Source organism: Carica papaya, chromosome 1, assembly GCF_054855325.1.
Source record: "Carica papaya isolate Zhongbai chromosome 1, ASM5485532v1, whole genome shotgun sequence".
Taxonomy (NCBI): domain Eukaryota; kingdom Viridiplantae; phylum Streptophyta; class Magnoliopsida; order Brassicales; family Caricaceae; genus Carica; species Carica papaya.
In genome coordinates this window covers 2,602,458-2,890,815 of record NC_142309.1, presented here as the reverse complement: position 1 = coordinate 2,890,815, position 288,358 = coordinate 2,602,458, and the positions used below count along the sequence as shown (strand labels likewise).

Here is a 288,358-nt window from a genome sequence, read left to right as displayed (position 1 = left end):
TTCCATACACATAAATAATAATAATTTAAAATTAACATAGTTATTAGCTTTGAAAAATTACAGGAAGGTTGGAGATCTAATTGTAATAAAAATATGTTTACGATTAAATTAAAAAATAAATTAAATTTTAGCGATTAATATAATAATTTATAAGAATAAAAATACAAAATATTATATTAAACGAATCAAATCAATGGATAAAGCACGCTGCTTTGTAAATAACAACAAAGTTCATGAATCCATCAAATAAAAAGTAGTTAATTCTCTTATGAAAAGTAATTATTTTATGTACATGAAAGAAGCTAAGTAATTATATTATATACATGGGAGAATCTATTAACTTGATGCTTAAATCTTAGTATCTTAAAGTAAGTATTTCTTTTTTTACATAAATAAGTGATGTATTTATTAACTTAGTCCAAATTCTAAATGTAAATAGTTAGATTGAACTATATATATATATATATATATATATATTTGATGATTTAATACAACTAACTATTTTAACATGAAATTTATGTTTTGCTACACATAGTCCAAAAAAAGCAAAATGTGAAGAACTACTATTTGGCTAATTCGACCCCAAGCAACGTTATAATAATCAAGATAAAATGAATGGTTGAGGTCGTCCAAAACATGAGATAGAAGAGCATAATAGCTTGAAAGATGATGGGTCAGAACATTAATCTATTACCATATGAATTACACTTTTTGAGAACATGGGTAACTTGGATCTCCTACTTTTGATCTGATAGCTCATTGATATAGGCTTATATGACTTTGAAGATGTAGTTTGGAGACTCTCCACGACATCCCCATTAATCAAAATTTACATAAAGGCTATCTTAATACATGTTAGTTCACAATATCTCAATATGTGGTTTAATTATATTGAATAAGATTTCTGACAACATATTTGAACTTATTTGTAAGAACTTTAGTGGCAATCGTGTAGACAATATTACATAAACTAATAGGTTTAAATTCGACAAAAATCTTAGCATAATATTTTTTTAGGAATGAGTGTGAGAAAACTATTGTTCACATAACTGATATCAATAAAACTATCAAACACACTCCTGATGAAGCTTTTGATATTAGTACACATAGTGTCCCAATACATTTGGTAGAAAAACTTTGTGAAGGATTGTAATGTAACCCTCTTTATTGCGTATTGTTGCTCTCCCTGATAATTCTAAGTAAGGAACAATTCTTAGACTTTGCCTCAAACCCATTTTTACTCTTTATGGTAATTCCACTTGAATTCCCAATTACATGTCCACTGCTCGTCACAAATATTGTCCATTACACTTTATCGAGTACTACCGATATCTTTTTGTAGATGCAATTGAAGACATCCATCTAGGGATACACCAATTTGTATAATTGGTACGTATTTCATCATAGAAAATAATTATCGAGAAATGTAATATTCAAATTCGAAATTCGCCATGAAATTAATTTTAAAATTAAAAAATATATATAAAAATATAATTTTTAAATTTATAAACTTTTATTTAATGTAAAATTAGAAAAAAAAATAGGTAGATGATGAAATTGAAAACAATTTTGCAAAAAAATGGTGAAAATTTGAGTTTTTTGGTATTTTTGAAAGAAAAATTGGAAACTGAATGTCAAAACACAATTAAGAAAAATTACGCCACATAGGACCGCCCAGTCAGCAGCCCCAACGAACTGGAGCGCGCTACGTGACAAGGCACACTGACTCGGTGCCATACAGGAGGTCACGTTGGCAATCTGCGTGCCCGCGATCAGACGATCCGGATGCGTTTTCGCCCGCGTGGACGGTTCAGATTTGTTCCATCGTCAGGCGCAATCGGACGGTCGCGACTAAACGCGATGAAAGACACGAATTCATTCTCTCTTTAAACGCGATCGTATGCTCGAGATCAAAATCGCGATGAATGGTCAAGATTCATTTTTTCTTAAAACATGATCAGACGGTTGAGATCAAATATGATGAACGGTCCAGATTTAAGAGAAACGAATATAAATATCTTGTATCACATCGAACCCAAACCTAGGCGCTAGTCTCCCGCCGTAGAAGAAGAACCAGTAGCAGGATAAGGGAGCCGATCATCGCCAACCACCGCGCTGGAGCCACCTCCGACTACCAAGAAAGGTAAAAATTCTCTTATCCGCTCAGAATTTAACTCTGAATATCCCTATAGCCAAATCGAAGCAAAAGGAACGGCGGATAAGTCAGAAATCACGGGTAAAGCCCGACGCCGCCGCCGCGGGCAAAATCTAAAGTCTCTGATGAGCCCCTTTTCATTTTCCGTTTCGTACAATTTTTTCACCATTGTATTCACCATTTTTTTTCTACAAATTGACCGAAGAAAAATACTCAGCCGCGAAAGTGAGCTAGCGAAGCCACTGCACCAAAAAATCTTAGGGCCGGTAGGTTTTTATTTTTTACTTTTTCTGGCCAACCGAGACCCCCTAACGTATTTTCTCATAGGGATGGGTATAATACCAGTTAAAAATTGTCAGGTCGAGGCAAAGCACCACCGTGGGTGGTAGTGCCGCCCTATTGAAATTTTGAAATTGGCCGAAAAAGATTTTTAACACCGATTTTAAATTATTTAGGTATTTTTAGGTACGTGAAACGTGTTTTAATCTCCACAAAAAAATTCAGAAAACTTGAGGATCGTTAGTAGGCGCAGTAAAAAGTTCGAGTTTCAGACACCGATTCGGGTAAGAATCCTTCACTTATTCTTTGTTATGAAATTGAAGCTTAATAATCAGTAATATGATATGTTTGTAATTTAAAAAACTTTGAAAATAATTATAGGTTACCAATAGAGGTGGAAACCGATTAGTCATTTATTTGTTGTCCTGTTTAACTTATTATTGAATTTATAGTTTTAAATACATGATGATATGATGGAATGATTAATTGATTCAATTTTGTTTCCTTGATATATATATATTGCTTGTCTTACGTGATTTATGGTTGATTTGTGAAATTGGTAATTAATATGCAAACGAAAAATTGATTGATCATGTGAACTAATGAATGATAGCCTTACTGGATATCCTGGGAGATAGTAGACAAATTGTGTACATAGGGAACCCTACCGTACGTTGTCTCATATCGAACGGGTTATCGAGGATTAGTATTTTTGGCGCTCATACCAAACAGGATATAAGGACGGTCCGTTTCACCTTCATACCAGATGAGGTATTGAGGGATGATATTTTTAGTGCTCATACCGTATAGGGTATGGAGACGGCCGGTTAGTTGACAATGTTGAATATTGGTTCACGCGTAGTGGAACATCCCTATGAACCTTCAAGAATACTAGTAGGTAAATAAAAAGGAAAAGTTACTATTCTTACTCACTTGAATATAAAATTAGAATGTTATTTGAGTTATTATCCCTATAGGTTGATTTTGAAAATCTTGAAAATGGTAAATATATACAATAAATGGTTTTCTTTATGATAAATGAATTTTCTTAAATCAAGAACTTCATTGGTTATTTTTATAATTTTTAACAATCTTCAGTTTCTGTATCGTTAAGTAGTGTTATATTCTTATTGGGGTAGTCTAGCTCACCCTTTCATAAACTATTTTAGATCAAGAGGAACAAAACCCATATCACAATCAACAAGAGGGTTGTGAAATGTTCACCACTCGGGTTCCCTTCAAAAGTTAGTGAAAGTCGTCTTAGAATGCTCAGCATATTACCTTTTATTTATTTTCTTAATTTTGTTTGTTCTTTTAGAATGATCGTTCACGTAGTCATATTGAGCATTCTAAATTATTGTGTAAGGAATCTAAACTCTAACTTCTATTATTTCGTTTTCGCATTTAATTTATAATTTTCTTTTCTTTTAAGTTACAAACCTTTACAAGAAAGATGCAGATATAGTCAAATGGGAGGTATCGAGGAGCTTAATGTGGAAGATGGTGAAATAGAGGAAGGTAGTCAATTTGTGGTAACTTATGGTTGTACTAAGCTAGGTAGTAGATTGTCGAGATCTCTTATTTCTCTGAGTCATGAAGGTGTGAAACATGGGAGAAAAGAAATAGGGATGGAGATGTTACAGAGAGAAAATCGTGAACACACTATTTATTTTTAATTTGGACCAGCTGATGTGTTTTAAGAACAAAGAAAGACATGTTAAATGCCACGTATTCGGACATGTGATATCTTAATTTAAAAATAACCCAACTAAATTATGTCACGTATGCAAGCTTAGTTCACATGGCACCTCCCTCCGCTAATATCATTAATAAACAGAAACTAAATAAAAATATTTTGAAAGTACAAGAATTAAAATAACAAAAAAAAGATAGTACAAAGACAAATTTAAATATTTTAAAATAGTAGATGGACCAAATTAATATTTTAATCTATATAATTATTATAATAATATTCTCAAGTATAAGAATAATAATTACACCATACACTTCATCATTAGCACACTTTCACTTTTTTAGTTAAATTAACCTTATCATTCTCTTTGTTTTTCACTTTTCTTAAAACAAGTACTCAACTAGGGAGAAACCAGAAGGATTGGACCGTGGAACTTGCACTATAACCATTTTCTCTTCAAATCCAAACTCAACTATTTTTCCATCAACCAAACATGCCTTAGGTTTTTTAGAAGCAAAAACCCTCATCTCCCCGCTTCCCCTAACCCCAATCTCAACTGATCCGTTTTTGTAAGTCATTGATTGAATTGCCCCTCCATTGTTAAGCATGTTAATGAGTCCAATGGGTGCAAACTGGATACATTTGGGATCTAATGTGAACACAGGAGAGACTGTTATGAGCTCAAAGTTAAAGGGTTGAAGTGAGATTTGAAGGTTGTCATTGGAATGAGAGAGAACAAGTTTCTTAGCCTCAGATAAGTAGAGAGCAAAAAGGTTGACTTTTTCAACAGAGATTGGAATGTTGACTTCAGGTGTGTCCCACTCGATGTCCTTAGGGCCTATCTTTGTGGTCACTTGGTGAGAAAATTCAGATGCAGATTTGTTCCTTCTGCTCTCTCTGCACCATCCTCCTCCTTGGCAATTGAAAACTCCAATTACACCAGTATACTGTCATAAAATTAAAGAATTTCATATTAGAGAAACTAAAAAATTTTGTTTATTTTTTTGTTTAAAGTATTAAAAAATAATCTAACCATTTTAATTTTTTTCATAATGAAATTAAAAAAAATGAATGTTTGAAATAAGTAGAAAATGTTAGTAACTAAATTATAATGAAAAAATATTATAGAATAAATGATAACATGTATTAAAATTTAGAAACTAATTTAATAATTTGTTCTATAAAATTTAATAGACTATACAATCGTCAAAACAGTACCTTATTGAGATTCCATATCTTGAGCATCGTTTTACCATCGTGGAGAGGATCTTCGAACAAACAATCTTTTGTTGGAAGAGCATAATATTGACATCGAAGAATTGACCCGTCCGGTAATACGAGACGCTTGAGTAACGAAAAATTATGTTTTCCGACAGAATCACTAATGTAAATTGGACCACCGGAGATAGCCCGAGAGGCAGCATGAAACTCGGCACAAGGATGTGTAGATTGGAACATGTCCCAATCTGGATGTATGAAGTTGCCCATCCACAAACTATTATAGGCACAATGGACCATGTGACAACCTTGGAGCCAAAACGCGCCGTTTGGGTCACCGGATGGATCGGTGCACCAAAAATCATCCCCTACTCCATGAAGACAAATTATGAGTTTGTGCATAAAATTGTCATTCTAAATTGGAACTTTTTTAATTAAAATTTGTTTAAAATTATAATTAAATTTATTTCAAAAAATTATAATTTAGTCTCTGTATGAATATTTTTTTTATTGAATATTTTTGAAAAATACTTTGTGTAATAAATAAATGTATTAATTTTAAATAAATTGAGGTATTATTAAATTTTTTTTTTTAAAAAAAAAACAACCTTAAAAAGCGAAAGAAAACATACCGACACGACCAAGAGAAATGGCTTCTGTTCCAAGAAACATGAAATCGTTGCAGTGCTCCATGCTGGCAATTACCCCGTTCCCTTTAAAATGCTTTCTTACGGAAGCCGTCAAAGCCTTGTAATACGCCTTTGCAAGTTCAACTCTGCCTCCGTAATTTTCGCATAACATCTCCAGTAACTAATATTATTAAAAAATTATATATTAATTTTTTTTTAATAAAAAAATAGCTTAATAATTTAATAATAATATAAATTTAAATTAAATAGAGAATTAATACAATCCTGACAAAAGCGAATCTCATATTTGCAAGTCTACATATAAATAATAATATTTAAATATCATACACGGTATACAATACGCACCGTTTTAAAATTTTGATAAATACTTTGCAATTAAAAAACGTGGTATAATAGTTTCTGGAGAAAAAAAAAAAAAAGAAAACTTATGAAATCAACACGTACAGGTAACGTGCCGACCAAAGATTAAATCAAATAAAATAAAAAAATTAAATCAAATTCTTCATTTAAAAAATCAAATTTAGTTAGAATAGATTACTTATGTTAAACTTATAAAATTTTTAAAACATATTTAAATTTGCTACCTAAAAAATTACTTTGAAGTATTCCATAGACCCAATTAAATTTTTTTTTTTTTAATTTTTCAAATAATTTTTTAAAAAATGAGAAAACTTAGAACATTATTTTAAAAAATATATATGTATATATAATGATCTCTACATAAAAATTCCTATCTATAAGATAAGAAAGATATAAATGAGACTGGATCCTACGTGAGTATAAGCCCACCTACTCCTGGCACTTGCTTAAATTCAAACTGACATTATTCAATAAATAAACAAATTGTATCCACAAAATTTAATGACCAATAAAATTTCAAATTTTAAAAACAATACTCTTTAATTATACCCACCGAAATTAATTTTTTTTAATAAATTAATTATATACCCTTTTAAAATATATGAATTTCTCAATTATTTTTTAAAATAAATAAATAAATAACTTTATTTTATAAAGTAAAATATAAAGATCAGTAGGTATGGTGATTCGGTGTCGCTAAAAGCTTTCGTGGATGACATCATCAATCTCGACCTTTTTCCAGATGCGGTTTAACTCACCTATCGTAGTATCAAGAGTCTCAATTTTAAACTTATTTTTAATTTTTTAAAATTAAAAATATTTTATTAAAAAAATATAATAAAATAAAAATATTGTATAGAATAAAGTTTTTCTTCAAAAATTTATATTATAAAAATACAATCAAACTGACATTATTCAATAAATGCATAAACTGTATCCCACAAAATTTAATGAACAACAAAGTTTTAAATGCAAGTAATAACTTTATATTTATATCTACCGAAATTAAAAATTTTAATAAATTAATTATATACCTTTTAAAAATATGATTTTTTTTTTTTTAATATAAGAACCAGAAATTTTAAGTATTTTTTGAGGGGAATAAAACAAATTTTAATAAAATATAATGAATATAGTGATACGGTGCGGGTTAAAGGCTTACGTGGATGACGTCCACTTTGACACCGTCAATCCCAACGTTTTCCAAATGCGAGTGCAGTCCTTCGTACAACTGATCGGCCATCTCCGGGTGGACAAGCCCAATGCCGGTACTAACGATCTTATCGACGGCGAGATCTTCCATCGTCATCTCCAATCCCGGCGACAGCTTCGGCCGTACCACGACGGATTCCGGCAAACCAGGCACGTTCGGTCGGAGTCCACCCCAGTAGCCACAAAGCGCGTGCCAAACATAAACGTACTCGACGCTCTTGAACTCCTCCTTGAGGTCCTTGATAAATGCACCCATGCCTTTTTTAGGAGTTTCGCCGGCGGTGGATAAGCTTTTAGCGCTGACGTAATCCCGGAACTTGTAGTTCTCTTGAAATTTGAGTAATCTGCAGGGCATTTGTTCGCCGGCGACGGTGTGGTTCATGCCTTCTTTCGTGATGGGATCCTCATCGTGGCTGATGGACTGCCATCCGTCATCGATTAACACGTGTCCAGGTGGACACCCACCATCGACTAGTCCTTTAACGCCGTCTCTTATGCCCCGCGGGTGCACCGTAAGGTAAAATGCGTCCCACGTGCACCAACCAAATTTGTCCACGACACCAGGTGGCGTCTTCTCCTCTAAAAGCTTGAAGGTTCCCAAGTGAATTCTAACGACTTTCATGGCTTCTTTGATTAGATAAAACGGGTCGGATCCAGAATGGATATAAACAACACTCTGGAAACTGGAAGCGGTCACTTTCGTTGACCCGCTCTCGACGCAGACGTCGACGTCGTCGTTTTGGCCGGGCTGAAAGGAGGCGCGAAAGGGTCCTTCGAGGAGTGGGAGGAGGAGCACGTAGGGTCGGCCCGACCCGGATTTATCGAGAATGACCATCTGGGTCTCGTGCTCGAGATCGCTGCCTCTGGTGCCGACCCAATGGGTGGTCCACCAGACCTTGAACCTGAAGATGCTCATGAACTTAATGTTCCTCAGCTTGCCGATGGGTGCAACGTGGCGGCTGCTGGCCTCCGCCGCGTCGAAACCCAAGAAGGATCCGACGGTGGAAACGGGTTTTTCTTTGTCTGCAACTTTAATGGTGGTGCAAGGTGATGGGGTGAGAGTAATGTTATCAGGGATGTGGGTGAGGAAGACATGGCCGTTGGCTTTGAGGTTTGATTCTTCGAGAGTAATGGAGGAATTACAGCCGTCGACCAGGTCTGCAACACCTGCCTCTTTCTTGCTTAAGCTTGGCGCCATTGAAGTGGATCAAGTAGTTTAGTTTTGAAATATAAAAAGCAGAGAGAGCTGATTTAATGGAGGAGGAATAGAAGGGTTGTGTTGTGAGAGACAAGGATTTTAATTGTTCGATGTGGGAGACAAAGATCTTGAGGTTAGATTGTTGTGTCATGATGAAGAAGGTGGGAGGTGGGTGTATTTATAGGCTTATGGCGCCATGAAATGGAACGTTTGAGACGCAGGTGAAATACCGAAGTGGGATATTTCCTTTTACAAATTAAATATATATATATATATTTTTTGTTATTAGCGAAATTTACAAAATTACCCTTCAACTAATTTCTTATTTTTATTTTACTACAAATTTACTACATCAAAAATTCACACTAATCATTTAATAAGCATACTACAAGCACTTTATTCTATTAGTTAAAATTATTATTCTCTATTTAAAGGTTATAAATGCATTAATTCAGTAAAAAAAATATATTTTAGTACGTACTAGGTTTTATTAATTAAATTAATATCCAAAGTTTTATGAAAATCTGAGTTCCTTGTAGTTTGGGGTGAATTTATTTAATTTAACATGATTTTAATTCTGTTAAATCTTTTAAAAAAATATATAAACACTGATATGATATACGCATATTAAATAATTAATTAATTAAAATAAAAGATTAACTAATTAATTAATTAGTCAAAGAGTGATGATTTTTTTTTTAATATTATTAATAATAAGCTTTTACTTTTCCGTATGAGATTATGCATGATTTCAGGAGACCAAAAGTCTCGATAACGTTTGGGCATCTAAAAAGGACGATAAACATTATCCAATTAGATTTTCAGGTTTGACTTGGGAAATTGAAACGCCGACGTTTTAAACATTATTATTTTTTTTACTTTTTTTAAAAAAAATTAGAAAATAATCAATATTTTTTTTTCTGGATAATTTAAATTTAATTATTTATATAAAATGAATACTGAAAGTTGAGGGGTGTTAATTTTTTAATTTTTGAAATATTTTTAAAAATCAAAATTAATATAAGAATATACTTAAATTTTACTCGTAGTTAATTATTATAAATAACCCAATTATATAATTTAGTAAAACGATCTTATTTTATTTTAATTAAAAAATATTCACTCACATGTTACTGCCATTCATATAATATAATTTAATGTGTATGATACTTTTTAAAAGCATTAAATATTTTAATAGAAGAATAATTTATTTCAGTTCAACAACTTCATATCTAAAATAACATCTACAATATTATAACACACACACACATATATATATATATATATTATGTCTATACTTTTTAACCGAAGCATGTATGGTAGATTAATATACTATTAAACCATCATTAAAATAAACTAAAATTATATCAAATAAAAAGAAAATCAAATTATAGTTTGCCCCAAACGTTATGCAACATTAGAATTGAATTTCAAACATTTCCAATTTCCTAAACCGACTTGCATTGATCACGAATTGAATGTTGGGGGGGTCCAAGTTTTGTCATTTCAAATTATACACACATACATACATACATACATAGCTACGTACATGCATATATATATATATATACACAGACACACCTACACATCCATAAGTTAATGTAGATACTGTATTGATCCCTCGAGTTCATGGATTCTGATAACTCAAAAAAGAATATGATGAAGAATCATTTGGCATGCGGACAAGAAATTGATAATCCATGAAAAATTCTATACACGTATGTAGGGTTTTATCAATTCTGAATTTCGTAGGTATTTGAAATTTCTTATCTTTTTTATCCTAAAGCTAACTTTTTTATACTTTTTCCACTATTTTGTTCTTTTCTATAATTAAATATTTATTTTTAAAACTTTTTTTCAACATCTATAGAATGGTTCAATTTTTTTTGTTGTTTGAGATGCTATTACGTATAGAGTTGTTCGTTAATATAACAATGAGCTAAATTGGATTAAACAGGATCAAATTAAATTTTTTTGATCGTAGTAATTTTAAATTTATTAAATTAAAATTTTTAATCGCAGCATGATTAAATTGGTTTAGATTAGTTCAATCTAATTCGAACCAAGTTAATAATATATGTTATGAGATTTGTAAGTCACGGTCAAAATAATTTTTAAAATATATATCTAGTAAAAATTATATTAGAAATAGGAAAATATTTAGTAGTAGTTTGAAAAATAATCTATTAGAACTCTTTGGAACATTTATATATGTATTTTTGTAAAGTAAACGATTATGAATTCTACTTCTAACAAGAAAAGAAAAGTGGTGTATTAGAATTAGATTTATTTGCTGATTAAATTATTTGTGATAACTATTATATATATATATATGTATTTGCTAATTATATCATTTGTAATTACTATTTTATATATATATATGTAAAGTTTAATGGTAAAATATATTTATAATAAAAAATAATTATTTAAGAATATTTATGTTAATTACTTTGTTTCATAAAAAATAAAATAAAATGCAAAAAGAATGTCAATATAAGTTATTACTAAGTGGAACACCTTTGGATTTATGGCATAACTTTATTAATTTTTTTATTCTATTTGTAAATATTTGAATTAATTTTCCAAAAAGTATGTATTAAAAATATTACAAACAATAATTAGAACCTTTTATTCAATTAAACTAAATTATGTGTATACACACACACACACACACATATATATATATATATATATATATATTATAGGCACTCTTACATGTATATCTTAAGTTAAAAGAAGTTAAAAATTAATACATATCAGTATAATAATTAAAACTTTTATATTTTACTTGTGTCATATATTCAAATTTTATTAATACGATACAGTTTCATATTTTATGAGTTTATTATAAGATAGATAATTTATAATATATTATTCAATTAATTTATTTATTTATTTATAAGTATATGAATTTTGATTTAAAACATACCAAATTTTAAATGTGTTTGGCTCGAATCTCCTATAAAGTTACATATATTCCATTCATAAAAAAGTCATAATATTCCAAAAACAAAACTTATATATACAATTGTATTGCCGTATACATTTTTGATTCTTTATTATTATTATTATTATTATTATTATTATTTTAAACTTTATATTTATTTTTAGACACTTTGCTTTGCTTATGTAAGCAAGTAAGTATACTACCATTGCTACAATGAGACAATCAACTAACCTCACCTAATTCACCAAAAGAAAATATATACACATTATATATAACAGAGATATAACTAATTCGGCTTAAATAATTATAGTTACTTGATTTATTTTTATTATTTTTTATATTTTATTATTATATTTATTTATCGATAATACACTATCTTATATTAAAAATGTAAGTATAGGTATACAAATTCATTAGGATAATACGGGACAAGCAGTTTTCCCGTGAACTAATTTTTTATTCAATCTATAATTTAAAATCAATGGGAAATATTTTTATAAATTGAAAATTCTCTTAATTTTACTAAGTCTAAATTACAAAAAATTATTTTGTATATCCAGATAAAGTTCAACAAATAAATAAATTTTAAAAGAGTGATGTTTATACAATGATAAATAATGAATTACGTGCTTAAGTATTTTTAGATATAAAAAAAAAAAGTGTTCATATTTGGATACTAATTTATTATTTATATTTCAATAATCAAATAAGTCAATTTTTTTAATAAATTATCAAATTAGTTATGGAGATGCAGTACTTATTATAATTTTTGTTTTAATATTTTATTTATTATAATTTAATAAACGATTTCTTTTAATTATTTAAAAAAATTATTTTTTAAAAATATTTTTTAATAAAAAATAAAATTATTATTTTGTATTGAAATACTTTAAAAATAATTCAAAAAATATAATGTTAACTAATAATTAAATTAACAAATCATTAGTAATTTATTAGTTTATTAATTAATTAAAATTATTAATTTTTAAAATATACAGATATAATTGATTATTTTAACTTTTTATTAAAAAATTATAAAAAAAAATTAGGCATTTGAAAAAAATGTTAAGAAATAAACTATAATGAAAAATTAAACGTCATGAATTAATTTATAATTACCTTTATTTTTATGAAAGTATAATATTCTGGTTTTTCATCAATATATACATATATATTTTTCTTCAGAAAAAAAAAAGTTAAATTAAGAAGAAAACTTCTAGCAGACTTGATGCATGAAAGAATATTCTGATTCAAAGCGTGTGGGGTTTAGAGGAATTGTGGAACTTATTCAACTGTCCCCATTTATCTATGTTGTCCAACTTCTTAAATTACTTTATTTTAAATAAAAACAATATTTAAAATAAACAAAATTATTTATTTATATAAATGGAGAAAATTAGTCAATCAAGCACCGACTTTTTGCCACCTGTTATTCTCACAGGCAGTCAGTCACCGACTAAAAAAAAAAAAAAAACAGTTTAGGTGAAAAGTGAGATTGTCATAATGCGACACCTGGATAACTTCTCATGTAAGAAAATCGATGTGGAAGTTGGGGATACCAAGTTGTAGTTTTCACATGACTTGCTCCTACCCGTAACCCGGACTACGTAGAAAATGGATAATTCAACTGGGGAGGGACTCGTGAGTCGATCTGGGAATTCGCCACGTTGGGTTTGAAATGGCGGCTGTTTGGACGCTGTCAGTGTGTTGTCCCGAACAAGGATAATCTGGATGCTCATACTTTTTCCGTAGTGGATCACGCGTACGCTCGTACTGTCAATTGTTCTTGAGGATAGCAAAGAACATGACATGACTCTTTTTTTTTTTTTTTTGTGGAGTTTGTAAATTATTTAAAGAACTTAAAGAAATCAGTCAGTATGCTGATATTAACTTATAAATTAGGTCTAAGATTCAATTTTCTTTTTAACAAAATCAAGAAAATTTTATTTAAGAATGCCCGAGATAACTACTAAATAATAACAACAATAATAATAATATAAAGAGAATGACTCCCCATTCTTTTTTTTTTTCTTTTCCTCTTGAATTAGAATTAAATTAGATTCTAAATCCATTATGTATTATTTCACATAGTTTTACTCTCACAAAAAAAAAATATAATAAATTTATTATAATATAATCACCGCAATCATACTAATATATTAATAAATTAAATATTTAATTTTATTAAATTAAATATTATAAATTAATTACTGTTTGTTTATAATATATTAATAAAATAATAAAATTTAAATTTATGAAACTTTAAATAAAATATAAAAATCTTAATTAATTATCCACTGTATCATTCGCCTCATGCCCATTTCTTCACTCCTTTCCAGCCGATGCATTAAAAAACATTTGATTGAAACAATACTCTGTTTTATTACATGTTTACGCTTTAAAGTATAAGTGGTTTGTTTCAACTATAAATGGGCGTTAATACGTACACAGAATATCAAGCAAAACTGTTTCTAAGTTAAATCTCTCTGATAATTAAAATATTAATCGCATACCATTTGATTAAATATTGATCCTATGTCACTTACCAACCCTCTCAGAAGTTAAGAGCTAAAGCAATTCTTAAAATTAACAATATCAGTCTTTCTTTTTTTTCTTTTTAAATACATCTTGAGAAAGCAACAATTATTTTTTATTTTATTATTTATTTCAAAAAATGGAAGAGAAAACAATACATTATACTTCCTTTTGTATCCCTAATTTACAACTCTACATTGCATTGCCCAGCAACAGATAGATATAAGAGTGTCTTCATCTAGGTTAAGACTAACGTATCCTACTACAAAATACTAACACTTACCAAAGGTACCGTATACTTTGACATTGTTAGAGTTTACTAGTATCTTCACCGTGAGCACCAAGGACAGACTGTCAAAACAGAAGTATGAGCCAAAATGAATAGAATATTAAACAAATTTATATAGAATATTATTGAGAAGAGCATGGCATCACTGTTATTGCTCCCTTAGGCTGTTCTTGACAAATCAATTTTGTCGACAGAAATTATTTTGAAATCTAGATATTTAAAATGAAGAATGATGAAATTTTATTGAAAATGATAAAGTTAACATTCTAAAGAACTTTTAGGGGAAACTGTATTTAATCTTACAGAATTTAAGAAATACTGTTCCAACTTTACTAGAAAAGAGTTTGTAGTTTTTAGCTAAAAATCCTTGTTTTCTCTACCTCTAATGCAATCAGCACAAAAGCCATAAAATATTAGAAGGTTAGTTACCATTTTAAGAAGACGAAGTGCAGCAGGCCGTGTGAACTTTCTTGCAAAAAGAAAGCAAGGGGATGGTTTTCCTTTGCTGCTACACCATTCTCTTCGGTTTTCAGTCTCGTAATGGATATTATCAATTCCCTGCAAAAAGACAACTTTTAACTTCTTTTCTTGACTTAAAATTTTGAACCTTTTGATGTCATATACAATTATTTCCAGTGCATTGCCAAATGCATCAATAATTGGATCAGGTCATTCATGTCCACGATGAGTCAATCTAATACAAATCTCTATCCAACTGCTCCATGCAGCTATAGCTTTTGAACCTATCCATGAGAGGCAGGTCTAACTACCTGAAAAGATATGCTTTCTTGAAAAAAAAAAAAAGGAACTCTAAGATTATGTTTGAAACAAATTAACAAATTTTCTAAATTATTTGCTAATTTATGCTTAATTTAACTAACAAAGGATGGAAATCCTATCCAAAATGATAATTGACCTCCTAGAAAATTCCACTTGAAATTCTTATATTAACAGGAACGAAAATATAGATGTTCTTATCATTTCTATATTGACAAAGAGAAATCCAAAACCTACCAATATGGAACTGATAAGATGAATGGAATTGATTTAATTATTCATTAAATATATAAACCATGACAAATTTTTTTTATATCAAATAATTAATACAAAAATTGAATGGGAAAATAATAGACAATGGAATGCAAAATAAGAGTTTATAATCTCTTAGTTCAACCATGTTTGAATTTCCAAACAAATTCCACAAAAGCTATTGATTTATAAGTTTGTTTAAAATAAGATGCATGAAAGTACAGAAGAAAACACAATCTGTCATCCTATACCAAAGACAAAACTTTATCAATCTCACTTAAAATTCTAAAACTATAGGGCATTTTAAACACTGGTTCACAGTAGCTTTCCCATAACTAAGTGGTCCTGTCACCAAAAAAGACTCTGAAGATAAGGTATTTAATACATTTCCTGAATTATATTAAATTCATTTTAGTTCCTTAACAGTGCTACTCAAAAAAGAAATAATTATTCCTTCACATGTTTTTATGTTTTGGAGCATAAACCCCAGAAACAAGGTGGACAAAAATACTTTCATCTTCCTTTATCTACCAGAGGAATCACTCACTTTCACCTCCAAATAAAGAATCCAAACTATGCAAGAATCCAAGCACTAGACCCCTAACTCTAAAATCATCTTGAATAATTGATTGAACCAATTTCTTCCAAAATCTTAAATTTATAGTTAATGGTTATACCAATTAATAATACAATAAACACAAATATCTCAAAGATGAGCAAGACACCTTAAACTCTCCCACATCTTGATACACAAAAAGTTAAAGGAAACAAGGAGCAGGAAACATCTGTACCTTTATAGATTGGATAAGTTCTGGAGTTGCATCAGCAAATTTATAAGTAACAGGGTGCCATCCTCGACGTTCAGGCTCTTTGGAGGCTGATAGATCCCATGAAGAGTATGTCAGTGACCTCCTTGTGATTTCCCCTTCGAGATTTTTTAGCTGAATTTGAAAAGAGAAAGATTTCAGAGGTTGATATTACATGGTAAATTCTGAAAAAGTTGTTTGGTATTTTTTATTGCTCTTCCTACCTTCTATGCCTCAAGCAAATTCTCATGTACCATAATTTCAGAATGAAGAGTGCAGGAAGCTTCAGAAAGGGAAAAGAGAGAGGGAGAAAGGGACACTATTGGACTGGCCTTGAAACACAAATGGTAGATTATCAATGTCACTTCTATTAGTTTGCATTATCTAAGGAATTGAGAGATAAAAGAACTTAATAATCTAGAACAGATTTATACAACTGGAATTCTAGTTCAAACCTAAATCTTCCAAGAAAATGCTTTTAGTAATTGAATTATTCTGCTCAACAAATGGTTTTCAATTCATAATAGATTGATACGGAGTCTGTGACTGAAGAAACTGAACTCTGTCAGGACTACTGGTCAAGTCTCTTGCATCCCTGATAGAAATCCAGGTTAATAATAGTCCACAAGCTCGCAGAGCCAGCATAAAGGGGATTAACAATAAAATTATGTTTATAATGCATAACAGAAAACTAGCTACATGCTTATACTGAGTTCATTGGGCTACTTAGGCCTTTCATTCACTCGTTTTACCATAGAAAACAATTTGGCAATAAAGAACTAAAATCCTCCAGCTTTACTTTTGCAGTTTCCAACACCACAACATATTAGTTTGTAGTTAAAGGAAATGGACATCCACTAGATTTGCCAAGTTGCAAGAGTTATTCAAAACATACTTTTAACTTTTAGAACTTACACTAGCTACCAACCTTATATAAAAAGAATTATGACAAAATTTTAAACCTTCAGAACAAGATAGCTGCACTCCAATGGAAAAACAACAGCATTGTTTCCAAAAGCCATCTTTATGACAAAAGAATTTTGAATTGTGATGCTGAACATGTCATTCTGTCAGGTTCTTATTGGAAAGTGAAGTTTCCATATGGAAGGTGAGACAACTAATTGCAGCAGTTTTTTCCATACATAAAAGATTAGAAATCCTCTAAAGACAAAACTTTATCAAATAAGATAGTGCTGAATTATAAGCAATCATCTTACCGCCAGTAATGTCTGGACATAATGTTCATCAGGTATGCAATTATGCTCTTTGGCTGCATCAACTGGCTGCTCGATACAAAAAGATAAAGAGCATGATAATAAAAGAATAAAATCATCAAACAAATTCCAGAAACTCACAATTGAGAAACTAAAAGCTATTAGGGGTCTTGTAGACGAACTAGCTCTGTCAATGAATTCTCATGACATTATAGTAGAGCTTGGATTCTAGCCAAATTAGAAAGCTTTCCTTTTATGATTTTTCAGTGGTTGGTTGTGGAAGGGCATCTTAGGAGAGGAGAAGAGTTAACTGTGCAGTGGTTCGAAGCATGATTAATCAAAAATTACTTACAAGGGGATGATCACGCCAGAACTCTGGTAAGGATCTTCTCTGCATAATCATCAAAGCATAATAAATCATCTACAAGCTATAAAATTTACCAAAATTATCAATGTAATAAAATTTCAAATTAATTTTAGTGGCAACTAATAACCATTGCAGCAGACAATTGCTTTGGATTGTTTCTGAGAATGTATGCTTAGTGAGAATCATATTTCTGTTTTTTTTTTTTAATTGGCCCCATAAGGCATGTTATGGGAGAAGAAGAACTGATATTTAGCTCCAGAAAGGAGACTTTGCCACCAAGTCACAAAGGTTTTGACACATCATGTTTTTATTTTAAATGCTCAATATTATAACATCCTTAGGAAGAGCCACACAAGAAAATGGTAGTTAGAAAATAAGATACTAGGTATATTTGCTACATCTGATGCCCCCATTATTTACTATCCCATAATGTTATGTAAAAGCTCCAATAAACTACAAATGCTCAGCAACTATCATGAAATGCAACTAATTATCAGCATTGGATCTCTAATTAAAAAACTAACCAAGAAACATAATTTAGATAACTTGCCTTGCAATGCTTCTGAAACATGGGAAAGACAGTAGAGTCGTTCACCACAACCTCTGCATGTTTTCTGGTCAGAACAACCCACTGCGAAAAGACGTAAGGTGTGTAATCGGCAATACATACAAACATATGATAATAGAAAATTTCAGCCTACTTACAATCAATCAAGAAGCAATATGTTGAATTTTACCTGAGATCCTTTCCTCCAGTTATAAACAGGAATATCAGGATCCATTTTTGGATTGTAGCGGCCCTCCTTTGTATCAGCAAAGCTGAAACAAAAAAGTACACTATTAGAAATAATCTGAAACTAACTCAAGAATTTTGAAAGGTTTAATATGAAATAACCTTAGGTAAAAAGAAGATAAATGCCAAACAGCAGTGCAAGAAACAGCAATCATATAAGAGACTAAAGAAAGAGTAAATCCACCATTATTAACTAACGTTATATGAGAAATCAAAAGCTAACTGATCGAGGTGACCCCTCAATTGTAGTTTCCTATTACAAAATTACTAACGACAGTTCAGGATCCAGTGGCTCAAAACTTAGTCAATAATAGATACTGTTAGGCAAACAAGTATTGGAAGCAGTGACTAGAACCAATCAATGGGCAAGTAGATGCTAATGTTTTCAATAAGTGTTTACTTAAGGAAGTAGGACTTAACTGTCTACCCATCTTTCAACTCCCTTTGCCTTCTATCTGATCTTCTTTTTGACAATTCTCACCTTTCACCATAAAGACAAAGGGAAATAACATTAACTATAGATGGGAAGGAATTCTGTCTGCCACACTGTTCACAAGCAACTGTGCACATTATATTGTTTCATCACCCAAGCACTAACCATTATGAAATTAAACCTAGAGTAATCTTCACTAATCCGCTTATGGTGGATTGTACAACAAATAATAAATTAAGTGACCGAAGGAAAATGCCAGAAACACACACAAAATATGTAAGAAAATATCAGAATATGAAGCAAACCTAGCCCATTTGATGTACTTACCACAAATAATCCTAGTGCACGTATTATGATGAAAATCATGCGTGAATAGTTGATGCATAGCTAAAGGCATTGCACAGTAAAAGCATATGAGATATATTGCATCATACACTAACCTGTCAACAAAGCTAGTGGATGTTGATATGACATAGTCGTAAGTGTAGCTGAAATTGTACAGAGGTATGCAGCTGAGAAGAGATCAAGTAACTGAAGATCATTAGATATAGAAGTACCAGAAACGATCAACCAATTTGTTGCATAATAACTTCAAAAGAAGTGTGGTTTTTTGCATCATGATGGTACAAGACTGACTTCTTTCTGTTTAAAAAAGGCTTACATTTGCTAGATCATTCTCACCTGTCTGACAGAAAAATAAACCGTTCGTTAAATGGATCTTTAAGTGCATGTCTAAGCAATATACGCTCAGCCTCGATCATGCTTGCTTCACCCCAATCTACCTGGAATACTTGTTTGTGTTAACTAAATATCACATTCGAACAATAGGATGACGGGGGTTTATTTTGCTGAATAAAACAACAAAAATTCATGTCTTACATAATTTAGTTCACAAGTTGTTTATTTTGGTTTTACCAAGTAAATACACTGGAGTACCCTAACTTGCTCTAACAGACTAAGTTCCGTTCATTGTACTGGTTAGAGGTTAAACCCTTGAGCATGGTGAAGCAGAGCAGGGACAAGCAATTTACAAAAAATGTGATTGTGCATAATCCCTCGTTGATGATGCAGTCAGCATATTAATTAAGTGGCATCAATGAGCATCAATCACACATCATGCACAACAAGCACATGCAGGTGAATATGTGCAGCACACCAGCACCAAATAAATTTTGTTGACAAAGAAAATCTTCATGATAGGAAGCGACCTGTATACTATCGTTAAGTTGACGATTGAGAAAATAGACGGATCTTGTTGTTGCCTTGTTAAGCAGAAATCCAGGCCTAGAGTGAACAAACACTGAAAATCTACTCTCCTCTCCCTGCAAGACAACATTATCAATACTCCTCTACTGCTAGGAATGCTATAAGCACAAATAACCTCTCTTTTTAATGTGCATATTATATGGTACCATGAAAATTAAAAGGTTAAAACAGCAGAGCACTGATTTTGAATGTTCTCAAGAGGATTAAACAAACTTGCAAGTTGTGCCAACCTATATAACTAGCTTACTGCAGCCACTAGTTATTAGTAGCAGGGGATAATGCAAGTAGCCAACAATTTCATTGGAGAAAAAATGCCCGATGACAACTTTATACCTTGTCATTATATAGGACCTTCAGCCTTCTGCTCTTCTACCAAAACAAACTATAGAAAAATTATCCGTGTCAGTTTTTGCATACAATGCAATCGACGCGATCAAGTTCCCCAATAAGGAATCATACACGATTCACTTTGCCTCCTCGTCTTTCTATTCGGTTGCAGTACAATCATGTTTACCAACAAAAGGCCACAATAACTACAGCTACAGCAACTAATGAAGAAAAATTGACTGTAAAATAATCAGAATCACGACTAAGATCAAGCTGAACTAACTATAGCCTCAATTGCAATTAGATAGTCAGATTTAAAGCGACATACCTCGAAGAAAGAGTGCCAAACCATGTCGAGAGGAAGTCGATTTCTCGCGATGAACAGGAACGCGATTTTCGGATTTTGAACGAAATGAGGCCGCAGAGACGATATCGAAGTAACGACTCCATTGTACCACGCCTGCATCAACAGCAAACTCACGAAGAAAAAACCGAACAAGAACAGAACGAAAATCCTCCTCTGCCATTGATACTGAGACTTCTGCTGCGTTACCTTCCTCTTCATTTAGCTACACGCTACTTCACTTCGATTTCTCCACCATTTCAAGCTCGACAACTTGAGCTTCTGAACTGTTTCCAAAATTAGAAAAAAAAAACAAAAAAGATTATCACACAAAGCCATAATACATGGATCCCTCTCTGACACAAAGTACACTTACTTAACCTCCTTCCTCCAACAAAAATATTCAAAGATTCAGATAAGAGAACCGGAGTAGATCCATAAGCACGAAAATCCTGTACTCAAATTCTGTGCAATTCACGCGAATTTTCCGAAAAAGATTGCATCAGCGAAGTGCTAACCGGTGAGTGAGGACGAGAAGATCGTGAACCAGTAATGGCGATTGACAGAGAGAGAATCACGTGGAGTTTGATTTCTTCGAGGAGACTGGAGAGTCGAAATTGAATTGAATACAGAAGAGAGAGAGAGAGAGAGAGAGAGAGAGAGAGAGAGAAATGAAAACTGAAATGAGAGTGAGTGGAGTTTGTAGTATAAATAGTTGGGTAGTGAGGCGTGGGCTTTTCGCCTTTTTGCTGTCTGGGTGGCGTAAAGCGAGGGTGTTTTTCCTTCTAGTTGCTTGCGATGCAGGGGAACATATCACTCTTTATTGCAGCGGTGACTGCCAAGAATCAAGAAAGTGCTCTATGCTTTTATAAGTAAATAAGTGCTTTATTAAATAGAGCACTATAGATTTTTGTTCCTTATCGTTGTTTTTTTTTAAAAAAAAAACAAAATTACATTCTTAAGATTAGGAATTTATTGTTCAATTGATTTTTAATTTAGTCCTCACTTTATTTTGAGTTAAAGTCTGACATAAATTGGTAAGCGTTTCGACTATTATAATTTATGAGTTTAAAAAGTATTATTAAAATAGTTATTAACTAAAAACGTTTTACTCAAAAATTATTTAGTATTCGTAAATAAAATTGTATAAAATGCTGTTATTTAAAAAAATATAAATTATATATTTAGTGAAAATAATTTTTTAAATTTTTGAATGTAAATTTTTAATAAAATCTAAATTTATTTTCTAAAAACTACAAAATTTAAATTTATCAAAAGTAAATTTTAATTTTATCTCTTATCAAGAGTAATTTAGGTTTTACTTATTTAATTATAAAATATTTTATTAAGCTAAAAGTCTTCTTATATCTAAATAACATGTAGAGTGTATGTTATTTAAAGTTAATAATATGATAGAAATTTAATTCTTTTAATATAATATTAAATTTGACTTATCTATTAAACTAACAAAAAAATGTTCAATATGCTTTAAAATCTAAAAGAGGTATGCGGACACCATCTCTTCTCTTTTTTTTCTTTATAACCTGATTATCATACATCTTGGAATATCCCAAACCTAGAATTTAAGCTCGGGATGGCATAAATTAATTTTTTTTATTTTTTTTATAGATATTTACATTTTGGATGTTTTTGAAAATAATTTCAAAAGAAATGAGACAAACTAGAAATAAATGAGAACTCATTTGAAAAGAAAAATTGAGAACAGGGATCAAAGTGCAAAAATGAGAAAAGTGGCTACGTAGAACGACCACGTCAGCAACACGACCAATCGCCGTGTGCCACATGGCAAAGACAGCAGCATGCATTCCGTGCGAGAGGCCATGCAGGCAATTTGTGTGCCAAGCGATCTAACAACTCATAATCACTCTCGCGCATACGAACGACCCAAATCCAATCTCCTGTTAGGCATGATCGAACAGTCCGCATACCTTCACTCTAACGGACCGAATTGGTTTCCTGAATAAGTGGGATCCGACGGCTGAGATTGGTCCACGCTGGCTCGAATGGATAACCCAGATCAAGAGAAGATGCGTATTTAAACTCCTCTTCCACCGAAACCCCAACCCTAGCCGCACACCAGTTCGCTGGAGAAGAAAAGAAGGGCAACAATAAGAGAAACCAGCCATCGTCGCTGTTACACAAGAGACCCAAATTGACATTAGTAAGTGCGATTTTCTCTTGTTCATCCCATTTTTCTATTATAAGCTACCCAAAACCCTTCTTGATGCATAAAGACCTGATGGAAAGCAAGAAACGGAGGGCGGAGCTCGGCTGAGTTGCTGCACCCGAAACTGAAAAACACTCTAGTGAGCCCGAAACCTTCTTTCGTTCTTTTCATCCCTCGATCCTATGCCATCTAACATGTTTTGGTGTAGGATAGTCGAAGGAAAGTTGCAAACGCGAGGAAGAAGCGGCAGGGCTCGGCGGAGCCACCCCACTGGAAAGCTAGAACCACTGGTAAGTTTCAATTTTCTTTTTTTTTTCCACCAACAGACACTGCCTAACTCCAAAGTGAACAAGTGTTCGCCCAGAACGGGCCGAAACCAGCCTGAACAAGAGGAGAAGCCGTTGTAGAAGGAAGAATCAATGGCAGAGCACGTCAACACCGCCGTGTCAGAACCCTATACCAACCCTCAGTGAGATTTTTGACCCTTTTTGCCTATTTTTTACGTAGTTTCACGTTATTTTGACGTAAGTTTTGATTTTAACAGAAAAACTCAAGGAATCTAGGAATCGAGAACCGTCAGAAAGCATAGTGAAAAAGGGCAATGTTCAGGACACCGACCCAGTATAAGAATTTCTCACTCTCTCCCTTGTTATGGTTAAATTAAAGTCAAATTAATAATAAACAGAAATTATAAATCGTTGGCGATCTCTTGCTTAATTAAATGCAGGTTGTCGATAAAGTCAGTAACTGGTCAATTTATAATTGTCATTAGTTATCCGTGTAACAACCCCGGAAAAATTTAATATTGGAAAGGCATATATATAGATAAATAATCTGAATTTGCGGAAACGTATTAAACATTGCAATTAACATCCCTTACGCAATACCAAAACGTGTTCAACAAATGAGGGAATAAACTAATTAAAATAAATGCTCGAAAGTAAGAACTACAATTATAACTATGGGATTTTTAGGCGTCCCCTTCGTCTTCTTCCTGCGGAACGGGCTCGGGAACCACGTCTTCTTGATCTGAAATGGTTAAGTAAGGAGTGAGCTACACTAGTCCAGTAAAGATATCACTCTACCTCACTGCCACAGGAGTAAGGGTGGGTAGAAAACAAAAACGACCAATGAAGCATAATTTGTAATAAACCCATTTGTTAATAAAAACGTTTACTTTCCATTTACCTGGGTGAGATCCATAAAACAATACACAAGCAACACATTATCATCATCACGTTATCACATAGATTTTATAATACAACATTTATCACGCGTTTGCATTTCAATTTTTAAACAGCATAATTCCTCTTTACCAGCCTACTAGTATCCATGGGGATCCATAAGGGTCCTGCTACCCGTGAACCCTTAACATTTATAACCTGATTCCAGGACCGTCCCCATACCCCGTCCGGTATGGGCGCCAAAACCATGAACCTCAATACCCCGTCCGGTATGAGGGTGAAACGGGCCATCCCCATACCCCATCCGGTATGGGCGCCAAAACACATAAGGTCTCCATACCCCGTCCGGTATGAGAGACCACATTCCCGGTAGGGTTCCCTACGGACCCGGTCCGTCCACCATCTCCCAGGATACCTAGTCAAGCTGTCCACATTATCCGTTTGCCAATTCACATAACCTTTTATCCCTTTTTCTTTAGTCACCATCATCAAGTCACACACAAACATGCAAACCAGTAGTTCATGCCAACAAGACAACACACAACATCGGGTTCTCAGTCATTCAGTCCATAATCAATGAAACAGTGATACATGCACACGAAACTATGAAATAAAAAAACATCAGACATCATACTGCATTTAAAACTGTAAAATAGAACAACAACAACTGACCGACAAATACACTAGACTCGGGCTCCATTAGCAACCTTAAACAATTTCGCACAGCTATTGATTCATGAAATACCATTTTGTCATTTATTAAACTTTAATACCGTGATAGGAAATATGATGAGGAATCCTTACTTGTTTTCGGGACCCGAAATAGGTTTTTCCGAGCGCCTGCGGGTTATCCCTAAATTTTCTGAATTTTTTTCTGAAAAACTGAAACACGCTACCGGTACTTGCACGTGTCCCAAAAATCTCAGAATCAGACCTAGGACCCCTTTCAGCCAATATTGCAATTCCGGCACGGCGATTCACCTCGGGTTGGCCGTTTTCGACCGAATTCGGCCACACTTGCATCGGTCCCTGCGATAAAACAACCCTAGGGCCCTTGGGGGGCCAAAAAATTACGAAAAACCGAAGCTTACCGGAGGCGGTGCTCTCGGGTGCGGCGGCTCTCCGGCGTGGTTCGTGTTTTGGTGATTTGGCTCCAATAAACCTGTAGAGAAAAGAATGGTGATCACGGTGATATAAAAATTGTATCAAACGGAGGCCGGGAAGGGCCTTATCGGAGGCAAAAACCGAGGAGGGGCGCGGCGGCGCCGCTGGGTTTCGGCCGTGTTTTCCGGCCGCTTGGCCGGGAGTTTGGCTTCGATTTGGCCACAGGGGAACTCAGCATTGAAAAACGAGCTGGGGGTATGAAATTTACCTCGATCGGCGGTCGGAAAACTCCCCGGTGCGGCGGCGGGTGGCGGCGGGTGGCTCCTCCGGCGTCTGGTTCGTCTTCTCTGGCGAGGGCTGGCGGCTAGAGTTTTTGTGGTCAGGTGTGGGGGTTTATTTATACCCTTTGCCTTTTAATCACAGCTGTCCATCTTGATTTAATTTGGGCTGTTCGATCGCGATTTAATTTGGATTAAATCTGGACCGTCCATCGCGATTAAATCTGGGTCGTCCGTACTTGATTGAATCTGAGCCGTCCGTGCACGTGCATATGGGTCGTCCGTGCGCGTGCATCTGGGCCGTCCGTGCGCGCGGGGACGCATCTGGGCCGTCCGAGCGCGCGGGGATGCATCTGGGTCGTCCGATCGCGCGCACGCGGATCGCCCACGTGGCCCGTCCCCAGGTCGGCGTGTCCTTGCCACGCGGCAGGTCCTGGTTGGCTAGGGCTGATGACTGGGCCGCTGACGTGGTTGCTGACGTGGCGCTGACGGGACATAATTTTTCTAAATTGCGTTTTGACCCCCAGTTTCCGAATTTCTTTTCAAAAACACCCCCAGAATCCAAAATTTCACCCATTTTTTCCAAAATCAATTTCAATTAAATCCAAATAATATTTTTACCCAATTTTATCATTATTAATATTTTTATATTCACAAAAATTAATTTAAATTAAATTAAATAAAAAATAAATAAATAAAATAGAAAAAATTATTTTGGGTGTTACAATCCGTATTGTCCACTTGTTGTTATGTTACCTTATTTGTTTATCGTTACTTCATTTTATTTTATCATACCTTAATTTATTTTTATTTTTCTTGTCTATTCAGTTTACTTAAACTGTTTTCATCTTTATTATGTTATGTTAGTTTAAAATAAATGTCTTAATCACCTTTCTTGAACCGCTAGATTCATTAATTTATTGTTTCGTTTTTCGGTAATTACAAAATATGAGTCTTGCACGTTATTGATGACTGCGTAATCATGGAAACTATGTATGTGTAAAGCATCATTGTTAAATTAAAGGGCTTACCGGGTGCCATGGAAAAGAGTCTACGAATCTAGTACATAGGGTAAACCCTATCGTGTACGTTATCCTCAATCGAACGGGCTTAAGAAGTCCCATACTAAAAAGGGTTGGGAATGGTTTTGATTACACTCATACCGGACGGGGTATTGAGTCCGTTGTATGTTTGGCGCCTATTACCGATCGGGGTATGGAGATGACTGTTTGATTAATTAAATGAATATTTGGTTCACATATAGTGAGGACCCCTATAGACCCCCAGCGACACTGGTAAGTAAGTGGAGATAATAAAGATTAATTACAGTTGATCTTTTAAAATGTGTAGTGTGGATAACTACTCTGATTCTTATTTTCATAAATGACATTTAGGAATTACAGGTAAGTTAGGAAATTAATGTTTTCAGTTAAATGAGTTTCATTTTAAAAATGAGTTCAATTGGTTTTTTTACGATTTCTACAAACATTTGATTTTTCGTATAAGTAGTAAGGTGTTGATATTTTTATTGAGCTAGTGTAGTTCACCCATTTATTATTAACCATTTCAGATCAGGATGACAAAGACCCGGATATTAAACAACAAGAAAATTAGGTAGAAGATTGTCTCTCTGTTTCTCCTAGTTTCGAGCAAAGGTCGATTACATTAGTCTTTCCTCATTTACTATATTTTCATTTATGTTCTTTAAGGGCATTCCCGAAGCCCTTTTAAGCGTTTTAATCAAACTGTGCAAGGAATGAGAGACTCATCTTACCCAGCAAGCCAGAGATGAGAGAAGGGAGTTGTCTGATCCCCTCCACCACTGTCACAGTATGAGCCACCTCCACAGCGAGAGGATCCAGAGCGACCACGTACAACCCTGCTCCTTTATAGTATTATCCGACACCACCACAATACAATCAGATGCCTCTATCATACAAGCAAGTGTCGCCATAGGGGCACCCGATTCCTCCCCAACATAATCTAGCTCCCCTTTAGCAGAACCCAGCTCTGCCCCTGATGGACCCGGGCTACTTCGAGAGGCACAAGAGACTCAATCCATCCACTTTTACAAGGGTATCCACTTTTAAAAAAGTTTAATACTGGTTAATAGAGACAGAGAAGATCTTCACGATCCTTGGAGTAGTTCCTGAACATAAAGTTGTTTTTGCCACTTACATGCTCGTAAGTGAGGCAGAGCGTTGGTGGTAACTGAAGCAGGCTACTCTACCCACTCAAGTCACTTGGAAACAGCTTCTGACAGCCTTCAATGCTGAGTACCTTCCAGAACACCTCCGACATCTGAAGGAGATGGAGTCTGCACACCTAGTATAGGGAGAATTGTCAATATTAGAATATGCTTAAAAATTCCTGGAGTTAGGCCGATACTCTCCCGATAGCGTGACAGACGAAGGCATAAAGACAGGAAAGTTTGAGTGGGGTCTCCATCTTGAGATCAGACAACAATTATATGTCTTTGACCTTAACACTTATTCAACAGTCTTGGCCAAGACACAATTGATAGAGAGGAACCTCCACATTTTTTCCCTATAGTGGGCAACTCTAGGCCCCCAGTTCCACATCGCAGGCCAACACTTACTACATTGAACTAGTAGAACAAAAGACTAAGGCCCGTAACTCAAGTTCCTTCCTAGGCCCCGGTGATAAGATGTGATAAAGTTCGCCAACACTGTTGCAAGGGTCATAGAGATCGATCTTACTATCAACTCAACAACACTTGCCACATATGCAGGAGTGTCCAACACCATGCGAGAGAGTATCCATGAAATTAGAATCAGACGAAACCTGCAGTCCAGGGCAAAGTCTATATACTTATCCAACATAATGTTGAAACCAACTTAGATGTGATACAAGGTATGTATACTATTTGCAACCACCTTGCATATATTTTTATTGATATTAGTGCTTCACATTCTTTTGTCTCATATGCTTTTATAAAAAATTTCAATGTGTTACTAGAAAGCCTTGATTATGTACTGTTTGTATCTATACCTGGGAACGAGACACTGCTAGGGAATGTTATATATAAAACTTGTATCATAGAAATAACATGTCAGAAATTGAGCATAGATCTTATAGTACTTGACACGTGGAATTTTTATGTAGTTCTGAGAATGAACTAGTTAGCAGCGTATCACGTTACTGTATATTATTTTCATAAAAAGCTTGTATTTAATATTCCTAACGAAGAGTCTTTCAGAAATAAATAAAATTTTTAGATATTGTTCACACATAGTAACTGCATTGTTTATCAAATACCCTTAACTCAACTATTCTCTTCCACATCAGATAAACCTAAGAAAGAGATTTGTATTCAAAAAATTTTTGTTGTTCGAAAATTTTCGGATGTATTTCTGATGAACTATTAACACTGTCAGTAGATCGAGAAGTCAAATTTGCCATAAATCTTCAGTTTGATACCCAACCCATCTCGGTTGCCCCATACCAAATGAATCGTGTCGAGATGAAAGAACTGAGAAAACAAATCAAGAAATTGTAGGATAATCGGTTCATCTGACATAACATATATCCTTGGGGTGCCGGAGTCACGTACGCAAGAAAAAGTAATGGATTTTTGAGGTTGTATATTGACTATAGAGAACTGAATAGGGTTACAATCAAGAACAAGTACTCACTCCATAGGATTGATGATCTTTTCGACTAATTACAGGGTGCTCAGATTTTCTCCAAAATCGATATATGTTTGGGATACCATCAAGTGAAGATCAAGGCATAAGACATCCTTAAAACGGCCTTAAGGACCAGGTATCATGTCGTTCGGATTGAAAAATGCACTTGTAATTTTTATGGATTTGATGAACATGGTCTTCAGGTCGTTATTGGATCAGTTTATTGTAGTATTCATTTATGATATCCTAGTATACTATAAGAACAGAGAGGAACACGTTAAATATCTGACTCAAGTTTTACAGATTCTCAAAGAAAATAAACTGTATGTAAAATTGAGTAAATGTGATTTTTGGCTCGAGCAGACTTCTTTCCTATGACACATAATATGAAAAGATGGAGTATAATTGAATTCCGACAAGATTGATGCAGTGATGGGTTAGAAGCAGTTGACTTCGGTTAAGGAAGTTCAAAACTTTTTGGGTATGGTAGATTATTACCGCAAGTTTATAGAAGAATTTTCAAGTATAGTCGTCTCTCTGACGTGACTTACGAAGAAAAATGTCGAAGTTTGAGTGAAATAAGAAATATAAAAAAGAACATTATAGAACTTAAGAAACAACTGACTACCGCACCAGTCTTGACTTTATCGAATGGACCGGGTTGGTATACAGTATACGGTGGTGCGTCCTATCAAGGATTGGGTTGCCTCTTATGTAGCAGGGGAATGTCATAGCTTATGGGTCCAGACAGTTGAAAACTCATAAAAAGAATTACCCTACCCACGACTTAGAGCTTGCCACAATTATCCACGCCTTGAAGATTTAGCGAATTACTTATATAGGGAAACATTTGAAATCTACACAGACCATAAGAGCTTAAAACATATATTCACGTAGAAGAATCTCAATATATGTCAGAGGTGTTATATAGGACTCTTCAATAATTACGATTGTAAGATCCTGTACCACTCAGACAAGGGTAATGTTATAACCGATGCCCTTAGTAGGAAGAATGTAGATATCTTAGCTCACATAATAGTTTTTAAGTGCAAGATAATAAATGTTACACAGTAGACATAACTCCAAGACTTGGAAAAGAGTCACATGTCTAACCTAGTTAGTAGTTCAACCCGAGTTAATATAGAGAATAAGGGAGACTCAACTGGTTGATCCCACTCTAGTAGCCCTCAAAAAGAACATAAAACAGGGTTTGAATTAAGAATTTCGTGTATCTGCTGATGGGTTGCTCAGGTTCCATAATTGGTATGTGTTTTTAGTAATAACAAGTTAAAGAAAGATAAGAGGCTCATATTTCGAAGTTCACCATGTATATGCAAAGTGCTAAGATATATCAAAACATGCGACCTAGATTCTGATGGAGAGAGATGAAAATTGCTTATTTTATCTTCAAGTGCTTTATATGCCAACAGTTCAAAGTAGAACATCAACACCTAAGCGGATTAATTCAGTCATTACCAATCCCGGAGTGGAAATAAAAATATATTACTATGAATTTTATAACAATATTGCCTAAGACACGCTCAAGATACAATGCGATCTGGGTGCTTATTGACTGACTCACTATGTTCTCCCATTTCCTGGTCATTAGAATGACCGATCCCTTGAATAAGCTAGCAAGAATCTATATTTGTGATATAGTTTGGTTACATAGAGTTTCGGTGATAATGGTATTAGACAAGGACCCCAAGTTCACCTCTCAGTTTTGAACAAGTCTTCAACAAGCAATAAAGACGAAATTGTCTCTTAGCACAACATTCTACCCACAGACAAATGGACAATCAGAGCGAACTATTCGCACAGTAGAGGATATGCTCAGGGATTGTGTTCTAGATTTTGGAATGCATTAAGATGATTACCTACCCTTGATAGAGTTCGCCTACAATAGCAGTTATCAAGTAAATATTGGTATGGCTCTGTATAAGACATTGTATGGTTGACCTTATAGGTCAACGATCTGTTGGAAAAAGATGAGCGATAAGAAATTGATTGGCCCATATCTTGTAGATGAGACCACAATGAAGATTGTCAAGATCAGAAAAAAATATTTTGATGGTCTAGAGTAAATAGAAAAGTTATGCGGACACCTGAATGAGAGATTTAGAATTTGAAAAAGGCGATTGAGTATTCCTTAAGGTCACCTCCTTTAAGGGTATTACCAGGTTTGGAAAGAGGAAGAAGTTGAATCCCCAGTTCATCGGACCATTTGAGATTTTAGAAAGGATTAGAATATCTGCCTATAGATTAGCACTGACTACGAAGTTATCTAGAGTCCATAACATCTTCCATGTGTCAATGTTTTGTAAGTATAACTCTGACCCTTTATATGTTTTATCCTACAAGCCACTCTCACTTCAGGAGGATTTACATTATGAGAAGGTACCGGTTAGTATTTTAGATCGTAAGAACATAGTACTTTGCAACAGAGAAATTCCTTTTTATCAAAGTACTATGATAAAATCACTCGCAGAACAGGGCCATCTGGGAGTTGGAATGAAACTTCAAAACTTGATATCCTCAACTGTTTGATTAGGGGGTAGTAATTTGAGGGACTGAATTTTCTTACGGGGGAGAGTTATAACATTTCGAGCCCAGAATTTAGGTTAGGGATGACATAAATTAATTTTAAGAATAATAATAAAATATTTAATTTTAATTTTTTTAAAATTTTCTTTAGATATTTGTATTTTGAATGTCTTTAAAAATAATATCAAAAGGAAATGGCCAAATTGGAAATAAAGGACGATCCATTTAAAAAGAAAAATTGAGAACATGGGTTAAAGTGTAAAAATAGGAAAAACGGTCATGTAGGACGGCCACGTCAGTAGCATGTCTAGTCACCGTGCGCCGCATGACGGAAACAATAGCATGCATTCCACACGGGAGGCCACGTAGGCAATTCGCATATCAAGCGATCCAACGACCCATATTCACTCCTACGGGCACAAACGACCCAAATCTATTCCCCCGTTAGGCGTAATCAAACGGTCCACGTGCCTTCAATCAAACGACCCAACTTAGTTTTATGAATAAGTGGGATCCAAGAGTTGAGATCAGATGACCCAGATCGAGAGAAGAGGAATTTAAAAACTCTTATTCTACTAAAACCATAACTTTAGCCGCACACCAGTTCGTTAGAGAAGAAGAAGAAGGGCGGCTGGGGGAGATGCCTGCCATTGTCGCTGCCGCACCAGAGACCTAAATCGATGTCGATAAGTGCAATTTTCTCCCGTTCGTCTTGTTTTTCTATTCTAAACTACCCAAAACCCTTTTTGATGCAGGAAAACATAGAAGAAGTCCAAAGCAGAGGGCAGAGCTTGGCTAAGCTGCCACACCCGAAACACAAAAACACTATGGTGAGCCCAAAACCTTTTCTCGTTCCTTCCGTCCTGGACCCTAGGCCATCTAACATGTTTTTCAGTGCAGAGTAACTGAAGGAAAGCCACGACCACAAAGAAGAAGTGGCAGCGCTCAGTGGAGCCACCATATTGGAAAGCCAGAACCATAACAGTGAGTTTTGGTTTTCTTTTTTTTTTCCACCAACAGACACTGACTAATCCCAAAATGAACATGTTTTCACCCAGAACCGGCCGAAATTGGCTTGATCGAGAGGAGGAGCCGTCGTAGAAGGTAGAATTGGCAGCGGAGCACAATGGTGGTGCCATGCCAGAACCCTAAACCAGCCCCAGTGAGATTGTTGACCCTTTTTGCCTTTTTTTTGCGTATTCCCACGTTATTTTGACGTAAGTTTTAATTTTAACAGAAAAATTTAAGAAATTTAGGAACCAGGAATCGCCAGAAAGCGTAGTGAAAATAGGGTAGTGTTCTGGATATCGACCTAATGTAAGAATCCCTTACCATCTCCCGTGTTATAGTTAAATTAAAATTAAATTAATAATGAACGAAAAATTATAAATGGTTGGCGATCCCTTGATTAATTAAATACATATTGCTAATAGAGCCAGTAATTGATCAGTTTATGATTGTCATTAGTTATCCGTGTTGTCCACTAGTTGTTATGTTACCTTATTTATTTATCATTACTTCGTTTTATTTTAGCATACCTTAATTTATTTTTATTTTTCTTATCTGTTCAGTTTACCTAAACCGTTTTCATCTTTATTCCATTATATCAGTTTAAAACAAATGCCTTAATTACGTTTCTTGAACCGTTGGATTTTAATTTATTTCGCTTCATTAATTGATCATTTTATTTTTCAGTAATTGTAAAATAAGAGTCTTGCACGTTATTGGTGACTGGGTAATCATGGAAACTATGTATGTGTAAAATATCATTGTTAAATTAAAGGGCTTATTGTGTGTCCTGGGAAAGGGTGTACGAAACTGGTACATAGGGTAAACCCTATCGTGGACGTTATCGTTAGTTGTACGGAGCTGAGAAGTCTCATACTGGAAGGGATTAAGAATGGTTTTGATTACGCTCATATCAGATGAGGTATTGAGACAGTTGTATATTTGGCTCTCATTACTGGATGAATTATGGGAACGACCAATTGATTAATTGAATGAATAGTTGGTCCATGTATAGTGGGGACCCCTATAGACCCCCTGCGACACCGGTAGGTAAGTGGAGATAATAAAAGTTAATTACAGTTGGTCTTTTAGAATGCATAGTATGGATAACTATTCTGATTCTTATATTCATAAATGGTATTTAAAAACTTACTAGTAAGTTACGGAGTTAATGTTTTCAATTAAACGAGTTTTATTTTAAAAATGAACTCCATTGGTTATTTTACAATTTCTACAAACTTTTAATTTTTCGTATCAGTGGTAAGACGTTGATATTCTTACTGAGTTAGTGTAACTCACTCATTTATTATTAACCATTTTAGATCAGAACGACTAAGACTTAAATCTTGAACAACAAGAAAACTAGCTAGAAGATTTCCTATATGTTTCTCCCGTAGCCCTCACAGGCGTTTTAATCAAACTGTGCAAGGAATATAACTCTAAATTATAAACTTCTTATGTTAATTTATAAATTTCAGTATTATTTTATTTTCCTATTTTTTGGACTTTTACACATTTTGTTTCATAAAAACATAAAGGTAAGATAATAATTGATTTTTACTTCATGTACTACTAACTTTTATTTAAATTAGTTTTTATCTCAATTTATGGTGAAATTAGTTCATGTACTTTTAAAAGATTTTCAATTTAATCGTCTCTTAACCCACCGTTAGGTTTGATGTCGCATATTAAATTTAATAACACATGACATTTTTTGTTTAGTTTATGTATTAGTGAATATCACGTGATTTAATGCGACATTTTTAAAAAATAAATATTAACTGATACAAATTGGTCCATGATAAAAAAAAATTAACCACAAAAAATTAACCCATCCAAAAATACAAGTCCTAAAAAATCTCCCTTTTCTCTTCCATCGCACAGATATTCATCTTCTCTCATCTATCATCTTCTTCAAGCAACTCAATGTGCTTATCTCTTCATTGCACAAAAAGACCTCATTAACCTATTTACTGATTTTTTATCTCTTTGTCGCACTCAGGCCTCACCCATGTCGTCGCACTTTGTTGCTCTCAAGCCTACCTGTGCTTTTTCTTCCCACATCATCAAGCTACTTTTTTTATGAGCTACTACTTCATTATCGCACTAGAGACGATGAATATTTGGATATTATTTAAAGATGCCTTGTTAATTAGGAGGACTAAGAGAAATAATGACAAGATCTTCATCTTATACATCATCTAACGTGACATTTAATTAACATTCATATCAATTAAAAAATATCGCATATTAATAAATTTAATACATAATATCTAAATTGATAGCATCAATTTTTTTTTATTAAAAATAGACTAAATCTAATTTTTTTTTTAAAAAATATAAATTAATTTAATCAAAAATTTAAGTAGAAATTAATTTAAACAAAAATAAACAGTATAAGAATTAATCTGTGAATTTATATTATTAGGGTTGAAAAAAAGATACATAATTTAATTTTGTCTATTAAATGAACAATTTCAATAAATATATTCATAAGAAATCGAATAAGTGAAGATTACAATAGATTATCGATAGTTGGATTTTTTTCAAAACTCTAATTGCTAGGGAGAGAAACTTTTTCAATAAGTTCACATTTCTACAAAATTTCTTTAATTTTGAATACATAAAAGATTGTGAGTATTTTATATACTCTTATAATTAATATAAATAAACTTTCAATAGAAAATATAAAAATTTGCATAATAACCCGAAAACCATACATATACACACACACACGCACGTATGACAATATTTTGCTACTAGTTAATGAAATTATATAGCACCAACAAGAAAGAGGGTGAGAGAAACATAGCAACCACTTATCCTATTTGTTAAATCCATTATGACTTTCTTTGTTTATAATACACAATTCTTCAAGACAAATCTATATGATTACCATATATATGTATGTATATATATATCTATATATCTATAATTGATTGTTTAAATTCCAAGAAATGCAACTACTGAGTAAGGTGGTAGCTAAGAATGTTCATACCCATAATAATTGCATATAAAAATTTTAAAAGAAACCACTTTACATATATAATGATTTTTCAACTACTTGTTAGTGAATATATTACCTAACCAATTTTTCTATAAATAATAATAAATAATTAGCTAAATATTATGAAAAACTTCAAAAATGAATTAAAATATTATGTTAAAAAGGCAATTTATTTTGTAAATTAATGTATACTTTTATTACAGAAATTTAATTTTTATTAATAAATATATAAAAATTAAGCTCATCTATAATTTTACATAAAACAATAGTACGTTTCATATTTCATTAATTCTAATAAATTTTAAAATGTATGTTCCAATTTTAAGTAAAGATTAAAAATTTTAATGCTACTGACAGACCTAATACTAAATTCAAATAGTTAAAATAATAAATAAATAGCTGAAACATAAATCATAGGTGGCTACAGGCCCACTGCTCAGAGAGGGAGCCATGTTCAATTATTTGGACCAGAGCCCATTTATGGGGTTGAAAATGGTGGGCCACGTTGACCCAAAAAAAATGAATTATTTGGAAATTTTTCATTAATTTAATTTTATTATTCTCTCCATTAATTTAAGGATTATGTAATTGTAGGGTGATATTTTTTTTCTTGATTTCTCTTATTTCAAGTTTTATTGTAGATTATATTATATTCCGAGCGGAACTGCCGCCACAAATTAGACCTTCTTTTTAGGAAGAATTATTGCAGGAAGAAAATAATAATGACTACGAAAAATTTAAAAGACAGTTATCATATTAAATTTTTTTAAGATTTAATCAAAATTTAGCTCAGAACTCTACCGCTCGTCGTCGTATTTGATTTAGTATTGTTACCGCAGATGACTTCCAGAGTTATGATGATATTACTTAGAATCATTTTTATTAGAATATTTCTGTTTTTCGTTTCGGACAATTAGTAATAAATTTTTTTTTTTATAGACTTTTGAAAATTTGTTTCATGTAGCTCTTGGCAAGAAAATTTTGAGGAATGGGTACAAGACTCTTTATGTGTAAAACCGATTGTTTATACAATTTGAGATTCTCATGTGAAAATTTATTATGCATATTATAATATCGATAAGAGTGGAAAAATATATATATTTTTAATTTTTAAGTTTTAAGTTTTACTTAATTAAAACTTATCTTACTATGATTCAATTCTTATATTTTAATTACTTAATAAAGATAAATTAGTCATAATTTATTAAGTTAGTGCATATAAATTTTATTTATATATTTAATTTTTGTAGAATCAAACTTTTAGTTTTAGTAATTGAAAAATTAGAAATATTTAAATTAAATATAAAGACAATATTTTCATTTAAATTTATGTTCTGTTTATGTATTGCATTTTTATTTTTTGAAATAATTATAAATCAGTCAAAAATTGGTTAGTTGAAACTTCCTTTTTTTTTTAATTTTTTTCTTGTTCTAAAATTCCGAATCATTCGCGTAAGCCGGTATGTGGAAAACGACGACGTATTAGTTTCCTCATTCAGCATAGACTGCAGAGACTGACTTCGATTTCTTCATTGACGGTATCGGATTCACAGTCTAATGGTCTAAAAATGGTCCATGCAGCGAAATTTCTCTACTCAATCAGACAATCTCTTAGTCGGACTCTATCTCCAGGTTCACCAACTTCCCGCTCCCGGCAATTCTGTAAGTATTATAAGCAAAACTCTGCTTAGTTTTTTCCTTTTCTTTCTGGAAATTTTTTCGGTGGGTTAAGTTTCTCCTTTTTGCAGATAGCGATTTTCAGTCTTTGACGAAATGGGTAAAGCCTGTTGATTCTATACCACATGTTCGTACCTCAAGGTTTCAGTACAGACTAAATTTGCAGAGATATTATATACATAATTTCTGTTTGTCAGGCAAGTAATTTTCATTTTTGTAAAAAGGGTCTCGGTTGTATTCTGTTTTCTATGGCTTATTTGCTTGAAATTCTGGGCACTGGATTTGATTCTTTACGTTTACAATTTTATATTGTCTATAATTGACTGTAATATCTTAGAGCCTACATTGTACTATGTTGGTTTCATGGTGTAAGTAGCTGGTTAAGGTTCTTTTCCACATCGGTCATTGAGTCTAGGACCTTTTTACTTGAAAAGTTTAGTTACTGAATTATGCATTGTTAGGCTCCCTTTGATACAAAAAAATAGTTTTTACTTTTTAAATTAATTTGTATTTCACTCAATAGCTAGTCAATAAGTAGAGAGTGATTATGAAAATAATGTTAGGTCCTATCCTCACAATTGATAATCTATAGAGGAGGGGAAAAATCCTGGTTAACAGATGTTATTCGCGTTCGGGAATTGCAGAGACTTTGAACCATCTTCTGTTGCATTACTCCTCATACTGCCTTTGGTACATTATGCTGGAGTTCCCTGAGATGAGTTGGGTACCTTCTGTTTATGTTGCAAGAGAGGTGGGGACATGGCATGGCATCCAGAGGGATAAGCACATGAGAAGACTTATCTCCTATCCCTCTCACTACCATGTGGACGATTAGGAAGGAAAGAAATCAATTAGCGTTCTAGTTCTCAGCTTTTTCTTTTAGTGGAGTTAGAGATTCATGTTTTCAGACTTAGGGTTTTTGTTTGAGAGTCATCCTTTTGTTTTTGAAGAGGACCTGAGCAGTGGATTTAGATTTTGAGGGACTTATAAAACTTTTGTATATGGGGGGTAACTTCTTGGTGCTTTTTTAACACATATTTGTTACCTTCTCAAAAGATTTAATTATGAAGCTCAGCTTACGTCATTTTAGATAGAACTTTCACAATGTCTTAGGTAATTACGGGAGATTTCTTCTCCAAAAATTATTGATTTTTTTGAACATTGCCTTAACGTGGTATTTCCGCATTTGGATGGAAGCTTGCACCTATCCATTATTGTTTATATTGGTGGACTACCTTTTATTGTAGAGACAAAGTGTTTTAGGTAAGCCATTTTAATTCATTGGTTGACAGGCACATAACTAAAAGCATAAGGCTTATGCTTTTGTGCATTTTAAATAGTATTCATAATCCCATTAATATGATAACAAAATGCCGGTGGATATTTTCCTTTGTCCTCTTTATCGTTTGTTTTTTTTTTTTAATTTTTTATTTTGCTTATATATTACAATAGTTTTTTCTTTCCCATATAAAATATCCTTCAGATACATGTCTATGAAACTTGACAGTTATTACATTTTTTTTGAGTGAAAAACTTTTGTTATTAATACTTGAAGTATAAAGTTACTGATGGTTCTTATCATACTAGGGAAAATAGTGCTTTGGATTTCTTTTACAACGTCTTTGTTGTATTAATTGGATATTTCTTACTGGTGTTCTTTCAGGAAGTAAAAATATCAGGAGAGTTTTGTTTGGTGTTTCAGTTGTATCTGCATCATTATGCTTCCAGAAGCATGCTGCTTATGCTATGGATGGTGAGCAGATTGCCCAGATGGTGCTATAACGAGCTATAAAATTAGCTATTCTTTCTGATACAACTTTGATAATCCTGTGTTTTTGACGTAAAATGCATAGGTGACGATATCTTGGTAGGTGACCATGATGTAGACTTGTCAGGTGATGATTCAGACATATTTCAGCGAAGGAAATTCTGGTTGCCTGTTTTTCTCTTTCTTGTTGTGTTTCTGAACTGGGGAAATCCTATAATACTTCTGCAAGAAGTGACACTTTTCCTCCTAAGAAGAAAACCCACTCCTTTATCAGTCTATTTCTTCATCGAGCAGGTTAGGAAGCTTTCATGATACTCAAGCACAATCCTTATTTTTCTTATCTTGAATATTTTATAACACATGATTGATTATTGTCATAAAACTCATCATCATCCTTCATTTAAGAGAAAAGAATTCATTACCGTTATCATTATTATTATCCATAGTCCATGCAGTCTTTATTGGCACAGAGGGGTTTGAGGGTTACTTGAAGACGAAAGGAAAAAATGTTGATTTATATGGATCAGGGAGAGAAATGGAACCCTCTTTTCCAGTGTGTGTGCGAGACCAATTTGTGCAGCTCAGTCAGGCCTGGACATTGTGTTGAGAATGTCTTTGGCTGTTTTCTATCAGTTATGAGTGAAAGTTCAAAGGGCTCGTTAGAGAACTGTGAAATATCATAAGCAAAAGAACAATAAGAAGTTCTAAAGTTGTTTCATACCTAGTCAAATTCTTGTCTTATACTTATACCACGACTACAAGGCTCCCGAAGACCAGTACTCCTTCGACGGGAACTATCTTTTAAACTTATCTCAAACTGCCTTTTATTCTTTACATTGTAAAGCCAAACCAAACTGTTAATAGTTTTATTGCTTTATTCATAACTTAACCATAACATAATTAAATAAAGACTAAAGTAAACCCAGAAATTTGAGGTCAGATTTGTCCTTTCTTTCAACCCTTCCCACTCTTTTTTGGTTCTGGTAAACCTTCCCAAATCTCTTATGTTGCGGATAAATAACAAGGCAATCCTTTTGTTGAATTGTGGAGTTGAACACAGAAGACTTAGTTCCTTGTTGTCCTTCTTGTTGGTAATGTTAGAAACTTATGATGTACTTGTTAAATTTCAATCTCCCAACGCTCTTCTTACATGTGTTAGAAATAAAAGACTCTGCAAACATTTTATTTAGCCTATTTACTTGCATACTAATTGACGCATTCTTGACTATAAACTTGGATATTACAGAAGTGTCTCCAAACTAAGCGCCAAGAGCCTTACTTCTACAAACAAAAGGTGCATTCCTATTTCTTATTTGTTTATTGCTTCTCTACTATGTAATTTAATTGAAGATCTTTAACTTTCTTACACATTATTCTACTTGCTGGATATAGAGATGTAGCCTGGTTTACTTAAGTTTGCTACTGTTCATGTTTATTGTGTGAAATCAATGTGTTTAATCTTACATGCTTCTATGTTGCTTAGAGACTAACATGGTTTACTTAAGCTTACTACAATTCGTTTCTTGCTTGAAGTCAATCTGTTTAATGATTTCACATGTTTGTCAGAAAACTAGCCTGGTTTCACTTTTACCGTTATTATTTTACTCACTTATACTAATTTGTGATGTTTATCCTTCAGTCACTATATGCCAAGAAGGTTGAAGTCCAAGATTATATGTTGCTGTGCCTTGCTAGAGTGGAAGTGGGTGCTCAGAAGTTTACATTGTTAGGGATTCTTGGTAGTTGGTGGACTTTGTCAAATTCATAGTTCCCCGTTTTCAGTGCTTGTGCTCTAAAATATTATCAGAAGGCAGTGAAATCAGGTAAAAGTGCACTGTGTTTGGTTCAACTTATTGTTCAAACTTTTATATTAGTTTTAATATACATTGTTATGTTTGAGTTATTACCATCTCTATCTTGTTTTGGTGATGGGAATTCATCTCCTGCAATTGAAAGGTAAAAATTGAATTCCCACTATCAGGGAATTCAAGTTAGAATTGTGGTAACTTTCCTTTTTGAAAAAAATAAAATCCATGTTCAAATTATGCATATCAAGGTTAATATAAAATTTTGAACTAGTAATTGAGTGGGAGATGAACCAAACATTACCCCTGGAACTAGCTGTTAATTTTTTCTTTAGCATCAGAAGTTCTCTACCAGGAAAATTTGTATTTTGTCGTCTATTTGATCTTGTATTTCCATTCCCAGGCTTCTGTATATATATATATGTACTTAGTGAAAGACAAATACATCTACTGGTTACAAGTTGCAACTTTTGATGGAAAGAACTTCGTTTATTGCAAAAACAAGAATACATGTTGAATATTTGCTAAGGTCGAGAGCAATAACAAACAATCTTCACATTGATGGCAATAATGATAACATGCTTGGACAATGGCAAGATATCTTTGATATTCTTTGTTGCTCCAGAAAGTGCATTGAAAGATTCTATTAATGAAACTAGTTCAATTTGAATTTTGTTTATAATTTTCTAACAAAGAATTAAGATAAAAACCAGTAACATTTTATAGTCTTCCAATTTATTTGTGTTGCTAGATACCCTAATTTTTATTCCTTTAATATTTTTATCCTTAATGTTAGTTGACAAATCTTTACTTACATGTTTCTGCAGTTACCGTCCTTGGCTTGTTTCAATATTTTTCGTCTTGGCTTGCAAATTCAACATTTCATTCTTGATTTGGTTGGAAGTGATGCTTAATGGTGTTTGAGATCGAAGGATATGGTCCGCTGCTCACTTGTTTTCCGGCGTAATAGACTCCTCTTGTTCGAGCAGGTGATAATCTTCAGGATCTGGGTTGAAGGAAGGGCCACAAAACATGCCACCCAATCTAGGAAAGTAAATCAAGGAAACAGGCATAGTACAAACAATCATCATTAGACCCATAAGAGATATGCTTGTCTGCTTTGAAAACCTTGACCCAGAAAACAACAGTAGCTGGGTCAGAACCGCGCCAACTGTACCGCCACTCCCTGTGATTCCTGATACTACTCCGAGTGACCTGGGAACCAAGATCAACAAAACAGGGTATTGTTTAATTATTGAAATGTTGAATGCAGAGCAAGAGAATTGTCTTGTTTGGAATTTTTCTCCTGCAAACAAATTGATAGATGATAGGATTTGGAAATGATTGGCTGTTTGTTTCTTTTTTTTTTCTTTTGGGTAGAGTAGAGTTTCATCTCTGTGATTTTGTCCAGTTGTAATTATTTGTTGCAATAATTCAATTTGCATACGGGGTTTTGCTATAGCATGATTGGTAATTGGTAAAGGAGTTTTAACGAGGGGAGTAAGGTTCTATTGTATTTTTGATCTTGTGGGGATGTTCTTTTTGAGCATCATAAACAAGATTCACTTTCTTGTAAGAGAAGAAAAGTCCAAGCAACCTGAGTTTGTAACAAGTTATCCTGATTAAGATTATTTCAAAAATAATTATTAAGTATTTTAAAAATATATATAAATTAACATGCTTTATAAATATAATTAGTAAATCTTTTTTTTAAAGAATACAAAAAATAAAATTTAAAAGTGTGGTATTCATACTTACTAAATCTATCAATACATTTGTATTTTTGGAACTTTCTTGTCAAAAAAAAGTTTTAATTTTTTATTATAATTAAAAATTAAAATTAACGTGTACTTACATTCATTATTTACAATGATTCAAAATTTTTAAGTGTGAAAAAATAGGATTAATTTATAACAATTTTAATTTTTAAATTTAAAAAATAATTAATTGTAAGTTAGAACATCAAAATAGTTTTTGGTTGGATAGGGGGCGAATGTGGACGGGGTGATGCGCACCACCCGTCCACATGGCATCATATGTGTCTACGTGGCATCGCAGTGTATTTCCACGTGGCATTATATGACGTCATGTGTACCGAATCTTGTGGTTCACGTGGACGTACAGCCAATAATTGGAAATTGAGTAATTCCGCCTCTTGATGGAACTAGACGTTTTATGATCATACATACAAGCGAAGGTGACGAAAAAGTTTACTACATTTTTTGTTTGCAAATATTCTTTTTGTAAGAAATTATAAAATAAAATAAAATTGTATTTTTATTAAATTATATTATAATTAACGTTTGTAGTTTTTATAAAATTCGTAAGTTTAATTGATAAAATTTATGAATTATATTAAAAAAATCAAGCCGAAAATTAATTTAAGAAGCCAACTTAATTTAAAAAAAATTACTCACCGTTTGGAAACAAAAGGCACTACGCCGAAATTGAGTCCCGAAGCCGCCTGGACAAAAACGGAGAACACGCCCATCACAACCACCGATCCCCACAACGACTTATAAACTCTCCCCAGCGTTACACACAGCAGACCGCCGACGGTTTGAACCGCCCACAATGCCCACAATCTCCCTCTCATCCCGAACCGCCGAGCCGCCCGGTCCGAAAACAACCCGCCCATCGGCCGGGAAAACCAGTTCGACATCCCAACAATGGCCGCAATTGATCCAGCAATCGCAATATCCACCCCGAATCTATCATAGAAATACTCGGCGACTATATTCTCCATCGTCATCTCTACCCCGAAGCTGAACCCGTACGCCAAACCCAGGATCCAGCCTCTGTAATTCGTCAACCCATTGAAGAGAACTTCACTGAAGCTCATCTGTTTTGGATTCTCGCCGGAGTTCTTAGAGTAATCTTTGTAGTTTCCGGGGGGAACGTCTTGCCCGTAGGCTAATACCATTAGTGCCATGGAAGCCTGAAAGATTGCAGGGATGAAGAAGATGACTCGCCATGCGGTGGATGATGGGACATTGAAGTATTCTGAAACGAGCGAGTAGAAAAGTGGCATAGTTAGCTGAGCCACGCCGGAGCCGACGTTAGCCCAGCCGGCTGACACGCCGTTGGCTAATCCGACGACGTTCCCGGCAAACATGGAGCTCATCCAGAACTGGTTAGCCACAAAGTTGGCCAAGCAAAATCCGACGAGGAACCGAACGAGAATGAAGAGTTTCGCGGAGGAAATTAAAGAGGTGGCGAGGATTACCGGAGCGGTGAGAAGAGAGAGGGTTGCTGACGCGATACGTGGGCCCACGAGGTCGCATGCGGGGCCCATCGCGAGGCGGGAGAAGATGGAGCCGAGAAAGGAAGCGATTCCGGCGGCACCGATGTCGGCGTCGGAGAGTTTAAGGTCTTGGCGGATGACGGGAATGAGAGGAGGGATGGAGAAAGTGGAGAAGAAGCAGGAGAAGAGTGAGAGCCAGGCTAAGTGAAAAGCACGCATATGGGGAGTTGAAATTGATAGTAGACGAAGCTCAGTGGCTTTGTTCTGAGAGTCTACTGGGAGGAACTCGGAGGTTATCAATGGCGGGTTTCTTTCCATTTTAGAGACAGTTTGGTTTTGGAAGATGGTCAGTTGGTGTTTGTGTATCTAAATCTCTGTGGGTATATATATATATATATATACACACATACAGGTATGTAGTAACATTATAATTATAGTCCTACTTTTTCTTTTTGAGGATATAATTACGTTTTTACTGTTATTAAACAAGCTTCATCCTAAAATGTGTTTATTTATCAGGTGTGTTACTGAGGGTCTAATAATTAACTTGGAATTCGTTCAACGAGTGATTATGTATCGGTTTGAAAATAACAGTCAGTGCCTAAGTTAGGATAACCATGGAATGTTCTTTATATATACATATGTACTCATGAGACATGCTGTATGGTGTATCTAATAATGTTTTTTAGGGTAGGAGTGAAAGATTGTTAATGATGGGAATTAAAATTTTAGGTTCTTTTATTACAAGAAGAGTGTGATTATTAAAGTACGTACTTTATTTATAAAAATATATGAACTAATAACTAAAAAATATAATAAATAAAATATTATTTTAATATTTTTATAAATTTTTTATTTAATTATTAATAATATAAATATAATAAAAAATTTAATTCAATTTAATTTCAACAAATTATGTTTTTAAATTAAATTAGTATTTTATGAAAGTCAAATTTACTTAATTAAGATATTCACATGAGATTAAAAATTTAAATTACTCTTTTTTAAAATTAATTTCTGCTTTAATTTCCCTAGCGTTTTATTGGCAACTTTGGTTTCTGTTTTCTCTCTATTTTTTCTATGGTCCAAATATTTGTAAATTATTATTATTTAAATAAAAGGCCACAATTAAATGTAGACACATTTCAAGATCAATTGAACCAGTCTTAAAATGGCAACTTTACATCCTTTTTTTTTTTTTGGTCGATGGGTTCTTTTTGTCGTATTCTGGTGAAGCAATTAACTGCAAAAACCTGTCTGGGCCTGGCTATATATATTGATAATGATATGAACGTGCAACAAATATTGGTAGTTGGCAATGTACACATTCGGTGGGGAATTTGGTTTGTACAAACTCTGTCATGTTATTTTCTAAATTATTATTAGTAATACACCTATAAATAATTCCAAAATTCAATAGTTAATCTATTTTTCACCAATAATGAAGTAAAGTATTACACCAACATAAAAACCCTTGTATATAATAATGTTTTATCAAGTTAATTTTGGTTATATGATAACTAAAGCAGTATATTTAATTTCATGTTGTACCTCACGGTATACCCTTTTTCCTTGGGGCAAATAGATATAAATACATATTAGCTCAATACATGCTGAACTTTGTGTTCATTCTCTATGTAATGAGTAAGATGATAATAAAAAAAACTCTGGTATACACTTTTTTTGGGTGGTTTCTCTGCAATTTGGAGAACCACCACTGACACTCGCAAGAATATTGTAGATAATTAAGGTATGTATGCTATCTTGTTTTCATTAGTTTATGCATACGTTACAATCTATTATAAGCTTTTAAGGTATTGGAGATATTATTTCAGAAGATAAGGTTCAAACTCTGGTCCCTAGAAGATAGGAAGCAAATCTAATTACCATTTTGGTATAGATGGTGGATATTGTTGGGAACAAAATTTGGTTCTATAATAGCAAAATTGTTTGGAGCCTAACTTAGAGAACTTGCAAAAGAAGGAAAGATGACAAGAACATGTATTCTTGTTTTGGGATACCTTGTAATATATGGTCATCTTTGGTGGGCTTAAGTTGTGGCCAATAATGGGTGCACGAGCAAAATATGGGACACTAATTTCTTTTTTATTTGTTCTCTTGAAATTGAAATGTCCAGAGACACGTCGCAATACGGTACAGCATATTGGCTGTGAAGTGTGACTTCATGTGTACATTTGTGATTTTGTCAATTATTTGTTTACAGTTAAGCTGAAGTTTTCCAATAAAACATTTAGGATAAATTTTAGGGGTAGAGTCAATCAATTATAAAGTAATTTTAAATCCTTTGTATTTTCGGAATAGATAGTAATTTTCCTTCTTAACTGCACTCAGTTTAGCATCCATGCAATGAAAGTACTATAAATCCAAGTTACTGAAGAAACCCACCTATCCCAAGAATTATATTATCTATTGTGTTTGGATTAAAACTTGAAAATTTTTTTAGTGCTGATATGAACCTTAAATTTAAAGTTCTCTTCATGAAGTCTGTGCAGGTAGTAAGGTAGCGCCAAACATGGCACAACATATCGTATTTCTCGTTAGTTTCGTTTCTCTATTTGTCGTCAACGACCTTAACTACCCATTCCAACATGAGGACTGGCTTGAAAACTCTTCTTGCATTAAACCCAAGAAAGACTTTCAATTCTTACGTAGAAACATCTGTTTCTCTCCTCAGAGATCTATCTAACGAAAACCTGCTCAGGGAAGGCACAATCCTCCATGGCCATTTACTCAAAACAGGGGTTTCATCAGAGAGATTCATAGCCATTAAACTCTTGATAATGTACTTGAACAGCAGAAAATCCATTGAAGCTGATCAGATTGCGAAGGAGTTTGGGAGGTTTGATCTCGTTGCTCATAACTGTATGATTAATGCTAGCATTCAATGGGGAAATCTCGATGAAGCTCAGAAACTGTTTGATGAAATGCCTGAGAGAAATGACGTATCCTGGACTACTATGATTTCGGGTCTGATGAAACATGGAAGAGTGGAGGAATCAATGACGTATTTTTACAGGAACCCATTTCAGAATTTGGTGTCTGTGACAGCTACAATTACTGGGCTTGTCAAAAACGGCTTTTGTTCCCATGCTTTGGAGCTTTTCTTATGGCTACTTGAATCTGGTATAAAGCCAAACACAGTGACGTTCACCTCTGTGATTAGAGCCTGCGGTGCAGTGGGTGACTTTGGGTTGGGAGTGGCCGTCTTGGGATTGATTATTAAAGCTGGATTTGAGCAGGACATATCAGTTTCTAATTCTTTGATCACATTATGTTTGAGGATGGGTGAAACTGATCTAGCTAGGAGAGTGTTTGATCGGATGGAAAAGAAAGATGTTGTTTCTTGGACGGCAATACTAGATGTGTCTGTGGGGATGGGGAACTTGCAGGAAGCACGTAGAATCTTTGATGAGATGCCAGAGAGAAATGAAATTTCTTGGAGTGCAATGATTGCGAGGTATGCTCAAAACGGGTATCATGATGAAGCATGGGAACTCTTTCTTCAAATGGTCAAAGACGGGCCTAAGCCAAATATTTCTTGCTTTTCTTGCGTTCTTAGCACATTGGCTAGCCTCGAGGCACTGAAAGCTGGGACTGCCATCCATGGATATGGTATAAAACTAGGGATTGAGGGAGACGTATTTGTCAGTAGCTCTTTGCTTGACTTGTATTGTAAGTGTAAGAAAACTAAAGAAGGACGTTTGGTATTTGACTCAATTTTGGAGAAGAATGTCGTTTCGTGGAATTCTATGGTGAATGGATATAGTCTTAATGGTCAAATGGAAGAAGCGAAGAAATTGTTTGAGAACATGCCTATAAGAAACAGTGTCTCATGGAGTGCTATTATTGCTGGTTATTTGGAATGTGAAGAGTTCAGTAAGGTGTTTGAGTTATTCAATGAGATGCTTGTGACTGGGGAGACTCCAAATAAATCGGCATTCTCAAGCATGCTCCGAACATGTGCAAGCATAGCTTCATTAGAGAAGGGCAAGGACCTCCATGGAAAAGTAGTGAAACTCGGGATTCAATACGATGTTTTTGTCGGTACTGCACTTGTGGATATGTATGCAAAATCTGGGGATATTGAGAGCTCCAAGAAGGTATTTGATAAAATGCCTGAGAAGGATGAAATCTCGTGGACTGTGTTGATTCAAGGGCTTGCAGAAAGTGGTTTTGCCAAGGAATCTCTTTCACTATTCAAAGAAATGGAAAGAACTTCATTGATAATTCCTAATGATCTCATGCTCTTGTCCGTTCTGTTTGCTTGTTCTCATGCCGGGTTAGTTGATAAAGGATGCCAGTATTTTAATGCAATGGAGACAGTTTACCGTGTAAAGCCGAAGGGAAGACATTATACCTGCTTGGTGGATATGTTATCTCGATCAGGACGCTTGACTGAAGCCGAAGACTTTATCAACTCTATGCCATTTCAACCTGAAACTAATGCATGGGCGGCACTATTAAGTGGTTGCAAGTTATATAGAAATGAAGAGATAGCTGAAAGGACAGCAAGGAAACTCTGCAAACAAGCAGAAAAAAACTCAGCAGGATATGTTTTGTTGTCGAATATATATGCTTCAGCAGGGAGATGGATGGACGTCTCAAAGATTAGGAAATTAATGAAGGAAAAGGGATTGAAGAAAAGTCGGGGCTTTAGTTGGATTGAGGTGAGAAATCAAGTTCATTCATTTTGTTCGGAAGATGGAACAAACCCTCAGTCAGCTGAGATTTACAGGATCTTAAAGCTCTTAAGGTCTGAAATGATGATTTGTTAGAGACCTTGCATATATTTTCACCATGTTCATGATGAAGTGAGGTGCATTTGACGCTTGGAAAGGTCTAAATCTAGTATATTTTGAAGCAGTCTAATCCGCAGCAACACTGGACTGATGATGGGGAATTCCAGAATGATGCTAAATTATTCACTGGCTGGCAGAGAATTTATATACTCAATAAACTGGGCCACAGAAAAGAAAAACATCTAGAACAGGAATTTACTGCATCAATACTGTCATACTATAATCAGAGAAATGAAAACACACTCTTAAACCCAAGAAATGAATTTTCTTCGTTGAGCTTACCTGCCAGTGATAAGCACTGCTGTCTGTTTTCTCCCCTGGGAGACAACTGCTTCGGGCCATCTTCCATGGAGCTTCCTGGCTCTGATAGCTGCATGTTTTTCTCCACCTTCAATATATCAAGTGATAGCATTTTGATAGCTGATGGATCACTTTTAGTGTTTGAAGTTTTACAAGGAAGATTTGATCTTTGATGTCCTTCAAGGTAGGCATTAGTTTTGACACCCGTTTCTGCCTTGATAGAATTCAAATCTCTGTCCATCCCTTCAGGTTTCAGATCAGGTATGAAAGAATCTCTCAGGAGCTTAAAATTTGTCCCTTCAGATACATCAACAGAAACAATTCGAGATTCAGACTGATCTTTTGAGGAATGAACCAAGGATTCAGAATCAAAAGGCTTTGATGCATTGAATACTGGAAAATTTTTGGATTTCTTCTGAATATGATCAAATACTGCTTCTTCTGAGAAAGTCTTCAGCATGTTCTCTCCAGGTTCAAATGGAACTTCACCTTTAATACGTAATAGTGATATTAATTAGGAACTCAAAACTAGACACAGATAACGTGGTAACAATTTGTTATGTGACTAATTATAGGTCGTGTGGAGGATAAAAAATTTGGTAAGACTAAGGTTGGAAGAAAAAATAAAGCTATATTTGGAATAAATTCAAACTTTTCAGACTTCATTTGGAATTTCCAATCAATTTAATTAAGAGGGATACCATTTTTATTTACAAAAACTTCAATTGGAATAAATTATTAGAGCAGTACATTCTAAATTTCATCAATTTTGATAGAATTTGTAATATAATTCAAGAACTGAAATCTTAACATTTTACACAATTTCTGCTCTCAGCTGGTTAAATTAGGTATAAATTCTCAAACTAATTTAAAAAATTGTAGGTTTCTGCCGAACAATAGCCTATTGAATAAATCCAAGTAGAAGCCAGTCAAACATAAATGATCTGAGTTTGAATTGATTAGTTGATCAATTATCTTTAACAAAAGTATAACTGAAATCAAAGAACTAACTTTGCTACCTACATATAATTTAATTATTCACCTAATTAAGTACTGAATATGGTTCAAAAGCACACCTCTTTCGTCCATGCGGTTCATGGGACTCAAGATACCAGCAGTTGATTGTTGGTATAAAGTCAGATTGTAGTTGACCCGGAGTCCATGTGTGGCCTCTCTGGGTTCTGAATATGAAGGAAGCACAGATTCTTGTGGAATTTTACCTTTCTCTATTTCTGGTAGAGCATCGAGTTCACTATCACTCCCACAGGGGCGTTTCCTTGTGGGAATCAACGCTTTTGGTGGCGGAGAACATGTAGCACTTGGTATGCTCAACAAAGAGAAGTTCTTGGCCTTCTCACGAATGTGATCAAAGATTGTTTGTTCAGTGATAATTTTGCTGCCATCTTTTTCATTCTCAGTTGCTGACTCACCTTTAGTAATTTATGGTAGAAGTGAGTAAAACGCAAAAAAAGATAATAGGGTCCTAGGCGATGTGATAAATCAAACAAGTAAAACAAATCACCCATTTATGTGGTTCAAGTGATTGTCATAATCTACAAGAGGCATGAGTCTGAATTTACTACAAAGAGATTTGTAAATTACAATAAATTTTTCTGTATTTCAAACGTAAAACCCATTATACTAAAATTTTATGGAGTGGCAAAGATGTTGGCCCTAGGTAAAAATTGCATATGTAGCTGGCTGTGGAAAAATTCTAAACTAGATTGCATCGTACTGCAGGAGCTACACTACTGCACCCCAAAAACCCTATTTTCAGCTTCAACAGCTGAGAGAAAATATATGAAAAGATCTACATGCTACAATCTAATCTTGAGCAATCAAGATACGTTATAATATAGGAAATCATATAATTTTAAATTCTCATATGCAGTACCTTCTCCTAACTCTTCATCAAGAAGGATGAAACTGGGCCTGGAGTAGAAAAGATAAAATGATTAATTAATTGTAGTAAGAGTTGATTGTATAAAGGATAGACTGTTAGGACTTCTTGCATTATGCAGCCAACAAACAAAAACAAAAAAATTGAGCACTCACATTGAGGTGTTTGCCCTTTTAAATTTAACCAAATTCTGAAGTTCAATGGCTGAAGTTTGAGACCTAGTGTCGTTGTCAGCTTCTATAGCGCATACTTCCTCTGGAGGAGGATAAAAGCGAGGCCGCTTATTTGTACATTTGGGATTCATGTGTGATTTGATCTCCTTTATCAGAAGTAGTTCTTCGTGGACATCAAAACCAACTACGTAAAACAACAAACAAGAAATGAATCTAATGACTCCAGAAATGAAAAATCATTATATGTGGGCGTATGTATGTGTCTATGTGCGTATGTACATATACATAAGAGGTGATAAGCTGGATATATTGTAACAAACACTCAACTGTGTTCTTCAAAGATAATATCAGCCTTCACAGTTGGTTTCCCTTGTTGAAGGTTGGGCAGAAGAATGGTCGTGCTATAGGGACTACAAAAGGAACCAACCAACTCAACCCTTATCATATTTAACTGGATAGAGACATGAACATTCGCCAAGGAATAAAAAAATAACTGGGTCAAAGAACTGCACTCTAACTTGCTTCTTTTATCTAAAAACGCCCTTCCAGCCATTTTAACAATGATCATGAATTTTTGTCACAAGGTTCAGCTATGATATCTTAAAGATGATACCTTCAATTTCTTTTTCAGAGAAAAGAATTCTGAATTTAATATTAATTCGCTTAACTAATTTTATAATTAATGTTTGAACTTATTTTTACCAATCTAAGAGTAAATATGCATCTAAATATTGTACTTCAGTTTTCAACCAATTCACAATAGAGATTTTCTTATTACAGGGTAGTGATCATGCACATTCAATTAAGAGCATTATAATCTTTTTTTTTCGGCTTCAGAAATAATTCAATTAACCAGGTCAGAGATCTGCACACGAGGAGAATTGTATTATTGACTGGTCATAACACGGTGCTTCAAAATGCTATTTAAGTTTCTATACAGATAAGAGAAGCCAAGCAAAAGTTAGTGTACCTGGAGAATTCATCCACTCTGTAGCAACCAATTCAGATGGAGTCAATCAGTGTGCCAAAAGATTGGAGTGACAGATAAAACATACAATTAAGCACAATAGTAAATCAGCATTGTTAATATGTTGGCAGATAATCATTGTATTATTCTCGGTTTATACTAATTCACATTCAAGTAGTGAAGAAGAACGAGCAAATTAACAGCACCTTATTTTCTCATGAAAGTGGATCACGTTATCTTCCTCTGACCCAACAATCTGCAAGAAATAATAGTTGGTAATACATTCATACATTAAATTGTTCTTGGACATACTGGATCCTTGAGAAAAGAAGCAGAGAGCAATAATATTGTTTTAACAAAATAATGTTATAGAGAGAACACCAAAAAATCCAATCCACCTACCATATCAGCATAGTGTCGTCTAGTTGATTGGATTGGCTGTGATAGCCTTGTCAATGTTATTACTAATTTGGACATCCCTCGTCTGGGGCATTCATCTTCCTCAACCTTCATGTTAACTTTTGGAGGTAGTGACAGTAGAGACTCCTTTATATGATTCCCAAATGGGTATTTTCTTCCAGTTACAATTTCTATCCTCCTTGGATCAGCTTCAGCTAGTGCATCAAATGATTGGACTCCCATTGAATGTAGCGCCTGCAGAAAGCCTTTTAATAAGGCCTAGAACATGGAGAAAGATGTTTCCATCCATAATTTTTAGGTACTTGAAATCTTCGGATGGCAATAAAGAGCTAAGACAGAAAACCTTAGCAGTAACCATTCCGATTCCAGGTAACTGCTTCAGCAAATAAGGACTGTCATCCCAGAGCTTTTGATGCAATGACTTCGCTAGAAGGGTTGAGTTCACTGCTCCTCTGTAACTTCTTTTATATATAAAATATTCCTTCATACACTTGGCAATTCTGCATCCATTTGAGCATATTGAATTTGCATCCTTGCACCAAAAACAGGAGTTCAGAATTCCAATATTTTCATTTTTCATTTCTGGTATAGATAATTGGAAAATATATTAAAATATTTAGACAATGGTTGCTGAAAGAAATATTTAAGCAGTGGAACCTGGGTCATTGACAAATCATGTATTGAAGGATCCCCAGTCAAGCAGTCATTTGTCAGAACAAATATTTTCTCTTCCCTAGTTTGGATTCGCTTTTTCCTTTTCCCCTTATCATCATTGATATGAAATCTAAGCCGGCCATTTTTGTCAGTGTTCAAGTCATTCAGAATCTTCTTCTCATTGCGTCTGAGCTGTATCCCTTCATTTTTCCAGCAAACATCCATTAATCATTCCACATAGAGTTGTACTGATAGAACACATAGCAATCATATGAATCTGCATACAATTAATCTCCTCAGCATGGCATATAATACGAAGTGCATCTTCTAAACTGCACTTTTCAGGGGCCTTCATAATGTGCTTCATGGTATCAAATTTCAGATAATACTTTGTCATCAGCCTTCCAGGCTCTGAAAACCAGAAAAAAGAAAAAAGTGATCCGAGAATTTGTTCTTGACACAAGCTGTAAGCTATGGCTTTGTTGGAATTTAAAGTACCTTGTGGCTTCAAGAGGAAACTATCTTCATCAGTCCATATCATTTGATGGTGTAAGAGTTGATTAATTTTCTCAACACATATTCCTAGCATGACATGAGATCAATAAGCACTGGAGGGAGAAAATCAATTTCATAATTTAACAGGTAGATACCTTGCATATGCTTCTCTATTTGATCGTTTGTGATCCCTTTCTTAACAGCATATTTCTCAGGGTTCTGATTATGCATTGAAAGTCCCGTATATAATTTAAAACCACAAATTTATTTATAAGATAATCCCTCCAGTAAGATCCCATAATAACATACCTTTTTCATTCTTACATATAAGTAAGAGCATTTCATCCACTCAATCGCTCGTGCTATATCAGAGATTGTCAGTTGAACTATTTCTGCTGTTAAGTGCTCTGCCACACATGAAAGCAATCTAAAGAAACAAGATTACTTTCACAAACATGCAGACAAATTGAATATTTCAAACAAAGGAATTTACAGGCTTACACATACTGTGATTCAACCATTTCACAACCGTTCAAGAGATTCTCATACAGATGCACCTGAGATCATATGTCAGATCATGACAGAGAAATATATACAGAATAAACAGGATACCTTAATTCTAAGGAAAAAAGTATGCAAACAAAAGAAGCGGGCGAAGAAAGAAACTAAATTTACCGTTCCTCTCCTAGTCATGATTATAACTGTTCCTGTATCATCAAATGGTGGTCGACCTGCCCTACCACACATCTGAGGAAAAGTTTATTAATCAGTTAGTTGTGTGTCAACTTAACCTCAGGGTCCCCTGAAAGGATTGGTATCTGGAGAAGAACGCAGATGAAAAACATACACATGGGTACATGCATGCTTGCTGTCACAATAAGTACTTTCATCTTTAATTATTCTTTTTATTTTTCTTTTGGGGCCAACAGTAGGGTGCAAGCATTTATTTACACATCATTTGTATTTAGATTATTAGTAACAATACAAACTTAACATCCAAAAGAAATCCAGTTGCAGAAGTAATATTTCATCTATCCTCCATATGACACAGAAACTCAAATGAAATTTATGTGAATACAGGAACCTAAACAGCCACGGAAAGAATCGTCGGTCACTACTGACGAAAATTAGTTCAACCATATATTAATTGGTTGACAGTGTGACACCATTTGCAAATAGTTTAGAATCACGTGGATCACAAAACAGTGACTAAAAGAAATTGCCTGCTAATGCAGCAGTTGATTAAGAGCCAATCAGAGATTTATGATTACCACATAGCTCCTTTCAAGAATCAATGTAGAAAGAATAATTAATGAAAGTACAAAAACACGACAGCTCTTGTGATTGACAAGCATTTGAGGAGTATTAACATGACTACTATTAGCTACCAGAGCAAGAGAGATGCCTGTAGTATTGTGGACCGGTCATATTCCATGTAGATAGCTTTCTCCTTATTGCTGAACAGAATAGTAGTTCTTGTAAATTAAACAATGATGAAATCTAGAATAAAACTTACAATATGAAAGATTATCTAGTTGCTGAGTACATCAAAAAATAGTTTGACAACTGACGTACAAGTGTTGTGTGGACTTTATTACTACTGTATGAGCTGGCAGGTTGATTCCATGAGCAAGAGTGTTTGTGGTGCAAAGAATTTGGACATCTCCATTAAGAAAAAGACCCTCAATGAGGTTACGATCCTTTAAGCAAAGCCCTCCATTGTGATAACCGACTGCAAGCATGAAATTTACAAAAGGGCAGCAAAATGCCATAATACGAGGAAAGATGTTGCAGTAAGCTTAAGATAATGAAGTATGAAGGAAAGGAAGCATTATACCTCCATAAAGAACATAAGATTGCATTTGTTTATCACTGAATGATAGTGAAGCTTCCCTTAGCCTTTCCAGCTGTTCTTTGCTTTTAATAAATGGGTTTGATTGACCATAAGTCATTGCCACCTGAGAAAGCCGCTGCGCTGCTTCTTGTGCTCCTTTTCTTGTCGAGCAAAAAACCAGAGCAGATTGCCCTCTTGAGTATTGCATCAAAATGTCTGCAAATCAATTTTTATAATTACTTTTGAGTTATCAAAAAATGAGAATGAAAGGAAAAAGGAAAACAACTAAAGAATCATTTTCTAAATGCTTACCAAAAATATAATTTTGCAGGCGCTGCATGACAAAACAAAGAGAAATCATCAAAAAAATGAGAATGATTCAATGATGTTTGTATTGACATATTTCGTCTAGATTCTTTATATTTATTTTCCAATTTAGTCTTTAATAATGTTTCTATAATTAATTGGTAATAATTAACTAGAAAGGCTGTAATAATTAGGAAAACATGTAATCAATTGGGAATAATTAAATAGGAAGATTTGTAGGATCCTTGGTATAATTAATTTCCTTTTATTTAAGATCTCCTCATGCTATAAGTAGGAGATTTTGTAATGTGTGAAAAAAATCAGAGAAAATTAAAGCCAGAATTTTTTTTTCTGTTTTTCTGTCAATCTACATGGTACCAGCGCATGAAATTTTTTTACTAGACCCCGGACAGCTGTTCGTGTAGCCATCACATCCTTAATAGACCTCCATTACATCAGAAAGTTTGATTGCTCACTCCTTACCTCCACCCAATATCAACGAAATCGATAATCCTCTAGTTCTGAAACCCACCCAACCCAAATTACCACCATTTGTATCAATGGTGATAATTTTCTAAGCTGGTCAGTCAGTCCAGACGTACATTAGAGGAAGAGGAAAAATTAGTTACTTTACCGGTATTACTCAGGAGCCAGCCACCTGGATGCATCACACAGCACTTGGATGCAGAAAATTCCGTAGTTATGACATGGATTATGAATTCTATGGAGGAGCATATTAGCCCTAAGCATATGTGCTATACTTCTGCTAAAAAACTTTAGGATAATGTGACACAAATATACTCTGATTTGGATAACCAATTCCAAATGTATGAACTCACATTGAAGCTTGGTGATATTCATCGAGGTAATGAATCTGTCACAAAATATTTCAATTCTTTAAAGCGTGTTTAGCAGGATTTGGACTTTCTTTGTGATCACAAGTAGAAGCACCTTGGTGATGCTATTCGGTACCGAATAATTGTCAATGCAAACCGAGTCTTCAAACTTCTTGCGATTCTCAATGTTGAATACGATGAAGTTCAAGAAAGAATCATAGGGAGGAATCCCCTGCCCTCCATTAATGAAATTTTCTCCAAGGTTTGTCGAGAGGATAGTTAAAAATATGTTGTGCTTGGAAAGAAAAATGAATCAAATAGCACAATAGAAAGTTCGGCATTTGTTATTACAAAGGCACATGCGAGTAGGCAAAATGGTCTAAATCTGCAAAGGAACGAAGAAAGACCACGGATATGGTGGGACCATTGCAATGAACTATGCTACACAAGAGATACTTACTGGTTTATGGAAAACCTGCTAATTGGAAGCCAAAGAACAAAAAAAGTAGCACTCAGCTATTATTTTATTGGTCATTCAGGTAAAAATTCTTCTCCTTATATCATTAATTCAGGAGCTTCTGATCATATGACTAACCTATCTCATTCATTTCATCCTTTTACACCTTGTTCTAGCCATGAAAAAGTCTGAATTGCTGATGGAAGTTTCTCTTCCATCGTAGGAAAAGACTTGTAAAATTTCCAGAGATATAGATCTTAAATATGTTCTCCGCATTCCAAAACTTGCTTATAACCTCTTGTATATTAGAAAACTCTCTAAAGATTCTAACTCTTGTGTTATTTTTTATAAGTTTTATTGTATTTTTTAGGACTAGCATTCGGGGACGATAATCGATAGAGTTAGAGAGATAGACAAACTATATTGTTTTGATGAGGTTCCTTCCAAGAGTAGAAAGGCTTAAGCTTTAAGCAATATGAGTTCGAATTCTAGTTTAGAACAAATAATATAATGGTATCTTAGACTAGGACATCCTAGTTTTTCTTATTTGAGACATTTATTTTTATCTACATTTAAAGGTTTGGATTTTCATCACTTCAATGTGAAATTTGTCATTTATCAAAAGACCACCAAGTACAATTTGGGCCAAAACTCTATTGTCCCTCAAAATTATTTTATCTAATTCATACTGATATTTGGAAACCTTCTGAATTCTTAACTTTATTTGGAAAAAGAGATTCATTAACATTTATTGATGATCATGCTAGACTATATTAGGTTTATCTTATAAGAAAAAAAAATGAATTTGAAACACTTTTCTAAGACTTCTATAATATGATCGAAACACAGTTTAAAATAAATATTTACACCTTTAGATCATACAATCGAATCGAGTATTTTTAATAAACGTGTAGGGGATTTTTAAAAAATTAAGGGTCTTGTTCATCATTCTCATGTTGTGACTCTTCCTAATAAAATGAAATTACTAAAAGAAAAAATAGACAACTTCTTAAAATTGCTAGGGTATTTTGTTTGCAATGAATGTTCCGAATATTTATGGAGAGATGCAATCTTAATGACATCGTATTTGATAAATCGGATGCCCATTGGAGTTTTGAAGTTTACCACTCCTCTAGAGAAGCTAAAAGCGAGTTTTCCAATTTCTTAGAACATGTTCAGATATCGCTTTAATGGTTTTTAGATGTACTTATTTTGTTCATTCTGGACATATGTTTCTATTGATTTTAGAGAAAAAATAATTTTATTTTTCACTATTTAGCTTGTTACACTTAAAGTATTTATAAAATTTCTAAGTTATTAATAAGAAAATTCTTATTTTACTAGAATTTTAATAATATGAGATTATTATTCCCATAAAATTCTAATTACATAATAATAAATAATTAAATTATTAAATAATTAAATAATAAAATATGACATTTAACACCCTCCCTCAAGTTGGTGCAGGGATATCGCACATGCTCAATTCACAAATCAAGTTCTGAAGAGTCATCATGTAATCTACCAGAGGTGTACGCCCGCTCGGCTCGGCTCGGCTCAAACGATTTGACTTGGCTCAAAATAGCTCAGCTTGACTCAAAACGGCTCGACCCGGCTCAATACAGCACGAAATAGCTCAAAATAGCTAGGCTCAGCTCTAAAATGCTCGGGTTCAGCTCTAAAACAGCTCAGACTCGACTTTAAAATAGCTCAAAGTCGGCTAAAAAAATAGCTCGAAGTCACCTTGGCTCGTCTTCTCTGCACAGATTTCTGAACGTGCGCAGAAAAACGGAATGACATGGCCTTTTTAACCGGCATTTGTAGATGTGCGTCTGTAGCTTTTTACCGGCGCCTCCGAGCACCTTTTTACCAACGCTTGCAAATGTGCGGTTGCACTTTTTTACTGACACCTACGAATGTGCAGCTGCAGCTTTTTACCGGTGCCTGCGGAGTGCAACTGCACTTTTTACCGCCACTAAAAATCACCGTGAACACCACAGAACACATCGGCAGGTTTAAATCCGTTTTGGGTGGTGATAAGAGTAGATCTGAATAAAAAAATACCAACCCATCATATTGTGCTATTTTAGAGTTTGGAAAGAATTTTGAAATTAAAACTCTAAAATACTCTTATTTGGCTTTGATACTATGTAAATTTTTGGAGAAAAATAACAATTTTATTTCTCACTTTTTAAATTGTTACACTTAGGGTATTTATAGAATTCCTAATCTACTAATAAAGAAATTCTTATTCTAATAATATGATATTATTATTCTCATAAAATCCTAATTACATAATAATAAATAATTAAATAATTAACTAATTAAATAATAAAATATGGCATTCAACAGTTTCAATTAAAGTTCGACCATAAATTTGAAAAAGATGTTTTTGTTGATTATACTCGTACTAGAAAGGTATATAAATATTTAATCCTATTACAAAAAAACTCGTATAAGTATAGATATAATATTCATGAAATAAAATACCTAATTCTAGCATAAATCATCTTCAAGGAGAGAATATAATAAGTAAAGATGGTTTCTGACAAATTTATGAATCACTACCTGAAGTGATTTTGTAACACCCCAAAATTTTATTATTATTTTTATGAATATTATTTTTTGTTTTATTTTAAATTTTTGTAAATTTTAAATGAAATAAATGATTATTTAAGTAATAATATATGGTTTTAATTTAGTTTAATTTAATTAAATAGAAACAAAAATAATAATAATGATAAAAATGAGTAAAATTATTTTTGGAGTTTAATTGAAAACAATTTTGAGAAAAATGGGTGAAAATTCAGATTATGGGGGTGTTTTTGAAAAGAAAATCGGAAACCGATGGTCAAAAAGCAATTTAGAAAAAATTGCGCAACGTCAGCAGCCCGATCAATAGCCCTGGCCAACTAGAACACGCCGCGTGGCAGAGACGCTAACGCGGGAGGCCACGTGAAATGGAGCCACGTGGGCAATCCGCGTGCGCGCGATCAGACGGCTGAGATCCGTTCCCGCGCGCACGGACGACTCAGATTGCCCGCACGTACGGACAACCCAGATTGAATCACGCACGGACGGCTCAGATCGCATCGCGATGGATGACCCAGATTTATTTCTAATTTAATCGCGATCGGACAGCCCATATCAAATCGTGATGGACGGCTCAGATTAAAAAGGGAAAGTTATAAATAATCTCATCCACACCCAACCCCAAACCTTAGCCGTCAGAGCCCTCGTCGGAGAAGACAGCCCAGCCACCAGAGGAACCAACCGCCGGCACCCGCCGCTGCACTGGAGCACTTTCCTGCCGCCAAACGAGGTAAATTTTTTTTCTTTAGCTTGGATTTCGATGCTAAACCCGCCTGTGGCCAAATCGGAACCAAACCACCGGCCAATTGTCCGAAAAACGCCGCCGAAGCCCAGCAGCTCCGCCGCGGGTTTCCTCAGTTTTTGCCTCCGATAAGGCTCTTCCCGATTCCTGTTCGATGTAATTTTTACACCACTGTGACCAATGTCCTTTCCTCTACAGGTTCACCGGAGCAAAACACCAAATCGCGACTCGCGCCGGAGGAGCCGCCGCACCCAAGAGCTCCGCCACCAGTAAGTCTCGGTTTTTTGAGTTTTTTCGGCCCACCAAGGGCCTTACGTGTGTTTTCTCGCAGGAACTGGTGCTAGTTTGGCTGAATTCGGATGGAAACAGTCGAAAACAACCAACCCGATGCGGATCACCGCCGCAGGCGGCGGCGCCGTCGCCGGAGCATGGCAGAGCTGCCGTGCCGGAATTTCTGAAATTAGCCGAGTAAGCCTCGGGTCTGATTTGGAGTTTTTTGGGGACATGTGCAGGTACCGGAAGTGTGTTTCAGTTCCCGGAAAAAAATTTAGGGAATCTAGGGACCGCCCGTAGGCACAGTGAAAAATCGGTCTTACACTTCGAATCAAGTAAGGATCTCTCACCCTATTTCTTATCACGGCATTAAAGCTTAATAAATGATAAAATGCTATTTTATGAATTATTAGATATGTATAATTGATATAAGGTTGCTAATGGAGCCCGAATCTGATATATTTTCGGTCAGTTGCTGTTTTAATTGTTTTACAGTTTTAAATGCATTATGGTATCTGATCTATTTATTTTATAGTTTTGAATGCATGAATCACTGTTTACTTCATTATGGCTTAATTTTGTGAATCCGATGATATGTCTGCCTTATTGGATGCTCGTTACTGGTTTAAATATTCATGATTATGTGAGAAACAGAAAACTAAGGAAAAATAGAAAAGGTATGTGAGTTGATAAATGAATAAGTCGACAGACTCACTAGATATCATAAGAGATGGTGGACAGACCGAGTCCATAGAGAACCCTACCGGGGACATTGTCTCTCATACCGGACAGGGTATGGAGACTTTAAATGTTTTGACGCTCATATCGGACGGGGTATGAGGACGGACCGCTTCACCCTCATACTGGATGAGGTATTGAGATTTATGGTTTTGGCGCCCATACCGGACGGGGTATGGGGACGGCCCTGTAATTAAGTTATTAAGGTGAATGGTTCACGTGTAGCGGGGACCCCTATGGATTCCCATAGATACTGGTAGGCTGATAAAAGAGGAAATTTGTTGCCTGATGATTGAAATATTAAAAGTATAACATGTGTTATGTTACAGAGTGCGTATGATTTCATAATATTATAATATTATTGTTTTCATAAATTGTTTTCATAAATCTCATCGAGGTAAGTGAACAGTAAAGGGTTTTATCATTGATAAATGAATTTGTTATAAATTATGCTCCATTGGTCGTTTTTGTTTTTTACCAACCTTTACTTCTGTGACAGTGAGATAGTGTGACGTCTTTACTGGGTTAGTGTAGTTCATTTCTTACTTAACCATTTCAGATCAGGAGGACTTGGTTCCCGAGCCCGTTCCGCAGGAAGACGGCCAGTAGATGCCTAAATATTTATTAGTTTCTTTTATAGTCTTTCATTTCCAATATTTTCCTTTAGAAGATTTATTTTCGGTATTGTTAGTACGTTTAAGTTATTGTGTAAGAGATATTAACCAGAATATTTTATTTCGCTTCCGCACTTATATTTTTTATATACATTTCCTTTTTAATTTCCGGGGTCGTTACAGATTTTGTCCTCTGAGAAGCAAAATATTACTATTCAAAGCAGTGAAAATGAGGAAAGTCTTAGGTAGATGCCAAACATTGTGGACTGCAATCCAGGAGAAGAAATATTGCAAAGAAATTCTATGACTCTGGTTTACACTAGAAGGAAAATTCATAAAAATACTATTGTTCCAACTGTCTCTTATGCAAACTGATCCCAGATCTAGAACATTGGTGTCCAAGAAACACAGGTAAAACCCAAACTTGATCCTATTCTTTCACAAAGTTTAAATTTTATTGATTTAAATCTTCCTATAGCCACTAGAAAAGGAGTTTGATTTTGTACAGAATAGCCTATTGCAAAGTACTTATCTTACCAAACAATTTCTGAAAAAACATAAAGTATTTCTATCAAATATTTCTGTTGTCTCTATGCCTACAATAATTTAGGAAGTACTAAGTAACCCAGGTTGGAAGTTTGCAATCAAGGAGACGAATGCGCTCAAGAAAAGTGGAACTCGGGAAATTGTTGATTTTCTAAGAGATAAGACAACTGTTGGGTGTAAGTGGTTCTTCACTATAAAATACAAGGCTAATGAGTATGAAAGATACAAAACAAGTCTTGTAGCAAAAGGGTTCATTATACCTTTGGATAGTACCAAGAAACATTTGTTTCGGTGGCCAAGATCAACTCTATTCAAGTTCTTTTATCTGTAGCAGTAGGAAGAAACTGGTCTTTACATCAGCTTAATGTAAAAAATTTCTTTTTAAATGGCAGCCTTGAAGAGGAGGTATTTATGGATCCTCCACCTGGATTTGAAAAACACTTGGGAGATGAAAAACCTATAGATTAGAAAATCCTTTTAGCCTGGTTTGAAAGATTCAATAAGATAGTAAAAAGATATGGATATTCTCAAAGTCAAGCTGACCATACCATGTTCGATGAACATTCAAGATCAAGTAAGTTGGTTATGCTTATTATTTATGTTGATGATCTAATTCTCATTGGAAATGATTATGAAGAAATTGAAACCTTAAGGAAGAAGCTAGCTAGGGCTTTGAGATTAAAGATTTAGAAAATTTGAAGTATTTAGTGTGGAGTTTGTCACATCTAAAAAATCTTTGTAAATGAATGCAAATATGTTTTTGACCTACTCATTGAAACCGGTATGCTTGGATGCAAGGCAGCCGAGGTTCCTATTGAATCCAACAGAAGCTGCAAGCTGTTGAAACAAAGTATGTGGTGAATAAAGAACAATATCAAAGACTTGTAGCTAGACTAATTTACCTATCATATACTTGGTCAGATATTACCTTTGCGGTAAGTGTAGTAAGTCAATTTATGCACTCTTCAAGCTAAAAGCATTTTGAGGCAATTTATAGAATCCTTAGATACTTAAAGGGAACTCCTAGTAAAGAATTATTTTTTAGGAATCACACTCACCTATAGATAGAGGCTTATATAGAAGTGGACTTGAGTGGAAGTGTCTAAAAAAGAATATAAATATTAGAATATTGCACCTTTGTGGGAGGAAAGTTGGTGACATAGAGGAGTAAAAAACAAAATATGGTGGCCAAAAGCAGTGTCAAGGTTGAATATACATTTGTTGCTCTTGAAATTTATGTAGTTTCATGGTTAAAGAAACTTCTTGAAGAATTAAAAACCTCAACACCACTACCAATTAAGGTGTACTATGATAACAAATTGGCAATTGCTATTGCACACAATCTTGTTCTCCATACATAATAAAACATGTGGAGCTTGACAAGTACTTCATCAAAGGGAAGATTGATAATGGAATCATTTATATACCTTATGTTCTATATATCAACCAAGTGGCAGATATTCTGACTAAAGTGCTTACAAGAAACAGTCTGACAGTTTAGTCTCCAAGTTGGCAATTGAAGACCATTTTATGCCAACTTGAGGGGGAGTATTGAAATATTTTGTCTAGATTCTTGATATTTATTTTTCAATTTACTCTCTAATAATATCTATGTAATTAGTAGGCAATAACTGACTAGAAAGATTTGTAATTAAGATTTGTAATTAATAGAGAATAATTGACTAGAAAGATTTATAAAATCCATGGTGTAATTAGTTTTCTTTCATACAAAATGTCCTCATGCTATAAGTAGGAGACCTTGTAATGTCTGAAAAAAACTAGAAAAAATTAAAAACCAAAATATTTTTTCTTGCTTTCCTCTCAATTTGTATTTCACATGAAACTTTGCAACCTAAAAAGCATAAAGTCTAAAGTTGAGACAAATCCTCACAAACCTTTTCAAACAGAAAATCATTTTTCGCTGCTGCATAACCTGTACAAGAGATTTAGATACTTTTAGTGAAAATGTACCAAAACATGGAAAAGTATGTAATATTAGAAAAAATTTTGCAACCCATCCAATAGAAGTGTCGGGTTCCTGTGACATGACCCTGTTTCAAAGAAGATTTACAGAAGATAATAAAGGAAGAAGGAGAGTTGGGAGGAGGGAACATAATTGAGAGAGAATGATGGAGAGTTTTATAGACTCTCAATAGAATTTCATTAAATAATTTGTGCAAAACCTCTACAATCTAAGACTCTAGCATTCTTATGCTCATCATAACGGCTTCTAATTACTTGCTTGCTTGATACATGAAATACAAGAGAAATACAATTGAGAGTAACCGAAATATGCCTGCTGGCACTTAGTGATTAAGGTAACAAAAGGAAAATAACCGAAAAGAAAAAAAAAAGAAATTGAATTAATGAAAGCAATGACTAACTTAAATATTGAATTAGGACTCCACGTAGGACCAAACAATACCCTTCACCTTCACCAAAACCTCATTGTTAAGGTTGAAGCTGAGAAATGGTCTCAAGTACCCAAGTTGACTCCTTAGGACTAAGATTGACCCATCAAACTAATCCTTGCTCCACTGGTTTATTATGCCACCATGACTTCTTTCCTCAACATATATTTTGAACAGAAAAACATTAGATACTGGATGAATGAAGAACTCTCAAGTAATTGCAGCTTGTAGGCCACCGAATTTCTCCTGTGAACCAATTGAAAAGAATCATAGAATTTGGAAATAACTTCAGACTCCTTACTGCCGGTAAGCTTTCTTTATCAAGCTGCACCTTTAAAAGGACCCAATCACCAACATGAAATCCCATTTCTATTACGTGCTAGTTAGCATATTCTTTGAACTTTAAAGATACGAGCACTTGATGTCAACGGTTTTAGAGCCATCTTTAATCTGTGAACTGGAAGATCCATTTGCGACTCCTAACCTGTACAAACTTCTTCGAGAATATATGACTTTCTAGATGTAACCCCGCTATCTAGCCGAGTGATCCCGTTGGTTATATTATGCAAATCCATTCCACCAAATGGAGTAAGAAAACAAGTAACAAATCAAAATAATGATTCATCTCAATCATTGTCTTGAATAAGAGCAGTTACTATTCTCTCAGTGTCAATGGAGATTGCAGAATCCTAAACAATTCTCCTATTGTAGCTCTGCAGCAAAAACCCATGAGGCTCAAGAGGTCACATTACTGCGAGCCTAGAGTCACTAGGTGGAAGTAAAATTACTCCTCGTTAATACATGGGATTTTTTGGTACAAGTGAAGCTTAGCGACAGAGCTGACTAACCACTACAAGTCTTGGGCTATTTCTCTCAGTTCATAACTTATTCTACGTGGTTTAATGACAACTACCCAATATTAGAGAGATCCTTTCCCCGAACCCTAAGGTTCAAAGTGAACTTCAATGAGGGCTTCTCTTAAAGCAATAACATGTTGATCTAGTTGTCAATGAAGCCACAAATAACTATCTAAATTGATCATATATGTTGTTCTATATCTGCATGAATATAGGAACTTTTGCTTGTGTTTTATCATTTAATCTATGTACCTGAACCCAAAACATTTGAGATTATGCAGGAGACTCCTAGATTTGTTTAGCCTGATAGGTAAATGAGAATTTAGTTGAGTTAACTTTTTCAACAGCTCAATTCAAGGGTAGAAACAAAGTTCTTGCTCTCAATGTGATTGAAGGAGCTAGTCATAAACTCTTTATCTGCTTTGAATAGGAATAGCCGCAAAAGCCCTTTTTTTTTACCTTGAACCTGTTTAAATCTAATAAGTTACGGTATCATGCAAGTGAAGTCCTATACCCAAATTACACTTTAGAAAGGAATTGCAAGCTCATTGAACGGGTCAAGTCCGATGCTCTGGAATTTGCGGGCATTGTTGGACTCACAAAAGTTTTGAGAACTGAAGAGAAGGTCATGATGAGATGAACCGTCAGTCATTATAATAGGTGTCAAGTGGAAGTTTAGTGACATTTATACTGAGACATTCTAACATTTGTCATACATTTTATACATCATACAAGATAAATATCATATTTATGGAATACGATTCACTTTCAAAATGCCATAAAGGTGAAATAGTATACATGCGAGACTCAAAATCTCATACTAAAGAGCATGGAGACTCGAAAAAGAAAGGAACCAACGAGATTCAAGAGCCTCATGGACCACACATCTCATAAACCGATTGCTTTATAAAGTTTTGGGATTCAAGAGCCCTATAGACCTTCTATCCACATACTACCTTCGCCTACACACATAAATCATCTTGTCTCTAAGATATTCAAATTTATCTCTATTGTCCATGTTCACAATCTTACTTGGAGAAAATTAGATCTCGGGGATTTGAAATGTGTTTTTGTTAGGAATTCCTCAACTGAGAAAGATTATAAGAGTTGTCATCCTCCATAAAAAAGATTCTATGTCACGAGGGATGTCATGTTTCATGAGTACGAGTCCTACTTTCATGAGTCTTATCTTCAAGGGGAGGGTTCAATAGAGGAAGATAAGGATTTGTCTTTGAATTGTCAGCTCTGTTTGTTTTTAATCAAGAGTCTTTACCCTATTCCCGTGAGTCCTTTCCTTGTTTCCCTAAACTCTTCAATGTCTGAAAACCCTCTTGAATCAATACCTGATACTGTCTGCAAAAATGTAAGATTGCGTAAAGGTAAGGTGTTTTCAAGGAAAAAGATTTGTGCAAGTCCCTAAATCCAACTCGAATCTTGAGAATGGGATAATAAATTCTGATTCTTCATTGCAAGAAGCTGATTTTGGGGCAAAGTTCTTGAAACTTAAGCATAAAACTTAATGAGTTTCTAACATTGACTTTTCACTGTAGCAGCCAACATCCACATGAAACTTAATGGACTTTTAAATGCTTAGAAAATGGATTTTTGAGTGAACCTTTTGCTTCTAATTATAGCATTAAGATCATATTCTGCTACATTGGCTGGTCAATAGCTAAACTTAAGGTTGAGAGCTTAAGCATTTTGTCGATAGGTCTCAGTTCAACATTCGAGACGCTAATGAAACTTGAAATAAAGTATCGCCCAAAAAAGTTAAGGTTGATTTGAAACATCATGAACCTAAGCTCCTTAAACCTTTCTTGGTAACTAAATACAAGCTCCACCTGAATCAAGTTATTAAATTCTCCCACCACATTCATTACTGATAACTCCCAACCTCCTATCAAAATTTCCAAACATGTCCAATTCAATTCAAGTTGTGGAGCCTAACAACCTTACTACCAAGTATCAGCTATGTCATCCAATTATAAGGTTTAAAGCTCAACCTTCTGCTCTTTAGGAATATACACATGAAAATACGTCAGACATGTCTTACCCAAGCAATGGAGCTATCTCCATCAAATATCGAAACCTCCAACCATGTAGCATTGTTACTCAAGATACTTTTGGAAGATTCAAGGTTGTTATTGCTATGACCGGCCTCTTGGGGTTTCGTGGGAAGAAAAATAGGACAAGATTGGTGTACCTAGATATTGAGGCTACCGTAGGAAACATTTTTCTTATTGTCTCTGCTAGATGGTCAAAGCATCGTTTAAATAGGACTTATTCTCCTGATGCTTCTCGTTGAGTTAATTGAAAGAACCATAGACTTCCATTGAACTCCTTTAGCTTTTGATTGAATACCTTTACAAAATCATCCAGTAGTTAGATACATTGATGGTCAGTTATCTCTGTCTTCCCCTTTGTTCTTTGTCGTTTCAGCAATCAAAGCTTGAGTTTTGCTGGAATAGATCAGCTACCGATCTCTAGATTCCTATAACATGAACCTACTTAAAGAAGAACTATGGAAGAGTAGAGACAAAGGAATAAGGTGACAATAGAATGGAGATAGAATTATCATGACTATGTAAAACTTTCAATAGAATTTCATTAATGATTTTCCCATTACTCTACGACCTGCAATCAACATTTGTATGCTCATTATAACAGCTTCTAACTACTTGCTTGATTGATATCTGAACAACTGCGAGGAGCTAAAACCACTTACCTTGCTTCCTGCTATTGGTGATAACAAAAGGAAATAATCCAAGAAGGAAAAAAACAAAAATGAACAGATAAAACCAATTAACAACATAAATTCTGAATTAGGCCTCAATGCAGGATCTGACAAAATAATATTTAATTTTCTAAGCATCAAATGTTTGTAATTCAAGACTTGCAGAAATCACAAAAATTAAGAAGTTAATTTCTAAAACGGGCCCTTAAAGATATATATTTATACCAAAAACTCTTGTAGTCAACTTTACAGGCCTCATTTCTTCTCCAAACCTGTGGAAACATATTGAGAAATAAATGAGAGAAGCAAAACTGGCAGTTTAGAGGAATTCACCCATCACATAGCCCATAAAAATACCTTTTAATTCCTTGGATTGCAACCTCGAGCCATTCCCCTAGAGTTTGATGTGCAATAAAAAATTGTCAAATGCATCATAATTAGTTGTTTCAAGTTAAAAGTTAAAAATTAAGCATAGTAGCTCCTCAGAAAGCAGCTGTCATTGAGTGCAAAATTTACCAAGATCCTCAATATTAGGAATTGTGGCTGAGGCAGCAAGAAAACGGACACAAGCTAAAGGACTTGATTTCATTTCAGAATTGCGAGCAAGCATTTTTATCCTACTGACAATTGCTTCCAGTGCAGCTCCACGTGGATCATTCAGTAGGTGGACTTCATCAATAAGGAGCAGTGCTATGTCACTGAAGAAGCTCAAACCACCATCCTTTAAGTGGTACCGAGTTACTGAATCAAACTTCTGGATAGAGGAATAAACAAGTTAAGCCATTTGTTAACAGCATTAGTTCAAATTCTTGCTGAAAAATCAATTCTTTTTTGAGATAGTGAGTAACTCATTAAGAAATGAACAAATAAAGCCATGCTTCAACAACATTTAGCTCAAACTATTTCTAGAAAATTGATTCGGAGAGTGCAATATGCACTTTTAAGGAGTTTAACGAATGCATGCACTGAATAGAGATGCAAGTTCGTGTATTGAAGCTACCGCAATATACATAAATATAAACATCCAAAGAAGGAAGAATTCATAACAATTCATTGTAAATGAGTTTAAGATATCTCAATGTGGGTAAATAACACTAATTTAGTCACTATATCGTATTTATTAAGACTATATGCAATAGTTTTAGACTTGCTAACCCTATCCATTATACCAAAACACACTTGTTAAATATAAAAAGGACTGCATCCTAAAGGAAGAGTAAATTAGGGTATAAGGATAAAACATATCCTAGAGTTAATTGTATATTTCATTTTCTATTTTAGAAAACATGTATATATAGAACTGTTACATTCAATATGGTATCAGAACCCTAGGGTAAAAGAACCCTAAACTCTTTTATAAGTTCTATTCAGCCTTCATTGTCGAAACAAGAAAAACCATTAAAAAAAGGGTTAGCCTTCATAGTCGGCCATCATAGTCCAGGGCCACCACCAGACACTAGCCACCAGACACCAGCCACCAGTCACCAATTGTAACATCCTGAGCTCAGGAATGATTAATTTCGAAATAAGGAAGATTGATTTTTTTATATACGTTAATGATAATAAAAATAATAATAATAATAATCAAAATAATAATAATAATAACAATAAAAAAATTTATTTATTAAGAAAGTGCAAAATAATAAAGAAAAAATTCATTTTGGATCTTTTTGAAACAAATTTCGGAAATCAAGGCCAATCTGTATAATAAAAGGGGATTCGCTTGAAAGGAACTTGGAAAATCAGGAAACGGTCCACGTAGGACGGCCACGTCAGCAGCACAGCGAAGCAGGACACACCGCGTGGCAAGCATGTCAGCAGGCCTCTCCATATAGGAAGCCACACTGGCGATCCGCGTGCCTGAGGGATCAAGCGACTCCAGTTCGTTCCCGCTCGCACGAACGGCCAGATCTCGATCCCGCTTGAATTCAAACGAGTGGCCTTGATCACCCACGTGATGGATTCAACGGTCGCACGATCGACGGCTCAAATTCGCAGGATTGATCGATCAAACGATCCGAAACGCATAAGGGAGGAGAATCTGAGATGCCCTAAGTAAGCAAGATCAGACGGCTCCTATTGATCTACGCAGACCCAAATGGACAGCCCATATTGAAGGGAGAGAGATATTTAAACCTCTTATTCGGTTGGCCTCCCAGACTATAGCCACCAAATCGACCGGAAGAAGAAGGGGACGCCGGAGGGAGCTCAGTTGCCAGAGAGACAACGGTGCCGCCGTACCGAAAACCGAAAACAACACCGGTAAGCACGATTTTCTCCCATTCTTTCTATTTTTCCGTCCTAAACCACTTAAACTATCCTTGATGCAGAATAACCCAAGAAAAGCCGTAACCCGAGAGAGAGCAAATGGCGGAGCTCGGCTATGCCAACGTGCCGGAAAATGAACCGATGCTGATAAGGCCGAAAATTTTCCTCCTTTTTTCGTAAAACACTCTCCTTCTACGTTTTAAGCTGATTTTCATCATAAACCTACCATATTCGATTTGGTCGAGAGAGAGGAGCGCCGGAGAAGGAGAACCAGACGGTAGAGCTCGGTTGTGCCGCCATGTCGGAACCCCAAACCAACCCCAGTGAGTTTCCTCTGCTCTTTTTCACTGCCCTTTACGTGTTTCTACACCATTTTGATGCGTGTTTCCAAATTCCACTAGAAAACTCAAAGAAATCCGAGAGTTGGGAGCTACCGCGAACCATAGTTGAGAGAGGCGGTGTTCTGGTCTCCGACCCAGTATAAGAATCCCTCACCCTTTTTCCTATTACGATTATATCAAAGTTTAATCAATAATAAACTACTATTCTAAACAATTTTGTGATTCCTTAATAATTAAATACAAGTTGCCGATGGAGCCAGTTAATCGATTGTTTATGTTTGTCACTAGTTTTAATTTGTGCTATCTATTCGTTATTTTTATCCCGACTCTTATCTTATTGTATTTACTATTTTTATTTTTATTTTATTTTCGTCTTTCCTTGCTTATTTACTTATTTTGTGGTCATCTATTTCTTTTATGTTGGTCTGATCTATTTTCATTTTTATGTCGCTATGTCTATTTAGAACTAATATATTAATTACGCATCTTGAATCGTTGTATTTTGTTTCATTCCGCTTCGCTTCGTGTTATTTTGTTATAGTTTATTTCATTCCGCTTTATTATCGTATTCTGCCTTGTTAATTTCACCCTGATTTATCTGTTTCATTTTGTTAATCATATTATTGCAAAATAAGAGGTCTTATTCTATTATACCATTTTACTTCAATTCTATTTGCGATTTTATCCCTTAACGGCTTTCAAAACATGAATTTCATATTCTTGTACGGGTCTTATGGGGCTTAATAATAATGAAATATATGCATGCGTAAATAGATAAAAAGGACTAACCGGGTATCATGGAAAAGAGTGTACAGACTTAGTAGATAGAATGAACCCTACCGTGAATGTATCCTCAACCGTAGAGGGTTAGGAAGTCCCATATCGGATGGGGTTGAGAGTTAATTAATTTCATTTATACCGGACGGGGTATTGAGACGGTCTTTAATTTGTGACGTTCATTATCGGACGGAGTATGAGAACGGCTGGTGATTTGCAAAAAAAGTATTTTGTATCCACGCGTAACGAGGATCCCTATAGGCTCCCAACAATACCTGTAAGGAGAATGAAATAATATGACGAGAATAGGTATGGTAGGTAACCTAATTTCGGGCAAATAATAAGGAACCCAACGTTATATGTCATTAGAATGTCTGTTTATTGTATTTAAATCGCCACTCTGATTTTATTTTAGTATGTTGTGTTTGAAATATTACTAGTTGGGAAACGAAATAATAACATTTTCAGTAAACAGATAAGCGATGCATTAGCATTAGGATTTCATTGAAAGCATACTTTATCGATCGTTTTATGTTTTCTACAATCATTTAATTTTCGTATTAATGGTAAATTACTTATATTCTTACTGAAGTAGTGTAACTTACCCCTTTCTTATTAACCATTTCAAATCAAGACGATCAAGATCCGGACCCCGAACAGTGAAAAAATAGTTAGGACATTATCTCTTTCTGTTCTGCTAGATTCGAATTGAGGTTAATTATTACTTTATAGTAGTTTTTTCGTTTTAAGTTCTGAACATTCTAGTAGCCCATATTTGAGTATTCTAAGTAAATATGCAAGAAATGTAACCTTTAAATTTTTCATTCTCCTGTACTATAATAATTTCAGTATTACTATATTATTATAATAAGACTAAATACTCGAAATTCTTGATAGGAGTTTGGGCTTTTACATCAATAGCCAAGACTTGCTTTCATTCCTAACAACAGCAGCAATCCAATCAAGGCCTATCTTACAGCATTGACCCTACTCCTGAGTCGTACAGATTGCATTTTTACTGCTCAGACATGGTTGCTCCAATAGACACAGGCCTACCACACCAACCACACAAACCAGTCATTCTGCTTTTTTGTGCATAGCCATCAGCTGCGCAACCTTCTGCCTCAGCTGCACATCCAGATCCCTTCATCTACGTCCCCATATCTTGTCCACATAGCACAGTTGCGGTCCCTTGGGTGTCTGTCCAGCCGCCAGAACTACACACCTGCATTGCCGCGGCCACCAGTCTACCCTAAACCAGCCTTCATCGCCAGTAGTAACAGCAAAGGAGCTGCAACCACGGCTCCCTTCCTGCATCCAGTTGTGCCTAGTGCAGCGGCCTTCCCAGTCGGCTCCAGCAGAGACATTCCTAGCCACAGCCTAGGAGCTTTCCCAGCAACCTCTCCAACCAAACGCATGCAACCAGGTGACCTCCTTATAAAATTCTTCCTATGATTTTTATTCGATCTTAAAGAAGTAACATCCCAAAACACTTGAACACGCTCTCTTTGGGGAATTCTACTTGCAAATTTCAGGTAATTCAGGTCGCCAATCGTTTCACAGGCAAAAATTATTTGAGATGGTCCTAATTAATTTGGACAATCTTAAAGGGAAAAAACAAGTTCAACCATCTTTTAGATACCGAACTAGAACCCGCAGAACTTCTTTGATGCTTGGGACAAAGAAGATTCAATTTCTATGGCATGGCTCCAGAAATTAGCAAGAGCCTGTATTTCTACCTATAGTAGAAGATGAGTGGGATGCAATTAGCGAAATCTACTGTAAAGACGTGATCCACTACGTAAGGAAAAAGGTCAATCAATAAATAATCTAATATGTTAAAAACCAGTGATAGGAACGGAATCTGTACTACAGTCTTACTGTGAATTACAATAGAGATGCAGTCCATCTCAAGAAATTTTTAGAAAAGACCTTGCATATTAATTTCTGGCAAAATTAAATCCATAATATAATTAAATACGAAATCAAATCTTGGAAAAATAGGAAATGTCATCACCTAATGAGGTAACTTCTATTGTATTGCAGAGGAAAACATAAAAGAGGTCATGCTAGAAACCACCGTACTAATAGCTCAGCCCGATTTTGCAAGTCTTAAACCTTACTAACAAACAAAAGAACTGAATCACACTGAGAATTCATCTCTCATATTAGACAACAGAGAATTTTTAGTGTACTTTTTGCGAATAGCACAGATACACCAAAGAAAAAAGCTAAAAACTGCATGGCTAGCCAAATACCTCCAATAAGGAGTGGGGATACAAAAGTATCTCATAGAAGATTCTCAAATAGATTCATATGACCAACCAACGCAAGGAAGAAAAATCTATTGATTTTACTGATTTCAAAGCTGAGATTAAACAACTACGAAGTCAATTGGAAGATTGAGAAACTTATAGGTGCAAGTGTAATAAAGCATTCAAGTTAGCTTTCTTTTTGTAGATAAGGATTTCATGCAAAGTAGAATATTATATTAGTTAAAGTTCTAATAGTATAATTATATCCTATAATTAGAATCCAATTAGAATAAGGATAATTACTCTATATATATCTTTTAAATGTAAACAAAAAAGATAAATAATAAAATTAGAAATTTATTTTCTCCAAAATTTTCATGGTATCAGAATCAAAGGAAGACTATTTTAGGGTTTTGAAAAAACTCTAAAAGAAGCAAAATAGGCCAAAGTTGGTACTCAACTACCAAAGAAACCAAACCCAGCATCACCCATACGGAGTTGCCGCTCAACCCCGGCTAGAACAACCACAGTTTCCATGCGCATCCGCCACACACGCCTTCGGCTTCATCCCATTCGGCCCGAAAACTGTGGAATACTGCCAGAAAAGCTCGATTGAGACAAATCTGATTCTTTTCTGCACAAAATCCAGCTTGGTCATGATTATCCGACGTTTTTTTCACGCGGTTGTGCGCGTTCGGAAGATCTGCCATTTTGCACCCTCCGCCACTCCGATCCGACCGGTTGTACTTCTGGAGATGAGTCGATTTATCCTCCTGCACACCACGCTGCTCCGGTCGCGCACTGAGTCGTGCTGCATTGACCGGACAAAGCCCCTCCCTTGCACCAGTCCGCTTTTCCACGCACAGGATGTCTGGTATGCTTATTTATTGTTTATCAAATTTAGATGATTGCAAGGTTACATTACTGGTGAGGTGAAAAAATCAGATGTTGGTAATTTAGAATATAATAGATGGAACGCTGAAAGCTCATTAGTAATGTTATGGCTCATAAATTCCACGCAACCCTATATTGCCAGAATATATATGTTGCTTAACACTGCCGAAAAAATATAGAATGCAGCATCTCTTACATATTCACATATGGGTAATGACGTCCAGATTTATGAACTCCGAAATAAAGGTCATGACATAAACAAGGAGAGATGACTATTTCTCAATATTTTTCTGAACTGAATGGATTATGACAGGAGTTATATTACTATCAATATTTTCTAGTAGAGTGTACTGCAGATGCAGTCAAATTTCAGAAATTGATAGAAAAAGAGTGAATCTATAATTTTTTAGTTGGTCTGAACATTAAATATGATTAAATACGGGTTCAAGTGCTTTATAAGGATATTTTTTCTTCATTAGAACAAACTTATACTTATGTTCAACAAGAAAAGAGTAGAACAAATGTCATGCTTCATATTGCACCAATTGAGAAGGTTGGATTAGTTACTCAGTCTAATCAATTCAGAGATATATGGAAGTATAACTATTGTGGCAAGGCAAGACACACTAGGAAAACTTATTGGAAGTTACATGAAAGACTAATTAGAGGTCGGGGAGGAAGAAGATGTGGAATTACAAGAGTTCAAGAAATTTTGTTGAAACTAGGGAAACACCTGCTTCACCATCCGTTGGAGTCTTTTCCACAGAAGAAATTCAAAATATGAAGTGCCTTCTGAGTCAACTTAACTCTTCATCAACTGTTGGCACATCAAATATGACAAAATCAGGTATTACTCATCCTACTTCCACTCCTGATAATTGGATTATAGACTCTGAAACTAATAAACACATGACAGACTCTTATAAAGAATTCTTAACATATTCTTCTTGTACTGAATGGGATAATGTCCGTATAGCAGATGGGTCCTGCACCCCTGTATCGGGAACATGTTTCATTAATTGTACTCCTACTATTATATTGTTTTCAGTTTTACATGTGTCTAATTTTTTTGACAATTTTTTATCTATTAATGTTATAATTAGAGATCTCAACTGTAAAATTGAATTTTTTTATAATCATTGCATCTTTCAGTCTTCAAACCAGGGAGAAGATTGATACTGATAGACTGCAAGATGACTTATATGTCTTGGATTGACATCTGAACTTAATTGGAAATCAAGCAACCATTGGGAATAAAAAAGTCAATATAAAAATACTACAATGGCACCGACGATCGAGACATCCTTCCTTTTTTGTTTTAGAAAAATTATATCCTAAATTATTTAAAAAAATTTCTATGAAGTGTTTGTTTTGTGATGCAGGCGAACCTGCTAATATAAGGAGCTCTTATAATTTAATTAATAATAGAAGTACTGATAAGTTTATGACTATTCACTTTAATGTATAGGGACCTACTCAGAATACCACTCTTTCTGATCATAAATGGTTTGTTATTTTTATTAACTGTTGTACTAGATTAACATGAATTTATTTGTTAAAAGCAAAATGTGATGTATTTTCATGTTTCAAATCTTTCCACAAAATGATATATACAAAATTTGGTGGTAAAGTTAATATTTTGCGAATTGACAATGGTAGAGAATATATGAATAGTGGGTTCCGTGCCTACCTAGAGTCAAATAGGATAATTCATCAGACAAGTTGTGCTAACACTAGTGAACGGTTGCTAAAAGAAAAAACAGACACATATTAGAGATAACTCGATCACTAATGTTCACCATAAATCTATCAAAGAGTTACTGAAGAGATGCAGTTCTCTCAGATGTCTATTTTATCAATAGAATGACTTTGCAAGTCCTGAATTTTAAAAATTCAATGGAGGTTTTATAAGGAAAAAATTCTTACATTGTTTCCCTAAAAGTGTTTGGATGTGTGTGCTTTGTTCATACTAAAAATGTGTGTAAACTAGAACCTAGAGCTTTTAAGTGTGTATTTGTTGAATATTCTTCTACCCAAAAAGGCTACAGGTGTTATTATCTACTATTTAGAAAATACTTTATAACTATTGATATTACTTTTAGGGAGAAGGAATTTTACTTTAACTCAAACTCAACACCACTTCAGGGGGAGAGTGAGAAGGAAGAAATGATACCTAATTGGATAACAATTGAGAGTCATATCCAATGGAAGAATTCTATTACAGAAAGTCTTAATCAAGAACATAATGTCGGATGCTTAAATAAACTATACTTGAAAAGGTATTCAAAGAGAGAGAAGTCTGAACAAGCCATCATGCAGTCTATCTCAGGTCAAGAATCTTCTCTGATTACAGAAGAGACCAGTGAGTTATCTTTCTCTTTTGATTTATCAGATAAATCTATTGGTATTAGAAAGGGAATGAGAACTTGCACTAAGCAACCTATATCTAACTTTGTTTTCTATGACTTTCTATTACTCTCCTATAGTGTAGAATGTCATATGTAAGAATGTATATATACATGTATACTTACATTAGGGACAACTTAGTGTTTTCTCAAGTGGTTAGGACAGTTGATGTTGTTATGACAGTTGGGTGCTCTCTCCACTAACTTTTTAGCTTTTTGTTAGCATCTTTTAACCGGTTTTTGTCTTGGCCAAAGGCTTATATATTTGGCACATTTGTACCCATGTAACATTGAAGAAAATTAGAGGATTTTTTCTCGTCACACAAACTTTCTCTCCTTATTTTTCTTCAAGGTATCAGAGCGGCAACTTTGATCCAAAATCTTTCATCATCCAACTCAAGCCAAAATGGGCATGGATGAACAAAACTCCTCTCACATTGATCATGTCTCGAGTTCCTTCAATCCAATACCTATCAACCATTTTCACATTGACCAGACACCTTCATTTGTCACTGGACATAGACTAAATGGGAGTAGTTATCTCCAATGGTCTTCATCCTTTCTCATGTTCATCCGAGGGAAGAGCAGGGATGAATACCTTACGGGAGAAGTTGTTCAACTACCAGCGGATGATCTAAGTGCTCGTTTATGGAAGGCTGAAAACAATCTGGTAATGTCTTGGTTAATCAACTCAATGACGACTGAGATTGGAGAAAATTTTTTACTGTATGAAACCACGCACGACGTCTGGGTGGCTGTGCGCAAGTTTTACTCCAGCCGAGGCAATACCTCTGCTACCTTCGAAATCGAGACTCAGTTGCACGACCTGCGACAGGAGGAGTTCACTGTAACATAGTACTACATTGCACTCTCTCGGCACTGGCAGCAACTCGACGTCTTCGAGGAACACCCGTGGAATTGTCCTGAATACTTGAAACTTTTCAAAACTCACACTGAACATAAAAGGGTCTTCAAATTTTTTATGGGACTCAACAAAAACTTAGATGAGGTTTGTGGTTGCGTTCTGGGTACAAAGCTGTTGCCGAATCTCAGTGAAGCTTTCTCTGAAGTCCGTCGGGAAGAGAGTAGAAAGAAGATCATGCCGAGTGATTTTTACTCTGGTACGAACCCGACGGACACAACTTTTGCCCTTGCATCTCAAAGGATGCCACTGCTCAGTGAACCTCAGCCTGGTGCCCTAAATCACGAGCACGCCTCTGCTTTCGTCAGGCGTACTTCTAAAGCTGGAGGAAAGAAATGGAGACCCTAGTGTGATTATTGCAAAAAGTTGGGTCATATTATGGATAAATGCTGAAAATTATATGGTAAGCCAGCAGATAGGAAAAATTACAAAAATGACACTCAGAACAACATGGTAATTTCAGAAGAATTATCCCCTGCAACCAATACTACCGAGAGTTCTCCCTTCAGTCCAGTCCAAGTAGAGGCCCTCGTGCAAATGTTTTCTCAGAAGGTTATTCTCGGTAATGTTTTTGTTGCTTAGAGAGGTAATTGCTTACTCAGTTTACCTACTTACTCTGTGAAAAAGCAAATGTAGATTATTGATTCAGGAGCATCTGATCATATGACCGGAGACATTACACTCCTTCATCGATACAGTAATGTAAGAAAATCTCATCTATCAGAATTGCTGATGGAACAAGTTCTAGAGTTGTTGGAGTTGGCTCAGCCACTATATCACCAAATTTGATATTGCAGTCCGTTCTTTATGTGCCTAATTTAGACTACAATCTGTTATCTGTAAACAAATTATGCAACGACTTGAACTGTTTGTTAAATTTGACAGTGATTCTTGTGTTTTTCAGGACTTGGCCATGGGAATGATGATTGGCAGTGTTAAGAAAAACTTAGAACTTTATCTTCTACCAGTCAAAATCTCACCTCCTAATAGACAAACTTAAAGTGCAGTATGGGCTAATTTAGTATCTGTAGGATATTCTAATATTGACGAATCTATTATGTTATGGCATTATAGATTAGGACATCCAAACTGTATGTACTTAAAACAACTATTTCCTACTTTATTCAGAAATAAAAATCTAAGTTCATTTCAATATGAAGTATGTCAATTCTCTAAACATACTCGCAATTCATATCCCAGTATTGCTTAAAAACACTCAAAACCCTTTGCATTGATTCATAATGATGTCTGGGGACCGACATGGGTAAAAAATATTATTAGCATAAAATGGTTTGTCTCCTTTATTGATGATTACATTAGAATAACATAGGTTTATCTGATGAAAGAAAAATTTGAGGTTGGTGAAATCTTTCAAAAATTCAACATTATGATTCAAACCCAATTTCAAACAAAAATACAAGTGTTGAAAACAGATAATACATGTGAATATTTTGCATCCAACCTAGGAAAATTCCTTTCTTGCCAAGGTATTGTCCATCAAAGTTCCTATCCCTACACCCCTCAACAAAATGGTATAGCCGAAAGGAAAAATAGGCACATCCTTGAAGTATCCGGCACACTCATGTTTACCACAAATGTCCCTAAATAACTTTGGAGAGAAACTATCCTCACAGCCACATACCTGATCAACAGAATGCCTTCCTGTATCCTTAAGTTTAAAACACCTTATGATTCACTACTTCAAGTCTTCCCAACATCGCACATCCTTCACACAATTCCTTTTAAAGTCTTTGGTTGTTCTGCCTATGTTCACATTCACAGTCATCTCAGAGGAAAACTTGATTCTAGAGCTCTCAAATGTATTTTTGTCAGGTATTGCAATTCTAAAAAAGGTTACAAATGTTTTTGTCCAATAATCCGCCGGTTCTATAACACTATGCATGTTACGTTTTTTAAGAACTAACCTTTTCATCCCACTCTTGATATTCAGGGGAAGACATCTGAAACTTAGGAATATCAATTGTGGAATGTGAATATCCCTCCTCTATGGACCCCATTGACAACTTCAGAAAAAGATCATGTCCCTGAAACCACCAAAGAACCTGAACCTATCACAGAGACTGATAACACATTACCTACAGTTAGTGAGTTACGTGTCTATAGAAGGAGGAACAAAACTCAAGGTAAAGATAAAGTACCTGAACCATCTATACTCTGTCATGACTCAACTCCTGGACCAAGCATCCAGAATAACACAGGTAATAAGATTTCTGACTCTACTGATGATATTGGTTTACCTATTACATTATGAAAGGGTGTTCGTTCTTGTACTATGCATCCCATACAGGATTATGTCTCTTATGGCAAGCTGTCTTCAAAGTATCATGCACTTGTGAGCAAGTTTGATAGCATCCCTCCTGAACCAAGAACAGTTCATGAAGCTCTCAAGATTCCTGAATGGAATGCTGCTATCCAAGAAGAAATTTCAGTCCTTGAGAAAAATGGGACATGAGAATTATCTGATCTACCTTCAGGGAAGACTCTTGTTCACCACCAAGTACAATCCTGATGGTAGAGTAAGCCGTTACAAAACTCGACTTGTTGCTAAAGGGTTTACCTAATCATATGACATCAACTATCAAGAGACATTTGCTCATGTTGCCGAGTACAACACAATTCAGGTATTATTCTCTTTAGCATCTAATCTTGATTGGCCTCTCTATCAACTTGATGTAAAAAATATTTTCCTTAATGGTAACCTAGAGGAAGAAGTATACATAGAAGTCCCACTTGAACTCAAGATGAATCCCCAAAGGTGTGCAAATTAAAGAAGATATTGTATGACTTCAAACAATCTCCAAGGGCTTGGTTTGATAGATTTACCAGAACAATAAAATATATGGGATATCAGCAATGTCAATCTGATCATACCCTGTTTGTCAAGCATTGTATCACAGGGAGAAGAGCTATACTAATTGTTTATGTGGATGATATTATCTTTACAGGTGATCACAGTGAAAAAATTCAAAAACTGAAAGACTTTGTAGTTAGAGAATTTGAAATCAAAGACCTAGGATTGCTCAAGTATTTCCTTGGAATAGAAATTGCCAGATTCAAGAAAGGAATTTATATATCTCAACGGAAGTACATCTTAGATCTTCTTAATAAAACATGTATGCTTGGTTGTAAATCTGTTGAGACTTTTATGCAAATAAATACTAAACTTGGTTCTAAAAGTGACAGTAAACCTGTTGATAAAGAAATGTATCAAAAGCTTGTAGGTAAATTTATCTACTTGGCTCATACAAGACCTGACATCTGCTTCGCTATTTGTATTGCGAGTCAGTTCATGTCTCAACCTACTGAACAACATATGTGTGCTGTTTATTGTATTTTGAGGTATCTAAAGATGACACCTGGATAAGAATTATTCTTTCAGAAGATTATAGTCAGAGATATTGAGATCTATACTAATGTTGATTGGGTTGGATCTGTGACAAATAGAAGATCCACATCTGGTTATTACTCCTATATTTGGGGTAATTTATTCACTTGGCGTAGCAAGAAGCAATCTGTTGTATCAAGAAGCAGCATTGAATCTGAATTACGATCACTTGCACATGAAATATGTGAGGGAGTATGCCTTAAAAAGATTCTACTAGAATTAAGATTTTCAGCTCCAATTGCAACGAGGATTTAATGTGACAATCAATCAACTATTAGCATGGCCAAGAACCCTGTGCACCATAATAGAATTAAACATGTTGAGATTGATCGTCACTTCATAGAGAAAAAATTGAAAGTCCGGATGTGTCACTCCTATACATCCTGACTAGTCAACAAACAACTGATATATTTACCAAGGCACTACCAAAAAGGGAGTTCAATAATCTTATATTCAATCTAGGATTACCTAATATCTATGCAATCTAGATTGAGGGGGAGTGTAAAATGTTCGTATGTAGGAATGTATACATACATGTATACTTACATTAGGGACAACTTAGTCTTTTTTCAAACGGTTAGGATAGCTGGTGTTGTTAGAACAGCTGAGTGCTCTCTCCACTAATTTTTTAACTTTTTGTTAGCATCTTTTAATCGTTTTTTGTCTTGGCCAAAGGCCTATATATTTGGCACATTTGTACCCATGTAACATTGAAGAAAATCAGAGGATTTTTCCTCGTCACACAAACCTTCTCTCCTTATTTTTCTTCATATAGAGTTTTTGTCTTATTTGTTTCCTCTATATTTATTCCACAGGATTGGAGAGAAGCGTTAGGAGATCCCAAGTAAAAGAAAGCCATGATTGAAAAATTGAGAGCATTGACAAAGAATGAAATATGAGAACTTGTTTCACCTCCACAGGGAAAGAAGATAGTTGGTTGCAAATGAGTGTTCACCGTAAAACACAAAACAGACGAATCAATCGAAAAGTACAAAACTAGATTGGTGACTAAAGGATTTACTCAAACATATGAGATTGACTATCAGGAGACATTTGCACCTGTTGTGAATATGAACACAATTAGGATACTTTTGTCTTGCGTAGCTAATCTTGATTGGGATCTACAGCAGTTTGATGTAAAAAATGCATTCCTCCATGGAGACTTAGAGGAAAAGATGTACATGAAAATTTCACCTAAATCTGAAAATGAGAGGATGCAAGAAAAATTTTGCCAATTAAAAAATGCCTTATACGAATTGAAGCAGTCTCTAAGAACATGGTTTGAACGGTTTAGAAGAGTTATGATCTCTTTTGATATCAACAAAGCAATGCTGATCATACCTTATTTATCAAATATCGTGATGGTAAAGTCACTCTTCTCATTATTTATGTGGATGATATTGTGGTGACTGGAGACAACACAAAAGAGATGACTCGGTTGAAGAAACTTCTTACTCAAGATTTTGAAATAAAAATTTTAGAAAAATTGCAATACTTCTTAGGGATTGAAGTTGTCAGATCTAATAAAGAAATCTTCATTTTTCAAAAGAAGTATATCCTAAACTTATTAGAAGATATTGATATGATGGGTTGCAAGTCGGTAGAATCACCTATTGAGAGGAACCACAAATTGCAAGCAAGTAGTGGTACATCAGTTGACTTAGAGAGATACTACAGACTAGTTGGAAGACTCATTTATCTCTCACATATCAGACCTGATATAGCATATGTAGTTAGTCTTGTGTGTCGGTACATGCATAATCTTCATGAGACTCATTTACATGCTGTCTTTCGCATATTACGATACCTGAAGTTTGTAACAGGAAAATGTCTGTTCTTTTCTAAGCATAGTCACCTTATAATAGAAGCATTTACAGATACCGATTGGGCTAGATCCCTAGATTATAAAAAATCAACTACAGATAGCACACTTGTAGAAGGCAATTTAGTCACATGGAAAAATAAGAAACAAAGTGTGATTACCCGTTACAATGCTAAGGCAGAATATAAAGCAATGGTCCAAGGAGTAAGTGAATTATGATGATTGCAAAAGCTAATGAGGGAATTAAAACTACTTAAAGATGAGAAACTATCTATGTTTGTGACAATAAAGCAGTAATTAACATTGCTCATAATTCAGTTCAACATGACAGAACAAAACACATTGAGATTGATCAATACTTCATAAAAGAGAAGGTGGTTGGTGACCCTTTATACTTATATCATGTATATTTTGGCGACCAGGTGGCTAACATTTTCACTAAAGAACTATGCAACAAATCTCTTCAAAACCTGATTTGCAAGTTGGGCATGTGTGATATCCTTGCACTAACTTGAGGGGAAGTGTTGACAAAGATTTCATGTTAAATAGAATACTATATTAGTTAGAGTTTTAATAATATAATTATATTTTATAATTAGAATTCAACTAAAATAAGAATAATTACTCTATATATATGTTCTAAATATAAACACAAAAGATAAGTAATAAAATTAGAAGTTTATTTTCTTCAAAATCTTTACCTTTTCATATGGTTTGAATGCATTGTATTAGCCATTTGACAATTCTTGGATTATAAATTCATGAACCACCAATCATATGATTAATACTTGTTTATCCTATCCTAGCAACCATAAGAGTTTTCTTCTTCCAAAACCACATACCAAAATAATCTTTGAGAGAAGTCATCTTTATAACCAACTATATTATTAGTAACCGTTTGTCCTACAACATAGAAAGGCAGTATTAGTAGGACAAACAGTAAAGAAAGCTTATGGAGAGGCAATACTTTCTCTTCCAGGATTGCAGAAGAGTCTCTGAAGCAATTGATGGGTTGGGTTTGGTGGACCTTCCACTTATGAGAGGAAAATGGACCTGATCAAATTAAAGAGAATCGCCTTCCTGGTCTAGAATTGACTGTTTCTTTATCTCAGCTCAGCTTCTTACTCAGCTTACAGGAGTTGTTCAGAAAATTCTCCAACACCCGACCTCATACCACTTCCCGATATGTCTGATTTCTGATGATATTCAGTGGGACCTTATTCTATTTAGACTAGACAACAGATGACTGGGAGTGGACCGTTTTAGAAGTATAGTTGAGGAGACCTGGAGAGGCACAATTGTTCAGGGCAAAGCCAGCTATATAGTCACCTGCAAGCTGAAAGCTCTCAAAACTGTGATCAAACAGTGGACGAAGAATGAACAGGAAAAAGAAAGAGAGGAACTCACCTGTTTATTCACTGACTTGGGTGAGTTAGATAGCAAAGATGAAGCTTCTGGCCTTGATGAGGAAGAGAAGAAGAGGAGGAATGGCTTAAAACTCAAGGTTGCCAACCTGATGTATAAGGATGAGGTTTCACGGAAACATAAATCTAGATAGAAATGGCTGAAAGAAGGAGACTGCAACACCAAGTATTACCATGCTTTGGCAAGCCATAGAAGAAGATGTAATTTCATGGATGAGTTGTGGATTGGAGATAAGAAAATAGAAGGTAACACTGATATGAGAGAGGCGGCTAAGAAATTTTTTGGTGGGTTGTATACTGAAGAGTGTGTTGGTTGACCGAAACTGGATGGAATACAGTTCAGAACCATTTCTGAGACAAGCAGGCAGCTCCTTGAAGAAGAATTCACTAACAGTGAGGTATGGGACAGCCTTAAAATGTATAATGGTGACAAGACACTGGGTCCGGATGGGTTCAATATGAAGTTCTTACAAGACTTTTGGCATTTAATTAAAGAGGAGGTCATGGGACTGTTTAGGGATTTGCATGATTCTTGAAAATTTGTGAGATCCTTTAATACCACATTTCTGGTCCTCATTGCTAAAAAAAGAGGTGCTAAAGATATTAAAAATTTCAGATTTATTAGTCAGGTGGGATGTATTTACAAATTAATTGCAAAAGTGCTGGCCAAATAGATTGTCCAAGGTTTTAGGAGAAATAATTGGGGAATATCAACACGCATTTGTGGGTGGAAGACGGATTTTAGATGCGATTATGACTGCAAATGAAGTAGTAGATGAATTAATGCCAGAAAATAGTGAAGGGATCATATGCAGGTTAGACATTGAGAAGGCTTATAATCATGTCAGTTGGAAATTTCTCAAACATATGATGAGAAGAATGGGATTTGGGCAAAAATGGATAAAGTGGATGGACAGTTGTATTGCAACCACCTCTTTTGCGGTTTTAGTTAATGGAAGACCATCCAGCTTTTTTTTCTGCTTCACATGGGTTACACCAAGGAGACCCTCTATCTCCAATATTGTTTTTAATTGTAATGGAGGCGCTGATGTTTTGCTTGGTAAAGCTATTGAATTGAACTTGCTGAAAGGTATAACTGTCAGGAAGGGATCTAAAGCTGTTCAGGTTTCACATTTTTTCTTTATTGATGATACCTTGATTTTTTGTCAGCCAGAGGTTAGAAATCTCTTACATCTGCAATGTGTTTTGATGTGTTTTCAAATAGTTTCTGGACCATACAATTAACTTAAGAAAGACTGAATTGGTAAGGCTCGGCAACGCAAGTGATGAGAACCACCTTGTTGGGATCATGGAATGCAAAGCTACCAAGTTACCTATCACGTATCTGGGCATCCTTTTAGACGCCAAATACAAAGATTCGGGCACTTGGGAACCGATTATCAAATCCGTTGAGAACAGATTTGCTGGCTGGAAAAGAAAATTTCTATCGAAAGGAAGGCTCACACTTATCAAGAGCACACTCACCAACTTACCCATTTATTATTTATCTGTACTTACCATGCCAATGAAGGTTGCAAAGAGAATAGAATCCATTCAATGTCGTTTTCTTTGGAGGGATGAAAGTGAAAAAAAAAAAGAGATTTCACCTAGTTAAATGGGAAGAGTTGAAGAAACCGATTTATAAAGGTGGGCTGGGAATAAAGTCTCTTGTTGAAATGAATGTGACTCTTCAAACAAAATGGTTGTGACGTTACTTCACAGAAGATGTTGGGCTTTGGAGGAATATAATTGCTACTAGATGGGGGGACGCTAATGGGAAGCTCATGTTTGGTAAAACAATTCGCCCACATGGCTATCGTTTATGGAGGAAAATTACAATGGATTGGACAAGGTTCAGAGAATGTATCTAGTGGTGTGTTGGTAAAAGGGACCGCATTAAATTCTGGGAGGACATATGGGTGGAGAATGACAATCTTATGCGCACTTTCCCAAACATTTATGCGATCGCCCAATCAAAAAGCATTAAGATTGAAGAGGCTTACAATACAATCAATGGGAATGTGATTTGGATGGTCAATGTTTGCAGGAACTTAAATGATTGTGAGGTGAATGAGTATGAATCATTACTGAATACCTTGAAGACACAACAGATTAACACATGCAAAGATAGGATTGTGTGAAAGCTAGGCAAGAGCCAAGAGTTTTCGGTCATGACATTTTATTTTCACATTCTGCCGTATGATCAGTGGAGGAATGACTGCTTCCCGGCAATCCAAATCTGGAAAAACTCAGCTCCTCCTAGAATAGCCTTCTTCTTGTGAGAAGCTTGCAGAGAAAGTATCTTGACTACCGATAATTTGATGAAGAGGGGTTTAACCTTGGTTAACAGATGCTGCTTAAGCAGGGGCAATGCAGAATCATGCAATCACATTTTGCTTTGGTGTCCTACTGCTTATAGCCTTTGGAGTATGATTTACGGACTATTGAGTATCAATTGGATCATGGGGGTTCAGTTAGGGAAGATGTTTGGACTTGGAATGGGTTGTGTAAAAACAGAGATTTTGTAAAGATTGTTCCTTTGACTATATTTTGAGCATTATGCAAGAAAAGAAATAGTAGAGTCTTAGATAATAGAGAAGTAAAGAATAGTAAACTTAAAGATAAATGATTGCATTTTTTTAGATTTATCTTGTTTGAACATAATATTGCCAGGATAGAAGATTTTGGGCATGTCATTGACTCCCTAACACAATTGTAAATATTTTGTATAATGGGGGTGCCCCCTTGGTATTTTGTAAAAAATATTTTTATACTTTTTATTTTAAAAAAAAACATTCTAGACTTCAAAAACCTTCCAGAAGCACTCTTCAAGTTTTATCCAGAAGTATCCCAAATCATCTATTCCCTCAAATATTTGGGTGTGTTACCTTCGTTCATATTCATTCTCATTAAGAAAAGAAAAAATTTGATCCCTGGATCTTAAAATGTGTAGATGTAGGGTACTCATCTAAAAAAATATATAAATATTACTGTCTATCTGCACAGAAATTCTACGTGTCTGCGAATATCACTTTTTTTAACAAAAATCAAATCTTGCTCAACATTATCTTCAGAGAGAGTCTATATTGAAAGACAAAGATACAGAATTCTTAACGGTCTTTATCGTACCACTTTTTTCTCACACTCTAACATCATCACCACAAGAAAGCACAAAAGAAAGTCTTAAGGACCCACAGAAAACAGACTATACCGGACCCCAGGTTCACTTAAATGTATATAAAGAGGAAGAATACAAGTTTTGAGCCTAAGTTGGTACAAGTATCCAACCCTGACCCTAAAACTGAGGCAAGCCCCAAAAAACATGTACAATTTGATAATCACATACTTATTGTACTTCATAAAGGAACTAAAGAATACACTAAACGTCTTATTTATTCCATCTCATAATTTATGTTATTTGATAGGTATTTAAAATTCCAACAAAATTTCCTTACAAGTTTGATTATTGAGTCTATTCATAATACTGTATCTGAGGCGTTAACTTGTGAAAAATGAAAATATATGAAAATGTGGGTGCTAGAGAAAAATTAGACATGGAAATAATAGATCTACCCAAAGGAAAAAAATGTGGATACAAGTAGGTATTACAATTAAATACAAAACATATGAAACAGTCGAAAGATATAAAACAAGATTGGTGCCAACTGACTATATATAGACTTATCGAATAGACTACCAAGAAGCATTCGTGCCAATAGTTAAGATAAATATTGTAACGAATCTTGTTATCCTTAGCTATCCAATTTAATTAGTAACTGCAACAATTCAAAATGAAAAATATCTTCTTGCATGGAGCCTTGAAAGAAAAAATATAGATAGAGAATACACCAGGTTTTAAAAAAGAAACAAGACCAAATAAAATGTGTAAACTGAACAACGCAGTATATAGACTCAAGCAATCACTAAGACGATGGTTTGTTAGATTCGTAAAGGTGATGGTAAATTCAAGATCTAAATAAACTCAGGAATATTATACTTTTTTTATCAAGCACCCAGAGATAGGAGAAGTTACAATTCTCCTAATAAACATTGATAACATTATTGTAAATGAGATTATGAGAAAGAAAATTTGATACTAATGTAATTTCTGCCAAGAGATTAAAGAGTTAGGTAAGTTGAAATATTTCTTTAGAATTGAAGTCGCCCGCTCAAAATCTGGGATCTTCATTTCTCAACAAAAATATTGACAAGTCAGTATGTAAACCAGTTGGTACTTCTATTGACCTTAGTCATAATTAGGAGTAATAGAAGAAGATACACCGGTAGATAAGGAGATGTAATAAAGATATAATTAGGAGATTGATATACATTTTCCATACAAAACCATATATCAATTATGCATTACGTATTATAAGTCAGTTCACGTAAGAAGTGCACTTATAAATAGCTTTCAGAGTACTGTATTATCTAAAAAGATCACCTGGGAAAGGAATCATGTTCATGAAGAGTGATAAATTGTTTCTAGAAACCTATATGGATACAGATTATGTAAAATCAATTGTAAACAGAAGATCTATGACATGTTACCGTACTTTTTTTGAGACGACTAGTTATTAGAGAAATAAGAAGCAAAACATAGTTGTTAGAGTGTAGAATAAAAATTTTAAAAATTGCATAAATAGTATGTGAACTACTATGAATAAAAAGATTTTTTAGAAGATTTAAAAATCAAGTGAGAAAACTCCATGCATCTATATTGGTGATAACAAGTCACTCATAAGCATTACAAACAATCCGGTACTACATGACCGAAACCAAATATATCATATCGATAAACACTTTATCAAAGAAAAACTTGATAATGACTAACATACATTCGATTAATGTCAACCAATTCACAACTAGTAGATGTCGATTAAAAGCCTGAGCAATCCAACATCCAACATTCTTATTAATAAGGTAGGAATGAACAATATTTATAACCCAACTTGAAGGGGAGGATTAAGAAAAGTATAAATTAGGTTAAAGGATATAAGAGTAAAACACACCTCATGCAGCCAAGCATAATTAATTGTCTATTTCTTTTTTTATTCTATAAAAGTTGTATATAAAGGATCGTGATATTAAATAGAACATACATTAACCATTCTTAACATGCTGCAGCTATTGTCTCTATCCTTGACTCAACTTCACTCTTCGTAGTTCTATTTGGGTAAGAGAGACACCTAATTATCTCAGTGATTATCATTGCTTTTCTAGTATTCTAATCTTGTATAAACCTTGTTCTTCTTATGAGGCAAGTATTGGTCCACTTTGGCAGCAAGTTATGGAAGAAGAACTTAAGGCATTGGAAAAACTTACACGTGAGAGTTAGTTAATCTTTCCTTTGGTAAGACTGCAATTTGTTGCAAATCATTTTTTAAGATCATGATGGATCTATTGAATATTACAAAGCATGCTCGGTGACCAAGAGCTATTTTCAAGAATATGATATTGTTATGAAGAAATTTTTGCTCATATGGCTCCATTGACTGTTATCCATAATTTCTTAACCACTATTGTTGCTAAAAATGACGTATTCTTTAAATGAAGGTGAAAATGTTTTTTTAAGGATCTGAAAAAAGGAACAAAAGAAATTTATATACATCATCTTCTCCAGTAATCTCATCCTTCTCACAAGCTTTGTCAACTTCAGCAAGATTTATATGGATTGGAATAAGCACCAAAAACTTAGCTTGCCAAATCCAATTCTAACATCTTCAATTTTGGTTTTATCTCTAGTCCTTATGGTCCTATTTATTCAACGCATTAATCATGACATTGTTATATTGCTACTCTATGTTGATGGTATGAATTGTGATGGGTGATGATGTAGCATATATTTCATCATACACCTATATTTTAGTTAGCACTTTGAAATGAAAGATCTTGGTGTTCTTGTTTCTTTGTCTTGAATTATGCTCCAAGTATGATGGGTGTTATCTCTCTCACGTTAAATATACTTGTGACTTACTTTCTTGTGCTAGTAAAACTATAGACACATCTTTAAAACCTAGGAGGTGAAACCTAATGTGCAACTCACCCCTGTAAATGATATCCCTCTTGTTAATCCGACTGTGTATATACAATTAGTTGAGTCTTATTAATCTCACTGTCACTAGACCTAACATTACTTATGTAGTTCATTTAGTCAGTCAATTTATGATTGTTTCTCACTCTTGTCACTTTGCAACTATTCTTTAGATTTTTCACTATGTTAAGGGACTTTTTTACGTACTTTATTTCCTGCTAAGTCTTCACTAGTGCCATCAGGAGACTGATGCCAATTGGGTAGGAAATTCTATTGGCATTGCTCTACTTCTAGACATTGCTTCTTTTTGCAAGTTTATCTTATTTCTTGGTGCATAAAAAGCAAATTTTATAACTTGCTTTAGCACAAAACTTGAGCACTGTGTTCTTGTTGATGCCCCTTCTGAAATAGTTTGGTTCTATTGGCTACTATAAGAAATGGGTACTGCTCATCTTTTACTACTGTTCTAAACTGTGATAATCAAAGTGTTGTTTAAACTGCCTACTATAATGTGTTTCATGAACATGCTCAATGTATCTAAACTGATGGTTACTTTATTCTTCATCATGTTACTCACTATACTATTAGTTTTATCCTCATATCCTCATTAAATCAGAAAGTTAAATTTTTTATCAAGAATCATTTTTCTGGTCGTTTCTAAGACTTGGTTTTCCAAGTCAAGTTGGTATCAAACAGTGCACCTTTGAGTTTGAGGAAGGAGTTAATCATAATAGGATATGCATCCTAAATAGGACATGTATATAGGTTATTTCCCATAGTACATTATATTTTTGTATATGATATTCTCAATAAGGTTAAATTTACTTAAATAAAGAAGGATACTATGTGAATCCAATAACATAATTCAAAACTCAGAAAGATAATCCTTTTTATAACAACACCTGAATGTCATGCTGGTATTTTATTCAGTTGGTTGATTTTTCTTTCATTTGGATATACATGTCCATCTCATATTTTATGTACCTCGGGAGTGGTTAAAATAATGTCTGCCTCTTGTATATTCCTTATACTGGAGTCGTTGTCCCCCGTCAGCTCCAGACAACTTATTCCCCATGAACCAAACTTTTGGTTCCAACCACGTAGCTTCTCTTGCACTAAAGCTTTAGAAGGGGCTACATAGATCTTCACAACAAAATGAAAGAAATAAAGAGAACTAAGAACAGTTCAACCGCAGATAGGTAGGAATATCAGTTATCTTCTATCCTAATATAATGAAATAGACAGAGGAGAAAGTAACATGGGAAGTCCAATTAATTAAAGTTTGCACCACTTTGTTACAAATTGGAATCACAAATAATATTAGAGAGAATGAACATAAAAGAGCAACTGGAAAATTGCAGACAGGTGGTTCAGCTTTAAAAGGAGAAAATTAAATTAAATCCTTACACCAGAAAACTCTATGGTTCCATTCAAAATTGATCATTAAGGAAACAACAGGAGGTCCAGTTAATTATTTCAGAAAAAAAAAAAAAAAAAAAGGACTCTCTAGTTAATGAAGTGCTACAGTAAAGTAACTATCTAGAGCATGTCTCACCTGGGGACCATCGTATTGAAAACTTACTGTTTTAAGGGTTCCCTTTAAATGAGCAAACTTCCCATCCTTAGAGATGAACTTTGATAGAACTCTCAAAACACAAAGCTCAAAGAGCACTGTTTTACCACTTCCAGTCGGTGCTGAAACAACCATGTTTATATCGGAGTGGAAACAAAGAGGAAAACATTCGCTCTGCAGTGAATTAAAATACCTGCATAGTAAGAGAAGAAAACACATTAATATGCTGGATAATGAGATGCACACTGATAGGAAGCCGCTCGAGACTGATCTGCAGTCTGCACTAACATGTTGGAAACAAGCAATTGCTCAACTCTGGCAAGCAATGGATTATGTAAACAGGCGAAATCTCCGTTATATCCTTCAACCAAGCGAATAAACCTTGGGATAATACTAGACGAAGATGAGTACATATAAAGCCACACAAAGAAAAATCAATTCCAACATACAGGCAGCGAGAATGGTGAACAGGCTGATTTTCACAGCAAATCGATGATAACTGATAAAACAGGCCTACTACCTGAAACTAAAAGTTGATCGAAATGGTGCAGGCAAATCTGACACGGACTTAAGAGTATGCGAATCCATAATCGAGCAGTTCCTCACAAACCTACATTATATCGAGATTCACAATTGTTACACCCGTTATTGATATACTGGGAGTGCTTATACATTCATATCCGATGAATTTCAACAATGTAATTTCAATTTACTCAGACAAAAAAAAGAAGATTAAAAATGAAAGAAGAATCACAGGCAGTAAAATATATATGCATTCCAAACATGAAGCTATTTTGGTTCCTCTGGACAAAACAGAATATCGAAATTGTCTTTGAGATCTGCTATTCTGATTAAAAACCTCTCAAAATCTCAACAGTGTGATTTACACATAAACAGAACTCCTTGGAAATTAGTTTCACAGTTTCTTCTTAGTTCGTCTCGAAATATTATTTCCAAATCTATATAGATTACAAAGAAAGCTCCCCGTTCATGTGAGCTTGAAATTCCCAAATAACATGGCGGAGAAATAGCAGTCCAACTATGGGGATTTCGCGTAAGCCAGTCATCTGATATGAACATCACTTCCAGTTGAATTCCTCTATAGAATCATCGTAACTAGAAAATCCACTCAAATTTCCACAACAAATCACTAGGAAAACAAAATGAACAGGTTAAACTAAAATATCAACTCACTGTAGACGAGAGAGATGCGATAGTGAGGGAGCAAGAAGGTTTAGCGTCTATGCTCGAAATGGCGGGATTTTCTGGAAATGTGCAAATGGCGGTAATTGTTGAATCGTTAAGCTTAAATAGCATTTTGGTGCTCAACTTTTGTAGTTTTTTTCATTATTTACAATTTAATTCCTAATTAGTAAAATATATATATATATATAAGTAATACTATGAGTTTGCATTCTTTATTTTTTAGATAATTTTTAATTAATTATCATTATATATTATTCTCATATAAAACTTTTAATTTTACCTACTCCTATTTTAAATATAAAAATAAAATTTTAATATTTAATTGATTACAAATTATGCATTATATGATTTTTAAATATAAAAATAATTTTGATAATATGAATAATATTTATTTCTTTAAAATTTTAGATCAAAATTTATAATTTATATTTATTTTAAAATTATAATTTACATACAAAACGAATAAAAATATAATAATATTATTTTATCGTATATAATTTTTTTATCTATTATTTTCCTATATAAATAATTGAGTTCTTTTATAAATTTAATTTTTATTGTAATTCTTATTACTTATATCTATAAATAAACATTATATATTGATTACAAAGCATAGAAGTAACAAATCAATTAATTATAGATTTTATAAGTTCTATAAACGGTAGCTAGATTGTCGATTTGTGAGATTTCTCAAATATTTTTATTGAGTGAGAAATTGATGTTTACTAATTAAGGTAAATTGTGATACTTTTATCAATTTCTTTCACTGAATTAATTTTAACTTATTAAATTTTTTTTGGTGATATTATAGTTAATTCATTTATTCAAATTACTTAAGTTGTAATTATATGTTGATTGTGTGTTAAATAATAATATTTTGTTTGAAGAATAAATTTATTGTGTTACTTGTGTATGCGTGAATTCAAATTGTATTGTTAATTTTGAGTTATGCGTCATTTATCTTTAATATAACTACTATAATAATATTTATTTTATTTTATTTTTCTCCTTCATAAAATAAATTATATAAAAATATAAAGGAAAAATAGTAAAAAATTATATTTGGTTAATATAGATATCATAGGTTTATATTTTAATTATTTTCATTAATATATATATAGTTTTTATTCTATATAATTAAAAAATATTAATTGTAATATGTAACACCCCAAACTCGAAATGATGTAATTTAATTTTTTAATAATAATAAAAAGAGTTAATTTTAATTATTTTTTAAACATATAGATTTTGAATGAAATTTAAAATAATTTTAGAAAACATAGTGAAACTATAAATAAAAGGGTGGTGTATTTGAAAAAAAAAATTTGAAAACAGGGATCAAATCGTAAAAAGGAGAAATGCGGGCCACATAAGACAGTCACGTCAGCAGCACGATGAATCAGAACGCGCTGTGTGACGGACATGCTGACACGGGCTCCACGCGGGCGATCCAACGCCCGTGTTCACTCTTCCGGGCATGAACGGTCCAGATTGATTTCTCGGATAAGTACAATCAGATAGCCCACGCGTCTTCAATCGAACGACCCATATATGTTTTCTTAATAAGCGCAATCGGATAGTTGAGGAGGCTATACGTGGACCCGGATGGATGGCCCAGATCGAGGGAATGGGAGTATTTAAACGTGTAACGCCCCGTTTTTTTTTCTTTCAATAGCGTAAGATAAAACAATCCCATGACCCAACACCCAAGTCCCATGCCAGTTTAATCACACACAAAGAAAACTTGTCTACATTTCATTGTTCAAACCCAATGTAAACTTACAATTCTACATATACATCAAATGACAAAACCATATCATATACCTCAAGCAAACAATATCCATACTAATATAAACTTTTACACACTACAACCCGCTACAAAGAAAACCCTTGTCCTATGGCGTTAAAGACTAGGCTCAGCAACCAGCAACTCAGATCCCCGCTCCATCCCTACTTCATCTGTTAATGATAAGAAGTGAGTTCACATAACTCAATACGATAATAATCAAGTTGTAGGTATAATATGCAATGACAAGAAATTCAATATGTCTATATGCATTTCTCCTACATAACCTAAGTCATACCTCAGAACCACCCTAGAACTAGCCATCATGAACCTACCCCGAAAGTCCAATTATGGTTATCAGTAACACATATAACAATAGCAAATCCAGTACCCCCATAGGTACCCTATCTATACCACCTACATCCTGTCTTAACACTACTCTAGTGCAACACCAACCCTACTTATCCCGGTAGGCTATTCATATTGCGTATCAAACGTGACCCCCTGCCGAAGTCACACCCTGAGCACCCCTGTTTACGTTCATCACCAATATCGGTGATCCATACTCAATTCTCTACCTTTCGACCCTAATAGACCACACACACACACACAGATACCATTATCTCACGTCACCAACATCGGCGACTCATACTCACTCCTCCACCTCTCGACCCTAATAAGTCACACACACATACAAATACCATTATCTCACGTCACCAACATCGGCGACCCATACTCACTCCTCTACCTCTCGACCCTAATAAGCCACACACACACACAACTACCATTATCTCATGTCACCAACATCGGCGACCCAATCCCTTACCCGTCGGGGTCTCCCGACCATCACCACTATCGATGATCAACCTACTCTTTCTAAATAGTGACACCAATATCGGCGTCCCCCCCCCCCTAACGACACACACCAATATTTCACGCATACGCCGGTGACCAACCTTTAAATTTACAGCAGCTATACCAACCTATATCCCCTCCATACACTCACACTACACAACTACCAACACATCCCTACTCTCCCACCTTAAACCACACCTTAAGAGCCCCTCCTGTGCAATCCCAATCTCTAGCAGCTACATTTTCCTCCCCCTTTAGACCTACTTCTCTCTATAGCTATAACACGCCTCTTCCCTCACCCGAATCTCTTTATACACACCGATCTCCTATTTCACAATCCACTCCATCGCACAGTCTTGAACTCTCCTCTCCCTCACAGCCTTCATGCCCCGCTTCCCTTATTATTTTACCTCATAAGGCTTGTTCGAAACATCCTTACTCACACCGTCACAATTGCCAACAGTCATCCCTCTCACGGGACACTCACTGAAGACATTCTTCCTTCTCTCTCCTATCGCGGCTCCCTCCGCACTCCCGCTCACACACACAAACTCTCATCGTCATCTCGGATCTCCCACATATGCTAACTTGCTCACTCACTCTCTCTCCCAGTGACCTTCACTATGTGATCACACTCACCTCACACAACCTCCACTCTCTCCCACGGATCTCTTGTACACCCCAACGTCACCATCATCTCCCTTCTCACGACCTCATCCGTGAACGTCTCCCCTGTTCAACCCATACTCTACACCGCCTACCTCCACTTCTCAGTTCCGCCACACTACATACTAACTACCTGGATTCCTCAAGCTACAACCAATATTTCAAAATCACACAGCACCTACACAATTAAAATTTTTACCGTACCTCCCATTTCCATCTTCCTTCCTCCCGCCAATCGCACTGTCACCATCCACTTCCTTCTTCTCTCTCCCTTTTCGCTCCTATTTGCTTCGACTCCCCTCTCTCTCTTTCTCGAACCTTCCTTTCCCTCTTCTTTTCTCCTTCTCGCTCTCTTCCTTTTATGTTTTTCTCTTTTCTTTCCCTTTTTTTTCCTTCTCTTCCCTCTTTCTTTTATTTCCCATCCCCTATTTATATATCACCTGCTTCCTCAAAACGACGTCGTTTTTTTCCTTTCAAAACGACGTCGTTTTTCCCCACTTTTTCCTTTTTTTTCAGTTACTACAAAATGCCTCTTCCACCCGAAACCCTAACCTTAGCTGCACACCCACTCGCCGGAGAAGAAGAAGAAGAAGGGTGGCTGGAGGAGAAGCCCAACCACCGACACCGCTGCACCGGTGACCCAAAATACGCTAGTGAGTGCAATTTTTCTTCTCGTTCTTCCCGTTTCTCTGTCATTTAACTACCTAATACGATTTTTATGCAGATTAACCAAAAACAACTGCGACCCACGAGGAAGGAACAACGGAGCTCAGCTTAGCCGCTCACCAGAGATCGAAAAATGCTCCGGTAAGTTGTATCCTCTTCCCGTTCATTCTATTTTCTTCGCATTTTAGCCATCTAACATGTTTCTGATGCAGGGTGACTAAAAAAGCTGTAAACCATGAGGGATGGATGGCGGAGCCCGGCTGAGCCACCGCACTGAAAAACCAAAACCACTAGTAAGATTCGTTTTTTTTTCTCTTTCCACCGATAGACACCTTTTAACTATGATTTAAATAGATTTTATCTAAAAACCAGCAAAAAATGGCCCCACTGAGAGGAGCTGCCGAAGAAGGAGGACCCAGCTGCGGAGAACAACAACGCTATCGTGCCGGAACACTAACCCGACCCCCCGGTGAGATTTTTTGTCTTTTTAGCCATTTTTCGTGTATTTTTACACTATTTTAACGTACATTTCAATCTTAGTAAGAAAACTCAAGAAATCTAAGAACCGAAAATTGTAGTAAAAAAGATGGTGTTCTGGACATCAATTCAAGATAAGAATCTCTCACCCATTGTTCTTATTTAGTTAAATTGAAGCTAAACTGATAATAAATAAAAAATTTAGTTAATTTGAAGCTAAACTGATAATAAATAAAAAATTTAGTTAATTTGCGGTCCTTTAATTAATTAAAGTACAAGGTGTCAATGGAGCAAGTAACCATTCAGTTTATGTCTATTTTGAGTTTTAATTGTAGTAGTTATTCCTTCAGTTGTTTATTATGCTTACCTATTAACTGTACTACTTACTTTAATGTATTTGTTTTAATTCTACGGCAAAAATTATAAAGTTTCTTAATCTATGTTGTTCTGTCATTCTATCGTGTGTGTAATACATTTTTATTGGTATAATACATGCTTATTTCATATACATACCCTAAAATATGAATTTCATACTCATGTGTTGTTTGGGATGTAGATACACGTATCTTTTAAGGCTAAATGTAAATAAAAGAAAAGATATACGTGAACTAATGGTGTTGAATGAAAGAGGTTTTGTAAAAGAGTGTATGGACTTGGTGCATAGGATGAACCCTACCGTGAATGTTATCCTCAGTTGTACGAGACTAAGAAGTTTCATACCGGAAGGAGTTGGGAATTATTTTAATTACGTTCATCATACGAGGTATTAAGGGGATTGTGTGTTTTGGCGCCCATTACTGGACAGGGTATGAGGACGACCGTTGTTTTTAGAATGAATGTTCGTGTCCACATGTAGTGGGTCCCCTGTGGACCCCCAACAACACCGGTAGGAAAGGTAAAATGATGAAAGAAATGAATATGGTAAAAGATTCGATTTTGGGAAATAGCGTAAGGGTGATTGTTATGTGTCTTTTAGAATGCATACTGTTGATTATTATTTTGATTCTTATCTTAATCAATGATATTTAAGAATTTGTAGCTGAGTTGAGAAAATATTAACATTTTCAGTGAAACTAATAGTAAATGCACTAGCATTCGAACTTTATTAAGAATGAGATTCATTGGTTGTTTTATGCTTTTCTACAATCATTTGATTTTCCGTATTAGTAGTAAAACGTTGATATTCTTACCGAAATAGTGTACCTCACTATTTATTATTAATTATTTTATATCAGGACGATCATAATTCGGATCTTAAACAGTAAGAATACTAGGTAGGAGATTGTCTCTCCGCTTCCTTAGTTTCCAGCAGAGGTTGATCATATTTGTTTTTTTTTTTATATATTTTTTCAATTTAGGTTTTTAAGGGCATTCTCGTAATTCTATTGAGCATTTTAAGTAAACTGTACATGAAATATAACCCTAAAGTATAAATTTTATCTACTGCTTATTCCACTGTTTCTGAGTCATACGCTAAGAATTCTTAATAGGGAATTTGCACTTTTACACAATATATATTAATAAAAATATTTCACACAATATATATTAGAAATCATAAGTTTATATATACAATTTGTCATAAAATAAATAAAATAATGATATAAATTAAAATACTATTAATTAAAATAATTTATGTAATAATTATTAAATATTTAATAACAGAAAAAGAATATGTAATATATATTAATTATTTTAGAATTTATAGAAAAATAATAAAATTATTTATATACCATAAATATATTTATATTTACTAAATCACATCAATGATTAAAACATATTTGAAATAGATAAATTAAAAAATAATTAAAACAATTTTAAAAATAAATAATTTTTTATTATGTAGTTTAATGTGGTAATATTTATACAAATATTGTTAAAATAATAATTTCAAATTTTAAATTTTTTCTAAACTAATTCTAATTTAAAATAGTATATGTTATAGGAATATTTAATATATTAATATAATCACTCTAAATTCATCATGTTATTGTTTTTAGAAGTAAGAAATTAGTTTTTTTATGAAAATAAAATATATTTTTTACTGTGAATATTCTTAGTTTTCTTAAAATTTATATAAATTAAAATATTATCTTCAATTTAATAAAATGATTTCTTATTTTATAATTATATAACTTTTATTTTAAAAATTAAGTGAAGTTAACAAATGTATACTATTTTCAACAGCTTGAATTAATCTAAAAATAATAAATAATAAATTTAATTATAATTTTATTCATTTTAAATATTATAATATATTATTTATTTTAAACGTCTTTTAAATATAATAATAAATTATTTATTTTAAACGTCTTTTAGATATTTTAAATATTATAATAAATTATTCATTTTAAATATCTTTTAGCTAGATACAATGTATCTAGAAGTATCTTTTCTTCCCTCTTTCCTCTCTTCTTTTATATTCATGTCCCCTTTCTCACTATCTCTATTTCATTTCTTGTAAATTTGGAGTGCTGCAAAGAACAGAGCAAGGAGGTTTTATTAATACTGATATTCAAGTAAGCTAAACACTTGCATGCAGCAATAGATTGGTAAGCATCTACATTTGAGATTATTTTCATGGAAAATGGGTGCCCTAGTTACTTGATTTCTGATTTATTTTTAAGTGGGTATCTGATTCTGGGTCAGTACTCGCTTCGCTTAGCGATTTATTGTTATTTGATAGGGTATCCGCTGGTTTTATTTCTTTTTAGTCAATATGTAAGTTTAATTTGCATTCTTGAACCTTAATGCAACACCTAAAACCCTAATATCTAAATGGAAGGTAAGAAGCTTGACCAGTAAGTAAAATTGTTGGGTTTGTTTATGGTGGGTGCTCATATCTAGATTTTTTACCCAAATTGATTGTTCTATATATCAGTTAGAATTTACTGGTAAGGGCATTTATGGTGCTCAAGGATTTTAGACCAAAATCTTGCATCGGGAGCTAGATGAATTAAGATAATAAACGGTAAAGGTATTTATATTTTTTTCCAAGTTGAGGTTGATGTTGTGGGAATTGGTAAGTTTAACTCGTAGTAAAACTATGAAAATGATGGTGGATAAGGATATAGATTGAATTGCGCCCACATGCATATTACTATTGAGTGAAGAAGGGTAATGGAAAATAATTGAGTTTCATGTTACAATTTGGCTACTTAAGGGTCAGTGAGACAGGACTTGCAGGAGTATGGGGTGTAGCTGTTGGATCTTTCAGTTGGTGCGCCAAAAATCGTTTTAAAATAACTTAATCTAGTTATAAAGAAATTGTCCACCTACTAAATTTTAAGGGAAATGATTTTTCGTGGAATTTTTTTTCTGTTTATTGAAAGGTAAAATCATTGGTTGTTTTTGGGGCAAGTTGCTGGTATGGTATTTGATTTTATAAGGTAGATCCTTCTCTGATGCTACATTATACTAAGAGTGTATTCAACTTGATTGTTGTTTTCCAAGTTTAAGTTATAAACATCAACACTCCTCTGTGCTTGGTTTAATTCTCATTCAATTCACAATTCTAATTGAGTATTAGTTTTATTATCTATAATTAAATTATAATTTATTGTGGTCTATTTCCACCTGACTTGAATTTTTTAATGGTGAAAATTCAATTTCTACTTTTCAAAGAGAGTGTTGTTGAATTTCATCATCACTAAATTCAAAGTGATTATAGTCATTCAGACACAAAAAATTATGTTTTGTTATATATATATTAAAATTAAAATAAGGATTTGAACTATCAAATAACTAATAATTAAATAAGAGTGAATTAAAAAAAAAACATAAGTTCTGATATCTTGCATATGTCTAGTATATGGTAGTGAGAATGCTTTATGCACCTTTGTAATTAAGATTGCATATAGAGTTGCTTCCATGTGAAGCAATGTGGAAGAAATTGCTTTTTGCAACTTAGGAGTTTCTAAAACATTATCTTAGCTAAGTTAAAAATAATTCATAATGGAGTAGGTATAGATTAGCTAAATAGACTAGAAATCATAATTCTATTAAATATAAAACTGTTATATTATTTAAGAGCTTATTATATAATTTTAATAATCTTAAGATTTTATTCTTATTAATATCTATTTTTAATATTTCTATTAGTATTGTTTCCTGTTCTATTAGGCATACCTTCGTAGTCTTATCCTATGTTATTAAGAATGACACTTATAATTGTATTAGTTTTAGTATTTTTTAGTTTAGTTTTAATTAGTTAACATTATTTAAGAAGCATAATAAATAATTTTATAATTCACTTTTCGAGATATTATTTAGTTATTTAATAAAATATTTAAAAAATTTATCTATTTTCTAATTGTGTGATGTAATCATAATATTAAATATGATGCTTAAGTTCTTTTAGATGTAATATTTAAGAAACTCTAAGTGTGATGTTTAGGTTTGTATCCCTCAAAACCTTAAGCAGACAAGTTGATCCTGACTTGCCCTGCATCGATTTCGTATGAGTTCAAAGTTTCTACACTAAATACCAAAAATACGACAACGAAGCAGCCTGAATCCCATTTGAAAAAAAAAAAAAAACCAAAATCGTGAAACGCAAAACAATCCGAATGTTCACCAATTCGTTCACCAGCCACCATGGGGTGGTGATTGACACAATCCTACCACTAGTCTTAGAAGACTCTGATTTGCAAACCTCCGAAGCTCAAGCTGTAGAATTCCACCACAAAATGTGCCACTTGCTGACGCAAGTTCTATTAATCTCATAGTTCTGCTTGCCGTGTCTCACACCAATCTCAAATATGCAACTGCTACCTCCTGTTGAGTCGACTACCAAATGGCTATGGATTTCAAGTGACAGGGGCAGATGAGCCTCAAGCACATTTGAATGTGAGTGGGCTCTAGAAAATCGTGCTCTGTTATAACTTTCTAAATTAGTGTTACCAAAATCGGTTCAACTAAACCATGCAGAAGACCAATCTCTGTCTCTCTCTCTCTCTCTGTCAAACCTCTCTCCCATGCAGAAGACCAATCTCTCTCTCTCTCTCTCTCTCTCTCTGTCAAATCTCTCTCCCAGTAAAATGCTTTGGTGACCCAGAGTTGGCCTATGGGGCCAACCGCACTGGAGAGTAATATGAGCCAAAACGGACAAAGATTTTTAGTCATAGATAATAAATCTTTCGATCTGATCTGTGAGGATAGGAGGACAGAGGGACTGAGGATTTGTGAGAAAGCGCAGGATTTCAGAACAATTATCTTCCTGGAAAAGGCGGAGGTTGATTGGTTGCTCACGGTGCTGGAGGACTTTCATTAGCGGAATGTAAAATTCCCAAGGGCAAAACATTTAGTCCATCGAAATCACGAACTTTGATTCTCCTTTGGAAGTAACAAAAGAGGTCTTTGCCTGGTGTTGCCAGTGGTTTGGGGAAGAAAGACAGAATATTTATTCTAGAAGGCGTGGAGAGAAGGGGATGGTGACTCTTCATGAACGCAGCTTTCGTGTCGGCACAGTGTCCAGTGGTTAACCTCGAGCTGAGTGCTAAGCTGAAAAAGGTTGTTGCAATGACAGATGTTCATGGGCAATCTACATCGTGTAAGACTGTGTTCAACTGCGCGCATTGCAAGGTGCCTATTCATGTATTAGCGGAGGTGACCATCACTAAGTCTTATGCGGTGGCATTGAAATCTCATGTTGCAAATGAGAAGATTGTGAAATAGGTAGGGCAGGCGGAATCCAAAATGAGATCAGGGCGGTGCACTAGTCGGACTTGCCTGAAAGGCCTTCATAAAAACCAGACCTGCAATTTAGAGGGAGGTTAACGTTTTCATACCCAAGACCTAAATGTTAATAGAAGGAGATGGAATGGGCCAATCCGGGATACTCGATTGGATCCTAAAGGTAGAAGAAAATTTACAAGAGAGGAGAAAGAGAAGTGGATCATGAAGCCTAGATCTGTAGTGATTAGATCCATCCAAACCCAACTTGCCACTAAAACGAGATGGTGCCCGTGGGTAATATACACACACGCGAGGAATCATCGGGTGAGAAAAATCTAAGAATTGTCCCGCACCAGGTCGAGGCCAGTGATTCTGTGATCGAGAAGGAGGAGGTCATAGGGAGAAACATGGGGAAGAAGGAACACGATGAGAAGGATCGGGAAAATGATCCTATACATACCCTGAAAGCAAGATAGAATCTTGCAACGAAAGTAAAAACAGGGAAGATGGTTTGGCTATGGTATTGGTGGAGGATACGAGCTAGGTGATTAGTATGATGCCAGACCCGAAAGTTTGAGGACATTTTGTCGTTGAGCCTGGATGGTATCGATCTAGCTGAGGAGAATGGAGTTGGCAGTTTGATTTGGGTTTTAAAAAATATTCAGAAGTTTAGCTGAATGATGGAATCTCCTTGACAGGTATGGAAGAACAGGTTTTTTCATTCTTTTCTGAAATTGAAAAAAGAATTTCTGATCAAAAGAAAGAGGCAGAAGGAAAAACAAAACGGAAGAAAAAGTGGTGTGTGGATATTAGGTGTGAACTTAAATGACTGGAATTGACAATAAAATATGAGGGTTGGAGGAAAGGAGGGAAGAAGGTAGGTGAAGTAAAATTACTGTTAATGTTTGAAAAAATAGTATCTTGAAATGTTAGAGGGCTAAATGATAGGGGAAACCGCTTGATTCTCCGATGATGTCTTGCTAGATGGAAACCGGAGATTGTTTGTTTTTAAGAAATTGTTGATTTTTGAAGAAAAAATAAATAATTTTATTTTTTAGATTGTTATACTTAAAATATTTATAGAATTATTAAACTACTAATAAAAAAATTATTATTTTAATAGAATTATAATAATATGATATTATTATTTTTATAAAATTTTAATTATATAATATTAAATAATTATTTAATTAAATAATAAAATATAGTATTAAACACCCCGCTCAAGTTAGTGTAGGATACTACACATACTCAATTTGCAAACCAAATTCTGAAAAGTCATCACGCAATCTACCAAAGGCATACGCGCGCTCGACTCGACTCAAATGGCTCGACTCAAATGACTCGACTCGACCCAGCTCAAAACAGCTCGCTTTGGCTCAAAAAGCTATTTTGAAATGGCTCGGCTCGGCTCGGCTCGGCTCTAAAACGGCTCGGGTTTGGCTTTAAAATGGTACGGATTTGGCTCTAAAACGGCTCAGACTCGGTTCAAAAACTGTTCGAAGTCGGCTTGGCTTCTCTTCTCTGGACATATCTTTGAACATGCGCAGAAAAACAGAATGACACGACCTTTTTTACCGACATCTCTAGATGTGCGGCTGTAACTTTTTACTGGTGTCTCCAGGTACCTTTTTATTAACGCTTGTGGATGTGCAACTACAATTTTTTACCGGCACCTCAGAGTGCTGTTGCACCTTTTTTACTAGCGCTTGCAGATGTGCGGCTACACTTTTTATCGGCGACTAAAGAGGGTGACTGCACTTTTTATCGGCGACTCCAAAGTGCAGCAGCACCTTTTTATTGGCCCCTACTACCGCTGAAAATCATCGTAAATACCACAGAATACATCGGCGGGTTCAAATTCATTTTGGATGGTGATGAGAGTAGATTTGGATAAAAGGGTACCAACCCAACATATTGTGTTATTTTAGGGTTTGGAAAGAATCCTCAAATTAGAATCCTAAAACATCTTTATTTGTCTTTGATACCATGTTGATTTTTGGAGAACAAATAAATAATTTTATTTCTTACCCTTTAGGTTGTTACACTTAAACTATTTATAGAATTCCTAATTTATTAATAAGAAAATTCTTATTCTATTAGAATTCTAATAATATGAAATTATTATTTTCATAAAATTACAATTACATAATACTAAATAATTAACTAATTATTTAATAAAATAATAAAATATAATATTCAACAGAAACAAAGCTGGATGTTTATGTTGATGAAACTATTAAAAGCCTATGGAGGGAAACAGATGTGGGATGACATGCCACTCCAACTAGAGGTTCGACTAGTGGAATCATTATCACATGGAGGGAAAGGAGAGTCAAATGTGTAGGTGTGATGAAGGGGGAGATCACTATATCATGTTTGTTTCAAGATCGCAGGGATAGAGCAGAACGGATCTTCTTTGCGTGTATTTTCGTGGGATAAAAGAGGAAAGAAAGAAGTTGTGGCAGGAGCTGGAGGATGTTAAACGAAATTGAGGTGAAAACTGGATAATTGGAGGAGGCGTCAACATGGTCATGAGAAGGGAAAAGAGAAATAACAACATTTTCTCGGCTAGTACTGCAAAGAAATTTTCCGAGGCAATGGACAGAATGGGTTTAGTGGACCTCCCTCTAATGGGGCTAGATGGACCTGATCTAATCAAAGGGACACACCCTCTTGATCCATAATAGACTAATTTTTTATTTGTTCTCATCTTTTGTTACAGCTTATAGGTGTATACCAGAACATTCTTGAATGACCCCTTTCAGATCACTTCCCATTATGCCTGATCTCTGACGGTATCCAATGGGGCCCTATCCCATTTAGGTTGGATAACAGGTGGTTAGATGTGGAAAAATTCTGGAACCTGGTTGAAGAAAATTGGAATGGTATAATAGTCCAGGGCAAAGCTAGCTTCAGAATCAACAGCAAACTGAAAGCTCTCAAAGATGTGATCTGGCCAAAGGTGAAAATGGTTGAAAGAAGGTGACCGCAACCAAATATTTCTATGCTTTGATGAGCCATAGAAGAAGATGTAATTTTCTGGATGAGCTATGGATTGGGGAGAGGAGAGTTGAAGGTAATAATGAAATGAGGGAGGCTGCCAAGGAGTATTTTTTTTTGTCTGTATTCGGAGGAATGGGGAAGACGACCTAGATCAGATGAGATACAATTCAACTCCTTGTCCTCGATAAGTAGGCAGATCCTTGAAGCGGAATTCACTGATAGTGAGGTGCTGGACAACCTAAAATGTGTAATGGTGACAAGGTTCTGGGCCCAGACGGTTTCAACATAAAGTTCTTGCAAGACTTTTGGCATGTAATCAAGAATGATGTTATGAAACTGTTTCGGGAGTTACATGATTCTGGAAAATTTGTGAGATCCCTTTATCGAAATTTGGGTTGAAAATATTTACTTTATTTCCTCATTATGTTTAATATAACAAACAACACATATATATACAAAATTTCCAATTACTAATAGGGAAATTACCCTTATAGTAGGGATACTAAATTATTATAACATTATAGGAGAAATTAATGGTAAAAACTATATAGGAAAAATATCACGATTATTTAGGAAATAAATTATTCATGTCAACACTCTCTCTCAAGTTGGTGCAAGGATATCACACATACCCAACTTGCATATCAAATTCTGAAGAGTTTTGTTGTAAAGTCCTTTAGTGAAGATATCTACAATCTGATTGCTAAAAAAAAAATATGATATAAGCATAAAAAGCCATCAGCCACTTTCTCTTTTATGAAATGATGGTCAATCTCAATATGTTTTGTCCGATCATATTGAACTGGATTTTGGGCAATACTAATGGTTGTTTTATTGTCACAAAATAATGATAGATTTCATTCTTTAAATAGTTTTTATATCTTCATTAGTGTTTGCAACCATAATAATTCACATACTCTTTTAGCTATTGCTCTATATTTTGTTTCAGTACTAAACCGGACAACTACACTGTTTCTTACTTTTTTATGCAACCAAGTTGCCTCCAACGAGTGTGCAATAACTGGTAGTTGATCTTCTATCATCTCGAAATCCAACCAATCAGCATCTGTAAATGCTTCTATTTTAAGATAGTTATTTTTAAAGAAAAGTAAACATTTTTCTGGTGCAAATTTCAAATATCGTAATATGCGTAAGACGACATGTAAATGAGTCTCACGAGAGTCATGCATGTATTGACTCACCAGACTAACTACATATGCTATATCTAGTCTGGTATGTGAGGTTCTGCGGGCTTGCAACCCATCATTTCAATCTCTTCTAGCAAATCTAGAATATAAGAAAAAAATTATTTTATTAGATCTGATAACCTTGATTCTTAGAAAGTACTACAATTTTTCTATATCCTTGATTTTAAATTTTTAAGCAAGAAGTTCCTTTAGTTGAATCATCTCCTCTGTATCATCTTCAGTCACCACAATATCAGCTACATAAATAATGAGAAAAGTGATATTCTCCTTATAATGCTTGATGAATAGGGTATGATCAGCATCGCTTTACTGATATCCAAAAAAAATCATATCTCATTTGAACCTTTCAAGCCATACTCTTGGAGACTACTTTAATCCATACAATGCATTCTTTAATTTGCAAACATTCCCCTGTATTCCTTCATCTTCAAATCCATGTGGAATTTTCATGTATACCTCTTCCTCTAAGTTTCCATTGAAGAAAATATTTTTCACATCAAACTGGTACAAATCCCACTCAAGATTAGCAGCACAGGATAATAATATTCTGATTGTATTAATTTTTATGACAGGAGTAAATGTTTCCTGATAGTCAACTTCATAGGTCTGAGTAAACCCTTTAACTACTAATCTAACTTTGTATCTTTCAATTAATCCATCTGCTTTGTGTTTTACAGAGAACACCCATTTGTAACCAACTATTTTCTTTCCTTGTGGGAATGAAACAAGCTCCCATGTTTCATTTTTTATTAATGTAATCATTTCTTCAATCATGACTTCCTTCCATTTGAGATCTCGTACTGCTTTTGTCCAATCTTGTTGAATAGATACAGAGGAAACATATAAGACAAAGATTCTATAGGAGAGAGATAGAGAGCTATAAGAAACAAAGTTAGACATAGGGTGTTTAGTGCAAGTTTTGATTCCTTTTCTAAGAGCAATGAGTTTATCAGATACTTCATAAGGAAAAGATGACTCACCAGTATTTTTAGAAACTGAGGAAGATTTTTGACCTGAAATAGGCTGCAAGATGGCTTTTCTTGTCTTATCTCTCTTTGAGTACCTATTTATGTCTGGTTTATTCAGTCGTCCAACATTTGCTTCTTGAACAAGGTCTTCTAACATAGAATTCTCCTCCAAAATATGACTGTTAAGGGTCACTGAGCTAAGCATCACCTCTTCTATTTCACTCTTTCCTTGAAGAGGCGTTGGGGAAGTGCTGAAGTATGGTTCTGATTCTCGAAAAATAATATCCATAGTCATAAAGTATTTTCTAGATGGTGGGTGATAATACTTGTAACCCTTTTGAGTAGGAGAATAGCTAACAAATACACACCAGAGAGCTCTAGGTTCCAATTTACTTACATTTCTAGTATAGATAAAGTAAACACATCCAAACATCTTTGGGGGAATAGTATAGGAATTTGTACCTTATAAAACTTTCAAAGGACTTTTGAAATCAAGTACCAGTAAAGACATTCTATTTATAAGGTAAACCACTGAGAGATCTGCATCTCCCCAATAATTCTTATGTAGATTCATAGTGAACATCAGTGACTATTGTAATGACCCCAAAAATTTAAAAAGAAAATGTATGCAAAAATTTTGAGTGCGGAAGCGAAATAAAAAGTTCTGATTAATATCCCTTACACAATAACCGAAAAAATAAGTTAACTTTAGGAAATACTAGAAATGAAATACTATAAGGAAAACTATAAAATATTTAGACATCTACTCGCCATCTTCCTGCGTAATGGGCTCGGGAACCAAGTCCTCAGAATCTGAAATGGTTAAGTAAGGAATGAGCTACACTAGCCCAGTAAAGACGTTACACTATATCATTGTCTCAGAAGTAAATATTGGTAGAAAAACAAAAACGACCAATGGAGCACAATTTTTTAACAAATTCATTAATCAATAATAAAACCTTTTACTGTACACTCACCTCGGTGAGATTTATGAAAACGACCCATATAAATAATAACATCAAAAATATCATGAATTCATACATACTCTGTAACATAGCACATGTCATACTTTTATATTTCAATCATCAAACAACAATTTCCCTCTTTTATCAGCCTACTAGTATCCATGGGGATCCATAGGGGTCCCCGCTACATGTGAACCATTAACTTTAACAACTTAATTCCAGGACCGTCCCCATATTCCATTCGGCATGGGCGCCAAAACAATAAAGCTCAATACCTCGTCCGGTATGAGGGTGAAATGGGCCGTCCCCATACCACGTCCGGTATGAGCGCCAAAACATTTAAAGTCTCCATACCCCGTCCGGTATGAGACAACGTTCCTGGTAGGGTTCCTTATGAACCCGGTTCGTCCACCATCTCCCAGGATATCTAGTGAGGCTGTCAACTTATCCATTTATCAATTCACATACATTTTCTATTTTTTCTTAGTTTTCTATTCCTCACATAATCATGAATACTTAAACAAGTAACGAGTATCCAGCAAGGCAAGCATATCATCGGATTCACAAAATCGAGCAGTAATGAAATAAACAGTGATGCATGCATTCAAAATCATAGAATAATTAAATCGGATACTATACTGCATTTAGACTGTAAAATAAATCAAACAGAAACTAACATAAAAATATGTCTGGTTTGGGGCTCTATTAGCAACTGTAATAATTATGTATATCTATTTAATTCATAACATATAGTTTTATCATTTATTAAATTTTAATCTCGTGATAGGAAATAAGGTGAGGGGTCCTTACTTGATTCGATACCGAAAATAGGATTTTCACTGCGCCTACGGGCAGTCCCTAGGTTCCCTGAAATTTTTTTCGGGAACTGAAATGCACTCAGGATACCTACACATGTCCCAAATAACTCAAAAATCAGACCCAAGGCCTATTCGGCCAATTTCAGAATTCCAGCACGGTGGCTCCGCCGTGCTCCGATGATGGCGCTGCTGTTTGCGGCGACGATCCGCCTCGGGTTGGCCGTTTCTGGCCGTTTTCGGCCGAGTTCGGCCAAACTTGCATTGGTTCATCTGAGAAAATACCCCTAGGGCCCTCAATGGGTCGAAAAAACACCGAAACTTACCGGTGGCGGGGCTCTCTGGTGCGGTGGCTCCTCCAGCTCGAGTCGCAATTTGGTGTTTTGCTTTGGTCAACCTGTAGAGAAAGGAACGGTGGTCACAATGGTAGAAAAATTACATCGAACGGGAATCGGGAAGGGCCTCATCAGAGGCAAAAATTGAAAAAATCCGCGGCAGTACCGCTGGGCTTTGGCGATATTTTCTGGCTAATTGGCCAGTGTTTTGGCTCCGATTTGGCCACAGGTAGGTTTAGAATCGAATTCAAAGCCAAGGGGAGAATTTTTACCTCATTTAGCGGCCGAAAAGTGCTCTGGTGCGGCAGCGAGTGGCGGCGGTCGGTTCTCCGGTGGCTGGGCTGTCTTCTCCGGCGAGGACTCTGGCGGCTAGGGTTAGGGTTTGGGTGTGGATGAGATTATTTATAACCTTTCGCTTTTAATCTGAGCCGTTCATCGCGATTTAATCTAGGTCGTCCGATCGCGATTAAATATGAAATGAATCTGAGCCGTTGATCGCGATGCAATCTAAGTCGTCTGTACGCGTGCAATCTAGGTTGTCCGTACGTGCTTTTGATCTGGGCCGTCCGTGCGCTCGGGAACGGATCTTGGCCGTTCGATCGCGCGCACCCGGATCGCTTACATGGCTCCCTTCCGCGTGGCCTCCCACGTTAGTGTCTCTGCCACACGACGTGTCCTGGTTGGCTGGGGCTGCTGACGTGGCGCAAGTTTTTTAAATTGCGTTTTGACCTCTGGTTTTCGATTTTCTTTTCAAAAACAACCCCAGAATCCAAAATTTCACCCATTTTTTCCAAAATTATTTTCAGTTAAATCCAAAAAATAATTTTATCCCGTTTTATTATTATTATTATTTTTATTTCTATTTAATTAAATTAAATTAAATTAAAACCATATATTATTACATAATAAATTATTATATTCATCTAAAAATTACAAAAAAAAAAGTTAAAATAAAATAAAATAATATTAATAAAAATAATAATAATTTGGAGTGTTACATCTACTTTTCGTATGAGTCTATTTTTCCTTTTAACAACCCAATCCTGTTCACTGGTGTAGGCATAACTTGTCTGATGAATTATCCCATTGGACTATAAATAAGTACAGAGCCCACTATACATATATTTTGTATCATTGTCAGTTCTCAAGATCTTAACTTTAGCATTAAAATGTGTACATATCATTTTATAAAATAATTGAAAACATGAAAACATATAATTTATTACTTTCAATAAGTAAATCTATTTTAATTGAGTACAACAGTCCTTGAAAGTAACAAACTATCGATGAACAGATAGAGAAGTATTTTGAGTTGGTCTCCACACATCAGAGTGAATAATCATAAAAGAAATAGAACTTCTGTTATTACTCAGATGATAAAAACTTCTTTTATATTTAACAAATAACATGCATCACAATATAAAGAATCCAAAAAAGTTTTCTTAAATAAAGTAGGATATAGTTTTTTTAAAGTAAAAAAGAAAGGGTGCCCCAACCGCCGGTGCTATGGTAGTATTTCTAGATTGTCTTCCTTATTCTCAATAGCGACTTAATTCCCAATCGGATTTCGAATTCTTTTCAAGACGTATAAGTTATCCTGCAGTCTAGTAGTGCCAATTATCTTTCTTGTTCGAAGATCCTGAAAGATACAATAATAAGGAAAAAAATTCAGTTTTACAGTTTAAGTCTCGAGTAATAGTATTAATAGATAAAAAATTATTAACAAAACTAGACAAATGTAAAACTAAAAACAGTTTAATAGTTGTGGTACAATTAATAGAACTTATTTCAGACACAGGAGTATATGACTCATCTACTATACAAACATTCTCTCATTTAGTACAAGAAAAATAGGTTATAAATTCAGTGGAAGAGTCTGTCATGTATCTATTAGCTTCAGAATCTATTACCTAAATATCAAGAGTGAAAATAAGCGGAAGAGAAAGAATGTCTTATTTTACCATATTTGATGTACCAATAGTCGTTGAAGAGTTGAGTTGAGACTGAATACGCTTCAAACTTTAAAGCTCTTCAATTGAAAAAGTTGCAACTGTTGGTGTGTTAGGTGCTTCACTTGCCTCAATCAAGTTTGCTTGAGCTCTCATAGGTCCACCTTTCCTTCTCCTACGTCCTCTAGTGGGTCGTCCATGCAATTTCCAACAAGTCTCTTTAGTGTGTTTCGTCTTGCCACAATAGTCACAATTCCGTTGGTCTTTGAAGTGATAAGACTAAGCAATTAACTCGACTTTTTCAACTGGTGCTATGTGGAACATGACAATTCTTCTACTTTTTTGTTACTAAACATAAGAATAAGTTTATTTTAACGAGGGAAAGGAATCCTTACCAAGTATTTTGACCCGTATCTGATCATATTTTTACATTCTTACTAGCTAAGAAATCATAAATTCGCTCATTTTTTAGCATTTTCTAAAATTTAACAGCATTTCTAGAGCAATTTGTCTGAAAATCTTGATGGTAATCGAGTTCCAGCCATAGTCTACTGAGTTCAGAAAAATACTGAGAGATAGTTAACTCTTTTTATTTTGTGCTGTGGATCTTATTCCGGAATTTATAAAAATTTAAGCATCATTACTCACTTGTAAATATGTAAGAGACGCTGCATTCTATACTTTTGCTGTAGTATCGAGTGAAAGATATGTTCGGACAATGTGAGGTTGCATGAAATTAATGAGTCAAGACATTATCAAAGAATTTTCAGAGTCATATCTACGATATTCTAAACTATTGATATCTGATTTTTTTCCATTATCATTAATATAACCCTACAACCTCTTAGTTTTGATAAACAGTAGATAAGATTTTGACCAAATAAGGAAATTAGTTCCATAAAATTTTACATAACTTATTTGCAATGATGGATTATCAGAATCTGAATAATTAGTTTATTTATTTCTGTCATATTTAAGTACTAGAAACAAGAAAATAATACTTGACTATCCAATATCACAAAGAGAGAACAAACCTCCTAAACACCGCCAAAGCTAAAAAAATTGTAGCAAGACCAGAGAAATTATTGGAAACAAGTGTTGAAGTGGGTGCTAGAACGGAATAGCAGATGGCAAAAAATGAAACAAACACAGAGAGAACCAGAAGCTGAATCAGAAGCTTGAAGTCGGAAAAACAAAGGAGCCGTTACTGGAAACCCGGGATGAAGCAGCAGTCGTGCGCGAACCAAAAAACCGCTCCGAGTGGGCGCGATGGAACTAGACACTGACGCGAAGGAGCCGGAAGAGCAGCGCGAACCGGAGGCGCTGAGTGTGTGCGACGGAACCTAAAAATGCGCTGGGTGTGCGCGACAGGACCAGACACCGTGCGCGAAGAGACTAGAGGGGCAGGGCAAACCAGAGTAGCCGGGTTTGTGCGATGGGACCAGAGGGTCAGGTCAGGTTGCGCGAACCAGAGTGGGGAGCAGCAGAAACTAGAGGTCGTGCGTGAGGAAGCAGCACGAACAGCCTGGTGCGACCGGAGCAGATGGATCAGGTAGGTCGGAGATGATCACCGGGATAGGGTGGCAGGCCGCCGGTGAGGCTGGGACTCCATTTGAGTGGGTATTGAGAATATTCTGAAAGAAATTTTAAAATTAAAAAAGTCTAAAATATTCTTATTTTGTTCTGATACTAGGTAGAAATTTAGGATGAAAATATTTATTTTATTTTTTTAATATTTTTATTATAATAGACAACACATATATATACAAAATTTTTAAATATTAATAAAATAATTATCTTTATAATAGAGATACTAAATAATTATAATATTATAAGAAAAATTAATAATAAGAACTATACAAGAAAAATATCACAATTATTTAAAAAACAAAACATAAATGTCAACACCCTTAATACTACCTTTTTGTTCTAATTGCCAAGAAGAGAGGTACTAGGGATTTTAAAGATTTTAGACCCATTAGCTTAGTAAGTTGCATTTACAAGATAATTGCAAAGGTCTTGCCTAATAGATTATCCAGGGTGCTTGGTGAGATTATTGGGGAGTGCCAACATGCATTTGTGGGTGTTAGACAGATTTTGGATGCAGTTATGACTGCAAACGAAGTGGTAGATGAGTTGATTTCGGGCCAAAAAAAAAGGAATTTTATGCAAACCTGACATAGAGATTACATACGATCGTGTTAGTGGGGATTTTCTTGAATGTATGATGAAAAAAAATGGGTTTTGGTCAAATAGATGAATTGAACGCGCAACTATATCACAACCACCTCTTTTTCTGTATTAGTTAATGGAGGCCCATTCAGATTTTTTTCTACCTCCAGCGGGTTGCATCGGAGTGACCCCCAATTCACTGTTACTATTTTTAATCGTTATTGAGGCGCTGAATACTTTGATTGGTAGGGCTATTGACATGAATTTGCTGAAAGGCATAACAGTGGGAAAGGCACAAATACTTTACTGGTTTCACACTTCTTCTTCACAGATGACACCTTGATCTTTTTTCATCCAGAGGTTAGAAATCTTCTGCATTTAAGATGCATCTTGATGTGCTTTCAAATGGTTTCTGTTCTAAAAATTAATATAAGTCAGAATTGGTGACATTGGGGGATACAAGAGATGAAAACTACCTTACCAATATTTAGGGATGCAAGGCTCTCAAGTGATCTATTTTATATTTGGGCATCCATTTGGGATCTAAGTACAAAGATTCTAACACTTGGGAACTGGTTGTTGACTCCATTGAGAGAAGACTTGCAGGTTGGAAAATAAAATTTTTATCCAAAAGGGGAAGACTCACACTCATTAAGAGCACACTCACCAACCTTCCCATTTATTTTCTCTCAGCTTTAACTATTCCGGTGAAGGTAACAAGGAGAGTTGAAGCCATTCAGTGCCGATTTTTATGGGGAGATGAGGAAGACAAAAGTAGATTTCATCTAGTTAAATGGGATGATGTCGAGAAACTGATCTATCAAGGAGGTTTAAGAATTAAGTCTCTTGTTGAGATGAACGTTGCTCTTCAAGGAAAATGGCTTTGGGCTATTTTAAGGAAGGGGATGATCTATGAAAAAAAATCATTGCGGCCAGATGGTGTGATGCTACTGGTGAGATTATGCATGGGAGAATGATCAGACCGTATGGTTATGGCCTGTGGAGGAAAAATTTGATGGATTGGCCAAGGTTTAAAAATTGTATCCAGTGGCCTGTGGGCAAAGGAAACCGAATTAAATTCTGGGTGTTTGATTGGATAGAGGGTAGCTGCCTCATGAGAAGTTTCCCAAGCATATATGCAATTGCCCAATCCAAAAACATGAAGATTGAAGATGCATATAAAATTATTGATGGCAGTGTGGTTTGGTTGGTCAATGTGATCAGAAATTTAAATGATTGGAAGGTGAATGAATATGAATCTTTGTTGCAAACCCTTGAGACTCAGCAAATCAACACTTGTAGTGACAAGATCTGTGGAAATTGAACCAGCATCATGAATTTTTTGTTAAGTCATATTATTCACAGATTATGCTGGCTGGGCAGTGTAGAAGAGGAATTTTTCCGGTCTCCCAAATATGGAAAAATAAAGTTCCACCTAGAATGACTTTTTTTTTTTTTTCGTGGGAAGCTTGCAGAGAATGCATCTTGACAACTGATAAATTGATGAAAAGGGGTCTTATTATGGTTAATAGGTGTTACTTATGCAAGGGAGACACGGAACCATGTGATTAATCATATCTTGTTATGGTGCTCTACTGCTTATAACTTATGATGTATGATTTACGGGTTATTGGGTATCAATTGGGTCATGATTGGGTCGGTTAGGGAGAAGCTTTAGGTTTGGGATGGATTGCATAAAAAAAAAGATTTTGTAAAAATTATTCCATTGACCCTTTCTTGGGTCATATGGGAGGAAAGAAATAGTTGAGCTTTTGAAAATAGAGAGGTAGAGAATAATAAATTAAAATATAGGTAATTACATTATTTTGGCTCCATTTTGTTAGGACATGACATTGTTATGTTGGAAAATTTTGGAAATATTATTGACACCCTAATACAATTGTTAATATTTTGTATACGGGTGGTACTCTATTTGATACTTTTTTAATATAATTTCAGACTTTTTATATCAAAAAATCGGTTCACCTACCTCTTTTAGATCAATTTCCAGCTGTTTAAAATCATTCTCAAGGATTTCTGCCTGTTCTTATATTTGCAATCCTCTTTAGAAATTTTAGTATGATGGAAAAATTTTAAGCACGTGAAATCAGAAGAAAAAGAATGAGTAGTTGTTCAAGGATGATAGAATTGACAAGTCTTATCTGATTGTAAATAAATAGTTAAAGTGAAGGAAGATTGGAAACTTATGTCCAATTTTTCAAACCTTAGTTTGTTGTGGAAATAAAGGTAATAAACTTGTTATTCATGAGAATAGTTGCACAAATTTTGTTTCAATATTTGTAGCTGGACGACTCAACCTTTCAATGGAACCGCATTCATGACCACACAGACTACTGTCTTTTCTATACTAATAATAGAAATATTTTAATAATTTAGCAAAATCTTATTTTTTATTCTTCATGATACCTATATTGATTCAATATTGTATATAGTTCCTATAACATTCATGCATATTCTTCTAGGTTGAATTTTGCTTTATGATAAACATGTTAAGCATGATGAGACTACCAATATTTATCTTTTAGCTTGATATGGAGGATTTAGTTTTAAAAACTTATGATAAAAGAAAGATAAATAAATATAAGTGTCCAAAGTATTTGTATCAATGAAAAGATAAAAGGAATCCACTGAAGTTGAGAAATGAGAAGACTTTTCATGTCTTTCGAAGAGTATATATTTTGAGGTTACTTAAAATTTGTTAGGATCTAAGGAGAATCATTTGGAAGTTCGGTGCAAGGAGGAACCTGTAGTTTGCTTCTGTGATGGTTGTGTATGTGAACGAAGGCTAAACAATAAGAGATTTTGATAGGTAGGATAGATAGAAGTCCAGTGGTAGGAAAGTATTGGAGCATAACTTGATAGGATGTTTGAAACTTAAGAATCTGAGAAGACATTGTATTAATAAGATAAGTTACAGTTATAACAGTTTCTCCCTAGAAAATTTAGAACTTGAGTTATGAACATGAGGAACCAAGTAACTTCAAAGAGATGTCCACCCTTTCATTTTGGTTATCCCGTTTTGTTGAGAGATATGAACGTGTGAACTTTGATGAACGATCTCCTTTTTTTAAAGATACTTACCTAACTCTTTTTTAAAATATTTTTTGCGTTGTCTGTCTTTAGCACTTGTATTTTTGTTTGGAATTGAGTATGAAGTATGTTGTTGAATTTTCTAAATACGTGACCAACTCATAAATTTTTTCTTTCATGAGGAATAACAATGTAATTCGTATATGATCATCCATAAAAGATATAAACCATCTATATTAGTAATATTGTTGATTTTAAATGGCCTCCAAACATCATTATGTTCTATACAAATGGCTTTGAAGATTTGCAGGCAATATGAGGTCTAGTATGCGAGAGATAAATGAGTTTTCTAACTAGTTTCTGGCATTTTTACAAGTCAACTGATGTACCACTACCTGCTTGCAATTTGTGGTTGCTCTTAATAAGTGATTCTACCAGTTTGCAACCCATCATACCAGTCTCTTCTACTAAGTTTAGGATATAATTCCTTTGAAAAATGAAGATTTCTTTATTGGATCTGACAACTTCAATCCCCAAAAAATATTGCAATTTTACTAAATTTTTTATTTCAAACTCTTGAGCAAGAAGTTCCTTCAACTGAGTCATCTCCTTTGTGTCATCTACAGTCACCACAATATCATCCACATAAATAATGAGAAGAGTGATCTTATCCTCACGATGTTTGATAAATAAGGTATGATCCGCATTATTTTGTTGATATTCAAAAGAAATCATAACTCTTCTAAACCATTCAAATCATATTTTTGGAGACTGCTTCAATCCGTATAAGGCATTTTTTAATTGATAAACTTTTCCTTGCGTCCTCTTATCTTCAAATCCAAGTGGAATTTACATGTACACCTCTTCCTCTATGTCTCCATGGAGGAATGCATTTTTTACATCAAATTGTTGTAGATCCCAATCAAGGTTAGCTGCGCAAGACAAAAGTATCTTAATTGTATTCATCTTCACAACAGGTGCAAATGTCTCCTGATAGTCAATCCCATAGGTCTGAGTAAATTATTTAGCCACCAATCTAGATTTGTGCTTCTTGATCGATCCGTCCCCTTTGTGTTTTACGGTGAACACCCATTTGCAACCAATTATTTTCTTTCCCAGTTGAGGTAAAATAAGTTCCCAGATTTCATTCTTTGTCAATGCTATCATTTTAGCCACCAATCTAGATTTGTGCTTCTTGATCGATCCGTCCCCTTTGTGTTTTACGGTGAACACCCATTTGCAACCAATTATTTTCTTTCCCAGTTGAGGTAAAATAAGTTCCCAGATTTCATTCTTTGTCAATGCTATCATTTTTTCAATCATGATTTTCTTTTACTTGGGATCTCTTAGAGCTTCTCTCCAATTCTGTGGAATAGACATAGAAGAAACAGACAAAACAAATGCTCTATAGAAGGGAGATAAAGAGTCATCGGAAACAAAGTTAGATATAAGTTGCTTAGTGCAAGTTCTCATTCCCTTTCTAATAATAATAGGTTTGTCTGATAAATCACAAGAGAAAGATAACTCACCAGTATCTTCTGGAAGTAGAGAAGATTCTTGACTTAGAACAGACTGCATGATGGCTTTTTCAGACTTCTCTTTCATTGAATACCTTTTCAAGTCTGGTTTATTTAGACGTCCAACATTATTTTCTTGATTAAGACTTTCTGCAATAGAATTCTCCTCTGTATATGAGTCTCAATTGTTACCCAATTAGGTAGCATTTCTTCCTTCTCACTCTCCCCTTGAAGAAGTGTTGGGTTTGAGTTGAAGTAAGACTCATTCTTCCTAACTGTAACATCCATAGTTACAAAGTATTTTATAAATGGTGGATGATCACACTTGTAGTCTTTTTGTGTATAAAAATATTTAACAAATACACACTTAAGAGTTCTAGGTTCTAGCTTACTCACATTTCTAGCATGAACAAAGCACACATATTCAAACACTTTTGAGGGAACAATGTAGAAATTTTTTTCTTGTAAAACCGTCATAGGACTTTTAAAATTCAGGATCTGCAAAGGCATTTTATTAATAAGATGTATAGCTGAGAGAACTGTATCTCCCCAGTAACTCTTTGGTAGATTCATGGCGAACATTAGTGACCGAGCTACCTACAGTATGTGCCTATTTTTTCTTTCAGAAACTCCATTTTGTTAACTGAAGTAGGCACAACTTGTATGATGAATTATTGCATTTGACTCCAGGTAGGAATGAAATCCATTATCCATATATTCTGTATCATTATCAATTCGCAAAATTTTAATTTTAGCACCAAAATATGTACATATCATTTGTGAAAAGATTGAAAATATGACAATACATCACTTTTTGCTTTTAACAAATAAATCTATATTAATCTAGTGCAATATGCAATAAAAGTAACAAACCATTTATGACTAGAAAGAGAGGTATTTTGAGTAGGTTCCCACACATCATAATGAGTAATCATAAAAGGATCAATACTTTTATTATTACTTAAATGATAAGAGTTTATCTTATGTTTAGGAAGTTTGCATGCATCACAAAATAAACACTCCATAGAAGTTATTTTAAATAACTTAAGATATAATTTTTTTAAAATAAAAAAAGAAGGATGTCCCAATCGTCGATGCTATTGTAGTATTTCTATATTGACTTCATTATTCTCAATAGTTGCTTGATTTTCAATTAATTTCAGATGTCTATACAAGACATATAAGCTATCTTGCAGTTTACCAGTGTCAATCCTCTTTCCGGTTTGAAGATCTTGAAAGATGCAATGATCAGAAAAAAGTTCAATTTTACAGTTGAGATCTCTAGTTATGGCACTAATAGATAAAAGATTGTCAAAAAAACTAAACACATGTAAAACTGAATACAATGTAATAATAGGAATACAATTAATGGAACCTGTTCCTAACACGGGGGTGTATGACCTATTTGCTATACGGACATTATCCCTTTCAGTACAAGAAGAATAGATTAAGAATTTTTTAGAAAAGCTTGTCATGTGTCTATTAACTTCAAAATCTATAATCCAATTATCAAGAGTGGAAATAGGGTGAGCAATAGTTGATGTGTCAACAGTTGATGGAGAGTTAAGTTAACTCAGAAGTCGTTTCAGATTTTGAATTTCTTCTGTGGAAAAGGCTCCAACGGATGGTGAAGCAGTTGTTTCCCTAACTTCAACAAGATTTGCTTGAGCTCTTGTGGTTACACCTCTTCTTCCTCCCTGACCTCTAATTGGTCTTCGTTGCAACTTCTAACAAGTTTCCCTAGTGTGTTTTGCCTTGCCACAATAGTCACACTTCCATATATTTCTGGATTGATCAGACTGAACCACTAATCCAGTTTTCTCAACTGGTGCAATGTGAAACATGACTTTTCTTCTACTCTCTTCTTATTGAACATAAGCATAAGTTTATTTTAATGAAGGAAATGGATCTTTACCAAGCACTTGGACCCGTATTTGATCATATTCGGTATTTATACCAGTTAAAAAATTATAAATTCACTCTTTTTCTAATAATTTCTGAAATTTGACTGCATCTGCAGGACACTCTGTTTGAAAATCTTGATAGTAATTTAATTTCTGTTATAATCCATTTAGTTCAGAAAAATATTGAGAAAGTCATCTCTCCTTATTTTGTGCTATGAACTTTATTTTAGAGTTCATAAATATGAGTGTCATTATCCATCTGTGAATATGTAAGAGATGATGCATTTCATATTTTTTCGGTAGTGTTAAGCAACAAATATATTCTGGCAATATGGGGTTGTATGGAATTTATGAATCATGACATTACCGATGAGCTCTAAGAGTCCCATCTATTATATTCTAAACTAACAACATCTGGTTTTTTCACCTCACCAGTAAGAAATCCTACAATCCTATAGATTTGATGAACAATAAATAAAATCTCGATCAAATAAGATAATTAGTTCCATCAAGTTTTACGGGACTTATTTTGTAATGAAGGGTTATCAAATCTAGTAACACTCACATTTTTTGCTTATGTAATCTTAGAATTCTAAAAATAAGAAGGAAAAATATCTAGTAATGAAAAACGGACCTCCTATATGCACCAAGAAAACAAAAAGGGATCTAAAAAAACTAGAAAAAGGACAAAAAAATCAGAACCAGATCTGGCTCGGCTTGGCACTGACTCAGCGGACAGCTCTACTTAGGCGTGGACGGACCATGTCGGAGTGGTCTGGCGCGCGGAATGGCCACACCTGACGTCCCGTGTGTGAAAAAGCTGACTGGCGCGAGGGAGGGGCTTTGTCCGGTCAATGCAACACGACTCAGCGCACGATCGGAGCAGCGTGGTGTGCATGAGGATCAGTCGACCAATCTCCAGATGTGGATCGACTAGATTAGAGCAACGGAGGGCACAGAACGGCAGATCTTTCAAATGCACGCAACCGCGTGAAAAAAAGACCGGATAATCGCGATCAAGCCGGATTTTGGGCGGAAAGGAACCAAATTTGTCTCAATCAGGCTTTTCTGGCAGTATTCCACCGTTTTTCGGGCCAAATGGGATGAAGGCGGCGGTGCGTGTGGCGGGCGCGCACGGAAACTGTGACTGTTCTGGCTGGGTTTGAGCGGCGACTCCGTCTGGGTGATGTTGGGTTTAGTTTCTTCGGTAGTTGAGTACCAACTTTGGCCTATTTTGTTTATTTTAGGGTTTTATCAAAACTCCAAAAATAGTCTTCCTTTGACTACGATACCATGAAGTTTTTGAAAAAAATAAATTTCTAATTTTATTTTTTATTTCTTGTGTTTACATTTAGAAAATATATATAAAATGGTTATCCTTATTCTAGTTGGACTCTAATTATACGATATAATTATACTATTAGAACTCTAACTAATATAGTATTTTACTTAATATGAAATCCTTATCAACAAACCCTAAAATTTGAATGATTGTGATTATTTGCTTATTAAAGTTATTGAACTTACATTTTCATTCATTCCTTCCACATGAAGTCTTCGCTTTGATGGTTCACTCTTAGTCTTCTTCTTATAGTTTTTTTGCTTATATCATATGCTTTTCTGCAGAACGGAAACCAAGCAGCATGGATGCTATAGATATACATAATCGTGCTCGGGTTGAAGTATCAAATCTGAAGGATGAAAGAAGTGATTTTGATTTAGGGACGACCAAGAAGAAAGAAAGTCAGAAATTTCAAAAGGATCGACATCAAAACTCCAAAAATACAGGGGAAGAATATGGGAAAAACAGAACTTCAATCGCTCCCAGCACAAGAGGCAGTAATTTGAATATGTTGGATAAAGGTGGTTCTCCAACTAGTGAGTCAAGCCTTACATCTTCTCCTGTTGTAGGTCCAGCTCCACTTTGTCGGCAATTCTGGAACGCGGGAAACTATAAATTGTTTCAGGATCAGAGTAAAAAATTTTCATATCTAAAAAGTAAGCTGCTTAACATCTTTAAAATCAACACAACTTACTTTTTCATGTTTTGTTTTCAGTTTCATGGATTGTCCTAGTATTTGTATTCATTTCCTGAATGGAGAACCATATGCTCCCTAGTGTTATATTTATATTTACCTAATTACCTTCATGATTATATCTGTTGTTTGAATAAACCTGTAAATTGGTTAGTCTAGATATTCTCAGTTGATCAGTAGCTTTTCTCTGTTGCTTGAGGACTCATTGCTGCATGGAATAGAATTTTTCTTGTGCATTTTGAATGGGGATCCATCTGGTTCCTGGTGATTATGAGGTTAAAAGTTCTGTTAAAGTTATATTGACTTAATTACCTTCATGACTACAGCTATTGTTTGAATAAACATGCACATTGCTGAATAATAATATAGATATTCTCTATTAACCAGTGAATATTCCGCCTTTGAGAACTGCTCTCTGCATTGGAAAACTGTTGGAACAAATGTAGAATCTAACTTATTAATTACTCGCATGAGTGTTTTTCTTGATCTAACTGTCTGATACTTGACTATCATCACTTCACTTTTGGGTGCATTTACAGGGGGAAGTAGTTATTTGCATGTGCACCCTATGTTCCTTCACTCCAACGCCACATCTCATAAATGGGTCTTCGGTGGTATATTCTACTTACAGAATTTGTTTATTTACTTAATAAGTTGTATCTTCAACCATAGTTCAACCACTTTGTATTTACTCATTTAACATGTCAACTTCCATTCCCAGTCTTCTTTTATGCTCCAATATTTTGTTGCTTCTTTTTGCAGCTTTTGCAGAGCTACTTGACAATGCTATTGATGAGGTAGGTTCTTATTTTTTTTTTGTCAGAACCATGTTTTCGAAATTTCTGATTTGGAAGAATATGGTGGTGTTACCAGGCTAGATTCACAACATTATACTGATCAAATAATGTTATTGGAAGATTCATTGAGCTGAAGTTTATGGTCTTGGAGTCTGCTCTAAAAAAATCTTTCGTTTTTCCATTTTCATAATTGTGGAATATTTTATCCATCTTCAAAATTTCTCTCTTTGCTAAATTGCTCACAATGAGTGAAAGTATATAAAAAATATTACTTATTTTAATTAAACAAGAAATTAAATATTATCTTATTTTCTTTGTTGAGTTTTATCTGTGCTTATTTAGGATTCTTTTCAGCTAGAATCTTATTTTAACGTATTGTGTTGGCTGGAGTAGCAGATAGAAAATGGTGCTACTTTTGTTAGTGTGGACAGAATCTTCAATCCTAGGGATGGGAGTCATGCTTTGGTAATCCAAGGTATTTGTTCCAGTCTATTGGTTGTTTACCAAAGTAGTAGATAAGAGAATTTTAAGAATTGCTAATATTTCTGTTTTAGTACTCGAGGGTATTTTTGTTGAAGTTTCTCCTTCCAATCTTATATATGCGATGAACAGATGATGGTGGTGGGATGGACCCAAATGCTATAAGGCATTGTATGAGCTTTGGGTTTTCAGACAAACAAAAGGAGCATGCCATTGGAAAGTGTATGACTATATGTCCCTGCTAGTATGTTTTCTTTGCTTTCTCTTTCTTTCTGGAAATCAATTAGCTTCTAGTATTTCAGATGGAAATGGCTTCAAGACTGGCTCTATGAGACTTGGGGCAGATGTTATTGTCTTCAGCCGTCACTCTAAAACTAGGTATTCCCTGACATTGGCCCCACTTCAGGACTTAATAAAATTTATAGTTTCTGTTCATTTCTATATTTATTGTTATTTCAAATCAAAGAAATGGATAAGACATAGGTATCTTTGTTGGGTTTTGGTGCCCCGTTCCTCTTTCATATTTAATACAGGGAATCTTTGTGCTTCAAACTTAAGATTGATGAAGTGTTTGATACTTCATTGTTGGTTTAGTGACATCTTACTTAAAATTATTGGAGCCCTTTTGGCAGGATGCTGACTCAAAGTGTTGGACTCCTCTCTTATACATTTTTGAGACAACTGGACTACGACAGAATAGTTTTACCTGCAGTGAGTTTAGCCTTTTTTACCTGCTTCAGATTTATGTGCTTTGCCAACTTGTTTACAGTATGCAAATCTTTGTGTTTGTTTAATAGGGGGCCAACAAGTTGAGTATGATATTTCAGTTTCATTAGGATAAATGTCAGGGTTATGGTTGTATCCAAAAGATTGGGTTGGATTGACCAAGGCATATCTGGAGATGCTTGAATCCTTCTGGTTGAAGTTCTTTTCGTGCCACTTGTTATAGTTCTGTGTCAACACTTTGCTGCCTTGTTAGTTGCCTTTTCTTGCTCTTCCCCTTCTCAGTTACTCTTGAACAGGTTTGGTAAGCCTTCCAAATTTTGTCCTCCCTTCCCTCACAGCCTCCTCAGACTCCCAATATTTCCCTAGCAGATTCTGCAGATTGTTTGGCATCTTCCAACCTCAAAAAATCAAATGAAGACACTATTGTAACTGAGTCAACCTATTCTTTATTCTCCTCCTGCTTCTGTTCTTCCCGTGACTGTTCTTCTTTTGTGGCCAAGACAGTCGCCAACTCTGCCTCTCTGGAGATCACTTGTAGCTTCCTAACTGAAGCAGTTGCCTAATGCCACAACTTCTCCTCTACATTGAATCCTCTGAAGCATTTTTGACACATGCTCTGACAGTGCAAATGATCCCAAAAATTTCACAACAATAGACTTCAACTGAGCTCTTCCGACGTTTTCTGCTCTCTCTTCAGCAGCTTCTTTTGGTTGATCCTAACTATCTTCTTTTTTTGCCTGGTTCCTAGGCTTGCTTGCATCCAATTTTCTTCTTTACAGTCTCGGCATCATTCCAAGCTCCAAAAAACTTCTTTTTGGGTCTACTCTACCTAATTTCTCGGCATTGTCCAGTCTTTTTGAAAATTGAATCTACTGCCCTTCCACATGTCTACCAGAGCATGCCACCCCCACTGCCCATCTTTCAGATTCTGCCTCCTGGTGCCTCTGCTGCCATAGTTTTTTGGTAGTGTCATAACCCCTGGTACTGTCATATTCTGGAAGTACTTATTTGACACTTTATAAAGTACCTCTGTAATCTTCTTAAAATCATCATTTAATTCTAAGTAGGAAAACTAATTCTAATTTGTCTTACATCAGAGTACCATTTTTAAAGATTTTTTGGGAAGTTCCTACTCACTTATTGAATACTGATAAATTTCTCCAAGCTTGTCAACTGAATCGTGCTTTATTTCCAAGGATTTGTCTGATATGTTCCAGAGCAGTTGAGATTTACATCATCTGTTTTCGCATCATGATATGACCTGAAGAACTTGGTTCCAAGGATGTGTCTGATATGTTCCAGAGCAGTGGAGACTTACAATCATCTGTTTTTGCATTGCGATATGACCTGAAGAACTTGATTTCATTTATTTTATACTTTTGGTGCTTCTTGGGCTTCACAAAATACAATTGAGGGCTTCTCCTCATTTTTTCTTTTGGTGCTGTTTTACGGCTCTGATTTACAGATCTTCTCATGAGATTTTGTTAATAGTATGGGCTTGTGAAGAGAGAACCCAACAATTTCTTAACTAAGAAAATACCACACTTTTTTTCATAAATTTCTTCTTGCCTCCCCTCTTTCGAAGAAGACAGCCTATATATACATATAAAAGAAAGAGTAGTTATCTGGAAGTTATTTCCAGAATTAACTACCTTTTGTTCTTATCTAGACTTATTCTCCCTAATACACGTCTACACGTAACATATCATTTTACACATGATACATATTGGCGTATTCTCCCTAATACACAAGTCCACCCGTAAAGATTAGTTATTTGGAAGTCATTTCCAGAATTAACTACCCCCTTGTACTCATCTAGACTTTCTCCTTGATACCCATATCCACACTTAACACATCATTTTCACATTTATTTCCAGAATTAGCTACCTCTTGTCCTTTCTTGTCCTTATCTAGACTTATTCTCCCTAATACACATTTCCATAATGCATCATTTTACACATTTATTCTCCCTAATACACCATAGTATTACTCATAACACTACTCCCCTTTTGAAAAATTGGGTGTTTGCCCAAACGGAAAATGAGAGGAATATTTTCAAGAGAAAGTTTTTGCCTGTTGTGCATCTTCTTCAGGAATTTCTAGAGTTTTTGGATGCATAAGGTCCATCTGCAGTGAGTCTACAATTTCCAGCTAAAAAACTCTCTTATGCTGGTGCCCAGGATTGGAATTTTGTCATTGCAGTTGAAGCACAAAATATTTTGAGCATGTCTTCTCTCCAGTTCTGGCACCGAAAGCCACTTCACTGTGAATGATTGAGATAGAGAAGTGCAACCAAACCAGGCTCGTTGGTGGATAGAAAAGGCCGTGGAAAATCCAACTTAGTATAATGAGGAAGAAAGGTCTATCTCGGTCACCCCCTGCCGAAGGATAAGTCTTACATTCCCTGTTCAGTTGTACACCACAATCTCTAGGATCCTTCTCGGCAGAATGGCAAGAGGATAGTTCCTCAAAACATTTAGCTTAAAAATCAAATTTTAGTAGTCCTGCTCACAATCGTCATGATAAGTTTTAGAGAAGGATTCAAATGTCGATTGTAGATCATCCATAACGATTAGTTCTTACACCAGATTATTACGGTCCTGATTTATGGATCTCGTTATTGAATTTTATTAATGGTATGGGCTTGTTAAGTAAAACCCAACAATATCTCGAGTCAAAAAGTATTTAACTCTTTTTTTTCATAAATTTCTTCTTGACCCCCCCTCTACCAAAGAAGAAAACCTGTACTTTACAAGAGAAATAGTAGTTATCTGGAGGTTATTTCCAGAATTAACTGCCTTCTTGTCCTTCTCTAGATTTATTCTCCCTAATACACATGTTCACACTTCATACATTATTTTACACGTAACACATATTGATTTATTTTCCCATTACACTTGTCCATTCATGAGAGATTATTTGAAAGTCATTTCCGAAAGTAACTACACCCCTGTCCTTATTTAGACTTATTCTCCTTAATATACACGTTCACATTTAACACATCATTTTACACATTTATTTCTAGAAATTAACAATCCATTGTCCTTACATAGATTTATTCTCCCTAATATATAGATCCACACTTAACACATTATCTTACACATTTATTCATCCTAATGCACCATATTATTACTCATAAGATGGTGAATATGAAGAAAGAGGTTAAAGCTCTTTGGTGCATGCTTTCTTTATTGGGTTAAAAGTGATTTGGCTTAAAAAAATAGCAAGTTTTTTGGGGACTACTCTTCACCATTTCTGATCCGTTGGATTATCCTCTTCCTTTTTTAGCTTTCTTTTTTATCCTTTTCATCCTTTTCCTAATAATATATTTTCTTCTATTCCCCCCAAAAAAATTAATGCCTAGACAACAACAACTAGATACATGCATACATGAGAATGAATAAACTCTTTGCAAAAGTCATCACCTTTCAGGAAGTGTGATGCTATATTCCAGTGCCTACGTGGAAAACTGAGAACCTAGGGTTCATTAAAACAAAATTCTTTCAAGTGATTTATATTTTTTTTCTGATATTATATTAAGGATTCATATAGGTTATGTTTATATGCCTTTATTTATATGTAGTTTTCAGAACTCAAAGTTTTTTTCTTTTGTAGGTGGACTTTAAATTTAGCTCATCAACTGGAGCATTTATACCAATTCGGGATCATGGTGAAGAACATTTTTCTTCTAATCTGTTTATGCTGTTGAAGTGGTCCCCTTTCGCAACTGAAGAACAAATGTTAAAACAAGTAAGTCGCATTCAAGACAAGTTGTCATTTCGCATTAGGTCTTTGGGGTAATTATGCTCTAGATTTTGAACAATCATCTAACACTGTTTAACTTGCTTGCTTTAGAGGCTTTATTGTTGGATGATGAATGTGGAAAGGAATAAGGTTTTGTGTATGAAAGGGACTTGTTAAGAGAATCATTTGATCAATCTCTGAATAATGAGGATTCATCGAGAGAAAATCCTTCGATCTCTAAATCTAGAAAAGAAACTAAAGTTAGAATAGAAATAGTTTAACACACAAACTGCCTACAAACTATAGGAAAGTTTATTAGGTACCTTTTTTTCTCTTCTTGTCTCCATGTGTAAATTATTGACTTGGCCCAGAACATTACTCCCTCCGGTGAAAGCTGGCTAAAAAGCCTTCAAACTTAAAGGCATCCTTTCCTATTGCTTCCCCCATCTGCCTGGTGTACTTCATCATGAGCACATTTATTGTGATAGTTTCAGAAATAACTCAAATAATTATTGGATGATTGTGATGCTCCATCTGAGTGAACAAGTACTTCTAAAGTCATCTATAAATTTTGAACACCAGTTTGTGCGTGTATGCGTCGCTATGACAGGGTTGAAAATCTGTCTGTGTCACTCCTCTGCTCGCCGCTCCTCTATGCCTCCATTCGCTCTGTTGGTCCAACATGATGTCACTCTTTGCGCCAGAACCACACTCTAATGTGGTGGTCAGTCACTTCTACTCAAGCCGCTGCTCATTTCTAGTGGCCCCTCTGCACAGCTGCACACCACCATCCGCACTCTTCAGCAGCACAACTGTGCCAACTGCCTCATTGAACCTAGCTGTGTCCAGCTTGTCTTCTTAGCCTAGATTCACAAATGTTAAAGGTTACATCACAATCCACAAGCCCATACTCCCGCATGGGGAATATCACCAACAAATTTCAGCCAATCCAGATTGCCTACTGGTTCACATAAAAATATTATCTAAGTCCCAAGTAATGAGTACCAACCTCAAAGGAAAAGAGAAGTTCTGCCATCTTCTGGGTAGTGGACCAAAACCCGAAGGCTCCACGTTTCGTGTTTGGGATGAAGAAGATTCCACGATCCTGACATGACTTTGGAACTCCATGACTTCAGAAATCAATAAAACCGTAATGTTCCTGTCCACAGTAAAAGCAGTGTGGAATGCAATTGGTAAACTCTACTCTAACGTTAAGGACACTGCACAAATTTGTCACCTGAGGTTAAGATGGTCGACCAAATAAGTGAACATGTCAGTAAATAAATATTCTAAAAAACTGGTGGAAGGAATTCTACCAATACCACAGCATGACCAAGGATTGCATTAAAGATACAGCTCATCTATTAAAAAGTTTATAGAAAAAGATTGTGGATATCAATTTCTAGCAAGACTAAATATTGAATATAATCAAGTATGACTTCGGATCTTGGGAAAAGAGTAAAAGTCATCACTTAATTTCTATTATAACATCAGAAGAGAGTAGAACAGAGGTCATGTTAGAACCTCGCTCCACCAATAGTTTAGTCACTTGATTTCACGAGATTCTAAATCTCGCCAACAAGCAAGGGAGGTAAGTCACTCTGAGAACTCAATTTTGAGAATATATAATAGGAACAATCTTTTTTGTACCTTTCGTAGAGTACCCAACAAACTAAATAAAAGTGTTGAAAATTGCATCACAAGCTCAGTACCTCCAACAAAGAGTGTGGATACAAAATTAACTCACAGAAGATTTCCAAATAGGTTGATATGGCCAACCAACAGAAGAAGAAATAAGCAAACAAGGGAAGTAAGTCACTCTTAGAACTCAACTTCGGGAACATATAACAGGAACAATCTTTTGTGTACCTTTTGTAAAAGTCCAATGCACCAAAGAAAAACATTGAAAATTGCATCACAAGCCTACTACCTCCAACAAAGAGTGGGGATACAAAATTAACTTAGAGAAGATTCCTAAATAGGTTGATATGGCCAACCAATGGGAAAAAAGAAACATATGCAAATCTTATTGTTCTTAAATCTAAGATTAAACGATTGGAAAATCCATTGGAAGGTCTTGAGAAATTCACAGGTATAAGTGTAATAAAACACTCAGATATGATTTTCTTTTCATATGGCTTATATGTATGAGATAAACTCTCTGAAAATTCTTGGGTCATAGACACAGAAATCACAAATTATATGACCAATGCTTTTAAACATTTTAATACATATGTTTTATGTCTAAGTAATAAGGAGTTTGTTATTGCAAATGTTTCCTTCAATACCATTGCAGGTAAAGACTAACATTAAATTTAGTCTTATCATTTTTCTAGAAAATGTGTTATATGTTCTCAAATTGTGTACTAATTTTGCGTCGGTCAATAAGTTATCACAAAATTTGAATTGCAAAATAACATTTAGATCTTCTCATCGTGATGGACTAAAACTTGGGAAAAATGAATGAATGTGTTGAAGTCACAAACAAATTCCACTACTTAGATGCACCTGAAGGATCCTTCTCTACTATTACTACTTATTCTACATATAAGATTTGACTCTATCGTAAAAGATTCCGGCACTCATCATTTTCTATCTAATGTTATATTTTTCTTATTATTAAGAATTTATAATATGAAAATTTATACTACAATATTTGTGAGTTTGTAAAACACAAACGTATAATCTTTTCTATTAATAATAAAAGAAGTTTGGTTAATTTTTCATTAATCTGCAGTGATAGTTAGGGATCAACTCATACACCTAATATTTTTGGGGTTTAATGATTTGTGTCATTTATTAACAACTGCACTAGAATCACTTGACTATTCTTACTTAAAACAAAATATGATATTAGTCATATCATATCCTAATTCTATAAAATGATAAAAATTCAATTTAGAATTAGTATAAAAAGATACCACACGCACAATGCCAAAGATTTTTTTAACATACACTTTATTATTTTTCTATCAGAAAGGCAAAATGAAGTAGCAAAATGCAATAATAGTATCTTTTACTCACTATTAAAGTTGTTCTTTTCCAAAATAATGTTCCAAAATAATTTTGGGAGAAAGCTGTCCTTAGAACCTCCTACATTATTAACCGCTTTCTTGCCATCGTTCTTGACTTCAAAAGTTCTTTAGGACACTTTGAAAATGTTACCTAGCAGTAAGTGTCGTAAACTATCAATCCATTGGATATTTGGATTTGTTGTCTTTATTCATATTCATTCTCATCGAAGAGAAAAACTTGATATTCGGGCCCTTAAATGTATATATGTGGGGTACTGTTGATATGAATATTTTGTTCTCTGAACAATTGTGATATTTTTTCTTATATAGCTCTCACTATTAGTTTCTTGTAATTATTTAGAATATCTATTTTATAAGAGAAATTTCCTTATTTGTACTTAGAAATTCTTGTATATATATAAGTTATTTGTAATACAAAAAATGTAATGGAAATAAAATAGATATTTTTTTCTAAAATTTTACATGGTATCAGAACAGAGTAAGGGTATTTTAGGGTTTTATTTTTAGAGTTTCTTTTAAAATCCTAGAATCTTCTCATCAGCCACCCAAAATAGAGGGATAGTCTCACCAGGCAGCTGGCCGCCCTACTCCAGCGACTATCTCCGCCCTACCCAACTTGCTTGCTCCGCCGAACTGCAGCGGTTCAAGCAGCATTTCACGCGCAGCTTTCTACTTCGCATTCTCAACTCATCTGGTTCACATACCCGACTCATCTGCTTCTTCGCGCACAACCCTCCGCTTGCTCCGTCCGCCTGTAGTGGTTCACGCGGTATTTCGCGCGCAACCCTCTGCTTCGCATTCCGATCCGTCCGCTTGCAGCTATTTGCGCTACTTCCTTCTTTGGTTCGTGCACACCCGACCTAACTCGATCTGCTTTCTTGGGTTCCACGCAACCGCATGATGCCAAGCTCTCTAGTTCATGCTTTGAGCTGCGAACTGCTCCGTTCGCACAAGACACCAGTTCGCGCACGAACAACTTTGTAGATCCGGCTTTGCTGCCCAACCCAATCGGTTTTTTAGGATTCGCACCGCCGCATGTAATTGTTGTCTCCCAGCCGCGCATGGTTGCAATCTGCCCTCCCTTGGCATGCAAATACCATCTGTTTTCGGAGCTTAAGTGAGCTATTGAGGTGAGCCGCTTCCAAGCTAATCTGAACCATTTTTTGGAGCCAATCTGAGCTATTTTTGGAGTCATTTTTGCTGTTCAACAGATCTGGTTTCAGGTTGTAGCAATTTTGACATCCTTGATAATGACGGGAATAAAAAGATTGTTGGTTTCAAGTTCGGGTTACCCTTCATCAACTATTAGTATATCAAAGATAGTAAAATCAGACAGTACTCCTCTCCCTATTATTTTTAATTCTGATACTTGGATTATTGACTCTAAAACTAACAGACACATGACAGACTTTTCTAAAGATTTTCTAATCTATTTTTCATGTATTCAACGGGAAAATGTCCGTGTCGCCAATGGATCATACACTCTTATATCTGAAATAGGTTTCATTAATTGTACTCCGACCATTCCACTGACTTTAGTTTTCATGTGTCTAGTTTTCCTGACAGTTTCTTATTCATTAGTGCTCTTATTAAAAATTTTAATTGTAAAATTGAGTTTTTTTTTTACCATTGTGTACAAAAATAAAGATGATTGGTTGTAAATGGGTGTTCACTGTAAAACACAAAACAGATGGGTCGATTGAAAGATACAAAGTAAGACTAGTGGCTACCGGGTATACTCAGATTTATGGAATTGACTATCAAGAAACCTTTGCACCTGTCGGAAAAATGAACACAATTAGAACATTACTATTTTGTACTACTAATCTTGATATTAATTTATTTCAATTTGATGGAAAAAATATCTTCCTCCATGGGGACTTAGAGGAAGAGGTATACATGAAAATTACACCTGCATTCAAAGATGAAAAAACATAAGGGAAGGTCTGCAGTTAAAGAAGATCTTGTATGGTTTAAAACAGTTTTCAAGAGCATGATTTGAAAGGTTTAGAAGAGTTATGATCTCTTTCGGATATCAATAAAGTAATGTTGATCATACTCTGTTCATCAAACATTGTAAGGGTAATATCACTATTTTTATTATTTATATAAACGATATTGTAGTGACTGGAGATGACATAAAGAAGATGACTTGACTAAAGAGACTTCTTACTCGATAATTTAAAATTAAGGATATAAAAAAATTGTAGCATTTTTTAAGAATTGAAGTTGTCAGATCTAATAAAAAAATCTTTATTTCTCAAATAAAGTATATTCTATACTTATTAGAAGATACTAGAATGATGGGTTGCAAGTCAGCAGAATCCCCTATTAAAAGTAATCATAAACTACAAGTTGGCAGTGGTGTTGAATAGAAATAAGGAATGCCAATCGTTGATAATTTTGTCATCATCTAATTGTTTTCAAATGGGTCCATTCAATCATGTAAAATCTCACAATGTGATAAAACAATCAATTAAAAAAGATCCTCTAATTCCAATTAGAAATTCGTTGGGCCCTGTAGGAACTATTCAAATTGCAAATTTTTATTCAATTTACCATTTAATAACTCATAATTAGATCTCGATCAATCAATATAAATTGATATGAAATCTGATTCAAATCCAAAATAGCATCTATGAGTACATAAGAAATGTATTGAATCGATTCTTTTTAATGAATAGATCTGATCGCAACTTCGAATATGGAATTCAAATGGATCAAATAGGAACATCAATTGACATGGGAAAATATCAGAGATTAGTTAGAAGATTCATTTATCTCTCACATACCAGACCAAATATAACTTATGCAGTTAGTCTGGTTAGTCAATACATGCATGATTCTCATGAGACTCATTTACATACCGTCTTTCGAATATTATGATATCTGAAATTTGCATCAGGAAAATGTTTACTCTTCTCAAAAAATAACCACCTTAAGATTTCTCATTTACAGATGCCGATTGGGCTAGATCTTCAGATGATAGAAGGTCAACTACTAATTACTGTACATTTGTTGGTGGCAATTTGGTTACATGGAAAAATAAGAAGCAGAGTGTAGTTGTTTGTTCTAGTGCTGAAGCAGAATATAAAACAATGATTCAAGGAGTATATGAACTATTATGGTTGCATAAACTAATTAATGAATTAAAACTGTTTAAAGAAGGGAGTCTATCATTGTTTTATGACAATAAAACAGCTATTAATATTGCCCAAAATCTATTTCAACATGAACGGACGAAACATATTGAAATTGACCGTCACTTTATAAAAGAAAAAGTAGGCAGATGGCTCTTTATGTTTATATCATGAATCTTCTACTAATCAAGTAAGCATATATCTTCGTTAAAGGACTTTGTAACAAAATTTTTTAAAACTTGATATGCAAGTTGGGCATGTGTGATATTTTCGCACCAACTTGAGGGAGAGTGTGGACATGAATATTCTGTTACCTAAATAATTGTGATATTTTTTCCTATATAGCTCTCACTATTAGTTTTTTGTAATTATTTAGAATCCCTATTATAAGAGAAAATTTCTTATTTGTACTTAAAAATTCTTGTATATATATCAGTTATTTGTAACACCAAAAATATAGTGGAAATAAAGTAAATATTTTTTCCTAAATTTCTACAGGTACTCATCTCAAAAGGGGAATAAATATTACCGTTCCTCCACCCAAAAATTCTATATGTATGCGGATGTTACATTTGTTAAATAAGAATCTCACTTCACCTTCATTTATTGAATGAAAATCCTATTTCACCTACCTTATCTTCATAGCAGCTCATATTATTACCACAAGAGAGTCTTTAGAATCCACTAGAAAATTCTCCAACTTAAATAATTATACCAGACCATAGGTTTTCTCATATGTATAAAAGGAGGAAGATTCTCACTTCCGAACCTAAGCTGCTCTAAGCATATGATCTTGATTCTGTAATTGATGTAAGTCTCAGAAAACCTATTCAATCTAACAATGGTATATCTATTGCATTTCATAAAAATACAAGAGAATGCACTATGCACCTTATTTATTCTATTGCATAAGTTGTGTCATTTGATAAGTGTTCAGTGTCCCATAAAAGTTCCCTCACAAGTTTGAATACTAAGTTTATTTCTAACAAAGTGTTTAAGCCGTTATCTTGTGAAGAATGTAAAAATACTATGAATATAAAACTACAAACACTTTAAAAAAAATATACATGGGAAATGGTGGATTTACCCAAAGGCAAAAAATCGGTGAGATACAAATAGATCTTTACAATCAAATACAAGGGAGATGGAACAATCAAGAGGTGTAAAGAAATACTGGTTGGTGAAGAGTTATACATAGACATATGTGATAGACTACTAAGAAACATTCGCATCAATAGTCAAGATGAACACTATGCGAATGTTGTTGTCATTACTGCCCTTATGACTGTCAACCACAATAATTTGATTTGAAAAATATCTTTATGCATAGAGATTTAAAAGAAGAACTCTATGTGGATATCCCATTAGGTTTTAACAGAGAAGCAGAACCAAATAAGGTGTGTAAATTGAAGAAGACGCTGTATAGAATCAAGCAATTGCCAAGAACATGGTTGTACTGTCGCTAATTTTTAATTTTCAATCTTTAATTGCTTTTCTTCTTTCTTAACTTGTACCATGTTAGCTAGCTGTTACACTTATTCAATAATTATTAATGCAAAATTAAGGTTTTTTCAATCATCAAAATCAATAAATGTAGTCCACACATAAATTGCAGAAAATTTATACACAACACAATGTCTTAATTATATTATTAGACACAATATAACATCTAAATATATAATTAAATTTCTCTCCTCTTTTCAACATCTTCTTGCTGCACAGACCTTAGCATTCTCTTATTAGAGAATAGAACTTCCTAAAATAATGAGATACCGGTTAGAGGATATCCCTTTGATATGGAGATTTGAGTTGATTTGTAAGTAGTTTGCTATTTTTTCTCATTCTTAATATACAAGAAATTCAGTTACTCTCTAGATTCCACACTAATGTTTTGGTACAAAGAGATTCTATAATTTTTTTAATCGTTGTTCTAATACCATATTGAAGAAGTATTTATGGGGATCTATAAGTCAAGAAAGAAAAATATAAATAGGAAACTTAGATATATGGGTGATGACCTGTATAAGACATTACTAATTTAGGATATTCTTTATTATAGGCTCATTAACAAAATTATCAACAGTAGTTTCAGTTCCTTTTTTCTTGTCTGTATACACCAACTAAGCATATGTTTTTCACTAAGTATTTTGGTTATCTATCATTCAGTGGTTGGCTATGAATCCACTCTAATAAGGTTTATAAGCTTAACCTCAATCATCTTTCTTTTTGTTTACTTCTTTCTCTGTCCGGGATTTTTTATTAACCAAATTGTCAGTTTGATGATATAGGACCTCATGGAACGAAAATCATAATTTACAATCTTTGGATGAATGACAACGGGGAGATGGAATTAGATTTTGATTCTGATCCTGAGGTCTTCTCGTTTGCATGTTTATCATATTCTTCCAAGCTATTTTTTGAGTTATGTTTGATGTACCTTTTTAACACAATTTGATAGTCACAGGATATTCATATTACTGGTGATCCAAGGCTGCTAGTTTCTCAGAGAATTGACCAGCACATAGCTAACCGATACCAATATTCTCTTCGTGTATGTAAATTATCTAATTTTTTGAACGTATAATAAGGAAAGATTTTCTGCTGATCCTTTTTCTCTTTTAAGCTTCACAGGCATATTTGTCCATCTTGTATCTGCGGCTACCCACGCATTTTAGTATTATATTGCGGGGACAACTTATTCAGCATCATAATATTGCGGATGATCTTAAGCTTCACGAATTCATCTTGTATGAACCTCAGGCTAGTGGAACTGAAGAGGTTCGTAGTAACCTGTGACTTCCAATTTTTCTGACCATTTCATTTAACACCAGCTACCTGCTTGAGATGGAATATGGTTTCCCTAATCTCTTCCTTGCTCCTTCTTTTCAAGGTTCTAATTTCTGTTTCTGTTAAAAATAAATCCAATTAGTGGTTTCGTTGTAGAACCTTTTGACATTTTAGTTTTTTCCTTATGAGAAACAGTACACTGCCATGGTTGTAAAATGGATTGGATTTGGATTAGGCTGCTTTTAATTTCTCATGATTTTAAAGTTAAGCATGTCCGCCTTCTCTTTGGATTGAGGTTGCTCTTTTGCTATTATTGTCTGGTCATAACTGAACCTTTCTTTGTTCAGGCTAAAGTTGTCACTACCATTGGGTTTTTGAAGGAAGCTCCTCATGTAAATATTCATGGTTTTTGTATCTACCATCAGAATCGGCTTATATTGGTAAAGATAACTTTTTTATGTTAAACTTGTTAGATACAGCTCAGAATCTCTTCAGCTTTATTGCAAGTGGATAAACATATAACTTTTCATGCATTGTTCCAAATACCATAAACATGATGCACGGAAGATGCATGGCATCAATTTGATAAATTAAAATATGCGACAGATAAATCATCTCTTTTTTCTTTATGCTGAGTGTTAGCTACAAATTTTGAAACATACATATTCTAACGGGAATTTGTTAATCTTTTAAACTAATTTCCAAAAATGAATTCAACCAGTTTACATGATAGTTTAAACTAGTATATATGATGCTTATTACTTTCTTATTTTAAGCTTCTCACAATGTCAGTCTTTTTGTGCAGCCATTTTGGCCTGCAGTTAAAAATGCGTCAGGCAGTCAGGGAAGAGGGGTTGTTGGTGAGATTTGCTTACTGTTGTTACTGTTTAATATTCTAGGAGTGACATTCAAAAGTATTTATCAGAAATGTCTTCTTGGGCTAATGATTTATGTTAATATGTTACAGGCGTTCTGGAAGCAAACTTTATTCAGCCTACTCATAACAAGCAAGATTTTGAAAGGACTTCTCTTTTCCAAAAGCTTGAAACTCGATTAAAGCAGATGACAGCAGAATTTTGGTAAATGCCCTGGTTCCAATCATTTTATCCATACCAGATAAGGACATTTGAAAGAGATTTTCCTGAAGTTAAATACTAGTTTGGCATCAAAATAAGTTTGAGCTTCACGGAAATTTATGAAAGAAAAAAATAATGAAAGACAAGTTGATGCATAAGTGCAGTTTAGCTCCTCTAATGGAAAAAAAGTACAACTTGTCACAATATTAAGACAACTGCATGCTTGAGTCAAGTGTATGCTTCTTATTGAAGTCTCTTCATAGATTGTAATAAGATTACTTCTTCAAACAATAAGGTATAAAAAAACAAGTAGTGTTGATGCATTCCTTGTTAAGTTTGACTTAAGTTGGGAAAATGTTAATAATAAGTAGAGGTTTTTTGTGGCTTTACTAACTGCGTGCCTATATTTAGTTTCAAAGCTTCATGTTCAAATTCAAACTGTTCAATAATATAATGAGTAAGGTGCTTCATAAGTGGCAAAAAGTAACTTTACAGAAGAAAAAATAAGCTTCTCCTCTAAACTTTTTTGTATTGACTTAAAGCTTGCAATGCTTAGTTTTTTAAAGATGTTAATTACTTATTTACTCTCATAAGTTTAGTTTTTTACCATAAGCATTTTTTTGAAGCATGTAAATGCTTCTTTTCCCAAAGCAGCATCGCCTGCTGCTTTAAACACGTTTCCCTTAGCAATCTCAAACACCCTAAAGGTGCTTAGTTGTTTCACAATGTTGCATTGCTGTTTAATCTTGTTGGAGGTCCTGTACTGTATGGAACTGATCGATATCTACTTTGTGTATTCTTTTGTTCATTTTGTTGACCACCTTCTCTAGCTTCCTGCTGAAGGACTTCTTGCCTATGTTTTCCTGTCTTCTTTGTCCTTCACTGTGATATGATAGTTAACATTTGATGCCACCCTGCCAAAAAGAAAAGAATAAAAAATTCAACGTGCATGTTGCTTAAATTTGATTATTAAAATAGACTAGGTATATTCCATCTATTAAAATCACATCTCCTAAGTGAAGGCATTTTCACTGGTTTGTGGATCATTTAGTTCACATGAAATGTTAGAACTTTAAACATCAGTTGAACCACCTTGCATAGTTCTCAAAAAGAGAATTTCTTCACTTCTTCTTGGGTGAAAGCCTAGAGTTGTTTTAGAAGATGCCATCTTTTTCTATCTTTTTTGTGTTAATTTATTGTGTTTGAAGGACATCTTGTTCTCATATCTTTTGTGTATCTTCGCTTCCCCCTTAATAAAGTTTTTCTTTTTGAAAGAAAAAAAAAAGAAACGAAAAAGTCAATGCAAGATGGATCGAATTATTGAATATACTTTTAACATTTCGTGCAGATGATTTCATAAAGAAAAAGCTTTAAGACAGCAGTTTTAAATAGGCTGAATACTAAATGATTTGCTCCAGGCTCACAGGCCTAACTATGCTTCGTTTCTGGATGCTTTTGTGATGTGCTTTAGAGCTGTTGAGTCTCACAGAATCTTTTGTGTTTTGTTTGCATTGTGATATAGCTTGAAGACTTTGAGCCTGTTTATTTGACACTTTTAAGAGTTTTTTGTGGATATCTCTTTCTTGTCGTGAGGGGTTTCTTTTCTTCTGGATTCTGTGGGTTGTTAGGAGGAAGGACTTGGGTCTCTTTTTGTTGGGTTGTGGGTGTTGTGATTGGAGAAATGCACCAATGATATGTTGTCTTTTTTGGCATCTCTTTGGGTTAAGGCGTAGGGACATTTAAATATTATTTTTTATTATTTTGCATATGGATTGGCTTATTATCATTTTTTTTTATAAATTTCTATCTTTTCTGAAAAAATATGGATTGGCCTTGTAAACACCAATGAGTTGTTGCAGACTCACCTAATAGAGCCCTGTCTTCAAACATATGTTTGATGAACAGTAAAGGAAGGGAAACCATAATCACCTATTCCTCCCATGTGAGATGGCATGGAGGCTATTAACAAGGTTGTCTGTGTTGAGAAGTGTGAAGTGTCTTAAAGTAGAGTAAAGATATGTTAGTAATATTACCTTTCTTGTTGTAATTAAGTGTATTTCCTTTTTTTGCTCATGTAAATTTGTAAAAATTGGTTATTCATATTTCAATAATATACACTCTTCATTCTCTATATGATATCAGAGGCACTAAGTTAAACAAATCCTGTACTCTTTTACAAACTCTATTCTTTTTTAATTGCTGAAATAAGTCATAAAACTCTGAAGGGGCCAGCCTTCATTACTGACTACCACCACCCAGCTGTTGGGCACCACAAGAACGGTCATCAGTCCACAAGATCGGCCTTCATAGCCAGCTCCAGCCTCTAAGCCGCACGGCTAGAGGTAGTCCAGAGCAGCTGCTGCTCCCTGCAGGCGACAGACCTCAGCAACATGCCACCTTGTGCACATCTCTCTGTTCGGCCAGACCTTAGCCACTTCTCCCTGTAACCGCTAGCCCTCCTGTCGCACACCACTCTCTGTGCAGCCTTTGTCCGGCCAAAATCAGCCCGAAACAGCCGTGGACCAGCCTGTGGGCCACTATTCCAGCTGCCAATTGTCTGTTCTAACCACTGCACCACCCACCACTATCTGCCCATGCGCAGGCCTTCTTCCCTGTTGCACAGCTGCTCCACCAAACACAAGCCAGCAGCTCCGCTTCTATGTGCGGAGCCATCCAGCTGCAATTCTTGTGCAACTGTATTTTCTAATTGGCCTTGAGTGCCCTAAGTTTTTATGAAGATGGTAGAGTTTACATCTCAATCTACCGACACACATTTCCTAATGGGAAACTCAGCACACAGCAACGACGAATTTCAGTTAATCCAGGCTACCTACTGCATCAACGGCAAAGATTACTTCAGTTGGTCCTAACTGATTCAAATCGGTAGAGAAAAGCTAAGGCATGTCCTTGGTACTGGACTAAAATTGGGAGATCTCACTTTTGATACTTTGAAAACTTTTGGTAGAATTTTCTTACCTAGCGGAGAGAAGGACCAACTTTTGGTTACCTACCTTATCAATCAATTACCATCTAGAATACTAGATTTTTGCAGTTCTATGGAATTCTACCTAACTCTTTCCTTGAAGTCCGAGTTACCAATAATCTTATTCCTTGTGTCTTTGGGTATGTTGCCTATGTTCATATACACTATTCTCAAAGAGGAAAGCTTGATCCCATAGCAATCAAGTGTGTTTTTATAGGATATTGTCTAACTTAGAAAGGATACAAATGTTATCATCCACATACCAAAAAGTTGTATATATTGCTGATGTTATCTTTGTTGAGACCGAATCCTTCTTTCATCACTCTCGTCTTCATGAGAAGATTATACTAGAAGATAAGGAGGACACGTTCTTCGGCACTCTTTCCTTACCCCTAAAAATTGCACCCTCTAAAACAGCCATTCTACTAGAACCTAAGCTCACAAAATGAACCTAAACCTCAAGTCCCACAAAATGAGCCTGAACCTGAAGTCATATGAGACCAACGCTCTTATCTGAAGTAAGGTCAAGAATCCGAGTTGGGACTAGAAATGAAGTAAGCATTGATAATCACATTCCTCTTGATGCTAATATGTTTGTTGCAGTTAGAGAGGAGACAAGAGAATGCACTAAGCATCCTGTAAAGATCTGGAACTTTAAAGAAAATAAATTTATATTTTAAATGCAGAAACGAATAATAATATTAGCGTTTACATTTCTTATACAGTAAATTAAAATGTCCAATAGGGTTACGAGAATGTCCCTTCTACGTGGTTCATAAAAAGACAAACGGTAATTAAAAAAAAAATAAATAAATATCTTAAGGGTAACCTTCACTAGCACTTGAAGGGAGTTCGGAAGGTGAATTACACACAATTTTTTTGCCGATCGGGATCTGCATCTTGGTTTTCTTGATATGAAATGACTAATGAAAGAGTGAGCTACACTACCCCAATAAGAATATCACATTAATCAATGATATAGAAAACCGAATGTTGATAAAAATAAAAAAACAATTAATGAAGCCTTTATTTTAAGTAAATACATTTACCTTTAAAACTTTTTATTTGATACTTACCGTTGCGGATTTTTTCCAAAATTAACTTATGAAAACAATTAACCAAATGACATTTCAATTTCATGTATAGTATCAGCAATCCTTCTTTTTTAACATACCTTGTAACACTCACCTAAGGCTTTTATTTTTATTTTTTTATTATTAATAAATATAATTTTTTGATTATTTAATTTAATTTATTATATTATATTTTGTTTATTTTAATTTAATGAAAAAAAATTGAGTAAATTGATAAAGGATTAAATTGAAAATAATTTTTGAAAAAAATGGTGAAAATTTAGGTTCTGAGAGTATTTTTAAAAGAAAAATAAAAAATCGGGGGTCAAAACGTAATTTTAAAAAATTGTGTCACATCAGACGCCCAATCAGCAGTCCCGACCAATCAGGACGCACCAAGTGGCAGAGGCGCTGACGCGGGAGGCCACGCGGGGGGAGCCACGTGGGCGATCTACGTGCGCGCGATCGAACGGCTGAGCTCCATTCCCACGCGCACGGACGACTCAGATTCACTCCTTATTTAATCGCGATCGGACAGTTCAGATAAAAAACGATGGACGGCCCAAATCAAAAGCAAATGGGTATAAATAACCCCATCCGCACCTAAACCCTAACCCTAGCCGCCAGAACCTCTCGCCGGATAAGACAACCCAGTCCACCCGCCGCCACCCGCCGTCGCACCGGATCCCTTTCCGACTGCCAAAAAATGTAAACATTTTTCCTTTTGTACGAAATTCAATTTTAAACCCACCCATGACTAAATCGGAGTGAAAGAACCGGCCAATTGGCCGAAAAATACCGTCGAATCCCAGCGTTGCCGCTGCGGGAAATTTCACAAATCACCTTAGATGAGGTCATTCCCGATTTCCGTTTCATGTAATTTTTTCACCGTTGTGATCATCGTTTTCCTTTCTACAGGTTGACCGAAGCGAAACACCCAACTACAACGTGAGCCGGAGGAGCCGCTGCACCGGAGAGCTCCGTTGTCGGTGAGTTTCAGTTTTTCGTATTTTTTCGGCTCACTGAGACCCTTTAGCGTGTGTGCTCGCAGGAATCGATGTAAGAATTCGGCCGAAAACGACCGACCTGAGGCGGACTGTCGCTGGAGCACGGCAGAGCTGCCGTGCCAGATTTTCGAAATTGGGCAAGTAGGTCTTGGGACTGATTTTTGGGTTTATTTAGGACATTCGTAGGTACTATAAGCGCGTTTCAATTCCTAAAAAAAAATTTAGGGAACTCAATGACCGTCCGTAAGCGCAGTAAACCATTTAGCTTTTCGGTGTCAAATCTAGTAAGAACCCCTCACCCTATTTTCATCATAGAATTGAAGTTTGAATAAATAATAATACAGTATTTTGTACAAATTAAATAAATGTGCATAATTAATTACGGATTGCTAATGGAGACCGAACCGAACATTGTTCTCTATTGATTTCTGTTGATTTTTGTTGATTTATTTTACAGTCTAAAAAAATGATGGTATCTGATTTATCTATTTTATAGTTTAAAAGCATGTATTACTGTCGTACCCGACCACTGTTTGATTTTGGAATTTGAGACATGATTGCCTTACCGGATGCATGTTTATTTGTTTATGCAATTATATTTAATTTGATAATGGAAACTAAGAAAAAACAAGAAAGGGGTGTGATCAAATAAACAGATAGTAAGGACAGCCTTACTATATATCATGGGAGATGGTGGACGGACCGGGTGCACAGGGAATCCTACCGTGAATGTTGTCTCATACTGGACGGGGTATGGAGACTTGGTAATTTGGCACTCATACCGGACGGAGTATTGGAACGGCCCGCTTCACCCTCATACCGGACGGGATATTGAGATTTAATGTCTTTGACACATCATATCGAACGGGATATAGGGACGGCCCTGTAATTAAAATTATTAAGGGAAATGGTTCACGTGTAGCGGGGACACCTCTATGAACCCCCATGGATACTAGTAGGCTGGTAAAACGAGAAACGGTTATAATTTGGTTTATTGTTAATGAATATGAATTTATGATATGTTCTATGTTGCTGATTGTGCATGAAGTTATGATCTGTATGGTATTATTGTCTTTATAGGTTGTTTTCATAAATTATACAATGGTAAGTGAACGGTAAATGATTTTACGATTGATAAACGAATTTGCTAAATTTAGTACTCCATTAATTGTTTTGATTTTCTTCCAACCTTTGCTTCTATGTCGGTGATATAGTGTGATATCCTTATTATGATAGTGTAGTTCATCCTTACTGGGGTAGTGTAGTTCATCCTTTATTTAACCATTTCAAATCAAGAGAACCTGGTTTCAGAGCCCGATCCGCAAGAAGATTGCGAGTAGATGCTAGATACTTTCTATTTTCCATTACTTTTTTATTTCTCGCGTTTCTTTCAGAGAATTCATTTCATAATGTTTGTTTAGTACTTTTAAGTTCTTGTGTAAGGGATGTAAATCTTAACATTTTATTTCGCTTATGCATTTAAATTATTATATGTTTACTTTTGGATTTCTAGAGTCGTTATATACTTACTGGGACCTCTGGGGATCTATAGGAATATCCCTCTACTTGTGGATTCAATATCAAAATTTGACAATTAACTTGGTCGTCCCCATACCCCCCCCCCCCCCCCCCCCCCCGGGTCCAGTAATGGGCGCCAAAAATAACCTTTCCAGTATGAGACTTCTCAACCCCATCCGACTAAGGTAATGTCCACAGTAAGATTCCTTATGTACAGATCCGTCTACCATTTCCCAGGATGCCTAGTAAGCTTTCATTTATTTAAATTCTCATTATCCAAATAACCATTAAAAGCATACCAACGTCTTATTTTATATTCACCGATCAATTTAGACGGCATTTAAGCAGATGATATAGTTTATCATAACGAATAACCAAGTAATCAAATAATTAAATGAACAATGCAGGATGAACCAAATAAACCAGATAATCGAGAGGACCATAGAAACTATCAATTTAAACATGCACAATATAATAGTAAGCAAGTTAGGCAGTACACGAAAATAAATAGAGAATCAGAACAAATGTGAACTAATCAGTTCCAGCTCCAGTAAAGACCTGAAATATTTTTAAGATTTTTCTAATTTTTTACAAAACACACAATTATCGATTATTAATCCTCAATTTACCGTAACCGAGAATAGGGTGAGGAATCCTTATCCAGATCAGTGTTTCGAAATGCTGTGTTATCTACTATGTCTTCTAACGAATCCCAGGTTTCTTGAATTTTTTATGTGGAAATATAAAATATTCATCACGTACCTAATAATACCCCAAAAACCCAAAATCAGTATTGAAAATCCTTTCCGGCCAATTTTAGGGTTCTGGCACAGCGGCACCGCCGTACTCCGGCGCTGGCTTTGCCACCAATGGCTGCGGTTTGCCTCGATTTGGCCGGTTTTGGCCGGTTTTATATGTATCCCTGCGGAAAAACACGTTAGGGGATCCCGGTAGACCAGAAAATCATAAGAAACCGAACCTACCGACGGAGTATCTCCAGGTGCGGCAGCTTCGCGGTTCTCCTTTGCGGATGGGGTTTCTTCTTCGGCTAACTTGCACAGATAAGGACAGTAAACACAATGGTCGGAAAATTGTGTAAAAAAGGTAATGAGAAAGGGCTCATCAGAGGGGTTTTAGGATTTTGGCTGCGGCAGCTCCGCTGAGTTTTGTCCATAGTTTCCGACTCACCCGCTGTCCCTTTTGCTCCGATATGGTCACAAGAAGATTCAGAATCGAATTCCGAGCGGGTAGGGGAGAATTTTACCTTTTTTGGCGGTCGACGGTAGCTCCGGTGCAACGGCAGCCGGGGGTCGGTCTCTTTCTCCAGTAGCTAGTCCTTCTCCGGCGAGGGCAGGTATGGCTAGGGTTAGGGTTCTCCTGCGATGCGATGTTTAAATACATATCTCGCGTCAATCTGGGCTTTCCGTTCGCGTCGACATTGAGCAAGGAGAATCTCCGATCATTGCCTGTTTAGATCGATTGCGCGAGCAAATCTAAGCCGTTCATAGTAATTGATTTCATCGTCCAATCGCTTCTAAAGAGAGAATGTATCTGAGCCGTTCACGCGTGCGGAATTAAATCTGGGCCGTCGGATCGATTAGCATGCGGATTGTATGCATGGCGCCAATCTCAACATGTTTTGCCACGCGGCGTGCTCTGATTCGCCGTAGCTACTGACTGGGCCGTGCCACGTGGCCGAATTTTTTCTTTTTGTATTTCAATCTCCTATTTTCAATTTTTCTTTCAAAAATACCTCCCAAACTAAAAAAATCACCCATCTTCCTCAAAATTACTTCATTTCATCACTAACTTATTTTTATCAAAATATTTAATAAAATAAAATTAAAATAATATTTTAATTATTTATATATACTTTATAAATAAGAAAATTTATCGCAGGCCAAATTCCGGAACCAAGTATTACAACCCTCCCTTAAGAAAAAATTTAGTCTCTCAAATTTGTCACCTTCTCACTTACTCAAATAGTTGGGGGTACTAGGATCTAAAGTTCGATTCTAACTCTCATGTGGCCTCTTTCTATGTGTGATTTTGTCATAACACATTGACAAATAAAATTTTTCTGTTACAAAGTACTCTACTCTTTTGGTCTACAATACCTATTGGTACCTTCTCATATGAAAGATTCTCTTGAAGTGAAAGGGGCTCGTGAGACAGGATGTGTGAGGAGTTTGCGTTGTATTTGCGTACTATGGACACATAAAACACATTATGGATTCTGGATAGTTCTAGAGGTAATGCCAGTCGGTAGGCGGTCGTACCAATCCTATCTAAGATCTAAAATGGCTCAATGAATCGAGGATTTAATTTTTCTCTCTTGCCAAAAATACTGATTCCCTTCAAAGAAGTGACCTTAAAAAACATTCAATCACTTTTCTCAAATTCCAAATCTCTTTTCCGGGTGTCCGCATAACTCTTCTACCTATTCTGAGCTGTCTGAATATTCTTCCTGATTTTAACTATTTTGGTTGTAGTATCCTCTACAAGATTTGAACAGAACAATTTTTCTATCACCTACCTCTTCTCAACAGATCGGCGATCTACAGGGGCAGTCATATAATGCCTCGTACAAGGTCATGGCGATACTTGCTTACTAACTGTTATTGTAGGCGAACTCTATCAAAGGTAGGTGATCATTCCAATGTTCTACGAAATCTAGAATACAAGCTCGAAGCAAATCCCTCAATGTGCAAATCGTCTTCTCTGATTGTCTATCGATTTGAGGGTGGAATGCGGTGCTAAGAGACAATTTCATTCTCATGACTTGCTGAAAACTAGACCAAACTGATAAGTGAACCTAGAGTCTCTGTCGGATACTACTATCACTGGAATTTCATATAACTTGACTATCTCTCAGATATATATTCTCTCTACCTTGTCTAGGGGGTCGGTCATCTTGATAAACAAGAGTAAGAGGACTTGGTGAGTCGGTCGACAATTATCCATATAGTATCATGTCCCGAGCGTGTCTTAGGTAATCCTATCACGAAATCCATTGTGATATGTTCTCACTTTCACTCCGAGATCGATCATAGCTAAAGTAGTCCGTCTGCGCGTTGATGTTCTGCCTTAAAGTATTGACATACTAGACACTTAGAGACAAAGCCGATTATCTCTCTTTTCATCCCACTCTACCAAAATTGAGGTCGCATATTTTGATACATTTTAGTACTTTCAAGATGTATGGTGAATTTTGAGTTATGAGACTCTGTCATGATATCGTTTTTCAGTTCACTGCCATCTGAAACACACACTGTGTCCTAAAATCTGAGCAACCCATCGGTAAAAACTCAAAATTCTGGATTTACCCCATGTTCTATATTCTTTTTGAGAGCTTTATAGTGGAATTGGTTAATTGGATTTCCTTTATTCTTTGGATCAATTCGGGTTGGATAGTCAGGTGGGTCAAGTATGTAACTCTCTTCAAGTCCTGAAGTTATATCTGTTGTGCGGCTCCTATTACCCTATATTTTGAAACCATTAGGTGAGGTAACATACCTGTACTTTTTCTACTGAGCACGTCGGCTACCACATTACCCTTCTCCGGGTGATACAAAATATACAATATAGTCCTTGATGAGTTCTATCCAATACCTCTGACGCATGTTGAGATCTTTCTAAGTGAATATGTGCTTCAAACTCTTATGATCAATATAAATTTCAAAAACCTCCCTATACAAATAGTTGCGTCAGGTCTTCAAGACATGGATAATGGCGACAAGTTCTAAGTCGTTAGTGGGGGTAATTTTTCTCATGACTCTTCAACTGGTTGGACCCATAGGGTATGACCTTTCCATGCTGCATCAGAACACAATTCAACCCCAGGTAGGAGGCATCACTATATATTGTATATCCACATGTTCCACTCGGTGAAGCTAATACGGGTGCGGTAGTCAACTGTTTCTTGAGTTCTGTAAACCTCCTTTTGCAACCTTTATTTCATTCAAACTTAACGTTTTTTTTATGAGTCAGGTCAAGGGAGCGAATAGGTTAGGAAATCTTTCCACAAATCTACAGTAATAACCTGCTATTTCGAGAAAGTTACGAATCTCCTTAATCGAGGTCAATTTCTCCCAACCAAGTACTATTTCAATTTTTTCGAGATTCACTGATACTCCATCCTTTGATATGATGTGCCCTAGGAAGGTAGTCTGCTCAAGGCAAAACCTACACTTACTCAATTTTGCATATAGTTTTTTCTCACTGAGAACCTACAAAACTTGAATCAGGTGGTGAACGTGTTCCTCTCTACTTTTTAAATAGATTAGGATATCATCGATAAATACAATGATAAACTGATTCAGGAATTGTTTAAAAACCTTATTCATCAAGTCCGTAAAAATAGCTGATGCCTTAGTTAGTCCAAATAACATGATCAAGAACTCATAGTGTCTGTACCTGCTTCTAAAGGCTGTTTTGGGAATGTCCTTTGTCCTGAACTTTACTTGATGATAAATAAAACGCAAGTCTATTTTGGAGAAGATTTGAACACCCTATAATTGGTCAAAAAGGTCATCAATCCTAGAGGAGGATACTTGTTCTTAATCGTGACTCTGTTCAATCCCCTGTAGTCAATACATAACCTTAACGTCACATCTTCTTTTCTTACAAATGTGATTCCAGTACCCTAAGGAGACACATTATATCGAATGAACCTACTATCCTACAATTCATTGATCTGTTTCCTCAGTTTTTTCATTTCAACACGACTCATACAGTAAGGGGCAATTGAGATAGGATAGGTATCAGGCTCAAGATCTATGATGAACTCAACTTCTCTGTCTACTGGCAGTCCGAGTAGTTCATCAGGAAACACATCCGGGAAGTCTCGGACTACTAAAAACTCTTGAATGCAAACTTTTTTCTTAAATTTACCTATATAGAGAAGACAACCGAGTTAAAGTACTATGTAATAAGAAAATTTCCATAAAAGAATAATATTTAAACTTGTATTAACTTGTAAATGACTCTTCGTTAGGAGGGTTGAATACAAGTTTCTTATGAAAACAATCTACGGTGGTGTGATACGCTGCTAACTAGTTCATTTCCAAAATTACATCAAAGTCCTCCGTGTCAATCTCTATTAGGTCCACACTCAGTTTTCTATCTGCTATGTCTATAATATAAATTTTGTATATAGCCTCCCCTATTAGTGTCCTACTTTCAGGAGTTGATACAAACAGTACAGAGTCAAGTTTCTCAAGTAATACATTCAAATTTTGTACAAAAACATGTGAGACAAACGAATATGATACACCAATACTAATCAAAACATGTGCAAGGTGATTACAGATAATGTACGTATCTTGTATCACGTCCGGGTTGGCTTCAGCATTCTGCTGAGTGAGGTTGTAAACTTTGTCCTGAATAGGAGGTCTGGCTTGATTCTGATTTGGTGAACTCTCTCGCGTAGTGTTGGACACTCCCACATATACGGTAGGTATTATTGCAACGATAGTAGGGTCGGTCCCAAAGATTCTTGCCACAGTGCTGGCAAGTCCTATCCGTCCTGTTACCGGAGCCTAAGGAGGAGCCTGAGTCATTGACCTCTAGGCCTCTTGTTCTGCTGAACTAGTACAGTGGGTGCTGGTCGGTGAGAAACCGAGGGGTTTGAAATTTTTCACTGTTGGAGGGAAGATACGAAGGTTCCTCCTCTCTACTAGTTGTGCCTTGACCAGGATGGTTGAGTAGATGCTGAGTTCAAATACATACAACTGCTGTCTGATCTCAAGATGGAGACCTCATTCAAACTTTCTTGCCTTCCTGCCCTCATCCATCTTACTTTCAGAGGAATACCTTCCCAACTCTAGGAACTTTCGAGTATACTCTGACACAGTCATATCACCCTAGAGTAGGTGTTCAAACTCCATTTCTTTCAAATGTCGAATGTGCTCTGGGAGGTACTCTATATTGAAGGTCATCGGGAACTATTACCAAATGACTGGAATGGGCAGGGTGGTCTGCTTGAGTTGCCACCAACGACCTGCCTCTCCCACGAGCATGTAGGTGGTAAGTACAACTTTCTGTTCAGGAACCACCGTAAGGGTCGCGAAAGTCTTTTCTGTCTCAGCTAATACTCGGCCTTTTCAAAAGAGGGTGCCCCTGCAAAAATAGATGAATTTAGTCTTTTAAACCTTTCAATATAGTCTGGGTCCATCATGGGTGAAACTGGGTCCCGTAGAAGAGGGACTGGATTGTGCTGTGCAGAGACTGGGTGGCCCTGTAGCTGTGCCAGATGATACGATGGAGGAACAGGGTTGTACCGGGGTGGCTCCGGACCTTCCCGCTGCAAGGGGGGCTCAAATTGTGGCAACGAGGGAAAGTCAAACAATTCCCTCCTTTCCTCCCGAGCCTATTAGGTAGAGATAAGTCTCTCCAATATCTCAAAGAGTCGATCAACATTCTCTCGAAACAAACCATCCCGGACTGCCCGGTTTAGTGGGTGTCTTTCTCTCCTCATATCCTTGTACCTGCATTTCATAAGAAATAGTTGAGCGATAGTTTGTATTTGATGTTTTTTAATCTTTGTGTAAGGAATGATTCTAAAGAATGCTGCTCTGATACCAACTGTAAAGACCCGGAACCTTAAAGAAAATGAATTTATATTTTAAATGAAGAAGCGAATAATAATGTTAGGGTTTACATTCTTTACACAGTAAATTGAAATGCCCAACAGGATTATGAGAATATTTCTTCTACGTTATTCATTAAAAGATAAATGATAATTAAAAAAAACAAATGAATAAATATTTTAGGGGTAACTTTCACTAGCATTTGAAGAGAGTTCGAGAGGTGAACTACTCACAACCCTCTTATTGATCGAGATCTGAATCTTGATTTTCTTGATCTGAAATAATTAATGAAATGGTGAGTTACACTAACCCATTAAAAATATTACACTAATAACTGATATGGAAAATCGAAGATTGGTAAAAATTAGAAAATAATTAACGGAACCCTTACTTTAAGTAAATACATTTAACTTTAAAAATTTTTATTCGGTACTTACCGTTGTAGTTTTTTCCCAAAATCAACCTATGAAAATAATTAACTAAATGACATTTTAATTTTATGCATAGGATCAACAATCCTTCATTTTTAGCCTACTTATTGGGACCTTTAGGAGTTCTTAGGGATATCCCTCTATTCATGGACTCAGTGTCAAAATTTGATAATTAACTCGGCCATCTCCATACCCCGTTCGGTGATGGGCGCCAAAAATATCATCGACTCGATATCCCATCTGGTATGAGGATGAACCATATCTCCTAAAACTTTTTTGGTATGGGACTTCTCAGCCCTGTCTGACTGAAGTAATGTTTACAGTAAGATTTTGTATGTCTCAGGTCCATTCACCCTTTCTCAGGATGCCAAGTAAGTTTTCATTTATTTATATTTTCATCATCCAAACAACCACTAAAGCATACCAATGTCTCATTTCATATTCATTGATCAATTTAAACGACACTTAAGCGAGCGATATAGTTTATTATAACTAATAACTGAGTAACCAGATAATCAAATGAACAATGCAGGAGGAATCAAATAAACTAAATAATCGAGAGGATCATAGAAACTATCAATTTAAACATACACAATATAATAGTAAGAAAATTAGACAATACAGGAAAATAAACAGGGAATCAGAACAAATATGAACTAATTGCTTCCAACTCTACTAGTGACCTGAAATATTTTTAAGGTTTTTTTAATTTTTTACAAAACACACAATTATTGATTATTAATTCTCAATTTACCGTAACTGAGAATTGAGTGAGAAATTTTTACCCGAATCGGTATTTCGAAACGTCGTGCTATCTAATGCACCTCCTAACGGGTCCCGAATTTCTTGAATTTTTCCTGCGGGAATGCAAAATACTCGTTACATACCTAAAAATACTTCAAAAATTCAAAATTGATGTTGAAAACTCTTTCCGGCAAATTTTAGGGTTCCGACACGGCGGCGACGCCGTGCTCCGGCGCTGACTCTACCGCCCAGGATGGCGGTTTGCCTCAATCTGGCCGATTTTGGTCGGTTTTAGCCAGTTTTGGCCGGTTTTATACGTATCCGTGCGGAAAAACATGTTAGGAGCCCTCGGTTGACCAGAAAATCACAAAAAATCAAACCTACCTGCAAGGGGTCTCCAAGTGCGGCGACTCTGCTGATTCTCTTTCGCGGCTAGGGTTTCTTTTTTGTCTAACTTGCACAGAAAAGGACAGTGAATACAATGGTTAAAAAATTATGTGAAACTGAAAACGGAAAGTGGTTCATCGGAGGGGTTTTAAGGTTTCGGCCACAGTAGTTTCGCCGGATTTTGCCCGCAGTTTCCGGTTTACTCGTCGTCCATTTTGCTCCGAAATGACCACAGGAAGACCCAAAATCGAATTCCGAGCAGGTAGGGAAGAATTTTACTTTTTTTGGCAGTCGGTGGTGGCTCCGGTGCGGCAGCGGCCAAGGGTCGGTCTCTTTCTCCGACAACTGATCCTTTTTCTCTAGCGAGGGCAAGTGCGGCTAGAGTTAGGATTCTCCTGCGACGCAATATTTAAATACCTATCCCGCATCGCTTTGGGCCGTTCGATCGTTGCATGTTTAGGCCGATTGCTTAAATGAATCTGGGCCGTTCATCGCGATTGATCTTGTCCATCCGATGTCAGCATGTTTTGCCACACAGCGTGCTCTGGTTCGCCGTGGCTGCTGACTGTGCCGTTCTAAGTTACTGAATTTTTTTTTTTTATATTTTAACTCCTTATTTTTAATTTTTCTTTCAAAAACACCTCCAAACTCAAAATTTCACCTTTCTTCCCCAAAATTGCTTTCAATTTCGTCCTTTACTTATTTTTCTCAAAAAATTTAATAAAATTAAATTTAAATAATATTTTTAATTATTTATATATACTTTATAAATAAGAAAATTTATCTCGGGCCAAATTTCGGGCCCGATATTACACATCTGCTTGATCTAACTTCAAATTTTGTCTCATTTGGGAAATGTCCATCATCTTACAGGAAGTTTCTTATGAGTCTAAATGCAAGATCTATCCCTAAGACATTATTTGAAGCTTTAAACTTTAAGGAATGGAAAAATGTTATGAATGTTGAAATGTAGATACTTGAATCAAATACGGAAGTAGTAGACTTACTTAAGGGAAAAAGATTAGTTGGGTGCAAGTAGATATATATTATCAAGTACAAGCCCAACGGAACCGTAGAGAGGTAGAAGGCAAGATTAGTGGCCAAAGTATACTTCACCCTTTGTTGATTCGTTGGATAAGATCTCTTTTCTGATATCTCATCAGGCTAAGTCCCATGATCGTCATATGGATATTTCTTTGCTTGTTTTATGTGGAGCTTCACCAATTATGGTCTATTGAGTTGTTTATTTTGTTTGTTTGCTCTATTCTCTTTTAATGTGTTTTTCTTTTTCTTTTTTTATTTTTGAGGACAACTAAACATCACTTAGGTACTTTATTTCTCTTTCTTTCTAATAATATTTCTTGATCTATAGGCCAAAAGAATCCTAAATCATGATGTTTGAGATAGAAATTTTGACGGTTGTATCTACACTAAAAATAAAAAATTTTCCTTTTGGCAGTCAAGTTGATTGCTATGAAATATCTGCAGATGCTATTTTAACATTTCCTCTGCACCAGCATGCTTAGTTTTATATAATGTTCTCTTGTGCAGGAAGCTTTATTGTGGACAGATTGGTTATCAACCGGTGGTTAAAGTATCTCCCAGGGTAGCACATTCTACAGAGCCACTTTCTTTAAGTATGCAACATTTTCTAGAAGAACATGTGTTTGATGGATACTAGCCTTGTCTATAACGTAGTTTAGAGTTGTAGTACCAGGATAGTAAGGCCTTTGGTGGGGCCTTGTGATTTTCTTCTTCCCTTTTTTGTCATTCCTTTTTTTTTTTTGGCTTCTGCTCTTTGTTTTCATAATTACTTTGCCTGCTAAATTTAAATTTATTGTCTTTTAGTTAAATAGAATACAATTATTTTTTTGAAAAAAATTAACATTTCGTACCGTTTCTTTTATTTTCTTTTCTGTTTTTAGCTTTCTAATTTTTTTTTTCTTTACAAGACCATTTTGGATCCCTTTTCCTCTTAGGAAGACCATGTAGTCATAGTTTTTTGTTTTCTTTCTTTTGTCAAACTTACAGTTTTTTTTCATTTTGAAATTAATCACTTCTTCTTTTCTGTTTTTATTATTTTTATATTTTTTATTTTATGAATAAATGAAATTACCAATTTATTTAGGATCAATCGTTAATTTAATCTTGTTGATGAAAGGATGTCAGCTTAGTTTAGTTTTTATAATTTAAATACTTAACTACTTCGTTTTTCAGCGAACACTATGTTTTCGAAAGTTGAAATAATGGTTTCCAATTCCTTGATGCAGATCTTGCAAGACCTGTACCAGACCCTGGGCTAACTACCCCTGTTCTCTCTGGAAGGAAGAGAAGATCTCCTGATTCACACTCAAATAATCTCCACCAAGGTACATCTATGAGTGAAATGATTGTAAATGCAGGAACCTTTTGCTGCATTTGACACCTGGAAGGGGTTTGAACAATATTGATTTCTGCTGATCCTGATCTGATCCAAACAGGATTCGATGGGAAGATGCAGCACGATTCTCAAGTGCAAGTAGAACATGCAGGAACAGAATCCTGTTCAACTGGTTCGGGGAAGCATGAGAAGGAACAGGTTTGCAAAAGAGATCCTATTTAGAATATAATTTTTGGAATTTCATGGGTATTTGGCTTAGTTTACTTTCTGATCAAAGAGAGTTTGTAAGCCCTTTGAAGAGCTTCAAATTTTGTGATATGCTCGATGTAATGATGCCATATTAGCTAAGTAGTTCATCTGCTGATAGTTTATTTGAAACCTGGTGGAGGTAGCTTGTCTTGGAGAGTTTATGAGCTTCCTAAAATAAGTTGATGTTTACCAAATAACCTTCAGGTTTGAATTTTACTAGATTCAAACAATTGTCATTACCTTCTTCTAATTTTATTTGAATTAATAATAAAAAAATATACAAGCAAATATTACCAAAATTTTAAAAGCTTAAAACACACTAGTTTAAGTAAGTGATAATCTCAAGCGCTCTACAGCTTGTAAGCTCCTTTTTTTTTAGTGAATCCCAACAAGCTGATTTAGTATAAACTTCAGTTTTAAGTTCCCAAAGGACTCTACTTCCTTGAACCCTTTTTCTAGCTCTTACTTCTATTCTTTTGTAAACCTATACATTCCAAAATCCTTTGTGCATGTCAGTTTCTGTTTTGTAACCTGGTTTAGTGAAAACTTACAATTCTTCTTAGGTATCTTGCTCCAGCAGCAACATTCTCCTTGTATATCCATTTAACTTCTTGTGGGAATCCCATATGTTCAAGGATTATGATTGATATTCAATGGCAGAAAATCATTATAAAAATCTGTCAGAAGCCTTATTCATGGCTGTCTGATCTGAGAAAAAGAGGAGAAGAGAGAAAGAAACAGAGAGAGATTTTTAAGGTAAAATATTCTGATGATCTTTGTTGGATGATTCTCGAATTACAAATCGAGCCTATTTATAGACTTGCTGAAATTAAAAGATAACGTTGAGGGAGGCGGGATTTGCTCGGCCATTTCAGTTGTAGGCGGCGGCAATGGGATCTCGCGGTAATGTACAGGCGGTGGCTGCGGGATGATGGTAATGGTTAGGGTTGAAACTCTAAGCCTAATTTGCACATGCAAAAACATTATTTTGCTCCTTCCTGTGAATTTTCCTTTTTACTCTCAAATGGTATCCTGACAATACCTACCCTTTAACATCAACCTCATTCTAAGGGTTGAGTTGTGAAAATTTTTTCTTCGAGAGTCCCTTCTGTAACAATCTTCTCCAAGACCATTACCATTTTACTTCAGCAACGGTGTCCTGGTAAATATTGGTTTACCCACTTGTAGCAAGCAGTTGTTGCTCTTCTAGATTCCGTCTCTTTTCTCACCGCTTGGGATGATTGTTCATAATTTTTTGTTTTAGATCTTTCCAAAATTGGATAACTTTGCTAGTAAAATATGAAATTCGAGACACTTACATCATAAATTGTCCCTAGAGCAAGACTTGTTCAAATGTTTGATTGAGCGAGCGTAGGTTAAGCAGTTTTACTATTGATTGCAGTTCTGCTTTGAGCACGTTGATAAAATTGGAAATGAAAAATCTCTTGAAAAGAGTGAGATTGTCGGCATTCATTAATGCACGCAATTGTTCAAAACGTTCTTGATATTTCAGGACTGTTCCTATGACACTTGTTAAATTCTTCAATAAAATATTTTCGAGAGACGTCCTCAAATCTTTGATAGAGTTACTCCACAAAAAAATTCTATTCGAGTCCTTCCACTTTTGCTAATCATCTCTGGTACCAAACATCTGTTGCGTCCCCCAAGTACAGTGAAGTCACCTCCACCCTTTTGTTCTTCCGGTGTTCCGTACACCAAAAAATATTTATCTCATCTTTGAATCCAAGCATGGGGATTAAGTCCATCGAAAAGTGGAATCCCACCTTAGGCAGGCTGGGCAATTGACCAAAGAGAAGTGAACTGGTTCGATTCATGGTGAAGTTGGGGGTCTAACTTGATTCAGAAAATGGGCCAGTTTGGTCTGGACTGGTTCCGTTCTGCCTGGTTCAGTCTGTACTCCTCTACTCATATTTCCTTGAAATCATTAGCTCACAAAGGTAATTTCCCAAAGGCATTGAGCATCAACTCTAGGTCAAACATTTCTTAGATAATTGATTCTGATGTTTCTAGCCATATGACGGATTCTTATCATCTGTTTACCACTTATTTCACTTTGTCATGAAAATTTGAAAGTCAAGTTGCAGATGGTTTGCTTTCTTCGGTCATTAGAAGATGGAGTATTTGAATGTCAAACTCGTTAATCTTAAAATTCATTCTTCATATTCCAAAATTATTGTGCAAATTATTCCTAAGTTGAGAGACGCGATCATGGAAGAGATGCAAGCCTTGGGAAAAATGCAACCTAGGAGGTGAAAATGTCGCCTAAAGGTAAAAATTCTGTTGGCTACAGATGGGCATTTACAATTAAGTACGAAGCTGATGGGATTACCAAACAATATAACGTTCGACTGATTGTGAAGGATTTACTAAGCTCATGGAGTTGATTACACAATTTGCACCGGTTGCAAAACTAAACTAAGTTAATTCTTCTTTGGCAGTCAATGTAGTTTGACTACTTAAGCAGTTGGACATTAAGAATGTATTTCCTAATGGCAACTTAGAAGAAAAGGTGTACATGATAATGCCATAAGGTAGAATACAGGAAGAGATTAGGTCTGTAAATTGATGAAATCTTCATACGGGCTCAAAGAGTCGACAAGAGCATGGTTTCATTGGTTTACTAAAATGCTAAAAAGACAAGGATATGGACAAGGTCAATATGATCACACTATCTTCTTCTGGCAGTCTAAAAGTAGGAGAAAAATAATCCTAATTGTTTACGTAGACGACATAATTCTGCCAGGTGATGATACAGAAGACATTGAGAGGTTAAAGAAAATTTTGGCCACTGAATTTGAAGACAAGGACTGAGGACTAATACAAAATTTCTTAAAAATAAAGGTTGTCAAATCAAATAAAGGGATAAGTATTTATCAGCAAAATTATGTATATAATCTCTTGACTGAAACTGGCATGCTGGACATAAACCAAGCGATCACCGATTAGGATACAGAAGAAAATGGAAGAAGCCAAAAAACCAGCTGAAATAGGAAGTATAAGAGATAGTTGGCGAACTAATCTACTTATCACACACTCAACCAGATATTGCCTTTGCAATCAGTGTGGTTACTCAACACATGTACTCGGCAACAGAAACTCGCTTAGATATTGTTTACAAGATTCTCAGATATCTCAAAGACTCTCTAGGAAAGAACTTATTGCTCAAGAAGAGTAAAAGCAAGAGAATAGAAGTGTTTACAAATGTGTATTGGGTAGGTTTGACAGAAGATAGAAGGTTTACTTCTGGATATTGTAGGTTTGTATGGGGGAACTTGGTCACATTAAAGAGTAAAAAAAACAATGTAGTGGCGAGAAGCATTGCTGAAGCAGAATTTAGAGCAGTGGCAGAGGACTACTGCTAAAAAACTTTTGTAGAAGTTGCAAGTAAAAGCCAAGTTATCTATCAAACTCTACTATGACAACAAAATCCGCCAACAGTATCTCACTCAACCATGTACAACATGACAGAACCAAAAATATGGAAGTAGATCAATATTTTATTGAAGAAAAAATAGAATAAGTTGGTATCTGCATGATGCATGTGCTTACCAAGAGCAAATTACAGACATTCTCATCAAAACAGTTTTCTTCACATGTTGGATATGATCTATATCTACAATCTAACTTGAGGAGGTGTGTGGGAATTTCATACGTTAAGAAATTATTATTGACATTTAGTGGTAGAAATCCTTAATACTATAAGATTGTGATTGACATTTAATAGCAGAAGATTAGCAATTGATTCCACTGATTACTTAGGTGTATACTTTGTAATTAATTAGGTATAGTCAATGCCTTGATTACTTTGGTAGCCTTTTGTATTATAGAATGGGAAAAAGTTGTACAGTTCTGCAATAAGAACAAAATTATAGATTTCAGTTCTGTTTTCACTTCTTGCTAATACTTACTATCATATCCTCATTTTGTGGTGCTGGCAGCCTAACGATATCGTCAAGAACCAGTCACATGATCAAGAGAGGATTAATCATCTGTTGCAAGCAAGAAAGGAGCTCCAGTCGCAGTTGAGTACATTAGACTATATGCACTAGTTACTCATTACTGTTTAGTTAAGAAGTCATAGGCCATCTAACAAGGTGCACCCTGGGCTATGGCTGTCGACATTATATGGTAGTTGTAAGGTCATTGCATAGCATAGTATGAAGATCTATCTACAAAAAGTTCTTCAGTTGATGACAATTAGCTTTCAAAAATCATATGCATGTCATCTTGTGGTGCACTCTCTGGATATTATAACTTGTACTTCTTTTGACGGTTCTGCTATGGTGCCTCAGAATCATTACGTCTCTAGGTAATTTTCTAACATTTAGTAGTAATTCAGTAACTCTACGAATTATCACATAATATTATTAAGTTATTATTATATAAAACTACTGAACTACCACAAAATCAGAAAGTTATCACTATGAAATGATATCTCCAAGGTATCATAGGTTTTTTGCTTTATCATTGAACTTGTCAAATGCACACTTTACATGTTAAATTTATCAAACACAATTTGTTGTTGAAGTTACCACCCAATGTTAAATGATCATTGGTCAAAGGTATCTTTTGACCCAAGTTGGAATTCCAGAAAAGACCAAGAAGTATACATTCTTTTTAAATGATTATTATATAGAGCTATTGAATCACTATGTACCGCAGGGAATCATGCCTAGAAGTATCATAAATTTTTTCGATTATTGCACACATTCTGAAAATTTTATTAAGACTGTTAAATTCATTAAATGTATCTCAAAAACCTTTTTTCTTTTAATAAACACGAGGATAAACTAAAAACATGGTACCATAACTTCTTATAATATCTAATTTCACTTTAGATTCTTTCTGATTCCTTTCTTATGTTCTATAGGATATTGGGATGGGAGAGGCAGGAGCCAGAGCTTAACTTGAAGGTAAAAATTAAAAGCATGACACGCATAATTTTTAGAGAGAAACATTTGGCTCTGTGATTTTGCTTCATCAAGAGCCAAAAACTTGCTGCCTGCGTTGAACTCCAAGGAATGTACTTCATCTACTAATTTTTGTCATCTAAGTTTGTGACTAAAACTCTCTGGTTTTCATTTCAGGTGCAGCAACTTCGTCACGAACTAGAGGAAGTTCGAAGACTATATGAGACTTTGATGGCTGAATCAGAAGCCATGGTCAGTGTCAAGGAGGAGAGGGGCCTGTAAATGGGGTGTAAGTAGTGATATATTTTATAGGTATAGATCAGGAAGGTGCCATTTAAAGATTTAGATAGTCAATGAAGTCTTTCGGAATAGATATAGAACAAACAGGGAAAGAGAATACCACCAGTGTTATATCATAGCCAATGAGGTGAAAAACCCAAGTGTTTATAGGTCATAGAAGTCATAGTTTGTTTTCTTGGATGAATGTAATTAACAGGAAAAAGGATTTGGATGAAAGTGCCTTTGGATCAGTATGGCATTTCGTAATTTTCTAAAGGAGGGGTATATATATATAGCTCAAGGATAAAGGTATATTTTCCCATCCATAGCTGCAGAAAAGGAGCATCTTTTTAATGCATAAGTTCCCTTCTAATGTAGAAAAAAGAATAGTGGTTAATAAAAATTTATATGTTTTAATAATTAATTATTACTTCTATATTAATAATAATATAATTAGTTTTTAATTAAAAAATAATATAAATAAATTCTTATTGAATATACACTTAGTATAAACTATCTAATTTAATTAATAAATAATGCCAATTTTACATTTTCATTTGTAACTTTTGCACTCTTTGATTTTGTTTTATATATATATATATATATATGCATATGATAAGTTTTGATAACTTAATACTGGAGAGTAATTTTTTATTGGTCCAATTTAGACAAATTGTATGTGTAAGAATAAAACTTAAAAGAATCAAATACTGAATAAAATAAATTATAATTTACTCAAATTTTAGTCGCTAGATATAAATAATTTAAAATTACGTATTTCACAGAAAAAAAAAAATCTAATAATAATAATAACAACAACGCAATTCAATTTATTTGAAATTTAATTACCCAATTAAATTATTTTAAATTGCTGCACGGGCAGTGCAGTTTAAACCATTGGGTGTTCTTGAAGCTTCAAAATTTATCCACAATCATCACCGCTTCACTCTGTCTCTGTTTCTCCCAGCAATTTTCTCTCGGCAGGTACGTAATTGATTTGGTTTCCTTTACCTTTTGTTTGGTTGCCGAGAAACCGATTCTTGCTGAATTTTCAGATTCCCGTTGCTGCAATTAATACTCTGTTTTTCTCTAGTTTTAAAAGATTATTAGCTCAGAATCCATTTTCTACTCCGTTTTTTTCTTTACAATCACGGTTTTGTTTGGAAAATTTGTGGATCGGTGCACAAAATATAATATGAATATTATACAACATAGGCATGCAAATGATTGATCACTATCAAGATCAAGCGATAATTACCACCAGAAGCTTAGAAAGATTACACATATAATATGAATATTATACATAATATGTATATGTTTAGAAAGATTGATTCCTTAAATATTGAGACAGAAGATTGAGGAACTTTTCAACAATTACTTACTTAGGTATCCCCTCGTAGAAAGTAGGAAATTAGGGTGTTCTCTGAGGAGTTCTTTTGTGCCCTTCTACCTTTACTTTTTCCCTATATATTCTTTTTTATCAAAATAAAATCAACAAGATGCAAAGATTTTGTTCTTCTTTGATAGGATTTCGTAATAGGAAGAGAAACCACTGTACCATATGCACTTGGTATAGTATATATTCATCCTGCTATAATGATTGGTTTATCCAAGTTTATTTTGTTTAATGTGTAATTTGATTATTTGGGAGTGGAATTGTGTTTTTACAAGCTGTGTACGTGTTTAAGTGTTATGCTAATACTATTGGAGAAAGAAACAATCCTACCCGAGTCATTTAGGAAAATGAGGATGATACCTCAGAAATGATCGGGATAGCTCGGTCGGTCGATCAGAAGACTGAAAATCCTAGTGTCACCAGTTCAAAATCTGGTTCCTGACATAAGTTATCAATTGGGTTTCAGCAGATAAAATATGGGTGCTGGTCAAAAGATTGGTCATGCAGCTTACCAGGGTCCAAGTGTATTGAAAGAGATTGTTTATGGGCTAACTCTTGGGCTTGCTGCTGGAGGCCTTTGGAAAATTCATCATTGGAAGGTGCAAAAGCAAAGAAAAGAATTCTATCGTCTTCTTGACGAAGGTGTCATTAGTGTCGTTAGGGAAGATGAGTAGTACTTTCTTCTCATCTTATGCCAACTTCTGTTGTTTATCAATATGTATGTATGTACATAAGATTATATAAACACACAAAAATACATCCAGACATTTTCTAGATGGTTGCGTACCTCGAAGCTCTTTGATGCTTGTATCGAACTGAAATACATGCAGACATTTTTCTAGATGATTGCATAAGTCGAAGCTCTTCAATGCGTAGTGTCCTGGGATCGACTTGAAGGTTTGTTTAGTCCTAGTTGTATGAATGCAAAAGATGTCATTGTAGAAGTCTACTTGCCTGAAGCAGTGTAAGGCAGGTGTTTACATTTTGATCATATGAAGGCAATTTCCATCTACCCTCAACTCTCTCAGTTATTAAGAGTTAACTTTTAACTTAGTGTTTGGATGTATGTATCTTTTGAGTGCTTATAGAACTTTCAATATTTAGAATCATAGGTGTCCTGTTATGAAAAAATTATATGTATAAACTATTCAGAAAAAATTGGTTGGTGTAAACTATACTAACTAATAGCTTTTATAATATCTTATTATATTATCTTATTATAATTTTATTTCTGACATTTAACGTTATTATAATTCAATGTGTTTTTTTTTTTTTTTTTTTTTTTTCATATTAAATGACTAATTTATTTACCTTAAGCTGTTATCTCTTGGTGCTTAGAGACCCAGGTTTAACATAGAGAAATGATTTCCAAGGGTAATAATTTTATATAAAAGGCCAACCTGAAGTGTCACAGAAAGAAAAAAAAAAAGCAATAAGACGAAACCTTATGGGATTGCAACTATAATAAAAAGCATGATTCTTGCAATATTATTAAACTGTGTAAATATCATAACATCAGTGACAACAAACCCTAATTGTTCTCTTAAATATAGGATAATGACTGGACTGAGATTTAGGGTTAGATTTAGTAAAGACCTGTGACGTGTAGAAGATGTAGCTGTTGTACAACAGTCACACTGAAATTAAAGTGAATCTTTATGTAAGTAGGTCCCCAGCAACCACCACCATTTATAATTGGGAGAGACTGGGAGATCTGTGGACCAACTTGTACTTATGACAAGAAGGTGGAAAGCAAAATTGTGGGTCCTAAAATTCAAACCATCTTTAAATGAGTTGAGAAGAAACAAAAAAGAGAAAACAGAACAATTTAGCTGTACCTTCTTCGCTGTCTCCCGCATTTATGCTGAGATTTGATGTTGCTGTTTCTGGCCGATCGATTGGAGAAATTATCGGGTAGTCCAGAAACAAGGCCGAGATGATGCACCTCCCAGTTTTGATTGGATCACCTCAGCTTTTTGTTAGGACATAATACTAAATTTTTTGTCAGATTATCACCATAATTTTCTGATCGGAACTGAGATGACCCAATAAATATTAATGGTGAACCATGTTAAAGGTAGTCTGGAACCGCTTAATAATTTTCTGATATATCATGTAACAACAGAACACTGCAGCCTGCAAAAGATTCAACTAAAATCAGAAGCCACTGACAAATTATGGGGATCATCTTTTTGGATTTACAACTTCTGAACTTAACTCTTTCCTTGATCATTGTTCGTAAGAGCTGTGTGTACTATAGGACTCTGACGAAGTGTAGGAAGCTTCGACTTTTGTTGCTGGATTTGACACTAAACTGTTCGAACTATTAGACCTTATGGAACTTGGCGGTTGTTCTAGCACAGGGGCATTCAGAAAAGGAGGTTGACTTGGCATAGGGATCTCATAATCTCGGTCAGTTAGCATCAAGATTACTTCTTTCATGGATGGTCTTAGAGAAACAGTAGCTTGCGTACATAGAAGTCCAATTAGCAGCACATGACATGCTTCTTCCTCAGAAAACTCGGGTCTCAGACGAGGGTCAATGGCTTCGGCTAGTCTATTTGATCTGTGAAGTTTCCAAACCTGAGGTAGAAGACAGAAAAAGAGAACGTAAAAATTTCAAAATTGAACCAACATAGAACAAGATCTTTACATTGTCAGATAAATTTATAATGTAAATGCCTTTAGAAGGGAGCGAATTGTGTCTTACTGTTTGTAGCAGGGGACTTGAGTACTCTGCAAAGGTACTGTTCCTCCTACCACTGACAATCTCAAGAACCAGAATCCCAAAACTATATACATCTGCTTTCTCCGTGAGTTGTCCCCTAATGAGATACTCAGGAGCCATGTACCCACTGCACCATCAAATAATGTGGAAATGAATCTTTTGAATTTCTGGTTTTCAATATAGCTAAAAATGCCTTTTGAGGAAGCATGAAAAACTTGTTAGTATTTCAGAACAAACTCATCATTCAATAGAAAAGCAGTACTCGTTACGATTTATAAAGCTGTTACATTGCATTTGAATCATTTTCAACCCATTCCTAATTCGAAGTTTTATATTAGTCTTAATATGCGTAGCTCAAACATAATATATTGTGTCCAAGTTATCCCTATCTTATCTTAAATTATTTGATGGTGGGAATTAAATTCTATCTTAAGTCAAAGTTAAACTTTTACCATCAAGGAAAGAAATTTCAAAAGTCAAGGAATTCAAAGTGAAGGCGAGAATAACTCAAGCATCACAAATTATTTTCTAATTGTACAAACTAACACTAACATAAGAATTATTAGTAGAAATTGACTAAAAATTTAATAGTACTTGAACTAGACAAAATCTTATTACATACAAATTCTGGATGGACTTATGTTAATACCTGAATTGGCACATTTGTGGAGTTATTCTAGCTCAAAATAAACATTAAATAAAGATTGTTACTTACAGTGTTCCTGCAACTCCAGTGCTGAGATGAGTCTTGTCAGCAGCAAAACACCGAGCCAGTCCAAAATCAGCAATCTTTGGATTAAAATCCTCATCAAGAAGTACGTTACTGCTCTTTATGTCTCTATGAATAATTCTTACATGACAGCCTCCATGAAGATATGCAAGTCCCTTTGCCGTCCCAGTTATGATATTAAGCCTCTGCCTCCAAGTTAGAAGCCTTGTTTTGTTCTCATCTGCACAGTAGAGAAGATTTATCACCATAATATTTGGAATCACGGACAATAATTCTAGTCTCTCCCCTCCATTCTCACCATTTAGGCACATCGATTTGAACTTTATAAAATGTCTTTTAAGTTTCAGAACAGATTCAGGGTTCTGATATAAAAGTTTTTATTCAGGGCCAGAGTAGAACATTCAGGGTAGATTGAAATGGACCAGAAGATGTTGGATTTAACCATTTCAATTCGGAGATGGGATTGAACAGGTTTTGGCAGAGGTCAAATAAAGGTAACCGAGTAAAATTACATTGTGGTCTTTTATGATTTCTCGTGAACACCATAAATCTTAACAGAAGATTCAAATTGAAAATTCGGGCAGTATAAAATGTATTCTGAAAATTGACCAAACTCTTACCAAAAATGAATTGATCTAGGCTCTTGTTTTGCACATACTCGTAGACCAGGAGACTTTCAGGGCCTTCAATGCTGCAACCAAGAAGCTGCACAAGGTTCTTGTGATGAATTCCACTTATCAAATTCACCTCATTGAAAAACTCATCAACCCATTGCCTGGTGTTGAAAATCAACCTCTTGACAGCCACAGTTTTCCCATTTGGAAGAATCCCCATGAACACCGATCCAGCACCTCCTTGCCCTACTTTCCTTGAAGCACTGAAATAATCTGTTGCCTTTTCCAAGGTTTCATACTTGAACTTTAGATTTGACTTGTGAAAGCTGGTTGAAACCAGCCCAAGATTGTTGTTTTCTGGGCAATTAAAGAGAACGATAACACTTTCAAAAAAATGGGAAAAAAAAGGAAAGGGCCAATGTATGATTAAATCCAGACAAACAGAAATCATTAGAAACTGCTAAGAGGATTTGTTGATGAGGTTATTATGAAATTTATCATAAATTAAACTGAAGTCAGCCGGTTGCCAGGAAGCATAGACTCATAGGCCAACTATCGTAGCACGAGTTTGCAAATATTTTCTCTTGAATTTTCTAACTATGTAGATAGATTTTATTTCACCAAACTGAAAAATTACTTAGTCCAAATGTACAGAAAATCTCGGCATTTCGAAGAGCAGAGAAGACCACTATACCGGTATACAAATACTGACTGATTACTTACTCTTGATAAGCAAAAGGTAAAAGCTAGATGTAATACTATCACGGCTAAAAATTGTACCTTTTCTTATCTTTGATATTTTTGCATAACCAGCATAAGCTCCAAAGAGAGACAGCATCAAGAATGCAACTATTGCCAATACAATTGCTATGATGAACCCTTTACCACACAACCCTGAAGGGGAAAACATAACAAAAATGAAATTCAACTAAAATAAGAAAAGGCAACATTGATGTGCATTTCAAGATTTTGTTTCTTATTTTCTTGGTTTTGGGTGAGTTCTAATTCAAAGTTTCTTGGCAGATTCCAAAATTTCTTGGCGAATTGAATTCTATTTCAACATTTGCTTGGCAATTTTCAAAATTCAATATCAAACTTACCATGGCCTTCCCCGTTTTTTCCCTCATCATTATAGAACTTGTAAGTTGAGTACCTCACGTAACAGCCGACAATCATGGCTCTCCCTTCCTTCTTCGACCCACAACCTCTCAGCACCATGGCAGCTTTCTGCAAACACTCTCTGCAACCACCACTGTTCACTACACTCTCCCAACACTGAGCCAACGCGTAAACTCCATCCACACCGACCGCCCCAAAACCATCAGCCCTCTGTCCGGCTATTCCACTCGCATTCCCAATCGCGTGCCCCACACTCCTCACAAACGCCGATCGCTCCGCTTCGCTGAGCACCACTGGCGCCTCTTCACGGCTGCAATTGAAGGTATCCGTCTGCGGAGACACCGATTCGTTGTAGAATCTGTACGTGTCATAACGGAGAAAGCAGCCGTCGAGGAAGATGCGAGCGGAAACGGAGGGGAGGCAGCGAGGGAGTCTGGTGCGGGAGGCAGCGAAACAAAGGAGGCAATCGGTTTGCGACAGATCGTGGTGGCACTGAGCCAAGCCGTAAATCGTCGGGGTTCCAGTGGAGTTGGCGCCGGAGCGCCGGCGTATGACGAGCTGGTGAGTGGCAAAGTGGTGAGTCGTGATGGCTTGCGAGAGATTCTCCATTTCTTTGACGAACGTCGGGATATAGTTCGCCACCGGCGGCCGCGTGAGATTGCCGCAGAAGAGGCCGGATTCTGAGATTCTAGGATCGGCAAAAGAGACGGAGAAAACCAAGAAGACGACTGATAAAAGAAGCGCAGATGATCTCCGACATTGAATCTCTGGTTTTAAACAATGCATGGAGTTTGCAAAAGAATTCGAGAGCTGTCCTGTTTCTCAGTGCCGCGAAGGTGTGAAGCAATGGAGGAAGGAAATGGAAGTGGAGAAGTTGCAGAGAGAAGCAAGAAGAGAAGGAGAAAATGGAGGAAGAGAAAGATGTGAAAGGAATGTTGATGAAATAGCTGAAAATATTTGACTTGTGGTGGTTCTTGATGTTCTTGGTGGGTGGTAGGCCCTGCCGCCATGGCGGTGGATTTTAGTTCAAAGTTCTTGTTTGGAGCTACCCTGGCTTCTGGAAGTCTTTTTGATTATACAACGATTAGTTTTTTAATTTCAATTAAAAATAAAAATAAAAAAGTTAAATAATTAAAATATGAATAAAATAAATGTTTAAAAATACTAAAAACAATATCTTTTATTTTTAAACCCTCGTGTTATTATAATTAAAAAAACTTAATTATAAAAAATATTTTTTAATTCAAAAACATAATAATTTAATTATTTAATTTTATAATATATTAATAAATTGGGTATTTTATAAATTAAAGTTGTAAGTATCATACCCAAATGAGAAAGTTCATTCTCTTTTTTTGTATCGACATTAATTTTTAAAAAAGTAAATTCAAAGAATTCTGAGTTGAGACATGTGTGTGAAATCGACGTGAAAGCTAGAAGTCGGATAAAGCTAATTAATGTCTCGCCAGATAAAGCTACACCTATATAATATATACACACACACACATATATGTATAACACGTGCGTGTCATATTTGTATATTCTAAAAAAATAAATGTAATTAATTTTCTGTTGTAAATTTTTTAAAAAAAAATTACATTTTAAAATAAATAAAAAATTTCAATAACCAAATTATAAAACACATTGATATATATGAATAGTTAAATCATACCAAATTTCAAATATTAATTTATATAAATTATTTAACTTAACTAATTAAAAAAAAAATTTCAGAACATACACACTAATCAACTTTTTACTATTGGTCATAGCAATTTTTATTTAAGATAACATTATTATAAATTTGAACTTATAATATATAATTTTATTACTTATACGTTCTTTATTTTAGTTTATATAAAATTATTTTTTTACTGTTTCTGTAATAAGAAATTTTATATTTTTAATTAAATCAAATTTAAATTCACAAATTAAATTTTTAGAAAAATAAAATGATTTTTTATTTCATAATTAACTCCAGCATCGACAGCATGGATTATTATTAGTATACACACCTGGCTCCATTTGCATAATTATTAGGCCGTCCTTTCCGATGGAGTTGTCTTTGGGTTATCGTGTGATCACAAAAGTACGAAGGAAAAAAAAAAGGCCAAGTAAAATTTTACCATCACTCTTGTGGTTGCTTGTGTGTGTATATATATATATATATATATATTTGTAGTTGCTTGCGTGTGTATATACATATATATATATAGAAGAAGCTTGTTGATTGCCTTTTATTTGCCCAAAAAGTCAACAGTAACATGATTGTAGCTTACCAAACTATAAAATCAATTTATCATCTGAATTGAAACTAGAACAAGTCTTTGTGTTTGTGTGAATTGATTTCTATAATTAATTCAATCTTATATATATATATATATATATATATTTATATATTTATATAAACACACATGTCAAACTACCTAAATACTAAATAGTTGATATTCAATTTTAAAATATTTACATTAGTTTTTATTGTAAAAGCCTATAATTTTATTGACGTAAAATATTGAATTAATGAAATATAAACGGAAGAAATTGAGAATTTAAAATTTATATTTTCAAGATCTAGATCTTCGTCTTCCTAATATGAAATTGTTAAATAAATAGAATGAGTTAAACTAATTCAGTAAGAATGTCAACACTTATCAACTGATATGGATAACCAAACGTTGTTAAAAATCATAAAAAAAATCAATAGAGTCATTTTTCTTTTTAGATAAATTCATTTAACTTGAAAATATTTATTCTTTAATTACCTTTTAAGGTCTCAAATTCTACTTATGAAGATAATAATCAAGATAACTATTCACTATATATTCCAATGAACAATAATAGTCAAACTTTACTTTTTTACATACTTACCGGTACATCTGGGTGTCCATAGGAGTTCTCCATATAAATGGACCCAATATCTAATTTATTAATTAACCGGCCGTCCCCATACCCCATTCAGTAATGGGCGGCAAACGTACCACCGCCCCAATATTCCGTCCGGTATGAGGATGAATAAATACTTCTCAACTTCTTCTGATATGGGACTTCTTAGCCCCATTCGACTGAGGTAGTGTTAACGGTAGGATTTGCCCTATGTACCGGGTCCGTACACCCTTTCCCATGATACTCGATAAGTCTTTTACATACATATTCACATCATCACCTAGCCACCAATTACACACAACCATCTTATTTCATATTTACATAATAATATAACAGCAATTAAACAGACAACATAAATTGTTACTTTAACAATTAAGAAAAACACGATCAGGACATTCATTTTAAACTAATTAACATGTATGAATAAAACAGTTATGTAAATCAATATACATAAGGGCAATTAAAACTATGAATTAAAGAGCATGCGGTAAACAAACAATAACAGTGTAGCAATATATGAACAATGTAGATAAAATAAGTGATTTCATACTGACCAGCTACCGACTCCACTAGTGACCTGTATTTAATTAATTAAGGATTTTTATTATTCACAAATTACTCTATTATTATTTATTAAACTTTAATTAACTATAACGAGAGAAAATGGTGAGGGATTCTCACCCTGGGTCGATGTTTGTAATTCGACTGCTCCACTGCACTTCCTGATGGTTCTCGGATTTCTTGAGTTTTTTCTGCAAAAATTAAAAATACGCATCACATATCCAAAAATACTCAAAAAAAAAAAAGCCAAAATAAGGGTTTTGAAATTTTTCGGCACGGCGTCGCCGCCGTGCTCCAGCGCCAACTCCTCTCGGTCTGGTTGATTTTGGCCGATTTTGTGCAAAAACCTGCATAAGACAAGGTTAGGTGGCCTCTGTTGACCGAAAAAAAGGAAAAATCAAGGCTTACCGGTGAAGTAGTTTTCTTGTGCAGCGACTCCGTCGTTCCTCTCTCGCAGTCGGGAATTTTCTTCAGTCGACCTACACCAGAAAAGGGTTAGGGACACAACGGTCAGAAAATGGAAGGAAACGGGAAGCAGGATGAGCTCACCGTAGCGGTTTTGGGTCACGGTTGCTGCGACTAGATCGAGCTCCACTCTTGATTTTCAGCTTCTATTTTGGCTTTTTGGCGCCAATATGGGTGTGGGAATGCTTAGAATTGAATTTCGAAGTGAAAGGGGGAAAAAAATCACCTCTCTGGAGTCGGCGGCGACTCGAGTGCAATGGCGACGGTGGTCGGCTTTCCTTCCGGCCGCCTTCTTCTTCTTCTCCGGTGGGGTCAAGTGCAGCTAGGGTTAGGGTTTTATGGAAAACCACGTTTAAATACCCTCTCTGCGTCAATCTGGGCTATTTGTGCAGGGACACGTGACACACTCACAACCATCGGATCGCTCTTATTTGGGAAACGAATCTAGACCGCACGATCGGATTAAATCTTGTTGTTTGATCGCACCTGAAGAGGAAATGGATCTGGGTCGTCCGTCTGCGGGGGAGGAGATATGGGCCGTTGGATCCGTTTGGACTCGAATTGCCTACGTGGCTTCGCACGTAGACGTATATCTGCTTGTCTGCTACACGGCGCATGACGATCGGCCGCATTGCTGATGTGGCGGTCCACGTGGCCAAATTTCTATTGTTTTTATTTTTATCCCAATTTTTTATATTTCTTTTCAAATAAGTCATCTCTTATTTCTATTTTATCCTTGATTTTTGAAAATATTTTCAAATATACCCAAAACATAATTTTCTCTAAAATTTCAAATAAAAACTAGAAAATAAATTTTTTTTTAATTTATTTATTATTAAAATTGATTATCTCGGGCCTAAATTCCGAGCTCAGGTGTTACAACTCTCCCCTTCTCTTCCAAAAAAAATTTGGTCCTCCAAATTTGTCGTTCTCTCACTAGTCAAATAATTAAGGGTACTGGGCTCTGAAGTATGATTCTAGCTCATAAGTGGCATCGTCATTCTAGTGATTCTGCTAATTCTAGCTCATAAGTGACATCGTCCTTCGAGTGATTCTACCATAAAACCTTGACGAATGAAATTTCTCTGTTGCAAAGTACTCTACTCTTTCGGTCCAAAATACCAATCGGTACCTTCTCGTAAGATAGATCCTCCTTGAGTAGAAGTGGCTCATAAGACAGGATATGTGAGGGATTTGGGTTGTACTTGTGTAACATAGACATATGGAATACATTACTGACTCTAGATAGTTCTAAAGGTAGTATTAATCTATAAGCGGAGGTCCCAATCATGTCCAAGATCTCAAACGGTCCGATGAATTGGGGATTCAACTTCCCCATCTTTCTAAACCTACTGATATCCTTAAAGGGGGTGACCTTAAAAAATATTTGATCACTCAAATCTCTCATTCGGGTATCCGCATAACTTTTCTACCTACTCTAAGCTATCTGGATATTCTTTCTAATTTTAACTATCTTCGCTGTGATCTCATCTACAAGGTCTGAACCAATCAATTTTCTATCACCCACATCTTCCCAACAGATCGACGATCTACAGGGTCGGCCATACAATGCCTCATACGGAGCCATGGTAATATTTACTTGATAACTGTTATTGTAAGTGAACTCTTTCAATGGTAAATGGTTGTCCTAATGCCCTCCTAAGTCTAGAACACAAGGCCTGAGTATATTCTCTAGTGTACGTACCACTGTCTCAATACTCCATCCGGTATGAGAGTGAACAAATACTTCTCAACCCCTTCTGGTATGGGACTTCTTATACTCGTTCGACTGAAGTAATGTCCACAGTAGGGTTTGTCCTATGTACCGAATCCGTACACTCTTTTTCATGATACCCGGTAAGCCTTTTACATACATGTTCACATCATCACCCAATCATCAATTACACACAACCATCTCATTCTATATTTATAGAACAATAGAGCGATAATTAAATAGATAATATAAATTGTTACTTTAATAACTAAGAAAAACATGATCAAGACATTCATTCCAAACTAATCAACAGATAGGGATAAAATAATTATGTAAATCAATACACGAAAGAACAATTAAAACTATGAATGAAAGTGCATGCAATAAGCAAACAATAATAGTCTAGTAATATATGAACAGCGTAGATAAAATAAGCAATTTCGTACTAATTAGTTACTGGCTCCACTGGTGACATGTATTTAATTAATTAGGAATTTTTAATATTCACAAATTACTCCATTATTAGTTATTAAATTTTAATTAACTGTAACGGGGGAAAAGGGTGAGGGATTCTTACTCTGGGTCGGTATTCGAAACACTGCTTTTTTCACTGCACTTCCTAGTGGTTCTCGAATTTCTTGAGTTTTTTCTGCAAAAACCGAAAACACACGTTATATATCCCGAAATATCTAAAAACAAGCCAAAATAAGGGTTTTAAAATTTTTCAGCTGATTTAGGGTTCTGGCACAATGGTGTATCTCCTTTCGGTCTGGCCCATTTTGGTTGATTTCGGTCAGTTTTGTGTGAAAATCTGCAAAAGATGAAGTTAGGTGGCCTCTGTTGGCCAGAAAAAGAGAAAAACTGAGGCTTACCAGCCAGGTGGTTTTCTGGTGCGACGGCTCCGCCATTCCTCTCTCGCGGCCAGGGATTTTTTTCGATCGACCTGCACCTGAAAAGGGTTAGGGACACAACAATCAGAAAATTGAAGGAAACGGGAAATGGGATCGGACTCACTGGAGCAGTTTTATGTTGCGGGTGCAACGACTCGGCCAAGCTCCGCTCCTAATTTTCGACTTTCCTTTTAACTTTTTGGCGCCGATATGGGTGTGGGGATGCTTAGAATTGAATTTCGAAACGAAATGGGGGAAAAACTCACCTCTCTGGTGCCAACGGTGGCTCCGGTGCAACGGCGACGGTGGTCGACTTTCCTTTCAGTTGTCCTTCTTCTTCTTCTCCGGTAGGGTCAGATGTGGCTAAGGTTAGGATTTTTTAGGATGCGATGTTTAAATACCCTCTCTGCATCGATCTGAGTCGTCCGTGCGGGGACACGTGACCCACTCCCAACCGTCAGATCGCTCTTACTTGAGGAATAAATTTGAGTCGTCCGATCGGATTAAATCTGGTCGTTTGATCGCGCCTTAAGAGGAAACGGATTTGGACCGTCCGTGCACGTAGGAGAAGATCTAGGTCGTTGGATCTGTTGGCACGTGGATCGCCCGCATGGCTTCCTGCATGGACATGTGTCCGCGTGTCTGCTACGCAGCGCACGGCGATCGTCGCGTTGTTGACGTGGCAGTCCACGTGGCCAAATTTATGTTATTTTCAATTTTATCCCAGTTTTTGAGATTTCTTTTCAAATAAGTTATCTCTTATTTCTATTTTGGTCCTAATTTTGAAAATATTTTCAAATCCACCCAAAAACACAATTTTCTTCAAAATTTCAACTAAAAACTAGAAAATAAATTTTTTCTAATTTATTTATTATTCAAAGCGATTATCCCGGGTCTAAATCCCAGGCTCGGGTATTACATTTGTACTATTTTTTTTTAACAATTTTGATTCTTGTATTTCAAAAAAAAAATTGATTTAGTTGTTATTGTTGATGAACAATAATGTTATTAGTAAAAATTTTATGCAAAAATTAATTTAAATACATATTTGGTTGAGCTAATATTCATTTCATACTATATATACATGATAGTATTACATGTAACATGAAAGAAAAATACATTTTTTTAATTATTTTAATAAAAATTAAAAGATTAAAGATATAAAATTAAAAGAAAACACATTACCCAAAAAACAATAGCTTCGATATAGATTTTATTATAAGTTCAAATTTTTTGACCTTTTTACATGTCAAATTTCATATCGTATGAAATCTAACACGTGACGTGAATATTCATTAAAGTAAAATGTTTACTTCAAAAAAATTTAAATTAAAATGCAATACGGGTCCTATTTAAATACATGTAACACTTATATTATGGATATTAATATGCATCAACAATTAGAAATTAAATTAAAAATTAAAAAAATAGTATAAAAACCAATTTAAATATGTTTATAGTTGAATATTTTGGCATTCATATGTATATATAGAAGAGTGTAATTAATTGTTAACATTAAGTTTCTTTTAATAATTTTGGAAAAATTATAACTAAAACAGGCTTATTTAATATTGTAAGTCGGGGTCCCCCAATAAAACCACACACGCATATGTATGTACATGTGTATCTATATATATTTACACGATGTAAATATAGAGTGTGAGAGGCGAAGACTCGTAGCGGAAGACTTGCGTATTCCCTTTTGCTTCTAATTTTTGAAACTTTTCGGTCCCACAAAAAGTTGGAATTACTTTATTAAAAATTCATTTGTATTTTTTCCTCTTCTTTTAAGTTTAATTTCTTTTGGATAAAACTATTTTGAATTAAAATTTAATTAAATAAATATAATAGTAAAACCCATGTGAGTTGAAGAAATCGTTTCTCTTGATAAATGATATAAAATAAAAACGAAAATATAAAGTACATAAAAATTACAATTTGTATACAAATAATATCTTATTTTTAAAATAATTTAATATAAAAATAAATATTTCATAGTTCATTTATTAGTAAATAAATTTATCATTAAATATATAAACAAATTAATTCAATTATCTATCAAATATGCATGAAGGGATAAATAACGATCAAATTCAACACATAAAACAATTAAATTATAAAATTGCAATACATTCGGAGTAAAAAGAATGGAAGAGCACAAGGTTTTGTACTAAAACTTTGAAAAAGTACAAATTTTTTTATATAACTTAACTTGCGGTTATGTTTATCGAAGTTTAATACGAAAATAATGATTTAAATAATATTAAATTTAAAACTTAAAATACAAGGCTTCAATTTCGTAAAAAAAAAAAAAAAAAAATTGTATAAATTCAACTTTTAGAATCTTATAAGTAGAATTTAGTAAAACCAAGTATTAGTTTATTAATTTCTTCCAACATAGGGTAAATTATAAATTCAATCATGGGTTAAAAACATGCATTAGAATTAGAGCAAAGGATGGTTTTCAATTGGATTTCTCCCAAAATTTGAAACTAACAGCTATATCCTAAGCTTAATTTGCTAATTAACCAGCACTAAAATTCTACTGTGATGTAAATATCATATATATGTGTGTGTGTATATATATATATATATATATATAGAGAGAGAGAGAGAGAGATCAATTATCCTGATGTTGTATTGATAATGAATCAAAAGTACTAGTTTGAAGTCTTTTAGAGCTGGAAGAAGATAAATCTATAGATTCTTCCTCTTCAGTAAAAGGAGGTCTTGTTGGTGCAGGCAAGTTCACATCCGTTTGTTTAATTAACTGAATTACTTCAGTCATGCTAGGGCGTACGTATGGTACTTCTTGTGTGCATAATAGACCTACCTGAATTACTCTCTTTACCTCATCAATGGCATCCACAATCTCCAAGCTTTTATCTATGATTTCTGTTACTGTATCTGATCCGAAATGCTTCCATGTCTGCCAACCAAAAACCAATCGAGAAAGAAAAATACTCACGACAAGATAAAAATCAAGTACGAATCTCAAGAGATATAATAGTCTAAATAATTATAAATGTAAGCACTGAGCATAAACACACGCATAAAAACACCCACACTCGGGGGAGTTTGAGGATTGCTTAAAAGAATGTGCTTATTTGAAAACTAGATAATTATGCATAAGATGGTAAAAGAGTAAATTGATAGGACAAAAAAGTAAGCAACCATAGAAACTTAACGATAAGAACCTAACAAGCACCATATTTATTTCATTACCAAACAGCTAACGTACGAAGAGTTATGTAAATGTCAAATAACAACCTCGAGCACTTTCTGAATGTATGTCGAATAGGTTATTAGCACTCACATGAATAACCAAAGTTTCCAAGGAATTCTCAGATTGAAATTTGTTGTTCTGCAACCCACTGACTATTTCAAGCACAAGCACCCCGAAGCTATAAACATCTATTTTGTCTGTTAATCGCCCTTCTGCTATGTATTCAGGAGCCATATAGCCTCTGAAAAATAAGGAGAAAACCAGAGTGCAAGATCTTTTTTCAGTACTAATGCAAGTTATTTGGCATGCCAAAACAGTTTCACTTGTTGAAGTAGGAAATGGAATATTAAGGACTTACAGGGTGCCAGCAATGGCAGTGCTGACTACAGACTTCTGACTCGAAGAAAATCTTGCAAGGCCAAAGTCTGCAATTTTTGGTCTGTGTTTCAAGTCTAACAAGATGTTACTTGCTTTGATGTCTCGATGAACAATCCGAACTTCACAGTCTTGGTGAAGATATTCTAAGCCTTGAGCTGTTCCAAGTATAATTCCAAGTCTTTTTTCCCAATATAGTTCTTTCTTCTTCTCTGGGTCTTCCTTCCATTGGTTTCAAGACAATCATCAGAATGTTGGATACCAAAGTTTTAAGATCTATTTTTTACTATTCTGAGATCAGTATCTAATCATAACTAACTTCGAAGAATGTTTAATTGTTCACTATATGCTACTTGTCCCTAATAAGTCATCTTCGTAAAGTACAACAGGTCCAACAGGAGAAATGCAGGATGTATAGTTGGTTATACCTGATTTATAAAAACAAAATATGATATTTATATCACAAATTTTCCAGTTATCCTAAGATTGGTTTTTCTGTTTACTTCTTGAAGAAATAATCAATTTGGTTCATGTATACTGATATGAAGCTTACCAAATAAGATGCGATCAAGACTTCTGTTTGCCAGGTACTCATACACAAGGAAGCTATTCATATTGGAGAAGCAGCAACCAAGGAAGCGAACCAAGTTCTTATGTTGAGCTTGGCTAATCACATTCATTTCATTGTAAACCTCCTCAAATCTACTCGTTCCAGACAAGAATAAACGTTTTATTGCGATTTCTCTACCATCTGGTAATGTTCCCTACGTATATTCACAAAGGGGGGGAAAAAACAAATTTGAGCATCATAAACAATAGAAAGGAAAAGATCAAAGTTTACTAAGAGGGTGTTAGGGATGGTTGAAATAAATGTGCTTAAAGTAGTAGTTGCTTTAACTAACTAAAAGCATTTTGGTTCTTATTCGCAGAAATAAGCATTTATATATTTGAATAAAAATACTTACACAGAAAATAAGTATTTATTGTAATTTCACAACTATATATATATAATAGCAAATAAGTAACAAACATGTTATGATAAGCATTCTAAATCTCATTAGGCCCACGAAATTAAAACGAAGTTTAAAGGTTAAATATACCTTATAGACTTCACCGTATCCTCCAATACCAAGCTTGTTAACTTCACTGAAGTTATCAGTTGCATTCTCAAGTGTTGAGTACTTGAACTGCATAAAACGTGAGCTTTTCTGCATTGCTGATTTCTCCATCCCTACATAATTAAATATATAACACATACAGTTAATTATGTTTATAGTGTGAAACAAATCATGAGAAAATTAAGAAAGAAGGGAGAAATCAAAAAAAGGATTCTGTCTTTTGATTGATAGCTCAGCATACTTTGTCCTTTATGTTTGCGAATCTTATGCTGGTAAGTCAATTTCCCCACACAGAACCCAATGACAACAGCAGTTAGGCTGACGGCAACTGCGGCAAGAATATATGAGATGTATGATATTATAGCGCCTACAAGAAAATCAGCCAACTCTCTATTATTAGACTTTTAAACCTTCGAATTTCATTAAAGGTAAATATGCCTGTTCACTTGAACAAATAAAAAAGCAAGGATGTGTACCATGAGATGTCAATGTTTTAATGTTGCATGAGTTAACAGTTTAGTTGATAAATATAATCAAATTAAAAAAGAAATTCATAATGTGAAGATCAATAATGAAACAGAAAAGCTTTGTAGTGATGTGCAGAGTTCGCATATCTTGCACTGGCTAGAGCTGAGAAAATCTCTTGGGCACATTTCTCACTTAATTGAGGCGCCTGTTCAAAAGCAAAAACTCAAGAAGATATATCATTTAAAGACTTTTACGACCAACCCCCAGCAACACCATTTCAGAAAACCGCTAGCGACCAATGACATCCCTAAACTAAAGTTACGTTCATCTCAGAAGTCATACAGCCCATGTTGGCCAAAGAAGAGAAGGACAAAACTCTCTAAAGGAAATGAACTTCTCTTAGGGATTAGAATAATTTTACCTTCTACTGCAAGTATGCCACCATCATTATAGAACTTGTAATCAGAGTAACGAAGAACACAGCCAGCATTTAGTGCACGCCCCTCTGTTGCTGGCAAGCAACTCATAGCAGACAACGCGCCATCGGTTAGGCAGGCAGAACATGATTGGGGATCCAAGGTTTTCAAGCAACTTCCCATCCCAAATATTGTGGTATCATTAAAAGTCTTATGATGCAGACTAAAACCTCCATTTCTTGGTGTCCAATCAACCAAGTGGGTGATTACTTCGATTACTAGGTCTTTGAATCCTTGTTCTGTATTATTATGGGCACCACATCTCTGTTTTCAATCAATCCGCCAAAGAGAAAATTCAATAACTTATGAAGGGAAAAAGAAATGCAGAAAAAAATATCACGGACATTTCTAGGTCAGGCATTACCAACAAAAAGAATTTTAAAAAAAATCTAAACTGCAATCACTGTCTCTTATAAAATCATTGTGCCTAAGAGATTTTCTATCATAATACCTTAGGGAATATTTAGGGTCTCTTGTAAGTGCTGCAACAAACACATCCAAAGGGTGTTTTTTCAGTTTAAAAAAAAGTGCTTAAATGTAAATTTTACGCAAAAAAAAAGAACTTTTACCCGAACTTTCCTATATGAGCCAAGCATTTGTTTTCAAACATATCTAATAATCATTTATCCTCGTAAATACATTATCCTACCAAAACACAGTAAATGTTTATTTTTGTCAATAAGCAGTTTTGTCCATTTTTCTTTTTTTTAAGTCAGCACCTATATCCTTTAAGTTGCTTATAAAAACCTTTTCTTTAAGTAACTCCAAACACCATCTTAAACTCTTGTTTTCACCGGCTGCCTTCCATGTTAAAGGAAGTTATATAATTGAGTCTCAAAAAGGCACATTCTTTAGATGAAAATCCTCTATGCTTAATGCACAGGGGAGAACTGCAAAGCTTAAAAGTTTCTCTTTGAACTTTGATCAATGAGTTGATCAGCTAAAATGGAATGGCTAAAAAAAAATCTAACATGAGGTTTTAGTGTTCAGTGGGTGCCAGTGTCCACAGATAAAACCAATATGGACCTAATTTATCCCCCAAGAAACTCAAAAAATGGAAATGTCGAGCAGGGATAAAACAAGGATCTAAAAAATCCAACGCCCATATGAAAACTGCTATATCATATAAATACGCATGCATATATATATATATATATATATATATATATATATATATCTATTTACCTATGCATAATGCATATGGGCCAACAGTTTTTCTGTCCTATATAGCACAAATAAAATTGTCTAATCCGACATATTGACCTAATTAACAAAGAACTACAAAAAATTTGTTATATTCAATCTATATCCAAGAAATACTACTACTTAATGGCCAAAATAAAGATGGGTGCAATTAGTCTCTTCCGGTTTCAACCTAAACCAAAACTTCTATTTCACCCGTTTATGTTATTGGCTACAGAGAAAACATGGACATGCATGCATTGCTGCATGCAGGCATATATACATGCTTACCTAGATAAGTACATATACACACATACAGACATGAAAATTGAAGAAAGAAAATGTGAAGAAATAAGGGGAATTATGAAGCTAAAGAAGAAGTTAAATGAAGAAGTAAACGGAAAGCACCTTCATGTCGTCGGGAGAGACAATGTTATCACAGAAACTGAAATTATCTGCGCGAATGAAGCAGCCATCAAGATAAACGCGACCGCCGGTGGACGGGAAGCAGCCAGACAAGAAATCAGAGACCCGGTTAAAGCAAGAGATGCATTCGGGGTTTGAAAGATCCTCCATACACTGCGATAACACATATATCTTCTCAGGTGGTTTCCCGAAATTCTTGAACGCGAACTTGTCGCGATACATATCGTGTTGCATCGCGGCAACGGCGGCATTGTAGTAACCCGTGTACATATTCCCGTCTAATACGTCATTGTCTGTGCATATAACCGCAACAATGTTGATTCTTGGATCGGCGCGGGATTGAGGGATTGAAGAAACTGCCATTGTAATTATCAGAACGATTATGGCGGAAAGAGAAGCTGCCATTGTAAGAAGAAGAAGAACAAGAGGGGTTAATGGAAAGAGAGAAATAATCAGGTGGTTTCTTCCTCCTATTTTTCCAAATTTTGGATTTCGTTTTTTCTAAAGGTTATATTTAGGGTTTACAGAATCTGTGTGGTGCTAAATTAATGGGGGATTTATATCTAAATTAAATTTGTACAAGAAAAAACTTCTGGTAGAGAAGGAGAGGTGGCAAAACAAACTGAAACCTACTGAAAATTGAAAATTAGGAGCTTGTGTCAGCAGAAAGTGAAGCTAACTTGCGTGGAATCCAACTCAAATCTCATGTCTTCATCTTCCTCGAATTCTCTTCTTGTTATTATTGCTTTGTTTTTTCCTTCAACCATCAAAGCATATCTACACGAGAATCACACACAAAGAAACAGATTCATATACTCATCTCCACGTATATACATCCACACAACACATACATACACACAATTTTATACAGACATTCAACTATGTCTCTATAAGCATATCTACACGAGAATCACACACAGAGAAGCATATTCATATACTCTTCTCCGCATATATACATCCACACAACACATATATACGCACAATTTTATGCAGACATACCCAAATATATCTGTGTGCATGTATATAAGCATGTCTACACGAGAATCACACACAGAGAAGCAGATTCATATACTCATCACCGCATATACATCCACACGACATACACACACAAGTTTATACAGACATATTCAAATGTGTCTGTACAAATATATATATATACATGCAAATTAAAAAAATATAATAAGATAGCGGTCTACTTGTCATGCTATACCCATCCATTTAACCGACCCAAGTATCCACCCGACTGGACTCTAATGCAACGTGTTTTCTTTCCTAAAACAATCATGTTGCCCTAACGCCATTAAGAAGAATCTCGTCTATGTTCGAAAAGAAGAAGAAGCTTCACTCAAATTTGAATCAAGTCACTCACTCGTTTGGATTGAGCTCCGGCGACTGTTAATAAACAAGCTCAACCACCCATCGTCATTATAACCCACGATCATGACGTAGCACTCAAGCCATCTTGCTCGAATCTCCGTCTGCTCTGAGGTCACCGAGAACATCACATTCATTCATTTGCAGAGTTCAAGTTGCAGAACATCATATCAGAAGCTGTCGTCACAAAGATGCGACAGTCATTCCCATGTTTTTACCAGCTTAATTTTGGACGCTAAATTGTAAATTTCTTTATAAACTCGGAATGCGGAATTCAAAATTCAAATTTCGGTGCTTCCTGGGAAGGGTTGTCTTCGTCGTTAATGGCGTTCAGGCAGCAGAAATAAAAATAACAGGGGATGTCGAGGGGATTATTACAGGTGTGTAACGATTCCCGCGTCATTTTTTTTTCAAATGCCGCGGCGCGTAAGTGGCGCTGATGTAATTATTACGTAAGATTTTAATTAATTCTCGCATTTTTTCATTGGATTAAATTACTAATTTAATGCAAAATGAAAGTAAACGCGAGATTTCAAAGGGAAGGATTATTAAGTTTAATGATGGTATTTATATAATTTTATATCGAAATTAGAATTATAAAATTCAACAATCTAGATCTTTAATTTGTCTTATAATTAACTTAAAAGGCATTTAGTGGCTAATAAATTTTAAAAAATTACTCAGAAGTGTGATATTTCCACAACACTCTAATAACAACATAAGAAACCCTGAAGGAAAGGGAAGGGGTAAGATCATGTCTCCAGAAAGAGAGTAAAATACACTTTAAGCAGGTCAAAAACCATTGACACTGACTATATTTACCCTCACCTCTTCAATTATATAGATAAACTGAATAAATTTCTGCAACAGAGCTCAAAGCTGCTCCGGTTAGTATAAAAAATTACAGTAAATACATGGGGAAAGAACCTAGCTACCAAAATTTTGAGGTTGAGAAGCAAATTACCCATCTCAAGATGCGGCATCTTTTTCGTTCAAAGATCTGAATGATTACAACAGAATTCGCAATATTTGCAGAGGCCAGGCAGGACGAGAGCTTACTCTAGAACAAAATAGGATCTGCCAGTTTGTTCAGATTAATCAGCACAAGCCTCTTCAACTGATTTTGTACATAAGCCTCTTCAACTGATTTTGTTTGCGAGGACATCTTCAACAATTGAATAGGAACTCTTTCGCATGGCTGTTTATCTACTAGCAGCAAAAATCTCCACTATGTTATTCAGGGGCGATGCTAGTATTGAATTATTCCTCGTATACAACTGATACAACTGGAATTCCTTTGCTGGTAAAACTCGAACATCTGACGTGCAACGTGTCACCTAGCTCAAAATCTTTCTTGCCATTAGCCTGAACAGCAACCATTGTATAATCAAGATACTGAGGTGGACAAACCTTAAGTATCAGCAAGGTAAAATAAAATGAAAAAGACGAGTTTTGACCAACTAATCTTTGAATTAGTGGACTACTAGCAAACTGCTTCAGTTAAAAAAAGGTTTCAGTAAGGTTAAAAAGACCATAAAATATTGGAGAAAAGATGAGGGAAGTAGCAAACTAGAGAGCAATATAAATGCCAAGTACCTCAAATCGATACATTCCACGGATTCCTCCACCCAAATCAAGGACTAACCCACGTGTACGAACTTGATAAACTTTGGCAGTAATCTTCATTCCTATTTTCAGCTTTCTTGCATTCAAAGAAGTATCAAGTTCAGCTTCTTTATCATCCATTTCATTCCCACCGCGTGCTTCAGATGCAAAATTGTACTTATCCTCGCTTTCATCCTCACTTCTGAAGACAGTATCAGATTCCTTTTTTGTTTCCTTCTGAAAGAATGATTTTGGCTTCTTAGATTTTGTTGTTGAAGAGAGACCGGAATTAGAGAAAAGTGAATCATATTCATCATCTTGTGATGAGGAAGTTTTGGATTTGCGAACCCGTTTTGAAATACTAGCAGATTTAGGTTTGGACTTAGAATTCTCACTCACACCATCATCTTTTTCAGCCTCATCACACTCAGCAACACTTCGAATTACTACCGCAGAGGTTGCAGAGACGGGGAGGTTTACCCTAGACGTTTCATTTTTAATATCTGGCAACTCTTCCACGGTCGATTTCTGCTGCTCCTCACCATCAGAGACATCCCCAATTGATGCCCAAACCTTAGGTGCTTCTTTAGGAAGAGGACAGGATTTGTCAAACACATTTTTCATCTCATGTGCCGGTCGTGGTAAGGTTGCTTTACGAGATAGTTTAATGTTACCACGAACATCCTGCCCTATACACATCAGAGAAAGCTGCTGACCAACTGATAACACATCTGAAATTTTGGAGACCTGATGAAAGTATGAAAACAAGATTTATGAGTAAGATCAACCTAACAAATAACCCACAAACAATTACTCCGCATCCCTATAAGAAAATCAGAAAACTATTCAGAAGTAGAAAACTGGCAGAAAACAATCAGTTTCCTCTAGCTGACATTAATCCTTTGGTTGAACATACTGGTTCATGGGAAAGCTCGGATATGTGTAGCAAGCCTTGCTGACCACCATTGAACTCCACAAAAGCACCATATTCTTTAATTGACGTTACAATGCCTTTGTAGATTCCTCCAACTTCAATCTCCCGGCCAACTATAAACTCAACCTGTGAACCAGCATATATTAGTACAGATACCTGAAACAGGACAAATATCAAAAACATTTCCTCTGTACTCTATACCAATCCATTAAACCTTTATCTACAAGCTTTAATTTATCAGTAAAAAGGTGATGATTTAAGCCTCCAGGGAGTATTATGAAGCAGCAAAAGCTTAAATACAAATGCAGAAAGTTACCCTACCCAATACCTGCCAGCATGCTCGGGTCAAATGTTAAAAATAGAGTTATATCTTAAAACAAAAAAAAAAAAGAAAACAAAAACCAAATAATAGTCAAAGACTAATTACATTGAGTGTTGAGAATCCTTCAAAAGCAACAGGAGCAGTAACTACTAAAAGAACCAAGTACCTTATCTTGAACTTTTTCCATTACAGACTGATTCTTAGCAACAATGGTAAGTGTACCATCACCTACAGAGATCCTTGCCCCTGAAAGATAAGAATCATGACACAATTAAAAACTAATAAAGAATTACAGAATCATTTATAATAAAATCACAGCAGGAACCAACATTTTCTAAAATTCATGGAGAAGGGAAAAAATCTGGAGCTACTCGAAGGTATTACAATTGGAAAAAATGGCAACCACATTGAAATCACTCATCTACTATTTGCCGATGACATCTTAATCTTCTGCCAGCCCAATGAGCAATCCCTTTTGGATTTGAGGTGTATTCTTCTCTGCTTTCAGGCAGTTTCCAGCCCGAAAATCAACTTAAATAAGTCTGAATTGGTCGTGTGTGGGGGCAGCACCTCTGGCCAACAATTATCGCAGGTCTTATTATCACAGGTCTTAGGTTGCAAAGTTTCACAATTCCCCATTAAATACTTGGGTGTTCCACTTGGCGCCAAGTACAAGGACAGTAGGAGCTGGGATCCAATCATTGAGCTGTTCCAGAACAGATTATCTAAAGGAGGTGGGCTAACTCTCATCAAGAGCACCCTCTCTAATCTCCCAATATATTACCTCTCCGGTGCTCACAATTCCAGAAAATGTTGCAAGAAAACTTGAATTAATCCAGCATAATTTTCTCTGGGGAGACGATGAAACAGCAAAGAAATATCATCTAGTGTGCTGGGATGAGGCCAAAAAACCAATCAATGAAGGAGGGTTGGGGCTGAGATCTCTAAGTGTGCTTGATAAAGCCCTACTTAGCAAATGGATCTGGCATTTCTGGGATGACAGTAATGGTTTATCGAAGTCTGTCATTGTTTGGAAATGGTTTGGGAGGACATCGACAATCTCTTGTATCTGGTGAAGAGTTCACATGGCATGAGCCTTTGGAAAAGCATTATGCATTATAACAATCTGGTCCTTCACTGCTCTAAATGGATGGCTGGGAATGGTACCAAGGTGAGGTTCTGGGAAGACCTTTGGTGTGGCTCAACTGTGTTAAAGAACAGTTATCCCCTTATTTTTGCTATCTCTAAGGACAAAGATATAACCATTAAGAAAGCTTCTGAAAGCGGCAGATTCAGGAATATTGAAGTCAAAAAGAAATCTGCAGGATTGGGAGATGGAGGAATATGAAAAGTTGCTTCAATCATTAGCAACTTTCCAACTTAGCAACGGAGAAGATAAGCTCAGTTGAAACCTTATGAAAAACCGCAATTTCATGGTTAACTCTCTCTATAATTTCTTGAGTGGCTACAATCGTTCAAACCGGTTGAAATTCCATGCCAGTCTTATAAAGAAAGCTCAAGCTCGTCTTAGGATTGCCTTTTTTGCCTGGGAAGCGGTGAAGGAGCGCATCCTCACCTCGGACAATCTTGTGAGAAGAGGTGTCAGGACGGTCAGATGTTTTCTATGCAAAAGTTGTCTGGAAACATGTAATCATCTTTTGTACTTTGGTGCCCCTACACATATAATCTCTGGACAATGGTTTTTCAGCTGCTGGGCATTTCTTGGATCATGGATGGTTATGTCTCTAACGAAATTCTTGCCTGGAAGGGTTAGTCAGCAGGAGAATACATCTTAGACTTATTCTTACCATTTTCTGGGTTATATGGAAGGAAATGAATAACAGAGCTCTTGATTGGGAAGAGATTGATTTTGTTACTATCAAAGGATAAATGATTTCATTATTTTGGCTCTACTATTTTGGAGCATCCCCTTGATAGTTTTGAAGATTTTGTCTCTATTATAGATATTCTAATTGATCTGTAAATTTTTGCACACGGGGGCGCCCTCTTGACGCCTACATATTAATACATCTTACACTTTTATCTCAAAAAAAGGAACCAACATTTTCTAACAAGAATATGGATACATAATAAGACCTATCATGCGTGATTGAAAATTAGTATACCCTTCATGCACATAGAAAAGTGTGCAATACTTTCTCATCGCACCCTGGATGACAAACTAGAAGTCTTTCAAGTTCGTATAAGGAGAAACTCTTCTTGGGCCATGAGAAGAATATCTTCATTTCTTTTGTTTTTAGTTTTAATGGGAGACAACATGAATACAACTCTGTTTTATTTAGTTACCGGCCATAACAAAGCACAATAGTAATAATTCAAAATACTCAACACGTCATATATAAATAAAAGAAAAAACAGCACCATAAATCAACAATGTAGAATTTCCTGAAATTTCCAAACCTATCAGTAGATGTCATCCACGAGAAGAAATAACAAATGGCACCAAGAATGAACTATGAAAATATAAACTGCTCAATGTCATAAGAAAATAAACAAATGTCATCTTCAGAAGGTGAATCAAATAGTTGAACAAAGTCCAATCCAGGGCAAGAGAAGATATTAACACAATATGACAGCAATCCCATTATTGTACTTGCCTAACCTTAAGCTACTCAGAAAGACAATAAAATCAGAATCCAAGAACCACCACGATACAGTTAACAAAGAGGCTCTTTAAAACTATGATTGGTAGAATAATTCTTCCATCAAAAACTGGCATGTCGGAACTTGAGTAACGTGCATTAATGCTTATATATGACACTTGTACCCAAGAAAATGTACACTTACGAGTTTTATTTCCAAAAAAAAAAAAGATGTACCATATTTTCCTTCCAAAAAAAGCTGAAAAAAATTATTGTATATGTAATTTCTTTTTAATTGCTTGTCAGCCTCTTATAAGCAAATGAATCACCAAAATAAATTTAGAATATCGCAACTTCTTTTTTCAAATAAAAGATAGAAAGTATTATTAACATTGTACCAAAGCAGTACACCTGTATACAATAATTACATGCCAATCAAATAGTTAAAGACATCCCCAAAATCATCTATCTCCCGAACATCATGACCCAATATCATATAACCAAAAGTATGGAGCCAAGTATCCCTAATACTAACAAAATTTTTGTCAATGCCCTCAAAAGCCCTCAAGTTTCTTTCCTTCCAAACCACCCAAAAAAAAGATAGTGGAATTAACCTAGAATATCGTAAACCATGAAACTGGCATTTCAAGCATATAGCTAGAGAGCCTAGCATATTCCAAAACAAAAAACAAACAGATAGACAACCATATGCCAGATAGTTGTGTCCCATCCACAAAACAAGTTTTTCCGATTTCTATATGTTAGGGAATTTTAAAGTTTGAAACCTGTTTGCTCTTCAATTTTCCTTTTGAGAGCACCCATCGGCCCAATCAGTCGGCGAATAGCATCATTGCTGTACTTCAAGGTAACTGCATTGAAGATCATAATTCTTCAGTTAATCAGAAAAGATTTGTCACCTTGGGGAGGGGGAAAGCAAATAGGTTTAATATGATAACTACAATAGATGAGGAGATACCTAACCGCGGGGAATTTCTATCATCTTGAATGCGTGGTGCACTAATCTCTCGTTCCATGTGGTCAAGAATTTGAAGGCGGCCTTTAAAAGCGGGTTCTAAACACTCACAGATTATGTTTAAAGGAATCCCAGCAGGTTTTATATCCAACTGAATTGCCGTGATTCCATTTCGTGTACCAGCAATTTTGAAGTCCATATCTCCCAAGTGGTCTTCCAAGCCCTAGATATATGCAACATACAATCAATGCTTCAACAAAATTTACTAATACTTACAAATCAAAGACAACCAGGTATATTTCAAAAACTGGATAGAGAGGCTAAGACTACCAATTATAAAAAAGATGTTCAGACTGAATGGCCAGAAAAAGTAAGTGCATACTTAGATCATAGAGAAAGCTTGTAACAACTTTAAGGACTCCATCTAAATTCATAAGATAATAGCTGCCAGTCAACTGCAGGCAATAATTAAAAGAAAGCCAAGCCAAATGCTCACCAAAATGTCTGTTAGTATACGATAGTCTTTAATTTCACCAGTTGATGGATCAATATCACTAACAAGACCCACTGAAACACCTGCTACATGTTCTCGTAATGGAATGCCAGCATCCATCAAAGCCATACTGCCTATAAAAAGAATTGTCATGCTATGTGTTCCATTTGTAATTCACATCCTAAATCATATACCATCGACACGATTGAATTTTAAATCATAGAGTATGGCATCTAATATAAGGCACAAAATCTCAATGCTATAAGAAAGCCCAATTTCCTTAAGCAGATAACAAACTTATCAATTTCATAAGTTTCGGCTTACAGTATCAGGCCAAGTAGGGTACCTCCACAAACAGTTGCCATTGATGTTGAACCATCAGAGGCCATGACTTCTGAATTGATACGGACAGTATATGGAAAATCATCTTCAGGAGGTAACACAGCAAGCAGGGCTTTCTCTGCAAGAGTTCCTACAAGAATAAAGAACCAAAAGTGACTTAAAATCATATGCAAATATATATTGATATGCTTGATCTGGACCGTAAACAATTCAATGCCAAGAATGGAACTTAATACATAAGATGTTTGGCTATGTAGGATCCACCACACCTTTTCTTCATGCTTCTGCTAGTTACTTTGATAATTTCAAGGGACATTATGCATCATATGAGAGAAGAATACCAAAGAAATTATACTTTTATTACAACTTGGAATTACAGTGTATTAGTCCAAGTCCTGCCATAGATCTACAAAGAAATATCCATAGGTAGTGATGAAAGAAAGCTTCAGAAGTCAAATTTAGTTCCTTTCTCCTCTTAGATGAAAATTAAGGCTTTGGCTTCAAGCATCCTTATCCCAGTAAGATCCAAGTTCAAAAGGATGTGAGGCCTCTGTTTCAGAAGACTGGATCCAAGTTCAATTATCAGCCAATCTTTGTTAAGGGTCTTCAGACTGTAAAGAAGTTATTGCTTCTTATGTAAAATTGTTTGTTTTCTATATCTTCAAGTTAGCAAGAGAGACAGAGACAGAGACAAAAACAGAAACAGAAGAGGAACAGAGACAGAGACGGAGACGGAGAATTCAAATATAAGCTTTAGATTAAATGCATCCAGCCACAAGAACCTATAACCAGCAGATTTCAACCAGTCTTAGCAATTAACATCATCTATGTCTAAATGGGATCGGCCACATCAACATAAGGTATTAGCAACTAACACTCTTAAATCAAACGTGACTTGTCCAATAATCATGCCATGGTTCTCAAACTCAAACCAACCTAACTTATTAAGCACATTTACCTCATTTAACTAGCCAGTCAAAGCAGTTTAATTATCTAAAAATCAATTTGTTATATATAACCATTTATAAAGTAGGTAATGTCTGTTTAATCGACCAAAAGCATAATTTTTCTTATGGAATCAGAAAATCAACTAAAATCACAATTAATCTATTTACTTATGAAAAAGCAAAACATTATTATAATTTTGAATAATAATAAAAAATACAACCATCACATGTATTAGAATAAAGTATTTAAATAACATAGATTTGAATATAGACATAACATCAATTAATTAACATTTATTTCTCATAATTATTACTACCAACATCATCATCGTAATAAAAAGTTTTCTGATTAAGACACATGCAAATGTATCTCACTTGTTTACCAAATCAAATGGATTTATTAAAACTCATCAGCCCAATTTAACCTAATATTTTTGTTTAAAGAGATGCAGACCATTATGACCCATTTATTCAAAGTCCAACCTTTTTTACCTCATTTTGAAATAAGCCATACAATCCCGCCCTCCTGTCGAATTTTTGCAACTCTATTTCGAAGTAATAAGACAAGCATATACATGTGGTCAGATTGGAACTAAGGAAAAGATAGGAATAGAAAGAAGACCAAATCCTTTGTCTTAAATCCTTAAAGCTTTCCATCGTCCATAAGTTAATGGAAATGCGCTGTATACTCTTAATTTTCAAAATCAATGCAACTATTTAGCCCCCTTTATTTTCTTTCTTCTCCACCAAAGAACCTAAGTGAATAATGGCCTCCATTCCTTCTTTTACTTTCCCTTCTTTCTTACCACCTCCTTCACATCATACAGATTGTAAGTCAACTTATATTGAACTATATCTCAATAACAATATAATAACTTTAGTTATCAGAAAAGAAACAGCTACACAAGTTTGATGTGCATGCAAAAGCCAACTTACTGATAGAATCCAATCACTATAAATTGCATTTATGTCATGCAACAACATATAAGGGTAAACTAGTTTACCATGCCCAACTTCACGCCTGTTCAAGCCAACTCGTTTAGCAACTTCATTAATAGAAAATGGAGGAAAACTATAGTGAAGCATGAAGCGTTTCGTTGAGGGACCAACAAGGGACTCCAAGCGCTGTGCATCTCCTGGTGCACCAAGTGTCACAGTACAAAGAACCTATATAAAATATCAAATAATCAGACTCACAGCAAAACTCATCCAAACATAGAGGAAACTTTTATTTCTGTTCTTGAGAAGTTTTATGCCGAATGGGGCATACTGACCTGAGTATCTCCACGGGAAAAAAGTGACGATCCATGTAATATAGGTAAATGATCAGCTTCACAATATATAGGCCTAACCTCATCAAGACGTCTCCCATCAACTCTAACTCCTTCTGCAATTATCCTTTCTCGAACTACCTGACATTCATATTAGAGTTGATAAATTTTTTGTCTTTAGAGTGTAGATATAAAGTCTGAAACAAATAACAGAGTCTGATGCCTTTTAGTTGATAATTCAGTCACTCAATCTGAAGCTCAGCCAAAGTCAATCATTTCAAATATCATATCCAGTCTCCAAACTATAGCTCTTAGTACTATGAAACATATTATACTGCAAAAATAAATGAATAGCTTGCAGAATTAATAGATAATCAATACATTCAAGGCCCTAAAAGATCGAAAATAACGCATTCAAGATGTTCAAGATAACAATACACATCAATCTAAAAGTTACTCTACAAGATAGGAAAATTTAGTCCAAAATAGCATTTTAAGGGTCAAATTAACAGTGGTGGACAAGAGTAAAGAAATAAGCACAAGAAATGATTTTGCTAAAATCAGTCATCATCAAGAATTATCCCAGAAAGTTTTCCTCTCTGAAAGGAATAGTATCCCAGAAAAAAATAAACCTACTGGAGTCCTATTATGTTTTTTGTTATGCATATCACCTTTTTCCTCACTGTGTCTACTGCCTTAGGTAGAACTCTCAGGCTTTCTTCATCACATTCTTCTTCCAGTTTTCTTTTCACCTCTTGTGCAATCTTATCAAGAGCCTCTCCACGTTCAAACTGGATGCACAAAAATTAAAAAGGTTTAAGATTCATAATATACTAATGAAATGCATTAACCAGACATGCATACACATGCACCCATAAAGAGAACATCCACAGCAAAAAGAAATTTTTTAGAAGTCAAAATTCTGCTGCAAAAGGACAGTCGACATGAACCTTTCCGTATGAAGGATCAGTAAAAACGGCTTCAATAGGTGCTGCAGCCAAGTTACTGACTTTTTCCAACGTTGCACCCGTGACCATGGACAATTTATATTCCTTCTTCTGTTTACCAGCTTTGGCAGCAAGTCTAATTTGAGGTTCAAGGTATTTAACAGCCTGGATGGCCAAAGTAAAAAGATCTTAGAAGACTTCATTAATAATAAGTTATGACAATGAAATTCACAACTCCACTAATAACCTCCGGATGAGCCATTCTTAATGCAGCCTCTAGATCCTTTTCTGAGATCTCACGAGATTGCACATCCATCATCATTGTTTTGTCCCTTGTACAGGCATACACTAAGTTAAGATCACTTAAGCTAAGCTGCATTAAACCCAATCAAAAAGTACAAATCAGAACATGAAAAAGCTAGCAAACTATACTGTAAATTAAGAATAATGTGTAAATACACACATATAGATACATATAAGAGTATACATTTATTCATAGCTAATTCAAATTGAAACTTTGTCCCTACAGGGACTAAATTTGTGAATTGACGTTGAAAGACAAACATAACCTTGTTTACTAGAAAAGAAAAGACAGACATAACTCATTGTCTTACCTCATCCATGGATGGGTTAACAATAAATTGCCCACAAATCCTCCCTATCCGTATAACTCCAATTGGCCCTCCCCAAGGAATATCTGATAACATAAGAGCAGCAGATGTAGCATTAGCTGCCATTACATCTGGATCTTGTTTCCCATCAGAAGAAAGAACACTTGCCATTACCTAAAAACCATTGCAATGGTCACCAAAACATGGGAACAAAAAGAAATGGAAGTGAAAAAAAAAAAAATTATTAGATATTCTCTACCCAGCAGAATCATACCTGGACCTCATGGTAAAATCCAGGAGGAAAGAGTGGCCGTATGGGTCGATCAATGAGTCGACCACATAAAAGCTCACGTTCTTTTGGAGCTCCCTCCCTCCGCATGAATGTATTTGGAATCACACCTTGAGCAAATTGCTTTTCTTGATAATCAACCTAAGTCCCCAAAAACACAAAAACAACAATGTTTACAGAAATGCCAATGTTCCTTTCATGCTCAGAAACCCATCTTCATCCCCAAGAAAACAGTAGTTGTCAATATCATCTTCAGTGCTAGCAATGCAGAAAAGAACTCCCATAATATAGACACACTATAATTGAGAGATACAACCACAAATATTAAAATGATCTCTCTTCCTACAGCAATCATAATCATTGGCACAGTAGGAAGACTCTCATTACTATAAACTTTAATTGCCATGCTTTGCAGCATGTGTACATGAACCTTTCAATCTGCTACTCATAAACAAATTTCATCGCTAGTCTATATAAAGTCGTTCGTGTAGGCAAAACCCACCATGAAAACTCTACCCATACATTTTCAAACTCTAGCAAACTTTTCACAACCCTAACACCATATAAGAACAATTTGTCAATGATCTCTCTATTCGACATTGTCAAATGGGTCGCCTGCACTGAGCATATCATGAACTTGGAAAAGAAAACACACCCACCACATAAGTCAGTAAAAATTTCCCCTTCAAGCAAACAGCAACGAAATAATAATATACCAAGCACACACCCGTGTTTCAATAGTCACCAAGCAGGCAATGTTAGGAAATATAATACATGCACGGAGAGAGAGAGAGAGATTAAACGTATGGATACGAGGAGGAGGAAAAGGAAAGTACAGTGAGGGGAAGAAAATCACGAGCTGCATCGCCTTTAGCAGAAGATACAGTGGACAACACTTTCGTCTCCTCCATGCCCACAACAACCGCGCCATTGGCGAATCGAGCGATCTTGCCCGTTTCGAATGTGATCAGGCGCGATCCTATCTCGAACTCCTCTTTAAAGGACTCGAGGACCTTAGTTCCGGCGACGGGCGGGCACGAGTCCGAAGACGCGAACCCGAGCCTGCCGCTGCAAATGGTGCGAAACCCGAGAGCTCGCCATGTGAGGAAGTGTGGAAAAGACACTAGAAGAGGATTTGCTCTTGCTCTGCTAGCTATTGCGGACATTGAGCGAGCAAACGAGGGAGGAAGGGAGACGATGATGCGGGGTTAGGGTTTAAGAGTTGCAGAGGGTTTAGCGCCGACTTCCAAGCCGGAAGGAGTAAAGCGGCTAATGCTACTCGCTAGTTGAAGGAACTAACGTGTCCTCAAAATAAATTATTTTTTATATAAATTTTACAAAATTATGTGAATTAAAAAAAAAAAAGGTTCCGAATTAACAATAAATATAAAATATGACCTTTTAAATTTTATATAATAACAAGCTTAAGTACATTATTTAATATTTAATTATTTTGTTTACTTTAGTTTGTAGCTAATTTATTATTCAATTTTGGAAAATTAAATTAATGTATAAAATCCTCTAAAAAATATTATATTCCCAATATTTTCCTCACAATGCATGTACGGAAAAGATATTGACAAGAGTAGTGTCAATATCAAAATTTGTACAGAAGCTATGAGCTCATTATATGATGTATCCATCAAATGATGTTGATCTTGGTCATAAGATGTTAGTTCATATTTTTAGACCTTTATGGCAATATGACAATGGCCTTTTTGTGCGTTGGATTGATATTCCATTATCATACTGTACGCGGTATGGGGACGATCGGGTTAATTGTCAAATATTGATACTAGGTTCACGAGTAGATGGATATCCCTATACATTCTTATTGGTATCAGTAAGTAAGTTAAAATGAATAATTACTGATTTTATACACGAAATTAAAATGTCACTTAGTTATTTATCTTCGTAGGTTGTTTTCGGAAAAACTCGTAATAGTAAGTATGAAATACAACGTTTTATAGTTAAATGTATTTGCTTAAATTAATAGTTCCATTATTTATTTTGTGATTTTTACCTATATTTGATTTTTCGTATAAGTGATTAGTGTGATATTCTTACTAAATTAGTGTAGCTTACCCTTTTATTAATAATTACAAATCAATAAAACCAAGATATAGATTCATATCAGCATAATGATTATGAGTAATTTACTTTCCGGACTCATTTTAAGTGCTAGTGAATGTTAACTCCTGTGATATCTATTTATTTATTTTTAATTACCGTTTGTTTTTTTTACAAATAAATGTAGGAAAGATATTATCGTAATCCTATTGAGCATTCTAATTTACTATATAAGAAATGTAAACTCTGATATTATTGCTCACTTCCGCATTAAAAATAATAAATTTATTTTCTTTAAATTTCAAACTTTACAAAAAATATATCATTATCTAATTTGAATGAAAAAAGATTTCAATGGGCAATGATTAATATTCTTTTTACCATTAAAATAAAAGAAAAATTCAAAATTATGGGCAAATAAACTGATTTTATTTTTTAGATTGGTACCATTTACTTTCTTTTTTCTTGAAAAATAAACCCACTTCCGAAGAAAATCCTGTGTGGTTACCCACATCCAAGTTGGTAAAAAACCTCCACACTGGTAAAAGCCTCCATTTTCAGTTCATTTCCAACCGTTGGATTAAGATTATCAAAATCCCAGTCCATGATGAGATTATATTTTAGGCCCAAACTCTACGTTTGGTAACACGATAACAGATCCTCCATTTCCGTGCTAAAAGTCCCCAGGCATATAAACCCCGCCGTCAAGCCGGCTTCAAAACGCAGTCTCTCTCTTCCTAAAACGAACAACAGCTCGAATGTTAAGAGCTGGACTCCGATTAGGCACCATGTCCGCTTCTGCCATGGTGTCATATTCGTCGTCAACATCGTCATCACTTTCACTTGCCCGGAAAAGCCCTAAGTCGCTTTTCCCTTCGAATTCCAATCTCTACAATGGAGTTTCGAACAGTCGTGTCACTTTCTCCACTCCATTCGTCCGTGCTGTTACGCTTCGATGCCTCGCGTCTTCGAGTGGCTTTGACAGAGTGAAAGTTCAGAATCCTGTCGTTGAAATGGATGGTAAAGTTATCTTTTCCAGAACATATATATATTCAGTTTAATTGTGTGCGAGTTTATTGCTCGGGCTTTATTATTCAGAATTGATGATAAAATGGAGGAAAATGAACGTGCACGTGAATCATTTTGCGATGTCGTGTATTAGTTTATGCTGTTATTTCATGTAACACTTCATTGTAGAGAAGCATATTGTTCAGTTAAACTTTGTTAGTGAAAAAGATCACCGTCTGTTTTGGTTCTGAATATTAATGATTAGGATTTATTATCTATTTATTATCTGATTCTAGTGTTATTCTCTAGGGATCGATACTGTGAAAAAATTGATTGTTTCTTCTAGGAACTTATATTCATGTTGGCGATGCGCAATTAGAGGTTGAAGGAATGAAATGAGTTTTTCTATTGGAATTTTGTGGGTGTAGTTTTGGTTTTTCATCAATTGCAGTCCAGATTTGTTGAGAACATTGCTTTACCTTCGGAATCCAGCGAGTCATGTCGTGGAATTTTATGTTTTGATTTTATTCCCTGCCTGTACTTGTGGGGCCCACAATAAACCGGGATGGATTTTTTCTGATCCTTTCCTTTTTTTGGCAACTAGGTGATGAGATGACAAGGATCATTTGGACAATGATAAAGGATAAAGTATGAATACAGACTTTGCAATGATTCTCTATCTTTCTCTCTCTCCCGTACTGTGTTTCATATCTTTAAATTTTTCAAGGCTTTTAATTTGTCTTAACAGGGTTGAATGTTTATTTAATTGCAGCTTATATTTCCTCATCTAGATTTGGACATAAAATATTTTGATTTAGGGATACTGAACCGTGATGCAACTGACGACAAAGTGACTGTAGAAAGTGCTGAAGCAGCTCTTAAGTAAGTCGTGAGAGAAAAAATGTCTGGTTCATTAAGGTTCCATCATTTCATTTGTATCTAAGTTCTGGCGTTGGCGTGCATAAGATTATGATGGACATCCCAAATAGGAAAACATATTCACGAGGTAGTTGTAAGTCAAGGACATGACCGTAAATCATCGATTAACAACAATCAATTGGGAATGACTATGACTGTAATTCTATACATACTATATCATTTGAAGATCCTAGTGAAGATAATTATTAAGTACCTGAATGAAGCTGGAATAGTTTTACTCACGACAAAAAAGGGAAATAAAATGGGTTGAAAGTTTGAACTCCTTAAGAATGTAGTTTTTTTTTCCATATAAGTGTAGCATCTGAAGGGATATGCTATTCAGTTTTAACCATTTCTATTGCAGGTATAACGTTGCCATTAAATGTGCCACCATAACTCCTGGTTAGTTATTCTTTTCATTTTCAAATGTTGCAGAGCCATAGTATTCTGGGAATCATAAACCTGTAAAATATGCTGAAGATTGATGTATCTAGTCCATAGAAAGTGTATAGCATGTGGCCCAGCAGCTTCTTGTAATATTCTCTTGTAATCCATAAACATTAGTACTGTAATTGCAGATGAGACCAGAGTGAAGGAGTTTGCCCTGAAGTCTATGTGGAGGAGTCCAAATGGCACGATCAGGAACATTCTAAATGGTATGTTATTAGCAGAAAAGCAGCACCCTCTTTGTGCTTTGTGCATAATGATTTTTAATATAAAAGAAGTATGGTTCTTTCAAAAAATATATATAGATATATATATATATATATGTATATATAAAAGAAGTATGGTTGGCATTCTTTATCTGAAAGGATTTTCAATTTTGATTGTCTGGAATCCACTTTTTTAGCCTTAACCTTTGTACAAATGTTGGATGATGCAGTTAGAATGGAATAGAAGAACTTTTGAAATGGGGGATGGTTGCATTCAAATTGTTAACTATAGATGGCTCCCCATTTTGGGCATTTGGTTCAATGTTGATATTTTAGTAGACCATCTGGAACTTTTTGGTTCTTGTGGACAAATCTAATTGTAAATGATCTGTCTCTTCTTGTTCTCTGCATCATCTATTATGTGTTTTAATGTCTTTTTTGTTTTCTTCTTTGCTATAGGAAAAGAAGTGTCTTTAACGTGAATCTGTAATGAAGAAGTTGGTCTTATGTAATAGGCTTAGCTGCTAGTTTTGGATTTTCTCGTTTTCATCAAGGCATCTACTAAATTTCATTTGTTTCCTGGGGGAGGAAAAAGAAGTTGTCTCTCTTGGGTACACTTCTTAGAAACTGTCTGGACTGCATATCAATATCAATGAGAAGTAGCATTGTTTCCTTCTTTCTGCCGATTGAAATTTTATTAGCGGGTCCTGTTTGGGCACATATTTAACGACCATATCCATTTATGATTCTGTTTGCATAGTTTACTCGTTGGTAAGGACATGAAATTCAACTTTCTGGCTCTCATGCTTGTCTACACTATCTTGTGACTGTCTTTTCATTGGATTTGTTACATTTTTCACATGCATTTTAATGAAAACATTGATTTGCAGGGACTGTTTTTCGTGAACCTATCTTATGCCATAATATTCCAAGAATTGTACCTGGTAATATTTTCTCCTTTGCAAAATGTGAATGTTGGAGAAACACTGTTAACTGTCATTTAAAATTTACTATTGAATTTAAACAGGTTGGAAGAAGCCCATATGTATTGGTAGGCATGCCTTTGGTGATCAGTACCGTGCAACAGATACAATTATTAAAGGGCCAGGAAAGCTTAAAGTGGTTTTTGGTAAGCTGATTCAGTTATTCCTCCCTAAAAATTGGAGTAGAGAGGATTTCTCCTTGTACATCTTTTACTCAACTCAGTTCTATGTGGTTTCTTTTATTCAGTCCCAGAAGATGGACAGACCCCTGTGGAACTTGATGTGTATAACTTTAGAGGCCCAGGTGTAGCACTTGCTATGTACAATGTTGATGAGGTTCGTCTTGTGTTTAATGGCTTTCTCCTGGATGGGCATTTGTCGATTAACTACAATGATAATCCTTGTGTCTGCAGTCTATTCGAGCTTTTGCTGAGTCATCAATGACATTGGCATTTGCAAAGAAGTGGCCACTTTATCTGAGCACCAAAAATACAATTCTTAAAAAATATGATGGCAGGTAATTGATTTCTCTTTTCTAGTAGCTGCTTTGGTTTGGATATTCCTTGTTTAAATGAAGTAACCTTTACTCCCCATTTTGTGGACAAATAAGCTTGATGCTCAATTTGGTGGACTATCACAGGTTTAAGGACATATTTCAAGAGGTCTATCAGGAGAAATGGAAGCATAAGTTTGAAGAACATTCAATATGGTTGTTCTTTTCTTTCCTATTTATAGGACACATATCTTCTTGTCTGTGTCACCATGTTTTCATTCCCTAGATTCTTATATTATGTGGTGCTCAGGTATGAGCATCGGCTAATTGATGATATGGTGGCATATGCTCTAAAAAGTGAAGGTGGATATGTTTGGGCATGTAAGAATTATGATGGAGATGTCCAGAGTGATTTACTTGCTCAAGGTGCTGTTAATTTATTCTAACTTTTTTGGAGTTAGTTCAGATATTTGGGCATTTTTTTTTTGTATTTATGTTTAGCTTCCTGGTATTAGTGGTCAGGGTACAGGGAGAAAGGAGTGAAAGTGGAAATGCGAGTATTTTTTTCCTTCTAGCTTTCTATGAATTTTTTGTGGATGATAGGGCATTTTCAAATGTTGGTTACCTAGTAGATCTTTCTTTGACTAGTGCAGTACTTTTGCAAACTTATTTAGTCATTATGTTGTCTGAAACTTTGTTTTGTTTAATGCAGGATTTGGTTCTCTGGGCCTCATGACTTCTGTCTTGGTATTTATATGATGCTTATCAACTCAATGAGCATGTGCTTTACTTTGACTCCTGGACCATGATAGCTATTTGTTGTGCAGCTGTCCTCTGATGGGAAAACGTTAGAAGCTGAAGCAGCTCATGGTACCGTAACTCGACATTTCCGACTGCATCAGAAGGGACAAGAAACCAGCACTAACAGCATTGCTTCCATATTTGCATGGACACGTGGCCTAGAACACAGGTTAGTTTTAAATTGAGTCCATTTGTAAATTTATTTTGTTGCAATCCACTATCAGATATTTTGATTCTGACTTTTTGATTGTTTTATTTTATACAAAAAATGGAAAATTGGGTATCCTCCAAAAACAGAAGAAAGAAAATGGAGAAAAACTACCTAAATTGTAGAAAAAGTAGCCGGCCAACATCTCTGCAAAACTGAGAGAAATATTCTTATTTTCACAGATGAATAAGTATTTTAGGTATTCTAATTTTTGAAGATCTTAAAGTCTGCATGTTTGGTTCTCAATACAATATTTTGAAAACAAGAGAAGAATATAATTTTGGTACATGAGCAGTGAGCATATTAGCACTCATATCAAGTATTGTTCTTTTCACTTACGTAGACGAGCTATCCTTTTTACAGATGCTGGACATTTATTTTCATTGCATTTGTTTTTATGTGATACATTTTCTTTGTATTCTCCAATGATTTTCTCTGTACTTATTTTGACCTGATCCTTTTTCTTTTCTTGGTTTTCCCTCAAGGGCAAAACTGGATAAGAATGAAAGGCTGCTAGATTTTGTTCACAAGTTGGAGGCTGCATGCATTGAGACTGTTGAGGCAGGGAAAATGACAAAGGATCTGGCTATTTTAATCCATGGACACAAGTACGTAAATTTTTCCATGTATTATTTAGGCAAAATATCCTCTCTTAATAACAGTTATCTTTCCTGCTGCCACTTGTTGCTGTTTTGTCCGGCTGTCCGGTTTTTGTGGTCAATGATCGATGGTTTGCTGGGTGTGAGTTGGGTTAGGGCTGGGTCGATTAGCGAGGAGATTTGGGCATGAGAAACATGTTAGTTTAATTCCTTTAACTATTTTTTGAGTTATCTGGAAAGAGAGGAATAGCAGAACCTTTAAGGGTATAAAAAGTGACATGGTTAAGATTAGAGAGAGATGGTTTCATTTGTTTGGATCTTTATTGATGGGGCATGACTTGTATGGGGTGGAAGATTTTGGGTATGTGATTGATTGTCTTACTAACATGTAAGTCTTTTTGTACATGGGTTGCACCTCCTTGGTGCATTGATTATACCATTCACACTTTTTATCTCAAAAAAAAAAAACAGCAATCTTTGATAAATTGTTTTAAGAGTTGAGGTATAAAAAAAGATGAATCCTGAGCAGAAGAAATCCTAATATTCAAATTAAGCATGAAACTTTTGGAGAACGAATGTCAGAAAGTTTAGAATGTGGTCCAGTTGAGCATCTTGATTATCTGGAAAGTGCATGTCAGATTAACTTGAATCAAATATCGAGGCTGCCTTGGAGGGCATGTAACCTGTGTAGAAACTTGTGGCCATGTTAAGTGTAACACCCTTAGGTGTTTTATGACACACATCATATTCAAACTCCTTACTCATGAATTCATCCAAACCAAACATTTCCTGTGCATTTCAATCATTGAGTTTGTCTAACTAAATCTTCACAACTCGTTTTACAATTCAATCATGTCAAGGTAACAAATAAAAAAGACTCAGGAAAAGTTTCTATTTACTATAGAGACATAAAGTAAATGGATATCTAGTATAATCTAGCATGCATTCGTCTTCCTATTGACTCGCTTCCCCTAGGTATGGTCCTACTGGCTGGGGTTTTGATTCTGTCTCTCGTTTTACTACATCTGCAAATGACATACAGTGAGCATACTTTAATTCAGTAAAATAAATTCAAAACTCAAATAAGGTATGAAAATACATTTGAAACTCTAATTCGGTGCTAAGTCTACCCTACATACTAATGTCCCTCTCGCCACTCCCTCTCTTTCTAACCTTACCCTACCACTTCTTGTTTTACTCTACAACCAGCCTGAGCCCTTGTCAACATTTTCACCACCTGTCAACCCACTCTTCCATATACTTACTAGACACCTATTGCGCTTACCGAATCCTTACACCGACTCCTTCCTTCCTCCACACATTAAGAGGACCCTTAATATTTCATTTTACCTAAGACTCTCACACCACAAATGGCATTCCTATAATAGCATAATCCAAAATAGAAACATAATATCTACCTTGTACACATAACGGCCTTTGCTTGGCCACATATACACCTAATCTAGTCCTAGTTATGCCCCAAAGCCACCCACACACATATACCCCCAACCACTACACTGCCACCAACTATCAAACGCTCCTCTGACACTAGTTGGCCATACACGCTCACTCATCGGCCTTAATTTAGCCACACACACATTCTCACTGGCCTTAGTCAGCCACATACACACCCGCATCGGCCTTAATTTCTGCCACACCACCATTGGCTTCACTCAGCCACACACGCACTAGCTATTCGGCCACACACACACATTAGCCTTCACTCGGCCACACACACACACATTAGCCTTCACTCGGCCACACACACACTAGCAGTAATATACCCTACACTGCTCACATAGAACATCACCGCAAAATACACACTACACGCGCACCTACCGGCCTCGGTTCGGCCATACACACCATCATACACTAGCACCAGTATCGGCGCCACAACCTCCCTCTCTACCGTTGTCAATATCGGCGCACCAGTGTTCACCTCCACCAGTACCAATATCGGCACCTCACCAGCAAAATCGCCCCCAAATCTCGCTATACAACTCAGCCTAACTCCATTTTGGTCGACTCCCTTCTTTCTCCCTCACTTTCACTCGGTTCACTTACCATTCCTCATCTCTCAACTTCCTCACAACTCGAAATCATCCATTTAGACAACCTGAACATAAATCCAAACCATATCGCCATAACAACGTCTGAGTATTCGAATTTATTTACCTCTAGCCTCCATCTTCTCCTAGCTCGGTAAAATCCTCTTCGCTCATACGCTTCTTCAACCTCAGCTATCGATCTCTCCTTCAACTTCTTCACTCTCCTTTCTTCCCTGTTGACCGGCCTCTCCCTCTTTTCCCCCTTTTTCTGTTTTTCTTTTCTTTTTTTGTTCTTCTACTCTCTCTTTATATACTCCCCTCCCCATCAAATCCTAACCGTTCATCCTAGCCCTCTAATCCTCACCACTCATTTGTTTGACATTCCCCCACTTTGACCCTACTAAAGCATTACATTAAGTGCCTTGAACCAGCTTGTCGAAAGTAGATAATGAAAATCAGCATTTTGCAACCTTACAACTAAAGACAAAACTCAGGTGCTTCATTACCTGCTTTGGTGGTCTACTTTTACTGGTTGAGCCATCCAGAATCACCCATCAGCATCCACAGTAATTCTGGCCACTGGCCAGCTCCAATGTCTGAAAAGTGCCTTTCTGCACCTTAGGGGCAAGGGTTCAGTTCCTAGGTTGAGTTGTTGCTGTAATCTGCTGTTGATACTCCTACTAAGTTACATGTACCAAAAAGTGCCTTCCATTCACAACTTCTATTGTGATTGCGGTGAGGATATTTATTAGTTCATAGTTACTGAGATGTTTCTGCCATTTGCAGGGTAACAAGGGACTTGTACTTGAATACCGAAGAATTTATTGATGCTGTTGCTTCAAATCTTCAATCGAAACTTAGGGAGCCTGCAAATGTGTAAGTAGACACTTACTTTCATCACGGCTAAAATTCAAGGGTTTTGGAGGATGAAAAAGATTTTTTGGAGACACGTGCTATCCCCACTGATAGGTTTTATCTTGTTGAATTAAATAAATCTCAATTAGATTTATACGTCTACTAGAGCTGCCGATTAAGGCCATTTGCCATGTAACACGGGGAACTTTAAATCCTCAAAGAACGTGACCCATTTTTACATGCTGGACGTGTTTAGTTTAGACTAGAACTAGTTCCAGTATCTCCTAATGGTCTGTATTTAGTTCATGATATTGCAAATAAATCATGCCTTATTTCTTTTGTGGTGTTCGGTGCATTTGAGAAGACTCTTACCAGTGCGTCATATAGTAGAATTTATTTGTAGTCTTGAGAATTGATGTTATGTACACATGCAGAAAGAGATATACACACACACACACACAGGTTTTAGAAATTTAGCACGACTTGATTAGGTGTCTCAGCAATGTCTTAGGCCAAAAAGTTTATATTTGGTGTCCAGTAACTTACAGCTCTTATGGGTTTGGATGCTGTAGTACCCTTTTGGCTTGATGCTCTAGTCTTAGAAGTGTGTTTGGTTATGGTTTTGTATTTTGGCAAACCAGCTTATATGTTACTAGGTTGGTTAGCTTTTTTCTTTGTTAAATTAGCTTATAAATTGGTTTAAAAAAAGTCATTTATGAGTATTTTAGTTTATAAACTAATGGCTTTATAAGCCTCCTAAAAAAGTCAATGTATTTGCCTTGCCTTTTTTTCCCCACTTACAAGCCGTAACATTTAATTTCTAAGGATTTCTTTTGTTACTGTTTGTATAGAATTTATAAGTTGAACAAAATACGTTGAAACCAAACATATTATCTTATTTTTAAAAAGTATGAATTGTATTTGTAAGCTTAGAAAAAGTCTGAGTCAGACGCATATTATATACACAGGATTTTAAATTATGCTTGTACATTTTATGTATGAAGTAATTTTCTGTTATTTGCGTCTAACATCAGAAGAAATAAAAATTTATCAATGTAAATTTTATTTAGGATGTTTTTCTTTTTAGCTATTTAGTATTTCATAAAGTAAAATATTATTAATTACTCATTATACAAGATATATGTTATTTATATTGCTTTGTTATCTTCTTAATTAAAGATTTTATATGTATTCTTTAAGTATAACTTTTTATTAACTTACAGTCACTTGATTGACATTATATGTATAAATGTCAATAAATTCTATTGAAATTGATAAAGCTACTTATTGGGAAGACACGAATCTTAGGATTACTTACCCTTTAATTTTCTCAAAAAAAGTTACCTTTTAATTAATGAAATTATATATATATATATAGATATTGAGTTGTATTTTTCTTTTTAAAAAATAACAAATTCAATGTACTAATAATTACAGACGTAAAAAAGAAGAAAGGAATATCCGAAATCATATGATAATTTACCCTTTAATTGTCCCAAAAAATGTTACCCCTTAATTAATAAAAACACCGTGCACAATAAAAGTTAAGAGAAACGAGTTATTTACAGCTATAACGAATGATTTATCATTTTTCCCCCCCTTGAGAAAAGATTTATCTTTTAATTAATTAATTCTTTTTTTTTGGGATAATTATCCTCTTAGGCTTAATGGAAGATTCAGCAAACTAATTCTCAGTTTTTGTTAAATAACTTGTAATTTTTTTTTTTGTTCTGTAATTAAATCGATTATCTGTTGCTTTCTTATCTTCATCTATAAGATTCAATTCATCTTTTCATAAAAACTTCTTGCTTAAGGAAATAGCCATTGGTCTCCCTAAAAAGAGGAAAGAACTTTGAATGTCAACTTTTTTTTTTTTTTTGTTTTAAATTAGAAAAAGCAAATTATGAAGAGTTTATAAGTTTTAGGCTTAATTACGGTAGACGTTATTAATTTTAAAAAATTAAAATAAATTATTAAATTAGTCTCTCAAGTCTGAAATTTATTATAATTTAATTTATACTTTCTTTTTATTATAATTTAATCCTTAATTAATTTAATTAACAAAATTTGTTAAAATTATTAATTTGATCTATCTTTTAAAACGTTTAAAATATAATTTAATTATTTTAATTTTTTATTTTTTAAAAATATTAATAATTAGATTATAACAAGTGTCATATTTTAAATATTAATTTAATATTTCACCCAAAAAATTATCATCTATCATATTTTTTGAGAAAAGCAGTATTAGTCACTCATCATTAAACCACAAATAAATCTATTCTTTTTTAATAGAATGTCATACTTTTTTTTTTTTTCCTTTCAAATATATAACGCATAAATTTTAAAAAGAAATTGGAAGCTATTTTTTTTCACTCAGTCACAATTCTCTTCATTCTCTTTTCTTCATGATTTTTAATAGGACAATGATTGATTCTATATTTTAATACTTTAATATCACTATTTTTATCTCATTAGTTTTAATTTATTTAATCCACTTTCTTATATTTTTATTTAAAAATTAAAAATTCGTAATTTTATATAAAATAATGAAAGAAAAAAAAAACAAATCTTACTTTTAAGTAGCTTATTTGTTAAATATATTTTAAAATAATATTTTAATTTTATTGGACATGAAAAAAAAACAATGGCTTCCCACGTGCGGTATGGAAGAATCTCCTGGGTTTGACCCATAGAGGATCTGTGGCTTGAAACGCCGGTATGGCCCACAACAATATGATGCATTATCCATCACGGTACATGCAAGGCTATCTATCACCATCATGATTGTTTTTAGCCACCTATGAACGGCTCAGATCTATTTCATTTTGTACGATACCTTCCTTCTAAATCAGACGCACAGATGAAAAGCCCTTATCATTCCTCTATTTAAGCACGAAAATCAGTGCTTCTCCTCCATTCTTATCTGCTTCTAGACGCGGCGAGAGCAAACAACGGTTCAGGTCTGTGAATAGATAAACACTAGACAGATCAAGATGGCAATGGTGAAGGCCAAGGACGTGGTTTCTCACAATCCCGTTGTCGTTTTCAGGTATTCTTCTCTTCCTGTTTGTTGTCCGTCTATTAACGATTGTGATTTCATCGGTGGTGTTCGTGACGGAATGAATCTGTTGTAGCAAGTCTTACTGTCCCTTCTGCGTGAGCGTGAAGAAGCTGTTGCAGCAAGTAGGCGCCTCCTTCAAGGCCATTGAGCTCGACATTGAAAGTGAGTAGTAGCAAATCTCCCCTCTGTTTTTGTTTTTGTTTCGGTTTCGCGTATTTGCTTATGGATTCTTCCATTTTCTCTAGTTTGTGGAAAATTCGTTTTTCTTAGTATCGATTTTTTTGTGTAATCATTTCTAGATTGCTTGTTGCCGTAGAATCCTATTTTGTTATATTGCATCTAAAGCATTGATGGAGGTTTTTAAGTTTATTGATCTCATAATAGTAGTGACTCCCTCTGGTATATTTTTGTTCTTTTTTTTGGTGATTGTAAATTGGAAGCCAATTACATTAATATAACCCATCATCAGAACCACTAATCGTTTCTTTGCATTTTAGAGATCTAACATTCTTCCATTGATATGATTAAGCCGTCTTTTATGTAAACATATGTATAGAGTTTTTATGCTTCCCCCTTCCCCCCTTTTTTTAAATAAATAATGATGTTTATACTAGATTATGTAAGGAGATCAGTATTCAAAGTAAAAGGTTGTGATTCCTGTTTCATGTGTAATTCTTGTTCATTGTGTATATATAGTTCGGTGTATGTATGCTCTTCTGACTCACATTCACACGGTAATCATCAAATAATATCATCAGCAAAGTACTCTGGGAACACTAGTGCAAATATGATGCCATTGCTTAAACTTATGTATCAAGTTATGAAGGTTAAACGATCCTTTTAGTTGATCATATTTATTAATTTCATCCATAGTATGAATTTATAATATATACTATATTTTCCATTTTATTTTTTTCTGAAATAGTAATGAGATGTTAGATTATGAAAGGAGATCAGTCTGCAAAGCAAAAGGCTTTGATTCCTGTTTTATGCGTAATTGTTATTCGTTTTGTGTTTGTAAGTAGTTCCTTATATATATGACCACTTCCACATTCACAGTGGATTCATCAAACGATAACATTAACAAAGTACATATGATGCCATTGCATAGACTCGTGTATTATATTTTGGTTATTAAACTCTATCAGGAAAAAATGATGATTAAACTACATTTAAACATACATATTAGTTTTCATCCATAATATCAATTTATTTTGATACTAAATTATGAAAAGGTATCAGTACTTAAAGCTTTTATGCTTTGGTTCTTGTAATGCATAATTGTTGTTCATTGCATCCATTCTGTATGTTTATGTACTTCCTCACATTCAAAAGGGAGTCATCAAGTAATATCATTGACAAAATACACTCAGTATGTTTTATAATATCATGGTTTCAGCATTTATTTTTTTGAAGAGGCAACTGCAACATGTATGTATTTCTGTATGATGTCACAACCAATTATTTTACCAAGTCATCATCTTTCTGGGCATGAATTGGATAAATGCAGCACCTTCAGAGTGCTGTATAATGATTTATGGTGAGTTGATGGAGACATAGAAAGAATCTCATTATTGATTGTAAAACAGTTTTTATGTAAAGAATCCCTAACTTGTCAACTTTCTTATGTTGTTGGCCTTAGATAACCAGGATGAAGCTATATCTTCATAATTTTTAACAAGACAATAGTATGTGCCAGACTATTAGGCATCTAGCAAGATAGAAAACCAGCTGGTGATCAATTGCTTATCTTATGCTTCACTCATTTTATGAAGGTGATGGAAATGAAATTCAATCAGCACTAGCAGAGTGGACCGGGCATAGGACAGTGCCAAACGTCTTCATTGGTGGAAAGCATATCGGTGGATGTGACTGTATGGTCTCGGTCTTACAGTTCTTTTCTAGGTTTTTAATTTGTCGCTCTAATATGTTGCTTAGATCTGATTCATTTGCTTCTTATTTTGCAGCTACTACCGCATTACATCAGCAAGGGAAGCTGGTGCCTCTGCTGACTGAAGCTGGTGCCGTTGGCAAGTCTTCTGCCTAAAGAAATATTGGTATCTCGTTTCTTGTAAAATAGTAATAAATGATTACCTCTCCAGTTCATGTTATGTTCTGACGGCTATTATACCATGACTATATATGGGTAAATTCCAGAATGTTGCATTGATAAATGTTTTTTGCTCTTCCTTATTCATTTGATATCTTTGATCTCTGTCATTCGATATCTATGCTTATACGGGTAAATTTTTTTTTTTTTTAATTTTTCAAAACTCCCTACCAATCTGTTCGGTAAAAAACAGCCAATTCCTGTAAATACTAAGTTTTTAACGTACTTAGAAATGTAGAAGTTTATAATAAAAGATGTCTTCAAATGTAAAAGTTTATAATAATTACTTCAAATATTATATCTAAATGTAATGTAGTGGTTTAATTCTGTAGAAAAATTTTTATATTTAAATTATTTTTTATAGTTCTAATATAATCTTTATCTCTACGTTTTTATTTAAATTAAAATATGAGTTGGTAAACAAATTATTATGGTTATAGATTCGTTACGAACCCGTTGGGCTGTCAATTCTCAGTTTCAACCAGAATTTGAAGATCCGAAAGTTATAAACTTTAGGGAACACTAATTGATTCACTAATCTAAGAAATCAAACCTAAAAGCAGAAATTTGAGTTGGATTAATATAATTAAAGTTTAAGATAATTATTTGACTTAATCATTCCGTACCATAGATTAAAATCAATTAATATTTATATTTTTGATAAAACTTTTGAAGATTTTTTATTTTTAAACTCAATAAAATTTACAAAATAAATAGTAACAGATTATAAAATATCTTGAACAAAAATAAAATAAAAAATATTATTTTTAAAACATACTATATTTTAACTGTTAATTTCTAAAATTTATTTCAGTTTTAACATTTATGCATGCTTTTATTTACAAACATATATATATATATATATAGTTGACATAATTTTCTATAGCTAAACATGAACTAATTTTCTTATTACAGATTTACAAAATGCTTCATCAGAAGAAAGTTGAAAAGAAAATTTTCAGAAGTTGGGAAGGAATGTTTGTTATAAACAAATCATTAGAAGTTTTCTTTTCTCAAATTTTCTTCTTAAGAAGATTATTTGAGTTCTGCTGTCAAACCGGTCTGTGCATCAAGCAGTTGACATCTCTCTTGATCTCCTTTTAATCCAAAATGGTAAATTCGAATTCTGAGCACCAGGCAGGCACTCTGGTTTTTGATATTGCGGATCTGAACCTGCCTCGCAGACATCATCATCCTCGTAGTAATTTTCTAACATTTGATAGTAATTTAGTAACTTTATATAGTAATTAGATAATTATAGAAATTACTACGCAATTACCTTTTCAAAACAATTCCTTCCTATCTTAAGCATACATAGGAATGAGAGAACCATTTCGAAAACAAGCTGTTCTTGATTCTGATAACTAACGAAAACATGCCATAGCACGGAACATGCAGCAACGCCACCAAGAAGTACCTGAAAATTAGTATCAAAACACGAAAACATCAACACAAACTTTTCATATCCTTCAAAAAATCTTGGATTACATTCCAAAATCTACTAGTTTCAGGAGGGAATGAACTTGGATTGATTGAATACCATAACAAACCAAATGAATTCAGATTTTATTTAAAATAGAAGTCTTTAGTACTGGTTTATAAATTGAGTCAGCTAAAAGTCTTAGCCGTCTTCGATAGCCTATATATCTTATTTTAGAAATATAAAATTTGAATTGTATTGAAATAGATACAAACAGGGTGCCACCCATATACAGAATTTAGAAGCCCATCACTGTATCAACAAGTTCCATCAAATCTTTCATAAATTAAAGAGGATGAACCCGTAACAAAAAACTAAGGGTCTGGAAACATGTATACTTAATGATATCAAAACTATTTACATCCTCAACTGCATCAAAAATCCTTCTATTCCTCTCCTTCCCCACCCAATAGTCTATTATCTAAAAATTTTAAAAGAAAATTTTATCAGAACTTTGCAAACTATATTTTGTCTAAAATGAAAGATTTTAGTACTGGTTTATAAATTTGGATGAATAAGCTGGCTTCAATGCTCAATTCATCCGATGATTTTATTAGAACTTCAAAAACTCAAAAACTCCATGCTCTGTAAAAACAAAGACTATTAACTGCACAAAGTAAAAAGTCTTCAGCCAAAAAATTTTGTAAAGCATGAGTGGGACAAATTCTGATGTCACACAATGATGATGATTGAAGCCTACAACTGACATACCATAAAGGAGCATATGGTAATGATAAGTCAAGAAATGGATATGGCCACCTGTACAAGAGAAATAGAATCAATCTTCTTGATATAAATCCCAGATGATGTCTGAAAAAATCGAAAAAACCAGCAAATTACCAGACTGGGATACAAGCGTGAAGTATCCACTGGAAAATGACAAAAGCACCCGTCCATAAGATGAAGTAAGCCATCCGAAAGAAAGGGAATCCCTAGAAGAGATAAAGATTGTTTAAAGATTGCTCCAAAATTAACCAGAGATAAGAAGGACTGAATAGCAGAGAATTCAACACTAGTTTACCAAGGAATTCAACACTGTATCACCAAGCAGTAGGATGACATTGCTCGTATGCATATTTACTGTCATCTGACATGGATTTGATTATAAACATTAGGCACATAGAAAGGAGTTCGGAAATAATCATCATGAACAAGGCAACAATCACATCACTAATAAGAGATGCAGACCACAGCTTATTTATATAGGTTAATTTATAAATTTATGTTCTAACTTAAGGATAATCACAAAAATACCCTCCTTTTATTTTACTACAATTTTTTTTTTTAAATAAAAAGAATAAATTGCCATAACTATAAGCATTAAGTGCAAACCCATGTACAAAAAATATTTATAAGTCATCATTCTCTCTATCAAATCACCAAAGTCCTCCATAAAGTATAGAATGTTGACCCATTATAAAAAAACATAAGAGTTAGAAAGTATTTCGCTCTAATTTTATCAATATCCTCTTCCTCCCTATCAAACATCCTCCTATTTCTTTCTTTCCAAATAACTCAAATATTATCAATGGTATGAGTCCCAATTCTATTTTCCAAAAGTGATGCCTTTCCATGCCCACATTTCATTTCTTACACTACAAAACTACACCATATTTTACCACAAAACTACAGCGTATGTATTTTGGTAAAGCTATATTAAAAACTTAGTAGTATAACAGTCAGCTTCCTAATGATTAGTTAACTGATTATTAACTAAACGAGCATTTCTGTAGTAAAATAAAATAAAAAAAAAAGTTCTGTAATTATATTCGAGTTAAGAGGGTATCTTTGTGAAGTACTATATTTATGCAGAAGATTGGAATACAAGAAACATTGATTCAGTATGGTTATCTTCGGTAAAGACTATTGTTAGTGAGGTTAAGGCACTTTTGATTACTAGCTATATCCCCCTTAAACATTCGTGCACTTCTCTAAAGATAAGAATGGCATGTAGACCTCTCGTGATCCAACTAAAATGATAAATATCATAAGTTATAAAGGGAAAGAAGAATGCACTTACAAAATTCAAATCATAGTCCTTGATGGTAAGAAATGGAAAAATGAAGAACCAATAGATACAGTCAGTAAGCACAACTGCCCCGGCATTCATCTGTTTAAGCCAAATGAAGGAACTGCATCAGGGTCAAGCACAACAATTTTGCTTATCAACATACTGCCTTCAAGTTTGTAAAAGAATTGCTGTTTATCTGAATCTATAGTTCAAACATGCATTTTCAATCCGACTTAAAAGCTAGACAAAGAAGGGGAAAAAAACGGATAACATTTTGTACAGAGAAGTAAAACAGAACGAGTATGTTAAAAGCTGACCATTTCAAGATAGCAGACTCCAAGTGCCCTCATAAGTCTAGTATTCTTTATGAGATAAAAATATTTCTTCTTAGAAAAGGACTAACCTGAAATATAACTTGAAAGAGGTAAGTACCAATTCCTGCAGATTTGGAAGCCTCCTTAAGATTTGAAATATTTCTTGTTTCATGTACACTTCTGCTTTGTTCGGATGTTAAAGGTACATAGTATCCTTGCTCTGCATCAGTCCCACTATGTATGATAAAATCTCTCATACTTAATTTGTGGTATTGGTAACATCCATTAATGGAGAGAAATGATCCAAACTACAAGATAGTGTAAAGATCATAATGTTCATGAGTGAGACGAACTTGTGGAGCCTACTATATGTGTTGCAAAAATCCAATTTTGCCAAAATTGCAAGTTCTTGCTGAAGCACACACCACACTTATGCATAAATTTGAAAGCAATGAAAAATCAAACTGTACAACTGAAGTTGGAGTCAGTTTTAGGCACTCTGCAACTTCTTAAAAGGAGATAAAAATACATACCCCGAAATAGATTGTAACCAAGGTGAAAGTCCATCTGTCCAGAACCAGAAAGAACAATTTTATGTTAAAATTTATCTCAAGACAACATATTTCAGCATTAATTAGGAAGCTGGAGGTAAATTGTCTTATGATCTATGGTTATGATACAATAGATAATTCTAGAGTATACAGAGATATGTAGGTAGACACAAAGATAATAAATGTTTTATACTAGAACATCCATTCCTAGAGAAGACAGATGCTCATTTTTTGTTTGTGAACAATCTCAAATGGCTCATAGAAGATAATGGTAATTCCCCATAACCATTTTTGTGCCCTCATCAAAACTAATTACTCCACTACCTTCTAAGTGAGTTATATAAGCATATTATGCTTAGAAAAAACAGAGAAGAATTTGATGACATTTTCTTTGCAAAATCCTTGCATCTTAAATTATCACCATATAACAGGTTATCCAAAAGATGGAGCCACCTTCACCATAAGACTGACCAAAATTCTTCCCAAACATGGATTTGTAGGCCATCCAAATAACAAACTAGGCCAGGAATAAGAGATAGCTTACTGAGTATAATAGAAATACATGTGCCCTCCAGAGTAAAGAAGTCGGATAATTAGGGTTGTCAAAAGCAAACAGAACGCGGAAATTCGATAAGCCAATAACCAAGCTGGGTGGATTTCTCTAAGACATGGTCTCCATGCATCCTCACCACGCAACAATTGAGGTACATCTTGTTGTGGTCCTCTTCTGGCAGCTTTTCCACTTCCAAAATCTTCATATTTCCATATTACAAAAAATGCTGCAACCATAGGTGTCAATACACAGATTGCACATGGCAAGACCCTCCAGTTGAGCCAATAACTCAGGTCAGTGGTATCAGCACTAAGAAGAAGCTGCATCCTGCTTAAGAAATTGCAAAGTTACCTCACCCCTTTTTTCACGTCAACTTATTATTCATGAAAGATGGTCCATACATAATCTTCCAGCCAAAAATGAAAAGTAAATTTGAGGAGCTATAAAAGAGTATTGTAAGATATATCCTCAGGAAAATGAAATAATCCCAAAACAGAATTGCCAATTCATCAAAACACAAGATTAACTCACTCTCCACAACTTAAGGAGCAAAAGGGAAAACATTAATAGAAATAAACCATCTCCACTCCTCCCCAAATATGAGAGAAGAACAAAAGAAAAAGATCAAAAAAGAAGAAAAGAACATATAAAAGTGAACAAAATGATATACCAATCATGACAATAATTCGATATAAAACACCACAAACTGATGCCAGACAAAATAATGCGTAAGATTGAAAAGCTGAAAAAGGGAAAGATAATTTGACGAACAAAGCAATCATTTCAACTTAACCCACCTAATGATATCCCACATTTTCTCACTCCCTCTCTCCAAATTTCTCAACAATGTCCAAGAACCCATGATCGAAAATTCAATATAACAGTGTTCCTCAAAAGAAGACAATTCAACGTAACAGAGAGCGAGAGAAATAGAGAAGCAAAATCGTAATGGGTGCTTACAGGAGTTTCTGGTAAAGATGAGACTGCTTCTTTTACGCTACGAAATTGGAACCAACTGAGATACGAATCTTTTTGCATAATCAAAATAAGATTATCCGAAAGAGAGAAGATGAAGGGGAGAAATGCGATAAACTGGGAGAAAATTAGAAGTAACGTTTTCGTGGTCATAAGAAATTACAAAGAAAATCAAAGTGAAATCTTGGTCAAGCGGTCAAAAAAGAATATTCAAAGTTTTTTTTTTTAATATAAAAAAATTAAATAAACAAAGGGAGATAAATGGGCTACTGCTATTATTATCCGGTTCGGACCGGACGATTTGTTCGAAATATGCTAAACCGATACGGTCCAAAAAATTTAAGAACCGAGAAAATATGTCTGCTTCGATTAAATGATATTTTTTTTTATTTTAATTTCTGGTTAATTTAAACTAAAGAAATAAAAAATTATAATTTGATCTAATTTTTAGTTAGAATAAATTAATTGATTTATTGTTGAATTAAAATATTTGAATTTGAAACTCAGAAGAATATGTATAAATAATAAATTAAATTATTTTTAATATATATAAACTTAAAATCATTTTTTAGACAAAATAATTAATTGAATTCGGATTTTTTTTACGAGCTTAAAAATATATTATTAATTATGTAAATATTATTAAAAAATAAAAAAAATTAATATGTGTCCAAGAATATAAATAGGTATAAATTTTAATTTATTTTTATAATTCTTTTTTAAAAAATTATTATATTTATTATGATTTTAAAATAATTGATCATTACTCTAATAACCAATACAACAATATTAGCATATTTTTTAGTAATGATAACTTACATGAGCTTATGTATGGATTCCTAATTTAAAAAATATTTACATATTTACATACATATATATATATATATATATATAGAGAGAGAGAGAGAGAGAGAGAGAGAGAGAGAGATAGATAGATATATATTATTTGCAAATTCAGGGATTTTAAACATAGAATTAATCTGCTGTGCTTTGTGCTTAATTAGTTTATGGTTCTGTTGAAGTGCCTTGGAGAAATAGCAAGGAGATATGCTTGAAAGAAGCCTCTATTCTCTTTGACCAACTCTCTCCACACTGCAAAATCATCAGTATAAACAATAATTATCATCAACACATATGTACATATATATAGTTTTCCTACATGGGTATTATATATATGTATATTTTATATGCATGTGTTAGTATATATGTGCGTATATATATATATATATATATATATATATATATATATATCTGTACACCTGTAAGTGTGATGATGGGGTCGATGGCAGCATGCTTGGCCAATGCTTGAACGCACTCATCTCTTCTCATGTTACGAAGTAAGCATCTTTCGATCAAATGTTGAACCTACAATTACATATACATATATATATATATATATATTCATTACAATATTCATATATATATATATTTTCTTCTAGCTACTGAAACAGAAAATTAATACATAAAAAATAAATTACAGACACAAGCACACAGGCATGTGACGTATATACATATGTAATATAAATATACATATAAACATACATACATACATATATACATATATATATATATTATATATAAGAACAAAGAGAGCAAACGAAGAAGAAGAAGTTCAAGAAACATACATATATTTACCGGCCAGCCTTATCAAGTATAATTCTTCGATCTTGCAGTTGGCAATTTACTCACACGTATATATATGTGTGTGTGTGTGTGTGTGTGTACATATGTGAATATATACATATGTATATACATATATATAGTAACAATGAGAGCAAAGGAAGAAGAAGAAGTTCATGAACTATATATATTTTCCGGCCAGCCTTATCACGAATAATTCTTCAATCTTGCAGTTGGCAATTTACTCACACACACACACACACACACATATGTATATATATAAACAAGGAGACAATGTCCAAACAGAGAAGAAGATGTTTAAGTAAGTACTATACATATATATATACCAGTCTTATGTATTCTTGCGGTTGGCAACGAAGACAAGGGAGCCGATCATGTTCGTCCTTAGGAATACACATTGAGATAGAGAGGGTATGAGATATTTTTGAGAGATATTTATGTTTGGATATATATATATATATGTATGTATGTATGTATATAATATATGTAGATGCAAAAGAGGGTAATGGGTAGAGACAGGAGTTCATGGCTGTTATCCGTAAGGAATCCAAGTGAAGGGCTCTCACCTCTCATCTTCATCTCTTAAGCGATAAAATCTCTTGCCAATTTTTGTTCTCTCTCTTTTTTTAATGGCTTTATTTTATATTTTTAAAAAACAAAATGTACAATTATTTTATTGAAATTAATGAATAATGTATTTAATAATTATAAAAATGACAAATATATATAGTGCTAGACACATCCATATCTATATCTTCATATACAAAAGTAATATTGCAAAACATGACATGGCATTATCTTAATTATTTATTAATTGTAATTATATATTATATAGAAATAAATTTTAAATATTATTCACTTCCTTTTAAATTATAAAAATAAAATTTAATTTTAGTTAATTATAAGTTATATACTATATAATTTTAAATATAAAAAATAATTTAACAATATATGTACTAATTATCTTTTTAAAATATTTAAGTATGAATTTAAAATTTAATTTCTAAATTAATTATAGATTGTGGGTTAAATAATTAAATTTTAAAATTACAATAAAGAAATTAACACATGTTAATTCCCGGTACTTATATAATAATATATTGATTTCAATGAAAATAAAAAATAATTTTTTAAAAAATTTCATTCATTATTAAAATAATATACTTTAAAATTTCTTAATTTTTTAAATATATATTATTTTTAAATACATTTTACTTCTTCAACTTGGTTAAAAAATAGGAAATTTTAAAAAAAAGTTTAAAATTAAATACAAAATTTTAAATAATTAGTTTTATAAAAATTAGTGTTTTCTTCCCACAAAAAATGCGAAAGTTCGAATAATGGGGCTTCCCCGGGCCGACCCCAGCTTTTGAAATTATACTCTTGCCCCTATTATATTTCATAATTACCAATCTACCACTACTATAAATATCTCTAAATTCCTATTCGTAATCCCTAACGGTATTTCTCCCGACTCGCGGCTCAGCTTGCCGGCCAATGCAAGTTTCTTGCTCTGATCAGAGTGCTCATCCGGCTACTGGTTCTCTGTAATATTCAGCTACTGGTTTTCTGGAATCACCGTTTGTCTGCCATTACTTCCGACGAGTATAAACCTCTTAGTTTTCTCTTTCTGCGCTACTGGTGCTGTTGCTCCTCTTGCGGCGCCGATATTGTCTTCTTGCCGCCAACGAGTTTTCTGCTTCCTAAGTCTCTTTTTACCAGTGAGTTTTTATTTTTCATTGATTTTATTCTGTTATAAATTTCTGATGTTAGTCCTAAAAGTTTATGTTTGGTGATTGTGAGGTATGTAGCTTCAGGGGCGGGTTATTCTGGGTTGTGTCTGCAGATTTTACGTTATATGTACTTTTTTTTGGTCGGACGTTCTTGTTTTGTTTTTTATCTGAGTGGAAGAAGGATCTGTAGCGAAATAATGGTGTTTTGTGCTGTTACTGGAATTGAGGTATCCCAAGACATGAATAATTAGTTGTTGAGTTTTGGAAATATTAGCATGTGTTTTATAATGGTTAAATAGAGAAATGGAAACCCTGGAAAGTTGGATCTCGATTGTTATATAGTGCCACTTTCGTTATTCTTTGCTTTATTTGTGCTTTACGTTATAAGTTTCTATACTTGAATTTGTCTTACTCCAGCTTGAATTTTGTGGAAATGGTTTTGTAATTCCTACCTGGCAAATTCATTCAAAGAATTCAAGATGAAGGTGGTAATTGATTCAAAATCTAGATGCTAAATTATGGTAGTAATTAATTTTTCTAAATAGGTTAGGACTGAATGAGAATTGATTAATGGCTGCACTGGTAGTTTTCCAATATAAAGAACGAAAGAAATTGAATTCTGTTGCATCCAAAATTTTTCAACGCTTAGGAACTTCTTTTCTCGCTTACTCTCCATTTATATTTCATTCTTTCCACAGACTTGCTTTTACATCAGCAGGTTGTAAATTTCAGAGATGTTGCCTTCTGAGCTTACGAAAAAGATTACTTTTTCGCGGGGCATTAGAGATGGAGACTTGGTAATAGTTTATGAGAGACATGACATAATGAAGGCTGTTAAAGTATGTGAAAGCTCAGTGTTCCAGAACCGGTTTGGTGTATTCAAACATTCAGATTGGATTGGAAAGCCTTTTGGGTCCAAAGTGTTTAATAGCAAAGGTCGATTTGTTTACCTGTTGGCTCCAACTCCTGAACTTTGGACTCTGGTCTTAAGTCACAGGACTCAGATTCTTTATCTTGCTGATATTAGCTTTGTGATCATGTACCTCGAAATAGTACCTGGCTGCGTGGTTCTTGAGTCAGGTACTGGAAGTGGATCTTTAACAACTTCACTTGCCAGGGCTGTGGCTCCTACAGGACATGTTTATACATTTGATTTCCACGAGCAAAGAGCTGAGTCAGCTAGGTAAGAAGTATGATCTGTTAACGTTTGTTTGTTGATGTGGTTTTGCACCACTTAATTATCTTTAGATATTATCTACCTTCTTTTTTATTGTTGGTTATGAAGTGAGAGGTCCTCTAATTAGTTTAACATCTTACCTAGCCTATTTGAGTTTTATTTTTGGAAGGTTCTCTCCTGTGTTGAGCCATGACCTTGTTTTCTGAAAATTTCATTAACTTTGGTGTGAGCTGATTTTTTGAATTCTGATCACCAGAAAAGTTGAGAACCTTTTATGTTCATAGAGCTGCGTTTGCTAGCATTTATTTTAGTTTCCCTCAAATTTAAGCAATGGGGCTGTAGGCTATTAGCAAATCCAGTTTTGCACCATCTCTCAATATCAATGGTATTTTATAGTTCTTTTGTTTGCCAAAATCATGAAGGTATTCTGCTCGTTTAGGACCTTCTGTAAGGATGAATCTCTTCTTTTTCTTGAATTGGTGAGGAGGGGAAATATAATAAGTTTTCAGGCCTGATTTATTGATATATGAAATTGTTGCTTATTCAACAGAGAGGACTTTGAGAGAACGGGTGTGAGCAGCTTAGTCACTGTTGGAGTTAGAGATATTCAAGGTGAGGGATTTCCAGATCAATTTTCAGGGTTGGCTGATTCTGTATTTCTGGACCTACCCCAACCTTGGCTGGCCATTCCTTCAGCTGGAAAAATGTTGAAACAAGATGGGGTTTTATGCTCGTTCTCGCCTTGCATTGAGCAAGTGCAACGCGCATGTGAAACTCTTAGATCAAACTTTACTGGTAATTTTCCTCCATGAAGTATTTCTGTCAATTACCTCTTCCTCCCTTCATCCATCCCCTTTTGTGTGCTTATGTAAATTTCTGATGAAACTTGTTGCCAATGATTGCAAGGCCGGCTGGATTGACTCTTCTGTTAAAGCTCTGAAAGCATAAATTCAATTTATTGTGAAGTAATGTTGTGTAGCAACAATTTCTTAAGAAAAAAAAAATATTGTGTTGCAACAATAAACTTCTCTCAAGCCAATGTGAGGAGTTTACTGCTTAATTCTAAATTTGACCTGTAAGTTAATGTTTTTTATAGACCAAATGAATTTTCTAAGTGTTTACACCATATAAAGAATTTAACAAACATATATGTGCTTTTCTTTCCTGAGAATGTTTGGGTGAGAAAAGAGTCATGTGCACTAGCAGTAGAGAAAATACATATTTATAATTCATATTATAAATTTGTAATGTTGTGGATATTTATGCCAAATAAATAAAATAAAGGTGCCATTTCTCTGTTTAAGCAGAAGCTGTCTTGCATTTGAAATGTCTGATTTTATCTTCAAGAAGCCCATTTTGGCTATATGAAAACCTATTTGCTTAAGCTTTGGCTTTTTAACTGCAAAAGCATGGGGCTATAACAGTTTCCAATGAGCATCAATAAATAGTAATCTATGTTTGTGTTTTCTGCTGGTTTCTAGATATTAGGACATTTGAGGTACTCCTTCGAACATATGAGGTTCGTGAAGGGAAAATGGATTACTGCCAGGATGATGATCTTGCATCTGTTGGAAATATTCCATGCAAGAGAAAGCTTAGTTCAAATGAAGGTAGCAATCTGCAGAAAAATCCAAGTTGTCCTCCGATCATAGCTCGGCCATGTGGTGAGGCAAGAGGGCACACTGGCTATTTAACATTTGCGAGACTCAAATGCTTTCAATGATTGATGGCCTGTCAGACGTGGATCTGATTATGAAGAAGAATTCTGTGTATTACAAGAGAAAAAAGGAATAAAAATCAGAATTTTTGTTATTGTCTTTTGCATTAGAAGACAAGAATGGTCTCTAAATACTGGGATATACCTTGCAAGCACGTTTAAAGGAGTTCCACTATGGTGCCTCTGAGATATCATGTCTCCAGGTAATTTTCTAACGTTTTATTAGTAATTTGGTAATTTTGTGTAGTAATCATCTAGAAATTAATTCAGTAACTTTTTATAGTAATTCAGTTTTTCCACAATGTTAAGTGATTACTATCCAAAGTTACTGAATTATTATCAACTGTTGGAAAGTTGCTATGGAGGCATCATTGCCTCGAGTGCATCATAGGTTTGTTGATAGGAGGCCTCTGAAAATGGTTTTTCACAAAATTTTTCCCTGCTTATCGGCAATTTCTGTAGATTAAATATGACTTTGCGGCTACTAATTATTGGTCACTTCAGCTTGTACCTTTTGACTTATGGTTGACTTATAAATTTTATATTTCAATTCTTTTTTCAAATTTTTTATGCAGCAGCAATATTGTGATCTGAAGCAAGATGCATTAATGTACATAGGGAAACTTATGGTTGAATGAATCATCTCCAAATAGAATCATTCGCACTCTTCATTTGATTTAAAGTTTGAACTAAATTATAAAGCTTTTAGAGCATGCAAATTTATTTACCTTAAAAATTTGCCTTATTTTGATTATGGTGCCTCCTACACCACGCTAAAAAAGCTTCTTTTACCAATTGGAATATCATGTGTGGACAATTTTTTAATATTTGTCTCAGATTCTTCATTATTAGTCAAGCTATACCACATCTTTGTCTAGGAAAACGACAACGTTTTACAGGGCACTTAACTAAAACCATCCATTCATTTTCAGGACCAGCTAACATCTTTGTCCAGATATCAATCAACTATGTATAAGCCTTTTTTTTTTTACCTTTTCTAGGAGCCAAGAAAATATAAGCCTGACCACATATGGGATGGGCACTAACTTTCGTTTTTATTCAAAATATAAGCTTGATAAAATTTGAGATATCTCATAAAATCTTATAATAAACCCAAAATATTTAAGACCATTATCATTAATATTTATCCAAACAATGACTTTCTTATCCTATATATTAGGTCCTACTCTATGTTTTCTCCAAGGTAGACCCACAACCTCGATATGACCAGACGTTTTAGTAGGAGGATGGTCTCTTATATACACCAAGTAAAAGATAAAAAAAAAATCTTTTGACATATATTTTTCTTTTCCTTGTACTGATTGTAGGATGGATTTTTTTTTAAAAAAAAATAAAGTGAGAAGATTTCTTTTAAGTCAAATTAGGATAATGTATAATCTTTTGTAAACCAAGGTCATGAACAATTACTTTCCCATCTTTGTTTTCAAATAAATAAATTGAAGCTCAACTAACCACAATCTGCCGAGTTTGGAACACCAAGGGGGAAAAAAATCAAATCACAATCTTGGCCTAACACATGGGCTTTGTTGCAGTTTCTAGGTAAACAAACATGTGAACAGGGTAAATGAATTAATGCTACATGCTGCCAAATACACAACTGGGCACTGTCATTTGAGACCCTTCCCCCCCCCCCAAAGACTTTCTGTATTGCTTTTGCGCCACACGCACAAAACAAATATGGTGACTCTGGCACTTTCTCTGTCGCCTTCAACAACTCCATTTCTAAAACCTTTAAGCAAAACCAGATGCCTTTCTGTATTGTCAACCCCATTTCCTTCAAAGCCATTGGAGGTCAGCTTTGTCAATCATGGACTTCATCTGTCCTCTTCTTTTTCTTCTTCTTCTTCTTCTTCATTTAGGTGGTGTAGTTTGAAGGTGAGGACAGCCTCATCAGCCTCAGTTCCTGATCATGAAGTTGATGATCATGTTGAGGAGGATCCCAAATCTAGTGAATTGGGTAGGGTTTTGGTGCTGGGAGCACTGTTTGCAATATGGTATCTTCTCAACATCTACTTCAACATTTTCAATAAACAGGTAATTCTTTATCTCTTCTTTTATATTACTTTATTAACATTTGTGTTAGAATATACATTTATATTTCTATTTGATATAGATTGTTTTTGGGGGGATTGAGAGATAATTAGTGAATTAAAGTACAACAAAGTAAGAAGTGCCATTTTGTGTAGCCTTCATGGTAGTAAATGATGGTGGCAGTTTAGCTTGTTTCTAACTTACTTTGTTATAGGAAACTCATTCTGAAAGTTCATCTCTTGGTTAGAAGTTGTCTCTTCTCTAGGAGCAAAAAACTCTCTCATAACATAATTGTTCATGTTCGTGTACAAATTCAGAGGCATATAAATAATTACTAGAAGGTGCGCAATTAAAATTGTCGACTTGGAATTAAAATAACATTTTCATTGAAATTTACATATCGTTTGTATTATTAATCTCTGTTTCATGAAATTAAAACTTAACCTGATAGTATTGAAAAATTTCTTACTTTGCAGGTTCTTAAGGTGTATCCATATCCGACAACAGTCACTGCATTCCAATTTGGCTGTGGGACATTGATGATCCTCATAATGTGGGCATTTAATCTCCATGGCCGACCAAAAATTACTCGCTCACAGGTTATTATTCTTTACCTTTTTTTTTTTCTTCTTTTTTAGTTTCAAATATGCAATTTTCTTTTTTATTTTTTTCTCAATTATAATAAATTACACTTTCGTCTTTTGACCCATTTGAAAAATAAAAATATGTGATTTCTCACACGACGGTATAAATTTATTATTTCAAAAGATTTGTTTAGGAATTATTATTATAGATACTAAGAATTTTTTAAAATTCAATTTTCAGCTTAGAGCAATCTTACCGTTGGCTGTGGCACACACATTGGGCAACCTTTTAACCAATGTTAGTCTTGGCCGAGTCAATGTTTCTTTCACACACACAATCAAAGCAATGGAGCCATTTTTCACCGTCTTGTTCACTGTCTTGTTTCTTGGGGAGGTAATTAATTATATTAATTAAATAATTTAATTATAATTATATACAGTTAAATTGTTCTAATTTTTATATATCTTTACGAATTTAATTCTTATATTTTTTATTTAATTGCATTTAAGATAATTTAACTGTGAGTAAGTTTAATTTTACAATTTGGTTTTATTGTGTACAGTGGCCGACTCTTTGGGTGGTTTCTTCGCTTATTCCGATTGTAGGAGGAGTGGCATTGGCATCTTTAACAGAGGCTTCTTTTAATTGGTAAAATTAATTAAAAAATTAAATTAATATAGTTCATTTGCTTCAGTTCCCACTTACTTTTTATCTTATTTATTTAGTTAATTATTGAGTTAGTTTTAATAAACAAATTTAGTAATTAAATTAATCATAAAATTTACTCTAAACCTAAATATTTACAACCATAGAATAATTTAGAAATATGATTCCAACCAAACAGGTCTAATTCAATTAGTCTGAAATGCACAGGGTTGGTTTCTGTAGTGCAATGGCTTCCAATGTGACTAACCAATCACGTAATGTGCTTAGCAAGAAGTTGATGGTTAAGAAAGAGGTAAATTATATACTCGGTAATTTATTAGAGGCTCTTATGAAATTAATTAATTAATTAATTTAAAACTAAATGAATGTATATTTTTTTTAATGCAGGATTCGTTGGACAACATAAATCTCTTCTCTGTAATAACCATTATATCTTTCATTCTTTTGGTGCCTGCTGCTATTTTAATAGAAGGCAATAAGTTTAGTCCTTCACACCTGCAATTTACAGTAAGTACTACGTACGCCTGACATACATACACACACAATATACATACATGTATATCATCGGGGTTTCTGTAATTCTTAATATGAAAAGCAATAGTGATTAGTGGGTGTCGAGAGGTTTCATGGTGATAGTCCTTCAAAGTGTTCCTGATCCGTTTGAAGTTACAAACTTTAATGTATAGATTTGTGAAATGATTTTAGTTTTTATTAAAAATTTATACTTAAATTTCAAAAACTAATTTTATCAAACATATATTTTAAATTTGTTACTTTTATCAAATACTTAGTAATTTTTGGTTAAAAACACTTTTGACAAACCATTTTAACACCAATTTTAGAACTCATAGCACAAATTATTTTTACCAAACTTATCATACCATTTACCTCTTGATATTTGGATTTATACATTTAATGTGTTTGTCAGGCAAGTCAAGGTCTGAACATTAGAGAGCTGTGTATGAGATGGCTTTTGGCTGGATTCTGCTTCCACAGCTATCAACAGGTACTGATAAAATTATATTTATTTCTACTGTAAATTAATATACAGAATTGAATCGTTTAAGATTTTAGAAGTGGTAAATAATAATTTAAGTTATTGTATAAAATTATATTTCTTAATCAAATCTAAATTTTTTTTAATAATCATTTAAATATTATTTACAGTCATATAATTGTCAGGTATATGCTTTAAAAAAAAAAAGAACTATTATTTTAGTTAAATATTATTATACTAATTATTAATTTTAAAAAATAATGAACCTACTTTATAATCGTTTAAATTTTCCAATATATATATATATATATATATATATATATTATTTTTGTTGTGTGCATGGTGTGGATGCAGGTGTCATACATGATTCTACAGATGGTGTCGCCAGTAACCCATTCAGTAGGAAACTGTGTAAAGCGTGTGGCGGTGATTGTGTCGTCAGTTCTTTTCTTCAAAACTCCGGTTTTGCCCATAAACTCCCTCGGTATGTTTCAAGTTTAATTTGCACGAATCAATTAACTAATTACTTCCACATTAATCTATTATAAAGTGCTCCGCCATTTTTCTACGAGTAGAATGCTTTCGTGACCGGCTGTACATACTGTGCATGTTCGTGTTAGGATGTTAATTATATTATTATCAATGTGTAAGTAGTACTTAATTATTTTAAGTATGTGAGTTAGTTTTTATATTAATATTTACTCATTTGGTCCTTAATTTTTAAAAAACACTTATATACTAATTTCTATGTGTTCAACGACATTAATACGGTTAGTGAAGTTGTTATATGATGATGGGTTAAACACGTAACTACTTGTAGTTAGGTAAAGTTTTATGTACTGAGACGTGACATATAACATGACAGAGTTTTTTAAATCAGAATCAGTCCATATTGTTTAAATGTGGTTGACGATGTCTGAATTGATTTGAATTAATTCTCTTTTTATTGTTTGAAATTGATTCGTGGGTCTGGATTTATTACGTATGTATATCCGATAAATTATTTTTTTTGGATATATAATGTGACATACATGAATATATTTACACGTTTAATTAATTAATTATTGTCTTGTAGAAAAAAAAAAAAAAACTAGAATTGGCTGAAGACATGGGTTTGAAATAAATGCAGGAACTGCGGTGGCTCTTGCAGGCGTCTTCTTATATTCAAGAGCAAAGAGAATGAAACCAGAGCCAAAAGTTGCCTGAAATTCTTCTTCTTCATCATATTTGGACAGAGGTTGAATTCTTCCCTTGAGTTGTCTCAATGGTTTTTCTACAAGGGCTTTCCATTGTTTCTATTACCCATGTGGATGCCGAAGTCAACTTCTAGCTTCTTCAATAAATCACCATATATTTTTGTTTTTATTTTTTTCGAAATTTTTATTTACAACAAGGTTTCATAAACTATGTACATAGAGTTCTTTAAAGCAGATATATTTTGGGTTAATCAGGTACCCTAGTTAGATTTTATAATCCGGTAAATTGTTGAACGTATACGAGAGAGTTTGCAGGTTTTATTTTGAAGATAAATTTTTTTTATAAATCGATGATTACCAATTTATCTAAGCGAAAAAGAAACTAGATATTATATGTAACAAGTTATAAGTCGAGAGATAAAAATTTAAATTGTATTGACCGGGTTCTTCAAACACACGGAAAGTCATAATATTAAAAAATAAAGTTTCAATATGAAAACGGGTAGAATTAATCAATAAATATAAGTTTTGTGCCAACATTTCATTTTTTTTTATGGGATTTTGAAATTGCAATGAACATAATTGATATAAGCTTGCTAGTTTCTTAACAAGATGTTTATAGTTAACAACCAACATATTAAGATGTAAATTCATACATTTGAGTATAAATCTTCAAATGTTAACATACTAATTGATACGAGGTTCAAATAATATTTTTAAACTTATATCGTCAAATGTCGATTTTTAAAGTTGATATTTAAATTATACTAAATGTACTTTTAAAAGTATCAGAATCTCTATTTATCTTGTTCTTCTAAAAATTATATTTTTAAAAAAATATATATAAAAATTGATTGATGGTATAATGATAATATAAGATAAGAGATGAAAATTTATTTTTATTTTTTTTAAGAATTACTCCGATGTTTAGGTCAACATGGTACTAAATAATATCAGTAAATGGGTTCTTAAAAATTTAAAAGAATTTGCCTTAATTGACTTAGTATTATCGAATCTTATTTACAATTTTAATTCTTCACTTGTGTGAATTGGCTCGGACACCCTAGTTATTATTATTTGACAAATATTTTTAATTTTATATGATAGTAATTTAGTTTCTCGATAAATTAAAAAATAAGTCACTATTTACCCAAAGTAAATAAAAATGTAATTGCCAATGCTATATTTACTAATATTATTTTGTTAACTTTGTAAAGTGAAATGGGTAAAATATTGTTTAGTGTTCTATTTTCTCTTCTTTGTGGTAGGTTGTCTTTGGCATTTGTGGGCCTTTATGGGGCTTGACCTTATTTTTATACCATAAGGTAAGTTTTCTAGTAAAAGTTTATGTATTTTATTAATTATATAAACGCATATATATCAATAATTTTATAATATTTTTTAAAAAGGGTATAAGTAGCCGAACGCTAAGGATAAAAAGGTGGAACACATGTTTTCCTTGATGTTCTATATATATATATATATATATATATATGTAATAAGATGTGTATCTGTGTATACATGTATTATACATAATTATGTGGGCTTGTGGGTGCAAACCCACATAATGAGATGTACATCTATGTTCTATAAAGCTTAATCCATATACATGGAAATTACATATAACATGCATATATTTATGGCTAATGTGTATGGAGAGAGAGAGAGAGAGAGAGAGAGAGAGAGAGAGAGAGAGAGAGAGAGAGAGAGAGAGAGAGAGAGGGAGGGAGAGAGAAAGAGAGAGAGAGAGAGGGAGAGAGAGAGAGGGGGAGAGAGAGAGAGAGAGAGAGGGAGAGAGAGAGAGAGAGAGAGAGAGAGAGGGAGAGAGAGAGAGGGGGAGAGAGAGAGAGAGAGAGAGAGAGAGAGGGAGAGAGAGAGAGAGAGAGAGAGAGAGAGAGAGAGAGAGAGAGAGAGAGAGAGAGAGAGAGAGAGAGAGAGAGAGAGAGAGAGAGAGAGAGAGAGAGAGAGAGAGAGAGAGCATATATACACAACACATATATTATTAAACATCCATACAAGTCTGTCTCTGTAACATTATAGACGCTAAACATAAACAAACAAAACACACAACTAAATCCTAATAGTCGTCGCGAGAAAATTCCTGCTGAATCTACATAATGAAACACACACTTCTCTAGATTATTATATTTTCACCCACAAACTAAAATTTTCTCGCAAAACGACCCCTATAAAAACCTTAAATTAACTTTTTTCCCCTCTTCTTTTAGACTGTACGGGAAAATTAACTAGGCTTAAACCCTAAAGACAACTAACCGACAACATCCATATCAGACCGCCATTAAAGCACCCTGTTTAAACTGTCTAGGGTATATTACATGCTGCTATACTACTCTGTTTATGTATATATTTCTGTATCATGAAGAGATAATAGCTAGCTGATGAGTATCCAGCTCAGATTTTGCCATGAGAGAGCATCTCCAGCAGGTCCATCTCCTTCCTCATCTCCTGCTCTCCGCCATGCATGGCCATCCAGTTGTTCTGATGATACACCTGATCTTCATCCATCCTTGCCCCCATGTCAAACTCCATCCCCCTGCTTGCATTATAAACGGACTCAGCAGACCCGGAACCATTCGCATGACCCGACCCAATTTCCATCCCATCGTCAACCATCGGGTACCCGCCATAGCCATAGCTGCTACGTTCACTACCTTCATTAACCTCCATGCTCGATCCTCCATCATAAGAGAAATCTATTCCCTGATCATTGTTCTCGTTGGAAGCAGGTGCAAGAGTGAATGGCCAGCCACCATAGCCGGAGTTGGGGAGAGTACCAGAGCCGATAAATCCTCCGGCGCCGGCGGGGACGACGGGAATTTTCTGGTTGTAGGTGGTGTTGGAATAGGTTGAAGATGAACCAGAGGCCGTGACAGTTCTGATGTAATTTTGGAGCATCTCATGTTTTGGCTTGCCGCTATTTTTGCCTGATCTGCGGCTGGAGGATTGTCTTCGCTTGGTTGCGTTCCAGTGGTTCTTGATGGTGTTTTCAGAGCGGCCTGGGAGCCTCCGAGTCATCTCAGCCCACCGGTTTCCGATCTCCTGGTGAGCGTTGATCAGGATTAGGTCTTCTTCTTCTGTCCACTCCTCCTTCTGTATTCATACATTCATCAATTAAATTATACATAAATATTAATTTTATCTATATAAAATATAATTTTCAAACGAAAATAAATTCGAACCCATACACTCTTACAAAGAAATAAATCTATTAATCCCTCAATAAAAATATTAATATTATTATTATTATCTATCCACTTGTTCTTATATATATATATATATAGATATATCAATTAAGGGATAAATAAATATTAATAATAACAAAATTAAATATAATCCCTCAATAAAAATACATTGTACCGAAACTCCTATAAGAAAATAAATCTATTAATCATTTAATTAGTAATAATTGATTATTATTAATATTATTACTATACAGATGGAGGAGATGTATGAAGAGGAAGTTCAGCTTGAGTCTAGCTATGCCATGCGCTAATTAAGCAAGCAATTGTATTAATATCATCCTAATTCAAGTTCCTTTGTGGGTGTATATATATATATATATATATATATATATATATATATATATATGGAACAAATGAGATACAGGTGTAAATGGTGTGTATATATATGTAAAAGTTTTATTTTGCGTGGTTACATACATATATAGATAAGTGGGTATGCATTAATATCAATAGTATAGCATATATACAAAGATACGGGATTCACATGCATTTTGCAGACGTACATTTATACATACATACATCTAGGATGGCGTCACTATAAGTTATGATGGATATACGTTTCATATATATATATATATATATATCTGTAATTACATCACTAAATGACGATATACATTCAAATATTGAAAGAAATAATTAACCTAGTTTAAGAAAAAAAAAATGGTAATTTACATGCAATGTAAATTTTTAAAATTGAAAATTTAAAATTTTTAGCAAAAGTAAAATCCGAATCGAATGACTTGGAGTCCAACTAGCACCCGTCGCAATGCATGTCAATATGCGTTGTCACGCGCTCAACGACAGATGAATCGACATGTGTTGTCACGCGCTTAATGACAGATGGATTAATAAAGCAAATAATTATATACTTTATAAAACACGCATAAAAAAGGTATAATACAGACATAAAATATAATAAAATAAAAAATATAAAAGTAAAAAAGTTATTTTAAAATATTTTGTTTTAAATGTAATAAAAGTACTGTATAAATACATATCTCTATCTAGTCCCACAGAAGTTTCCTATACACACACATATATATATATGTAATATGCTTTAATATAATTAATGCTCGTGTATGTGTATTCATATATATATATATATGTAGTATAAAATGAAAATGATTAAATGTACATATAATGTTCGAAGCTTTTTGCTTTGAACAGAAAATGAACACATGATACCATATGTTGGAAAGGTTGCTGTGTTGTGCATATGCAGATTTTGGTGTATATGTATTCTATATGTGTATGTATATATCTGTATAAAAGTATAGAGAGAGAGAGAGAGAGACCTTGATGTCAGGCCTCAAATGGTTGTGCCATCTCTCCCTGCATTGCTTCCCGACTCTTCCTCTCAGCATCTTAGCAATCTGAGACCATTTCTTTGTTCCAAAACGTCCCACCAACTGGATTAACATCCTGCCAAATTAACACCAACATTATAATTCACAAATTCAATTATTTGTGTATATATATATGTATATATATTAGAGAATAAGTACATAAATTTGATAATATTACACGTAAATAACACACAACTTCAACTTGAACAACTTATAATCTATTATAGAGAGAGGGATACATAATATATATTAAGTAACTACTCTTTGTTGAATAGAAAAAAAAAACATGTAAAAAAATAGGAAACCCTAAAATAAAAGAAATTTAAAATAAAAATAAAATAATTTTGAAATATATATATATATATATAAATTTTATTAATAATATTACATATATACAACAATTGTAAAAAATGTTCGTTAACAAGAACACGTGGTATACGCATGTTCAACTCAAGCCTACAGTCTTTTATAGAGAGATTGACACGTAATTTATTAACTATTCAAGTAAATATTTCCTCGTAGATAAAAATCAAAACACGAAAACGAAATACGAAACGCTAAGACAAACATAATTTAAAATAAAAATAACAAATTTTTAAAAAAAAAATATAGAAATTTTACTAATAACACTACATATATATATATATATATATTAAACATGAAAAAAAATTTGAAACAAAAAATATTTAAATTTTATTAATAACATTACATATATACACCAATAAAAAAAACTTACTAGTAAGAACACGTGGAACACGCATGTTCAACTTGAACCTATAATCTTTTTTTAAAAGAAGGGACACGTAATGTACTAACTATTTAAGTGTTTATTGATAAGTGAAAGTAAAACACGTAAAAAAGTACGAAAACTCTAAAATAAAAGAAACTTAAAATAATAAATAACAAATGAAAGAATTTTGAAAAGAAAAAATATTTAAAGTTGATTAATAACATTATATATATGCACAAAATATTTATTAGAAAATACACGTGGAATACGCAGGTCCAATATGAACCTACAATCTCTTATAGAAAAAGGACACATAATAGACTAACTATTCAACTTAAGTATTTTTTAGCGAGTGAAAAATAAAATACGTAAAAACGTACGAAATTTTAAAGTAAAAAAGAATTTAAAATAAAAAATAAAAAATAAAAAAAATTTAACAAGAGCACGTGAAGAACACGTGGAAGACACGTTTTTATCTTAAACTTACAATATCTTATAGAAAAAAGGTATGTAATGTAATAATTATTCAACTAATTAAATTTTGAGGGAAAAAAATTAAAATACAAAACCTGAAAAAAAAAAAAAAAAAAAAAAGAAATTGAAAGAAAAAATATTATTTCATGTATCGAATACCTGTCTTCTTCAAGGGTCCACTGGCCTTTGGTGATATTCAGATTCCTCTGAGGACTATAAGCTTTTTTCACCTGAGGCTTCTTGTTGGTCACCATCTCCTTCTTCTCGGCATCATTAGCATTCTCTCGATACCCATTAACCCCGACAATGCCTGATGCTTCATCGGGAACTTTATACCCAGATGCGGATCCTTGATCGCCGGAGATTAAACCCAGCGCCGGCGAATAAATCTGGCCGGTTCCGGTGATCGGCTTAGACCCGATCTCTGGAAGGTTAAAATCCCACGATAAGCTAGTTTTCCCCTGCAAGCCATGCAAAACAGAACTGTTCACAGAATCAGACAGATTATAAACTTTAGTGCCGCCATTATAACCAGTAGCAGCAGCAGGTGGGTTGATCAAGAGATTATCGTTTGAAAACGATGAAAACCCATTTGTGTAGGGCTCGAAAGGATCGGAACTGCATGTCGATGAGAGCCCAAAGAGGGGATTTTTTGCGGACCCTTCAGTGGAGAACTGGTTCAAACGGAACGGAGGAGAAGACCCATTAACGGGATTGGATTGGAAATTATTGACAGAGTGAAGGTGGTGGAATAACCCTTTCGGGGTAGAAGAAGAAGAAACCGAGGAGGAAGACGAGGATGACGAGTAGTTATAGTTGGATAACTTGAACCCATCAATGGTGAAATCGTTTTCAAGCACTGGTTTGGTTGGATTATCATAAAGAAGACTGGAGAGAAAGGGGTATTCCTCCCTGAAGGTGGAATCCATGGAGGAGAGAAAATTTTCAGAGGGTGGGGAAGAAATGGTTTGATGGTTGGTGAGAGCAAAATGGGGGGTTTTAATAGGGAGAAATTGGTGTACACGTGGCAGAAAATCAGCCATGGATGACTTGGCAAAGGAAGGGCTCTTATTTGAAGTTGAGTGCGACTGTTTAGCTTCTCACTTTACCCAAGTGAAGCTCAAGGGCAAAACGGGGAGTTCAATCATTTCGTTCTTTAAAGGGTTTTGTAGTGTTTTGGAAATGTCAAGGACACGTGTCAGTCTTTCACCGCATTTGTGCTTTTTTGGCTTTGGCTTTATTCATTCTCATCCGTTGGATGGTGATCCAAGTGAAGGTAGGTACAATCGGACGGTCAGAAACGTGGTTGGTGGGGTCAATTTGAGGATTTTATAATGGTTTTTTCTTCCCTTTAAATTTTTAATTTCCCATTTTACCCTTGAATTTATCAATGATTATTTTAATTTCTTTATTGGAAAATTATGGTGGTGAGGGGGAGAGAGAGGGGGGGGGGGGGAGTCAACCTGGTCAACCCTCTTTAATTAGTTATATATATTGCCATTTTTAGGGTAATTAAATTTCTTAATCTAATAAGGAAGGTAATTAATATTAATAATTATGGTAATTCCTTAATTTATTTCCATATTAGGTAATTACAAAAGGGTGCTTCTAGAAATTTAGATAGAGGCATGACTCATGAGGGTAAAATTATATGTATTAACATGAAACTAAAGAGCAGTTACTTTTCTGTAACTGAATATTTAATGCTTTTACCAAAATTAGTTTCTAATTAAATGAATCTACATTAATACATAATTAATTTTGTTTTAATATATCTTTTTAAATTAAAGTATGTAATTAATTATTCTGTTCCATATATAATTTACTCAGTATATTATATATACATATATAGCTTATAATTAAGTAGCTACCTGCAAGAAAAGGGTCAAAATTAAGTGCCTTTTTCCACTTATAAGTTATTTAAATATAATTAGCCAATATATTATAATATATATTCTCTATCCCAAAAATGCTAAAGAGTTTTCCAAAATTTTCACTAATACCATATCCCTTAGTTCTATCTATATATATATATATACATACATACATATCTATATTTATAGATGCAAAATACATATTAATAGATTGTAAAACCCATAAGTTTGGTAGATATATATATACACACATAAATATCCCCATATATAGATATGTATATGTTATTATTATATATATATATATATGTTGTGAGAATTTGACTTCATTTTTTACTTCTTCCACTCCGCAACACGAGTGTAATAAATCTTGTCATAAAATGGAAAGGTACAAATATAGGATAGAACCTGGAAAATGATGGGGAAGGAAGTAGTAACAAAACAATATATACATATATATATATATATTGACAAACAAAACATTAATATCCTTTTAGGGTGAAAGAAATAATTCCTCTAGAATTTTCCCATTTAAGAATAATAACAATCATTAGTGTTTATTGAGTCTCACATCTTTATCATTTGATTATTAAAATATTTTTGAAATAAATTGTATTTTCATAAATATAATATTTATTTAGTGTGATGTATATAATATATACGAGTGTGTTTGAGTATTTTAATTGATGGGTCATGTTATATAAATCCATATCGAATATCCCAACCAAAAAATTATCTTTTATATATATATATATATATATATATATATATATTAATTACAAAAAAATGGACAACTAAACATATTTTTCAATTCAATGGAAGCATATATATATATATAAGCATATACATATATATGTATATGTACAAATTGAGAAACATAAAAAGTCAAAGATAATTCATTTAACTATCTTGACCATGAATAGAAATTAAATTTGTAATACTTTTTTTAGATTAATTTTCTTATGATTGTAATAGTAATGAAAGTCCCTGAAATATGTAAACATGTCAAATATGTGTGTGTGTGTGTGTGTGTATGTATATGTGTGTGTATATATATATACACACACACATATATCCATGATTAATGATGTATTGGAAGAAAGGAAATATGTGATTTGCTCATGAGCTTCAATTATATAAAGGATTTGCATATTTTAAATTCCTAAATAAGTTCATGTTAATCAAATTTTTGATACATTAATATCTCTTGGTTTCATATCAACTTTCTTTAATTTTAATTTTTATATTCTTGAAACAAATTTAGTGATATTCGATATATTAATCAATTAATTTTTGACATATTAATACACTATTGTAATAATATTTATTAGCTCAATGAAATCATTTCATGGCTTTTTATTTCTATTTTTGTTTAAAAAAAATTAATATAATAATTTATTATTATATTTTTGATAGTGTATTTTTCATAAATTTATATTTATATTATTACAATATATACACTTATCTATTTGCATGTAATATTAAAATAATTCTGAGAAATTTTTTAATCTAATTTTACGATTTATTTTAAAATTTTAAACATCACATGATACTTCATGATGATGATAATGTATGTTATTTTTTAATAAAATTATATCATCATAATGTAGTCTTAAAGTTATAATTATTTTAGTTTCATCATGTATATATATATATATATATATATATCACGAATCAGTAAAACAAAGAATGGTTAATATTACTAGTTAAAATTGGATGGTCGAATTGAAGTCTTGCTCTTAAAAACCCAAAAAAAGAGATTTGTCTACTTAAAATTTTGGCATCTGCTTAAATTTGTTAATACTTGAAGAAAACAAACAAAATTAGTTTCAAAAGAATAATTAATAAATGCGGATTCCAATAGAAACCGGTGGGTGGATGGCAAGTTAAACAAGATGTATAAGCGTCCATTTGTATGTAAAGGCTAGTATCTTTTTTACCACAATATCGGGCATGAACTCCATTTGTAATCTCCTAAACCCATCTTAAGCTCATACTATCAACATCCCTACCTTTGCTACCCTTTATATTACATAAAGTATTAATTCTGCTTAAACGTTTGAAAATTTTGGTTACAACCTGTTCTTATATACGATATACGAACGAACTATAAGTATTTGCCACAAAAACTATCACCAAGTTCAATCTAACTGAAAATATAAAGCTCCCAAAATTAAACTCAGCAAGGGCTAAATTCTCGAGTTGAGAGTAACTGCGAGCTAAATTTAACGTTTACCACAATTTTCCGCAACATTATCCCCCTTGTAACAGGAAGGATGGTAGTATAACATGACACAAATAATACATCAAAGCTCTAGATAAAATTGAATCAAATTGTTGATTAGTCTTGAGCTATAATTTGAACTCAAGGACAAGAAACTAAGTGTCATTCTATCTAAGAAACATTATGCTTCCCACCTTTAGAGTCGCCTGCTTCGAGTTTCGACAATCCCAGACATATAAACAGCTTCCTTGAAAATAAAATATAACAAAAGAACTTTTCGAAAAGTTAAAGAAATAAAAGAAAACAGAAATGAGAGAAAAGTGTTTGGAACAGAAGTGTTTCCAATCCCACTATCATGTACTTCAAAGTAAAGAACTTGAATCTTTCATGCCGATTAAAAGATCATATTACACAGAACATACACACCAATACTAGAAGAAATAGCATAGCTCACATAACATCTACTGTTGCTATGCCTGCTTGTTAACCTCCTAACAAAAAGAATATGAGATGGCTAATGCTTGACAAAATCAAAGACTGCTCAAGATTAAGGATTAAGTCCAAGCCCCGAGTGTTGTGGGGGCATATATAATCTCTTTTCACACTTGTATTAGTTCCTGTTATCGCTGCTTCCGGTTCCAACAAGAAACTTTTTAACCAACAAACGACAAAAAAGTGCCAGATTGTTACCAAAACCGCCATGAGAAAGCGCCTTTAAGGTCGGTATATTTGTCAGGGATCCTACTCCGCAGCTCGATCTACATCTGGAGGGTTCCTACTGTTTCCATCTGCTGGAATCAGGCCTTCCTCCTCTTCACCATAATTCGATGGATTTTTCCCGCCAGCAGTGCCACCATCAGGTGATCTCTTCCACTCCCTATAATTATCATGATTGTATGATCCTTTTTCCCTCCTTGCACCACCATGAGGTGATCGTGACCTTTCCCGACTTGGACTACGTGAATTCACACATATACGCTGGCGTTGAGGTGATCGACCACGCTTCATCATCATCTCATGAAAACTTCGTGCTGGGGATCGTGCTGCTGAAGCCTTGTCATACCTGTCAGGGCTGAAGCTGCGCTCTCGTGAGATCTTAGCACGGTCACCTCGACCTGATCCCCTGTCAGGGCTCCGACTACTACGAGCCCTATCATACCCATTATTATAACCACGCTCATACCTGTTAATCCATAAAACAGAATTCCCGATATTACTTTCCAGCATATAAGTGTAAACAGTTACAAGACATCACAAAAGGAATAGTAGTTCGATTTTAACATGAGCATTTAGTAATGAACTTTGATGAATTATGAATAACAATATGACGGTTACTTTTGTTCAAATTCTCTTCCCTGAGTATAAAAGTAAACTTCCTGCTCAAACACAAGTGGCCCAGATACCTGTCACGTGACTCACTGTCGTAGCCACGGCCTCCACCTCTTTCTTGCCGGCTAGAAGACGAAGAATAAGGCCCCCAGCGACCTCTACCACTATCCCTTCCACCATATCCTAAATCACTACGTCCACCACGGCCACCACTACTTGGGCCCCAACGACGAGGCCTGCCCATCCCACCACTCCGTGAGGCCATCTCGCGAATCTCTGGGGGAACTCTTTGGTTTGCCCCTTCCAAAACTTTGATAAGATCCGAAGCATACTTTGCATCCTGGTCACTGAAGAATGTGTAAGCCAGTCCAGTGGCACCAGCCCTTCCAGTTCTCCCGATCCTGTGAACATAATCTTCTACTCCAGTTGGAAAGTCATAGTTGATAACCATCCTGTAACACATTTTAGGAGAAGACAACAGTTAACTCGGTAATTGATTATAGAAAAGAAAATAGTAAAACCAACCTACAGATTGGGTTAGTCCTATTTCGAGCAATTCACAATCAAAGATGCAAGAGATAATAATTTTTAGTAATAAAGGCACAGATGCGATGAAAATGGCTAGATCCCAATTCTGAAAGTCCAAATGTCAATATCAGCTACGAACTTGCAATATGCAATCTAGGCTTGTCAATTAATTGAGAGTCCCTAAATTAACTCAACAACAAAATGAATGTGTGCGCAAACCAACATGCTTTAAACTAAACGAAAAGGAGATGCATAAATGCAACATTCTCCAACCTGATGTCTTTAATATCCAGTCCACGAGCAGCAACATCAGTTGCCACAAGCACTGGAGACCTCCCAGTGCGAAATTGACTCAACACATGATCCCTCTCACTCTGCGATTTGTCTCCATGAATAGCAGCAGCTCCAAAATGACGCACAAGGTTTCTGGCTAGTTGATCACACATCTTCTTGGTTGAACAGAAAATAATTATCTTGGAACCTGGTTCCTGAGAACGCAATATCTGCTCTAATCGTCGATGTTTTTCCAAAGGTGCCAAAACTTCAACACACTGAAACACAAAAAAAGATGAATTATCAAATACTTCAGATATAAACCATTCCAAAAGATAAATCATTGAAGACTCCAAGACGCATAGACAAGACACCAATAATCCATAATAAATGAGATTAAATAGACTGACCAAGGCCCCGAAAAGATTAGAAGAACGATATCCAAACCTGTGTGATAGACTTGTTCGCCACGAGCTCATCAACATTGCCAATATTAACCTGAACAGGATGAACAAGTAGATCTGCTGCTATTTTCCGAACTTCCTTTGGCCATGTAGCAGTGTACATGAGCGTTTGTCGCTTAGCAGGCACCTGCTTCACAATCTTCCGTATTTGAGGCTCAAAACCCATATCTAACATCCGATCAGCCTCATCTAGCACGAGGTAAGAAACTTGGTCTAGGCTGATTCTCCTCATCTCAAGAATGTCATTCAAACGGCCAGGAGTTGCAACCACGATATCTATTCCCCTTTCTATATCTCTAAGTTGAGGACCCTTGGGTGCACCTCCATACAAACACTTCAGTAAAGAAACATACAATAAGCTTAGTTAGTAACAAACCATGTCTTTTGCCTATTTTCACTAGCAGCCACAATAACTACAATGTTCTATCTCCATTTGAAATATTACAGGTTAGTGATGGATCTTCTTGAAACAAATTCATTGATTAGAAGTAGACAGTGAACATGACTTTAAATCACATGGAGAAATCTCAAACACGGACTTATTGCAAAGAAATAGAGTTTCCAAAAAATATTATACACTTGTTAACCAAATCAAGATTATACAAATATACTCAGATCACATTCATCTCCAAAGTAAACAGATATTTTTCTGGGCCATTCATGGACATAAATCAGTAAAGAAATCCAAGGAAACTAGTAAGAACGGAATGGAAAAACACCAACAGGTACTAACCAGTTCTCAACATATATACATGAACATGACATAGCGCACAAGATTTTTCTTTTCGAAATTAACATACCGCACAAGATATTCTTGATGACTTCCCGAACTTTACGGCCTCATCCAGTATTTGCGTTGCCAACTCCCTTGTTGGTGACAATACCAAAACAGTGGGACCCAATTGAGGATTATTGCGGCACCGTTTGAGATGTATGAAGCCTGGAATCAAGTAACCCAAAGTTTTCCCAGACCCTGTTTTAGCAATGGCCACTATATCTCTACTTTGCAATGCGATTGGCCATGACTGTGCTTGAATTGGAGTTGGGGCAGAGAATCCGGCACCATGTACCTGGAAAAGCAAAAATCCAGCAGCCCCTGTGAATAAGGTACCGGCTTGAAGATTTCTGATTGATTTTTTTGGAGGGCCTTTATAGAATGGCTTAGCCCAGAAGAAGCATCATCCCCCATTTGCAGACGGCCAATGCTTGCAGATGCAAGCTGGAGTGGGAGGAAGCCTCTTCTTGTGTTCGGACCGAGTAGCAGGTTGAAAATCACCATTGGCAGGCCCGGCCACGAACTTGGGTGATTCGTAAAGCCCTTTCAAAAATTGGTCCACCGTATAAGGGCGCTCCAAATTATTTGCAAGGCCCCATACAGAGGGCAGCACAGCGTACGACATTAGCTCCTCCCAGGAGCAAATATCGCACCTGCGACCAAAAAAAAGTGCAGTTGGCAAAAAATAAAATGAGTCTGAAAACTCAAGATTGGAGGTCCAGTAATCATATAACCTTGCACAAAAGAACACTAGTAATACATAGTTCAGATCATCTAAGAAATACCAAACAACAGTACTACATGGAGGGGAAGGGTAGGGTGAAAAAAGATGACAGCAAAGATATCCATACCTCTCTAAGAATCTCAGGTGGAAAACCAGTAGCTTCAAAAGACATGAAAGGCGGAGGCACCTGATCTCCCTGATAGAGTTCAGGAGCAAAGAAATGGTCAACAGCAAACAAGAAAGAAAAGGCAGAGGAGTACATATATTAGCAAGATTCAGAAAATAAGTGCAGGTATAACCACCCATATAGTCTGCTAAACATAGAGATGACCACATTGAAATTAAAAAATATCTAAAAGCAAGTGACTTATAGATGAAAATTCCAATACTATTGGGAAAATCTTATTTTACAGTTTTCAGTCAGTCAAAAAATGAAGAAGCAAAATTAGCATTACGTTCCTATATACACAAATAAAATTAGCATCCAAATTATCTACCCACATGAACCATAACTAACATCAAGCAAGGATGTGGAAACAAAAAAAGGGAAATTAGCATCAGAATTACCCATACATATACAACATTACTAAGCACAAAAAACAATACACGCTAAAGCAATGCATTCATAGCCTTTATACTCACAGTAATAGTTATTTCATGCCGAGAACGATAAGCCTCTGTGGACAAACCAGTCCCTGCAGTTGATGGACCATTTCCTCTAGCAGAGGATCCTCCATGTGCAACATTTGCTAAACCATTCGGGATATCATGAGAATGAAATGATCCAACCCTCTGTTTAAGAAATACATTCACAATATTAGCTCCACAGCAGATCAGACACAAAGCATACACACACACACACACAATTCGAGAACTCAACCATTGCACCAACATATCTAGAACAAATAAGGTCAAGCTGGTATTTTTGGGAAATTCGCAGTTTATTTGATGATTGGTAAAATGCTAGCCAACTGAACACAAGACAAGAATATTAGATCTCAAACAGCTAGCTTTAACCTAACGACACCAAACGTCTTGCAACCGAATCCCAGATATTCAAATAAAAACTAGAATAAAACAGAGGCAGACCTGATACGAACTGAAGAACTTTCTACACCAAATTAAGTAGAATAAAAGGGTTGGACACTTCAAACCACAAACAAACATCAAAAATGACAATTCAGAATGCAAAATAGCAGATAAAATCAAATACCTGATTTAACCTCAACCCTCCTTCCATCTTGGATCCACCATTGCTGCCTCTTCCATACCTATCATCCTCCCTGCCGGGCTGTCCATGCGAAGGTTGTTGAACTTGCAGTGAAGAACTAATAGGTGCAAAAGAAGACTTGGGAGGAGGAGCTGAGCTTTGAGGCCTTTCATACTGAGTGACGTTGGTCTCTGGATTCCAGAAGTAAAGGTATCCAGTTCTACCATCAACCAGACCTCTCCATGGCTTGGGGAGAGTGGGATCCTCAGGTGCATATCGGGGACCACTAGAAGGGACAGTTGCAGTGGCAGCCATTAAAAGGGACCAGTAAAACTAATCTTGCAACCACAAAATTCTTTTACTGGAGCAAAAATGGAAACTAACAATAGTCCTCTGCAATTAACAGTGAAGATATTGTAAGATGCAACACATAGTTATCACCACAATTCCTGATACAGCCATGGCATGCTCAAGACACAACCATGCAAAATCAAGAATCAACATCATCAGTAAAATTTCGATAAAAGAAATCAAATGCATAGTAATACTTAAGAAGACCACCATTTTGAAACTAGAACAGGAAAGTACATAACTACATAACTCTAATGAATATATATTTTACAATACCCTAGGAGTCACCCTCTTTTTTACTCTTGAAGACTAGAAAACATTTCTTCCTAGAGCAATTTTCAGCCAAAAAGATCTTTCAATTCATCTATGGTTTGATTATCTATGGCATCAATGCACCAACAAATTCAGAGAGCATCCTATAATTATTTATTAAACAACATTTAATTACATTCAACAAACTTATATATCAGACTCAAATCCAACCAGCATATTAACAAACACGAATCCATTACCCGCTCCATAAGAAAAGAAAAAAAGAATCTACTCTGGAAAGGACATTTGTACTCAAGAAAAGACAAATTCAGATCATCCTAATAGCTATTTATTAAATAAAGGATAATAAAAACTAGGATCAACTCAAATCCGACCAGTAAGTTAACAAATACGAATCAATTACCCGCTCCATAAAAAAAAAAAAAGAAAAAAAAGAATCTACTCCGGCATAGAAACTTATATATTAAACGACAAATTATATATCAGAAAAGATAAATTCTGAGCATCCTAATAACAATTTATTAAATAAAGGATACTAAAAACTAGAATCAACATTTAATTACATTCAATAAACTTATTTATCACACTCAAATTCGACCAGTAAGTTACCAATGCTAGTCCATTATCCGCTCCATAGAAAAAAGAAAAAAGAATCTACTCTCAGAAAAGACATTCGCACTCCATCGTAGAAAAAAAGAGCATAGAACGAAAAACAACCCTAACCTATTCCGTCAGGCTTCCAACAATATTACAGACCCAAACCCCGGCTTTATCCGCATCCTAATTTTTGTCAAAATTGACAAAATCTCCCCAGACAAGCCCTAAAAATTTATTTAAAAAAAAAAAGGAAATCGCAGCAAACCTTTTGTTCTCCTCTTACAACAGAAAATCCACTACGCAACACATTTTCTGCTCCATTTACACTTTCTCACACACCAACCAGTCACAATTAAAGAGATATTTTTGCAACATACATAAATAGAAAGCAGAAACACACTTAGTTCCAGAAAAAAGGCCGATCATCCCACAGAACCTAGAAAAAGAGATTCAGATCTGAGGAAAAAAATGAATTGCTAAAAACGATCTACCTGACGGAGCCGTTTTACGTGAAAGATAAACGTGATGCGAAAAACGCTTGTAAGGAATGAAATCTCCTCTCTCTCTCTCTGCGTTCTCTCGATGTTTCTAATTATTGCTTTAATAACCCTTACTCCGAGAGAGAGGAATACGCTCAAAGAGAAAGAAGAAGCGTACAGAGAGAGAGAGAAATCGAAGAGGGAGATGGAACGAGGGAGCCCGGATACTTATAGGAACCACACGTATAAAGTTAGGTGAGGGCGGTGATTTAGACGCTTAACCGTAGTATGTACGCAGTTACTGTTTCCATTTTGACTATAGTTGCCAATTTGTATTTCTACGATTTATTTTAAAACACAATTACTTTTAAAAAAAAAATAGAAAATAATGTCCTAAAAAATTCTAATAAAATTATTTTTTAATAATAGAAACTATTCTTTTAAAAATTGTAATAAAATTAAAACAATATATTTTTAAGTTTTTTTAGAGGAATGAATTTATCAAATTAATAAATACTCGTGGTCGGAAAAAAAAATATTCATGAAATTCATTACAAATAATTAAACTGAAATTATGTTTAAAATAAAAAATATTAATTTGTAAAATTTATTTTTAAAAAAATTATAATTATTTTGAATAAATCAATCTTAATTCATGAATTTATACTATTTCATCCTCCAACTATAGTTCATATATAATTCATGTACAATTCACTAGATCTGACTAACTAACAATCCTACTTCATTTACGTTCTTAACAGTCCATCTTTGTTTTAGTAGTCGTTTAGTGACATATTTCGATCCTCTTTCCATTACTTGGAAAAATGAGTCACCAGTTCAGATACAAGACATTATCATTATCATCTATATAATTAGACATCTAACCCGTAATTGCAATGACCCAATTGCAAGAGCGAAGCTCTCTCAACTAAATTATATCCAACCGAGCCAAGTAGAGGAATTATAACCGAGAAGACAACATATTCTAACTACTCTAGTTAAAAGAATCCATGGGCTACTTGATTCCTGTCTTAACTTTAAAAAATATACCCATCATAAAATGCTTCTTCTGCTATTTCATAAGTAAATGAGTGTACTCTCCCACATGAATAACACAAAGAAAATTCATTTGCTGCAGCATAACTATAACTATAATGTATTTAAAGATAAGAAAGAAGAAAATTCATGTCCTAAAGTCACACTGTTTTTGAAGTCAAGGCTTTCAATTGTAACTTCAATTATGACCGTAAGGAAAACATGATCTAACAACTCTAACAGGTAGAATATAAAATAGAATAAATTAACTTGATAAAGGAGGGTGACCAAAATAAATGAATGAAGTAACAACTCTCCGGAAAAATTGAACGGAGTTGCTAAAAATGAACTACTCTAATTTGTTGATATAAACTCCTATACGCAAAATTATTGATGCCTTGCCGATATACGTTTCACCAAGTCAAGAATACGAAAATAATCATAAAAGAGGGATGAGTGTTCACCCTCGAGTCCATCTCTCGTATGCCTATTGCTACCGGCCAAATTATTACAAGGACTTCCCCCAACAACTAGATCGAATCCTCCAAACGAGCTCATGAACTGCTCCAGCTGCTCGCCATTCAATTCTTGGACATCCGTAAGGTCAATCAAGTTCCCTTTCTGGTTTGTTTGTTCCCACCAGCACCTTACGATCCCTCTATTGACTTCTGAAATTTCAACTGAGACCACATTCTTCAGTCGGATACCAAGGCGATGGAGGGCCACTTCTGCACCACCAATGCCAGAAAAGAGGGAGAGCATGTTGATCCCTTCCGGGAACATTTCTTTCAGAACTGAAAGATGGTAAGCTACTGTGTCAACCTGAAATATATTAATTCTTTAAAGTTGCAACATACAGAACCAGTAATATTTCAGGAGAAATAAAGGATGGTTAAAATAAGCAAATAAATTCACGAGCACATTCAGAATAATATACCTGGAATGAGTTACCAAGTGACTTGTATCTATCAGTCCTGCTAATTCCGCCACCCCTGGTGTGATTCTTTGGGAAGCCCAAGAGCATTTCTATTTCATCAGGCTCAAGTGGAGCAACCTTGTTTCTTCCAACCCAAACCAGATTCCACTTCTTACATTGATCAATGACAAATTTTTGTACACTCAATGGTGGTTCACCATCATGGTCTTCCAGAGCCTTGCGGATCCTCTCTGTCAGTTTTGCGCTGGCAATACATGTCTGTAAGCAGTTGAGTTTTGTTCTTGGATCCCATGAAGGCCACCACCTCTTCGTCAAGGGAAGAGCTTCATGTATTGTGTTTGGGGGAAGCGGAACAAGAGGATATCTGTTATGTATTGGTAGATTATGAACATATCCCCGCTTCCTTGCGGCAGCACAAAAGTATTTCGAATCAACAAACTCTGGTTCCACATCATATAAGAACCGCGAAATAGTGTCCCAAACTCCTTTAGGAGTAAGTGCCACATTCTCATAATAGAAGTAAGGAGGTCCAACAGCTGCTTCTGGCAATGTTCTATGTATTACAAGACCTGGTTCAGTAGGAACTCCAAAACCTATCATTGGATTTGGGAGGCGAATTGGCTCGTCATCTCCATTTAAAGGCTCTTTTGGAGTAGTTTTTCTCTTCTTGTGTTTAGCATATTCATTGTAGAACTGCTTAGGCTTTGGCTGCATCATGAACAAATGGAAGCAAGCTAAAACTCACCTCTACCAAGATATGGAACAAGATAGAAGTGGAGAAAACAAGGAAACAAACTATTCCACAAGACTGTCTGCTAAGTTTGTTGAGTTCTGAAAAAATGGCCAAAAGATCACCTTATCTTCAGCGATTAGAGCATCAGCTGCCTTTGACATTTGAGCAGCACATATAAAGTCTGTCAGGTCAGCAATTGTAGAATCCGGACCTGCAATATGCAAATGGAAAGGTGTGAATATGAAAATAGAAACAGGTGACTGCATCTAAATTGCACAAAAAAGAATCATATTAGGTTTCTATGAACTGAATATAGAATGAAAATGCCACCACTCTGTACATTGATGCTATCACTGCAACAATATATAGGCCACTCTGCTACCTCCTACCAGAGGAAAGGATAACTAACACAAAAATATTGAAGAATGGGAAGGTGTTGGGGATCCTAAAACTTCTGAAAATCGTTCCATTTGCCAAGGTGCACCAAGAGGGAAAAAGGAGTATGGAGTTCCGAATTAGTTACTCCTAATTTTTGGGTCTACGCGTCCAGGTGTTTCATATGTGTTTATTTGTGGCAGCATTTTTGGAATCAATTCTGTCAAGTGTAATGTAGAAATATGAGAAAATATCATAAAATCATCAAGAAGATAGAAGAACACAAACCACATCTTTCTATGGCTATTTCAGCCTCATCCATGGTGTACCCCATTTTCACTAAGCCTATTAATCTATTATCCGCATCAGGTGCATAATTTGGATCCTGAAAAGAGAATAAAATTGCCAAATTATAAGCATCCACAGTTAAATTTTAATTCTCTTTGTTCATCGTCATAAAGGCACAATAAGCCTGCACCAGGTACCACAGCTATGAAGTAAACCAAACACAACATACAATAAACTCAAGATAACCTGCGTTGTCATATTCATCTGTACAACAAAAAAGTTAACCAATGTACAACAATCCATAGACTTATAGTACATGGAAAAGTATTCCATAAATATTTAACTACCTCGTCATCTGAGAAGCTATCTACATCGGAAAATCCATCCAAAAAGCTCCCTTCATTTTCTGAAGAGCAGTTATCAGAAACAAAATTTCGCTTTGCTGGAGGAGATTGCTCAATGGCCTACAAGAAAATTAATCGGAACATACATGCATGGTCAGACAGCCTCCTACTGCTGTACAAATAATTTTTTCATCAAAAACAATTCATGGAACTAGAAAAAATAGAGATCTAAATGCTTGGCAATCTATCTTCTTAAAAAGCAAGCAAACTTTGTAGGCATGCAATAACACTAAACTTCAAATACCCTTGCATGCATAGAAAAAGAATAAGTTCCACTTTTCAAAGTGAAAATATTCATAGGAGGTTCAGTTTTTTTTAAAATCAAACAATTGAGTGAGTGTATCCATCCATAAGTCTGGGCTTGAAGCTAGGAACTATTATAATAATGGTACATTATTATAAAAATTTGAACTCTTTTTGGTATATAATATTTTTCTAGTTTGAATTTCCTAGATTCATATATGTTTATAACATACATGTTTGGTATGTCTATTTGTTGTACATAAGTCTAGATAAAAATAGTTTTTAATTCTTTTCAAACCCATACCATATTTTTCAAATATTGTTTTCATTTTCATCTACCACGTATTTTTATACATGAACATATGTTAATATAGAAAAAAAAAACTAAAAAAATTTTGATGTACTAAAGGAATCCTTGTTCTCCCTTCTCCTTTCATATATTTCCATTTTTATTTCACTTTCAGGCATCCAAGGAGGATGGAGCTCAGGAGCTGGAGGTTTGTGGAAGGACAGGAAGAGAGTGGCTAATTATGTATAATCTGAGCTTAATCAGTACGAGCGGTAATATTTCTTATTGTATAAATGTAGATGCTGGACTAAAATAAAGCTAAGCAAATTTACCCAAAAAGAAGTTTGAGTTTCTTTCCTAAAATTTTCTCTTAATGAGCCATGTCTGAGAGATCAAAGGGTTCTCTCTTGATGAGAGCAAACCCTCCTCTCAACAAAACCATAACAACTAAATTAGTTCAATGTTAAATTTAATTTTAGTTTTCGAGCGAACAACACTAAAATAATAAAAGAAAAGGTAAATTACATGGAGATCTTTAAGGTTTGGGTATAATTATAATTAGATACCTAATTTTTAAAAGATAATAATTTAGTCCTTTTATTGAAAAAATATATCTATCAATTAAGTTTAGTTTCTTAATGTTAAATTGTCTAATAACAAAGAACAACATAATCAGTGATTATACTTAAACAAAAAAATTCATGGTTTTAACTTATGTGGTAAAGCAGCAATAGAAGTAAAGACGAACACAGAATGTGAGCAAAAACCTATTTTAGATTTTGTTTTCAGAACTTTTACAGAAGTAAAAAGATAAAAGGACTATGTAATTATTTTTAAAAATTTGAGAACCTAGTTGTAATTATACACAGACCTTAAGATGTCTTCTATGTAATTTGCCCTAAAAAAAACCACGATTATAGTAGTATATTATATCTATGCATACAGGAGGGTACAAATTAGAATCACTAAGCAAATATAAATAGCAAATAAGATAACTATCACAAGAAATATTATGTTAATCTCAGACTTCCACAAGAAACTGCCTTATTTTTTGGATAGGAGCAGGGAGAGATGGGGACTCAAAGTTAGATAGGTATCCAAATTAAAAGATGCACCCACCACTAAGCTCAACATGCAGGTATGCAAGCAACTAGTCTATACCACGATGTGAGGTCAAAACCAACATCATAAACTTTTATGTGCCTCAAAACTAAATTCGATATCAATTCAGTTCTAATGACCAATTTTGTTCGTTCCTATTATATTCCCTTCATATTAATTGATCTCAACTACTTTATAAGCAGTCCTTGATCATAATTTTCACTTGATTCCAATTGACTGAACCGATTTCTATATTATATGCCATGATGGATTCCTATTCCTACTTGCCTTGGTAAGGAATCATAATTCTAAGTTGGTAAGGAATCATCAACTTTTTTTTCTGAGAGACATTCCAATGACTCCTTTTATTAGAGAGAAAAAGAAAAAAAAGTTGATGGGAATAAGATAAAGGTTGGATGGGGAACTGTATTTTGTACATTCATTTCAACCTACATGGATTTATGATTCCTTACCAAGGCAAGTAACGATTATGATGGGACAATTGAGAGGCTGAAAGCTTGTCTAGTGACCAAAAGCTACACTCAAATCCCAGGTAACGATTATGCTGAGACTTTCTCTCCGGTAGCTAAACTCACCTCAATTCAAGTTCTCTTATCTCTTGCAGCCAACCGGAACTGGCCCTTGCACTAATTGGATGTGAAGAAAGCCTTCCTCCCTCAAACCTCACTGAAGATGGCGTCGGGGTAGGAAGGGGCAACCTCCCGGCAATGACTCCTTTTATTAGAGAGAAAAAGAAAAAAAAGAGTGCAAAAATAGAAGAGGGGAATCCTCTAAACTAAAGAGAGAAATTTTCTTTAAAAAAGAGAGAAAACAAGAACCCGTACACAATCCCTGACCAATCTCTTCGCAAAATAGCCAAAGAAATATTCCTATAATGTATCTCATTCTTATTATATTCCTATTCTATGCCATAAAATTAGCATTTTGAACCAAATGTAACCTAAATTCAAAAGCTCTTTTGTTGAAGAACATAATTCATTAATTCCAGTAGACACTCAAGGAATTAGGACCACCAATTACTACCTATAGTGAGATAAACCAGTGATATGCAAGACTTTTAAAGAAATAAAACTAGTAATATATGTTTGATTTCATGTTGTTCACACACAAAATCATTGACATTTTATCATATTAGATATGAATGGACCCTTCAACTATCCAATTCATGAGATCCCAAAGGAACAGACAAGTGACCAAAGAAGACAGGACTAAAAAAGGAGACTTGAACTTACAGAATATGTTAAGAGTGTTTCCAATATTGAATCCGTATTTCCTTCCCCTGAATTTTCATCAAATCAAGGTTACAGATTATCCATCAAATGGTAATGCACAGTGCTTGGGAAAACCAAGAAAAAGCCTCTACCATTTTCCTGAATTGCTTTGACAACCACTTTTTCTGGGAAGCCCATCCCAACAAAATGATCAATCAACTTTGAGTTGGAAGATTCCTCAATTGAGCTTGTCTTTACAAGAAAAGAAATTAAGTATCAGCATTGAAGTAGATAAAAAAGTTCCAATCTGTATCAAGAAGTTAATGGATGAAAATTTCATGCATAGAAAAGGGATGTTTCTAAAGTGGATTACTGAAAGCATCAAGTTATTAGCAAAAAATGAGCATCTTGGTGCAGGATAAAAGCCAACTAACCGAGTAGTTGAGAAGAGTTTCAAGTACCAAATCTGAGTTACTGTCTCCTGCATGATTATTGAGGGTGTAAAAGGTGAAGCCTTCAAGGGAAAAGATTACTCCTGAACAAAGGAATAGAAAAGGCTTTACCAATTTCCTGGATTACTTTGGCAACCATTTCTTCAGAAAATCCCATTCCTACAAAGTAATGAATCCCCTTGGGGCTGGAAGAACTTGCTGAAGAGCTAGCCTATTCAATCACAAGGAAGAAACGTTAGTTATAAGAATATGTTTGGTATGGACCAATAAGAAACAAAAAATTAAATTTTTGGATGCCAATAACAAATCAATCTTGCTCTTTGCAAGTATCTCGATGAAGTAGCTAATAAGAGTAGATAAAAGGGCCTACTTTCTGCCCGATAATCTAGGAGAAGCAAATATGCATATTGCCATTACAGAAAAAGAATCCGGTTAGCCTTGAAGGAAAAAGTGTTGTCAGCAAGCTTTTCCAAAAGCATCTTAATGAAAACTGACACTTCACTATAAGTCACTAAACTACAGAAGCAGTAAATGAAATACATTTTTTTATATATACTCAGTTAGACCAGCTCTTAAACAGTTTTTACTCACCACTGATCAACTAATAATGCCCACCAAATGCATTAAAGTGTGATTTCATATTTTTCTAAAATCATAACAAAATTTCATCAATCTAGTAATAGCACACAGATTTAAAATGAATATGAACCTCTGCTGAGCCTGCCATTGCCTCTCCAGCAGGACGTGCAGGACTTGAACAGGCAGAAAATGAAAAGTTCTCAATTTCCAGCTCATCATCAGAGACCCATTCAAAATTATCAACCACTCCTCGAGAAGTGTTGCCATCCTGTACAAGTTATATGAAAGCTTGATAAAAAATTAATGATACATGTGAAAAGAATTGAAGAATAATAAAGGTTTCTTATTTTCTGTCTTAATCCAAACTACCAGTGGTTTACTTAGCATGGAACTTTGTCGAAGATCAAAAAGAATGAAGCCAAGATGAAGTAAACATTTAAGGCAAGAATACAAACTCAAACTTACCATTCCCTTAAGCTAGATTATGGCCCCAAGTTAACTTCAAGCTGCCAAAAAAACAAGGACAAGCTAAGTGCCTAACAAAACAAATTAATGACTTGAGCCATAAATTTGGGATATGTAAAGTAAAGTTAAAGATGCTAGAAAAAGGGAAGCACAGTCTGCATGCACAAGAATACATTCAGGCACGTAATTCTAGAGATAATATACCTTTGACAAAAATTATAACTAAATAATCCAATGCACCATGTCCACATCTTGTACAAGATTTTAACGCAGTAATTTGGCTCCCACAAAGGACACTCAGGTGAAAAGAGAAATCACGATGACTAAATAATTGAAGAATATATGGCCACATATCTTGCATCTCATCCACTAATAGCCACTCTATGTGCTCCTTAGAAAACCAACCAAATTTTCAAATCATAGTCATGTGTGCCTTTTTGAATCATCTATGATAATGCACACACAAAAGAATTTTGACGTGAGTCTTTAGAATCTAAACTCAAAATGGGTAAGCATTGAGGGAAGAAGGAATACTGTTAAATACAACAGGTAACCACGTTCAAGTTACTACTGTTCCTTTTTACTAATTTTTTTATGAACCTTCGATGGATGATTTTGCATTCGTGCAATCCAGTGCAGTAATCAATTAGATATGTGCAAGGGAAATATCACCAGAACAACAACTAAATCCTCGTTGTATAGAAGTTATTTCAAGTAAAAGAAGGTTGAAGGTGAAATGAATTATTCAATTGAATAATCAATGCCCACAAAATATTCACAAATCTTCTTTTTTTCTTTCCGGAGAAGAAGAAGAAGACAGGAAAAAATTTTACCAAGCACCAATGAAGTGCCACCCATTTACGAAAGAATGGGTTACAAGCTAGCCAAATATCACTAATGTCGTAAGAAATCTCCTCTCTAGAAACAGTGACCCTTGAACAAAAAACAGAGGGTCAACCAATCACATATATCTCTACACATACACCTCCCATAACCCGTTAATTATACATTTCAACCTGAACCATCCGAGGTGAGTTGCCCATCTCTATCCTTCTGTACGAGGATGAATTCATGGGGAGGTAATGTAAGGATCCAAATTTAATAATTACTAGAATTTCTTAATTAGTTGGTTGTTTATTTAGATTACTTAAAATTAGCACAACATTAGTTTTACTTAGGCTGTTTAATGAAATATCATAACCTATAAACATGCAGTTTATAATTGTTTGTCATCCAAGAAAACAAGAATGAAATTTAAATTTCTTCATGCAATTTTTCTATAACTTATTCTTCCTTCTTCAAATCTTTTCTTCTTGCTCTAATTTTTCTCAAATTAGAATCTAGGATCCTGACATATTCCTCTCAATCCTCCCTCTCTTCCTCTTTTACTCGTTTTCCCCTTCTCTGAATAGCTTTTCTAACTGCAGATACAACTTTTGCACCTACAAGAAACGTCTGATTCTTAACCCCAATTGTTTGCTTACGGAAAAAACTTCTGAAATCAAACTTGTTTTTGTTTCAGAAAAAACAATAACAGAATCTTCTCCTTGGTCTACAACCCACTTTCTCGCCAAATAAACAGAACAACACCAAAGAAAACGCAACAAGCCAAGACAAAATCCTCCATTAAAGAAATAAATTCCATTTCAATAAGTAATTGAAAACATATTAAACACGGCAACTATGGCCTGCACACTCAAACAACGCTCACCTCTCCGTGGCTGAAAATGGAAACAAAATCAGCGATGTTCTTCTACCTGTATTGAAAATAACAAATCAATAATGTACTTAAAAATCCATCATCGAAAGAGAAATGAAGACTTTCCCGTACCGTTCAAGAAAAAAGCAGTTCCCGAAACCAACACGACGAGGTAACGGCAACGCTGCGCCAAACGACGGTCAAAGAAAAAGGAAATTCTGCAGGTGAAAACGATATAGGAAAGCTACATGCAGAGAAACATTTACAGATGAAGAGACTCCTTCTGGTAAGAGTGTAAAAACCTCGTGAGTCGTAACTGCGTAGAGAGAGGGAGAGAGAGAGAGAATGGGGAGGGAAGAAGTTGAAAAGACCCGTTTGGTGGGGAATAAGAATTTCGCTCTTTCGATTAAATCAAAGATTTTTACTTTTATGTAATTCTTTTTTTCATAATGAATAATTTATTGTTAAAATATTTAATAATTTATTATTTCAATTTTTTCTCCAAATAAATAATAACAATTTTTTAATAAACTCTTGCACTAATTTTTGACAAGTAAATTGCAAAATTTTAATTGGGACGACTTATAATATATTTTAAATAAATAACTTATAATATATTAAATTTAAATAGTTGCTATTATTTAATAAATTTATTTTTAATTCAATATTGAAAAATACATTTATTTTTGGTAACAAAAAAAATTTATTTTTTAAAAAGTTAAGAAATATTTATATTGTCTATATATCTAGTAAGTAATTAAAAACTATTAATAATTTTTATTTGCTTTCATTGAAAGTAAATTTTATTACCTTAATAACTATTTGATTGTTTTCGAAATCAATTAAATCTTTTTTTACAATTAAGAATTTAAAAATTTCATGAAATTTAAATACAAAATATAAATATTTTATCAAAATAATATAATTTCATGAACTTTTAAACATAAATTTATATTCATACATTTCATAGCTTATTACAAGAAGTTGAGATTGCATTTGGGTATGAAATGTATTTAGTACTAAAGTATGAAATCTAGTAATATAATTTTATGAAATTATTTTTTTCATAAATATATATCTTATATAGCTTTCTTTATCCGAGTAAAAACCAAACTTTAATATTTTTCTTCAAGAAAAACTTCTAATATTGTTTTTCAATTAATTAATGTTTAAATGTAATATATTGAAATAAAATGACTTAATTAAATAAATTAACAATAATTAATTAAAAAGAGTTAGTAAATTTAATAATATATAAATTTTGATAATTTAATTTCGAATCGAGTTATTATAAATTTTTTCTTTCTAACCAAACATACCCTTATTATTTTTTGTACTATCACGTGCTGTAGATTCTTTTAATTCAGACTATATTAAAAGAATCTACGTTTATTTCTTTTATAAATAAATAAAGATAAAATAGTAAACAAACAGTTTTTTCTGAGTTGGATCCAACTATCTCTTTATTTATTTATTTGTTAAAATATAATTATTTTGTGGCTATAATTAAGTCAAACAATTAATAATTTATTCTTTTAACTTCTAGACCAAATGATTTCATAAATAATAAAAAATTTATGTACAAACTGACGTAACAGTTAATTTATGTACAAACAGACATAACAGTTTAAATAATTTTTTATAAAAATTTAAATAAATTTATTTATTTAATATTCATATAATAAATGCTAGTTCTAAAAAAGTCTGCAATCAAATTAAAAATCAAATCATCTAAATAAAAAATTGATTACTCATTTTATTTTTTATTTTTTTATTTATATAAAAAATTTGTATATATTTTTCTCGACCTCATTTATTGAGATCCATAATTCGAACACAACATACATAATTTAAATTCACGCTATTATAAATTTTGATAACTAAAAGTTATTTTTTAATGTTAGCTCTAAATTATTGTAAAGTAAAGTATAATACTTTATTTCTAACAATTTATTAATTTTCTAATAATATATTTTCAATCAAATTAAATAAATATTTAATTTTAATATAAAAAAGTTAACTCAACTATACTTCATTATTAAATTGTAAATATGAAAAAAATTTATTTTATTAAAAATAAAATAAATAAGGTGTTAAAGATTAAAAAAAAAATCATTGTACTAAAAAAAAGTAAATGAAAATGTTGAAAATGACATAACTCACGATATTAAAAAAATTGAAGCATTAAAAGATGAAATAAATCATGATATTATAAAGTAAGTGAATCAAATTAAATGGTGAAATTATATTATTAATAATTAATTGTTTATTTCGTCTTCGTCATATAAAATATATATATAAGGATGTAATATTTAATGAAATACATATCAATTAAAAAGTCATTTTTAATATAGAATTAGAAATTTAGTTTAAAAAATTCCTAAACTCTTTTGTAAAAACCTTATTCGACCTTCATCGATGAAATTATAAAAGAAAGAAAACTAAAATAAGTTAGCCTTCATAATTGGCCACCAACTAATGTCATGTTCCTCTCTATCCATTTGGGCATCCAAGAGCCATCTACAAAGATGCACAACTCTCTCTATCGTCTTTACTATAACCAGACATGACTCACAATTGTGAGTTCTTTGTGATCAAATTTTATTCGACTTTCATTGCCGATTTTTTTATGAAAAAAACTAAAATGGCTCACCTTCATACCTAACCACTTCCCTCCTGGCACCGACTATCATAAGACGAGCTACCTCCACCACCAATCAATATTTGTCGATGCTAAAAGCAGTCGCTACTCTTTGTACCTGTCATATAGTATAGAGCACCTATTAATTCAATCAAAACTAGTCACTACTCCGTAAAACCACTAATCATCAACCACAAGATGTGAGTTGTAATACCTGAATTCATAATTTGGTATGAGATTAATTTCAGCATAAAAAATGTATAAAAATATATTTTTGAAATTAATAAATTTTAATTTAATGTTAAATTATAGAAAAAAAAATAAGTTGATAATGAAATTGAATATAATTTTGGAAAAAAATGATGAAAATTTGGGTTCATATGATGTTTTTGAAAGAAAAATCAGAAACTGGATGTCATAATATAATTTAAAAAAATTGTACCATATAAGACTGCCCAGTCAGAAACCTCGACTAACCAGAATGCGTCGCGTGACAAGGCACGCTGATTCGATGCCACGCGAGAGGCCATGTTGGCGATCTGCGTGCCCTGCAATTGGATGGTCTAGAAGCGTTCTCGCACGCGTGGACAGTCCGGATATGTGCATTCCTCAGGTGCGATCGAACGGTCACGATTAAACACGATGAACGATACAGATTCGTTTCATTTTTAAATGTGATCAAATGGTTGAGATCAAATTGCAATGAACAGTTTAGATTCATTTTCTCTTTAAATGCAATCAGACAGTCGAGATCAAACGCGATGAACAACCCAAATTAACGTAAGACAGGTATAAATACTTTGCATCACACTGAATCCAAATCCTAGCTGCCAGCCTCCCGCTGGAGAAGAAGAACCAGTCACCGGAGAAGGGAGCCGACCGTCGCAACGGAGCCGCCTCCGATCGCCAAAAATGTAAAAATTATCATATCTGCTCGGAATTTGATTATGAGCACCCTCATGGCCAAATCGGAGTAAAAGAAATTGCGAATGAACCGGAAACTGCGGGTAAAGTCCGGTACCGTTGCCGTGGACAAAACCTGCAATCTCCTCTGATGAGCTCCTTCTCGTTTTCTGTTTCGTACAATTTTTTTACCGTTTTATTTTCTACAGGTGACCAAAGAAAAACACCTAGCCACGAAGGTGAACCAGCAGAGCTGGTGCACCGAAAAATCTCGCCACTGATAGGTTTTCATTTTTTAACTTTTTTCAGCAACCGATGCCTCATAACGTGTTTTCTCGCAAGGATGGGTATCAAATTGGTTAAAAACGACTAGACCGAGGCAAACCGCCGCCGCAGATAGTAGTACCATCACCAAAGCACGGCGGTGCCGTCGTGCTGGAATCCCAAAATTGACCGAAAAAGGATTAGTGTCATCACCAGAGCACGGCGGTGCCGTCGTGCCGGAATCCCAAAATTGACCGAAAAAGGATTAGTGTCATCATTAGAGCACGACGGTGTCATCGTTCCGGAATCCCAAAATTGACCCAAAAAAGATTTTTAACATCGATTTTGGGTTTTTAGGATATTTTTAAGTACGTAAAACGTATTTTAATCTCCGCAAGAAAATGTAGTGAACCCAGGAACTGCCAATAGGTGCAGTAAAAAGTTCAGTATTTCAGATACCTATTCGGGTAAGAATCTTTCACCTTATTATCTGTTATGGAATTGAATCTTAATAATCGATAATATGATATTTTATATAATTTTAAAACTTTGAGAATAATTACAGGTTATTAATGGAGTCAGAATCGATTAGTTAAATGATTGTTGAATTTACAGCTTTAAATAGATGATGATATGCTGAAATAGTTAAATGATTCAATTTTGCTTCCTTGATATATATATATATATATATATATATATATATATATATTACTTATCTTGCGTGATTTACAGTTGATTCGTGAAATTAGAAATTAATATGCAAACGAAAAATTATTTAGTCATGTGAATTAATGAATGGTAGTCTTATTGGATATCTTGGGAGATAGTGGACGGACCGGGTAGATAGGGAACCCTATCGTGGACGTTGTCTCATATCAGACAGGATATCGAGGAATGATATTTTTGACGCTCATACCGAACGGGGTATGGAAATGGTTCGATTCACCCTCATTCAGACGGGGTAGTGAGAGATGATATTTTTGGTGCTCATACCGGACGGGGTATGGGGACGGTCAGTTAGTTGATAATGTTGGATATTGGTTCACGCATAGTGGGACATCCCTATGGACCCCCAGGGATACAATAGTCAAATAAAAATGAAAAATTATTGTTATTTCTCACTTGAATATGATATTAGAATGTTATTTGAGTTATTGCCTCTATAGATCAATTTTAGAAATCTTGCAACGGTAAATAAATGTAATAAATAATTTTTCCTCATAATAAATGAATTTACTTAAATTAAGAGCTCTATTTGTTATTTTTATGAATTTGTATCAACCTTCAATTTCTGTATCAGTGAGTAGTGTGATATTCTTACTGGTCTAATGGAGCTCACTCTTTCATTAACTATTTCAGATCAAGAGTATCAAGATCCAAATTTCGATCAACGAGAGGGTTGTGAATAATTAACCAACCGAACTCCCTTCAAAAACTAGTGAATGTCATCCCCGACCTTAACTCAGTTATTTGTCTTTTATTTATTCATTTGATTTTCATTTATTATTTTAGAATAGATATTCTTGTAGCCCTATTGGGTATTTTAAATTACTGTATAATGAATATAAATCTTAAACTCTATTATTTCGTTTCTGCATGTAATTTATGATTTTATTACCTTTTAAGCTTCGAACCTTTACAGTTGGTATCAGAGTCACGTTCCTCAGAACTGTTCCTTACATACAGAGTTAAAAACATCAAATACGAACTATCGCCCAACCTTTCTTTGCGAAAAATAAATACAAAGACACAAGAAGATGAGGTCCCTTACTGAACATGGCAACCTGAGACGAGTCGCTTCGAGAGGATGTCGATCGGCTCTTCGAGATTTTAAAGAGACTCATCTCTGCCCAGTAGGCCAGAGAAGAGATGAGGGAACTGTCTGACCCTCTACCACTTCCACACTATGAGCTACCCCTATAACGAGAAGATCTAACACCACCTTGATGCAACCTTACTCCTCAATCATATCATCTGACACCGTCATAATATAATTTGGAGCCCCCATCGTATCATCCAACACCATTACAGGGCCACCCGGTCCCTCTCCAGCAACATCTGGCCCCTCTTCTACGGGACTCGGTTTCACCCATGATAGACCTGATAAAGATTGACATGGGAGACCCTAATGTATTTCCAAGAATAAACTGGTTAGTAACGTATCATACCATCGTAGATTATTTTCATGAGAAAAATTGTATTTAAGCGTCCTAATGAAGAGTCATTTACAAGCTAATAAAAGTTCTGAATATTATTCCATCATAGCAATTTCTTTATTACATAGCGCTTTAACTCGATTGTTTTCTCTAACTAGACAAACTTAAGAAATAAATTTGCATTCAAGAGATCCTAATGAATTTTTCATATTACCAGTGGATAGAAAAGTTGAGTTCACCATAAACCTTCAGCCTGACATGCAGTCTATCTTAGTTTTTCTTAACTGCATGAGTCATGTTGAGATGGAAGAGTTGAGAAAATAGATCAAAAAATTACAAGACAGTGGGTTCGTTTGACACAATATTTCTCATTGGGGTGCCGGAGTCATATTTGCAAGAAAAAGGAATGAGATATTAAGGTTATATATTAACTATAGGGGACTGAACAGGGTTGCGATCAAGAACAAGTACCCCCTCCCCAGGATCGATGACATTTTTGATCAGTTTTAGGGTGCCCAAGTATTTTCCAAAATAGACCTGCGTTCAAGTTACCATCAAGTAAAGATCAAGACAAAAGACATTCCCAAAACAGCTTTTCGAACCAGGTACGGACACTATGAGTTCTTTGTAATGCTATTTGGACTAACTAACGCACCGACCATCTTTATGAATTTGATAAATAAGGTTTTCAGACAATTCCTAGATCAGTTAATCATTGTATTTATCGATACTATCCTGGTTTATTCAAAAAATAGAGAGGAACACGCTCGCCATCTGACTTAGATTTTGTAGATTCTCATAGAAAAGAAATTGTATACAAAGTTGAGTAAATGTGGGTTCTGGCTCAAGCAGACTACCTTCTTAGGGCACATCATATCAAGGGATGGAGTGTCAATGAACTCTGAAAAAGTTGATGCAGTGCTTGGTTAAGAGAAATTGATCTCGGTCAAGGAGATTCACATCTTTATGAGAATGACATATTATTACCGCAGGTTCATAAAAGAATTTTCTAGTCTAGCTTCTCATTTGACTTATCTCACAAAAAGAACGTCAAGTTTGACTGAAATGAGAATTGTGAAAGGAGCTTTACAAAACTAAAGAAATGGTTGACGACTACATCTGTGTTGGTCTTGCCGAGTGGAACAGGTGGATATACAATTTATATTGATGTCTCTTACCTATGTTTGAGTTATATTCTGATACAACATGGGAAGGTTATAGCCTATAGATCCAGGCAATTGAAGAATCATGAGAAAAACTACCCCCACCTACGACTTAGAACTTGTCGCGATTATCTACGCCTTGAAGACTTGATGTCATTACTTATATGAGGAGACTTTTCAGATCTATACTAATCATAAGAGCTTGAAATATATATTCACTCAAAAGGATCTCAACATGCGTTATAGACGATTGATAAAACTCCTCAAGGACTACGACTGCAATATTTAGTATCATCTGGACAAGAACACCGTGGTAGCCGATGCACTTAGCAGAAAAGTGCAAGTATGTTAGATCACCTAATAATTTTAGAATACAGGTTAATAGAGGCCACACAATAGGCACGACTTCAAGACCTAAAGAGAGTTACATGTTTGGCTCACATGACTGTTCAACCTAAGTTGATCCAGAGAATAAAAGAAGCCTAATCCACCGATTCCACCCTAGTAGTCCTTAGAAAAGATGCAGAACATGGAGTAAATTTAGAATTTCAAGTATATGTCGATGGGTTGCTCAGATTTCAAGACAGAGTGTGTGTTCTATGTGACAGTGAGTTAAAAATGGACATCATAACAAATGCTTATAACTCAAGATTTGTTATGCATCCCGGAAGCACTAAAATGTATCAGTATGTGACCTCGATTTTAGTAGAACGGGATGAAAAGAGAGGTGGCCGACTTTGTTTCCAAGTGTCTAATGTGTCAGCAGGTCAAAGCATAGCATCAACATTCAGGCGGGCTACTTCAGTCATTACTGATTCTGGAGTGAAAGTGAAAACACATCACAATGAAGTTTGTGATAGGATTGCTTAAGACACGCTGAGAACATGATGTCAATTGGATAATTATTGATCGGTTCACCAAGTCTTCTAACTTATTAGCCATCGAGATGACCGATCCCTTGGATAAGGTAGCAAAAATATATATTCGGGAGATAATCAGGTTATATGAGTGGCAGTGATAGTAGTATCTGACAGGGACTCCAGGTTCATTTCTCAGTTTTGGTATACTTTTCAGCAAATCATGGGAATAAAATTGTCTCTTAGTACCGCATTCCACCCTCAGACCAATGAACAATCAAAAAGGACGATCTACACACTAGAGGATATGCTCCGAGCTTGTATTCTTGATTTCGAGGGCTATTGGGATGATCATCTACCCTTAATAGAGTTTGCCTATAATAATATATACCAAGCAAGTATCGACATGGCTCTGTACAAGGCATTATATGACCGCCCATACAGATCGCTGATATATTGAGAAGATGTGGGTGATAAGAAATTGTTTGGCCCAGGTTTAATGGAGGAGACTACTGTCAAAATATTTAAGATCAGGAAGAACATCCAGACGGCTCAGAGCAGCCAGAAGAGTTGTGTCGATACCTGAAGGAGGAATTTTGAATTTGAGAAAGGTGATCGAGTATTCCTTAAGGTCACTCATTTCAAGAGAATCAGTAGGTTTGGCAAGAGGGAGAAATTAACTCTCCGATTTATTGGGTCATTTGAAATCTTAAGCAGAATTGATACCGCTGCCTACAGACTGACACTATTTTCAAAACTATCTAAAGTCCATAATGTGTTTCATGTGTCCATGCTACGCAAGTACAAATTGGACCCCTTTCACATCTTGGCCCATGAGCTCCTTTTACTCCAGGAGGATATGTTCTATGAGAATGTACCAGTGGGCATTGTGGACAGAAAGAACAGAGTACTCAATAACTAAAAAATTCCCTTCGTTAAGGTCCAATGACAGAATAATACACAAAGAAAGGCCATATAGGAGGTAGAATAAGACTTCAGAGCCCAGTATTCCAAATTGTTCGATTGAGTGAGAGAGAGACAAATTTGAGAGACCAAATTTTTTTAAGAGGGAGAAAGTTATAATACCTGGGTCTGGAATTTGGTCTGGAATTAATTATAACATAAAAAATGTATAAAAACCTATTTTTAAAATTAATAAATTTTAATTTAATATGAAATTATGGAAAAAAATAAGTTGAAGATGAAATTAAAAATAATTTTAGGAAAAATGGGTGAAAATTTGGGTTCGGATGGTGTTTTTGAAAGAAAAATAAAAAATTAGAAGTAAAAACACAATTAAGGAAAATTGCACCACGTAGGACTGCCCATTCAACAGCCTTGACGAATCAGAGCGCGTCGCGTGACAAGACACACTAACTTGGTGCCACGCGGGTGGCCAAGCTGGCAATCCACGTGCCCTACAATCAAGCGGCCCGAAAGTGTTCCCGTGTGCATGGACGGTCCATATCTGCTCCCTTCTCAGGCGCGATCGGACGGTCGAGATGAACAGTCCAGATTCGTTCCCTCTTTAAATGCAATCGGACGGTCGAAATCAAATTGCGATGAATGGTCCATATTTATTTTCTCTTTAAACGCGATCGAATGGTCGAAATCAAACGTGATGAATAGTTTAAATTAACGCGATATGGGTATAAATTTTTTGTATCACACTGAAGCCAAACTCTAGCACTAGCCTTCCGTTGGAGAAGAAGAACCAGTCGTTGGAGAAGGGAGTCGACTGCCGTCCACCATCCGCCGCCGCGCTGGAGCCACTTCCGACCACCAAAGAAGGAAAAAATTTTCCTATCCGCTCAGAATTTGATTTCGAGTACCCTCATGGCTAAATCGAAGTAAAAGGAAAGGCGGATGAGCTGGAAACCGTACACAAAGCCCAGTGGCACTGCCGCGGGCAAAACACACAACCTCCTCCAATGAGCCCCTTCTCGTTTTATGTTTCATGTAATTTTTCAACCGTTGTATTCACCGTTCTATTTTCTATAGGTTAATCAAAGAAAAACACTCAGCCACGAAGGTGAGTCGGCGGAACTACTCCACCGAAAATTCTCGTTACCGGTAGGTTTCCGTTTTTTGACTTTTTTCAGCCAACCAAGGCCTCCTAACGTGCTTTCTCCCAGGGATGGGTATAAAACTGGCCAAAATCAGCTAAAATCGACTGAAAACGTTCAGCTTGAGGCAAATCATCGTTGCGAGCGACAGTGTCATCGCCAAAGCAGAGCGATGTCGCTATGCCAAAATCTTGAAATTGGCCAAAAAAGGATTTTTCACACCGATTTTAGATTTTTTTGAGTATTTTTAGGTATGTGAAGCGTGTTTTAATCTCTACTAAAAAATTCAAAAAACCCGGGACTCTCCAATAGATGCAGTAGAAAATTTGGTGTTTCGGACACTTATTCGAGTAAGAATTCCTCACCTTATTCTCTCTTATATAATATGTTATTTTTTATAATTTAAAAAACTTTGAGAATAATTACAGGTTATTAATGGAGTCAGAACTTGTTAGTTATTTATTTGTCATGTTTAATTCATTATTGAATTTACAGCTTTAAATATATGATGATATACTGGAATAGTTAAATGATTCAATTGTATTTTGTTGATATATATATTGCTTATCTTGCATGATTTATGGTTGATTTGTTAAATTAGAAATTAATATGCATATAGAAAATTGGTTGTCATATAAATTAATGAATGGTATTATTACTGGATATCCTGGGAGATGGTGGACGGACCGGGTACATAAAAAATCCTACTGTGAACGTTGTCTCATACCATACGGGGTATCGATGAATGATATATATTTTTGGTGCTCATACTGGACAGGGTATAGGGACGACCCCATTCACCCTCATACGGGATGAGGTAGTGGAGGATGATATTTTTTGCGCTCATATCGGACGGGGTATGGGGACGGCCGATTAGTTGACAATGTTAGATATTGGTTCACACGCAGTGGGACATCCATATGGACCCTTAGGGATACCAGTATGCAAATAAAAGAGAAAAGTTATTTTTCTTACTCACTTGAATGTGATATTAGAATATTATTTGAGTTATTACCTCTATAGGTCAATTTTTGAAATCTCGCAATGGTAAATATATGTAATAAATAATTTTTCCTTCTGATAAATAAATTTACTTAAATCAAGAGTTCCATTGGTTATTTTTATGATTTTTTACTAACATTCTGTTTCTGTATCGATAAGTAATGTGATATTCTTACTGAGCTAGTGTAGCTCATCCTTTCATTAACTATTTCAAATCAAGAGTACCAAGATCTAAATTCTAATCAGTAAGAGGGTTGTGAATAGTTCACCACCGAAACTCCATTTAAAAGTTAGTGAAGGTCGTCCCCGACTTTAACTCAGTTCTTTAACTTTTGTTTATTTATTTAATTTTCGTTTGTTCTTTTATAAGGGACATTCATGTAGCCCTATTAGGCATTCTAAATTATTGTGTAGGGAATGTAAACCCTAAAATTTATTATTTCGCTTCCATATTTAATTTATCACTTTATTACCTTTTAAGTTTCAGGCCTTTACATGACTCTTTAGTTCGTTTAGTATAACTATTCGTTTACAGATGCGTTGTAATAACTGGGTTTTTTTTGTTGTAAAAAAAAATGAATGATGATAATAATAATAATAAGATATATATATATATATATATGTATAGAGGAGGGAGAAGGGTGAGAAGGAACGATGCAGATTGTGGGATAAGAATGGACGGTTGGGATGGTTGGCAGGTGGGGTATAAAAAGGATGAAGAAAAGAAAAAAAAAAGAAAAATGGGAAAACAGGAAGAGAAGAAAGGACATTTTCGAGAAAAGATGAGAGAGAGAGAGAGAGAGAGAGAGAGAGAGAGAGAGAGACAGAGAGACAGAGAAGAAAGAGATGAGAAAAGAGGAGTCGGTCGAGGACAGGAGGGGGAGCTTGAGAAGGAGGAGACGAGTTAGACGATGGAGTGAGCTGTGGCAGTGTGGAGGACGATGGAGACCAGAAGTATGGTAAATTTGAATTTCAAACATAAGAATGGTAAATTTGTAATGTAAATTCAATATTGCAAACATTGAAATAACATCTTACATTTGAGTTTCTACGGTGTTGTCAAGACAGTGTAAGGAATTAGATGAGGAAATAGGTGCATGAAAGAATATGAGAGTGAATGAAGGATTTCGGTCACGGGAAGGTCCAATTAAGACTGTGAGTGAATAAGAGTAAGAGAATCCGTGGGAGGAGAAGTAGATAGGTACGGGAAAGGTGAGTCGAGAGAGAGTGATATACGTGCGGGAGAGTGAAATTTAGATAAACACCGTAAGGGGAAGAAAATAAGATATGCGAGCATTAGGTGAAAAGAGAGAGTGTGTGTGTGCTTTAGGTGGTCATCCGAAAAAGGGAGAGATGTTGACTACTTACGAATATAAGTGTGTTTCTGTATTTAAAAAGTGTGTAGAGATGTTGACTACTTACTAATGTGGTAAATTGAATTTAACTTGTATGTTTGTTAAATATGCTTATATATGTGGTACTTTAAGTATGATTGTAGAGATGGTATGTTGTTGGTTGTGATATTGGCTTAGAATTGAGACACTGATATTGGTTATTGTTACTTAAAAAGGTAAGTCGGTCGTTGATACTGGTGACACCTGGGAGCTACCAAACTAGTAATGAGTTGAGTCGCCGATATTGGTGATAGAAGGAAATAGTAACAGTGTGTGTGAGTGGCCAGCTTGGGGTCGAATGGTGAGAAAAAAGGGGGTTGCCGATATTGGTGAAGACTGGAGGGGGGGGGGGGGTTTATCTGGGAGCAACAGTGTGGGTGAGTGGTTGGGTCAGGGCCGAGGGGACAGGTACCTTGGTAATATTGGGAGGGATTCAATGTGGTGATTACACATAGCATAGTTGATAATTTTTTATCAAGGAGATGTGATAATTACGGTAGAGTTAAATGAGTAATAATAGGAGAGTGTGGGTAGAAAATAAGGCGTAATCAATGAAACCGGGGAAAAAACTAGAAGAATAGGCATTTAACTGGATTTTCATACTGTATTTGTGATTTGAATTTACTGTGCTGAGTTTGTATATACTCATTTCTTATCACTTAGCATATAGAGGAGACAGAGCAGAGAGTATGACTAATAAAACGGAATAATTATATAGTTGGTAACAAGTAACTCATTTGTGAAATGAGAACTTGTGAATTCGTAAACTATTATAATGATGGATATACAATAGAGAAATTTTAGGAATTGAATAACTTGTTTCAAGTATTTTCTTTAAGTATACTATCGAATTTGGTTATGAAATGATACATGTTATATCATGTATGCTAATAGGGTTGAGGTAACACCATTAACGCAAAAGAAAAAAAAAAATCGAGGCGTTACACGCGTGCATACCAATTTTGGGTGTCTTTGTTGCGACTCTAGTCCATATCCAAGTTAAGTTAAGTCAATGAGGAATCTTCATGTTGACAGTACGAGTTACTTGTTCGAGTTGACTTAGTAAAATTTTAGGTATAAGTTGACTTAGTGTATAATTAGTAATTTCTTTACGTAACCAAATTATTATAGCAAATTATATCATTATAATTTTAGATCTTAATAAATTCATAGTAAAATTTGATAGACATTTTATAAAAGAAAACCTTGACAACGACTTAATGTGTATGTCATAGATGTCAACAAATTCTCAACTAGTGTACATATTAACTAAATGTGTAAACAATTGTTTGGAGGAAAAGAAATAATGATATTAAAGAGAAAGAAAATTGTGGTGTTAAAAAATAAATATGAGTATTAAAGAATGAAAACAAATCAAATTAAAAGGTAAAATTATATTAATTTTAGTTAATTATTTATTTCATTACCCGTCATAAAAAATAATTATCTATAGATCCGTAATATTTAGTAAAATATACATCATTCAAAAAAATATTAATTAATAAAAATCTTTACTTACCTAAATAGTTATTTTTTAATTAACTTTATTTGATTTAATTATCAAAATATGCAAAAAAAAAATATTTATTTTAATATGGGTGTTTAAAAATTATTTTTCGAAATCTAAATAATTAAATTTATCTATAAAAGGTAATTGGGCATATACATAACAACTAGTATTCACAAAGTTGAGCCTCCAAATAAGCCCATTCAAAGTGCTCATACAGGCCCATAAAGTTTAATTGGACTAAAACAATGTCCCAAAATAAGCATTTGCAAACAAAAATGCTTTGTACTAATAAACAAAATTATTTATTAGTATAAAAAATTATTTAAGTCTTTTAATTTATTAATTAAGTTTCACTTATTTAGATTTTATTTAAATAACTATAAAACAAATTAATGAAATAAAAAAACAAAACCCATTGTTTATTTATATAAATTTGAAAATAATGTAATATAAAAAATGTCCTAAATATTAGTTACCAATTTTAGTTTAAGTATTTTTATCAGTTATTTAAAAAATTTAGGTCAACAAAAATACTTAACGTATTATATATATTATATTCACAATACATGAAATTTAGAGTTGGGAAAATAATTTATAAAAACTAAATATATTTTTTTACTATATATATTTCATTAAAAAATGTAATTTCTAGTGCAAATCAAAAGGATTTAAGTGAAAAAGAACTTGATGGGTTTTGCGTGATTCAAAATTTTTAATAAGAGTTTACAAACCCAAATACTCAAGTAAATAAGATTTTAGAATCTGAATTTATAATCTCGAATACCCAAGTTGGGGAATTAAATGAAAGAAATAAACGACGTAGTTGCTAGTGTAGCGACCACACGAAAACTACACAACAATATTTTTAAATTTTGATGTTTTCGTGGACACATTGTTTGCCATTTGAGTAATTATTTAATGATATTAAACACATTGTTTGTGTTAAGATACTACTTAAATAAACTTTAGAAGTTCGGATTATATATTGTAATTTTAAATGAAAACAATAATCTAAATTTAAGCCAATTTAACATTTAATTAGACTATATATTGTGTAATTCATTCACTTATATGTAAAATATAAATACATGGCTATAAAATTAAAGAAATAGATGAAATTAATTCAAAAATATTTATCGAATGCATAAATTATAAAGGCTTAAAATATAAAAAATAAAATAATACTAAAATTTATTAATTTGTGAAAGCAGTTTAGAATTTAGGATTACATTCCTTACACAGTTTGATTGAAGCATCTAATAAGGTTACAAGAATGGCTTTAAATAACAAAAATGAAAAAATGTAGTTCAAAAAACCTAGTCGATCAACTCCCACTGCACAATTGAAAAAACGGGAGGCAATCTTCTAGGTAGTTTTATTGCTGTTCCGAATTCAGATCTTGTTCGTCCTGGTATGAAACGGTTAATAATAAATGGGTGAACTATACTAGTTCAATAAGAATATTAACCTTTTATCATTGAAACGGAAAATTAAAGATTTGTAGAAATCGTAAAATAACCAACGAAGCTCATTTTCTTTCTTAAATACATTCATTTAACTGAAAAATATTAATTTCTCACTCACTTGTAAGTTCTCAAATGTCATTTGTGAAAATAAGAATCAGAATAGTAATATACATTATGCATTCTAAAAGAACAACAATAATTTAACCTTTACCATTTTTAGTTACTTACCAATATCGTTGGGGTCCATATATAGAGGTCCATAACTTAAAGGAAAATAAATTCATAAATTTAATGCGGAAGTGATTAATAGAGTTAGAGTTCACATTCCTTACACAATAATTTTGAATGCCCAATAGGGTTACGAGAATGTCCATTCTAGAAGACAAACAAAAATTAAAAAAATAAAATAAAAAGTGAATAACTAAACATCCTATGACAACCTTCACTAGCACTTGAAGGGAGTTCGGATAGTGACATACTCACAACACTTTTGCTGATCGAAATCTGACTTTTGGTCATCTTTATCTGAAATAGTTAATGAAATGATGAGTTACACTAGCCCAGTAAGAATATCATACTAATCACATATGCGAAAAATTGAATATTGATAAAAATATCAGAAAAACAACTAATGGAGCCCTTGCTTTATTTAAATATATTTGAAACTTGAAGACATTTGTTTAATACTTACCATAATGAGTTTTCCAAAGACAACCTATGAAAATCCATATCCATATCACTTTTTACTTTCACACATAAGAGAACGAGAAACAATAAATTTTCTTTCTTACATGCTTATTGGTACCCCTGGGGGTCCATAGGGGTGTCCCTCCCTACTCGTAAACTCAATATCTAATTTTACAATTAACCGACCGTTCCCATACCCTGTTCGGTAATAGGCTCCTAACATTCCATCGCCTTGATACCCCGTCCGGTATGAGAATGAACGATATCTCTCAAATCTTTTCAGTAAGGGACTTCCTAGCCACGTCCGACTAAGCTAATGTTCATGGTAGGGTTCCCTATGTACCGGACCCATCCGCCATTTCTCTTGGTAACCAGCAACTCTTTCACATACAGATTTTTTATCAACAAACAACCAACAAACTTATACCAATATATCATATCACATTCACAAATCAATTAAACTATATTCATGCTGATGGTATATAAACAAAATTAATCAGATAAGTTGATAAGTCTATTGAACTAGAAATTAAGAACATATGTTATACAAAAATCAAGCAAGTAGGACAGTACAGAAAAATAAATAGAAATCAAGATAATTGCGAACAAATCGGTTCCGGCTCCACTAGTAACTTGTTATTATTTTTAGAGTTTTTTAATTTTTTACAAAAATACAAAACTATACATCGTTAAATCTCAATTTATCGTAACAAAGAATAGTGTGAGGGATCCTTACCTGAATCAGTATTTCGAGATGTCAAGCTGTCTACTATACCTCCTAACGGGTACCGGATTTCCTGAATTTTTCCTGCAGAATTCAAAACACTCGTCACATACCTAAAAATACTCTAAAAATTCAAAATCGGTGTCCAAAACTCATTCAGACCAATTTTGAGGTTCTGGCACGGCAACGCCATCGTGCTACGGTGCTAGCTCGGCTGCCCACGGTGACGGTTCACCTTGATCTAGCTGATTTTAGTCGGTTTTGGCCGATTTTAATCGGTTTTGGCTGTATCCTGCAGAAAAATACATAAGGGGTCTCGGTTGGCTGGAAAATTACAAAAAAACCAAATCTACCGGCGGGAGGACCTCCGGGTGTGGCTGCTTTGTCGGTCCTCCTTTGCAGCCGAGGTTCTTACTTCGGCTACTCTGTACATAAAAGGACAGTGAATACAATAGTAAAAAAATTACGTGAAAAAAAAATTGGGAAATGGCTTATCAGAGGAATTTTGGGGTTTTAGCCGCGGGGGCTCCACCGGGCTTTGCCTCCAGTTTTCAGCTCCCCTGTTGTCCCTCTTGCTCCAATTTGGCTACAGAGGTACTCAGAATAGAATTCCGAGTGGGTGTGAGGAATTTTTATCTTTTTTCGCAGTCGATGGTGGCTTTGGTGCGAAAGCGGTCGGCGGTCGACCTCCTTCTCAAGCATCTGGTTCTTCTTCTCTGGCAGGGGCTGGCGACTAGGGTTTATCTTCTCGTGTAATGTGAAATATTTATAACCATCTTGCTTTAATTTGAACCGTCTATTGCGATCAATCTCATTTGTTTAATCGTATTTAAGGAGAAAACAAATCTATACCGTTCATCGCGATTAATCTCGACCGTCTGATCGTGCTTAAAGAGAAAATAAATTTAAGTCGTCCACGCGCACGAGATTGATCCTGGGTCGTCCGACTGTAGGACACGCGGATCACCAACATGACTCCTGTGTGGCACCGACATCAATGCGCCTTATAATGCGATGCGCTTTAGTTCGTCAAGGCTGCTGACTTGGTGGTTCTACATGGTCAAACTTTCTTTATTTGCACTTTGACCATCTGTTTCTAATTTTTCTTTTAAAAAGTACGCGCAGAGTCTAAATTTTTACTATTTTTTTTTTAAATTATTTTCAATCTCGTTCCTAATTCATTTTTTTCAAAATTTTATTTAAATAAAAATAAAATAACTTAATAATTAAAGAATATAAAATTTATCTCGGGTCATTTTTCGGGTCCAGGTATTATACCATATGGGTCCCCGCTACACGTGGACTAACATCCATTCAATAAATCAAGCAGTCATTCCCATACCCCATCCGGTAATGGGTGTCAAATATACCACTGCCTCAATACTCCATCTGGTAATGAGCAATAATCAAACAATTCCAAACCCCTTTCAGTATAGGACCTCTTAGCCCTCTTCGACTGAGGGTAACGTCCATGGTAGGGTTTACCTTATATATTAGGTCCGTACACTTTTTTCTATGATACCCAGTAAACCATTTAATTTAACAACATTGCTTACACATACAAGATTTCATTACTCTCTAGTCACCAAATACGTATAAAGCTTACATTTTGCAATTACAGAAAAACAAAACAATCAATTAATAAGTGATATAAATTAAAACTCAACGGTTTAAGAAACATAATTAAGTCATTAGTTGTAAACTAATATAACGAAATAAAAATAACAATTTGAGTAAACTGAATAGACAAGAAAAATAAAAATAAATTAAAGTACATTAAGATAAAACAAATTAACAGTAAATAATTGAGGTAATATAATATCAAATAGGCAACACGGATAAGCTAGAGACAATTATAAACTGACCAGTTACTGGCTCCATCGACAACTTGTGTTCGATTAATCAAGGGGTTTCCAACGATTTATAATTTTTTATTTATTATTAATTTAACTATAACACGAGAATGGGTGATGGATTCTTAACCTGAATCGGTATCTGAAATACCGCATTTTCTATTACACTTTCGGCAGTTCCCGGTTCCAATATTTCTTGGATTTTTTTCTGCTAAAATCAAACTTACATCAAATAATGTGGAAATAAGTGAAAAACGGCCAAAAGGGCCAACAATTTCACCAGAGGTTGGTTTAGGGTTTCGGTATGGCGGCGTCGCCATGCTCCACAGCTGGTTCTGTCTTATACGGTGGTTCCTCCTCTCAGTTAGGTCAGTTTCGGCTAGTTATGGGTGAAAACCATCTTAATTCATGATTAGGCAGAGTTTGTTGGTGAAAAAGGGAGAAAACCAAAGCTTACCAGTGGTTTTAGCTCTCTGGTGCATTGCTCTACCGATCTCCACCACTTTTTCCTCGTGGTAGAAGATTTTCTTTGACTACCCTGCACCGAAAAACGTGTTAGATGGCCTAGGGTTGAGAAACAGAAAGAACGAAAAAAGGTTTCGGGCTCACCAAAGTGTTTTTCAGTTTTAGGTGTGGTGGCTCAACTAGCTCTGCCCTCTGTTTTTAGCTTCCCCTTGGGTTTTCTTGTATCAAGAAAGGTTTTCGGTAATTTAGAAGGGAAGAACGAAATGAATCAGAGAAACATTACACTTAACGACAACGATTTGTGTCTCTGGTGCGGCAATGACAGTGATCGGCTTCTTCTCCGATGACTGGTTGCTTTTTGGCCACCCTTTTTCTTCTTCTCTGGTGGTCTTGGCGGCTAGGGTTTGGGAGCCCGGATATAGAGGTTTAAATATCTTTTTGTCTTCGATCGGGGCCGTTCGTGCAAGGACACGTGGGGCAATGAAGGTTGTAAAGGCACATGACTTAAATGAAAATAAATTAATAATTTAAATTGTAGAAGCGATTAATAGAGTTAGGATTTATATTCATTACACAATAACTTTGAATGCCCAATACAGTTACGAAAATGTCTCTTCTAAAAAATAAATAAAAATTAAAGAAATAAAATAAAAACCGAATAACTAAGCTGTAACGGCCTGAAAATTTAAATAAAAATAAAGTCATAAATTAAAATCGGAAGTAAAATAAAAAAATTAGTGTTTTCATTTCTTACACACTAATTTAGGATACCCAATAGTGTAATACCCTAAATTAACTTTTAATGTAGTTTAAGATTTATTTATAAATATAAATTTTTAATTTTTTAATTTTAATTTAGAGTAAAAATGAAGTAAAATTGATGAATGATTAAATCAAAAATAATTTTGAGGAAAAGGGGTAAAAATTTGGAATATGAGAGTATTTTTGAAAGAAAAATCGGAAAGCAGAGGTCAAAATATAATTTAGAAAAGTTTTGCAACGTATGATGCCCAGTCAGTAGCCTCGACGAATCAGGACGTGCTACGTGGCAGTGGATGCTGACGCGGTGCCATGCAGATGATCTGCGTGCCCGTGATCAAATGACTCAGATCCATTCTTGCGTGCACGAACGGCCTAGATACATTCCCTCCCCAAACGCGATCGGATTGTCAGATTTGAACGCGATGGAACGGCCCAGATTAGATCAGATGAACAGCCCAGATTAAATCGCGACAAATGGTCCAGATTTACTCCCTACTTAATCGAGATCGAACTGTCCCGATCAAACGCGATGGACGGCCTAAATCAAAAGCGGGTGGATATAAATAACCTCCATCCACACCAAACCCTAACCCTAGCCACCAGACTCCCTCGCCGGAGAAGAAGACCCAACCACCGGAAAGGAGACTACCGCCACCTGTCGCCGCACTGGAACCCTTTCCGATTGCCAAAAGAGGTCAACATTTTCTCCTTTGCTCAAAATTCAATTTTAAACACACCCATAGCCAAATCGAAGCAAAAAGACCGGCCGATTGGCAAAAAAATATGGGCAAAGTCCGACCATGTTGCCGTAGAGAATTTCACAAAACGCCTCTGATGAGGCCTTTTTTTATTCCCGTTATGCGTAATTTTTTCACTGTTGTGATCATCATTTCCTTCTCTATAGGTTAATCGGAGCAAAACACCCAACTGCAACATGAGTCGGAGGAGCTGTCGCACCGGAGAGCCTCGCCACCGGTGAGTTTCGATTTTTTTTATCTTTTTTGGCCAACCGAGGGCACTTAATATGTTTTTTTGGTAGGGATTGATGCAAAATTGACCAAAAACAATCGATCTGAGACTGATTTAGGGTTTGTTTGGGATATTTGTAGGTACTTATAGCACGTTTTGATTCCCGAAGAAAAATTAAGGAAACTCGGGGACCGCCAGTGGGCGTAGTTTAGACTTTCGAGTATCAAATTGAGTAAGAATTTCTCACCATATTCTCGGTTATAGAATTGAAGTCTAATTAACAATAAATACAGTATTTTGTATAATTTAAAAAATGTTTATGATTAATTACATATTGCTAATGGTGCTAGAATCGAAAACTATTTTCTATTGATTTCTATTAATTATTTTTATAGTATAAATGCATGATAGGCCTTATTGATTTATTTTATAGCTTTGAATGCATGTATGTTGTTTTACGTGTTTACGGTTGAATTAAAAAATGGAGGTTAAAAGTAAACGAAAAACTTGTGTGATTAAGTTACTGGATGAAACGACAGATTTACTGGACATCATGGGAGATAGTGGATGGACCGGGTACACAGAGAACCCTACCGTGAACGTGTCTCATACCGGATGAGGTGTGGAGACTTGTTAACCTGGTGCTTATACCGCACGGGGTATGGGGATGGCCCGTAATTGAGAATGTTAAAGGAAAAAATTCCCGCGTAGCGGGGATATCTCTATGAACCCCCATTGATACCAGCAGGCTAGTGGGAAAAGGGGCAATTGTAGTTTGATTATTTGAATATGAAAGTATAATATGTATTATGTTGCCAATTATATACGGAATTATGATATATATAATGTTATTGTTTTCTATAAATCTCACTACGTTAAGTGAACGGTAAATGATTTTATTATTAATAAATGAATTTGCTTAATTTAGTGCTCTATTAGTTATTTTTTTTTTTATTTTTTTTCTACTAACCTTCATTTCTGTTTGGTGATATAGTGTGATATTCTTACTGGGATAATGTAGCTTATCCCTTATTTAACTATTTCATATCAAGATGATCAGGATCTAGAGCCCAATCCGCAAGAAGGTTGCGAGTAGAATACTAGTTTTTTTTATTTTATGTTCATTTCCTTATTTCTTTGTATTTCTTTCAAAAGGATGAATTCCAGGATACTAATTGGTACTTTAAGTTATTGTGTAAAGAATGTAAACCTTGAGCATTTATTTTGCTTCCACACTTTAATTATCATTTATTTTCTTTGAATATTTTCGGGGTCGTTACAAATAGGACTACAGGAATGATTCTTCTAAAAGAACAAACAAAAATCAAAGAAATAAACAAAAAATAAACAACTGAGCATCCTAGGATGACCTTCACTAGTTCTTGAAGGGACTTTAGGTGGTGAGTTATTCACAACCCTCTTGTTGATCGAGATTGGATCTTGCTCCTCTTGATCTAAAATAGTTAATGAAAGGGTGAGCTACACTAGCTTAGTAAAAATATCATACTATTTATCGATACAGAAACTGAATGTTGGTAAAAATTAATAAAAACAACCAATGGAGCTCTTGATTTAAATAAATTCATGTATCATAGGAAAAAACCATTTATTGCATATATTTATCGTTGCAAGATTTCTAAAATTAATCTATAGAGGCAATAACTCAAATAACATTCTAATATCATATTCAAGTAAACAAGAAAAATAACTTTCCCTTTTTATTTGCCTACTGGTATCTCTGGGGGTCCATAGGGATGTCCCATTGCCCGAACCAATATCTAACATTGTTAATTAACCAGTCGCCCCCATACTCCGTCTGGTATGAGTGCCAAAAATACTATCTCTTACACCCCGTCCAGTATGAGGGTGAATCGGGCCGTTCTCATACTCTGTCTGGTATGAGCGCCAAAAATACATTCCTCGATACCCTGTCTGACATGAGGCAACATTCACGGTAGAATTTTCTATGTACCCGATCCGTCCACCATCTCCCAGGATATACAGTAAACTACCATTCATTAATTCACATGACTAAATAATTGTCCGTTTGTATATTAATTTTTAATTTCACAAATCAACCGTAAATCACGCAAGATAAGAAATATATATATATAAAGGAAGCACAATTGAATCATTTAACCATTCTAGTATATCATCATATATTTAAACCTGTAAATTCAACAATCAGTTATACATGACAAACAAATAAATAACTAACCAGTTCTGCCTCCATTAGTAACCTGTAATTATTCTCAAAATATTTTAAATTACACAAAATATCATATTATTGATTATTAAGTTTCAACTCTATAATAGAGAATAACGTAAGGGATTCTTACCCAAATCGGTATCCGAAACACCTAACTTTCTACTGCGCCTATTAGCGGTCCCCGAGTTTCTTGAATTTTTCTACGGAGGTTAAAACACACTTCACATACCTAAAAATACACTAAAAGCTCAAAAACTGTGCTCCGTTGACGGCACTGCCGCCTACAACCGCAGTTTGCCTCGGCCTGGTCGTTTTCGGCCATTTTTGGTCAGTTTTATACCCATCCATGTGAGAAAAATGTTAGGGGGTCTCGGTTGGCCCAAAAAAATCAAAAATAGAAACCTACCGGTGGTGGAATTTTTTAGTGCGACAGTTCCGACGGCTTTTCTTCGCGACTGGATATTTTTCTTCAGTCAACCTGTGAAAAATAGAACGATGAACACATCTGCAGAAAAATCGCACGAAAAAAAAATGAAAAGGGGCTCAACAGAGGCGGTTGCAGGTTTTGCCCATGGTTTTTGGCTGACCCGCCGTTTGTTTTGCTCCGATATGGACACAGTTCGGAATCAAATTCTAAGCATATGGGAGAACTTTTACCTTTTTTGACCGTCGGAGGTGGCTCCTGTGCGGCGACGGGCGACGATCGGCTCCCTTCTCCAGCGACTGGTTCTTCTTTTCTGGTAGGAGGCTGGTGGTTAGGATTCAGGTTCGGTGTGATGTGAAATATTTATACTCATCTCGCGTTAATCTGGACCATTCATTGCGTATAGTCTCGGCCGTTCGATTATGCCTAAGGAGGAAATAAATTTAGACCGTTCGTCGTGTTTGATCTCGACCGTCCGATCGCGCCTGAGGAGGAAATGAATTTGGACTGTCCACGCACGCGGGAACACTTCTGGGTTGTAACGGCCCCGGAAATTTAGAATGAAATATGTGTATTTAAATGTCAAATGCGGAAGCGTAATAAAAATTTGATTAACATCCCTTACAAAAAAACTAAAAACGTGCTCAAAATATAAAAGAACAAACTAACTAAAAGAGATACTCGAAAATAAGAACTATAAATATAACTACGGAGTCTTTAGGCGTCCCCTTCGCCGTTTTCCTGCGGAACGGGCTCGGGAACAATGTCTTCCTGATCTGAAATGGTTAAATAAGGAATGAGCTACACTAGCTCAGTAAAGACATCACACTATCTCACCACCACGGAGGTAAAGGTGGGTAGAAAACACAAAAAGACCAATGGAGCATAATTTATAACAAATTCTTTTATCAATAATAAAATCCTTTACTGTCCACTTACCTCGGTGAGATCCATAGAACAACATACGAAAGCAATAACATTATCATCATCATGAAATCATATGAACTGTATAACATAATACTTACCACGTCTTTGCATTTCAATCATTACACAACATATTTTCCTCATTTACCAGCCTACTGGTATCCATGGGGATCCATAGGGGTCCCGCTACCCGTGAACCCTTAACATTTATAACCTAATTCCAGGGCCGTCCCCACACCCCGTCCGGTATGGGCGACAAAACCATGAACCTCAATACCCCGTCCGGTATGAGGGCAAAACGGGCCGTCCCCATACCCCGTCCGGTATGGGCGCCAAACACATAAGGTCTCCATACCCCGTCCGGTATGAGAGACCACATTCCCGGTAGGGTTCCCTACGGACCCGGTCCGTCCACCATCTCCCAAGATATCTAGTCAGGCTGTCCACAATATCCATTATCAATTCACATAACCTTTTTGACCTTTTTCTTGGTTTCAATCAACCAAACACACACAACATGTAAACCAGTAATGGATACCAAACAAGACAACACAGTATCGGGTTAAGCATAATACTGACCATAATAAGGAAACCATGATTCATGCATACGGGACCATAATATAATTACATCAAACATCATGCTGCATTTAATACTGAAAATTAAATCAAACAATAATAGACCAACACAGTATCAGACTCGGGCTCCATTGGCAACCTTAATCAATTATACATATATAAAGTCACACAGTACAGTTTAATTATTTATTTAGCTTTACCGTGATAGGAAATAGGGTGAGAGGTCCTTACTTGTTTCGGGGTCTGAATACGGCTCTACAGTGCGCTTACAGGCTGTCCCTAATTTTTTCTGAATTTTTTTTCGAAAAACTGAAACGCACTACTCGTACCTGCACGTGTCCCAAAAATCTCAAATTAGACCCAGGGCCCCTTTCGGCCAATATCGCAATTCCGGCACGACGGCTCCACCGTGCTCCGGCGACGGCACCGCTGCTTGCGGCGGCGATTCACCTCGAGTTGACCGTTTTCGGCCATTTTCAGCCGAATTCGGCCACGCTTGCATCGATCCCTGTGATAGAACAACCCTAGGGCCCTCGGTGGGCCGAAAAATCACAAAAACCGAAACTTACCGGCGGTGGTGCTCTCGGGTGCGGCGGCTCCTCCGGCGCGAGTCGCGTTTTGATGTTTGGTTCCGATCAACCTGTAGAGAAAAGAACGGTGATCACAATGGTATAAAATTTACATCAAACGGAGGCCGGGAAGGGCCTCATCGGAGGTAAAAACTGAGGAGGGGTGCGGCGGCGCCGCTAGGTTTCGGCTGGGTTTTTCGGCTGGGTTTTTCGGCCGTTTGGCCGATGGTTTGGCTCTGGTTTAGCCATAGGCGGACTCAGCGTCAAGAAACGAGCAAGGGGGAGAAAAATTACCTTGATCGGCGGTCGGAAACTTCCCCGGTGCGGCGACGGGTGGCGGCGGCCGGCTCCTCCGGCGTCTGGTTCTTCTTCTCCGGCGAGCACTGGTGGCTAGGGTTTCTTTGGTCAGGTGTGGGTGCGGGTATTTATACTCTTTGCCTTTTAATCTTGACCATCCATCAAGATTAAATCTGGACAGTTCGATCGCAATTTAATTGGGGTTAAATCTGGGCCGTTCATCGCGATGCAATCTGGGCTGTCCGAGCCTGATTGAATCTGGGCCGTCCGTGCGCGTGAATCTGGGCCGTCCGTGCACGCGAGAACGGATCTGGGCCGTCCGATCGCGCGCACGCGGATCGCCCCCGTGGCCCGTCCCCTGGTCAGCGTCTCCTTGCCATGCGGTGCGTCCTGGTTGACCGGGGCTGCTGACCGGGTCGCTGATGTGGCTGCTGACGTTGTGCTGATGTGGCACAATTTTTTTTTAAATTACGTTTTGACCCCCAGTTTCCGATTTTCTTTTCAAAAATACCCCCACAATCCAAATTTTCACCCCTTTTTTCCAAAATTCATTTCAATTAAATACAAATAATATTTTTACCCAATTTTATCATTATAATTATTTTTATTTTCATTGAATTAAATTAAATTAAATAAAAATCCAAATAAATAAATAAATAAATAAAAATAAATAAATAAAATATTTATTTTCATTTGGGTGTTACATGGGTCATCCGATCGCAAGGCACAAGGATGCTAGCATGACCTCCCACGTGGCATCGAGTTAGCGTGCCTTACCATGCGGCGCACTCCAGTTCATCAAGACTGCTGACTAGGCGGTCTTACGTAGCAAATTTTCTTTAATTGCGTTCTAACCTTCAGTTTTCAATTTTTCTTTCAAAAACATCATTCGAACCCAAAATTTTACTTTTTTTTTCAAAATTATTTTTAATTTTAATCTCAACCTATTTTTTTCTATAATTTCACATTAATTAAAACTTATTAATTTCAAAAATAGACTCTTATACATTTTTAGAATGTTAAAATTAATCTCGGGCTAAATTTCAGTCCTCGGTATTACATAAGCATCCTAAAATAACATTCACTGACACTTGAAGGGAATCCGAATAATCATAACCCTCTTGCTGATCAAGATATGAATCTTGATTCTCTTTATCTAAAATAATTAATAAAAGGATGAGCTACACTAGCCTAGTAAGAATATCACACTAATCAAATATACGAAAAATTAAAAATTAATAAAAAATCAGAAAAATAACTAATGGAGCCCTTGCTTTATTTAAATATATTTAAACTTGAAGATGTTTGTTTAATATTTATCATAATGAGTTTTTTAAAGACAACCTATGAAAACCTATATCCATACCACTTTTCACTTTCACGCATAAGAGAATAAGAAATAGTAGTTTTCCTTTCTTACCTGTTTACTGGTATCTCTATGGGTCCATAGGAGTGTCTCCCCTACCCATGAACCCGATATCTAATTTAAACAATTAACTGGCCGTCTCCATACCCCGTCCGGTAATGGACGCCAAATATTTCATGATCTCGATACCCCGTCTGGTATGAGGGTGAATCATATCCCCCAAACCTTTATAATAAGGAACTTTCCAACCCCGTCTGATTGAGGTAACGTTCACAGTAGAGTTTTTTATGTACCAGACCCGTCTACCATTTCTCGGGTACCTAGTAAGTCTTTCACATACAGATTTTCATCAGCAAACAACCAACAAGCACATACAAATATCTCATTGCATATTCACATATCAATCAAACGACATTTTAGCAAATAGTACGATTTCATACTTCAACAATTAATAAACATAATTGGAGCTTTTATTTCAAATTAATGAACCAAATAAACACCACGATCAAACAATCAATAAATAAGAAAAATAATTGAAGTAATAATTTTAATCATACGGTGGATCAATCAAACAAGTATTGTACATGAAAATAAACGAAAAATTAAGATAATTGTGAACTAACTGGTTTCGGCTCCACTAGTAACCTGTAATTATTTTTATAATTTTTTAATTTTTTATAAAAATACGAAATTATACATCGTTAAGTTTCAATTTACTGTAACGGAGAATAGAGTAAGGGATCCTTACTTGAATTGTGTTTCAAAACGTCGAACTGTCTACTATACCTCCTAACAGGTACTGGATTTTCTGAATTTTTTCTGTGAAATCCAAAAGACTCGTCACATATATAAAAATATCTCAAAAATCTAAAATCGATGTCCAAAACTCATTTTGGCCAATTTTGGGGTTCCGGTACGGTGGCACCACCGTGCTCCAGTGCTGGCTCTGCCACCCACAATGGTGGTTTGCCTTGGCTTAGCCGAATTTGACCAATTTTTACTGGTTTTGGCTGTATCTCTGCTGAAAAATACGTTAGGGGTCTCAGTTGGCCGAAAAATCACAAAAAATCGAACCTACCAGTGGGAGAAACTTCCAGGTGCGACAGCTCCGTCGATCCTCCTTCGCGACTAAGGTTCTTTCTTCAGCTAACCTGTACAGAAAAGGATGGTGAACACAATGATAAAAAAATCACGTGAAACTGGAATCAAGAAGTGGCTCATCAGAGAGATTTTGGGGTTTTGGCTGTGGCGACTCCGCTAGGCTTTATCCGTGATTTTTGGCTCACTTACCATCCATCTTGCTCCGATTTGGCCACATGAGTGCTCAGAATCGAATTTCGAGCGAGCAGGGGGAATTTTTACCTTTTTAAGTGGCTAACGGTAGGTTCAACGCGGCGGTGGTCGGCCTCCTTATCCGATGTCTGGTTCTTCTTCTTTAGTGGGGACCGGTGACTAGGGTTCGGGTTCTCGTATGATGCAAAGTATTTATACCCATCCCGCATTGATCTAGACCATCGATTACGATCAATCTCATCCATCCAATCATGCCTAAGGAGGAAATAAATGTAGACCATTCATCGCGATTGATCGCGACAGTCCGATTGCACCTAAGGAAAAAATAATTCGAATCATCCACACGCGCAAGATCGATCGTAGACCGTCCTCTCGCGAGGCACTCAGATGCCAGCGTGGCCTCCCGCATGACACCGACATTAGCATGCCTTGCCATGCAATGTGTTCCGATTCGTCGATGTTGCTGACTAAGCAGTCCTACGTGGTTGAATTTTCTCCTTTCTGTACTTTGACCCTATGTTTTCAATTTTTCTTTCAAAAATATCTCACGAACCCTAATTTTTACTATTTTTTTCCAAAATTATTTTTTATTATAATTTTTCGTACTGCTGACGTGGCCATCCTACATGGCTAATTTTTTTTTTTTTTTTATGATTTAGCTCCTGTTTTTTCAATTTTTCTTTCAAATATACCATCACTTTATTTACAGTTTGGTCATGACTTTTGAAAATTATTTCAAACACGTCCAAAATGCATATAACTTAAAAATTAAAAAATAATAATAAAATTAACAATTTTCATAATTATTATTTAGAATAAATTTTGTAAACCGAAGCCTAATTTCCGGGGTTGGGGTGTTACATTAATTATTGACGAGTTTATCAAATATTTTAAATATAAAAATTAAACAAACATAATTGATGTTCAAAATAATAAGGAATATAAGAAAATTAGTTAAAATAATTGATTTTCATAATTTTAAATCTATATATATATATATATTATGAAGATTAGTTAAAATAATAACTCTAAATTAAATAACATTAGTATAATATTGAAATTTTAAGATAAGACAGTAGTTTTTTTTTAATCTTTAATAAATTAGAAATTGAAGATCAGACAATAAATATAACACCCAAAGATTTTTTTTATTTTTTTTATTTTAATTTGGAATTTTGTTTATTTTATTTTATTTTAATAATTGATTTATAAGGTTTAATTTAATTTAATTTAATTTAATAGAAATAAAAATAATAATAATAATAAAATGGGTAAAATTATTTTTAGAATTTAATTGAAATTGAATTTGGGAAAAAGGGTGAAAATTTGGATTATGGGGGTGTTTTTGAAAAGAAAATCGAAAATCGGGAGTCAAAACGCAATTTAGAAAAATAGTGTCACGTCAGTAGCCACGTCAGAAGCCCCGGCCAACCAGGACACGCCGTGTGGCAGGGACGCTGACGCAGGAAGCCACGCGAGACAGAGACACGTGGGCGATCCGCGTATGCGCGATCGGACGGTCCAGATCCGTTCCCGCGCACACGGACGGCCCAGATCGCATCGCAATGAACGGTCCAGAATTATTTCTAATTTAATCGAAATCGGACGGTACGGATTAAATCATGATGGACGACTCAGATTAAAAGGGGAGGGTTATAAATAATCGCATCCACACCCAACCCCAAACTCTAGCCGCCAGAACCCTCGCCGGAGAAGATGACCTGGCCACCGGAGAAACCGGCCGCCGCCACCCACCGCCAAACGAGGTAAAATTTCTCCCCTTAGCTCGTTTTTCGATGTTGAACCTCCCTGTGGCCAAATCGGAGCCAAACCACCGGCCAATTGGCCGAAAAATACCGCCAAAGCCCAACGGCGCCGCCGCGGGTTTCTTCAGTTTTTGCCTCCGATGAGGCCTTTCCCGGTTCCCGTTCGATGTAATTTTTATACCACCGTGACCACCGTCTTTTTCTCTATAGGTTGACCGGAGCAAAACACCAAACCGCAACTCGCGCCGGAGGAGCTGCCGCACCCGAGAGCTCTGCGGCCGGTAAGTCTTGGTTTTCTATAATTTTTTGACCCACTGAGGGCCCTAGGGGTGTTTTATCACAGGAACCAATGCATGTTTGGCCGAACTCGGCCGAAAACGGCCAACCCGAGGCGGATTGCCGTGGCGGCGGCGGCGCCAACGCCAGAGCACGGCAGAGCTACTGTGCCAGAATTTTGAAATTGGCCGAAAGGGCCCTGGGTCTGATTTGGGATTTTTTGGGGACATTTGCAAGTACCGGAAGTGTGTTTCAGTTTCTGAAAAAAAATTCAGGGAATCTAGGGACTGCCCGTAGGCGCAGTGAGAACCCGATTTCAGGCTCCGAAATAAGTAAGGATCTCTCACCATATTTTCTATTACGGCATTAAAGCTTAATAAATGATAAAACGGTATTTATGAATTAATAGATATGTATAATTAATTAAGGTTGCTAATGGAGCCCGAATCTGATGTATTTTTCGGTCAGGTATTGTTTGATTTATTTTACAGTTTTAAATGCAGTATGGTGCCTGATGTGTTTATTCTATGGTTTCGTATGCATGAATCACAGTTTCATTTATTATGGTTTGAATCATTGTGAACATGACACTATGTTGCCTTGTTTGGTGTCTATTACTGGTTTATGTGTTTATGTTTGATTGGATAATTGAGATTAAAAAGAGAATAAAAAAATGTATGTGAATTGATAAATGGATAATTTCGACAACTTGACTAGATATCCTGGGAGATAGTGGATGAACCGGGTCCATAGGGAACCCTACCGAGAACGGGGTCTCTCATATCGGACGGGGTATAGAGACTTTATGTGTTTTGGCACCCATACCGGACGGGGTATGGGGACGACCCTAGAATTTAGTTATTAATCTGAATGGTTCACGTGTAGCGGGGACCCCTTATGGATCTTTATGGATACTAGTAGACTGATAAAAGAGGAAATTTATTGTCTGATGATTGAAATACAAAAGTATGATATGTGTTATGTTACAGAGTGTGCATGATCTTATGATATTTATGATACTATTGTTTCTCATAAGTTATCTTCATGAATCTCACTGAAGTAAGTGGACAGTAAAGGTTTTTATTATTGATAAATGAGTTTGTTATAAATTAGGATCCATTTGTCGTTTTTGTTTTCTACCAACCTTTACTTCTGTGACATTGAGATAGTGTGATGTCTTTACTGGGGTAATGTAGCTCATTCCTTACTTAACTATTTCAGATCAGGAGGACTTGGTTCCCGAGCCCGTTCTGCAGGAAGACGGTGAGTAGAAGCCAAAGAATTTATTAGTTTTCCTTATAGCATTCATTCATAGTATTTCTTTTAAGTTAATTTATTCTTTTATACGTTAATTCGTTTTAGTTATTGTGTAAGAAATGTTAATCATAATCTATTTTATTTCGTTTCCGTACTTAAAATAAATATATACATTTCTTTTTTATTTCCGAAGCCTTTACAATAAATAACATAAGAAAAATATGTATTAAAAAAATAATAATATCATATATAAATCATATGCACAT

General features: G+C 34.7%; 19 protein-coding genes and 2 long non-coding RNA genes across 55 annotated transcripts; 9 read left to right on the top strand and 12 right to left on the bottom strand.

The window, feature by feature from the left end:
• Positions 1–4,362: 4,362 nt before the first annotated feature.
• Positions 4,363–8,982, bottom strand: LOC110810254 (Raffinose synthase family protein). Its single transcript, XM_022036357.2, has 4 exons — positions 7,518–8,982; positions 5,978–6,155; positions 5,346–5,713; positions 4,363–5,074 (listed from the first exon to the last, which is right to left on the bottom strand). The coding sequence occupies exons 1-4, from the start codon at positions 8,763–8,765 to the stop codon at positions 4,511–4,513; spliced, it is 2,358 nt and encodes a 785-aa protein (XP_021892049.1). The 5' UTR covers positions 8,766–8,982; the 3' UTR covers positions 4,363–4,510.
• Positions 8,983–14,340: 5,358 nt separating this feature from the next.
• On the bottom strand, positions 14,341–21,794 carry LOC110810198 (Core-2/I-branching beta-1,6-N-acetylglucosaminyltransferase family protein). 2 transcript variants are annotated; one of them, XM_088214108.1, is made up of 12 exons: positions 21,491–21,794; positions 21,100–21,401; positions 20,387–20,500; positions 19,860–19,960; positions 19,619–19,690; positions 18,690–18,771; positions 18,503–18,583; positions 17,938–17,976; positions 17,589–17,654; positions 16,357–16,506; positions 14,966–15,094; positions 14,341–14,598 (listed from the first exon to the last, which is right to left on the bottom strand). In XM_088214108.1, the coding sequence occupies exons 2-12, from the start codon at positions 21,334–21,336 to the stop codon at positions 14,557–14,559; spliced, it is 1,113 nt and encodes a 370-aa protein (XP_088070234.1). In that variant the 5' UTR covers positions 21,337–21,401; positions 21,491–21,794; the 3' UTR covers positions 14,341–14,556. The 2 variants fall into 2 exon arrangements, with proteins under 2 accessions (XP_088070234.1, XP_088070236.1); XM_088214110.1 differs by having other exon boundaries at positions 21,633–21,793.
• Positions 21,795–37,576: 15,782 nt separating this feature from the next.
• LOC110810213 (uncharacterized) lies at positions 37,577–42,819 on the top strand. Of its 2 annotated transcripts, none has more exons than XM_088214104.1 (7): positions 37,577–37,739; positions 37,826–37,955; positions 39,422–39,507; positions 39,608–39,816; positions 40,769–40,816; positions 41,162–41,345; positions 42,155–42,819. In XM_088214104.1, the coding sequence occupies exons 1-6, from the start codon at positions 37,646–37,648 to the stop codon at positions 41,288–41,290; spliced, it is 696 nt and encodes a 231-aa protein (XP_088070230.1). In that variant the 5' UTR covers positions 37,577–37,645; the 3' UTR covers positions 41,291–41,345; positions 42,155–42,819. The 2 variants fall into 2 exon arrangements, with proteins under 2 accessions (XP_088070230.1, XP_021891992.1); XM_022036300.2 differs by having other exon boundaries at positions 37,580–37,739; positions 37,826–37,951; positions 39,418–39,507.
• NRT2.7 (high affinity nitrate transporter 2.7) lies at positions 41,796–44,942 on the bottom strand. Its single transcript, XM_022036299.2, has 2 exons — positions 43,745–44,942; positions 41,796–42,542 (listed from the first exon to the last, which is right to left on the bottom strand). The coding sequence occupies exons 1-2, from the start codon at positions 44,887–44,889 to the stop codon at positions 42,275–42,277; spliced, it is 1,413 nt and encodes a 470-aa protein (XP_021891991.1). The 5' UTR covers positions 44,890–44,942; the 3' UTR covers positions 41,796–42,274.
• A 1,190-nt stretch (positions 44,943–46,132) lies between these two features.
• On the top strand, positions 46,133–50,356 carry LOC110810207 (pentatricopeptide repeat-containing protein At2g13600-like). The gene has a single exon (XM_022036295.2). It carries the CDS (start codon positions 47,181–47,183, stop codon positions 49,365–49,367), a length of 2,187 nt encoding a protein of 728 aa, XP_021891987.2. The 5' UTR covers positions 46,133–47,180; the 3' UTR covers positions 49,368–50,356.
• On the bottom strand, positions 49,562–94,697 carry RCK (DNA helicase ROCK-N-ROLLERS). Of its 4 annotated transcripts, none has more exons than XM_088214076.1 (28): positions 94,553–94,697; positions 93,879–93,968; positions 93,368–93,551; positions 92,770–92,928; positions 69,757–69,994; positions 69,598–69,634; positions 69,466–69,512; positions 65,134–65,171; positions 56,447–56,468; positions 56,138–56,350; positions 55,876–56,032; positions 55,706–55,757; positions 54,976–55,047; positions 54,802–54,857; positions 54,610–54,727; positions 54,456–54,519; positions 54,304–54,387; positions 54,091–54,216; positions 53,809–54,005; positions 53,495–53,683; positions 53,134–53,385; positions 52,938–52,987; positions 52,735–52,752; positions 52,092–52,174; positions 51,747–51,948; positions 51,586–51,623; positions 50,768–51,121; positions 49,562–50,180 (listed from the first exon to the last, which is right to left on the bottom strand). In XM_088214076.1, exons 2-28 carry the CDS (start codon positions 93,944–93,946, stop codon positions 49,615–49,617), a joined length of 3,684 nt encoding a protein of 1,227 aa, XP_088070202.1. In that variant the 5' UTR covers positions 93,947–93,968; positions 94,553–94,697; the 3' UTR covers positions 49,562–49,614. The 4 variants fall into 4 exon arrangements, with proteins under 4 accessions (XP_088070202.1, XP_021891986.2, XP_088070212.1 ...); XM_022036294.2 differs by having other exon boundaries at positions 54,808–54,857; XM_088214086.1 differs by lacking the exon at positions 92,770–92,928.
• An 18,629-nt stretch (positions 94,698–113,326) lies between these two features.
• LOC148269089 (uncharacterized) lies at positions 113,327–130,793 on the bottom strand. Its single transcript, XR_015817240.1, has 3 exons — positions 130,684–130,793; positions 113,946–115,567; positions 113,327–113,623 (listed from the first exon to the last, which is right to left on the bottom strand). It is a non-coding gene; the product is annotated as an uncharacterized LOC148269089 (long non-coding RNA).
• LOC110810186 (protein MICRORCHIDIA 6) lies at positions 115,344–163,292 on the top strand. 6 transcript variants are annotated; one of them, XM_022036267.2, is made up of 21 exons: positions 115,344–115,485; positions 124,204–124,575; positions 125,153–125,227; positions 125,376–125,410; positions 125,804–125,885; positions 126,023–126,112; positions 126,193–126,268; positions 126,523–126,601; positions 130,232–130,366; positions 138,811–138,909; positions 139,000–139,086; positions 139,167–139,313; positions 139,670–139,762; positions 140,128–140,182; positions 140,290–140,401; positions 156,683–156,768; positions 157,402–157,500; positions 157,612–157,709; positions 161,720–161,802; positions 162,652–162,694; positions 162,869–163,292. In XM_022036267.2, exons 2-21 carry the CDS (start codon positions 124,221–124,223, stop codon positions 162,971–162,973), a joined length of 2,034 nt encoding a protein of 677 aa, XP_021891959.1. In that variant the 5' UTR covers positions 115,344–115,485; positions 124,204–124,220; the 3' UTR covers positions 162,974–163,292. The 6 variants fall into 6 exon arrangements, with proteins under 6 accessions (XP_021891959.1, XP_088070147.1, XP_088070138.1 ...); XM_088214021.1 differs by having other exon boundaries at positions 115,386–115,527; positions 125,807–125,885; XM_088214012.1 differs by having other exon boundaries at positions 115,386–115,527.
• CRK42 (cysteine-rich RLK (RECEPTOR-like protein kinase) 42) lies at positions 152,389–170,610 on the bottom strand. 11 transcript variants are annotated; one of them, XR_015817231.1, is made up of 11 exons: positions 169,539–170,610; positions 169,219–169,332; positions 168,445–168,795; positions 167,810–168,044; positions 167,077–167,221; positions 165,963–166,949; positions 165,678–165,766; positions 165,154–165,320; positions 163,820–164,059; positions 153,760–153,844; positions 152,389–153,467 (listed from the first exon to the last, which is right to left on the bottom strand). XR_015817231.1 is itself a non-coding variant. In XM_088214056.1 (7 exons), the coding sequence occupies exons 1-6, from the start codon at positions 170,341–170,343 to the stop codon at positions 166,596–166,598; spliced, it is 2,004 nt and encodes a 667-aa protein (XP_088070182.1). In that variant the 5' UTR covers positions 170,344–170,610; the 3' UTR covers positions 165,827–166,502; positions 166,585–166,595. The 11 variants fall into 11 exon arrangements, 2 of the variants coding, with proteins under 2 accessions (XP_088070182.1, XP_088070163.1); XR_015817233.1 differs by lacking the exon at positions 163,820–164,059; XR_015817230.1 differs by lacking the exons at positions 152,389–153,467; positions 153,760–153,844 and having other exon boundaries at positions 163,701–164,059.
• LOC110810222 (Cytochrome c oxidase subunit Vc family protein) lies at positions 163,818–165,207 on the top strand. Of its 3 annotated transcripts, none has more exons than XM_022036314.2 (2): positions 163,818–163,954; positions 164,833–165,207. In XM_022036314.2, the coding sequence occupies exon 2, from the start codon at positions 164,843–164,845 to the stop codon at positions 165,038–165,040; it is 198 nt and encodes a 65-aa protein (XP_021892006.1). In that variant the 5' UTR covers positions 163,818–163,954; positions 164,833–164,842; the 3' UTR covers positions 165,041–165,207. The 3 variants fall into 3 exon arrangements, with proteins under 3 accessions (XP_021892006.1, XP_021892004.1, XP_021892005.1); XM_022036312.2 differs by having other exon boundaries at positions 163,829–163,954; positions 164,836–165,207; XM_022036313.2 differs by having other exon boundaries at positions 163,848–163,954; positions 164,659–165,207.
• LOC148269088 (uncharacterized) lies at positions 168,212–169,808 on the top strand. Its single transcript, XR_015817241.1, has 2 exons — positions 168,212–168,318; positions 169,462–169,808. It is a non-coding gene; the product is annotated as an uncharacterized LOC148269088 (long non-coding RNA).
• Positions 170,611–178,684: 8,074 nt separating the features above from the next.
• LOC110810196 (cysteine-rich RECEPTOR-like kinase, putative (DUF26)) lies at positions 178,685–185,116 on the bottom strand. Of its 6 annotated transcripts, none has more exons than XM_022036284.2 (10): positions 184,711–185,116; positions 183,975–184,118; positions 183,324–183,739; positions 181,679–181,997; positions 181,031–181,156; positions 180,772–180,902; positions 180,225–180,435; positions 179,655–179,889; positions 179,387–179,537; positions 178,685–178,999 (listed from the first exon to the last, which is right to left on the bottom strand). In XM_022036284.2, the coding sequence occupies exons 3-10, from the start codon at positions 183,702–183,704 to the stop codon at positions 178,691–178,693; spliced, it is 1,863 nt and encodes a 620-aa protein (XP_021891976.2). In that variant the 5' UTR covers positions 183,705–183,739; positions 183,975–184,118; positions 184,711–185,116; the 3' UTR covers positions 178,685–178,690. The 6 variants fall into 6 exon arrangements, with proteins under 6 accessions (XP_021891976.2, XP_088070126.1, XP_088070121.1 ...); XM_088214000.1 differs by having other exon boundaries at positions 183,324–183,697; positions 184,711–185,114; XM_088213995.1 differs by lacking the exon at positions 184,711–185,116 and adding an exon at positions 184,341–184,570.
• Positions 185,117–185,474: 358 nt separating this feature from the next.
• LOC110810195 (polyribonucleotide nucleotidyltransferase) lies at positions 185,475–197,343 on the bottom strand. Its single transcript, XM_088213973.1, has 16 exons — positions 196,889–197,343; positions 196,038–196,193; positions 195,767–195,937; positions 195,400–195,525; positions 195,156–195,317; positions 194,877–194,996; positions 194,209–194,346; positions 193,939–194,101; positions 191,992–192,117; positions 191,649–191,779; positions 191,156–191,375; positions 190,965–191,048; positions 187,743–187,822; positions 187,237–187,380; positions 186,312–187,067; positions 185,475–186,080 (listed from the first exon to the last, which is right to left on the bottom strand). The coding sequence occupies exons 1-16, from the start codon at positions 197,216–197,218 to the stop codon at positions 185,976–185,978; spliced, it is 3,012 nt and encodes a 1,003-aa protein (XP_088070099.1). The 5' UTR covers positions 197,219–197,343; the 3' UTR covers positions 185,475–185,975.
• Positions 197,344–198,817: 1,474 nt separating this feature from the next.
• On the top strand, positions 198,818–207,024 carry LOC110810245 (Isocitrate/isopropylmalate dehydrogenase family protein). The gene is made up of 15 exons (XM_022036344.2): positions 198,818–199,142; positions 199,735–199,778; positions 199,903–200,012; positions 200,413–200,450; positions 200,627–200,704; positions 201,592–201,645; positions 201,729–201,830; positions 201,932–202,020; positions 202,098–202,201; positions 202,325–202,393; positions 202,488–202,603; positions 202,890–202,924; positions 203,005–203,147; positions 203,672–203,794; positions 206,620–207,024. The coding sequence occupies exons 1-15, from the start codon at positions 198,881–198,883 to the stop codon at positions 206,711–206,713; spliced, it is 1,461 nt and encodes a 486-aa protein (XP_021892036.2). The 5' UTR covers positions 198,818–198,880; the 3' UTR covers positions 206,714–207,024.
• A 2,556-nt stretch (positions 207,025–209,580) lies between these two features.
• Positions 209,581–211,926, top strand: LOC110810256 (glutaredoxin-like). Its single transcript, XM_022036360.2, has 4 exons — positions 209,581–209,740; positions 209,826–209,914; positions 211,528–211,626; positions 211,720–211,926. Exons 1-4 carry the CDS (start codon positions 209,685–209,687, stop codon positions 211,797–211,799), a joined length of 324 nt encoding a protein of 107 aa, XP_021892052.1. The 5' UTR covers positions 209,581–209,684; the 3' UTR covers positions 211,800–211,926.
• An 812-nt stretch (positions 211,927–212,738) lies between these two features.
• On the bottom strand, positions 212,739–218,121 carry LOC110810247 (plant/protein). 3 transcript variants are annotated; one of them, XM_022036349.2, is made up of 10 exons: positions 217,732–218,121; positions 216,763–217,098; positions 216,201–216,234; positions 215,757–215,975; positions 215,363–215,452; positions 214,364–214,429; positions 214,183–214,274; positions 214,054–214,101; positions 213,142–213,279; positions 212,739–213,071 (listed from the first exon to the last, which is right to left on the bottom strand). In XM_022036349.2, the coding sequence occupies exons 2-9, from the start codon at positions 217,095–217,097 to the stop codon at positions 213,162–213,164; spliced, it is 1,002 nt and encodes a 333-aa protein (XP_021892041.2). In that variant the 5' UTR covers position 217,098; positions 217,732–218,121; the 3' UTR covers positions 212,739–213,071; positions 213,142–213,161. The 3 variants fall into 3 exon arrangements, with proteins under 3 accessions (XP_021892041.2, XP_021892040.2, XP_021892039.2); XM_022036348.2 differs by lacking the exon at positions 217,732–218,121 and adding an exon at positions 217,569–217,724 and having other exon boundaries at positions 212,739–213,035; XM_022036347.2 differs by lacking the exon at positions 217,732–218,121 and adding an exon at positions 217,569–217,723.
• Positions 218,122–220,828: 2,707 nt separating this feature from the next.
• On the top strand, positions 220,829–224,564 carry LOC110810241 (S-adenosyl-L-methionine-dependent methyltransferases superfamily protein). Of its 4 annotated transcripts, none has more exons than XM_022036339.2 (4): positions 220,829–221,108; positions 221,836–222,303; positions 222,848–223,092; positions 223,779–224,564. In XM_022036339.2, the coding sequence occupies exons 2-4, from the start codon at positions 221,855–221,857 to the stop codon at positions 224,018–224,020; spliced, it is 936 nt and encodes a 311-aa protein (XP_021892031.1). In that variant the 5' UTR covers positions 220,829–221,108; positions 221,836–221,854; the 3' UTR covers positions 224,021–224,564. The 4 variants fall into 4 exon arrangements, with proteins under 4 accessions (XP_021892031.1, XP_021892030.1, XP_021892029.1 ...); XM_022036338.2 differs by having other exon boundaries at positions 220,830–221,108; positions 221,853–222,303; XM_022036337.2 differs by having other exon boundaries at positions 220,830–221,108; positions 221,839–222,303.
• On the top strand, positions 224,079–229,761 carry LOC110810240 (phosphoenolpyruvate/phosphate translocator 2, chloroplastic-like). 2 transcript variants are annotated; one of them, XM_022036335.2, is made up of 10 exons: positions 224,079–224,217; positions 225,895–226,069; positions 226,543–226,665; positions 226,892–227,044; positions 227,214–227,299; positions 227,525–227,609; positions 227,705–227,824; positions 228,246–228,323; positions 228,669–228,798; positions 229,444–229,761. In XM_022036335.2, exons 1-10 carry the CDS (start codon positions 224,189–224,191, stop codon positions 229,518–229,520), a joined length of 1,056 nt encoding a protein of 351 aa, XP_021892027.2. In that variant the 5' UTR covers positions 224,079–224,188; the 3' UTR covers positions 229,521–229,761. The 2 variants fall into 2 exon arrangements, with proteins under 2 accessions (XP_021892027.2, XP_021892026.2); XM_022036334.2 differs by lacking the exon at positions 224,079–224,217 and having other exon boundaries at positions 224,590–226,069.
• Positions 229,762–231,492: 1,731 nt separating this feature from the next.
• MYB118 (myb domain protein 118) lies at positions 231,493–236,321 on the bottom strand. Its single transcript, XM_088221521.1, has 3 exons — positions 235,483–236,321; positions 234,069–234,195; positions 231,493–232,621 (listed from the first exon to the last, which is right to left on the bottom strand). Exons 1-3 carry the CDS (start codon positions 236,250–236,252, stop codon positions 231,923–231,925), a joined length of 1,596 nt encoding a protein of 531 aa, XP_088077647.1. The 5' UTR covers positions 236,253–236,321; the 3' UTR covers positions 231,493–231,922.
• A 3,407-nt stretch (positions 236,322–239,728) lies between these two features.
• On the bottom strand, positions 239,729–246,635 carry LOC110822380 (DEAD box RNA helicase family protein). Its single transcript, XM_022052489.2, has 9 exons — positions 246,434–246,635; positions 244,725–245,114; positions 244,154–244,303; positions 243,639–243,707; positions 242,813–243,082; positions 241,996–242,346; positions 241,549–241,826; positions 240,822–241,199; positions 239,729–240,601 (listed from the first exon to the last, which is right to left on the bottom strand). Exons 2-9 carry the CDS (start codon positions 245,034–245,036, stop codon positions 240,160–240,162), a joined length of 2,250 nt encoding a protein of 749 aa, XP_021908181.1. The 5' UTR covers positions 245,037–245,114; positions 246,434–246,635; the 3' UTR covers positions 239,729–240,159.
• A 1,065-nt stretch (positions 246,636–247,700) lies between these two features.
• DRM2 (domains rearranged methyltransferase 2) lies at positions 247,701–256,641 on the bottom strand. Of its 2 annotated transcripts, none has more exons than XM_022052500.2 (13): positions 256,386–256,641; positions 256,266–256,311; positions 254,555–254,595; positions 254,220–254,357; positions 253,622–253,721; positions 253,493–253,539; positions 253,211–253,310; positions 253,080–253,126; positions 250,137–250,253; positions 249,790–249,886; positions 249,249–249,337; positions 248,394–249,101; positions 247,701–248,278 (listed from the first exon to the last, which is right to left on the bottom strand). In XM_022052500.2, the coding sequence occupies exons 3-13, from the start codon at positions 254,555–254,557 to the stop codon at positions 247,844–247,846; spliced, it is 1,881 nt and encodes a 626-aa protein (XP_021908192.1). In that variant the 5' UTR covers positions 254,558–254,595; positions 256,266–256,311; positions 256,386–256,641; the 3' UTR covers positions 247,701–247,843. The 2 variants fall into 2 exon arrangements, with proteins under 2 accessions (XP_021908192.1, XP_088070019.1); XM_088213893.1 differs by having other exon boundaries at positions 247,909–248,250.
• Positions 256,642–288,358: the final 31,717 nt, after the last annotated feature.

What these genes read in the sequence shown, in the direction of transcription:
- LOC110810254 (XM_022036357.2), bottom strand. Translation starts at nt 8,765, where the DNA reads ATGGCGCCAAGCTTAAGCAAGAAAGAGGCAGGTGTTGCAGACCTGGTC. An exon ending in TCAAAGTGGACGTCATCCAC is followed by an intron (nt 6,156 to 7,517) that starts GTAAGCCTTTAA and finishes TAATAATATTAG; the next exon opens with TTACTGGAGATGTTATGCGA. An exon ending in AGATATGGAATCTCAATAAG is followed by an intron (nt 5,075 to 5,345) that starts GTACTGTTTTGA and finishes ATTTTATGACAG; the next exon opens with TATACTGGTGTAATTGGAGT.
- LOC110810198 (XM_088214108.1), bottom strand. Translation starts at nt 21,336, where the DNA reads ATGAAGAGGAAGGTAACGCAGCAGAAGTCTCAGTATCAATGGCAGAGG. An exon ending in TCTGGCGTGATCATCCCCTT is followed by an intron (nt 17,655 to 17,937) that starts GTAAGTAATTTT and finishes TGTATCGAGCAG; the next exon opens with CCAGTTGATGCAGCCAAAGA. An exon ending in CACTTCGTCTTCTTAAAATG is followed by an intron (nt 14,599 to 14,965) that starts GTAACTAACCTT and finishes CTGTTTTGACAG; the next exon opens with TCTGTCCTTGGTGCTCACGG.
- LOC110810213 (XM_088214104.1), top strand. Translation starts at nt 37,646, where the DNA reads ATGGTCCATGCAGCGAAATTTCTCTACTCAATCAGACAATCTCTTAGT. An exon ending in TTCCCGCTCCCGGCAATTCT is followed by an intron (nt 37,740 to 37,825) that starts GTAAGTATTATA and finishes TCCTTTTTGCAG; the next exon opens with ATAGCGATTTTCAGTCTTTG. An exon ending in TGCTGCTTATGCTATGGATG is followed by an intron (nt 39,508 to 39,607) that starts GTGAGCAGATTG and finishes TAAAATGCATAG; the next exon opens with GTGACGATATCTTGGTAGGT.
- NRT2.7 (XM_022036299.2), bottom strand. Translation starts at nt 44,889, where the DNA reads ATGGAAAGAAACCCGCCATTGATAACCTCCGAGTTCCTCCCAGTAGAC. An exon ending in GTGCCTTTTGTTTCCAAACG is followed by an intron (nt 42,543 to 43,744) that starts GTGAGTAATTTT and finishes CTTGGTTCCCAG; the next exon opens with GTCACTCGGAGTAGTATCAG.
- LOC110810207 (XM_022036295.2), top strand. Translation starts at nt 47,181, where the DNA reads ATGAGGACTGGCTTGAAAACTCTTCTTGCATTAAACCCAAGAAAGACT.
- RCK (XM_088214076.1), bottom strand. Translation starts at nt 93,946, where the DNA reads ATGGATTCGCATACTCTTAAGTCCGTGTCAGATTTGCCTGCACCATTT. An exon ending in CCTGCAAAATTATATTTTTG is followed by an intron (nt 56,351 to 56,446) that starts GTAAGCATTTAG and finishes ATTGATTTGCAG; the next exon opens with ACATTTTGATGCAATACTCA. An exon ending in ACCGGTCCACAATACTACAG is followed by an intron (nt 55,048 to 55,705) that starts GCATCTCTCTTG and finishes ACTTTTCCTCAG; the next exon opens with ATGTGTGGTAGGGCAGGTCG.
- LOC110810186 (XM_088214012.1), top strand. Translation starts at nt 115,497, where the DNA reads ATGATCACCGGGATAGGGTGGCAGGCCGCCG. An exon ending in AAAATTTTCATATCTAAAAA is followed by an intron (nt 124,576 to 125,152) that starts GTAAGCTGCTTA and finishes GTGCATTTACAG; the next exon opens with GGGGAAGTAGTTATTTGCAT. An exon ending in TCAGGGAAGAGGGGTTGTTG is followed by an intron (nt 140,183 to 140,289) that starts GTGAGATTTGCT and finishes AATATGTTACAG; the next exon opens with GCGTTCTGGAAGCAAACTTT.
- LOC110810222 (XM_022036314.2), top strand. Translation starts at nt 164,843, where the DNA reads ATGGGTGCTGGTCAAAAGATTGGTCATGCAGCTTACCAGGGTCCAAGT.
- CRK42 (XM_088214037.1), bottom strand. Translation starts at nt 170,343, where the DNA reads ATGCATTGTTTAAAACCAGAGATTCAATGTCGGAGATCATCTGCGCTT. An exon ending in ACTGGAGTTGCAGGAACACT is followed by an intron (nt 167,222 to 167,809) that starts GTAAGTAACAAT and finishes TTGATGGTGCAG; the next exon opens with TGGGTACATGGCTCCTGAGT. An exon ending in CAAGTCCCCTGCTACAAACA is followed by an intron (nt 166,950 to 167,076) that starts GTAAGACACAAT and finishes CTTCTACCTCAG; the next exon opens with GTTTGGAAACTTCACAGATC.
- LOC110810196 (XM_088213984.1), bottom strand. Translation starts at nt 183,746, where the DNA reads ATGGCAGCTTCTCTTTCCGCCATAATCGTTCTGATAATTACAATGGCA. An exon ending in TGGCATACTTGCAGTAGAAG is followed by an intron (nt 181,157 to 181,678) that starts GTAAAATTATTC and finishes ATTTTCTTGTAG; the next exon opens with GCGCTATAATATCATACATC. An exon ending in GATACGGTGAAGTCTATAAG is followed by an intron (nt 180,436 to 180,771) that starts GTATATTTAACC and finishes GAATATACGTAG; the next exon opens with GGAACATTACCAGATGGTAG.
- LOC110810195 (XM_088213973.1), bottom strand. Translation starts at nt 197,218, where the DNA reads ATGTCCGCAATAGCTAGCAGAGCAAGAGCAAATCCTCTTCTAGTGTCT. An exon ending in TGGAAAAAGTTCAAGATAAG is followed by an intron (nt 187,381 to 187,742) that starts GTACTTGGTTCT and finishes GCTGGTTCACAG; the next exon opens with GTTGAGTTTATAGTTGGCCG. An exon ending in GTGGAATGTATCGATTTGAG is followed by an intron (nt 186,081 to 186,311) that starts GTACTTGGCATT and finishes GTTGCTGTTCAG; the next exon opens with GCTAATGGCAAGAAAGATTT.
- LOC110810245 (XM_022036344.2), top strand. Translation starts at nt 198,881, where the DNA reads ATGTTAAGAGCTGGACTCCGATTAGGCACCATGTCCGCTTCTGCCATG. An exon ending in ATGTGCCACCATAACTCCTG is followed by an intron (nt 200,451 to 200,626) that starts GTTAGTTATTCT and finishes CTGTAATTGCAG; the next exon opens with ATGAGACCAGAGTGAAGGAG. An exon ending in CTTAAAAAATATGATGGCAG is followed by an intron (nt 202,202 to 202,324) that starts GTAATTGATTTC and finishes GGACTATCACAG; the next exon opens with GTTTAAGGACATATTTCAAG.
- LOC110810256 (XM_022036360.2), top strand. Translation starts at nt 209,685, where the DNA reads ATGGCAATGGTGAAGGCCAAGGACGTGGTTTCTCACAATCCCGTTGTC. An exon ending in CATTGAGCTCGACATTGAAA is followed by an intron (nt 209,915 to 211,527) that starts GTGAGTAGTAGC and finishes CATTTTATGAAG; the next exon opens with GTGATGGAAATGAAATTCAA. An exon ending in GCATATCGGTGGATGTGACT is followed by an intron (nt 211,627 to 211,719) that starts GTATGGTCTCGG and finishes CTTATTTTGCAG; the next exon opens with CTACTACCGCATTACATCAG.
- LOC110810247 (XM_022036348.2), bottom strand. Translation starts at nt 217,633, where the DNA reads ATGGGTTCTTGGACATTGTTGAGAAATTTGGAGAGAGGGAGTGAGAAA. An exon ending in TCTTTCAAGTTATATTTCAG is followed by an intron (nt 215,453 to 215,756) that starts GTTAGTCCTTTT and finishes TGGCTTAAACAG; the next exon opens with ATGAATGCCGGGGCAGTTGT. An exon ending in ATACAGTGTTGAATTCCTTG is followed by an intron (nt 214,275 to 214,363) that starts GTAAACTAGTGT and finishes TATCTCTTCTAG; the next exon opens with GGATTCCCTTTCTTTCGGAT.
- LOC110810241 (XM_022036339.2), top strand. Translation starts at nt 221,855, where the DNA reads ATGTTGCCTTCTGAGCTTACGAAAAAGATTACTTTTTCGCGGGGCATT. An exon ending in CAAAGAGCTGAGTCAGCTAG is followed by an intron (nt 222,304 to 222,847) that starts GTAAGAAGTATG and finishes CTTATTCAACAG; the next exon opens with AGAGGACTTTGAGAGAACGG. An exon ending in TCTTAGATCAAACTTTACTG is followed by an intron (nt 223,093 to 223,778) that starts GTAATTTTCCTC and finishes GCTGGTTTCTAG; the next exon opens with ATATTAGGACATTTGAGGTA.
- LOC110810240 (XM_022036334.2), top strand. Translation starts at nt 225,608, where the DNA reads ATGCTACATGCTGCCAAATACACAACTGGGCACTGTCATTTGAGACCC. An exon ending in CAAAAATTACTCGCTCACAG is followed by an intron (nt 226,666 to 226,891) that starts GTTATTATTCTT and finishes TTCAATTTTCAG; the next exon opens with CTTAGAGCAATCTTACCGTT. An exon ending in ACAGAGGCTTCTTTTAATTG is followed by an intron (nt 227,300 to 227,524) that starts GTAAAATTAATT and finishes TGAAATGCACAG; the next exon opens with GGTTGGTTTCTGTAGTGCAA.
- MYB118 (XM_088221521.1), bottom strand. Translation starts at nt 236,252, where the DNA reads ATGGATTCCACCTTCAGGGAGGAATACCCCTTTCTCTCCAGTCTTCTT. An exon ending in TGGACCCTTGAAGAAGACAG is followed by an intron (nt 234,196 to 235,482) that starts GTATTCGATACA and finishes TTAATTTGGCAG; the next exon opens with GATGTTAATCCAGTTGGTGG. An exon ending in ATTTGAGGCCTGACATCAAG is followed by an intron (nt 232,622 to 234,068) that starts GTCTCTCTCTCT and finishes GTATGAATACAG; the next exon opens with AAGGAGGAGTGGACAGAAGA.
- LOC110822380 (XM_022052489.2), bottom strand. Translation starts at nt 245,036, where the DNA reads ATGGCTGCCACTGCAACTGTCCCTTCTAGTGGTCCCCGATATGCACCT. An exon ending in GGCATGAAATAACTATTACT is followed by an intron (nt 243,708 to 244,153) that starts GTGAGTATAAAG and finishes GAACTCTATCAG; the next exon opens with GGAGATCAGGTGCCTCCGCC. An exon ending in GACAGTGAGTCACGTGACAG is followed by an intron (nt 240,602 to 240,821) that starts GTATCTGGGCCA and finishes ATGGATTAACAG; the next exon opens with GTATGAGCGTGGTTATAATA.
- DRM2 (XM_022052500.2), bottom strand. An exon ending in CAAAGTAATCCAGGAAATTG is followed by an intron (nt 253,540 to 253,621) that starts GTAAAGCCTTTT and finishes ATAATCATGCAG; the next exon opens with GAGACAGTAACTCAGATTTG. An exon ending in AAACACTCTTAACATATTCT is followed by an intron (nt 250,254 to 253,079) that starts GTAAGTTCAAGT and finishes ATTTTCTTGTAG; the next exon opens with GCCATTGAGCAATCTCCTCC.